Genomic DNA, 288,358 nt, shown 5'->3' on the forward strand with positions numbered 1-288,358 from the left:
AATTAGAGAGAGAAAACAGAAGGGAATGCCTTGCCACAGTGGCAGGGTGGGGTGGGGGGGAGATGGGATTGGGGAGGGTGGGAGGGACGCCGGGTTTACGGGTGGTGGAGAATGGGCACTGGTGAAGGGATGGGTTCCAAACTTTGTATGAGGGAAGTACAAGCACAAAAGTGTATAAATCTGTAACTATACCCTCACGGTGATTCTCTAATTAAAAATAAATAAATTTAAAAAAAAAAAAAGAAAAGAAAAAGTCTCCAAAAAGCTCTATCATCTTTTACAGGGCCCTGATGCAGAAACTATCTAGGAGTCAGATGAGGATGCACGGGAAAGGAGGTCACGCCTGCCTTGTCTGAAGATGGAGAAGGTCTCGTCCGGGAAATGGGCCGTGTTTGAAGTCATCATCAGGAAAGATGAGCAGGCATCTTCCTGAGCAGCCCGGCGCAGGAACCAGCAAGGCATGAGGGACATAGCATGCAGGCTTTATGGCATGTAACTTGATCCAGGCTGGAGCAGAGCCTGAAGAGGAAGGGAGAGGCCCACTCCGGTGAGGTCATTAGTGTCACTCTGAGGTTCCCGACCTTTGATGAAAGGAAACCATTGATGGCTTTAAGCTGAACAGTGGTGGGTTAGACTCTTTATAGTTAGATATACAAGTGTCGGGCAGAACCTCTCAAACTTCATATGGGATATGCATAAAAACTGCAGATTTCTGACCTTCCCTCACTTTCACTTACTCAACTGCAGATTTCTGACCTTCCCTCACTTTCACTTACTCAACTGCAGATTTCTGACCTTCCCTCACTTTCACTTACTCTCCTATACTGCCTGCAAGTACACTCTCTCTCTCTCTCTCTCTCTCTCTCTCTCTCTCTCTCTCTCTCTCCTACCCCCCCTCTCTCTCACGTGCACACACACACACAAACTATCCTAATGCAGCATTGCAGTAGGTCTTGGAGTAACTCTGAAAATACTGTAATTATTTAAGACTACTCTGTGCAATTCCGAGGCAGGTAATCCAAATCCTCTCTGGTATACAAAATATTTTGATAGAAGTAAAATGATGATTCAACCCCCAAAGACATTAAAAAATAAAAAAAAGCAGACACGTGGGGAAAATAGAAATGTGTAGGCATAGATGTCGCTTTTGCTCTAGTTCATGATGTGAGAATTTGACCTTCCTGCCTAGAAAAGCACCCACAGGTTTAAGGCAAGCCACACGGAGCACAGCTGCTTCTTTCTGGGTTGTGTGGCCAGGGAGGGAGAGGGGAATGGTGCCGGGAGGGGCAGCCCCCGAGGAAATGCATGCTCCATGTGACAGGAGCACACCCTCTTGGCAGCCACTGGGAAGCCAAATCACTTCTACAAAACCTGTCAGATTCTCTATCCTTGTTGTAGCCTTGTTGGTACCTGCTTCCTGTTCCCAGGGACACTCACCCTTGGGCTTTGCTATTAGTCTTCCCTAGCGCTGGCTGTCCCCGTGTCCTGTCACATAAAATTGTGAACTGAGGTCTCGGACTTACGTCATATAAGCTAAAGCCAGGGAGTAAAGCTCCAGAGGGAAAGGGGAGGCCCTGCCTCCACTCTTCCAAATTTAATTTGCCCTTTATTGTATTTTCCATGTTCTCCCTCCCTCTCACACTCACCCCCCTCCCTCGCCTTTCACCACTCCTTACCGCATTGATGCTGCTGGAGCAACAAGAGAAGAAGATATACAAACAAAAACCTAGACTTTCTGATGGGAAGTGAAGAAAACTTTTGCACTGTGATCTGTCTCTGAGCCAGATGACTGTGTCTCTCTTCACGGGGAAATAGATGACTCCCCGCATTAAGAGGTCAATAGCTTTGCTGACAGATGCTACATCAGGGGGGAAAATTTTTTTTTTCAAGTTTCCTACAGCTGTCCTGATCAGCTGGGTAGGAGGCTTAGCTGTTTTCCCCAAGTTGCCTTGTCTAAGATTTCTGATACACTGAAGTCTAAAGGGACTGTGAAAAAAATGGAATAAGAGGAGAGAAGAGTGAAAGAGCCACCGATGGGGCATTGACCAGACCGTGGGAGCTCTTGGGTCACAGGGATCAAGGTCACAGATCTTGGCTTGCTCAAGGTCACAGAGAGGAAAAAAAGACTCCAATCCAAGTTTCCTGACTTTTCATGCACGGCTGTATTCATGGTAAGAGTGGAATCAGAAACGTTCCTTTTTGATGTGGAAGCTTTCTAAACCCTCCCTAGAAGGCTCTAGGAAAAAATTAAAAAGATGAAGTTCTATTGGCCCTGTAAAAGTTTTTCAAACTAAGAAATAAACAGCAAGAAGTAAGTTAAGGGGACAGAGGTTCTTCTGCTTCTATAAAGCCCATCGAGTTGGAAGTCCTCCAGGTGTACACAGCAGATTGGGTGGCCAGTGTAAGCAGCCAACTGGATTCAAAGTAGGCTTGGGGACCCTGAGTGTGCACATGTGGGAAAAAGCATCATGTTCTCATTTGGGGGCTGTGCACTGTCTGCAGAGCATTCATTTGTATCAAGTGTTTGAAGAAACAATAATGCCTGTTTCCTGTATAGTTTATTTAAGTAAACAAGGAGACTGCCAAGTGCCATCTCCTTTGTGAATCAGGATTTAATTTTTTTTTTTTTATCTAAGCGAGCAAGCAAGAGAACTACTCTCTGCAGTATTCCATAAGAAAACTTCATAAGATAAATAGTTCTGTTTTGGATTCAGCGCAGCAGGGCAAATGGTTCTGTTTCCCACTACCCACCCACATTGTGGACTTCAAAGACTTTTTCAAGGATGAAAAATACTTCCAGTTTCTTAAGCTGGTCCTATTCTCAGTGAGTGGATTGAACAAGGAAGGTTTTGTGGGAAGATAATTGCATTTTTTTTTTGAAAAACAACTATTTTCAAACCCAAGAGTTTATTTTGGAGTGAGCATCAACTCGTCATGAGCACCTAATCAAAACATGAAACAATATTCTATAAAAATTAGGGGAAAACTTTGGAGTTAAACAGGTTTGATTCTCACCCTGGGATCTTACTTCCAATTGTGACTTCCCAAGGCGCATCTCTTACTCTCTTTATCTGAATAATGGAACTATTTCTAGCTTCTGCCACTATTTCTAGCTTCTGCCTCTTGGATTGTTCATGAGTATTAAATTAAAAAAATTCATAAAAGGCATATAGCAGAAGTATTTGTTTAATATCACCAGGACTAGGTTAACAAAAGAATACTGAAACAGTAGCAATAATAATTGAATGACTAATGTATCATAAATATCTGTAGACTTTGAATAAACTATTCAAGTACAACTGTAATTTTTCAGATTATACCTTATTTAATGTAAAGTCTTTTTTTTTTTGCTTTTTTTTTGGGTCACAGCCAGCACAGGGGTTACTCCTGGCTCATGTACTGAGGAATTATTCCAGGCAGTGCTCTGGGGACCATATGGGATGCTGGGAATTGAACGCGGGTTGACTGTGTGCAAGGCAAACACCCTACCCGCTATGCTATGGCTCCAGCCCCAAATCACTTTTTTTTTTGTAATTTCCAAAAATTTTATTTTCCAATAATTGTAAGTATTCAGTAACAAAATATTACACAATCTTAAAACTCAGGAAAACTATTTTTTAGCTATCATTATATTATACTTAATTTACTAAAAATTGTGTTGTAAACTGTACTTTTGCCTCTAATGCTTTTATTTCTCTTCCTTTAACAGTGCCTAGTATTATTTTACTAATGAAGCATTGCAGACATATGGGGGGGGTGTCTAATTTTTGTTGTCTTTACAAGCATGTCACAGCCATCTATGCTTAGTAATTTCTCCTAGCTTTGGGCTCAGGGATAACTTTTGGAAGGAAAACTGTTTGTGGTTCTATGGATGAAACCCTACTTAGTTGTGTTTAATGCAAGTGCTTTATCCACTATTCTATTGCTCTTATTCCCAAATATTTGTTATATAACTTTATTTTAAAACGAAAAATAGAAAATCAAATATGGTCATTTAGTCTTGCTAATTCTAAGAGAATAGTTTAATCAATATGGAAATATTTTTATTTAAAAAATAAAAAGTAATTACCCATATTTGTTAAAGACAATCACATAAACAATCTTCAATAGGAATATTAAGTAGGAAAGAACTTGCTTTTTATAGACATTGTCTTTACCTATTTATTTGTTAGTTGGGCAACATCTAGAGTCATTAGTAGCTAGGTTCTAGGGACTATGAAGTATCTGGCCCCAAGTCATTCTTATATTGTTCACTTGTCAAAGACTTTACAAGTTTGCAAAATTGCTGACATTATCTTCTAAGAATTTGCAGAGATATTCCAATTAATCTTTCTTAGACCAATATAGAGTTCATATTCATTATTATAAGAGTCCAAATATGACATTATGAAAAAAATCCACAATAACTTAGAGATTAAAACATTAACTCAGTGACACAAAATTATTATTTTAAACAAAGGGTATTTTCAAGATATGAGGTCAGAGAACTGAAAATTTCTCCAGTGTTAGCATTCTTTTTCTTCTTAGTAGTACCTTTGAGTAGTGTGTGACCAATGAAGAAGAAACCATTTTATTCCCAAAAAATATCTATGGTGTATTTTGTTCATGCTTGGTACTTTACAAAAAGAACCACATAGTTATGTTCCTGTGATCAAAGAATTAAAAATTGATGTGAATAGATACTTCCTTTGCATAAAATCAGTGCAAGTGAAGTTCAACTTTGGGATTCTTAGTATATTTATTTTCTTATTCTATGCAACAAAGAAAGCAATCTCAAACCATGTATATGTATCAAGAACTATATGCACATGTATGGGGCTGAAGTAAATTATACATTCATCTATCATTACAGTGATAAATTAATTTGTGAGCCTATATCTGGCAACTTAGAGTTATGAATTTTGGAACTCTCAAAATTCATAGTAGATTTCCTTATAAATGTCATATTTGAAGTCACTCTTAATGGACATGAACTCCATATTGGGCTTTACCATTATCATGTTAATTGGAGCATCTTCTATAAATTCTGAGAGGATAATATCAGCATTTTCCATGCTTGTAAAGTCTTTGCCAAATAACTCATCAATGAAAGAATGACTTTACATTAAAATATGATGTAATTTTGAAGTTTCTTCACAAATATCCCCTATAAGTTCTTAGAGGATAGTATCAGAATTTTGCATGCTTGTAAAGTCTTTTCCAAATAAGTGAACAATGAAAGAATGATTTTACATTGAAATAAGATATAAAATTGATGCTTCTTTACAAATAGTAGCCAGGTAATAGTATTGCTTTCTTTAGCATTTACCTTTCTACTAGAGAAGTGGGTTTTCCATGCTTTTAAAATTAAGAGAATTTATTTTTTTAATGAAAAAATATTTATTTATTCATCTATTTTTAATCAGTTATTTTAGAGCTGGAGCAATAGCACAGCGGGTAGGGCGTTCGCCTTGCACATGGGTTTTGATTCCTCCGCCCCTTTCGGAGAGCCTGACAAGCTACTGAGAGTATCCCACCCGCACAGCAGAGCCTGGCAAGCTACCCGTGTCATATTTGATATGCCCAAAACAGCAACAAGTCTCACAATAGAGACGTTACTGGTGCCCGCTCAAGCAAATCAAAGAGCAATGGGATGACAGAGATACAGTGACTGTGATACATTGATTTTTACTGAACCACTGTGAGATACACAGAGCATGCCTTCTTGAGCCCATGACTGCTCCTTGCCATGGCTTTCTGTTTCTGCTGATATCATCAAGCTACTAATTACTTCAGCTTGCAGGCCTCCTCTCCCTAACTACATGAAATTCATTATTAAATTTTTGCTGATTCTGCCCATTGTAATGACTTCCTTCCAAGGTGTATATTTCCATATCAGGCTTAGAGTGACTGTCACCTGGACCAAGACAAAGATTTTCTCATGGGGAAGATCTAGTCATGCACTCAGTCACACCTGATTGGACTTACCACAGTCCCTTCCAATACTCTACTGCAGAGATCCACAAATTATTTGGCCCACCACCCTCTTAACAAGAATTTTTTTTTAATTTTACTCACAACTCCCCTCTAGAAATCTACTGTCCAAGAGATAAAACAGAATGTACCTCAATTGCCCCCAAGATCACTACCCACCCTTCCCGCCAACTCACACTCAATCCTTTTAGTGCCCCCCAGAGGGCGGTGTCACCCACTTTGGGAACCAGTGTTCTAAAGCCTGGCTCCTTGAGAAGCCGCTCAGAGCTCAATCTGCACTTGCCTTGCTCAAAAACCCACATTGCTCTCAAAATAAAATTCAAACTCAGCAGTCCAGAATGGAGGCAATAATCTCACTATACTCCATTTTAGCCTTACTTTGACTGCTCTCTGCCTAGTTTCTAAAACTGAGTCTTTGTAAATTATGAACTTTGTAAATTATGTAGGTATATTATCTGTGCCTTCCACCTAGAATCAAGTCCTCTCCTGTCCTGCTATGTCAAATGCCTGCATACTGTGAGCTTTCCCTCCTCTTAAATTCTACCAATTTAATCTTCTTTAGTCTTTCCAGGAAACCTGTTATTTTCTGTAATAAAAATATTACCCCACCCCAGAGCTTTGGTGGAGGGAGCAGTAAGACCCCCCCCCATGTTTTCAGTAAGAGACCCTGTTTTGGTCACTGGCTTATATCTAGTCAGCTAGGGTATCAGACAAGTTCCTGGTACTCTAAAAGGAGTATAGTCATTATCAGTGGACCAAAAATGTTCCTGGAAGCAAAGAAATGGCCCAAATGCAATAACCTTCCACAAACGTCCTTACTCTTAGGCCTGCATCTCATGCCTACCCAAATTTTAATACAACAGATCTACTCCCACATCTAAATGTCTACTACATAATATCTATGGCTTAAACAAACCAGAATAGCTATTCTTTACCAGAATGTTTTTCTGAAATGAAACCAAGCAAGACTACGTCATCCTGAACCCAAGCAAATGAGACTTAGGTTAAAGTTAGAAATACAAAAATCACTTAATAAGTCATGATAAGCACCAAAGTCCTCATGAAACAACATGATGAGAAGAGGCACCTGGATTTGAGCCCGGGCTTTGCCTCTTTCCCTAATAGTGGATCCCAGAGAAATACTTTTCCCTGAGGCGTTTCAATTGCTTCACAAGTAAACAAAATAGTCTAGTAGCTGAAATAGGGTCTGGATTGTAGATGTGCACACTAGTTGTCAAGTGTTAGTGTGTTCCTTTCATTTTCAAAGTAAGCCTAAAGGGCAGACCAAGAATGAAAGGAAAGATCTAAAGCTAAACCTATCAATAGAGATTTCTTATGTACCCCTCTTTATTTCTAAAAACAAATAAATAATGAAAATGAAAATCACTTGCTATGGAAGTAGGCTTGACCCCAGCAGAGAGCTTTAAAATCTCTGCTTTTGACTGTGTTCTTCAACATTTGAGCAAGATCAGTTCAGGTGTGCCTCACTGCACACCAGTCACTTCATGATCAGTTGGACATAAGCAGCAGTTTGCATAGAAGGTGTGAGGACTTATTCTGCTCTATGAACAAGGAACAAAGAAATTTCAACCTGTACAGAATGTCTTGGATGATTTGCTTCTAAGGATGTATTGCCTGTTGCAGGGTGATTTCTAAATCCCCCGTGCCAGACTGACATTAAAGCCTAGAAGTAATGTGCTAGTGAGAAGTTGACTGGGGTTGCACATTGTGAACATTGCCTTATGAACAGGGCAAGTGATGTGTTTCATCAGAAGCTAGGAAAGATAACTTCTGCAGAAACTTATAGCCAAGCCCCACACTCTCAGGAATGACAACATAGTGAGAATATACTCGGTTCTTCCAGAAGAAGAGGCAATAGCCTACATGACTGAATATATAACCAAAAGCCCACTTGAGTAAGGGAAGGTTAATCTGAGTTCTATGCAATTGTCTTGGGAAAATGTCAGCCTAATTTGCTGTAATCTTTATCTTTGAACTGCCTCATTTCAGGTCTCAAAAATAATGTACATTAAAAATAAAAACAGGTTACACAAGATACATGGAGATGGATCAAGACTGTTTTCATCTCAACACATTTTTGTATTTTAAAACAAGAAAATCAGTTTTCTGAAGCCAGAATGATGTTTCATTCTTATTGAAGTTCCTTCCTAAGGACCCATTGTGTCATTTGAATTAAGCAAATCATTTTTTAATGTTTATGTGATCTTTCACAGTTTTTCAGAACTAAATGGGTAATGGAAGGGTGACCAGAATATGCATCTAAAACATTCGTGTCTTTTCTTTCTTATATGCCTGCGGATGCTAAAAGTTTCTGGGATGGAATCTGGAAACAGAGGAAATAGTAATAATCTAATAGTTGGTCTGGAGCGATAATACAGCGAATAGGGCATTTGCCTTGCAAGTGGCCGCCCCGGATTCGATTCCTCCATCCATCTCGGAGAGCCTGGCAAGCTATTGAGAGTATCCCGCACGCATGGCAGAGCCTGGCAAGCTAGCCGTGGCATATTCGATATGCCAAAAATAGTAACAACAAGTAGTCTCACAATGGAGACATTACTGGTGCCCGATCCAGCCAATCGATGAGCAATGGATGACAGTGATACAGTAAAACAAATAGTAAAGTATACACTTACACTTAAGGCATATCCATTGTTCCTCTTGGTACTATGAGATCTCTGCATTTAAAGTACTAATCCTTGAGGGGAAAAAAAAAAGCAATGATAGCATGACCTGTTATCCAATATGAATACACACACTTGGGTCACTTTTCCAAAGGACCAGGAGGGCTTCAGAACATAAATTCAGACACACCCTTAAAAGAAGTATTGGAAATGAGAAAATCTGGCCAGCTTCCTGAGTCTCACTGCATCCAACGGGGTTGGGTGATGACCCAGATCAAAAGCATGTGGGACTGGATAGAGGGGCTGGGAGGAACTGGCATCCTCGGGGCTGCTGGAAATTAGCCAACATCACTATACCAGGCAAAAACAAGCTGAAAGCAAATACGGGGCAAGTAATCAAATACATATGGGGGTGCTCTTCACCACATGTACAGCTTGTATATTCCTGAAAGAGCGGTTTCCAGATCTTTGGCAGTGTATACTCAGTGGCAAAATCAAAATAACCCCCTTGCCAGCCAAGAACCTATTTCTTGACTTCTATTGAAAAGAAGTGGGTAAAATCTCCTCTTTGTCCTGATGAGTACCACCCTCACAACCTTCCTCTGCTTCACCATTGCCCTCACCTATATAACTTTGCTTCTAGTATTGTTTTTTAAAGGAGTTTGTCAAAAGAGGGGGATAGTCTCTCTGGAACAGCAAGTGTTTCTTGCTCTGCTGTTTGTGCTGCCTTTGGCGGAAGGTTTTTTTTGTAGCTCCGCAAAGGAGAGATTTTTCCAGTCAGGCTTCATTTCCGTGGCGCCTTGCCACACACTGATGAAGAGCCAGGGAGAGACCACTCCTCTCACTGCTGGACCTGGGTTCCCACAGGCACCAAAATGCTGTTTTCACAAGTAGGTCTCTTGCTGCACTCCTCACTGGCATGTGCAGTGAGAAAGTTTGCGCTCCCTCCCTACCTCCTGAGGGCCTCCCCGTACCCCACACCCACCTAAAGGTACAGAACCGGGATTAGGAATTCTCTGGAGGTTCCCAGTATTAACAGGGGGATAGTGTCAGAAAGGGGCTTTGGAAAGGGAAAACTTTGAAAACAAAATCCTGAATAAGGCGATAAGAAGTGCAAAACAAAGAATGTTCTTTTCCAACTTGATTTCCTTTTTAAAAGTATGAATTACATTCTCATAGAGGGAAGATAATACAGACTAGCCATATTTAAGGGATTTCCTCATACCAGTTTTTTCTCCGGTCCCTTAGTTGAATTTTAGCCTCGTTGAGTACTTTGTTTACGGTCCCTAGTGCACTGATTTGCATCCCCTCTCTGGGTTGCTGTTGGCCGGTGCTGGCAGCTGTCTCAGTCCGATTCTGGCTTGGAAAGGTAAGGATCTTTGCTTTGCTCTTTGAAAGATTTGGGAGAGAAATGTTGTAATACCGAAGGGTGGGGTGGAGGATGGGATACAGATTTAACTCGTGCATAAAAACTTTCAGAAAGTTCTCCAAATTTAAAGGAATCTCTTGCAACCATGTGTTTTCACTAGAATCAGAACGCTTTCGTCTCCCTCTTGAAAGCAAGCTTGCAGAAAGAAGGCTAGTTGTATTATAGATGAGATTTTGCATCTGGGCGGGGGGGAGTAGATGTTCCCAGGGCTGTTTACTCTTTTACAGACTCTGAATGGATGAAGGGGAAAAAATAATTTAAAGACATTGGGCACTAATCATTGGGAAGCTCCGTGAATTTCAACTTGTAGAGGTAAAAGTCAGCTACACGTGACCGTGACCCTGAGCATGGATAGGTATCTTTTCTTTGGACACAATCTCTGCTTTATCCCAAAGTTTTCCGCTTCTTTGCTTTATTAACATAAATCATCCATTGTCCACACATTCTAGAGAAGCACATCTGTGAATCTAGGCAGTTGCACACAGTCGCAGGAATCAGGATAATGTAAGCTCTGAAGTCTGAACAGGCAGACAACATTAGTATTAGAAGAACTAAGGACAGATCTGCCTACATTTCCAGCACACAGATACACTTACTGTCCATGAAAGATTCATGGCTCGCCATGACAAAACGATGCCTCTGGCTTCTCTCTGTAGTAAGTTCCATTCATATATACTTTGAAGGATGATAATGGGAGAACATACTCCTCAGTAAGCCAAGCTGATATTCAGTGCTTCTTTTGGGTCAATAGATCATTTTGGAGGGAAAGTGACTATCACAGGGAAAGAGAGAGGCAACATTTTGAAGGTAAGAGGATGCTTGTTTTTTGGGTTTTTTGTTTGTTTGTTTGTCAAGAACTTTTATAAATGGGTTTCCAGGGGCTCAGGGCCTGTCGTGAATTAATTGTGTAGGATATTCAAAGTTAGGGCTGGAGGATACAACGCTTGCTAAAGACTTGCTGTGTCAGGGATGACCCGGAATCCCTGGGTGGTGCTACAGGGCTCTGGGGACATACCTAGGGCTCCTCTTTTAAGAAGCTTCTCGTGAATTTCCCCTTCACATACCAATGGCCCCCAGGTCACCATCTTCCCAGGGCAGTGCAATGTTGGCGAGAGCTGAGAAGTCCTGGCTCCAAGCACCCTTTTCCATCAACACCTAGTGAGAGTGCTCTTCCTGAATGATGGCTCATTTCTTTTTCTTGGAGGGGTAGCACCCCCGGTGGTGCTCAGGGCTTACTCCTGGCTCTACACTCAGAGGTCATTCCTGGCAGTGCTAAGGGCCATATGTGGTTCCCAAGGATCAAACAGGGATCAGAGGCATGTGAAGCAAGCATTTTGTCTCCTGTATTATAAGCTGCCCTTCCTGGCTCCATTTCTGTACTGTCCACATTTTAGAGCGTGGTAGCAGCCAGGGCCATTCAGATACTCACTGTGCTGAGAAGTTGGATGCCCCCCACACACCAGACTCAGCAGACCTTGAGAATTTTCAGCTTCCCTCCCCTTTTTTATTTTTAAAATGAAGAAGCCTTCCTTATTCTGTTTTAGAGGAAAGAGACCTCTGCCCCCTCTCCCTGGAGGACAAAACCATCAAGGTACCGTTACTACTGAAAGTTGCCTGGAAGGAACAGGTTCTCTCTGAACACAGGAGAGATGCGGGTGCATTTTGGCCCTGCCAGCTCTGAGAGAATCCAACAGCACTGAGAGGAAAATTGGAAAGCAAATCTCTTCCAAGATTCTCTGTATTAATGCAATAAAGTGATGAAAACTTGGAGAGATTAAAACATAGGAGGTGACTCACGCTTAGCTGTAGAAGTAGAGGCGCAAGTCTCCCAGGCTTATCTATTATTTTTTTCTCTCATAAAGACAATCTGGGTCGTTAACATTTCAAATAGCTTGCCTGTAAGAAAACATAAACCATTCATGTGTCTTTGAGGACAAAGGGAAAAAAGTGACTTGTGCTTTATTGTGCTCCTAGGCCCCCGCATGTCTGAATGTTTAAGGTACCTTGCCCTATAAAGCAGGCCATGGGAAAAATCAATTAATTTGGCACCAACCAGGAGCTAAATCAGAATCAGAATCTGCCGTTTACAGGCCCCAGTGTGATGGAAGTTACCATTCAAGGCAGGGGTTCAAACCAAGGACCTCTCTTCTTCCTGTGTGAGCTTGTCATGTGACTTCACCTCTCTGAGCCTTAACTTGCAAACTCATTTGTAAAGTAGTGAGAATTCATATTAGTGAGTTCACATGGAATGTGTCATGCCCCTAATGGCTGTTCTGTGAATGACCACACTCGCCTTTCTGAAGTTATCATTAGCAGTGAGCAATAATGTTTCAATCCAGGTGACTGGTTTCCTTCCTTAATCACAAACAAGTCTGCCATCCGAGCCCTGTTCTTAAATGAATTAGCATCAAACAAGGGGAGTCAGACGCCTTAAAGGAGAAGCATACACATGTAAGCAAAGACTGCTGCAGGAAAAACTAGGAACGTGGCTTTTTGCTGGCTTAAAGGCTAAATTCAGATGCCCAATGACTTCACAGCTGTTCTGTCCCTTTCTGTCCCTTCCCCTGGGTCTGCAGCACACACTTAGGGATTTTCTTATGAAAATGCCTGATGGGTGGGAAGAATGATCTGGAGATTAGCTGGGGGAAAAAATGAGTAATGCAAAGCCGACAGTGACTGCTCCATGAGAAATAAAAGTAAAAGCTGTCTCCCGTCTCTGGGGACTCCAGAAGGATTCTGACTTATCATGTCACTGAGCAGAGTCGGGGGAAGCCAAAACTCAGAATCTGCTGGCAAGGAAAAGAACGAAGGGGGGAAAAAATGACAGGGAGGGGCAATCCGGAGGGGGAGGAAATAAAAAGAGAGCGAGGGAAGGACAAGCGTCACTTAGGAACCGAGGTAGAGTGAAAGAAGCCAGAGCTCCAGGGCTGAAAGCTACCCATCGAGAGAGAGAGAAAGGCACTTTTCCTATTTGTTTTCTTTTTCCCAGAGGAGATCCCTGCCCTGTCATTTTATTGACGGACTTGCCGGCAGAGGCTTTTCCCCCCCAGAAGTTGGTCGAAGAAGCTCAAGCTCTCAAGCTCTGCTGTTTCCTCCCCTCCCTGTCCAGTGGTTTCCGTGATAATGGCTTTCCTCTCTCCGAGGTACGTGGATGGAGTTTGGGGGCCGGATCTTCACTTTCAGGTTCCTCACCTCTTAGCTTGGGGGGTGATTTTTCTTTGCCTGCTTTCAGATAGAATCGCAGATATACTTTTAGCACCTTAGCCAGCCTGTAGGCTTTCCTTGGACAGCAGGGATTCTTTGGGTGATAATGATTGTATGCAAATAGGTTGCTCTAATACTTAGCTTCCTAGCTCAGGGCGTGATATTGGACCTCCTAGGGGAAGGAAGAGCTTCTAGAATGAATTTGAGCTCGAATTTGTTTTCTGTGCATGCTTAGTCTGTTCCAAGTCACAACCTTGTTGAAAATGCCCCTCGTAGCTTCCTTTCAACTCTTTTTTTGGGGAATGGTGGCTGCTCCATTCTTCAGAAGCAGAAGGCTTCTCGAGGACAAAAGAGACTGACTTGACATGCCTGAGCGGCAGAGTATTATTCACTGATTGCTCACAGACAACCTTTCAACCAGAGGCTTTGGATTAAGAGTCTCAGGTTTTGCCTTGAGATTTTCAAAATATTTAGAAGTGTGTATCACAGTCAGTTTTGTACACAAGGGCTTGGAAGGAAATGAAGTTGTAAAACTTGACTGAAATTCCATCCTGCTTGTTTTTCAAATGTGTTGTGGTAGACAGGAGTAACATTCCTTGGATTTTTCACAGGAAAGTTGTGAATTGACAGCTAGCTAACCTTTAATGTAATTCTTATTTTTGAAAGAATGTGTGCTTTTGCACAAAATTATATCCATAAAATTACAGAATATTTTTTTTCTATTTTTTCTCCCTTTGCCAATGCATCAGAGGCTATTGCCACACTTGAGATCACAAATCTTAGCCTGCTGTCATGAGATTTTTGCTGAATGATAGTCCCAGGACATACATTACACTGTGTTTAGCAGTTACACAAGAAAGATTTGTTGACTGTCAGTTGATGCAGGAGAACATCATTTGTACACTGGCTGCTGGCCGTGACATTAATTTGATGGACAGTGAATGGGTGACCATCTGGGCAAGAACGCACGTTATGCCTAAAAATATTGGCCCCATTTCAACTGCTGTAAGTGTCGAGCAAACTGTCTAAAGTATTGGGTCTGGTGTGTTCTCTTCTCGAATGGAGAAGAGAATGGAGACGTTTCTGTGTATTTAGAGGAAAGAGAGGCAATATACAGAACAGAAAAACTTGTAAAACTTTTGTAGACAGCCAGGGTACATTAAACACTGTAAAGTGCTTCCTGCTTTTTATATCTTCCCTTTCTAAATGGTTTTCTGCTTTATTGTATTTTTTCCCCTCATGCAAAGAGAATGAAGACAGTAGGGTAAAATTAAGTTGATTTTCACACGCATCTTTATCTCCTAGCAAAGAAACCAGTGAGTGATATTTCCCAGCCTTTGGCTTCTTTCACTCCTGGGGATCACTGGGATGCATTTAGCTGACATCTTCTTCTTCTCCACAGTTTCCACCTCAGAGAGACCCCACAGATCTAGACTGTGAACTCAGCTAGAAAACACTGCTGTTAAAATGACCGAAGAACCCATAAAAGAGATCCTGGGAACCCCAAAGTCTCCAAAGCAGGGGACAATGGAGAAGAGCACCAAGAAGGAGGTTGTGATCAACACAGTGCCCCTGGTCAGTGAGATTCAGCTGACGGCCGCTACCGGGGGTGCTGAGCTCTCCTGCTACCGGTGCCTTATTCCCTTTGCCGTGGTAGTCCTCATCGCCGGGACAGTGGTCACCGCTGTGGCTTACAGCTTCAATTCCCATGGCTCCATCATCTCCATCCTTGGCCTGGTTCTTCTCTCCTTGGGACTTTTTTTGTTAGCCTCTAGTGCTTTGTGCTGGAAAGTGAGACAAAGGAGCAAGAAAGCCAAGAGACGAGAGAGTCAGACAGCTCTTGTGGCCAATCAGAGAAGTTTGTTTGCTTAAGACTGATAGAGACCAAGTGGGGTTGTACGGCCTGAAAACCTGCTCTCACTTCCCCAGACAACCCCCATCCTACACACCCAGAATTAGTTTGGGGGACAGAGGCCTCAGCCTTGGAACAAGCCAGAGGAATGGGGATGGGTGGAAGGTGGGAGGGCAGAGATGAAGAATAACCTTTTAATTCTTTCATGACAAACTTAACTTTAAGGGCTATTCAAAGACTGGAAATTAGATTTTTCTTTTAAGGACCATGGGAGATGTAGCAGATTTATTTCACCTTGGAAAGTAGCAGAGAAAGGATGGATCTGTATTATAAAAAATGCTCTGCCATGTGTCTAAGCTGACTTAGACTTTGCCTACAACTAAGAAATTCTGGAATAATTTCTTTCATGGAGTTGATTCTCTTGTGCTTATTTTATTTTTCACAATCAGTAACTCATAACTGGTGGTACTTTTTCTTAAAGAACAAACTAATTTTTTTTACATGTTAACATTGGACAGTTTTAAATGATTGTAATGATGAAGTAAAAATGTGGGGTCAGAAAAGAAAATACAGACAAAAGTTATAACTACTTGATGTCATGGGGGTTAAATTAATATTAAAATAGTCCAGTGTAGCACTTTTCATGATTTTTATATATGTTTAATGTACATTTAATTCAAAATAAAAAATACTCATTGCTGCTGAAACTTCTTAAGTGGTTGTTTCTGCTTTAGTTATTTTTATAGCAATTATAAATTGCTTGTCTTCTTGCCTTCTTTGCAACATCTCACTTTTATTTCTCCCAAGTGAGTATGTTGTTTCTTCCTAACTAAAAAATTTGTATTTTTAATCAAATCTTTGACTTCTGAGGAATTATATTAACTATTGTTCACAAGACTAACAAGTTTATATGCCTTTGCAATGAGGAAATCAATTTCATGGGTCAGAAACTTTATCATGTCTTAGTATTTGTGAACTACTAATTAAGTGTTTAGCACATACTTTGTAGTGCCAACAAAATGGCAGGTGTTATGTAAATTCTCAGGCTACTGAATTTGGTTCTAATACATTGCAAATAAGGTTACCTGTTGAATCTGTGAACATTGAGCTCTTCCATATATAGCTAAGTTTCTACACTATAACGTGAGCCAGAAGTAGCCCTGGTGTAAAGTGGTGGTGTAAAGTAGATTAAACTAGATCAGAAAGATAGGTTTGAAGCCTTGTTATTTTGGGGTCGTACCCAGCTGTGCGGAGAGCTTATGGCAGGATCAGTACTCAAAGATCACTCTTGGTAGTGTTTGAGAGATCATATTTGGTGTCTGGGATAGAAGTAGGATCGACCACGTGCAAGGAAAGCACCTTCATACCTGAACTACCTCTCAGCCATGAAATCTTTTTTAAACCTTGGAAAAATAGCACAAAGCAATTCCAGCTTAGTACCTTCTATGAAAGGCATTCTATTAAGAAATTAAATGAAATAAAGCAAGAGTTCTCTGCCTCTGGCACTAACAGTGTCTTGACTCTAAGGAAGGTTTGTTTAAGGGGGATTGTTCAGATGGTCTTATGTGTGAGCAGTGGTCTGCTAAACCAAATCCCAGGCAAGAAAGGTATGGTACTGTTTTGCAAGGGGAGTGCATTAGTGCTGTGATGTGCTTCTTTGCCATTTAAAGGTACTCAAAGCTCCCCACGTATTGAAGAAATTTCTCAGGCAAGCATTCAAGGATCTCCACGATCAGAACCAGATCCTTTTACTCTCACTGCAGTCTAAAAAAACCATGAGTTAGTCAGATCAGATTATTCCTCATTCAGGTTTTGGTCTTTGTACTTTCATGATATTTGTTCAACTCTTTATTTTATCTTTTCCCTAATGCATCCTTCCTCCTACCACCCCCCATATATGTGTGTATGTATAAATATATGCAAATATGTATCTTTTCATTCACTGTCACTGTCATCCCATTGCTCATTGATTTGCTCGAGCGGGCACCAGTAACATGTCTATTGTGAGACTTGTTGTTACTGCTGTTGGCATATCGAATACACCATGGGTAGCTTGCCAGGCTCTGCTGTGCGGGTGAGATACTCTCGGTAGCTTGCCGGGCTCTCTAAGAGGAGCAGAGAAATAGAACCCAGATCGGCCGCATGCAAGCCCTAGCTGCTAGGCTATTGCTCCAGCCCATCTTTTCATTAGAACTGATATATCTATCTGTACACACACACACACACACACACACACACACACACACACACACACACACACACACACACACACACACACACCCTCCTTCCAGAAGTATTTCTTTTACCTGAAAGTGACTATTCCTTCAAGAAGCCTTATTTATTCTCTAGTGACAACTTTTATATTATACCTGCCTCTACTACAAATACCAGGTCTTGGTAAGTATTTAATTCCATTGTACTTCTGCCACACCCACCCTTCAAAATGCTTGAAAAGTAAACTCATTATTTAAGGCCACCAGGGGGCCTCATGCTGCTACCTGAGTCCCAAAAGACGTTTTGGAATTACTTGCATCTTAATAACTTCAAAGGGATGGATGTGGAGAGCAGTAGTTCTCCTAGATGAGAGGCTTTGGAGAGTATGTTCTCCACTGAGACTACCCTTATCTGACTTCATTAGCCACTTTGCAGTGACTCTCTCTGGGTTCCCCCAAGGAGCTTTCTGTTATGTTAAAAAAAAAAAAAAAAAACAGTCTGCAAAGCAATGAGGCTCAGAGATAGCCCTACACAATAAATTCCAATGTCATGAGGAAAATAAAGCCAGTCTTGAACAATGGCCTCACAATGATCTTATAAAATACATACTTTATGAGATAAAGTTTGCCTTTATAAAATGATTTTATTGCAGAGCAATAAGCAGGTTTAAAAGGGTAACAGAAGTATGATACAAGCATTTATGTAGTTAGAAAAAGATAGTCTGATACCATCCTGGACCATTTAGTGATTCACTCCATCAGCGAGAGGGATTGTCCCTATCCCCCATACATCACCGTGTGGACAGGAATTATCTTGAACCTCATCCTATGTCCCAGGTGTTTGGCCAGGTGAAATTGCACCCACTCAAGAATGCTGTTCTTTTTTTTTTACTGTCTTGGTTAATTTAAGGACTCTTGCCTAGAGAAATCTGTCTGAGGCATCTGGTTGAGGCTGGGGAATAAGTTCACGAGAGCAAGATCATAAATTCCCAAACCTTCCTTTTTGTACCACTAAGGGAGTGAGTGGGGAAGAGAGTGCTCTAAAGGAAAGGAAGTAAGGAGAGAAAAAGAAAAGGTGGGAGAATTCTGATTTTCTGGAAGAATTCTAGAAGTATCCTGGTTTTGAAATTGGAAGATACAGTTTTAAAGTCCAGTTCACTTGCTATAGTAGTTAGGCAATCTTGAAAAGTTATGCTTCATTTTAATTTTATTTAAAATTTTTTTATTCGTTGTGTCACATGGACTGGAGCAATAGCACAGCAGGTAGGGCATTTGCCTTGCATGTGGCCGACCCGGGTTCGATTCCTCCATCCCTCTTGGAGAGCCTGGCAAACTACCGAAAGTATCCCGCCCGCATGGCAGAGCCTGGCAAGCTACCTGTGGTGTATTTGATATGCCAGAAACAGTAACAAGTCTCACAATGGAGACGTTACTGGTGCCTGCTCAAGCAAATCAATGAGCAACGGGACGACAGTGCTATTTACAGTGCTATATCACATGGTTGCAATAGTGTTAACATTTGCTATTGATGTAAAAAGTTCCTGCGCCACGCCACCACGGAAGTGCCCAAGAGTCTCCACCCCTGCTACCCTCTTACCTATCGTTTACCTCTTCATTCTTCCAAATCACCTCTTCACACAATGCTTGGTAATCTTAAGTTTTGTAACCCAACACCAAGAATTTGTCATGGTTCTATACTTTATATTTCCTTATAAAATACAGTCACCTTGGAGGCCAGAGAGATGTTAAAGAGGTTAAGGCGCTTCTCTTACCTGTGCAAACCCCAGTTTGAGACCCAATAACTTCCTCACACTATTGCGTGTGGCCTACCTTCCAATAAAATAAAATAGAATTAGTTCTTAAGAAATAATTTTGAGGGGTTGGAGTGATACTACAGTGGGTGGGACATTTACCTTGGTTGAGATCTACCCAGGTAGGATCCCTGGAACTCCACATGGTTCCCGAACTTGCCAGGAGTGATCCCTGAGCTCAGAACCAAGAGTAAGACCAGGGGTGGCCCCATAACCAAATAAATAAATTAATATTTCTTTTTTATAAAAAAGAAATTATTTTAATTTTGTAGGTTATGAATTAAAATATTCTATTTATAAGATCAAGTGCTGACCTCAGTTTTTCTCTACTTATTTTCTCTACTTATTGATAATAATATCTCCAACATTATTATCATCAAACTACCTCTTATTTGGGTAAAATGATTTTAATCAGTTATTTTTGTTTTACCTTGACATGACATACAAAGACTCTCTCGATGGAAAATAACCTTGATGGAGCACCTTTTACAAATGTTATTGTAACTTGTATTTCCTTAGTGTTGTTTTTAGAGAAAAGTGTGCAACTCAATGGAATCCACAAACCAACCGCAGATGGAGAGTATTTTAGTCCCCAACAGCTGCTCTTGAATTCAAGTCCAGTGAGTATCCAATCTCCTTACCTCTAGTAGAGTAATTTTGCCTGTTTTTAAACATGATGTAAATGAATCCATGTGCAATGTTACATTTGTGAGGTGCATCCATCTTAATATGTATTGTACAAGGTTCATTCTCATTGTTGTGTAGAATTCTGTTGCACTAATATACCATCATTTATTTAATATGCCTACTGTTGACATATATTTTTATAGTTTCTTGTTTCTAATTTTTAAATGTAGTTCTTATATTGGACAACCTCTCAGATGTCCTTCAACAATGATTTTCTTTCTTGCTTCATGTCATGCTCTCTAGTTGGTTTGCATTTTAATATCTGATTCCTAGATAAGTGTTCCAAACAGAAGCTGAGTGACACAGAGCATAAGATAAGAGCGTAAGCATTGTCTTATGTTAAAAACAGTTTTGAGAAGCCAGGACTATAAATATAAATGACAATTAAATTGTTTGCCACCTGAAGTCAGGTTATCTTACAAGCCCTCCACCTCTTTGTGACATTTTTACCAATACAAAGATACTCTCTTCTATTAGTGAATATCCATTCAGGACACCAATAACATATTCTGCCACCACAGTTGGTGCTTTTATTTTGAGCCTTTTTGAGTTTCCTGGCTGAAACTCAGAATTCAGAAAATCAGATTGCCTCAAACCCCAAACTGAAGGCTGGGTGTGACAGACATGCATAGCAGGAAAATGTAATATATTTTCAGGATACTCAAAGAAGGCTTCCTGAAGGTGATGACATGATAAGACCAGTACACAGAGAGAATTTAGTCAAGCATAAGTAGTGAGAAGGAACAATTGGAATGCTTGCAGAACATTGCTCATAAAAGTAGGTTATGGAGTACTGGGTTTCACGCTTTCCACCTCACTAAATCACGCTGAGGCAAAAATGAAAGAACTTAGGGGCTTAGCAGTAGCAAAATTCTACCCAAGCAAAGAGAGGCTTGATATAACTTCAGTGTCCTTAGGGCTCAATCCAGTGTTCAGGTTCTACATGAACAGATATACTTCATCTCAATCTATGAGTGATATGGAGATCATGAATAAAAGATTTGATTATTACCAAAATCCTCCTCCTCTTTGTTGTATCAATAACTGTCTTCTCTAGAGAGAATGTGGCACTATGGTTAAAGGCATACACTCTAGAGAAATACTATCTGGACTTGAAAATTGCCCTTATCACCTACTATGTATCTCTTCAAGTCAATCTCTATACCTCAGTTTCTTCACCAACAAAATGGGTAGATCTCAGGATTGCCGTAAGGGTACTGAGTTGGTAGGTATAAAATGCATTATGTCAAGGGCTGTTACTCTATGCATTAGGTAGTACTAGTTTGAAATTAACTTTAAAACATAGCTGTTTTACACTTTCTATGAGGTTGTGTGACATAAAGCCTGCCATCTCTAAGAAAATAAGTTCAAATAAGTCATTACTAAAAACCAAACAAAATATCCACAGTAGTTAACCTCATGATTAAGATACAAACATTGAGAGAAAATGAGTTAACACAGAAACTTGCATTTGGTCAAATCTGGAAGAAATATTATCCTTTCCAAATCTATGTGCATATCAATGTTTGCTTTCTAGTCTGAACTTGTTTATGATCAACATATCCAAATCCAAATCCACCCACCTCAGAAATGATCATGACGATGTCAAGTCTCACTGGCGTTCACCTGAATGCCTTCATATGGACATTATTTCCACTTGCATTGCCTTGCTAACACCTTACAGTATCTCTGAGATATGACCATCATTTGGGAGTGAGAGTCAGGGAAGGGGGCCACACCCAACAGCGCTCAGGGCTTATTTCCTGACTCTGTGCTCAGGGTCTCTCCTGATAGAGCTTAGGGGACCAGAAGGAGTACCAGTTATGGAACCAGATTTTGCAGGGCGCAAGGCAAGTGCTTTAACTCCAGTACAACCTCTCCTGCCCATCACTTTCATTTTAGATGAGGCTTAGAAAGGTTGAAAGGTTTCCTGTGACCAGTTCATGCATGATGGAAATATAACTTACATCTACATGTGGGTCCTTGTTTTCCCAGTCCATTTCACTACTTAGGCTTTGTGGGGTCCTGGGTTTCCTGTGGGTTTCTGTGTCTACCATACAAGTAACGATGGTTTAATAAGTCTTACAATCGGTCAGTCTACAGTTATGCTTTATTATTATTTCTAATCAGACACAAACTTGTCTTAAAAAAGCACCCTAAAATGGTGAATTGAGACTAGCATAGACAAATAAAATAAGTAGCCAAAATAATGTAGAAAATAGCACCATGGTTATGCCATGTACTTGTGGCATTTAAGAATTTAGTTTTGGGATGTGAGGGCGATCTGGCTGCGACATCTGTCACCCCATTGATCGCCAGGGTTGATTTGGCTGATCTGGCTGGCTAGGCAGGTGTCCCCTTCCTCCCTCACCACTCTATGTGCCTCCCTCCCAAAGCTGCGTGCTGGTCGAAGAGGACAGCCTTCCCTGAATAGAGACGGACCGTGGTCAACGGTATACGAGTAGCTGCGCTCCCCTGCTAGAACCTCCAAAACAAGCTCTCAAAGAATTTATTTTTGCTTTATTTTGTTTGTTTGTATTGTTGTCTCCCTCGTGCATAGCTAAGCACGGACTAAACAGACTCACCTAACACCTTTGTAAAAATCAAGAGTCACAGGAGCCGATCCTAGAGATTCTGCTATAGTTAAAAACAAACAGAATGCCCTAAGGAAAGCAAATTAAAAATCACAATATGGTATCATTTTATTTCTCAATGTAGAAACTATAGTCATATTCTATTAAAACTTAAAATGTGCATGCGCATTATTCCACTTCCGAGAAGTAATCTAAAGGTTATAAATGTAATAGATATACTAGAGATTTATTTCAGTAATGTCAGCATTGGACTGGAGCGATAGTACAGTGGTAGGGCATTCGCCTTTCACGTGGCCGACCCGTGTTCGATTCCTCCACCCCTCTTGGACAGCCTAGCAAGCTACTGAGAGTATCGAGCCCGCATGGCAGAGCCTGGCAAGCTACCTGTGGCATATTGGATATGCCAAAAACAGTAACAAATAAGTCTCACAATGGGAGACGTTACTGGTGCCCGCTCGAACAAATCGATGAGCAATGGGATGTCAGTGATACAGTGATGATCAGGATCCCAGCATATATTTTTTGTGTAACTGATGAGCTCCTCCAACATTATGTTTGAAAACACAAAAGGTTAAGAAGATGACAGTGACAGTGACAGTAAATGTAAGCATTCACAAACACAAAACCTTTGAAAAAAGATACCTCCATATTATATATATGTATGCATCCAATAAAATTAACAGGATAAATAGTATATGTTAATATTAATTTGTAAGGGTGTCTCTGATAATTAATTTTAAATAATCTGTCACTGTCATCCCGTTGCTCATCGATTTGCTTGAGCGGGCATCAGTAACGTCTCCATTGTGAGACTTGTTTATACTGTTTTGGGCATGTTGAATATGCCACGGGGAGCTTGCCAGGCTCTGCCGTGCAGACGAGATACTCTCAGTAGCTTGCCGGGCTCTCTGAGAGCAGAGAATCAAACCCGGGTCAGCCACATGCAAGGCAAACACCCTACCACTGTGCTATCGCTCCAGCCCCTATTTTCATTTAATAACATCTACATAAATAAGTTGAAAGCCTATTTTAGTTGGTATAAACCAAACATTCTTTAAAGTATGTTGAATCACTAAGAGAGAATCATTGATACATAACTTCAAGAGAAGAACATTTTTTGTTTAAGCACCTCTATGTTGTTTGAATTATGTTAAGGAGGAAAAGTTAACCTTATATCTTTGAAAAGATACAGAATTAATAAAATTAAGCAGTACTTGGGAAAACATTACAGAAAAAAATAAAGACCTTTAAATAGTACTGGTATGCATTAGCATTAAGGAATTGCTAATTATTGCCAACTCCATTCTGAAAGTGGGATACTTCCTATTCATTCACTTCAAAATTTCACTTACTTTCCAAGATTTGCTGAGAATGTACAATGTGTTAAGTTGATGCCATTACTAGAAGCTCAAGCATTTTAAAAACTGCTTTGTAATTAAATTAAGGCAAGTCTGACTAAGGCTATTGAGATATAAACCTTCTGAAAAACCAATAATGGCCAGAAGAGACCATTTCCAAACCATGTATTAAAAGCAAACATTAATGTATACCACTATCCGAAGAGTAGAGTGTTCTGATAAAAACTTACATAAGACAAATTGGTGAAAAGCAAAATTAACAATAGCCATTGATGTATCTAAATTTTTTGAGAGTTAAAAGATCTATCAAATAATACCAGGAAACATATAAAATCTAATATCATACTAACATGGGAACAGTAGAGATGCATTGAGAAATCTACCACAGATGATATAGTTCTCAGGGAACAATTTTGGTGATGCCACTTCTACTCTCAGTGATTTCCAGAATCACTGTTGCAAAACATTATTTTCACTTTTCATCGTAAAAATGAAAATCTTCTTTAAATTTCTTGCAGTGAACAAAACAAGCATTTATACAGGCTGTTTGTAAAAACAAAGTGGCATGATATGATCTTTTGAAAAATAAAGCAGGGATACTGTTATTTGGATGTCATTACCTCAATAGCATTGAGTGAGCCTGGAAAGAAGGACTATGGTAATTTGGAATAAATACCAGTCTTGAGTATAAAGAAAAGAGAAGCACAACAACATTCATCTTTATTGATTTTTCCCTTCTTTTTTTAAGTTATTCACACATTTCTACAGGGCAAGTGTGTTTTGATCTCATTGCATTAGCTGTGGCACAACAAAAGTAAATTAATAATTCTGTAGTAATTAAGACTATTAACTCATGAACAGTCATATCTTAAACATTATCTCTTTCCTAGGGCCCCTTGAAGGTTCCAGGGGTGATAACTCAAGCGATGAGCCTTAGGAAAGCTCTGCATTGAGTCACAATGCATTTAACACCCATTTTTCATAGTTTCTCAAGTAATTTTACTTCAAAAAATAGTCTGTGCCCTATAAAACACAGGGTTCCACATTTACTACGTCTCCGCCTTCTATTGAGCAAAGCAAACACAGATGATTTTCCATTTCAGGTTTAAATACAGAATGAATGGCTTCTTGTTTTTCTTGATGGAAGTGGTTGAGGAGAGTCCTGAGAGCGTCTGTTTGTCATTCCTAACTTAATTGTGATCACAGTGTTTAAGCCCAGGAAAATAAATAGGAAAGGGGGAAGGGTAGAGCCAGAAAAGTTGTAAGTTTGAAGAAGGCATGACTGTGATTACTGGTATTTCAAGTATCTGGCCTGTGTTGCCCTTCGGTATGGAATGGTTAGTCCAGACAGAGAAGGATATGCGGAGGCAAGACTTGTGTTGCTTCACTCCACTGCAACTGGACGCTATAATAAAAGTACTTGCATCAGAGGAAGGCTGACAGCACATTTTAGCACTTTCACAGTTCTAACTTAATCATGGCAGGAAGCTTTTCTGCTACTGGAAGAACAAGTTGCGTCACTGGGAACATCTGACTCCAGGATCTAGTGTCAATCACTTTGCCTAAGGTCATTAAAAAATACTAGGGTGTCCCCTTACTACATAAAGGCTTTGCCTGAGTGACAATGAAGAGGAAGCGTGTAGCATGATAAATAATTGAACAGGTGGATTAAGGAAATGTTTTTCCTGCTCAAACTGAGAAGAGTGATTGACAAAGTAAATTCCAGCTCTTTAGCCATCTTCTATAACTCAAGGTTTTAACTAAGGATTGCTCTTTTTTCTTGACTTTACCTTTCTTGGTTGTTGAAGGAGTCTCTTTGGCCTCAGGGAACCAGAACTAAGGCGAAGTTCCCAGCTTCCAAGGGCAAAGTTCCCAGCTTTCAAGGGACGCCAACCAGTGATTGATGTTGTAGGGAATTGTCCACTGAGCGGAATAATATTTTGGACCTGGCTTGTGCAGGACAAGTTCTACCGTGGATCAAATGGCAAGGCTGTCTGCTTGTTGGATTTAAGAAATGCCCTGTTTGGCTTGCTGGTGCCAAAACACCTGTTCTAGCAGGACTTGAGTGTCACCTTTTTGTATAGGGTCTTATATTTGGGGTTTGAGTTTGTTTTCTTCCAGACCATCAGTATAGCTTAACCCTCCAATGAAGGCACACAAGGTAGTGATTCACCAGGTCATTCTTGATAGTCTTCATAGCTTTGCTTGTTGATAACTAGAAATACCTACCATCAGAGAGTTTTCATATTCTCAAATTGATGACACCCCACCAGTAGTTGTTTTCCTTGTAGAGGAAACGAAAGAAGGAAGAAGGAATGGGAAAAGGGGTGAAAGAGATACAGAAAAATTTGCAAACAAACCATCTCACATCCTAGCCTCTATATGCAGCCCAGTGCCAAATCCCAGTGAAAATAAAACCCTTGAGCTTGGAACTCCCACTAGCATGACGTATTTTTAAATGGTTAGAAAGGAGTCTGAGCATTCAGGCTGCAATGTGCAAGATTCTTTGGCCAATCTGTGCATAGTAATTGAGATTCACCAAGCAGACAGACCTCTTTTTCGCCAAGCTGGGTCAAGGAAGGACAATGATACAAGTTGGGCTAATAAGAAAGGCAAAGGGAGTAAATGATTCAACTAAGTGATCCCTGCATTAGAAAACAGCTAATTTAGAGATGTGCACACCAACTTTGAAGTCAAAGAAATTCAGGAAATTTTCAAGCAGGTTCTGAACGGAAAGATTAATATAATGAACTCGGTACCAACCATCCAACCTCCACAATTATCAACTTATGATCTGCTTTAGCTCAAATGTACCCTCGCTTTAATTCCTACTCAACTCCAGATTATATTGGACCAATTTCCAAAACATGTGAGACAGATTATTATAAAAAGGAAACTCTTCTAAGATTATGATTTAGCTATAGGTTTGTAAAGTTAAGTAGTGTGAGAAGCCAGTCAATGCATTTTGGATAAATATTTTAAGAAAAATTTAAACAGTAGAGATGCAGTGAGGAATATACAATCTGATCATGTAGGAGGTGGCTTCGTAGAAATGTTGTGGAGTGTAAATGAGAAGGCTAGCTGACCCAGGAGGGAAAGCAAAAATGCTATGTGAGAGTACATGGAGTAGGAGAAGCATGGAGATCAGAGAGCCTCTGCCCGTTACTACGGTTACTACATGGTCTGTAAGCCAAAGCTACTCTTTGATCTTCATCTTTCAGACGTTGTTTTTAATCTCCCCAGAGAGCTTTTTCTTTCTCTCACCACACACCCAATCCAATCCAGAATCATAAAAGGGCAGGGAGGTTGAGGGTGAACATCTGAATATACTAACTTCCCCAGGCAGCTATACAGCTCTGTCCTCTAGATAAATGGTTAAATGGAAGAAAGATTTAAATCACAGTGGCAATTTATTTTCAAGGCATGCAGTATGTGCAAAGACTGATTTAGCAAAGAAATGTGTGATGATGTTGCTTAAAGAGTTTTTTGTTTTATGTTAATATTTTGCAGCATCAAATGTTCTCAGTGCATTTAATTATGTTTGGATAAATGAAAATGAAGTTATCTATAAATAAATCAGAGTTGCAGATGCTAAATTCAATAGAATTTTTAAAACTCCTACCATATGCAAGGCACTGCTATAAGTGCTGGAGGTCAGTAACTGGGTTCAAGAAGTTTACAATGTCACAATAAGAAAAATATTTTAAGAACAAAAATAAATTTGAATGACAGAAAAATATCTTATGAGCAAGATGTGATGAAGATACAAAAAGGGAAATGTCACTAGGGACAGAAGGAAGGAAATGAATCCTAAAATGCTTCTTGGAAGATGTTGTATGTGTAAATAGATAGATTAGATATATATTATTATATATTATATATTATAATATATATAAATATATTAGATATAGTCATTGGTGGTGGGACCGTGCTCAGAACCAAATCCAGGATCTTTACACATGCCAGTAAGATGCTCTATCTCTGAATTGCATCACTAGTCTGAAGATTTAACAATTGACAAGTACCTGGAAGTTGGGAGCAACCTTTTAATCAGTGATATTGGATCTGAGGGAAAGAAAACATTACAGGAAGAAAAGTTGATAAAAAGAAGAAAATATATGAAAATTAAGGGGAATACAGTCAAGAAAATGCATACAGTCAAGGTTGATAGGAATATGGGTTCCCTTTAAAGAGGAGGACCGGAGTAAGGTTTGAAAGTCAAGATGACTGCATCAAAGCAAAGACCTAGAAAGCGCAGTAGTTCATTAACTAAAAACATAAAGACTGAAGCCTGTTTGGTTGATCCCAGCTCTGACCCTGAGCTAAGCTGCTAAGTCACAAAGACCTTAGACATGGGTTCTCCCCCCCCACCATCAAATCAGAATATTAACACAGCCCTCCCTGGCTATTGTTTCATGACCTTATTGGTGGGGCAGTGTAGTGCAGTTTATGGACTGTGCATACGGGGCAAAGCCATTGCAGTTCAGTTTGTATGGGGAGGGAATAAAAATACAGCTACTCTATCTGCCTTCCCTGAAGGGAGTCATTCCTAGACAAGTCTGAAACCTGAAATCTCTCAAAGAGAGGAGATTCCTGGGGGAACTGCTTTTCTGTTATCAGCAGGGCCCAAGAGTTTTGCCTGGATGCAGATCATATTTGTGATCCCAGATAAACTCAGCCAACTGCTGCATTTTATTTCGACCTTGCTGGGAGGGCTACCTCCTGGTTAACAGCTGGGAGTTAAGTCTCGAGGAGAGAAGTGATGGTAGGTTCTCCACACTGTCAGTAAATTTCCATGTAACTCAGCCATCCCACCCCATCTTCTCTAGGTACCCCAGGCCCTAAGCATAGGGTATGTTCCAGTCATAAGTCTCTAAAGTAGAAAGAAAAAGGAGATGGGCAGTGTGGCAGTTGTAATGTGCTTGACAGTCTCAAGATGAACAAGCCACTTTGTGTCTCGATTCCCTTTCCCAGGTTACAAGAGCTTTCCTCCTGGAAGGGCTGGAGAGAGTGAGGTCAAGAGAATGGGTCACAGTAGGGTGTGTCCCACTTCCTGGAAGGCTTGGTCACATCTCTATTACCATTGTGATCAGGAAAAAAGCATGCACAGGATAATTATCTAATCAGAGAATTAGCCTCATTTCATGAGGCAAGCATTAAGAGATTCTTAAAAAATTAAAAAGTTCCATGTTAGAAACTAGCATAGTAAGCAAAGCCAAAATGATTTTTGGAGGGTTTCTGGGCCACACCTGGTGGTGCTCAGGGCTTATTCCTGGCTCTGTGTTCAGGCATCATTCCTGGTAATACTTGGGAAACCATATACAGTGCCAGGAATTGAACAAAAGTTGGCCATGTGCAAGACAAGTAGTTTATTCCTTGTACTATAGCTCTAGCCCTAGAATGACTATTATAGATAAACACTATTAGGATTAGAGACAACTATTTATAAATAATCACTGCCACTGCCACTGTCATCCCATTGTTTGTCGATTTACTCGAGTGGGCACCAGTAATGTCTCTATTACACTCAGCCCTGAGATTTTAGCAGCTTTCTTTACTAATCTTTCCCAACGATTGGAGGCTCTTTCAGGGTCAGGAGAATGAGACCTATCGTTACTGTTTTTGGCATATTGAATACACCATGGGTAGCTCGAGTGGGATACTCTCGGTAGCTTGCCAGGCTCTTTGAGAGGTATGTATATCTCTTTCACTGTATTGGGGATATGAATGCACCACGGGGAGCTTACCAGGCTCTCCCGTGAGGGCAGAAAACTCTTGGTAGCTGGCCAGGTTCTCTGAGAGGCTATAAGATGTCATTTCCAGGAGCTTGGTTTTATGGATGTTGGACGTTGATGGGATTATACAGGTCAGGGGCAGTTCCTGGGTGTGGCTGCCTAGCTACTGGAAAATGGGGAATCTGGGTGGAAGAGGCCTAGCCCCGATCTGAGCAGCCTTGGAGATCTCAGCCCTGGGTCCTGCACACCTGGGTTCCTCTGCCTATTCCTTGATGTGTGAGGCTCGTCCGAATGTATGGAGAGTGGCCTTGAGCAGAACTGTGGCTGGATTCCAGAGGTCTTCAACTGTCAAGTCTCTGCTCGGGGTGGAGAGGGAATAGCAACCTGTCCCCTCTGAGGGACCCCTGGTGGAGACAGCCAGGAATGGGGACAAGAGACTTTACATCGCTCTCTTCCGGGAGCTTGGTTTTTTAGTCTCTGCATGTTGGCCTTTGATGGGATTACATACATGGCACTGGGGGCAGTTTCTGGGTGTGACTGCCTAACTACTGGTAAATGGGGGATCTGGGTAGAAGAGGCCCAGTCCTGATCCAAGCAGCCTTGGAGATCTCGGCCCTGGGTCTCATATACCTGGGTTCCTCTGCCGATTCCTTCATTCATGAGGCTCATCCAAACGTGTGGAGAGTGGCCTTAAACATGGCCGCTATAATAAATAATCATTGAATAAAATTTGTCAATATTTGAGGTATGGAATATGACACAAGCAAGAAGAACACAGACCTAGCATGTGTAAGGCCACAAGTTCAATACCCAGTATCATATGGGCCCTGTGCACCACCAAAGATAGTTTGGTGGCTTCTGAACATTGCCAGGAGTATCTTTACTAAAAAACAAATTGGTAGATATGTGCCTTGAGCACCTATAGACAATTGACTACTTCTCTTATTTCATTTTCTTTCTTTCAAGTCACTTCACTGTCTCATTTTCTCATATGTAGTCTAGGAGTCATCCGCTCCAAATTCCTTGGGGGTATGTAATTAACATTTACATTTTTGAGAAACACCTTAGCTCAATGGCAGAATCTCTAGAGAATAAAACCTAGGAATCTGAGTTAAAATTTTTTTATTAGGAAAATGTGACACATATTCTAAAGCAAAAGGAAAATGTAATGAACCACCATCAATGTGTTACAAAACATCAGTAATCATCAATTATGATAAATAATAGTGGTCATATTATTATATTTAACATCCCTTCACCCCAGATTATTTTGCTTCTCCTGGAAAGGAGCATAAAATGAGGCCCTCATAACCATGCCACCGGACTTGGCACCAGGGGTGCCCCAGATGTGGGCAAGTGAGAGCCCTCCCCTGCCCCAAGGGACCCAGCTCCTGCAACCAACCTACTACCCAGTTGCCGCCACGCTCCAGGCCACTTTCTACATGCTTGGCCGAGCCTCACACGTGAGTGAACATATTCCTGGACACATCATCATAAAGAGAAATATACATATGTATATATACATATATATATGCCTCTCGGAGAGCCCAGCAAGCTATGGAGAGTATCCCACCTGCATGGAAGAGCCTAGGAAGCTCCCCGTGGCATATCTGATATGCCAACTACAGTAACAGTAACAGTCTCATTCCCCTGACCCTGAAAAGAGCCTCTAATCATTGGGGAAGATGAGAAAGGAGAGGCTGCTAAAATCTAAGGGCTGGGATGAATGGAGAGTTACTGGTGCACACTTGAGTAAATGGATGAACAACGGGATGACAGTGATACAGTGATTATATATTTATATATGTATATATGTATGTATCAGTTTATGTATATGTGTGTATATATTTCAGTATATTGTAAACATTTAGTGTTTCTGTAAGCGATAGACATTATTAAAAATAATTTTGGGTACTGGAGAGATAGGACAGAGGATTAGACAAGGTAAGACCTTGCACATGGCCCACCTGTGTTCAATCCCCAAAACCACATATGGTTCTCCAAGCACTGACAGGAGTAATCCTTAATTACAGAGGCAGAAGGCCCTGAGTCTCACTACAGATGTGTAGAAATATAATACACAAAAATAATCATATTTATTATGCTAATAAGTATTAATAAAGTTTTCTAATAACAAGCAGATTGAAGCTAAAGAAGAAAAATCTTGGAGACTATATTAGTGCTTAGTTTACATTAGTTTTTAACTTTATATATAAAGTTAATATAATACTTCATATAACTTTATCACCAAACTATATGAAATACGTAAGAAAGTATATGTATGTGTGTATGCATATGTATGTTTGGGGAAACTTTTATTCATGAAATGCACTATCAGAATGCACTATCAAAAAGGTTCAGAGGTGACAGTCTAAAAGATAATACCATGTCGTATCAGATAGGAAACCACTTTTTCAGCTCTATTTTTCACCACATTCCATTACCTCACTCATACTGAAATTTTAGCTTTGCCTAGAACTATCATGCTCTATCCCACCTCCTTGCCATTATTCATGTTTACTCTGTGTCTCAAATCAATGATATCTGACAGCTTCCCTTCTATTGAAGTTTATCTTAAGTAAATCATTTCCCTAAATGCTGTAATGAAGTGAAAACCTTCATCTAATTTCTCATCTTTTCATTTTGAATTAAGGTAACATTGGTTTACTCCAGTTCTTATCCTGTTGAAATACAATTGTTTTTGACATATTTGTCTTTTCTAAAATATGCAATCTCTAGGAGCAGAGAAGCTCTGTTTTTTTTCTTTCTGTATGTTCACAGTCCAGGACATCATAGGGTGAACCCATTGGGTGTACTCAGAAAATGTTAGGATTCTGTAGGAATTTGATAATTAAGTTGGTTATGAAAAGTCGGAGAGAAGTAAGAAAACCATCTTATACATAAAATCAGCGGTGCAAACAACCAACAATGAAAACACATGGCACATTATGAATATTTAAATTAAGTCCTTAGAGTTGAAATCAAAAGAAATCATTTCTTCTGTAAAGTTGATGGAAATTGGGGCTGGAGTGATATAGTAAAGTTGTAAAGTGGGTAAGGTACTTGTCTTGCATGTGGCTGACCGAGGTGGTACGCCCAGAATCTCATAGGTCCCCTGAGCTGCACCAGGAGTGATCACTGTCTGAAGAGTAGGAATAAGCCCTACGCATTGACAGGTATGGCCCAAAAACCAAAAAGAAAAAAAGGGAAAAAATAAAGATGATAGAAATTGTTGGCATTATATCAGTGGTTGATCTTGGAGTATCTTGGAGTATCTATGAGCTATCTGAAGAATCAGGCTTATAAAAAAGAAAGAAGTAAGTGTACATTCATAAGATTCCAGGAGAAAAAGCACAACATGTCTTTTAGCAAAAAAGAACCTAGCCAGGGTGCTGCTACAACTGCTAGAGGACTCAGCCAACACCACAACTACTACTGCAACACATTCCAGCTGTTTCTCTATCTTCAGGCCACCCAATATTCCTAGATAGAAACTTCAAATGATTCAGCTTAAGTCAATCTTCATGCCATGGAAGACAGCCAGGGAGTATGCATTTGGCCCTCCTATCCATCAAGAATAACAATGGCAGCATGCTCAAGAAAAGAAGATAAGGTGGTTAAATTGGTTAACAGTCAAAAGGAAAAGCATACTTACAGAATAGGTAAATTAGGTTGACATTAAGACATTTATCTAGGGTATAAGTTCTGAAAGTTATTTGATCCATTATCTATTTTCAGGAAAAATAATTTACTCAGTACCCTACTGCCTCCAGAAATCTGCCTTCTTTAGACAAACAAATGGAAAGAACCCCAAATGCACCATTGCACTGAGGCTACTACTTCTTCCCCTGGATTGTTCCAGTACCCCTGGGTTGGGAATTATCACCTGCTCAGGGAAACAAAACTAGGCACACTGGGTGAAAGGTTTAGAAAGATAGGGAGGAAACAAGTTGAAAAATTCATTATATAATTTCTAAGCAAAAATAAATTGTTATTTGCATATTTTATTTTTATTTTACTGTAGACAAAATATATGGGATGCCGAGGATTGAACCCAGGTTGACCCTGTGCAAGGAAGACGCCCTACCTGCTGTACTATCCCTCCAGCCCCTCATATCCTTTTCTTGCCTAACTGCTGTGGCAAGTACTTCCAGTACTATATTGAAGTGGTGAGAGTGGGCACCCTTATCTTGTGCCTAATCTTAGAGGGAAGGCTTTAGTTTCTCCCTTTGAGAATAATGCTTGCCATGTGCTTGTGGTAGATGTCTTTGACTATGTTGAGGAAAGTTCCTTCAATTCCCATTTTTCTGAGATTTTTTTGTCATAAACAGGTGCTGGATCTTTTCAAATGCTTTCTCTGTGGCAGACTATATTTCACCTTTTGCTGTTTTCTAGCAGTTTTCTCATCTTGGAGCTTCTTGGTCTTTTGCTCACTGCTGTTTTTCTGTTCAGAGTTTGTGTTGATTTATTTCCCTATCACTTACTGTGCTCTTCATTTCTGTCACTTATCACTGTAGAGGAGGAATTGAACCAGGTCGGCCGTGTGCAAGGCAAACACCCTACCTGCTGTGTTTCGCTCCTGCCGCACATCAGAGCCTGACAAGCTCTCTGTGGTATTCCATATGCCAAATACAGCAACAATGATTGGTTTCATTCCCCTTACCCTGAAAGAGGCACTGCTGGGAAGAACGAGTACAGAGAGGCTGCTAAAATCTCAGGGCTAGGATGAATGGAGACATTACTGGCGCCCGCTTGAGAAAATCAATGATCAATGGGATGACAGTGGTACAGTGACAGTAGACAAAATGAGGGGCTATTGGTTTATTTGTAAATAATAATCTCTTTTAAAGGAGTTATTTGGATAATTGAGGTAATCCCTTTGGAAGGCTGGTTTAGGCAAGAGGATACTGAAGAGAAGAGATCAGTTCATGAGTATTTGCCATAGTTGAAGTTCCAGAGATTCTCCATTAGTTCACAGCCTTAAAAAGTTAAATTCGGTCTTCAAGTATCTAAGATTCAAGCAGATCCTATATGTAGATTGGGAGCTTTAAAGACTTAAGAACTAGTGAAAGGGGAAAAAAAAGGCAGATTTAGAATGTCTACAAGGAATTTTGTCTTTGAAGATCATTTTCACATAGAGGACACTTCCGTTTCTTCAAAAGATTTTAAATTATATTTTACTAAATATTAATATTTGTAATCAAGAGGAAAAATGTGTGTGCATGCGTGTTTACCATGCATTCACCTTTGGATCAACATTTATTTGCTTGGAATACAAGTAGAAAGAGGAGGCATATATAGATATCACACTGATTAGGATCTATCGAAATGGAACACATTTGGAGAAGCCCATATACCCTGAGGGAACACTCATTCTATTGAATTGACAAAATACACCCTTGGACTGTTGTGCCCAAATCCCTATCATTTCCCTTATTTTCCCTTCTCTAATTCTATGTTGATTATATAGTATCCCATGAGAGCACAAGATAAAACAGATGGTGATGCTGACACACAGATGGCCTGTTGAATCCATGCTCAGTTTCATTAGCAGGTTTACTGCCTTAAAATCCATTGGGCCAGCGCCAGGCTGAGTCTCATCTGGGGCAACCAGTTATAGTCCCCCTAACCCCACCACAAAGAGCCCTGGCAATCAAAACCTACAGAACCCAAATGCCACCATGCTCAAGGCCGATCTCCACAGGCTTCGGACAGGCCTCATCTATGAGAATGAATCTGCTAAAAAATTCAGGTATGCAGCTTTTGTGACAGCTCTAGTCTCTCATGGAATTGCGAATGAGCAACTTCCCCCCATCTCCCTGTTCTTTCCAGAACCTGGTAGTCACGTCTCTGGCGCCATGTAAGCTGATTAATGGCCATGAACTAAAGACTCACAGATAAATCTTGGAAGAGAGCCATAAGCTACAGAGATACCTCCAGACCTCAAAGTCACTTCCAGTTGTTTCACCCTAAAATTTCACCTAAAATTAAAAATTTTTAGAATTTCTGGAGTGTGCAGTAGTATTTGCCATGTGCTCATACTTGACATGAGATGGCATACTTTGCATCTTATACTCTACTCCACCAATGTATCAAGAATAGCACAACTGGGTCGGGAGTGATAGCACAGAGAGTAGGGCATTTGCCTTGCACTCGGCCACCCAGGGTTCAATTCCCAGTATCCCATATGGTCCCCCAAGCACCGCCAGGGGTAATTACTGAGTGCAGATCCAGGAGTAAGCCCTGAGCATTGCCGATGTGACCCAAAAAAAGCAAAACAAAAGAAAATAGAACAGCATACCTCATTTGATGGGGTATAAGGTAGAAGGCAATTGGTCTTGAAAAAGTATATATATGTGTATATATATATATGTATATACATGTTTTATCACACAAGCACACAAGGCTCAACCTGTGACAACATGTTAGCAATCTCTTATATAAGGACTTATACATGTTAGTAATTATACATGTTAGTAATCTTTTATACAGGGTTTAATGGCTCTAGAGTGAGATACAACAATTTTCACACACTCTCCTCTAAGGAAACTTTTTTGGATCATTTTTTAATAAATTATTTATAACAAGCAATACAAAATAAATGATCTAGGACTTACTTTAGGGGCAGGTTTGGGTGGTGGTAGTGTGAAATAATGATTGTGGGAAGGTGTAATAGTGGTAAGATTGGTGTTGGAATATCAAATAAAATAATTGATAGTGAACAACTTTATAAAAATAAAATAAAGTTGAAAAAAATCCAATGGGCCAGACCCATCCCATTCTGGCTCTGGTGTGCCAGAATGGGAAAAAGGATAGCTCTTCCTCCCCAAGCATTGTCATCTTTTCCTGGATCTCCTTCAGGTGTATTCGCGTTACATTTGCACATACCTCTGTCTCAGTGCTAGCCACACATGTTATATTTGATCCTTCTGAAGGTCTGTCTTTCTTGTTTTCCTGTGGTCTTCAAGAGGGTAGGGGGCTAGGGACTGGAGCGATAGCACAGCGGGTAGGGTGTTTGCCTTGCATGCGGCCAACCTGGGTTCTATTCCCAGCATCCCATATGGTCCCCTGAGCACCGCCAGGAGTGGCTCCTGAGTGCAGAGCCAGGAGCATCGCCAGGTGTGACCCAAGAAGCAAAAAAAAAAAAAAAAAGAGGGCAGGAGGCTCAGTGTGTTTTGCATTTCTTTGCCATCTCCTTTTCCTCTCAGTATAGGGAAATCATGGTGATGAGTGCAGGCTCAGTTGAATGAACCATATGTAACCAGGTGGAAGAGGGATCTATAGGTGGTGGTGGAGGGATCTTGTTACTTTTGTGGTGGTATGAGAGCATATACTTTGAAGAGGAGTGAAATTATACCCCTAACATACATACAATGTGTGAACTGTTATCTACCCCAAAACAAACAAAAAAGCATGAGATAAAGCAAACAAGAAACCACACTAGCTCACTGTAAAGTATAAGACAAGAAATTTTTATATGATTGATTATTTGTCCTATTAACTTACCCAGGTGTGTGTGCCCGGGGCTGAGACCTCCAAGGCTGCTCAGATCTGGACTGGGCCTCCTCCACCCAGATTTCTCTCCATTTCCCAGTAGCTAGGCGATCACATCCAGGGACTGCCCCCGGCACCATGTAATCCCACCAATGGCCAACATCCAGAGACTTAAAAAGTAAGCTCTCAAAAGCTCTCGGCTGCTTTGTGGCCTCTCGATATCTTGTAGCCTACTTCTCCCTCTGAAAGGAACTGGCAAATTACCGAGAGTTTCCGGCCCACATGGGAGAGCCTCACAAACTCCCTATGGTGTATTAATATGCCAAAACCAGTAATAAGCTGGGTCTCATTCCCCTGACCCTGAAAGAGCCTCCAATGTGGCATTGTTGGGAAGGACGAGTAGAGAGAAGCTTCTAAAATCTCAGGGTTAGGACGGATGGAGATGTCATTGAGACTGCTCGAGAAATTCAATGAGCAACAGGAAACAGGATGATGATGATGATGAACTTACCCTTTCACTGGGTGGGGGTGGGGGGGGAAGAAGTCATAAGCGTACTTGAGAATCAGAAAATTTTACAATCTCTTCGTGCTGTTCAAATGAAGTAATTTCTTTCTTCAAGCTTTACCAGGCTTTATAAATGTCTTTGTATGGCCTGTTAAAACAAAAACAAAAACAAAACCATGATCTGTGTTCACTTTTCCCTGCTCCTCACTCCACAATCAGCTTATTTAATCATCCTAAAAACTTTTCTTGCTATAAAAAAGCAGGCTTGGTGGAGGGCCTCGGGCACTTTGGCAGTGGTGAAGGTGCAGTAACTTTATACACCAAAAGCATAAATGTTAGTACGATTGCAACCATGTTACCACAACTATAAATCAATAACATTCCATCATGGAGAAACGGAAGGAAGGAAGGAAGGAAGGAAGGAAGGAAGGAAGGAAGGAAGGAAGGAAGGAAGGAAGGAAGGAAGGAAGGAAGGAAGGAAGGAAGGAAGGAAGGAAGGAAGGAAAGGAGGGAGGGAGGGAGGGAGGAAGGAAGGAAGGGAGGGAGGGAGGGAGGGGAAGGAGGGAGGGAGGGAGGGAGGATGAGCAGACCAGAAGAAAAAGCAGGCTGAGTCCCTTGCTCCCCAACATTTATCCTTCCTTCTAGTTCTCTGGTTTGAGAAGAGAGACAGGAGTTAAGTAGTGACTGTTCCTTATTGGACCTTGGAAGCATTTGAACCCTTGAAGCCGTAGTTGAGACTTGCTTATACCAACAGAAACAATCACAGGATCCAGACTCGAGACAGGAGGTTAAAAAAAAAAACAAAAAACCCCAACTCTGCCCCATTCAGCTGGTTCTCCATTCAGCCCGGGTGGTGGGAGGTGGCTACATTTGTGAATCTACTTTGCAGCAGCATTCCTGGAAAACTGTGCTTCCTTGTGAACTTCATCCACCTGTCATGCTGGGTCCTGGAGGGGAGCCAGGACAGACAGGAAATAATAGGCTGCAGGATACCGGTTTGTGTCAGTGGCCCCGACCCTCCCATTCCTGAACACAGATGAGTTAGAAGCCTGTGAGTGGAGGATGGGCTCCGGAGGCACGGGATGACTGGATGAAGGGAGGGGAGGCCCAGAAGGGTCAGGAGGCTTTAAACTCACAGTGAGCCCCTCTCTGGGATTGCAGACTCATCTCTGCAGGGAAGTGGCTCGGCCTCATACTCAGACACAGCCCTTTGTTCTCACTGACCTCATCCTGCGGGCGTAAGGCTGAGACTCGGGTCCAGAGGATAGTGTCAGAGTCCTTCCTACCTCCACCTCCCTCTTTCCCTTGGCCGCTCCAGTCGGGCAGAGAACTGGCTAGATGACATCAGCTGGCGAGAATCACATAAAACTTTCCTTTTCAACTCCCAGACTCCTGGATTCATATTTTGTTTTGTTTTGAATTTCCAAACGATTTCCCTTTGTCCAGCTGGGTTTCCCCCTCCCCACCCCTATCTCTGTCGACTTTGATTTCCTATTTTTCCATGAGCGGGTTTCAGGCCCTGAGGTGGAAGAAGAAACAACGTTCTTCAGGAGTAATAGCTGATGAAGACAACTAACACTAGATGATTGGAAATGTTCTAGAAGCCGAGAGCTCTAGAAGCAAAGAACTCTTAAGTGACAGGAGGGGTCAGATGAACGCAACATCAACCTTCTGTTCAGAGAAGAAAAGAGCTTCAGATACTGCTTCCTCCTCGTGAGCCTTCCCACAGTCTATTTCACAAATCAGAAGAAGGAGGCAAACATGAGCATTTACCAGTGTCTCTAAACCCTGGAAGGTTAAACTACCTCTAGGAGTTGTTTATACAGTTGAAATTAGCGAGACAGCAGGTCAGCATCTAAAGGGTTTCAAATTCTAAGGTGGAGATGATTCGCCAGGGAGAGTCTGGTTTGGATTCTGCAGGTGGGGGCAGAGCATGCATTTCTAGCATGTTTCCAGATGCTAATAGTGCAGCTGTTTTTCAGCTCACACTTTGAATACAAAGCTCTACTTTCTGGTGATTTTCTTTTAAGAGATTTACCCTAAAAGAACGTGGATAATAAAGCTATATCGGGGCAGGAAGTTTTTATTGAAGGAGGAGGATTGTGTAATGGAAAGAGGACTAATTAGGAGCAAGGAAACCTGGGCGGTGTTCCAATTTATGCAACAAGCTAACTGGGTACATTTGGATACGCTGTTACCTCCCTGAAAGTAAGCGGAGATTGAGCCATGTTTGCAAGTCTCCAAATTTTCCTATGAGATGTGTATTTGAAAAGATTTTGTACACTAAGTATATTTCAACAACAGAATAAGCCATCTTGTATTATAACCTGGATAAATGTGTATATTCTTTTTAAATTTAGAAAAATATATTAAGGCATAAACAGAAACACCCTTTTGGGGATCTCTCAATTTCATGCTGTCCAAGTTTTCTTCTTCACATTGATATCCTATTATCTTACTGACAAGCATCACTAAGGGAAAGAGAGAAGAATTTTCATTATATATTGAAAAATCTCTCTTAGTGAAGGGTGCCATGCATTTTTATTACATATTAAAAATCTTTCTTAGCGAAGGGTAGTGTAAAGCACATTGACAAGGGTGAATGCTGGATATGTTACATCAAATCTCTTGTCCTATGTTAGGAAAGAATAACAAGGCACCAGATTAGTTTGTTGAAAAAGCATTTTTACCTTAAGGCAGAAGAACGTAAGTGTGGGTGTGAATGTTTTCAGTGATACCCACTTCATATTTCTTGTTAAAAACCCCATCAGCAGACAGTGGGCACATGCAAGTCAGAATTACTCAAGGAAATTCCATGTGAGGGTTATTTTCAAAGGCAGAAGTGACTTTTCTCAGGGAAAGTAATCACTGAAGGCTCAAAGGTGTAAAGTAAGAAGCAGTTAGGAAGTCCTAAGAGATAAGTGTGTAAAGAAGGCCAACTTGAGGGAGCAGTTGCCAGCTGGAAGACCTTGCAGACATGGAAGTGAGGAATAAACTCCTGGACCTTACTCTCTTCCTTCCCCCAGTCTCCTAAAAGCATACTCTAATGGCCACATGCTCAAAAATCCAGAGGAATTTCCACAATTCAGTGACTGGGGCAGTGGAAATGGTGAGTGTGGGAATGGAGATGTGGAGAGTGGGTCTCAAGCAGCAACATTAAGGTTGGACACTGAGAAAGTTTCTTGCATACAAATGATTAATATAACAAGAGCCCGACAAGCTATTGAGAGTATCCCGCTCGCATGGCAGAGCCTGGCAAGCTACCCGTGGCGTATTCGATATGCCAAAAACAATAACAACAAGTCTCACAATGGAGACGTTACTGGTGCCCACTCAAGCAAATCGATGAACAATGAGACGACAGTGCTACGACAGTGCTACAGTGCTATTTTTATTTTATTTCAGCAAAGTCATGTGTTTTCTGTGTGCCTCCGAAATATACTTTGGGAAATTCTAAAAGAAAGCTAGGCTGTTTAACTTCAAAAAGATAATGCTAACTGGTACAGGCATACCTCATTTCATTATGTTTTACTTTATTACAGTCACAAATACTGCATACTTTACAAATTAAAGGTCTGTGGCATCTCTATGTTTAGCAAGTTAGAACTCTTTCCAAGTGGTATGCTTCACTTAATACATTGCATATATTTTGGTAATTCTTGTACTATTTCAGACTTTTAAATTATTATTATATTTATTAAGTGATCTGAGATCAGAGATATTTGATTTTTTTATATTACTTCAATATTATTTTTAAGGGATGCAGGAACTGAAACCAGAGAAGACAGCAAATGATCAATATTGTATATGTTTTGACAGCTCTACCAACTAACCATGTCCCTATCTTCTTCTCCATATGTGTCTCTATTTCCAGGGAACCAGTTGAAATTGATATTAAAATTAGGCCAAGTTGATACTCATGTGATTACATCTGAGGTGTAAAGTGAAAGGAAGAATTATGCATCTTTTACTTTAAATAAAAAGCTATAAATGATTATGCTTAGTGAGAAATACTTGTCAAATGGTGAGACAGGCTGAAGTCTAGGTATCTTGCAAAAGACACAACAGTGAATGCTAAGAAAAAAAAACTCTTGAAAGAAATTCAAACTGCTACTCCAGTGAATGACAAGAGTAAAATAGCTTTATTGCCTGTATGGAGGAAGAGCCATGGTCTGGATAGAAGATCACACCAGCCATAGTTGTCTTTTAAGCCAAATCCCAGTCCAGAACCAGGCTCTCACTTTCTTCAATACTACAAAATTGAAAGAGGTAAGGAAGTTTCAGGAGAAAAGCTTGATTATAGCAGAAGTTGCTTAGAGATTTTTGAGCAAAGATGCAACTTCTAACATGAAAGAGCAAAGTGAAGTGCCAATGTAGAAGGTGCAACAAGTTATCTAGACTTAGTTAAGCTAATTGAAGGTGATTATACTAAACATAGATTTTTTTCACCGAAGATTAGACAGCTATATTCTGTATTGGAAGAAGTTACCATTTAGGATTTTTCTCTATTTTTCTTTTTCTTTTTTTTTTTGTTGGTTTTTGGACCACATCAAAGTGATGCTCAGGGCTTACTCCTAACTCTGAGCTCAGGTATCACGCCTGGTGGGGCTCAGAGGACCATATGGGATTCTGAGGACTGAACCCATATTGGCTTCCTGCAAGGCAAAACCCCTACCCTCTGTGCTATTGTTCACTTGGGCTGCCTTCTAGGACTTTCAAAGATAAAGAGCATAAATAGTCAATGACTAGCTTCAAAGAAAGAACAGGATGACTATAGCTGTTGACTTTTAGTTGAAACCAATGTTTTCTTACCATTCCCATAATCGTAGGGCCCTTAAAATTCATGTCACTCTGCCTGAGTTTTTTAAATGGATCAATATTCTATATGACAGCACAACTATCTACAACATGCTGTTTTTTTTTTAATTTTTATTTTTTTTTCTTTTTTTCTTTTTTTTTAAATTTTTTTATTTTTATTTTTATTTTTATTTTTTTTATAATTTATTTATTTTTAATTAGAGAATCACCGTGAGGGTACAGTTACAGATTTATACACTTTTGTGCTTATACTTCCCTCATACAAAGTTCGGGAACCCATCCCTTCACCAGTGCCCATTCTCCACCACCCATAAACCCGGCGTCCCTCCCACCCTCCCCACTCCCATCTCCCCCCCACCCCACCCTGCCACTGTGGCAGGGCATTCCCTTCTGTTCTCTCTCTCTAATTAGTTGTTGTTCAAACACAACATTCTGAGCAGAAAGCTGCTCAGTATTTGAAAAATATTTCTCTTCATTAACAATGGTTCTGATCACCCAAGAGCTCTGATGGAGATGTACAAGGACATCACTGTGGCTTGGGAGAGAGCTGGGGTGCAGAAGCACATATAGCAGTGCTCAGGGTATCAGGAAGTGCTAGTAACCACAAAGCATGCACTTCAGACCTTTAAGTCATCTTCCAACACCCTAATGTGTTTATTTTAATGCATGCTAACAGTAATATCCATTTTGTAATTCATAGATCAAGAAGTCATGTTGACTTGAAAGTTTTATTATTTAAGATACATATGTTGTAAGGCTGTAGCTGCTACAAATAATGATCCCTGTAATGAATCTGGACAAAGTCAACAAAAACTGCTGAATTTACCATTCTAGATGCCATGAAGTATATTCATGATTTGTGGATAGTTGAAATGTCAGCACTGATGGGAGTTTGTTAGAAGTTGACTGCAACAATCCTTACTGAATGAGGTTGAGGGGTTTGAGGCATCAGTGGAGAAATCAACTTCAGATATGATGGAAACATAAAGAGAATTAGAATTGAATCCAGAGCCTAAAGATATGACTGTATTGCTGCAATTTCATAATCAAACTTAAGCATATGAGGCATTGCTTCATAAATGTTCATGACGTAGTTTCTTGAGATGACATCTACTCCTGAAGATGCTGTGAACATTGTTAAAATGAGAACAAAAGATTTAGAACATTATGAAAACGATTTGATAAAATAGCATGTGGACTGGGAAAACTGTCTCCAATCTTTTTTGGTTTTTTTTGTTTTCTGGCCACAACTTTGAAGAAAATTTTATTGCATGTAAAATGCTAACAAGCATCAAGGAGAAATACTTTGTGAAAGGAAGAATTAATCAATGCAGCAATGCTCATTTGTCTTAATTTAAGAAATTGCCAGTCATGTCAGCCTTCAGCAACATAAACCTGGTCAATTATAGCCATCCACATGGAGGCAAGATGCTTCACTATGAAAAAGATGACCACTTCTTGAAGGCTTTTGGTGATTTGCGGTTTTAGTAACAAGAGGGTTGGGAGCAGTGGAGACACACCTAGAGTTGCTCAGGGCTCACTCCTGGCTCTGTGCTCAGGAATTACACCCGATAGTGCTCAGGGGTTATGCAAGGAATGCACCTCAACTCCTATCCTATCTCTCTGCCTGGCAACTAAACATTTTTAGATCAAGGTGTATGCATTGTTATTTTTCGACACAGTGCTATTGAACACTTAATAGACAATAATGCAGTATGAGCATAACTTTTATAAGCACTTGCAAACAGAACAGCCCTGTTATTGCACTTGTTGCTTTATATTTGATTTATTGAGTTGCTCTAGAACCATGCAGGTGTGCTTGTGCTATAACTTTCAAATCTTAGAATGAGCAAGTGCTTCCCAGCCGTATCATGGTTTCAACTCGATACCTGAGAAAAAGATACTGACAATACCTACTACTCCGCGAGGAGGCCCCACCACAGAGACGAGGAGACCCTCCCTTTGGGATTGAGTTTCCCTCTGGGACTGAGTGGAGAGGCCATCGTCACTTCCGGCTCCTTTTCTATTGGTGGAGCTCAGGGAGGGGCGGGGTCCGGTGCGGCGGCCGCTCCTCAGCGGGCGCAGAGGTGAGTGTGGGCCGGCTGGGGGCGGGGGCGGGGGGCCTACCCCCTCCCTTCTGACTGTACCCCCCCCCCGCCCTGGGCGGGAAGGTTCCTACCGCTGTTTCTCTGCCTGGCATTGCCCGCCGCACCCATCCGCGCGCGGCTTCACACGCGCTCCCTGCGCCTGGAGGTGGGGGCTATGCCGCGCCCCCCTGCCCCCCCGGATCCGGGACCCTCCCGGTCCCGACCTTCCCGGACCCATCTCCGCAGCAGGAGCCGGCCGCCCTTTTCCTCTCCTGTCCGGGAGCCCTTGCCCTCCCTGCCCCATGCCCCAAAGACCTCCGAGGTCGGCCTTTAACCCGGGGACGCGGCAGCCCGCACTCTACAGTCCACGCCCGCAGGGGTCCAGGGTGTGAGTCTCCACCACGCCCACCTGCAGGTGCTGCCCCTGCCCAGTGCCCCATCTGCTAGGCGGGGTAGGGGGAGGTGTGTGCTGCGCCTTGTCTCCGGGTTGCCCTTCCAGCACTCCCAGGACTTTCCTCTCTTGGGTCACACCCAGCGGTGCTCAGGGGTTTCTCCTGGCTCTGCACTCAGGAATCACTCCTGGCTGTGCACAGAGGGACCATATGGGATGCTGGGGATTGAACCCGGGTGGGCCACGTGCAAGGCAAACTCCCTCCCCATTGTGTTATTACTCCAGCCCCATGACCTCTCTCTCTCTCTCTCTCTCTCTCTCTCCCCCTCCCCATTGTACTATCACTCCAGCCACATCTGAACTCTTGCCTCTCTCCCTCTCTCCCTCCCTCCCTCTCTCCCTTTCTCTCCCTCTCTCTCCCTCTCCCGCCCCCCCTCTCTCCCCCTACTTTAAATTTTTTCTTTGCCGGGGTCACCAGGCACATCCAGGGGTGCCCCGGGCTGCCTCCTGGCTCTGCACTCAGGGATCACTCCTGATGATGCTCCCTCCACAGGCCTTTGAGGTGCCAGGGATGGAAGCTGGATCAGCCGCGTGCAAAGCAAGCACTTTATGTCGGGTACCATCGTACCATCGCTCCACACCCGGAAGCCTTTCTTCTGTCTTGTACCTTTTGTACATATTTTCAGCTTTTAAGTTCTTGTTTTTTCAAGAACAATTTTTTTTTTTTTGGTAAAGTACAGAGACGGGAGGGCTCATTTCCAGCTTGGTGGTACTTTTATTTAAAGAAAATGTTAGGTCATTGAAAACACTGGTGGAGGGAAGTCAACACTCGTGGTGGGATTGGTGTTGAAATATCACATGACTAAAACTCAGCTACCAACTTTGTAAGCACAGTTCTTTTTGCAAAAAAAATGAAGAAGATTAAGGAAACTTTTCTTGACCATTTTTAGCGGATTATTCATAACAAGCAATACAAAATAACTTATTTAGTAAGTACTTTGGGGACAGGTTTGGGTAGTGGTGGGAAAATTCTAAATAATGGTGGTGGAATGGTATAATGGTGTCGGGATTGGTGTTGGAATATTGAATGTAATAAATTATTGTGAACAACTTTTTAAAAAATTTAAAATTAAAGTAAAAATGAGGAAAAGAAAAGAAAGTAAAAAAAAAACAAAGAAAACATTAAAAAAATTTTTTTTATTAGTGAATCACCATGAGGTACAGTTACAGGCTTACAGACTTTCATGCTTGCATTTTCAGTCATACAATGATCGAGTACCCATCCCTCCACCAGTGCCTATTTTCCACCACCAATGGCCCCAGCATCCCTCCTCTCCCACTCCCAACCATCCTCTCCACCATGCCCCACCTCTGTGGCGAGGCATTCCCTTTTGCTTCCTCTCTCCTTTTGGGTGTTGTGGTTTGCAGTAGAGGTATTGAGCGGCCATCATATTCGGTCTATAGTCTACTTTTGACACGCATCTTTTAACCCGAATGGGTCCTCCCAACAACCTTTGCTTGTGTTCCCTACTCTATCTCAGCTGCCTTTTCTTCCAGCATGTGAGGCCAGTTTCCAATTATTTTAAACCCGTAATGCCCTAATGCCCTGGTTTATCTCGCATTCACTTTTAAAGGCAGCAGACCTCCCACCTTTTTTTTTTTGGACCCCACTTGAGAGTGCTCAGGGATCACTCCTGGTGGGATTCAGAGATCGTATGTGTTGCGGAAGATCAAGGCAAGCACTATATCCGCTGTACCATAACCCTGGCCCAAGAAACCTCCCTATTTTGACCCAGATCTTTTAAGTACACTTTCTCTTTTGAAAATTGAGGTCTAGTTGGCAAGTAGGGATTTTCTATCTGTAACTTGATTTTTTTGATGCATGTGTTCATTGTGAAGCACTCAGAAAAATCTAGCTAAATAATTTGTCCATCATGCCACACACATTTTTTTCCCTATCTCCCAGTTCCTGAACCAGCAGCGTTCTGTGTCCTGTACCATTTTGGTTGTTTTATATCCCCACATAAGTGAGATCCTATATGAGCTCTCTCACTGTCTCTGGCATATTTCTGGCAGACTGCTTTTTCATTCTGTTGTTTGTTGCTGTTTTGTCAGTACTTTTTAAAAAATATCATACCTACCTTATTTGGTATTTTATTGTATTCTGGGACCATACTAGCAAAGTTTTGGGGTCACTCCTGGCAGTCATTGGGTGAACATGTGGTGCTGGAGTTGAACTTGAGTTTCCTCTCTAGCCCCTCCTTTTGCATTTAAAAATACAAAAGCTATGTAAGTCATATTGTAGATGTTCTACACTACCTAGTTTTGCTCATCCTTGTAGGTTTGTCTGCTGTCCTTGTGACACTGAGTTTCTTTCCTTTAAGGCTTGCGATCTTACCTGTTCATAATGATGGATACTGAGGTGGTTTCTACCTGTTTCTTGCACACAGTTTCATGTCTTGTGTTCATTAGAAAGAAATTTGTAGAATTAGGTTTCTTGCACTGTGATGAAGGTTTTGCATTCAAAGAAATGTGAGGTGAATTTCCAGAATAATTGTACCAATTTAGTTTTATAAGTCTCTGACTACCTCCATGTTTCCCATGTTCTCAACATTTGATATTAGAAAGCATTTTATTTTCCCCTAATCTATGGGCAATATATTTGTTTTGGGGCAATATCTGGAAGTACTCAAGGCTTAGTTCTGGCTCTTTGTTCAGGGATCACTTTTGGCAGTACTCAGGGTACCATATGGATCTGTTCTATTATTTTCTTTTCTGTGCTAATATCTCCCTTTTTAAAAAACGTTTTTATTTATTTTTATAATAATAATAATAAATAACATTTTTTAAAGGGAGATATTAGCACAGAAAAGAAAATAATAGAACATATGGTACCATATGGCAGAGAGTCTCTTGCCCGCACGCCTGGCTATCTTCCCCCGGACCCCTCGGAGGGGGATGGGCTCCAGCTTCCCTCCCCACCCCAAACAGAGCTCCCGGTGGCTGAAGACCACCGGAACCTAGCTACAGCCATGCTCGAGGCCCCTCTCCACACGTTCGGATGGGCCTCACACATGAAGGTACCAGCAGAGGAACCAGGTGTGTGTAATCTCATCAATGGTCAGCACCCAGAGACTTAAAAGCGAGCTCCTAGAAGCGGCCATGCAATATCTAACAGCCTACTTCTCCCTCTGGGAGAAACTAGCAAGCTTCTGAGAGTTTCCTGCCCACATGGGACAGCCTTGCAAGCTTCCCATGGTGTATTTATATGCTAAATCCAGTAACAAGCTGGATCCCATTCCCCTGACCCTGAAAGAGCCTCCAGTGAGACATCAGGGAAAGGACAAATGGAGAGGTTACTGAGCCCGCTCGAGAAATCGATGATTAACGGGATTTTGTGATTGTGATTTTTTATTATTACAATAATCTTATCATAGTCTTGCTATTTGATAGACATGTCTGTCTCTTTTAGTTCTTTGTATCACCTCTATTCATTTTGAATCATTATAAGACATATTTAAAGTCTTATAAATCAGATTTCATATATACTATTACCAGTTTGATTATAATTGCAGAATTAGTGGTTTAATTTGGCAAGAATTAAAATTGTTATGGTGAGTTCTTCTATTTATGAACAATCTTTCTCTATCCTTTTCTGTTTCCTTTAAGGTTTCACCATTTTATCTATAAAATAATTGGATATTTATTTTGTTAGATTTATTCAGTGCTATATAATTTTTTGTAACTGGTGTGAATTCCAGTTTTTGATTTATTGCCAGGAAGTAGAAATGATATTAATTACCATGTATTGACCATAAACAGGACAATTCTGTTCAATTATTTTCACCCTAGTAGTGGATAATAGAAATCTTAGATTTTTTAATACAGATGATATAATCATTCACAAATAATGCTAATTTCATTTGCATTATTTGTGAATGATTTCAAATGAAAATAAATTCATTTATTTTCAATCCTATGAAGTATTTCCCTTTTTTTTGTTTTACTGCAGCAAGTGAGGGAGTATCTCTGTCTTGTCACTCACTCCAATGTGAATTTATCTAGAGTACTATCTTAGTATCATTTTGAAAACAAATTTGGGTAACTGAGACCGGAGGGCCTTGGACCACACTCTGAGAACCTCTGAATGTGGTTTATGGTGTTCAAATTCATATGTCTCTATATCTTCTAATGATTTATCATTTGTTTAAATCTCTGTATCCTTTCCCAAAATTTGGACTTGTAGATAATTCGTCATTTATTATTTTAAGATCATTGCTGAAATTATATCTTTAAATTTCCCTTTCTCATTTTCTCCCCTTAAATCACTTATTCTATGTTGGGATTTTTTTCCTTAAATGATGAGACCATCTATTTTAATCTCTTGTATTAAAATAAACATAGTAAGGCTGAACTTTTGGTCGTGGAGGAGGGGTTAGGCAGTCTACATTTCCACTGTAGTTTCTGATTCTGTGTTTTCTTGAGAGGAAACATGTTTTCTTATATTCATAGCATGATAGCAGTATGATTAGAGAATACTCTGTCAATTGATAACCAGATTTTGGAGTTTATTGAAAATTTCATTGTTACCTGATATACGGTATTTTAAAAGTATTCATTGTACATCTTGAAAAGTCGCATTCTTTACGTTGGAAGTATTTGCTACTTGATATACTCACCTGTAAGGGTGATTAGAGGCCGCCCCAAAAGCCTCCATCCCTCTCAGAGAGCCCGGCAAACTACTGAGGGTATCCTGCCCTCTTCAGAGCCTGGCAAGCTACCTATGGTGTATTTGATATGCCAAAAACAGTAACAATAATGGGCCTTATTCCCCTTCAAGACCCTGAATGAACGGTTTGATGCTCTTCGTGTTCTGGAGCGAGCAGACACCACTGGGCTACACTGGCATGCCACAGGGACAAATGGAGATGTTACTGGCACCTCCTCGAGGAAATCAGTGAGCAACAGGATGACAGTTGATACAGGTGATACTCACTTCTGAAGGAAATATGTTAAAACCTTTATTCAAGAGGAGGATTTTCTAGTTCCTCTTTGAAGATTTAGTTAACTTTGTCTTTCTACATTTGAGGTTCATTTTAAATATATACACTTGTCATTACAAAAAAAGAGTAGATTTCCCCTTTAATAATATGTATTATGCATTCTTGTTCCTATTAAAGATTTTGGCTTTCAATTCTATGTTGATTGGTATAAATATTGCAAAATACTGCATTCAGCAATGTACATGAAGCACTCATACATCATGCAGTGAAGAAGAAACCAACAGAGCAAAGCATCCACAGCACAGTTCTGCTGATAAAGTTATCCAGAGGTGCTGCTGTCTGTGGGAGTGGAAATCAGGATGAAGGCTCACCCTTGGCAGGTGAGAACGGAAGTGAATGCAGGGATCAGAGGGCTGGCCTAGAAGTTGATTCTGTGCTTGTGACTCTGACTCTCCCTTGCACTGTTGGTTCAGGATTTGTCAACTCTTCTGCATTAATTTTATCTTTTCATAAATGCTTTAAGGATACAGAAAAGGTGTACAATTATGGCAGCTTTACTTTAAGTGGTGTTCTATCTAACTTTATATATTATTTAGGGTCCATATATATGTTTTGTGGATCTAATTGAAGACTTTTATGCAGCTAGCAGGTGAGTTTAATTCTTTTATTTCTTACCATTACTCATCTACTAGTCTTCCTTTTACTTGTTTCATATTTTTATATTTTGCTTTTTATTAAATTTTTTATAACTTACATTTCCTCCCCGGCTTTATACCTGTTGTCTTTTGTTTTTATTATTGTAAATAAATCATCTCTGACCTTTTTGTTTGGGGACAACTTGATGTTCACGGGATCCAGGGGAGAGTGGATGGGAATTGTGTGGCAGGACCGTGGCTGGACGGGCAGTCCTAGGTAGGAAGCAGAGTGCTGGAAGGTCAGCTCAGTCCTCAAACAGGGTAATCTAGGGTTCTGAGTTGCTACACGAGGGGCAAGTTTAGACTTCCCTGTGTGCCTCTCTTTCCTCAGCACCTGATAGGCTTCTCCTGTCTTTCACCTTTGGGAATCTCAGGGCACCTGTCAATGGCGGCTTTGTACCTGTCTGTACTGCCCCAGGTAAGTATAAGTCCTCTCTGGCAGGTGTGGAGTTTCCCTCAGGCTTTCTTGACCAATGACCAGAGGACTTTTCCAACTTTCCCATGTTGACTGAGTCAGTGATGGATGTGTTATACCACCCGCCCACCCGCCTTGTTATGCCGGAGGAAAGGGTGGTCAGGATGGCAATAATCCCTGTGATGCTAGCCCTAGCATGCTCCCTCCTCTGCCCCTATTCCCCTGACCCTCCTGAGTTCTACCTGGGTCTTCAGTAGGATTTTGTCATTCCAGGCTGAGGTGACCTTTGAGGATGTGGCCGTGCTTCTTTCTCGGGAAGAGTGGAGCTGTCTGGGCCCTGATGACAGGGGCCTCTACAGGGATGTGATGCTGGAAACTTATGGAAATCTCATCTCCCTGGGTAAGGCTCCTTTTGTGGATATAGCTCAGTATTTAGCAACTGGCTCAGACCCTCATCTTCTGGGCCAAGAAACATGCCCTGGTCCTAAGATGGCTTAGTCTGTGTGGAGGAGAAGTCAGGTAAGACTGGGTCATCCTTTTCCCCCTCAGCTTCAGGTTAAGACTTCCTCTTTGCCACAGGTCTGAAGCACAGACTTGCCCAGATGAGATTAAGTATCTTATAGTAGAACTGGGGTATCGTGCCGCCAACAGGTTAACCTGTACCTGGGGTGAGAGTGCATCAGCAGCCTGATGGTGCCTTCAGACTTCCAGATACCCCAAAATTGCTACTGTGCCTTTGGCCAAACCCCAATGGCTTGGAGTCAAGTTTACCAAGAAATTAAACGGCCAAAAGTTAGGTATGTGGGAGACACACTCACAAACCACCTCCGGCTCAGCTATATAAGCTCACCTCTTGGAGACCCTGGCAAGCTACCGAGGATATCTCACCCATATGGCAGAGCCTCGCAAGCTACCCATAACGTATTCGATAGGCCAAAAACAGTAACAACAAAGTACTCTTCATGTTCCTGGAGCGAGCAGACACCATTGGGCTACACTAGCACGTGACAGGGACAAATGGAGACATTACTGGTTCCTGCTTGAGCAATCCATGAGCGATGGGATGACAGTGATACAGTGATAGTAGAGAAAACTATCTGTTCTCTTGTTCCCTGTACTTAGGTCTGTATTGCTATCCCAAACTCTACTAAGGGTATCTAGACTTCCTGTGCCTGCATTTCCTCTTTCCTTCTGCAGTCCCAGGGTGAGAATGCTCTGCATCCTCGGCACTAACACCAGGACCCATCTCCCTCCCAGGAGCTGTATCTGCAGGTCCCAAACCCAGGGTGATTACACAGTTGGAAAAAGGGGACGAACCATGGGTCCTGGATATTCGGGGTGCCAAGGGGAGAGAGCAGCTGAGAATCCATGGCTCAGGTATGTGAGTGGATTAGCATTCCTAAATCATTCACTGAGAAATTATATGTTGGGATGTAGGTATTTAGTCAGTGACTCAAGCGTTTGTAGAAAGATTCTGCAGGACCAGTAAAGAATGCTGAAAATGGTCTATGATAAAATCGTGCCGCCTCCATCAGGCAGTGCCTTGGTTGGGGCGTTTTTGAGCTGAATCTTTTAGAAGAGTGAGAAAGGGATGTGCATGTGGATGAGAAGAGGAAAGGATATGCTGAGATGAGATTGGTCCCATGGAACCATGACTCCTGCTCTCCAAAGCACATACATTCCTTGTAGGAAAGAGCCAGAGGAGCATAATAGAAACTAGCAGTTCATTCCTCTAGTCTAAATTAATCTATTGGTGACTATGGGACTTTATTGGAAAATGAGAACATATTAATAATTCAAAATCTTGCCATTTAGATATAAATATGTTCTAATATGTAAGTCACCTTTTTCTACTGCTGTTACACAGCCTTCAATGATTATTGCTTATTAGTCGGTGTGCACTGAATTCATATGCAGTGCTATGTTACATCTTTTTCACTGGGTGCATTTCCATATCTTCCAGTTTGTCCTTTGTTGGGCCTTGGGAATTTGTTTCAAGGCCTACTTCCTTTTGATACCAAAATCTGAAGATATCAAGTTCCCTTATATAAAATGTTGTAGTATGTGTGTATAACCTACACACATTTTTCCATATGCTTGAAAATTTCTCTAGATTGCTTATAATATCTAATACAATAAAATGATATATAAATAGTTTTTATAATATATTTTTTAGAGAATAATGAGAAAACTGTAAGTCTCTGCATGTAAAGTATAGGCATAACCATTGTAGGCATAATTATGTAGTCTGTATTTTTGATCCACAATTGATTAAAAAAACTTGCAGAATTCTGAATAGGACTTAGTACATAAAATATGAGTCTTAATTGCTACTGTCAGTGGAAGTGCCAAGGGAAAGATTTTCTCTAGTTTTATTGCCATGGACAATACAGATGAGCATCTTTCTGTGCGTGCGTGTGTGTGTGTGTGTGTGTGTGTGTGTGTGTGTGTGTGTGTGTTTAACATGTCTTGGGAAGTAACTGCTGACTCAAGGTGGTTGTTTTTTTCTCTTTTAAGTTGATTATTTGACTATCAATATAGAAATGAGAGAAATTCTAGGTTTACAACCCATGTGAAATAAAATATCCTCTAAATCAAAGAACACAAGTTTTATTCTGAACCTCCTCCATCATCTCCCACTGCTCCCCACTAAGCCCTTCTCTTTGATTTCTGGAGGCTATCCTGCCCTTTGGCTCCAAGAAAAACAACTAAACATTATGAGAATTGCCATATTGTATAAATATGTTATGTTTTATTGCCTTACAGTGCTTTATGATATGAACATAAAACAAGTTTATTTCCTTCCTAATTGTGGAGGACATTTGGTTGTCCCCAGTTTGGGGTTATTGTATACGTGCTTCTCTTGGCTCATAGAGAATGCATTTGTGATGGATGTGTACATGTAAGTGGAGTAGATGTGTAATATCTAGTCAAGGAGAGAAGGCATGTGAGGTTAAAAGGTTTTGGTGGTTTACTTGGCCTCTCCCTCAGTCCCCTGGAAAAAGCCCATAGGAAGACTGTGACCAGCTCGGGAGAGTAGACAGACACAGATCTCTGGTGCTTCTTGCTTTTCCACCTCAGTTGTCATGAACTTGACTCTTTGCTTTTCTGCGGAGATGGCTGTTTTTTCCTGTTGTGCATTTTGGAGTAGAATGGCTATTGCTAAGAGGCCTTCAATTTGCTTGACTTTAATTTCTTTGACTTTGTGTGTCTTTCATATTTATTGTAGACCTTATTTTGATTTTGATTTGATTTGGAGGTTTGATTACAACCTCTGTCTTGTAATAAAGAAGAAGCCTCATATCTTTGTAATGAAGATAGGCATTCTGTAATACCACTCAGACAGTTTTGTGTGTCAAAAGCAGGAAGAAAGTGCATGGTTCTTTGAATATAGGTTCAGATGCTTGTATTGTCACATGCCTATGGCCCTGGGAAAGGTTCCTAAGTTCATGGTTCTCAGCTTTGCAATGCTGTTATCACTTTGGAGATGACTGAGTTATTTCTTTCTAGGTAGTCAGCAGTGTTTTCTTATCTTCCTTTCAGAATCAGAACAGATGACCATGAGATTTTCTGTTTGTTGTTTCAGATCATGGAACAAGGAATGAGTACAAGGAGTTGACTTCAGGGAAAAAACTTGCTGGGGAAGAATTAGACCCACCCAGGGAAACTGTTTCCTTGAGATCTGAACAAGAAGAAGCTCATGAGCTTGTCAGGAAACCAGAGAAGAACACAGACAAGCTAGGAGAGCAGAGAAAACCCAGGGCCATAACAATGACCAAGGATGAGGAAAGTCGTATGTTGGGGTCAAGTCTTATTCTTGATCAGAGACCTCACAAATGTGATATATGTGAGCAAAGTTTCGAACAAAGATCATACCTCAGTAATCACAAGCGTGTACACAGGTCAAAAAAAACAAGTATAATTAATGATTCTGGGGAAATTGTCAGTGCTAATTTAAGTGTTCAAGAAGAACTTAAAATCCCTTCTGGGAAAAAGTTGCATTATTGTGAGTACTGTGGGAAAGCCTTTAGATATAGTGCCAACCTTGCCAAACACCAGCGGCTTCACAGTGAAGAGAAGCCCTACAAGTGTGATGAGTGTGGGAAAGCCTTCAGCCAGAGCTGTGAATTCATAAATCACCAAAGGATGCACTCCGGTGAGATCCCCTACCGCTGTGAAGAGTGTGGGAAGACATTCAATCGAAGACCCAACCTCATGAAACATCAGAGAATTCACACAGGAGAGAAGCCCTACAAGTGTGGTGAGTGTGGGAAACATTTTAGTGCCTACTCTTCTCTCATCTATCATCAGAGAATCCACACTGGAGAGAAGCCCTATAAGTGCAGTGACTGTGGGAAAGCCTTCAGCGACAGCTCAATCCTTATCCGACATCGTCGGACTCACACTGGAGAGAAGCCATTTGAGTGTAAAGAATGTGGCAAAGGCTTTACCCAAAGTTCTAACCTCATTCAACATCAAAGAATCCACACTGGAGAGAAACCCTATAAATGTAATGAGTGTGAAAAAGCCTTCATCCAAAAAACGAAACTTGTCGAACATCAGAGGAGCCACACTGGAGAAAAGCCCTATGAATGTAACGACTGTGGCAAGGTCTTTAGTCAGAGTACACACCTCATTCAGCACCAGAGGATCCATACAGGAGAGAAGCCCTATAAGTGCATCGAGTGTGGGAAGGGCTTTCATAACAGTTCCAGACTCATCCACCATCAGAGGTCACACCACGGAGAGAAACCATACAAATGCAGTGATTGTCAGAAAGCCTTTAGTCAGGGCACTTACCTCATCCAGCACCAGAGGATTCACACTGGGGAGAAGCCTTATAAATGCAGTGAGTGTGGAAAGGCCTTCCGGCACAGTTCTAATGTATTTCAGCATCAGAGGATTCACCTTCGGGAAGATTTCGCCATGTGATAGTGCAGGAGGGTCTGTAAGTCCTACTGTGTACTTCCAAGTAACCCACCCCTCCACTTTATTTATTGTCCACATAGTGGTATCACAGGGGACTATTTATTTATTTATATATTTATTATTTTTTCAATTTATTCATGTTTTAATTGAATCTCAATGAGATACACTTTTACAAATTTGTTGACAATTGTGTTTTGGTTATACTATGTTTCAACACCCATCCCTTCATCATTGTACATTTCCCCCCACCAATGTCCCCAGTTTTTCTCCTGTCCCCCACCAGTCTCTCTCTTTCTCTTTCTCTCTCTCTCTCTCTCTCTCTCTCTCTCTCTCTCTCTCTCTCTCTCATATAATTAAAAGAATACTTTTTTTCTTAAACCCCAAAGCAGAGTTTATTTACTATAGAGAAATTGAGAAAGGTGAACAATGAGTCCTTATAATCTTCCCTTTAAAAAATACTGTTAATTACTGCTGATTCCCTTTCAGACACAGAAAATACTGGAGCCAGAGCAAAGTACATGGGTAGGTTGCTTAGTTCACCAACTTGTGTTCCCAGACATCCCATTTGGTACCCTGAGCACTACCAAGAGTGATTCCTGAGTGCAGAACCAGGAGTAGCCTCTGAACACCCCTACATATGGCCCCCAAACAAAACAAAAAATAAATTAAAATGAAAATACTGTTAGGTTTACTATTTATTATGTGGAGTTTCACATTTGTCATTGTTTCAATATCAGAAAATTTACTCTGGACAGAATTCTACATACTTGTTGCATATAAATTTTTAGAAGTGAATGTATTATTCATACTTTTCAGGGCCAGTTTATAGGATAATTATCTGTCATACCGAATTAAAATATGCACAATAAAATTTATTGTTTTAACTATAAAATTTAGTAGCATTCAGTAAATTCACAATGTTTTGCAATCAACAACTACTATCTCTTTCTGGAACTGTTTTACTATCCCAAACATAATCTTTGTGCTCATTAGACAATAGCTTTCCATTCTTCCCTTCTCACAGATTCTATTCTATTCTAATGTCTGTCTCTATAAATTTACCTACTCTAAGTACTTCATTAAGTGAAATAATACAAAACTTTATGTATTTATCCTTTATGACTGACTTATTTTACTCAGCAAAATGTTATTTTCAAGATACACCTATGTTGTGACCTGTTGTAAGAATATCATTCTTTTTTAAGGTTGAGTAATAATCTAGAAATGGCATATTCATTTACTTATGAACACTTTTGCATATTCCTACATTTTCACCAGTATGCATAATTATTCTATGGACATTGCTGTACAAGATCTGTTCTTTCAAAACTTTGGGGTAAATAACTAAGAATATGATTACTAAATCATATAGTGGTTCTTTGTTTACCTATGAATTGTGACCAGATTTTTCCACAGTGCACATACCATTTTACTGATACTTTCTATTAATGGAAGCATCCCAGACATCAAGGCTTATTAACGATATTTGCTATTTGCTGTTGTTTAAATTTTTTAAAGAAATAATAGCCATACTAATGACCATGGAATGGTATAGATCCTTATATTTTGGTTTCCTATTCCCTTTTGTTTCTGTTTAGTTGAGAGATGCTCTATGTATTTGACTTAGCATTTTTCTCATTCTGTGCTTTGTCTTTGCGTTCTCCTACTAGTGGCATTTGATAAACAGAAGTTTAAACTTCTTATAAAGTTCAGTACATCTTTTGTTGCATATTCTTTGAGTATCATATCTAAGAAAACATTGCTAAGTCCAAGTAATAAAGATTTTCTCCTGTGTTTTATTTTAAGAATCTATAGTTTTAGATCTTAGAGTTTGGTGTTAGGTTCATTTTGAGGTAATTTTTTTAATATAGCATAAGTGTTCATATTTTTTCACATCTCAATGTCCAGTTTTCCCAGCAGTTTTTACTGAAAAAAATTGCTTTCCCCATTCAATGATGTATTATGTTTCTTAGGCTTTTATAATGAAATTTCTTAGATGAGTGGCTTAAAAATTGAATCTTTTCCTCAAAATTCCAGAGATTAGGAAATCCCAGATCAAGGTGTTAGCTGATTTACTTCCTGGTTAAGGATCACTCTTTTTTTTCTTTTGGTAATGTTGGAATATTGCTATTTATTCAGCCACTGACTAAGCTGATTGAAGCAGGCATGAACTCCACATTACCATTTTTTTTAATTTTTAAAAAATGTTTTAACTTTTTATAAAGTTGTTCACAATAATTTATTACATCCAATATTTCAACACCAATCCCATCACCATTGCACCTTCCCACCACCATTACTTTGAGTCTTCTCACCGCCACCCCAGCCTACTTGTTAGGCAGATGCTAAATAGTTTATTTTGTACTGCTTGCCATGAACAGTATGAGGTGTCACAGTGGCCTTGGGCTTCCAGAATTCTGAAATTTTTTAATATTTTTAAAAATTAAAATATTTTTATATTTTAGGGTCTGGAGGCATAGCTGTGGTGTCTGCTCTCTTCCGAGATTCATTTGTGAGTCTCTGAATCATGGCCATTAGGGCACTTACATGGCCTGCTTTTGATCTCTTGGAGATTTATTTATGGGCTGAAGCAAGGCTGATAAATGCTTGTATAGCTGAGTTTGTATAGGTGGTTTGTGGGCATGACTCCCACATACCTAACTTTTGAACATTTAATTTCTGGGGAAACTTGGTCCAAAGTTGTTGTGGTCTGGCCAGAGGCACAATGGCAATGTTGGGGTATCAGGAAGCCTGAAGGCACCATCAGGCTGCTGATGCACTTGCCCCACAGGTACAGGTTGACCTGCTGGGTGGCACTGTATCCCCTAGGAATCACTTCTCAACCTGAGTGTAGCCTCCTTCTCACTGTGTCCTCATGTGGGAGACACAGATGCCAGCTGGATCTCTTTTCAGAGCTCACACTATCATTAGGTGCCTTGTTCAGTGAGTGTTTGCATTTATTCTATATCATCTATCCTTATCATTTTGGGAGGGGTGATTTCGGGCGACATCCTGTGGTACACCAGGCGTACTCTTGGCTCAGTGTTCCTGCATTACTCCTGGTGGTGTTCAGGAGACTGAGTCGGATGCTGAGTATCAATCCTGGGTCAGCCACCATGCATGGGGTCACCCTGCCCCCTGAACTATCTCTTCTGCCCTTGTTGTCATTTTAATAAACAGAATTTACACGCTACACATATCTTCTTAGTTTATATTTTTTTATTGAGAAAGGAATCAGATTTCCACCAGTATTTCTTTTGTTTATTTTTTTTGGGGGGCCACCCCCTTGTGATAATCAGGACTCCTGGCTCTGTGCTCAGGGATCAGTCCTGGCTGTGTAGAATTGAACCCCTGTTGCCTGCCTGCCAGGCCAGTATCTTACCTGCTGTACTATCTCTTTGACCTTTTCATAAAAACTCCCTATCAATGCTTTATAAGTTCATTTGCCTCTATTTGATTTCTTGTTTCACTCCCATGTGTTATTTTATCTCTTGTTTTATTTTTAAATGTTATTTAGTTACTTATTTTATTTATTTTTATTTATTTTATTTATTTGAATTTATTGTATTGTCTAAACTGATCCTGATGTTCTTTGGACATCTCTAATATATTTTGTCAGAAATAGTCATTTTGCCTCACCGAAGTCAAGTAAGGCCTAGCAAGTACCACTGTCGTAAATAAGGCATCTCAAAGAGGGAGGCTGTCAAGGGCCAGGAGTTGGAGGTGACGAGACCCTGGGCCTGAGCCAGCTCTAACTTCTACTAGGATTCTGAGGTTTGTGATCGAGTGTGGAAACGGGAAACTCGGGGGACTCAGAGCAAGGCTTTGAGGAATGGGCCAAACCCAACAAGGTCACGTGTTGGGCAGGTGGGGTGGAGAAGTAAGCTTTCTGCTCTTCAGAGTTGCGCTCTTGGGTGTCACAACATCCCGGTAAGTCCAGTCCCGCCCGTGGAAGTTGGAACCTTCCAGCAGTGAGATGCGGTCCACTCTCTCCGGTACAGTCAGGCAGTTTCGTGGGCGGCAGATCCGGCACTTCTATTCCTGGCAGCGTTACTACCTCCTCCCCCCTCCCCCCCTCCATGGTAAACCAGCCCCCAAATTGGGGGTGTAGGCACACACCTGATATGTGCTGAGGAGAGGACGAAGAAAAGGGGGTCACTGTGGCAACATGTCTGGCTTCCATCGCTGAAAGTTGGGCTTCCCCCGCACTTGGTGGACACTGCACATTGCGGTGCCTTGTGACTCGTCTGGGCAAGTGTGTATGTGTGTGTGTGTCGTGTCGTCAACTCTCACCCCAATTCCTTCTCTGGGCCTAGTTTGTACATAGTGCGGTCTGGTTCCTAAGGTAAGCCTCACCTTCCCAACTTTAACACTGACCTCTTAATTGTACTCTGCTTCATCCTTGTAAGATGGATTTAAAATCAGATCAGGTTCTCCTAAGTTGATGTTGATGTCGGTGGAAAGAAGGAACATGTGAGTTGTACCCCTGGTCAAGACACTTTCTCTTGAATTTGGTCTACCAGCTCCTTTCATTGTGGAGAATTGGAGGAATGTGGGGCCTGCTTTTCTGTTTGTCTTTGGTCCACGACCAGTGATGCTCAGAGCTTGAGTCTGGCTCTGTACTAGGAATCACACCTGGCAGTTCTTGGGACCACATGAATGCTGGGGCTAGAACCCAGGCCTGCATTATCCATCACGAGTGTCCTACCCGCTGTACTATCTCTTCAGGCAAGGCCTGCTGTCTTTTTTTTTTTTTGCTTTTTGCTTTTTGGGTCACACCCAGCGATGCACAGGGGTTACTCCTGGCTCTGCACTCAGGAATTAACCCCTGGCGGTGCTCAGGGGACCATATGGGATGCTGGGAATCGAACCTGGTTCGGCCACGTGCAAGGCAAACGCCCTACCCACTGTGCTATTGCTCCAGCCCTAAGGCCTGCTGCTGTCTTGAGGGACTGCCATCATTTTGTATTTCTACCCGTTGATGTTAGTCCTCTTACCTGGGTTCCCCAAGGATCAGCCTCTACATCCTGACGCTGGTAGTAGTAAGCAGCGCCTTCCACATGGGCTGCTGTCTGGGCCAGGATCTTGGGGTGTCGGTTGGGGTGTACTTCATAGTTAGTGATGACTTCCATCTGTATCTCTCAGAGGCTCTGGGACAAGACAAAACAACTTGCAGGATGAGATGATTCATAACCACCTCCCAGAGCACACTTGTGTTAACACAGTTCTGTCCTATAAGTCTTGTTCAAAGGGAAAACCTGACCTTAAACTTGGGACAGGAGAGTGGTGTGTGTGTTAATGTGTCATGAGGTTGGGAGTGTGTTTCTCTTCTAGGGATGGAAAAGTGTGTGTCTTTGGGATGGGAGTGTCTCCTTTTTTTTTTTTACCAAGTTTTCATAATTTTTATTAAATTCTAACCTAGTTAACAGGATTTGGTTTCATAGACATCCCATGTTGAACATGTTTAGTAAGAGCAAGCAAACCAGACAACCCAAGTTATTTCCCACACACAGCATTAACTACACAGAACACTAGGTAATGACAACTAATTGGCTCAAATGTCATACAAGCCAGTTGTTTTTTGTCTCGACACTGAAACAGTTGATCAGTGATTGTAGTCCTTATATAGTGTTTTATGCCGGAGTCTCAGCATTGGGACTCTGCTCAGATCGGGACTGGGCCTCTTCTGCTCAGATCCCCCATTTTCCAGTAGCTAGGCAGTCACACCCAGGGACTGCCCCCAGCGCCCTGTAATCCCACCAATGGCCAACATCCAGAGACTATAAAATCAAGCTCCTGGAAGCGCACAGCTGCTTTGCGACTGTGAGACATCTCACAACCTCGTTCTCCCTCTGGGAGAAACTGGCAAGCTACCGAGGGTTTCCTGCCCACATGGGAGAGCCTTGAAAACTCCCCATGGCGTATTCATATGCCAAAACCAGTGACAATGATGGGTCTCATTCCCCTGACCCTGAAAGAACCTCCAATGTGGCACCATTGGAAAGGACGAGTAAAGAGAGGCTTCTAAAATCTCAGGGCTAGGACGAATGGAGATGTTACTGAGACCACTCGAGAAATTCAACGGTCAATGGGATGATGATGATGATGATGATGATGATGATGATTTTTATTTATCTTATTTTGGACTGGAGCCATAGCACAGTGGGTAGGGCATTTGCCTTGCATGCGGCTGACTCAGGTTCGATTCCTTCATCCCTCGTGGAGAGCATGGCAAGCTATCGAGAGTATACTGCCTGCACAGCAGAGCCTGGCAAGCTACCTGTGGAGTATTCAATATGCCAAAAACAGTAATAACAAGCCGCACAATGGAGACATTACTGGTGCCCACTCGAGCAAATCGATGAACAACGGGACGACAGTGCTACAGTGCTACAGTGCTATCTTATTTTATCTATCTCTTAGTTTACTTTCCTAATTAATTTTTCATATTGATAGGTTTCAATATTATTCCTGTTTTGAGAATACTTATACCATGAATATAAGTTCTCTATCACATATATGAATTGACACTATCTTTTTCAATTTTTAATCTTCCTATGTACCTCCTAATGGCATTTTTGATAATACAAGTGTTTCGTTTTAGTGATGCATCATTTTCCACTATTATAAATAGTTCGGAGATTTGTTTAAGAAATCATTATTAAAATCACAGAGGGTTTTTTTGGAACAGGGGGCCTCCCAAGCAGTGCTCAGGAAGTAAGAGGAGGAATCCCAAGAGGGCCCCACCTGGGATTCTTGGCTAATGGTTCAGTGCAAAGGCCCAAAGATTAGATGTTGCTTCCGCCCTGTGTTCTGAGTATACTCATGTCCCTCCAGAAGTGCTGGGGGTGCCTAGGCCAATACTTGCTGGTATTCAAGTGCCTCCAGGGCTCCACAGGTATTAATTGTGGGTCCTGTGTTGCTGGAAATCAGTCCTGGGTTTAGCACATGCTAGGCAAGTAACCTCACTGCTATACTATCTCAGCCTTAGAGATTTTTTTCTTTAATTTTCCTGAAGCTCTGCAGATTTGCTTTCATATTTTGGTCCATTATCCAGTCCTATTATATATGATGTAAAAAAAGGGATAAAAAGTTTTTTCAAGGATTTTTAGTTAATCTTGCACAGTGTATCCAATTAGTAATCTTTTCCTCCACAGCATTGCCCCATACCGTTAACCAGATATGCATGCCATATGTGGGTCAATTATTGTATTTTGTTCATTGTTTAATTTGTTTCAGTGTTACACTCCTTATTCCTTTTGCTTTATAAAAGTTTCCATATGTTTTTCGGTTCAGTTCTTCTTGACAAAAAATTTGAGCAAAATAAGAAATATTTGTTGTGGTCTCAAACTTTAAATACTTAACATACCAGGAGGATTATTCCACAGCTTAGAGTCCAGCCTTACACGCTGGGGGAAAAGGCAGCTCAGATACAGAAGGGACCACCAAGTCAAGGGTACTAGGAGGGCCTGTTCGGGATGGGAGATACAGGCTGAAAGTAGACTATAGACCAAACATGATGGCCACTTAATACCTCTACTGCAAACCACAACACCCAAAAGGAGAGAGAGAACAAAAGGGAATGCCCTGCCACAAAGGCGGGGTAGGATGGAGAGGATGGGGTGGGGATGCTGGGAGGGATGCTGGGACCATTGGTGGTGGAAAATGGGCACTGGTGAAGGGATGGGCATTTGATCATTGTGTGATTGAAATGCAAGCATGAAAGTTTGTAAGTCTGTAACTGTACCTCATGGTGATTCACTAATAAAAAATTTTTAAAAATGTGAATCATTCTAAGTAAAAAAACATAAATGCTTGACTTAAAAAATTGCTAATTGCTTAATTTATACCTCTTTCCCAAATAATATATCTTGGAATATATGAATATATGAATAAATTTTGGAAAGTTCTCTCCATCTTCATCTTCAGTTAATGTACAAAGAGCCTATATGATTTTCTTTACTTCTTGTTTTGAAATTGAGGCGACATTGGTCTATAAGACTATAAATATAAAGTTAAGTGTTATAATGCTACCACATCACACCAAAAATGCCAGTATCCCTGTATACCAGTCTTTTGAACCCCTTCCTCTCTTTCACCTGCCTTCCTTTAGTAACCTCAGTTCTGTGGATTTAAGTGAGTCCAAAGGATAATTGCTGTTGACTATTATCATATTCTCTTGCTTTGTTTCTGTAGGTATGACACAAGAAGGTCGTTTGAATCTGAATGTATAAGATTGTCTTCCCCCCAAGAACCTAGATTCTTGTTAACAATTCCTTTTGCCATCTTCCATGATGGCATGCCCGTGATTTTTTCTTCAATTAAGATGAAATTAACACAAAATGTTGTGTAGATCGAAATACACAATTTGATTTTCTTTCAAATACTGATTATTTGAAATCTTTGATTATTTTTTCAAATACTGACTTTATATTGTTATGGTTTTATACTTATTCTTCTCACAAATTCATATATACATATTAATGCCTAAGGTTTTGCTTCTTTTACAATTTATTAATGTGAAGACTCTGATATAAGTCTCTCAATGAGAGACGTTACTGGAGCCTGCTCAAACAAATCGATGAGCAATGGGATGACAGTGACAGTGACAGTGAAGACTCTGATACTTTTTCTTTTTCCTTTTTACTGTACTGTGTTCCTCTTTATAGTCTGTCTTGAATGTAACACCCAAGTTACGTTCACTATTTCTTATTTGCCTATCTTGTTTTTGAGCTCTCTGAGCCTCATTTTCGTTACCCATAAAAAGTGGGACACGCTTCATGCAGATTTTTTGAATTGTTAACTATAATGCATGACATAGTAATCATCCAGCAAAATGTTGGTCATGACTACCTCTTCTCTAGACAATTGCTTACTTGATTTCCATACTCACTAAGGTAGTTATAATTTTTTTGTAAAAGTACCTGCCAAAGCTTGCTCTTCATTTCAAAATATTTTTTATCTTTATGCTTTCTCAGCAGACCTCTAGTTAGTATGTCTATCATCATCAGTTCAAAACTTCCCTGTCTCCTTGGAAGGGACATCAGTATATCCGCTTCTTCTCACAGTACTACTGCTCATGTGTCTTCCCCTCCACACCTCAGGTTCATTTGCTAAATTTGCTTTGTGCACCCTCACTTTACCTTTTCCCAGGAATCTTGTTCTTTTCTAATGTCACATGATGAGTGCTTCCATAGTCTTCTGAGCTGGGCTCCATTTCTATTTACTTCCTTCTTTGAGGTATTTCATCCCAAACACCTTACTTCTGCAAACTAGATTTAGTATAATTAGAGTTGTGGCCTATAATCCTCCAAACTCAATCAGCAGAATCAGTGCCACATTCTCATTTTTGTAGTAGGCAGTAGGGAAGTATATTAAATCTCATAGTGATGAACAAACTTCACTGCCTAACAATTGTCAGAAGCATTTTGGTTATTACAGAAATGAGTAACGTATAGTTCCTGTCCTCCCGTCCAATGAGGTGTGAGAGCCATGCAAATGAGGAAATTATATAACAGTGTGATAAATGGGAATACAGTATTGGTATGAGACTAGTAAAAGAGAAAGTGAGGGGCTAGCATGATAATACAGTGGGTAGGAAGCAGCAGCCAGGGCATTTACCTTACATGTGGCCAACTGAAGTTCAGTCCCAGTTATGATCTCCCTAGCATTGCCAGGAGTGCTCTCTGAGCTCAGAGCTGGGAGTAAGCACAGAGCACAGCCTGGTGGGGCTCCAAACCAACAAAACCAAAAATAATTAAGCTGAATCACAAGAATAAGTGAATGAAATGTTACTTATTCCTGGTAAATTTTTATCTAGACTGAGGGAGACATGTGTGCAAATACTCAATACTGAGAGTTAATGAGCAAAGTACCATGAGGAAGCACTGTAGCACTGTCATCCCGTTGTTCATCAATTTGCTTGAGCAGACACAGTAACGTCTCCATTGTGAGGCTTGTTGTTACTGTTTTTGACATATTGAATACACCACAGGTAGCTTGCCAGGCTCTGCCGTGCAGGCGGGATACTCTAGGTAGCTTGCTGGGCTCTCCGAGAGGGACGGGCGTTTGCCTTTCCTACCTGCAAGGCAAATGCCCTACCTGCTGTTCTATCACTCCAGCACAACCATTAGGAAATTTCAGATAATTTGCTTAAAGGATTAAATGAGGGCTACTCTTTTGATATGATAGGGTAAAGTAATAAACTAAAGCGTGTTTTCATAAATAAACTTGACTTTGAAATGACCATAAACATTGATTTACATATTGTCTGTCTTACCTTCTTGCTATGACAGCAGAGCTGAGTAATTGCCACAGTGAATATTTGGCTTGTACAGTAACAGAAATTATTCACTATCTGACCTTTATAGAAAAAAAGAATTACCATCCACTGCTATACAGATATAAAACAGAGCACATTGATTTTGGAAAGCCAATCAAAAGAGCGATAGGAAGGCTGATGAGGGATATTAAGGCTAATGAGGGATATTAAGGCTAATGAAGGATTCATCAGTTAATGTGTTTTAGGAAAATTGATGCATATGCAGAATGAATCAGTGTGCAAGATTGAAGGAAAGGGCACCAGTTAGATATTTATTAAAGTTATTCTGACAGGTGAGGGTTGTGACTGGAAATGGTAGTGTATGTCTAGAAATATGATAGAAAATCTTAGTGGAATATAGTTTTAAGTAGTAGTCTCTTTTCTTAGATTTCCTTTTTTTTAAAAAATTAGATTTTTGGTTTGGGGGGGGCCACACCTGGCAGTGCTCGAGCTTACTCCTAGCTCTGTACCCAGGTATGACTCCTGGAAGGCTCAATACCAGGTGGAGTGCTGGGGACTGAATCCAGGTCAGCTACATGCAAGGCAAACACCATGCCCTCTGTACTGTCACTGTGGTCCCTAGATTTCCTTCTGTGATTTTTCTCTCTCTTGTTACTCCTTCCCTCTATACCTTACCTCTTTCTGACACATTTATTTCCAGTGTGACCAAACTTTTACCTTCTTCAATTACATTTCACACTATATCCCTTATCAAAGCTGTATAAGCAGACATTCAGAATCTATGTTTGAACTACAACTCTTCTGTGATTATTATGTTCACCTTATCTTATCTAGTTATCCACATCTAACAATGGCAAGTTCCTTTTCCAAAATAAGGAGGCAAAATAGCAATCACCATTTCTTCTTGGTTATCATATCCAATTTGATCACTTGAAGGAAGTTTGTAAATAGCCACATATCTGTCACAGCTACTTGACTATAAATAGATAATTTTCTTAAGAAATTCCACTCACTGTATCAATTGCTTCCTGATGCAGAGATCCAAATAGGAGTGTGAGAAACCATCCGGAATCCAATTATGAAATAATGGAGAAGTTAATGCCCAGTCTGAAAATAGAAAAATTACAGGCTATATCTTGTCTTTGAAATACAAAAATGTTAAGGAACCTTCACGACGTTTTCATTTCATCTATAAATGTATTATAAACTCTCAAGTTCCCCAGATAAATCACTCACCTAAAAATTAGATTGTCTAATAATTCTTTTTAGCTACAAAAATGTTACATTTATTTCCATAATTTCACGGTGACTTTAACACTTTGCAAATTCTTTTGCATGTGCTGCAAAAGAAACACACAGGGCACATTGAGCCATAAGCTGACATTATTGTAGTTCCGAGTTTGAAGAAATAGTGGATGATTGGTGTTGCTGAAAGGCTAAATCTCTTCCAGTCAATTCCATAAGGAGGATCTATAGAGGTTAATCACCAATCCTGGAAAAATATCAGTCAATCAAAGACACTGTTACTAGAAATAAATACCTAAGGAGTTTTGTCTTGTAGAATACTTGTTTGCTAAATTGTCCAAACTATCCAATATGACAATCAATTGTCCAATTTAAATGACTTACAGAACATTAAAACTTTGAAAAGACAAGTGATAAGTATTAGCAAGGATGTGGAGGAAAGGAAACTTTTGTACAGTTTGTAGGAATGTAACTTGGCACAACTATTCTTGATGAAGTTCTTCCAAAATTTAGGGAAAGAAGTACTGCATGATATAGCAATTCCAATTCTGGGTCTATATTCAAAGAAAATTAATTACTATCTTAAAAAGATATCTGCACCTCATGTTCACCGAACCCTTATTTGCAAGACATGGAAATAAACTGTGTCCAATAGTGAATAGATGGAAGCAGAAATATATATGTGTGTGTATATATATATATTAGACAGACACACACATGAAATACTTCACTCATAAAAGAAGAAAAACTTTTCATTTTCAACAAAATGAATTGATTTTTGAGCGTGATATGCTAAACAAAATAAGACAAGAAATATAAATATTTATGGGGTATGTAGAATATAGGATTGTGACAAGAGTCAACAATATTGTATTGCTTATGGTTGTATTTTTTCTTCCTTATTATAAGGGTGTCAGGGGTAGAACTCAGGATCTCAAACATGAAGGGCATATGCTCTATCACTGCGCTACATCCCTTACTCCAGGAAAAAAGTTCTCATCACAAGAAAAAGATATGTGAATATGCAAGCTTGTGGATTTTATCTAAATTTTATGGTAATCATTTGATAATAGAGGTTTATATCAACTTATTGTGTTAAATATCCTTAAAGATACAATTATATGTTAATCAATAAAATTAGAAAAATTAAAATAAAATATATTTCTAAAGTATAACCTTCATCACAAAGAAATTACATTCCTTAAGTATGTTTAGCAACATTTCAAGGTTGCAATGACCTGGTGTGGCTAGTAGCTACAAGAGTTAGAGCATTTTTATCATTGTCGAAAGTTTCAGTATATGGGCTTTTATTGCAAATGATAGGGATTGAAGTCAATAACTCTACACAGAGGGAAATATTTAACAGACTTTTTATCACAGTGCAAAGAATGAACCAAGGCAGTATGGCATAGTGGTAAGAAGAGTTGTGAATTCTAATCTAGTTTAAGTCTATTGAAAGTTATGTGATTTGCATAAATTGATTAGCCTCTCTTGATTTTTTCTTTTCTATGAAATGTGGGCACTGATTGATATTACATTTCTATATGCTTCTTTGGATAATAAAATGAGCCCTCATGTGCAAAGTGATTAGCATGACATCAGGCACATTGTACAAGCTCAAGAAATGGTAGTAATTATTTGGAGAGCAAGGTCACTTCTTCAGGTAACTACTAGTCTTTGAGATCTTCCAGCTGGTAGTTTAGATTTTACTCCATTCTGAGTTGTAATTCTCTTTTAGGGTTCAAGTAATCTTGGAATTTTAAATTATGGTATTATTATTATCAGGATGATTATCATGCATGAAGGTACTGGCAAAGGAACCCAGGTGTGTGTAATCCCATCAACGGCCAACATCCAGAGAGAGACTTAAAAGCAAGCTCTCTTTAGCCTACTTCTCCCTCTAGGAGAAACTGGCAATCTTCTGAGAGTTTCCTGCCACCATGGGACAGCCTTGCAAGCTCCCCATGGTGTATTCATATGCAAAAACCAGTATCATGCTGGATCTCATTCCCCTGACCCTGAAGAGCCCCCAGTGCAACATCCTTAGGAGGGCCAAGTCGAAATAGACTTCTAAGATCTCAGGGAAAGGACGAAATGAGATGTTACTGAGCCCGCTTGAGAAATCAGTGATTAACAGGATGTATTGTGATTGTGATTATCAGGATGAAGGTGAAGAGAATCTTACAGCCACTAAGAATAATATCAGAAAGGATTTCTACTAGTGCAGGTAACAGCAAAATCCAACTAACTAGTGATGTAAACCAGTAATTGGTTTATTTGTCGAGGACATTATCAATGACCAAGGCTCTTCCAGCTTTCTACTCCACCTTCTCGCATACAGATTTTTTAAAACGAGGCTCACTGTTTTGTTTAAGGTATACACATGCTTCCTTCAACATCTCATTGACCTAAGAACTCTGTATCATTCCAAGAGAGAGGAAAATGGATTTTTTTCCCTTTGGCTCTAAGGACCATGCCATTTGATTTTTTTATTACCTATGATTACAGGTGTCAATATTATATCTGAGAAAAGAGAGTAGAAAGAAGCAGAGCTGCCATGCAAAACTAGATCTTTTGCCTCAAAGTACATGTGCATTCCACTATTAAAGTAAAAAGCAAAATCAAAAAGCCTTTATAAACAATAAAAAATTGAAAGAAAACTAAAGGTTTGATCACCACAGAATTGTGTTGCACAATGCTGCTTAAATTAGTTACACATTTGGGATTTTTTTTGTTGTTTTGTTTTTTATCAGCAATATCAGAATATCAATCATAACTGAGAAATAAGATTGCACATAAATGAAAGGGAAATATATTTTCTCATTTGTTAGAATTTAATTCCATTTCCTTGCCTGCTTCCTTGCCTTGGGGAAATTATTGTCCAGATGATTCTGAAAGAACTAAGCAAGATAAGCTTGTTTATAGATAATATTGAAAGAGATGTTAATATTGAGTTTTTTAATTTGCTTGTCCTTCTTTGCCTGGATAGTAAAACAAATTCACAGAACTAAAAATTCCTGATAAGATAATATAAAACTATTCATTATATCCTGGTTTTTATATTCCATGATTCATCTCTTATAGTTCATGGTTTTCCATTCTTGTGATTTTATCATTTATATATAATTGTCCAGGTATTTTTAAAAATCTTTTCTCCAAGACAGTGAATGTTTCAAAGTCTTCAACTGCATGTTTAAGTCTACATATCAAAAAATGGCTTCATGATCTTTTTTCTAAATAAAAATTCTTCTTTTCTCTCTTATGGTGCATTTCTTCTTGTATATAACACTACCAGTTACTTAGTTGTGTGGAACTCAAATTTGTAAATTGTCTTTCACTTTTCTCACTTTTTATCCCCTTTGAACAGTCCCCTGGATCCTATTAATAATAACTCCTAGGCTCTTTCAGGGTCAGGGGAATGAGACCCAGCGTTGTTACTGGTTTTGGAATGTGAATACACCATGGGAAGTTTGCAAGGCTCTCCCATGTGGGCAGGAAACTCTCGGTAGCTTGCCAAGCACTCCAAGAGGAAGAAGTAGGCTATAAGATGTGGAGCAGCTACGTGCTTCTGGGAGCTTGGTTTTAAGTCTCTGGATGTAGGCCGTTGGTGGGATTACATGGCACTGGGGGCCGTCCCTGGGTGTGACCGCCTAGCTACTGGGAAATGGCAATCTGGGTGGAAGAGGCCCAGTCCCTATCCGAGCAGGCTTGGAGGTCTCAGCCCTGGGTCCCACACACCTGGGTTCCTCTGCTGGTACCTTCATGCATGAGGCTCGTCCGAACATGTGGAGACGGGCCTTAAGCGTGGCTGTGGCTAAAGCTCCGGAGGTCTTCGGCCATGGGAGCTCTGCTTGGGGCGGGGAGGGAAGCTGGAGCTCATCCCCTTCGAGGGGCCCCAGGGAAGACAGCCAGGTGCTGGAGCAAGAGACTCTCTGCATCGCTCTCTTCCGGGAGCTTGGTTTTAAGTCTCTGGCTGTTGGTGGGATTACACAGTGCCGAAGGCAGTCTGTGGGTGTGACTGCCTAGCTACTGGAAAATGGGAAATCTGTGTGGAAGAGGCCTAGTTCCTATCCGAAAGAGCCTCCAATGCGGCATCCTTAAAAAGGACGAGTAAAGAGAGGCATCTAAAATGTTAGGGCTAGGACAAATGGAGAAGTTACTGAGGTTACTGAGACCACTTGAGAAATTCGATGATCAACAGGATGATGATGATGATGATGATGATGATGATGATGATGAAGAATAACTCTTAATATTTACAAAGTCCATGAAATATATTTATAATGCACAGAGAAAATTTTCTTCACTATCAGCAAACATTTATAAAACTTATTAATAAGAGAAGCCACACTTCTATGTTGAACCAATGATGGCCTGTTTTGGAAGGATGCCAAATAGTTACATCATTGGTGGTCTTATCTAAGTATTATCTTCTTGAATATCCTTTTATCCATTAATGTCTAATTGACTTCTCACCATGGGGGAATATCACTGATATTAAGGAACTAGAAGTGGATCAAATCAGTGGTAAAGAATAATATGTAAAACTTTTCTTCTAAAGAATATATTTGAAGGACACTTTATCAGTCTTCTTACTAGCACTTTGCAGGTGCCTGACAAATAGGGACTCAGTAAATACAGGAGTTGGAAAATTACTTAGAAGAAGAATGCTTATTGCAATTTTTAATATGGGACCATTTGAAAAGACTCTAATTTGTCATAGAAATATTATTCCTGAGACATAACACTTTAGATTCAATGTTGATGGGAGTTTCCTGGTTAATTCTAATAGTCCTGATATCAGGGGTTCATCTTTGGCTATTATAGCCTAGACTTTCAGTTCTTAAAATAGATTTAATGAATAATGTAAATTTAATGTCCAGAATCTTACGATTCCCGGAGTAATAGCACTGTCTGTCTGTAGCACTGTCGTTCTGTTGTTCATCCATTTGCTCAAGCAGGCACCAGTAACATCTCCATTGTGAGACTTGTTACTGTTTTTGGCATATCAAATACACCACATGTAGCTTGCCAGGCTCTACCGTGTGGATGGGATACTCTCGGTAGCTTAACCGTCCTCTCTGAAAGGCACGAAGGAATCCAACCAGAGTCAGCCGCGTGCAATGCAAATGCCCTACCTGCTGTGCTATCGCTCTAGTCCTGGAGTAATAGTTTCTGAAAATACATTAATCTCTTTCAGGTAGGAACTTTAAGAAAAGTTCTGGGGTCCTTATGTAAAATTCCTAAGAGATGGTAAGAACACAACTGCAATATTTGTGTTCAAAGTTTTTCTTGGTACTGCCTGATAGAATTTACCTCTTACTTACTCCAAACCCAGGGTTTTCAGCCAAAAATACTTGTTGTACCTGAATTTTTGGCAGTCTGGCATGTCTGTGAAGTTCAGTCATGAGGAGTAGAGTCTAGCCCATATATGAAGTGGCAGCTGTTAGGATGTGAGTACTGCTACCAGGACTTCACAAGGTCTTGGCCCAGCCTCCTCTTGAGGTCACTCTGGAGTTCTCAGCCAGGGGTTGGTATATCTGAGAAATTTTTGCTACTAGTTGATCTCTTTGTAGATTTAATCATGAGTCTCTGAAGCTGAGCCAAATAGATGAGCCCACAGTGGAAGTGGTGGAATGTGGGTGTGTCTCTTCAAACTATCTTGACAGGCTGAAAATTTTGAATTCTAGAGCTCTATCTCAAATGATCTTCTATTTCCAATGTCTAGCAGGAGGTTAATGAACTTAATACATTGAATGAACTTAATAAATAAATTATGCTTTATGGTAGAGCACAACTTAAATGTTTTGAAAATAATATAATAGTTATCTCTCCAGATTCCCATATTTTCAGAATCACAGTAGGTCTAACGACTTAATAAGGGCCTAGAAAACATGAAGTTGAGAGCCAAGAAAATATCTGGATGGCTTTCAAGAATGATATATTGTTTGTAGGCATGGGAACTCTAATTTATTCCTCATGAGGTTTCCTAGGATGAGGCAAAGGAGGATGATTCAGAATTATTATTGCTCTTTGTTCAAAATCACTGAACACATGCATAGGAGCATATTGATGCTGTCAACACCACAAGCAACAATATGGAAATTTCCAGTGTGGTGCCTGTTCCTGTACACAAACCATTCAAGCAACCATTCATGAGTGGACAATGGAGAGCTCAGATTCCTTTCTGCAACCCATACATTTCCCTACATGTCAAAAGACTATTTGACAAAAAATAAATACTGGGGAGTGGGTGGCACATCCAGTGGTGCTCAGGACTTACTCCTGGCTCTAAAGTAAATATGGAAATATCATGAGAGACTAATGGCTATTGATCTTTCATTTTATTCATTAGGTTAGTCAGTTGTTGTTGATGACTGGGGTTTGGACACCTGCCTGGATGTGATGATTTTACATTTTTTTTATTATGGTGCTTGCAGAATATTGCAGTCTCTCACACGTACCACAGTGCTCATGAGGTTAGTACTCCTTTTGCTGTGCTACATGTATATTCTCACTCAGGATTATACATTTATCTGAGGCACTCAAGTTTTGCTTGTGGGGCTCTCTGGAAGATGCTCTGGGCTCTCGCCTTGCTGACCAGAGATCAGACTTCCTGATCATTGTGCTTTCTCATCTTAGTTTTAGTGCTCACTGTGCAAAGTCTTACCACTTTTAGAGGTGCTTACACACACCTTGCTGTTATTCACTTTAGAATTGCTGTGGCACTGGATTGAACACAGTAGAACTACCAGGATCACAACTAGTGCATGTGGGATGCCGGGGATTTGAATTTGTGACCATATTCTTGCAAGGTAGGTCCTGTACTCTAAGCTCCTGTGCTAGTCCTCCAGGTACAAGTTCATCATTCTTTGCCAACTCTTTCCTGCACTGCTGTTCTAAATGCCCCTTGCGGCCCACTCACAGATGTGTTCTAATCTTTCTCTGCTCACCTCACTCCATTTCTTCTCTCACCAGACCCTCAGGTAAGCTCACCTTCTGCAGGGATGTTCTCCATCGTCTTAACACGCTCCCCACCTTTCAAAGGAGCCCTTTCAAATGGGGGTAGGGAAGTGTTTTTCTGCCAAGGGTCATTTTATATTTATATTTAACTAGCTAATTTGATCACTGAGTTAGAGATCTGTAACTCAGAAAATCCAGGTCTCGGTCTTATTTACTTGCTATTTTCCCATTCCCTATGCTTCCTTCAAACAAATTTTCATTGAACTTAACTCTCAGCCAAATTAAGGAGAAAATGTCAAGCCAAATAGACTTGGTTCTTACCCTCAGATAATACATTATTACAAAGAGAGGTGAATGATCTGAAGGAAAAGTCTTGTGCTTTGAGAGAAAATTACAATGACTGTCAAATTCTTTTTTTATTGTTTAATATTTAAAGTACTTGAGTTTTTAATTTTTTTTTAATTTTTTTGAATCACTGTGAGATAGTGACAAGCTTCCATGTTTGGGTTACAATCACACAATGATCAAACAAAATTCTTTCCTGTATAATTTATGTCCTTCTCTTAAGAGAGTGTTGATTGGAATTTCCTCCAAGACTGTAACATTTCCTTATTTTTTTACTGAGGTAACTTATATACAAGAATGTAAATGTTCATATGTTTTAGGGAATATTATTATAACTTCACAACCACTACCAAAAGGCTACTAGCACTCCATCACATGTCCACAGGATTCGTCCCATCCAGTCCTCCTTGATAACTTCAGTTCTGTCTTCAGAATCTAAGGGTTTTTAATTCATTGGACATTGCCTATTTCCTGGCTCTATTTCTTTATAATACCTATGAATGAGATCATATATTATTTGTCTTTCTCTTCTAACTTGTTTCACTTACCATGACACCCTCCAATTTCAACCATGTTATAATAAAAGGTAAGACTTCATTTTTTCTTACATCTGAGTAGTAATATGTTGTATATACATTCCACATATGTATGATCTGCAGTTCTATTTGGGTTATTTTCACATGTTGGCTTTTGTAAGTAATGATGAGATGAACATAAGTGTTGCATATATCTTTTCAAATAAGTGGCTATTTTGTTTTTGTTGTTCTTTTAAGTAGTTAAAATTAAAACTTTAATCATGCAAATATCAATTACATTTTAATTTAAAATTTTATTTCTTATTAATTAAAATAAATTCATTTAAAAAAACCTATCTTGGAATACAGTATATGTTTTCACTGCTCATGAACAACAGTACTAATACAGTAATTATAACGCTCAAATCTTAAGATTAATCTATTTACTGAGTTAGTTATGAATAACAATTATATAACCCCTTATCTTTAACACTTCATAGCATTTTTCATTTTAGCAAAACAGTGCTAACATGAACTGAAATTAAAAATCAACAGTTTGCATGGCAAGAGTACAGGTTAGCAATAAATTCATTTTTTAAAAATTATCTATAAACCGAAACAATTTTCTTTATGAGTCTGACAAGGCCAAAAACTACTAAAGAGCAAATAGAACCTTGTGACAACAAAATAAATAAAAAGTTGAATTCAATAGTAACTGTATTTGCCAGGGTCGAGGCTTCCTGTGCACACACAGATCCGCAGGCTCACCTTGAAAACCTAAATATTAAAGCTCAAGGCTGGGGAGAGGGAGCTCAGCAGGGCTAGCACAGGCAAAGCACACTTCGCATGCTGGAGGCCCAGCACTTTATCCCCAGGAAATGGACCCCGAGCACTGCCAAGAGTAACCTCTCACCCCCACCACACACAGAACCAGGAGGAGCCCCTGGGTACTACTGGGCATGGCTCAAACACAAAACAAGACTTCATGTTAACATAACACCATGCTCTATCGAATTATAGCAGACAACTGAGAAGGACGTTTGTTCTGGGGGAAAGTCTCTTCTCTTTAACACTTGAATTTTAAAGAAATCCAAACAAACACTGTGGCTGTTTCTGAAAAATATACTATAGATACCTAGGAGTGAAATTGCTGAATCATATGGTGGTATTGCTGCCATATGATAGTTACACTGCTGCTCATTAAGCACTAACCCAGATACCAGAACTGTTAATTATTCTTGCACAATGAAACTATTGTCACTACTGTGATAAGAGATTGAATTAGGTTAGGAGTGATTTTTTTTCAATAATACTAGAAAGATTAAAAATTGATGAATCATGTAAAAGAGTCTGAAAATAGTGTTGGCTGAGTTGTGGTGAGAAAAGGACTCTTAGCCGCTGTTGGTGGGAATGTCATCTTTTTCGGCCTCTATGGGAAGTATATGGAGATCTATCCAAAAACTAGTATGATGATTCAGTGATACTACTCTTTGGTATTTGTCCCCCAAACACAAAAACATTAATTTGAAAGTATATATGAACACTTATACTCATCGCTACACTTTGTACAATAGCCAAGATACGGAAACAACCAAATGTGCAAATACAGATGAAGGGATTAAGAAGTTGTGATAGATACACACAATTGAATTCTATGAAGCTCTAAGAAAAAACATCCCCAAGCTGACTCAGAACAGTACTGGGCCTCCTCCCCTCAGATCCCCAGTTTTCCAGTAGCTTGGCAGTCACACCCACAAACTGCCTCCAAGCACCATATAATCTCATCAACAGCCAAGATCCAGAGACTATGAAATAAAGATTGTGGAAGAGAGAGACACAGAACGTCCTGGAATGCATGTAAATGTGTTTGTGCAACCTCTTTCTGTTTGTTTGTTTGTTTTTGTTTTGGGTCACACCCGGCGATGCTCTGAGGTTACTCCTGGCTCTGCACTTAGGAATTACTCCTGGTGGTGCATGGGGGACCATATGGGATGCTGGGAATCAAACCTGGTCAGACACGTGCAAGGCAAAAGCCCTACCCACTGTGCTATCACTCCAGTCCCAGTTGTAAGGCCTCTTATATTCTAGGCCACTGATGTACCAAAAGTAGCACACATTTATTTAGGTTTTACGTACATGCTTGTAATCTCTTATACAAGGGCTTAAACAGATCCAGTATGAAATACAACAATCGTCACCCACTTTCCTCTTATGATGGTGGGAAGGTGCATGGTGGTGGGATTGGTGTTTGAATATTATCTGTAATGAACTATTGTGAACAACTTTACAGAAATAAAATAAAATTTAGAAAATGAAAAAAGAACAAGCATGCAATTTGCAACAACATGGATGGAATCAGATGATATTGTGCTGAATGAGTCAGTAAGGGATCAAGGGGCCATAATGATAGTACAATGAGTAAAGTACTTTCCTTGCATGTGGTTTACCTGAATTCAATCCCAGCCCTACATATGGTCTCACAAGCCCACTAGGAGTGATCCCTGGGCCCAAAGCCAGGAGTAAGCCCTGAGTACTACTGAGTGTGGTCCCCAAATGAACAAAAAATAAAATTATGCCTTTTGCAGTAACATAAATGGAACTTGTGACTATTATGCTAATTGGAATAAGTCAGGTAAGAATTGTGGAATGTTTTCACTCATATATGGACTATCAATAACCAAAGCAAAGAAATTGTCAAAACAGAACAAAAGTAACTCCGATTCTGTTAAAATCATTCCAGTTTCCAGAGAAAAAGTTGTGGGAGAAATAGGTACAGGGGTCATTTTATTAATGTAATAGCGTATTTCTGTAGTGATAGATTCAGTGAGATTTATACCCTTATAAAAATGTAGAGCTATGCAATACTCACAGTACTATAAACCAGTAATGACTCAATAAGATTTGTTCTAATACAATAAAAGGGGTCCAGAGAGATCGTACAGCAGGTCGGGTGCTTGCCTTACATGCTACTGAACAAGGTTTGATCCGCAGTCCCTGGCATCATATTTTTTCCCCCAAACCTGCCATGAGTAATTCCTGAGTGCAGAGCCAGGAGTAATCACTGAGAACTGCTGGGTGTGGCCCCCAAACCAAAATAATAATAATAATAATAATAGCAAAAATATGTAAAAGAAGTTGAAGAGCGGGGATGTCAGAATTTTAGAAAGTATATAATATTCTTATTTATATATACTAACCAGTATTTTAGAAATGCTGGTTAGTATATATAAATAAGTTGTTTATTTTGTGGGTATGATCCAAATCACTTGTTGGATCATACCCACATAATACTTTTTTTTTCTAACTCACAAGAGACAAGTAAGTGTAGTATGAGATTGTTGGAGAAAGCCATTTACTTAATAGACTTTAATGAGATTCAAAAGCTTGAAAAAAATCCTCAGTCTTGCCTCACTGCTTTTCCTGTTTCTTGTAGCAATGAGAGTTCCAACAATAATATACTAATGTAATCATCATTCAACCCTCTTTCAACATGATCACAAGTAGTGGCCTAAGTTACTGTTTACATCACTGATCAAAAGAGCATGTTGGGCTCTTTTTTAAAAGTTAATTTCAGTAATTAAAAAATACTAGTAAGAATAATCTTTTTACTTTAGGATTATAACTAACTTCAAATCAATTTGAACTTTAAACCTATGTTTCACAATTTGTGAGTTTATTCTACAGTATTTTTAAATAATTGACTAATTATATCCAATTTCTGTACATTGAAAAACCTTTATAGAATCTTCTTAAATTTGGTGTTACAGATAATCATCTACCTGAAAAAAATTGACATCTGAAAAAAATGACATTTGAATATTTCCTTTATAATGCATCATAGTTTTACTCAACTAATATTATCATACATATTTTATTAGTGACTTTTAGCTCTCTTTTTCTGGTCTTTGACAAGTTAATAAGACAAGGTGAAAATATTCTAGGAGATTAATGTATTTGGATATCTTTTCCATTTATCTTTCTTTTGGGTCATGGAGTTGTTTGCCAACAATGTCTTATTTTGTTGGTTTGAAAGTATTAATATTTTTATACTTTAATCTATTCATATATTAGATACTAATAGAAATAAAGAGACTATTTTTCTCACCATAATAATGTTTTAGGTCATTTTGTTTTTACCATGAGGGGGAAAATGATACACATTTTTAATTCCATAGTTCAGTGTATTCATTCATATTGTAATATTTAATTGTTTACTGAGACATAAATTTATATGTTTGTTTGTTTGGGGGTCACACCCAGCGATGCACAGAGGTTACTCCTGGCTCATGCACTCAGAAGTTACTCCTGCCGATGCTCAGGGAACCATCAAACCCAGGTTGGCCACATGCAAGGCAAATGCCCTACCCGCTATGCTATTGCACCAGCCCCGAGACATAAATTTTATGTGTAAATGTACAAATAATTTTAAGAAAACTTTTAGCCAATTTAGTGTAACAGAACTGGACTTTTAATTACTTGATTTGCTCTTTAATTTAAAATACTTGACACTATCTAATCTTTCTTTTAGCTACAGATACCACCTGGGCTATAACAGCACAAAGGTATCAGAGCTATATTCACAGCTATCTCTCAGTGAATCATAAATTGAAATTTTTAGTAAACTATAACCTAAACAACGTGCATTCTCAGTCAAGCTTCAGATCAGTCAGACCTGTTGTTGCTGCACAAAAGGCTGCTGTTAAATGTCAATCTTTCTGTCACCAACAGGAAAGTCTACTTCCATGGTGTTTACAAGTTCAGCTTTGAAAAATCTGGTCCTAATCCCAGACTGACTTCCTCTGTGATAATTGCTAACATAACAGTATAACACTGTGACCTTATTAATGAAACTTATTTCAGAAATCCATCAAACACCTTGCTGCCTTCTTAAGAGGGGCTCCTATTTATGCAGATGGCAGAGGCTATGCTTTTGAGTACCCAAATCAGGCCATGTGCCTTCCTTTGTCCAGACAAAGAGCTACGTTATTCTCTGGACCTAAATTCATTTTCTAGTTTACATTGCACTAGGAAAACATTGATATAAATTTGCTCTGATAAGACCACTTTAGAGGGTTTGAGAACTTGCGGTGGGATAATCTAAGGAAGGCTGCATAATTTCACACAGGGTTCCTTACCACTATCTTGGAAGAATGAGTTTCTAGTAAACATGAAGAGAGAGTGAATTGTGATAGAGGAAATACTCTTGAGAGCGTGTTTCCCTTAAAATGAAAGATATTTTCAGAGCATTCATGGGAGGGAAAGCTGGAGGGAATTTTGCTTCTCTATTCTTTCTATTATGCCATAAGTTTCTTGCTTTAATAACTCTTGAATTTACTCAATGGTTACCATAGTTTCTAGCTGGACTTAGGTGTCCAATATATGTTTGACTAAAGAGTTAAATGATTTGTAAGGAACAGAGTTCAGGACACAGAAATTTTTGACTTTCTAGAATTCAAAGAATTTTTTCTAATTAAATATTTGTCTATAAAGTTGTTGTTTCCGCTATAATCTTGCTACCACATACCTACATTTCACTGGTGAGTTGGGTTTTGGTATCAGAAATTACACATTTCTGGTTTTATCATCAAAGGTTAGTAACAATGCATCTACTAATTCCAGGAAATTCTCTTTCAGGTTCAAACACATTCCAATGAGCTGTGCCCTAAGTCTGAAGAAGTTGATAGAAAAGGCCAGACAAAAGTGACTGTGGTGGTTCATTTTTTGTGTCAGCTTGGCTAGGTCACCATCCCCAGATGTTTGTTCAAACATTATTCTGGACATGTCTGTGAGTATGTTTTTTGGATGTGATTAACACATAATCAGTGAACTTTAAATAGAGCAAATTGTCCTCTATAGTGGGAGTGGACCTTATCTAATCAGCTGAAGTGACCCCTAAGCCAGAAAGATTTCTGCAACACGGAATTTTGGAATTTGAACTGCAATATCAGTTTTTCTCTGGATCTTCAGCTTTCCATCTCACCCTGAAGATTTTGGACTTATTCGTCTCTATAATAAGCTTGAACCTATTCTTTAAAAGACAGGTGTAGATACAGATACGGACATATCCAATTGATTCTGAGGATTCCTCATTAAATCACTGACTAACACGCGTTATTTTGAAGTGTTTGATCCAACAGTCCTCTACCCCATTTCCCTTTAGACTTTGAAGCAGGAAGATTGCATTGTTTACTTGATCATAATCTTTCTTGGGTGTTGGAGGGTTCTTGACAAAGGCCTCTTGGTTGTGCCAAGTAGTGAATTAGGTGTCAAGAGACACTGAGCTCCATAGCTCACAGGTTGTTTGTGATATTTACCCACATGTACCTCCTTTTGCTTTCTTACCCACATGTATCTCCTTTTTCTTTCTTACCTACATGCACCATGTTGTGTAAGTAAAACAGAAATTGAGCCAGATCAGGTGTTCTATTTTTTTTTTCTTTTTGGGTTACACCCGGTGATGCACAAGGGTTACTCCTAGTTCTGCACTCAGGAATTACTCCTGGCAGTGCTCAGGGTATCATATGGGATGCTGGGAATCGAACCCGGGTCCAGCCGCGTGCAAGGCAAATGCCCTACCCACTGTAATACTGCTCCAGCCCCAACATCTGATGTTCTTAACCCAGAACATTTGTCATGACTCAAAGATTCCTCTGAGCCTCTGTAATCAAATTTAAACCTATATATACTGATTTCTGACAAGAGGGTTTATAGCTTTCAATAGTTTCAAACAGATCAGTGAACTACGAAAACGTGTATGATCCTCTGGGCTTGTAATGACAGTGGGTCTGTTCAGTTCTATCATAAGGCTCTTCTACCAACTGTGGGTAGCTTGTGGCTTTCTTTGAGAGATGTCTTGTTTCTGTTCAGTGTGGTGTTGGGTCATGAAGACCTTGAGCTTTGGTAAGATTTTCTTTATTTTTTCTCACCTGGAGCAAGGTGGCAGGGGTGGGGGCGAGAGCCATGAGGTACACATTTAATTGAGAGTGATTCATTCTTCCAGATTTCAAGAACACAACACTAAGAAGTGCTAAAAGTTGTGGTTTCTGAAAAAGAGATGTTAGAGGTCTGAAGAAGGATACAGACTTTCCAGTGTGTGCCATTTTTCTACTTTTCTACATTTCTGTTTTTGGGTCCTCCTCCTTCCCTTCTCTTTGTTGTTGGTGCTTCAGTGCTGTGAGTTATACACATGGGTTGTGGTATGCTGGAGATCAAATCATTTTTTAAATTAATTAATTATTTTAAATTGAATCACTATAGTAGAGTTTGAAGTTGGGGAAGGTGATGCCTCTCATCTTCTTTTCCCCAAGGATTGCTTTTGCTATTCGTGGTTGGGGGCTGGTTATTATGATCATGAATCATTTTATTGTGGTGCTAAAAATCACAAATTGTAATACCAAATGTTCTAACATCACATGTGGGGCTGCATGAAGGATAGAATTGGCAGCATCAGACATGCAAGGTAGGCACTCTACCACTGAATCCTGGATCTTTACCTCTATCCTGGATGCCTATTATATACAGTTTTTACTTTCCACATTCATCGCTTTTACTCTGTAATCCTTTGCACATTTTAAAGGATTTTTATTCATAAAAACTAGTCAAATTAAAATAAAATAAACATGCAAAATATTTGCATAGTAAGTGAAAAGAATGGTCAAAAAGAGTTAAAGATTAATGACAAGCAGAGTCTGGCCATGTTTTGAATAAAAATATTACACACATTTATCTTTTGTGTATATTATACCTTTAACTGCTTTGGAGCATTGCCCCATAGCTGGAAGCCTGCTTCATGAGCAGAGGGGAGAAGGCAGATGGAATAGAGAAGGGATCACTCAGAAAATTATGGCTGGAGGAACCAGTTGGGATGGGAGATGCATGCCGAAAGTAGATAATGGAACAAACATGATGACCTCTCAGTGTCTGTGTTGCAAGCCATAATGCCCCAAAGTAGAAAGAGATTATGGGGGAGTCTTGTCTGCCATGGAGGCAGGGGTAGGGCAGGAAAGGGCGGGTATACCTGGGATATTGGTGGTGGTGAATGTGCACTGGTGGAGAGATGGGTATTTGATCATTGTGAGATTATAACCCAAACATGAAAGCTTGTAACTATTTCACAGTGATTCAATAAAATTAAAAAAAACTGCTTCTCATTATAGAACTGGAAGAGAAGAGGATGAGATCGTTTATTTGACTTTATATATCTTTTTAATTGTTATCATTTTTACTTTTTAACTCATGTGATAAAAATATAACTGCACTTCAGTTTTATTTAGACTAATGAATATATATGGATATGTCCATTTTAACTTAATGTAATTATACTTTATACACACAGATTTGTATTTAATATAAAGATAGGAATATAAACTCTGTCATTCAAATAGGCTGGTCACTTGTGTGGTGGATTAAAACAATGAAGGTTGGAGAAATGGTGGACAAGATGTCTCTAATGAGAGAAGTACAAATGGCAATAATATAACTGAAAAAGAAACTATCTGCCTCTGGGTCTAGGGATTGCGGTAGGGTAAGAGTTGGGTAATAGGGCCTGATCCAAAGAGAATGCTAAGTCAAGAATGATTACATTAGGGGAACTTGCTTTGCATGAGTATAATATTATAAAATTGAGGGACATCTATTTGTGTCTTATAGCTGGGGTGGGAGAATTTTCTAACTTAAGAGAAAAGGAAGGTTACCTGAAGGTTTGATTGCTAGTGTGAAATTAACGGTTGATTTGGAGATGGTGTAACAATCACTGTGGCAACCCAGACTGAGGTACGCAGTAAGGCAAGGCATGTCATTACTCCGGAGGGCAGAGAAACAGCCTGGCACTTCCGTGTCTTAATAAAGTGCTTCCATGGACATCTGCTCCAAAACATATCATGAAGGCGTCCCTGTGGGATAGGGCAATGTTCCCAGAAGCATCATCTTTGAAGAATAAGCCCTTAATGAGCTGGGTGACAGTGAGAGCAGGAAGTTACGCAAATAGCAGCAAAATTGATCAAAGCAGTGTGGCTTTGGGGGAACTCCTTGCGTCCCAAGGATGCTCGGATGGGTTTGACTATCATTTGACATTCTTGCACACATGAATGACCAAGAATATTGTCCATATTAACTTTCAGTTTCCATTTTTATACTAGAAGTAATATACTTCGGACAGTTTGAGACGTTTTACAAGTGGAGGATCTAACTTAGAACCTTTGTCTCTAACATTCGTCCATATTTCTGTGGTTCAGACTAAGGCAAATATTAAAAATTCCCAGATTTTGATGGTATCTCATTTCTCACACTGGGCCAGAGAATTCAATTACAGCATATCATCTGGCTTTGTTTTTCCATTTGTGGAAGGAGTATAGGATTTTATTGACATAATTCCAGTATTCATGTTGGGTATAACCCCAACATAACTATTATGTCAAATAATCTGGAATAGGAAGCATTCAGAAAAGAAATGAGAAGACAGTTCCATTCTATTCTAAAGACTTATGGGTGTAATACAAGCTATTGTCATCCATTTCCGTGTGAAAATACTAATGAAGAGAATGATTTATAAAGGGCTACAGGGGCTTGAATACCAGAATTGTCTGTTGCTGGTGCTCCCTGGGTATCTCATCCAAAGACTTTGAACTTTACTTTGGAAGAAAGAAAGTAGATGGGCTTATTTTACTATTGAGAGTAGCAGGATCAGCATCTGTTTTCGATTGTAGTTCACTGCTTTAGAGAACCTTCCTCTCTAAAAACAACAGTGTGTTTTCTAGTACGTCATTTGCTTTAACTTTTCATTCTGTTTTCCCCCAAAAGGGAATCATCTCTGAGCCCCACCCCTTTCCCCACAGCTCTTGGCAGAATTTCGCCATCCAGCAGGGGCCAAGGCCAAGGCTGCAACTGACCCCCCTCACATCGCTCTCACCCATGCCAGGGTAATGGGAACAATCTGTAATGAATAAGGATAAAAACCCAAGTCTGATGACAAAGAAACAACGTGACCAATCAGTGATCTTTCCCTCCAGTAGATTCCTGGATTTGGTTTTCCACTCTCAGAGACTTGACCGGAGGTTGAACAGAGAAGCTGATGCTGTTTATTTATTTCCTAGGAGGGAACTGAGTGACCCCAGAACTGTCAAGGGGGACAGAGTAGGTAGTGAAAGAACCTTTTCAACAGAAGGAGGATTATCTTTGACTGACTCCTGTAACCCCTCCCTCATCTCACTGCTAGTTTTGGGAACTGTCATGGGTCTTGTGGTAGCACTGGATGAAAACTGAATGAGTCTTCTGAGAATCTGAAGATTTCATTAGATTTGGAAATTCACCCTCAAACCAAGTAAATGGAGAATTTTGGTTATTTGAGGTTGTCTACCCAAAAGCACATATTCAGAAATACTTGCTTTCCCCACTGGCTTATCTTTCAGTAAATATTCAGTTTTTAACCTTCAAGTCTGCTTCGGAAAGAAAGATGTCCTCCCCCACTCACCCCCACTCCATAAACACACATTGGGGAGAGAAAGTAACTCAGCATTTCCTGGAGCCTTTAGTGTCATTGAAAAGTGCACTAGGGAGGCATGAGCCAGTGACCATTGGTAACTAGAGAGAAGACAGGTGGAACTAGTAATCTATAGTTTCAGAAGTTGGATCTAAACAGGAATGACTCCCCTTTCTTTCTGCTTAGAAATTCTTTTTAAGTGCTACTTGCATTATTATACATTTTGTTCATTAAACGAAGAGGATAACATTTGCTATGGGGGTGGGGACAGGATAAAAACTGCAATACCATGTTTTATGGCAATGACATAAAAAAGAGGCCCAAAACTTAAGATACTAGAAACCCTCTTTGTATCTAGAATTTTCCTTCTCATAGCTATAGCTCTGAGGCAGAGAGGAAATTTGACCATGAACCCAAGTGGAAAAAGTTAAATGTGAGCTCGCATGTTGTTTGAATGTCTCCAGGTTCCACACAACCCAGTCTTAGGTTTGTTCTAGAGAACTATTACTGACTCTCCCCAGTGCTTTTGGCTTTCATGTCTCAACTGTTGATGTTTGCCCAGCTTCTTCACAGGGAAATGAATGGTTTGCAAAGGGAAAGTCTAAGAATCATACTCATGGAGGGGTGCAGACCTGGATGAGTGCATGTTAACCTTGCAGTCATGAGGTAGCATGAGGTACGAGTAGCCAGCCCCTGATCAAAAAGGAGGCAAGAGTTTGGTCAACTCTTTAGTTCAGTTTTACAAGGAGCAAGTACAAGGGGGAAAGGGAAATAAAAGGAGATAGAAGAAAAAGAACAGAGGGAGCAGAGGATAGAAGAGAAGTGTGGAGAGGAAGTGAGAATAGGGAGGACAGAGGGAACCAAGGGAAGAAAGGGAACAGGAAAAAAATGGAAATGAGGATTACTGAAAAACAATTGAGTGCGAACTTTCTGTTACTGGTTCAAGAACTACAAAGATGAGTTTGACAAGGAATATGTTGTGTGCTCAAGGAGAAAAATAAGATTCTGGTTCATTGCATCCAAAGATTCCATTTGCACTCTGAGTAGTCAGGGGCAACTTGCCCTTGCCTTCTGAATGCTGAAGAGACACTATACTCCTTTCCCACCTTAATCTGATATTTCATGCTAAGGATGTCTTCCCCATCCTGACCCACAACCAATTGTGTTGGATTTTAGAGAAAAGGCTGCCGGCATAGATTTTTATCCTATGACTTTTCAGCCAGAGACACTCCGCCTATAAGCCTGAGGCAGATGTATATGTGCAGTCAGAATATCCTTGGTGCAGTCAGAAACTGCCCCCAGCTTTGCTTTGCTAAATCTGTGTCTTTGAACTCCAAATAGCTTCCAGATCTTGTGTGAGTGCTGAGTGGCAGCATTACACCAGCAATGCTTGGGGCTACTTGAATAAAAATAGCTCCAGTGGCTAAGAAGCTGTTCCTAGTCCTAGTTCTTGCCCCAGTTTGCCCTGTGGCTCTTAACACAGCACTAAGAGGCAGGAATGCCAGGTTGAGACCTTGACCACGACTACATTTGGAGACATCTGTAAACCTTGGCAGACTCCCAGCAAGGGCCCACCATGGAACTATTTGCTTGAGGGCCTGAGAGTACCCCTGGGAAAGGAATAAGGGAGGCAGACAGATGGCTTTTACCAGAAACAAAGTCTCAGTGTCCAACAGGGACTGGGGTTTATGAGTACAACTCCCTCTGTGTCTATAATTTGGATGCATTCCCCGTGAAGAGGGATTCAATGAGTAGTAAAACAAAACAAAACTGAAAGAACTGTTTATACAAAAAACTGCTTTGCTAAGCCTCTAAGAAACTGTAAACACAAGGTCTGGGATGCATTCTCCCCTCAGTGAGAACACAGATGGACTTGGGAAGGCTGTGTGTCAAGTCTGACACTAAGGTCCAAGCCCAATATTAAGGTCTTAAATATTGGACCTAAAGTGAAGTCCAGCATTATGTTCTCCCCTGACATCTGATGAAATCGGGAGGATCTCAAAGGACTTAATGATCACTGCCCTTCCCCTTTTCACTCCCAAGACTCAAATGAAATATTGAAGTAAGCAGGGTTTGATAGGGAAGGGCCCCCTATGGCAATGAGTTCTTGGGAAGTCATGAAACTAACTAGCCCCCATGCTGCAAAAACCCACCTTGTGAACACAGGAAGAAAGGCCTGATAAGATCTTTACCTGGCATGAGCATAGACCCAGAGAAGGCTGGACAGTCCCCCACCTCCACCCCTACACCAGAAGCTCCAGCAGGAACAAAGGCCCGGAAAGGAATATCAAAGAAGACCATCAACCACTTCCAACTCTACGCCCTTGGCAACCACCCTAGCAACAGACTTTTACCTAGGAAGAAAACCCCTCAAGGGACAGGTTGGGAAAAAACCTATAAAAAACAATGTGAACAACGGAAGCAGGAGCATGTGCTGACTGAGCCCATGTGCTACCCGTGCCCATGTGTTGCTGCCAAATGCATGAGGTGACCAAGCACATGTGTCACCTGCACCTCCTCTCTTGAGATGTGTACTTTCATATCAAATGCTGGGATTGATATGAGGCTCTCTCCATTTTTGGAGAAGCCTGTGTTCTCTCTGTCTGTCTGTCTGCCTGTCTGTCTGCCTGCCTGCCTGCCCCTCTCTGTGTCTGTGTCTGTGTCTGTCTCTCACTCTCTCTATCTCTCTCTCTGTCTCTGTACCTCAAAACTTACAAATAGAATCTGTTACATTTCACTGTTGTCTCATCCTGAAACTATTTTCTATAATGGAAAGGACAGACTTGTTTCCTGCAAGGAGCAAGGCTCACAGTCCTAGATTTCCCCACCTGTTCCCTGGGTGGCAGAGGTGTACAGAGAGAAAATGGAAGATTCCCTTCTCAAGGAATCTGCCTCTTAGTTCTCCATTTTATATGTCATCTGGAGACCCCACAGGCATCAATATATAATATAATTGAATAATGAGTTTGTTGGCCACTCGCCCCTCCCCCCAAAGAGAAACCACTCTAGGTGTTGGGAGAATACAGTACCTCTCATGTGGTGGAGACCCTTCCTCCAGCAAGAGTGAGCTGGGGTAAAAGCAGTCTTAATGTGTGTTTGAAGAAGCAATGTAAAAACTGCAAGCCATTGGCTTAGAAATTGGGCGTGTCCTTACAGAGCTAGCAGATGCTCCGGTTAATGTAAGCCTATGAAAGCTAAGTTGGAGCATTGTGATTGTGTGTCAGATTTCTTGACCATGAGACTTCTCTCCTAAGAGCAGGTGTCAGGTTTGGATTGTGACAAGGGCTGAGCCTCTGAGATAGCCTCCATCTTGTTGGCTATAGTATCTGAATTATCTTTATCTTTTGGATAAGATCCCCTAGACAAACAAACTCCTTTATCCAATGGACCAGATACAGCTCACTGTTGAGAATGAACTTCACTTTTCAGCCTATAGAATTATCCAAATATCAACCATATCCTCCCATGGAAAGCAGAAGTCCTAGCCTCTTGACATCATTTGCATCACATAGAAACACTACTAGCTTGGTAGTCCAACTCTGCACCCATGTGCAATTTCCGTGTGCTTGTAGCCTGCAAGGCATGTGACCTCTTCCTCCCCAGGCCTGAGAAGATCTGTGACTAATAAATTATTCCTTTCTTCTGTTTAGAATCAGGTGTTATGTGTTTTCAGTCATCTCCATAACCTTAAGGTGAGAATTCCTCTTCCACCTAGAGAGTGAAAAGGATATAAATAAAACAAAGGTATAAACTTGTGCTGATGTTTTAGTGGTGATGTTAGAAAACTTCATTGGAGATGGCATTTGGATGCACAGATGGTGTTGTCCAGACACACCACTGGTTGGTGTCGTTCTGTCTTCAGTGGGGGAGGTAGCTTTTTGATCCCATCCTCCTTCAGAGCAGTCAGTGTGGCCAAGATCACGGTGTAAGGACCACTCCTTGGAGGTTCGCGGGTGGCAGTCTTATGTCTCCTGACTCAGACCAGATCTCCCAATGCATACGGATGAGGAGTTCACTCTGGCAGTGGCTCCAAGCCCCACATGGAGCTGGGCCTTGATACCTGTAGGGCCAATAATGACTGGAGAAGAGAGAGATCAGACATTCTGACCTATGCTTCCTTTTTCTAGGATGAGTTGGAGTAGTGGCTGTTGACTGAAAAGAATTTCAAAGGGAGCAGGGAGCAGAGTTCCTCCATAAAGGGGGTTCATACTCACAACAAGGCAATTGGAAGGGATTTTCAAGGTGGGGGTGTGGTAGGGCTTCCTTAATCTATCTACCTACATCATATCCCCCCAGAGATTTCACCACTTTAAATATTTAAACGGAAAATGGTCGAAGTTACATTTTATGGATCTTCTACCTGCCAACACAGGGATGCTGACCCTGCCTGTACAAAGGGTGAAATCTCAAGCTACCTTAATTTTTAATGAGCCCCAGACAATTGAATTTGAAAGATCAGATTAGTTTGGCTAAGCGGTGCTACTTTGAAATGACCAGACCTTAAAGGTGGAAAATCAAATGACAAATGCTCAAATGCTCAAGGTATAAGAACCAACTATCAATGGCATAGGAAACACAGTTCTGTGTCTCCTATTCATTTCTTTCACTAATATTTCATTGCGTTAGTTCAGGGGTCAGTAATTTTCAACTTCCCTTTAGACACCTTGTTCCAATGCCCATTATTCTTCTTCTACAGAGTGTTCTGGCTTAGAGGAAATATTCTCTAAATGGGGTATGGAATGAAAATTAAGCTGTTATGTATTAACTAAGAATGAATACTTAGAATCAGTTTCTTTATAGACTAGACAGATTACTTACTGAATTTCCCAATTATTCAATCATCTTTGTATAACTAGAATCTGATTTTTTTTTTTTGCATTTTGGGTCACACCCGGCAATGCACAGGGGTTACTCCTGGCTCATGCACTCAGGAATCCTGGCAGTGCTCGGGGGACCATATGGGATGCTGGGAATCAAACCCGGGTCGGCCGCGTGCAAGGCAAACGCCCTACCCGCTGTGCTATTGCTCTAGCCCTAGAATCTGATTCTTATAAAAAAAAAGTTACAGAGACATGGTTTTCTCTCCATTTTCATTTCAAATTTGCCAAATGGCTTAACAAACCTGTCTTGTTCTTTTGCATAAACACAGAAGATTGAAGAATTCTCCATTTGGGGTACCCCATTACTTCTGAAAAGTCCTGCGATTTGCTTAAAATTTTAAAGCACTGGGTTGAAATAAACATGTACTCCAGATAAGGTGTCTGGGTGACCTAACCAAGCCAAAGTTAAAGATCCAAGTTAGGAGAAAAATGATATTCACTTAGAACGAGAAGCAGAGAGAGGAAGGGAAGGTAGAGTTAGAGGCAAAATGTTAACAAGGTGCTGATTTGTCTTCCTCAAATCACTTAACCTTGTTCCATCTGGTAAACAGGCCAAAACAGATGTGCACATAGTTGTTCTAGCATTTTAGATAAGTAGAAAGGCAGATATTTTCATGAAAAATTATTTTCTCAGACAATTGCTCCCACAATGTGTCTTATTATTCCGGGCATATGTTACAGAGCCATGATTTCCGCCTGGATGTTGACTTTATTGTGTGGAAGGAATTAAGACTGGGTTAGCTGTGGGATAATTTGTGGCATCTGTTAGAATCTCTGGCAGGCAAAAGAAAAACCCAAATTATTTATTCCTGTCCTACTTTTCTATGGTTTCCAACCGCTGAGCCAAAGATGATTGGGGTTTTGTTGTTGTTGTTTGGATGGGTTCAGTTTTTTCTTCAAACTCTTCTATATCTTTTGTATTTGGTTTCACTAATAAGCAGGTTAGAAAGAGACTTAAAGGAAGAGGGGTCAGATAATCAGACATATTTTTGCTTTGCTTTCTGTGTGAGCCATGGCCTATGGGAGAAAATAAAGAGCTGTAACACTGTAGACAGACGCTTGGTGGTCTGCTTGCAGTTATTATTTATCATCCACAAGAGCTTGATGCTGGTCAGATCTGCTGCAAAATCGCAGCCTCTTTAATATCTTCATTCCATTAATGGGGCAGTGGCTCTTGAACACTACCCGGGAAGTTGCTGTATCAGGAGATCAAGTCTTATGTTCGTGCAGAGGTGCCATTGAATCCCATTTGTAAACATCTGGGTATCTCCTAACGTCCAAGAAAGTAACAGCCAAAGTGTTATCAAGGTATTTTACCATCTTTTATCTGATTCCTCCATCCCTCTTAGAGAGCCTAGCAAGCTACTGAGAGTAACCCGCCCACATGGAAGAACCTGGCAAGCTACCCGTGATGTATTCGATATGCTATAAACAGTAACAAGTCTCACAATGGAGCCCACTCGAGCATATCAATGAGCAATGGGATGACAGTGATTCAGAGATCTGTAGACATAGAGATCTAGTTAGAAGGCCATCAAAAGGCAGGTAGGGAAAAAAATGAACATTAACTACACTTGCAACACAATGCATATAGCAAGAAATTCTGTAAGGATTCTTTTTAGTTTGTGTTTGAGTCACAGCTGGTGGTGTTCCAGTAAAAAAAAAAATATATATATATATACATATCTTTATACACACACATATATATACATATATATATACACGTATATATATATAGGCCAGGGACTAACTGAACTCAGCTGTGTGCAAGAAAAGGGCCATAATCCTTGTAGTACCACTCTGTGCACCCCTTCCATTTGGACAGAAACTCAGTAAGGATTCTTAACAAGAGTACTGTTTCCTTCCAATAGCGTCATTTCTCAAATTCAATAGATTTATGCCAGCTAGTTCAGCTGCTCGGAGAACAGAAATTGTGGATGCCCAAGATATCAATGCTCAGTTAGTTATAGAGCCGCTTCCAAATTTGAGACCTTGAGTTAACTAAGGGCTTCAAGGAGCTTAACTTGGATCTCTCCTTAATCTCAGCAGAAATGTCAAGACCTTGTTTCCTTTCTTTACTATTTTATTACATAGATTCAGCATCTGTCCTTTTGCTCAATTTCCTAAATTGATGATTCCCACTGTTCTTTGAAGCTAAGCATAATGTAATCTAGGATCTGCAGAATGATTATTATTCTAATGCATTATGCTTTATGGATTTGTTTCCTGGGAGAACTGAACACTCCCTAACTTGTGCCTCCAGCTCTCCCTATTTCCCCACTAAATTAGAATCTGAATTCCTGATAGCAAAAAACTATCTTAGGTATCTTTCCACCCCAGGTGTTGGGTGGGTTACATGAGCTATATTCCTATTTTATTTTAAAACTTTTTATTGAAGTGCCCGTATAAAAATATATTAATCATATTTTTAATGCATACATTATTCCAATACTACATCCTTCACCAGAGAGGCCCCTTCCCTTCACCATTGACCCGAGTACCCCTCTCAATGTCCTTAACTCCCTCATAATCTCACTTCTATAGATAAAATCTTCAATCCCAATGACTTTGACCATTTGTTAATCTCTTACTATGTTTTACTTGTTTTGTTTTTTAATCTCGTGTATAGGAGAAAAATCTCTCCCTTTTTTTCCACTGGGGAGATGATGACACATGGCCACTTATAAATGAATAGACTAAGTTTTTGAAACTTTACACAGTTGTAAACCAATGGTAGGTTGATAAAGTAAAAATTTTTCCAGCTGTATTTTTTAGAGGTATAGAAATTTAAAAGTTAATCTCATGAATTATTCTGTGCTAATACATTTTGAAATTTACATTAAAAATAAATATAAATAAATTGATACATTTGGAGGAGCACAGTGGCAGAGCATTTGCCTTGTACACAGCCGATCCGGGTTTGATTCCTCTGTCCCTTTAGGAGAGCCAAGCAAGTTACAAGAGTATCTCATCCGCATGGCAGAGCCTGGCAAGCTACCCGTGGACATTCGATATGTCCAAAACAGTAACAAGTAGGTTCACAACGGAGACGTTACTGGTGCCTGCTCAAGCAAATGGATGAGCAATGGGATGACAGTGACAGTGAAATAAATTTGGAGACAACCACTAGACTAGAGCCATTACTGACTGGATTCCACAGGACGTCCGTCAAAAGAACGCCTGGCCGCCCACCTACGAGATGGTCAGACTTGAACAGTTTGATGCTCTTCATGTTCCTGGAGCAAGCAGACGCCATTGGGCTACACTAGCACATGACAGGGTCAAATGGAGACATTACTGGAGCGACTCAAGCAAATTGATGAGCAATGGGATAACAAGTGATACAAATGAAATAAATCTTACAAATGTAAATTTTAATTAGTGAAGAGAATTAAGAAAATTTTGAGGAGAAAATCCAAAGAGGCCTATAAAAGTCTAAAAGTGTGTTTTATCCTAAGAATGGGAATATTGGCTTTAGATTAGAAAATATTATCTTATAGCTCCTGCTTGTATTAATAAGCAAAAGATTGTAATAAAAACCTCTATGGAAACCTCAAACTCTACTATAAAGCGGTAAGAATTAAAACTGCATGGTACTGGAACAAAGACAGAGCAGTAGACCAATGGAACAGGGTAGAATATTCTTACACACACCCTCAAATATATGAACATCTAATCTTTGATAAGGGAGCAAAAAATGTGAAGAGGAGCGAGGAAAGCCTCTAACAAATGGTGCTGGCAACACTGGACAACCACATGCAAAAAAATGGGCTGACATATAGCTAACACCATGCACAAAAGTCAGATCAAAATGGATTAAAGACTTCGACATCAGACCAGAATCCATAAGATACATTGAACACAAGGTCGGCAAAACCCTCCACGACATTGAAGCTAGAGGTATCTTCAAAGATGACTCGCCACTGACCAGGCAAATGGAAACAGAGATAAACAAATAGGACTACTTTAAACTAAGAAGCTTCTGCACCGCAAAAGATACAGTGACCAAAATACAAAGATAGTCTACAGAATGGGAAAGGATATTCACCCATATGATAAGGGGTTGATATCAAGGATTTACAAGGCACTGGTTGAACTCCACAAGGAGAAAACATCCAACCCCATCAGAAAATGGGGCGAAGAAATGAACAGAAACTTTCTCAAGGAAGAAATCCGAATGGCTAAAAGACAGATGAAAAAATGCTCTTCATTGCTAATCATCAGGTAGATGCAGATCAAAACAACAATGAGATACCATCTCACACCACAGAGACTGGCCCACATCCAAAAGAACAAAAGCGACTGATGTTGGTGAGGATGTGGGGAGAAAGGGACTCTCCTTCACTGCTGGTGGGAATGCCGATTGGTTCAGCCCTTTTGGAAAACAGTATGGAAACTTCTCAAAAAATTAGAAATTGAGCTCCCATTTGACCTCGCAATACCACTCCTGGGAATATATCCCGGAGATGCAAAAAAAAAAAAAAAAAGTAAAAGTGACATCTGCACCTGTATGTTCATTGTAGCACTATTTACAATAGCCAGAATCTGGGAAAAAAACCGAGTGCCTGAGAACAGATAACTGGTTAAAGAAACTTTGGTACGTCTACACAATGGAATACTATGCAGCTGCTAGAAAAGATGAAGTCATGAAATTTGCATGTAGGTGGATCAACGTGGAAAGTGTCATGTTAAGTGAAATCAGTCAGAAAGAGAGGGATAGACATAGAAATATTGCACTCATTTGTGGAATGTAAAGTAACAGAATGGGAGACTAACACCCAAGAATAGTAGAGATAAGGACCAGGAAATTTACTCCACCGCTTGTAAGCCGGCCTCACGTGCTGGGGGGAAAAGCAGCTAAGACAGAGAAGGGACCACCAAGCAAAGGGTGCTAGGTGGGCCCGCTAGGGATAACAGATACGGGCTGAAAATAGACTATAGACTGAACATGATGCCTACTTAATACCTCTATAGCAAACCACAACACCCAAAGGGAGAGAGAGAGAGCAAAGAGGAATGCCCCGTCACAGAGTCAGGGTGAGGTGGAGGGGACAGGGTGGTGGTGGTGGGAAGGATGCTGGGACCATTGGTGGTGAAAAATGGGCACTGGTGGAGGAATAGGTACTTGATCATTGTATGACTGAAATGCAATCATGAAAGTTTATAAGTCTGTAACTTTACCTCACGGTGATTCACTAATAAAATTTTTTTTTTTAAAAAAAACTTCTTTGGATGTAAAAATGTACCTGATTAGACATAAATTAGTCCATATAAATGAAGCACTAATTTGCTATTGAAAATGTATAAAAGCCATTAACAAGGTAGAAATAAACAATCCAGCCTTAATTAGTAGAAGGCAACAATAAGAGTCATGCATGAGGGCCACACTGAATGCCATATATTAGGTAGTTTCTCGTGTCTTATAAAGATGCTTCTTTTGGTCCAAATAATGCATTAGGTAGGGTGCTTGCCTTGTCTACAGCATATAGCCAACACAGATTCCATTCCGGTACCCCAGGTGGTCCCCAGAACATAGCCAGGAGCAATTATCCCTGAGTGTAAAGCTAGAAGTACACCCTGAGCAATGCCGGGTGTAGCCCAAAAATGAACAAAATAAAAATAAATAAGCACTTTTACTGCTTCTTACAAAACTGATTTCAAGGTTATGAATTCCCTAAATGGTTGTCTCTCCACACAGCTCTATATCCTTGCTCCAAATTCGAATGATAATCTAGCTGGACAGAGTACAAAATTATAGGTGAGGTTTTTCATTTCAATGAGTTTTGTTGTATGTCTCTACAGTCTCTTCTGACTTGTAAAGTCTCTTGATAGATCTGCTGAGAATCTAAGAGACTTTCCTATGTGTGTAAGTGCCCTTTCTTATTTCTCTGCTTTCAGCGTTCTGTCTCCGTCTTTGGTTTTTGCTATTCCGAGCACAACTTGTCTGGGAATTTTCCTAGTTGAGTTTATTTTCTTCAGAAGCCCTGGAAGCCCATGCTCACCTTCCCTCGCTGCCACCATGTCAACTCATGTACCCAGTTCTACAAATCTCAAAATTTCTGGACTGTGCAAGCTGCATGTGCAGCTATATGGCACCTCCAAATTCCACAATACTAAAATTTCAGCAGGCGCAGAGCAGCTTAGATGGGAAAGTAACATAGAAGCCAACTAAACTCAAGAGAATAATGAGAAGGCTCAACTAGCAACAAACAGCTCAGTAAATCCTCATACGAGGACTTAACAGGCCTTTGGTGAGATATAACCATTTTCACAATTTTTTTTAGTGAAGTATTTTGACAATTCCATTAGCCATTTGGTTACAACAAGCAACATAAAATAAATTATTATGTGCCTGATAGAAGGGGTTGACTCGGGGGATAATTGGGAAAATGGGGACAGTGGTGGAAAGAAAGGTCACTTTGGTGGTTGGATTGGTGCGGGAACATCAAGAGCCCATAACAACTGTATTATGAACAACCTTGTAGAAAACAGGGTTTAAAGTATTTTACATTAAAAAAAATCACTTGAATTGGAAGTTGAGAGAATTTCCAGAGATTGTGAATGAATGACTGAATGAATATAAAATAAAGATGCCATAGTTATAATATATAAAATATTTCTGAGCTTTGTTAAAGAATGTATCTCATAAAAACTCTTTAGAACATTTAAGGGCAGAACTGTTTTGCTAACCAGTTATCTCAGACTGACATCTCTTTGTACTCTGTAAGGTTTCACAAAAGCCATGTATGTAAAGAGAAGACCCTTCATCCCTTAATAGGAAGTGAATTAAAGTGAATTCACAAGAATGCTGATAAAGTAGTAGTCTGGGAGTTTTTCCAGCACATACACAGTTGGAAAATCCTAATCCCAAATTCCATACCAAAACATAACAATAATTATTTGGGGCTAAAAAAATTCATGCAGGTAATGACAAATATTCACTTTAGTAATAAATACCCTAAAAAGGTACCTGTGATAAGCTAGTTGGCCTGATCCTTTCCTAATTTTTTTTCTTCTTTTTTTTTTTTAAAGATTCACACTCTTTTTTTTTTCTTTGCTTTTTGGGTCACACCCAGCGATGCTCAGGGGTTACTCCTGGCTCTGCACTCAGGAATTACTCCTGGCGGTGCTTGGGGGACCATATGGGATGCCGGGGATCGAACCTGGGTCGGCCGCGTGCAAGGCAAACGCCCTACCCACTGTGCTATCGCTCCAGCCCCTTTTCCTAATTTTCTAAACTACATTGTTTACCTTTGTGGAAGAATATCAAATTTACCACGTCCAACCCCTAATAGATTTCAACATTCCCCTGATCTTCTAACGTTCCAATGTAAATGTGCATTTGATCATATAGGATGTAAATGTGCATGTGTGTGTGTATGTTTGTGTGTGTGTATAAACTGTATGTGTATAAACTGTTTATATATAAGTGTTGGTTTTCTTTCTTTGGATAGCCCTATTTATATATTGTGTGAATACATTTACTTTCTCCATTCCTAAGGATAAACAAGGACCAAGGGTAACGATATTTTATAGCCTCATTTAAAGTAGAGGTTGCTGAAAACAGACGCCTTTTTGTAGCTTCACCATGCACCCACACTAGTATTGTGTCAACAGAGTGGTGGTGGTGTGGCAGGGCGAAGGAGGGTGGTGACAATTCCCTCTTCAAGGGTACAACTGGGTGAGGCTCAGGGAATAATGAATATTTTCCATCTTTCTTAAAACAAAAATATTCTCCCTGGTTGTACAGAGAAACAAAATTATGCAAGCACAAAGGCAATATGAAAAGAAAAAAGAAAAACCCTTTAAGAGGTCCAAGTTAAAAAAAAAAGTCAATAATCCTATTTTATATCATTGAAAATAATATAGCAAGCTCTTTGAGTTCTTCTTATTATTTTAGATGATGTTGCTTTTTTTTGTGGGCCTTTCAAGGGGCACTCAAGATGCCTGAGGCCACTCTGGGCTGCTAGTTCAATATGCAAAGGTCTGACCAAGGATGTTGTACTCTTCAGGCTCTGCAGTGCTGGGGATTAGTCTTACCCAGTGATGCTTGAGGGGACCATGTGGTACCTGGGGATCTAACCAGGGTTGTTGTGTGCAAGGCTTGTACCTTATCCCCTGTACTATTTCTCTGGTCCTTGAACCTTGAATCTTTGGTTATTACTATTGATATATAGATTTGTGTCATATTTAGCTACCAATGAGTTAGCTGCAAAATAATCGGCCTGTGTTTGTTTTAGGAATACTCCAGTGTTCCTGAGAACTGAATGAAAATAGGAAAAAAATCTCTGAGCAATAGGAAGAGACACCAAAAGCAGGTGAGTCTGAAATTTCTCTAGAATGGGGCCTCTCTAATTCTTTTGCCTTACAAGGAATATCACATTGACATCAGGAATCAGGGGCCACCACTATGAAGGGTTCAGGGGAAAAAGCTTCTACTCATTGAATATCATATTTGTCTCAGGAATTTATACATCTGTCATTCAGTTTTGATTATACACTCACCCCTATTTTCACAAATGCAGATGTAGGCATTGAGAGATAAAGATTCTTATCTAACATTACACTTATTGGAGTGGCTTATCTGGGACTCAACTGTGTCAATTCTATTTCCTTTACTTGTCAAGCTTTTCCTTTCTGGGAAGGAGTGGGGACACATCCCCCCATAGTGAACCCATTTTAGGGGCCTTTTCTTTGAAGACATAGGTAACTCTGATGTCAAGAGAGCAGAGTAAAGAGTAAAGTGAAGAGTAAAGTGAAGAGTAAAGTGAAAACAAAGGTCAGATAAGGGTAACATGGCAGGTCTCCAAACCTAAGAAGGGTCAGAGCTGAGATAGAAGCCAGAGTAAACATGGCAATGGGAGAACAAACTGAGAAGTGTATGAGCTGAAGGGAAGGAGCAGCAGGGGGTGGGGGGTTGGGGTTTGAATGAGTGTGTGGGAAGATCCTTTAGCCACAAATGGTTTTCATATGTCCCACCTCCACCCAAGTGCAATACATGGCTAGGTCAGCCTTATTTAAAGTCCCAGGGATAGTTTCTTATATTTTATCATTTACTCATCAGTTAAATTTCTCCTCCTTTCAAGGATAAAGATGTGAGTTCTCAAGGGCGGGGTTCCAAGGGACCTTATCATTCAACTAGCAGCTTGGCTAATTATACACAGGATCAGATACTGAGCAGTAACTAACCGTACAGCTATAGATACGGACTTCCTGTGTTTGAAAAAGGTAAGGAAATTGTTTGTTCATTCTACAAATATTTGTAGATGAGGCAAAAAAATGGAAAAGGGCCATCATAGAAGCTCAGATTTTTAAAAAAGATGTGGGTGGAAATTCCAGAGCAGGAAACTGGAATTTAAGAAGGAACTAAACCCACCCCAGATTGTATGTATGATTGTATGTCTCCAACTCTTATAGGACTGATATTTGGACTTATCACACTGTATAAAAATTGTCTAATTAATTTCTGTCTTAGCTAACTAAATGTTTTTAAAGGGCATAGAATAAACTTTGTCACTGATCGTAGGTAGTAGTGGAGTGCATTATAATTTTCATTTAAATTAGACTCACAGTTTGGAAATCATGATTCTAATGACTCAAATCTAGGAACTGCTACCTAGAATTTAAGGTTCTCTCTATAAAATATAGCATCTGTGAAAAGGGTTTTATGTTGCATCCCTGAACAGAGTTTATGTGATGGTTTGTATTGGAACTGTCTATGAAATTTAAAACAGTGCCACCTATCAGAAAAAAAAATAATGTTTTTTTTCTTAGAACAGTTGAACAACTCCACTTACAGTGAAGCATAGATTCGTGTGACTCCAGAAACAATTTTTCCTCAAACTTTTGTCTTTCTTCTTTCTTTAAATAAAAGAATATTCTCTAAACTTCAACAAAGGAAAAGGACATGTAAACTGTGTCTACATGAAACTTCACTTTAGTTTCATTTTACAAGGATGAAAATACTTCATGGGCCATCTGTACATATACACCAGATGTCTCATTTGCATTTGGACATCTTCAGTTGAAATGAAACTTGAATTAAATTAATTTTAATTTATATAGATTTAGAATCTTGAGAAAAATCTTTTCTCCAGGCATCAAATGCAAAGGTAAGTGTGTCCACTAACAAGACTGTGCATAACAATAAAGAAGAGTTAGGCAACAAAATCCAAAATAAATGGATCTGAAGGATGTGGAGTTATAAGAACAGAGAAGCCTTCACTTCAATTAATATTGCTTAAGACTATCTTTTGTCCTTTGTTGTGGTGTGTGTGGGAAAGTGCAATCAAAACCTGCTTCTATAAATCAATTTCCCATCAAATGGTTTCTAGACATTCACCCTTTTATATATATAGATTCTTACTCATTCTCTTATTTATGGTCTAAGTGAATTTATATTAATTCTGCAAGAATAACTTTAGAATCTATAATTCAAATACAATTTTAGTTCACTTTTCAAGCAAAATCAGCTTATTTTCTAGTAAAAAAATTAAAAATAATTCACATAAAAAAAAAGACTATCTCATACATCACTTGTTGAAAAAGAGACTTCTGGGCTCATTTGTCCTTTATCAATCTTTTTTTTCATAATTTTTTATTTTATAAAGTAGTTCACAGTACGATCTGAAGAGAAACCAGAGTATATGTCGACCTGCAGACATTCTTAGAAAACCCTTGGACCCGGGTTATTGTGTTCCTTGTATAGTAGAATGATCTAAATAGGGTTTGGAGCTAGATAATCTGGACTCAAATCTGTGCCTTGTCTGGCCCTGTGACCTCAGATAGATCATGTAATTGTTTTGAACCTCAGTTTTCTTATCTGTAGATGAGAACAATTCCTATCATATGACCACATGGCCCCCTGATCATAGAGTTGGAAGTAGACTTTAAGAGTTTCGGGGAGGGGTAAAAATAATACGGAAAAGCTTTTTCTGGTTGGATGGGTTGGTTGGTTTTATTGAGAATATTTTGGGTTACACCTGGCAGTACCAGAGATTCGAGTCAGGGTAAACATTGAACATGTCAGCATTGTCACATACAAGGCAAGTGTTTCTTGTCATGTACTATCTCACTGGCCATTGGTTTTGGTTTTGGGGGCCCATTACTGGCAGGACTCTCGCAGGTGTCAAGGTGTCACTCCTGGCAATGCTCAGGGGAACGGTATGTGTTAGTAAGGATCCAAACCAGGGTTGGCTGCATGTGCAGCAATGCCTTTACCTCTACCTAAGAAAAGCTTCTTTTCTTCTTTTTTGTAGAAGTACTTGGCTGGAGCGATAGCACAGCGGGTAGGGCATTTGCCTTACATGCAGCCAACCTGGGTTCGATTCCTCTGCCCCTCTCAGAGATCTCTGCAAGCTACTGAGAGTATCCCACCTGCACGGCAGAGCCTGGCAAGCTACCCGTGGCATATTTGATATGCCAAAAATAGTAACAACAAGTCTCACAATGGAGACGTTACTGGTGCCCACTTGAGCAAATCTATGGACAATGGGACGACAGTTCACAATATTTCATTACATTTAATATTCAAACATCAATACCACCACAATTACACCTTCCCACCAACACATTTTGTTTTCCATCCCGAATCCCAATCCCTGTCCCAAAGCAGAACCTAAATAATATATATAATATATTTTATATTGCTAATTATGAGAAAACCGCTGAAAATGCTACAAAAAAAGTATCCTTAGAGGAAAGAGGGTGAGGATTGTTGTATTCAACCCAGGGACCATTAAGTTCTTCTATAAGAGATCACTAACATGTTGTTAGAAGTTGAGCCTTGTATGCTTATATATATATATGTATATATATATATATATATCACTGTCACTGTATCACTATCATCCCGTTGCTCATCGATTTGCTCAAGTGCTCAAGTGGGCATTAGTAATGCCACCATTCTGAGACTTGTTGTTACTGTTTTTGGCATATTGAATATGCCACAGGTGGCTTGAAAGGCTCTGTCGTTTGGGCGAGATACTCTCGGTAACTTGCCAGGCTCTCCAAGAGGGGCGAAGGAATCAAACCCAGGTCAGCTGCGTACAAGGCAAATGATATCTGTAAAAAAAAAATTCCCCCTAAGATTTGTTTCTTGGTTGCCTCTTGCTTTGAACTCCATCAAATGTGGTGTGGTACTCTTGGAGTATGAAGTATGGATAGGGTGTGTGGTATCAAGTGTGGCATGGCCACGAATGCAGTCGCGAAGTCTAGTAATGGGTTTACTCATGGGTGAATCTTTTTAATAGCCATAAGAGTGAAAGTGCAGAGTCTCTTGCTCCCATGCCAGCTCTCCTCATCGAGGCGGTGAGGGTGAGTTGAGTTGAGGGGGTGAGTTGCGTTTCCTTCCCCACCCTGAGCAGAGCCCCAGCAGCTGAAGACCTCCGGTACCCAGCCACAGCCATGCTCAAGGGCCCTCTCCACATGTTCAGATGAGCCTCACACATGAAGGAACAGGCAGAGGAACCTAGGTGTGAGGGACTCGGAGCTGAGATCTCCAAGCCTGCTCTGATTGGGACTGGACCTCTTCCACCCAGATCCCCCATTTTCCTGTAGCTAGACAGTCACACCCAGAAACTGTCTCCAGTGCCATGTAATCCCATCAACGGCCAAAATCCAGAGACTATAAAACCAAGTTTCTGGAAGCAAAAAATTAGACATCTTATAGCCTAGTTCTTCCTCTCGGAGAACCTGGCAAGCTACCGAGAGTTTTCCTCTTTGCACAGGAGAGCCTGGCAAGCTCCCTGTGGCATAATCATATGCCAAAACCAGTAACAATGATGGGTCTCATTCCCCTGACCCTGAAAGAGCCTCCAGTGTGGCACTGTTGGGAAGGACGAGTAAAGAGAGGCTTCTAAAATCTCCGGGTTAGGATGAATGGAGATGTTACTGTGACCGCTCGAGAAAACCGACAATCAACGGGATGATGATAATAATGAAGGGTGAAAGCAATGAAACTCCACTCTGAAGGTAAAGAAATGGAAACTCAAAGAGACTAACTTGCTCCTGCTTCCACAACTAGCCAATCTCTGCCTGAGTGTTCAAGCCAAGGTCTCATGCTCCCTGCCCAATGCTGCAAAGCAAACAAGGGAGGGGTAGCAGACAGGTTCTTCATTTTTATAGCAAAATTCTAGTGTCTGTAACACCAAACTACCTTATAAAAAACACTGATTGTAGCTTGTTAAAGAGACTATAAAAGAGAGCAGTCTCCAGGATTCTCATATATTAAGCCATTGAAACCAAGGTAAATCCCCAACACCAAACATTAGCAGGATAGGTATTCTATAGTTTGGGTAAGATGTTAATGTAGGTTTTCACTCAAGGGTCCAGATCATTTTGTTTCATTAAAAACGGTAGATCCAGGCATAGATATTTGCTTTATAAGAGTAAACTTCCAAGACAGAATCAAATGATGTATTAACCCTGCTATGTTTGTAGATTTAGAATGAGTATAATTCTGTGAGTTCAAATATTTTTGCCTCTTTGAGCAGAAAGAATTAATTGGAGTGTGGGGGAAATGAAATGGGACACTGAGTTTGTTATGAAAAAAATATAATTTAACCCATTAAAATAAAGAAGGAGCCTGTGGGACTCTATTGCCAAGTACTGAGATAAGGAAGCAATTTATTGTACAGCATTCAAGAAGCATTTTCTTTAAATGAAGTGTGCTATAAGTATGGGCTGGAGTGATAGCACAGCGGTAGGGCATTTGCCTTTCACATGGCCGACTCGTGTTCGATCCTCCACCCCTGTAGGAGAGCCCGGCAAGCTACCGAGAGTATTGAGCTCGCACTGCAGAGCCTGGTAAGCTACCTGTGTCATATTGGGAATGCCAAAAACAGTAACAATAAGTCTCTCAATGAGAGACGTTACTGGTGCCCACTCGAACAAATCGATGAGCAATGGGATGACAGTGCTATAAGTGTGTCAGATGACAATGACTGGTCTCTGGGGAGAGATATGTTTAAGTTGTGTTACTTGAAACACTAATTTAGGAATCAAAGGCAAACTTCTAGTGGAATTCCGTGGACCTAGAGACATTCTGATTCCACTCTAAAATGGATATATTGAGAATAATATTTTCTTGGCTTTATGTGATTGTTTATATGATTTCAAGATTCTTTCATATTAATCATTCTTATTACTTGGAAAAGGCAAGGTATTTTTGTTATCTGATCCCTTTCTTTTTAAGTAATATATTAGTAGGTTTTTTAGGTGAAAGAGCAAAAAGGTATATAATTTATTACCAGAATCTGCATGAAATAGTGACTCATCTTTATCCTCATCACTATCTTCATCTTTTTACAGATGAATTCATACTCAGTGTTTAGCGTTGTGTTTGGCATTTGATTGTTACTATCTTATTTATTTATTTATTTATCTTGATTGAATCTCCATGAGATACAGTTACAAAGCTTTCATGTTTGAGCTCCAGTGATACAATGATCTGTGGGCCTACAAGGGAGCAACAAAAATCCAGAGTAGTTTAGATAAACAATGTTGAAGGCCAGACATGCCTTGAGCAAATGTGAAGGTATAGGAGGGACTGGGGCTATAGGGTGTGGAACACATATTCCAAGGTTATTCTAGTATAAGTGTTGATTCAGTTGTGGCCATCAGATCCAGGAAACCCTTTCTCCCATACCCCCAAGGTACATGGATAATGTTCTCTTTTAAACTTGAGTGGAAGTCATTCTTCTTCTGTCCCTCTCCTTCTGACTCATATCACTCAGCATGATACTCTTCATGTCAATTCATTTTTCCTGATGGTTGCGTAGTATTCCACTGTGTAGGTGTACCATAGGAAATGTATACTGGTGAAGGGATGGGTATTGGAACATTGTATAACTGAAATCCAATCATGAACAGATTTATAACTGTGTATCTCACAGTGATTCAATAAAAAACAAATAAAAGCAACCTGAGTGGCACAAGAATGAAGCTAGCAGTACTTTCAGGGGCATGTCCTGTCCCTTCAAGCAACATCGTCTATAGCAGCAGAGATCCAGAACTCCCTGTGGGAGACAACCGTCACAGAGTATGGAAATTTTACTCGTTGACAGTGTGCTGAGCTCATACTGATGAACATGGTTAATCACATGGCTCCTCCTCTAAGACTGTACTTCTCTTGGGGGTCTATTATGTCTTCAGTTTGATAAAATTACCCAAGTGGGAGGTGAAGACAGACTGGAGTTCTCTAGCTGCCATTTATTTAAGCTGTTTATTTGAAGAAACTCAGTTCTTCATCACCTCCTGCCCCCAACCAATGATCAAAAGTTTTTCTAAAATTCTAGCATTATTATGTTATTTAATAGACAAAAAAAACCTTGTTTTCTTCCCTGCTTTATCTGATGATTCTCAGGAGATTATTTTAAAATATGTAGAGGAGATATACTTCTAAATATTTTCTAAGTTTTAATTCAGATGTTTTTTAATAATTAAATATTTTTTAAAAAGAAATAACCCTGTATTAAGTTTTTAAATCAATTGATCAAACTTGCCCTTCTGATACATAGAAGCTGTATTTCCAGGTCAAATGCTAGCTGAATAGAAGAGCATAGACTTATGCTAAGGCAGAAACATTACTTAACTCTTATAGTCCTTTCCCCTTCGGCCCCTGACTTCCAGAGCCTAACAGTATCCTGTATGTATAGCAGCTACCCCAGACAAATTTGCTTTAATTTATTCATTTGTTAATCCACTTAGTCATTCATTACTTATTGAATGTCTAAATGTTAGGCACTCTGTTGGGTGTTGATGCTTTGATTAAAAAATATTTATTTGATTATGCTTTGAAATATAGTTGGGGGAGGAAGGAAGTATAAGAAGGAGAAAAGTGAACTGGCCATGGGTAGAAATTCTTCATCGTTTAACTGGATCTTTAAAACTTCAATTAAAACTAAATTTTTTAAATACAAAGATTTAGATCCCACCAATGTCATTTTCCAGAGTTATGAACAGAAAGTTCTTGACCCCAGACTGAATACTATTTTTGTCAATATTCTAAGTATTTTCTAAAAGTAACTTGTAAGATTTCTCTGTGGAAAGTGAGTTAAAGAACAATCTACAAAATGATCCTTGGCACTGGTTTTTAAAAAAACAAACAACAACCCACGCTAAGTAGTTCTTGGAATAGTTATTCTAGTTGTGGGTACTTTTTAATTGGGGGCTGGAGGGGCATGAACATAGCTGAACCCAGCTATGTTCAGCACTTACTCCTGGCTCTGCACTCAGAGATCAATCCTGGAAAAGCTTGGGGGCCTATTTGGGATGCAAGTGACTGAATCTCAGTTGGTCGTTTGCAAGGCAAGCACCTTACCTGCTGTTACTATTGCTCCAGTCCTAAGTCATAGGTACTATTTATAGGACCTAGTAAAAGGTTGAAGGTATCATTAAATTTCTCTAAGGCCTAAATGTGCTGAATATAAATTCTCTTGGGTTTGCCTACCAATCTTCCAAAATACTTATACTTTCTGAGTGCAGTAGGTCAGAACTTGTCCTGTGTCCTTCCAAATTTTGCCACTTTTGGTATCTGCACAAGTAACCAAGTTCCATGCATCTGACTTCCACCACAGAAATAATCAATTTACCCAAATTTTCTATTATATCTGACTTAATCATTACTTGGGAGAGATTGTATACATTTTGCCTTTGAGTTCTGTCTTGGCTCTATTCCACTAGCTTAATGTTATCCCACTCTGAGACTTAAGTCTGTTCTTTATTACTGTTTCTTAGATATTATTTCTTCTAATATTCCCTTGACTTGTGAGCACAACTCATACTCTCAGCCTTATATTTTAAAAAGTGAGCAGCAAAGGAAAAGAGTCCATCTGAGACACACAGTAATTCAGATGCATAGTCACTGATGTACTTTCTGGCAAATCGGCAAGAACAGCCAGCAACTACTAAATGAAAATAGTGTTCCTTTCACTCAGGAATAAACAGAGCCTCCCTGTCTTCTCACGTCAATGCTCACATCTGCAGCTGTCAGCAAACGTCCCCCAAAGTCTTGATAAACAAGGGAGGAGGGGAGAATCTCAAGGCTTTGCTTATTCTTAGGTCTTTACATTTTCCCTCATCCTTTGACTTCTTGTTGGGTCCCGCTAATAGCGAACATCTGTCGAGAGAGGAAGGGTAAGAAAACCAGGAGACTAGAATAGCTACATCCCCATTCCCTCACTACTGGGCCAGGGTCTTTAGTCTCTGTGCTACTCCATCCAAGGCTCTATTCTCATGTTTCACTGCTTCTCACAGCTCTCTCTGAGCTCAGACCATTACTCAATCTTCATAACCTCCCAGACCCAGGGATGGTAATCACCCCAGGCTGTTTCTAGCTTTTGCAGGCCTCCCCATCCCTTTTGATTTCCTTTTGCTACTTCTACATTTTGAAATAGTTCTTCATCATCATCATCATCATCATAATCATCATCATTACCATCATCATCATCATCATCATCATCCTGTTGATTGTCGATTTTCGCAAGTAGTCTCATAACATCTCTATTTGTCCTAGTCCTAACCCTGAGATTTTAGAAGCCTCTTGTTACTCGTCCTTCCCAACAGTGCCGGATTGGAGGCTCTTTCAGGGTCAGGGGAATGAGACCCATCATTGTTACTGGTTATGGCATATGAATACACCACGGGGAGTTTGCCAGGCTCTCCCATGTGGGCAGGAAACTCTCGGTAGCTGACCAGGTTCTCCAAGAGGGAGAACTAGGCTATGAGATGTCCAGGAGCTTTGTTTTATAGTCTCTGGATGTTGGCCATTGATGGGATTACACGGGCACCAGGGGCAGTTTCTGGGTGTGACTGCCTAGCTATTGGAAAATGGGGGATCTGGGCAGAAGAGGCCCAGTCCCGATCCGAGCAGGCTTGTGGGTCAATGAAAAAAATTTTAATAAGTAATTATTTCAAATCAAACTCCAAATTTGAAACAGTTGTTTATTAATTTTTCTTTCATTGACCTACTGGATGATGTCCACCATTTCCCACCAGAGCCAGGACATTACAGAAAGTTTAAGAGCAGGACCTCTAGGAACCAAGATCACTACAGCAGGCTTAAAATCAGTTCCTCTACTTCTCTCAGTTATAAGACAACTTTCCCCTAACCCCCTTTGTACTACTTAAATTTGCTCAAGGGCATATTTAACATATTGTTATTAGGTTCTCTCTCCCCTGCCACCCCAGCCCCAATCTCAAGATGTCCCCTGGAGTCTCTAGAAGGAATTTCCACCAACCTAAAGGAGAAAATGCCATTCCTACATATAAGGTACAGGATAGACATTCATGTGTCTTTTCATGATAGCAGTAAGCTAGTGTATTAGTAAAAGGAGACCCTCTTGGACCCATCTTTGTCCTGTATCTACACAAGCCCATTTTAATCCCTTTATGAAAAATAGTGCTTGACACTGGATCATAACTATAATTCTCTGCAGTGAGCATAACTTGGTTGTCTCTTTAGTAAGCCTTATTAAATGTCATTCCCAGGTCCCATCCCACTACCACAATAAAAGCCCTTGACAGACCCTAAAAAATATCTCCAATAACCTCTCAGTAGTCTCAGGAAATTGCTAGGAGGTTCTCAGGCAGAATGGCTTTAACATCTTCACCCAACCAGTATCTTATGCTGTTTTTCTCCCCCCACCCCCCCCATTACTGTGAATAAGCCACTTAGAAACTGTTAGTGAATGCATCTCCAAAGAATGGGACATGTCATTTTGCCTGATTGTGAAAAACCCTGGGACAAGATGATTACCTGGTTTAGTCATTCTGGCCCAGATAATGGCAATGTTATCGTTATCCTCTGAAATATTGTTTTAACTTCCCATAGCTCTTCCAAGTCCTTTATTTCCTTAGATCCACCTTACAAATCTGTAGCGCTGGCAGGACAACTAGCATTATCCTGTTTTCACAGAGAGATGAGGAAACTGAGATCATGATTTAAATTCTCAGAGTTAGCTCTTGGCAAGTCTGAGATTATAAACTAGTCTTCTTATGTCCCTGCCTTCCCATTCACTCCTTTCCATGGTGGGTTTAATCTCATGTTTGTATGCACAATTTATCTATGATCTTATTGAAAGTGCATCTAAGAATATTTTGGCTCTGTTCTTATTTTTTCTAATTCCTTAGAAATATAAATCAATTTATGGAATTCTAAATATTTGGATTGTTTCACTGAAAATCTGATTTACCAATGTATCTTCCATTGGAAAGTGCAAAAGATATTGTGGTTAGAGTTTCAAAGCAGTACATAGATAGAATCCTAACACAGTGGGTGAGGCAGGCCTAAAAGAGCGTTATATCTTGAACTCTACCCCAATTTACCTTCCCAGTTCCTAGTGTAAACCTCCATGAGGCCATAACTCCAGTGAGCTTGGAGATTCTGAAAGGGAACTCTAGACTAACAAAGGATTAAGTGCTTCCACAGGTTGATCCAAGAGACGGGCTTAATGACAACCTTTCCAACGATTGCTTTCTACTAAGTGTCATTAGTGGATAACAAGCCTACCTAAGTCAGGTTGAAAGTTTCTTCTTTTAAAATCTCTGAAAATTGTGCCCTGATACTAAATACCCAAAGAATAAATGAGTCAAATGGTCGTTAATTATGAGAAAATTGTGATGATGAAACTGGGTACATGCTCTAGAGATGCTTGTTGGAGATAAATACATGCAATGAAATACTCCTGGATTATAAGAAAAGATGAAATTATGCAATTCCCAGCTTTCTGAATGGATCTGGAGAGAGCCATGCTGAGTGAGGTTAGTCAGAAGAAGGATAAATATAGAATTATCTCCTTCATATGTCTATATAAAGTAACATAATAAAGAAACAACATATACTCAAATGCAACAGAAACTGAGAACATGTCTTTAATAGAAAGCATATCACTATGTAGGGATGGGCGGAAATAGGAAGGAAGAAAATGGGGCCTGATAGAGGGAAACTAACATTCTGGTGGAGGGTATGGTGAAATAAAATTATTTTGCAAGTATATATAGATGTATATATGTGTTTATGCGTACACTGGAGTCTTAAAAGAGAAATAAATAAGTGGTTCCCATTTAGCATCCTTATTTTTTTATTTCATGATATTCATTGTAGAGGTGAAATTAAATTTGACATGTTTAATTAAAATGGACTCAGTCTCCAACTTTCTACAACCCACTTGAAATTCCAAGAGTTTGGAAGAGTCTTACTATTTTCCCACATCATCATAAAAAATATATGAATAGCTCTGACATTTTTTTAATATTATACCCAACCAGTATCCTAGGCACAGAAGTATGATAGATGAGGTTTAACCCCTGCCTCAAAGAATGTTTTGAGATGGGGTTTCAGGTGGCAATATGACAAAGAATACAATTTATACATTTTGAAGTCTGCTTTCCAGAGTTGTTACTGGAAACCCATTTCTGACCTTTGTTTTCCTCCTCTTTTGGAGTACTTTGATTTATTTGCTTGAGCTATAAAGGATACAAATATTAGCTGAGAAAAGGAAAGGCAGCAGGACCAAACATAAGAGAGTGGAAATAAATTACGTTTCTTGGTGATGAAGAGGAAGCAAATGTTAGGGCACAACAAGGATCCAGAGAAGCTCTTATTATGTTTAAATTACATGGAAGTTGCTATTGAGGCATCTCCGGAGTATCTGGCTGAAGCTCTTGGAACCGAGATGTCTAATTAATGTTCACTTTGAGATAGTTTGTATTGTTATTACGTAAACTCCCTCCACCCTCCATCCAGGAAAATCCACTCCACACAAATTGCCTCATGTGAGTGGAGTTTTGTAAATACAGAGGAAAGATGGACATTTCCTTTTGGGCTGAGGTAATGCAAAACCTGCACACTGGATGTTAACAACACACAAAACAAGAATGTAGTCTTCTGAGCCCCATGTAACCATCATTTCTAGAAGCCCTAGGGGCAGGGATGTGTGGTCTGTATTTCTACCAAGGGAAAGTATAGAAATGGAAGTTGAGGTAGCTTGTTCAATTCTTAAGGAGAAAATGATTCTTGGGGGTGAGAGGGAGAGAGTAATATGTTAAAGTATTTTAGAAGAATTTGAAAGATAATTTGAATTTGAAATATAATTTCACTAGATTGGGAAGGACAGAGGAGAGGGAAGGTAAAAAATGGAGGTGTATTCTTGGAAGAAGTAAAATCTAATACCACAGACTCTCTCTTAGCCCTGATAATTTTTATTGGATATTTCATTATTGTAAGGAGAAGTCTTGAATAATAAGATATTGATCTGCCTCATTTAATATCAGTTAATATGCCCCATATACACCATGTGATAATACACCACATGTCTTCACATGTCTCAGGTGAACAAAGGCATGAGGCTGACACGCAATGTCCATATACATCTGTAACTCAGGTAAGAAAAAGATAAGGTTGATCAATAATTTTTGGGCCAAGTTGGAGGAGGGGCTCAATGTTTGCCTTATATTTGACATTGTTCTTTGTGTTCTGAAATTCCTATGGGAATTTTAAGTCCATATGGCACGATACAATCCAAGTTTCAAAAGGAGATTCAGAAGTCATATTGGTAATGATTTGGAGGAGCAGAGCCCTGAATCAGAGAGTTTAATGAAATGGTTGAAACATCTGATAAGCACAAATACGTCTATCCTCCTCGGGGTTCTCTATGTCCAGATTCGTCATGGCTCTTACCCTGAGTGCTTCCTTTCAGGCCAGGCTAACTCTGTGTGGCCTTGACTCGGCACAAGTAGCCTGTTCCTCTGAAGTCTGAGAACACCTGCAGCTTTGCCCCCTCTCCTTATTTTAGCAACAATTCTCGACGCAGCCAGAAGCTTAGACCCAGAATCCTTTCTCACTGTTTGTTGTGATGTTGCTAACGGAGCCTGAGATCTAAAAGGGGTTCCCAGGGTGTGTTGACTAGTTAGTTATCTGCGACCCAGGGAGTCAGGGACAAGGCGTGCGTAGGGGCTGCTAGGCTTAATCGCCAAGGTCAGAAGTAGCGGTTATTTAAAGCCTACAGCAGTAGTGTCAGTGTCGCTCTGGCATTTTTTTTTTAAAAGATGCTTCAAGGGGCCAGGAGTAATGGTTGGCTGATTCTTCCACTTAGCCTAGCTAATTTGGGATTTGAGCTGTAATTACAAACAACTGTTACAACATCTCCAAATTCCAAGGCAAAATGGGGGTAATTTAGGGAATCTGCCTTTGGCCTATTCGGCATTTGCAGAAGGTAGTTGCATTTTTCTCCTTTGGGAATGAGACCCTATAGGAAGCAGCTTCAGAATTTCAATAACATTTGGAATAAATGAAATGTCCTTGATTATACAAAATAAATATACTCAACAAATATAACAAATATGCATTGAATATCTATTGTGGTCCAAATAACAAAGAGAATTTAGAAAATTCCAGTCCTAGTAGAGTTTACCAAAAATAATTACTTCCAAATATGGTACTCAAAGTAATATATTCCTTTATTTTCTTATTATATTATTTAATTCTCTGTATGCAGAGCACATTATCTTTTGTATTTTCTGTATATGTAATAGTCCAACATAGAAAGCAGAGCACATTTCCCTGATCCAGAAGTGCCTGTTGTGTGTATTAGTAAGCCAAGGGTTAAAAAACTATCATAATAATAATTATACTGGATTACATTACATAATAGCAGGCAGTAGAAGTTCTTAAACTTGTTAGGAATTTAGGACAGCATTCCACCAAATAATCTTACTAAGAGCCAATAAATTATTTGCTTTAGTTTAGCATTGTATTTCTGGTGCTTAGTACAATGCCTCTCACATAGTGGGCACTCATATTTGTTTAATGAGGCTGTAATTATTATGACATTTGGAGGCTAGACATGGTCTTCATACCACAATCTATACAATCTAGTCTTTCTGAATATTTCTGGACTGTGAGTACAGGAACATACCTATAATATCCAAGAGCCTACTTTTTCTAAAAGGCTCAGATAGTGAATTGCCAAGAGACTTATGTGAACCTTTTCTTTTGAAATAACTCACTAAGGCAATGTGTCTGCCAATGCTATTATTTTAGAAAAGGAGAATATTTCCCTTGATTTGCATGTCTTTCAGGAATAGAGCATTGAAAACAAGTTATGAAACTCCTCAGAGGTCTGGAAATAAGAGGTGGAAGTCAGAGACCTGAGCATTATACCCTTGACTTAATTCCACTGGAACCTTCAAGATCCTTTGCAAAACTCTTCTCAAAGTCTAAGATATGGGGAATCATCTTTTTCATTTTCCTCAGGAAGATCCCTCTGGAGCCTGCCTTAATACTACTATCATTGCAGTGAGGATCAAATTGAATCATGATTATGAGTATTTTGCATAAGGCCAGCCAAAAGTTGCTTCACAAATGCTGTAGAAAGATTTAACGGACTAAATAGACTACTTTTAAAAAAATTTTATTAGAGAATCACTGTGATGTGCAGTTACAAACGTATTAAACTAGACTACTTTAAGATCAATGACAAAAACTAGAGTCCACTATCAATAAATTTACTACATCTTTTCAAAAGAAAAGGGAGGAATGACTTACTGCAATACTTGGAGGGATTGGATAAATCCCATAATTCTCAAAGTCCCTTTAACATCTAGAGAGACTGACAAGGGACCCAAATGGGTCAAGTTGAAAATACTTTCTATTTATTTCTAAGTTACCACAAATGTAATTACTTAAATCTGCGGTCACTTTATTTCAAAATTTCTGTCTGTCAGAGTACAGGTACAACTAGGTGGTTTCTCTACTTGGCATCTAACAGAAAGAAAAGCAGGTGTTGATTGGTCTGGGTTTTTATCTGGAGCACAGGGTTCTCTTGATCATGCAGCTACTGGCAGAATTATGTTCCTTGCTTCTTTCTCATAGTCAAAGGGGCTTCTCTCTTAACCTTTAAAGACTTTCTTTGGGTCATAGAAATCATGCTCAAATACTTGACACCTGGTCCTCTCCACTTTCTTTTTCTTTTTATTCTTTTTATTCTTTTTTAAATTTTTTATTAGAGAATCACTGTGATGTACAGTAACAAACTTATGAACTTTGTGTTTGCATTTCACTCATACAGTGATCGTTTACCCATCCCTCCACCAGTGCCCATTCACCTCCACCAAGGATCCCAGTATCCCTCTGACCACCCCCACCCCTGGTGGGAATGCCGACTCGCTCAGCCCTTTTGAAAAACAATATGGACGATTCTCAAAAAATTAGGAATTGAGCTCCCATTTGACTCAGCAATACCACTCCTGGGAATATATCCTGGAGAGGCAAAAAGGTATAGTAGAAATAACATCTGCATTTCTATGTTCATGGCAGCACTGTTTACAATAGCCAAAATCTGGTCCTCTCCACTTTCAAAGCCAGCAGCAAGCAAAACAAAATACCCTCTCTGTTTTGGATTCCATTCTTCAGAAAGAGTCCAGTCTTCACCTAAGGACTTAGGTGTTTGAGTCAACTCCACCAATAATCTGTTTTCTCTCTCTCTCTCTCATTTCTTCCTTCCTTCCCTCTTTCCTTCTTTCCCTCCTTCCTTTCTTCCTTTACACCTTCCTTCCTTCCCTCCCTCCCTCCCTCCCTCCTTCCCTCCCTCCCTCCTTCCTTCCTTCCTTCCTTCCTTCCTTCCTTCCTTCCTTCCTTCCTTCCTTCCTTCCTTCCTTCCTTCCTTCTTTCCTTCCTTCCTTCCTTCCTTCCTTCCTTTCTTCTTCTTTCCTTCATTTATTCATTATTCCTTCCTTCTTTCCTTTGTTTCTTCCTTCTCTCCTTCCTTCTTTCCTTTCTTTCTTCCCTCCCTCCATCCCTTCATTTTCTCATTCCCTCCCTCCCTCCCTCCTTCCTTCTTTCCTTCCTTCCTTCCTTCTTTCCTTTCTTCCCTCCCTCCTTTTTTCCCTCCTGTCCTTCCTTTCGTCCCTCCTTTCTTTCTTCCCATCCAGCAGTGCTTGGAATCCACTCAATGGAATAGTGAGGGGAATATGCAACACCCTAAACAGAACCTGGGGCTCCTACATACAAGCATGTGCTCTAACACTTTGAGGATTCTCCACTCTCAATAATTTTTTCTTCAATTTTTATTCAAGCATGATGACTTACAACACTTTAGCAGTGTTTCAGGCTTGCAGTGTTCCAAAAGGACATGTATCACCAGAGTCAGTATCCCTCCGCCAAGTTTCAAGGTCTCCTTTCAACCCCTCACCCTACTCTCCTGGCTAGGCCACCTCTGTAGATGGACTCTCACATTCTGTTACCATTGGCCATTTGCTGTTTCCTTACTATGATTCTTTATATTCCACAGATAGTTCTGTATTTGTCCGTAAGTCTCTGACTCCAGTCAGTATGATACCCTCAATTCTATCCATGTAACATTGGTTGCTGGTTTTATTTGTAGTTGAATGGTTTGTCATTGTGTATATTTGCAATGGTTGTGTTATCCACTCATGTGTTTTTGAACACTTGAGTTGTTTTCATCTCTTAGTTATTTTGTATAACACCACAATAAGCATAAGAGGGCAAACTTCTCAAAGTTGTGTTCTGGGACCATTGGGGTAGATGCCATGAAGTAAAATTGCTGGGTCATACGAAAGCTTAATTTTTGAGAAGTCAGTATCCCATTTCTAATAGAGGCAGAACCAGATGACATTCTCACCCATACCTTTTTATTAAAATTAATGGTGTCATTTAACATAATCGAATAACTAGAAGAGTAACTATGCTATTCATTAGTCCTACTCAGGAAGGAAATTATAAAGGATTTGTACAGCAAGGAACATCTTAGGATTCTTACCATATACCACTAACTTCCTCAAAGCCTCCCAAACCCCTGGGAATGACTTCATTTCTGGCACTATTTCTGCAGTAGCATGTGTCCTGCAAGTTTTCTGGACATTAAATCTGCTACCCAGTTGAGCCTCTGTCCAATGTGGTGGTCTGGCTCTTGCTGACTCAGAACAGTAAAAATATGGTCAGAGGGTTTAAGTATGCCAGGTATTCTAGTGCTTTTATACATAGTCTCATTACTCCTCAGAAACCTGTATGGTTTATAGTATTCAGGACTTTTATGATTGAAAACAGAGGCTTGGTCCTCCTAGTAACACACCTAGGGATAATAGCAGTCACGATTTTAAGCCAGCTCTCCCTGTCTTCATGCCTGTTCTCTCTCCACTACACCACATGGGGATCATGGTCAAAACACCAGCTCTACCAAGTAAAGGGTGTTTAGAGGGCATGGGATGGGAGATGTGTGCCAAAAGTAGACTATAGACTGAACATGATGGCCATTCAATACTTGCATTGCAGACCACAAAACCCTTAATGGAGGGAGAGAGAGTAAAAGGGAATGTGCCTGCCACAGAACTGGAGGGCGGATGGGATGCGGGGGATGGGAGGTATACTGGGAACATTGGTGGTGGAGAAAGGGCACTGGTGGAGGGATGGGCACTTGATCATTGTATGACTGAAACGTAAGCATGAAAGTTTGTAAGTCTGTAACTGTACATCATGGTAAATTATTAAAAAATTTTTAAAAAGTTAAAGAACAACAACAACAAAAACACCAGCCCTTTCTGTGATACCCATCTCCTCACCCACTCTGCCTCTGCCTCCTTCCTATACAAAAACACAAACTTCCTCATCAGGATAAAAGTAATTTTCACTTTTTATTCAAATCCATTAGGCTGATAATAACTGCCTGAAAAACTCAGTGAGAAGGGTTCTGAGACCTTCAAATTCAGAATGGAAAAATACATAAATCACCTAAGTACTATTTGCTCTGTGGGGCAATAGGGAGAGTAATATAAGCATGCAAGTCACACTCTTTCCCACCCTGTTCCTTTAAGGTCAGTGCATGATAATGAAAGTCCATGTTAGGTTTTCTCAATCATGACATATCATTCATATGGTTATATTGTATTTTCATTATCTTCCTTAGTAATTTACCATTGTGTTTAGTAATCAACGGCGCTGATTTACGCAAGTTACTTTCAAGTCAGTCACTCCAGCACTTAAAAACAATAGCTTTGAACGCAGTTATTTCCTGGGAGAATGTTAAGTGTTTCCGAGTTCAGATATCCAAGGAAAGGCGGTTCCCTGCATGTAAGGAAAGAGAATAAAAAGTTTTCTGACAGCTGGACCAAGATAAAATGTTCAAATAAGTATCATAGTGGCTGGGGAGTGAAGGGGAGTAACTCACTGTTTCCTGCCTAAAACTGTGCCATTGGATGTATTCAGCTGCCTTACACAGCACACTTTTAATTACTGATATAAATTCTGATAAAGCCCCCAAGGGATCAAGAAATAACCTTTAGCCATTTTGTCAGTAAACAATAGCAGGAGAGCAAAGGAAAGGTAGCTGATGCAAGCAATTCCAACTCCATGCCACACACATGGATCTGTGCTACAACACAAACTGTTTCATTTTAACAACAAACAGACTCTAAAGTCCCAAGGTTTCAGCAGACCTCAGGTTGAACCAAAGGCTAAGCAGGAGGATTGCAAGGAGAGGTTTGCTTTGATGGCAAGCAGTGCTATGGTCTTATACTATTAATTAAAGGAAACGTATTGAAGGAAAGCTTCCCCTTGTGCAATGTATTTCTCTTCCAACTGCTTTAGATCTTATCTTAAAAATAAAGGAAGTTACTTTTAAAGACAGATAAGTGACCTTTTGAAGGTACTCTCAAGAAAATGGGAGCGGCTAGAAATGGGAACGGTCACTCTTGTACATAGTTGTGGCATAAGAACCCTCAAAGGTCATTTTCAGAGGCACTACAGAGAAACTCGAGTCAGGAACGAAACTCAAGTCTGAAACCTAGACACCAAAACAGAAAGAGTGAGGTCCAAAAATGGGGAAAGAAGTGGGTTTGAATATTGAAACAGCCTAGGAATCCATTTTTCACCTCTGATATCCCATAGACTCCTAGAATTCTGGCCAAATTTAGGAGTGGCTTATCTATTACCCAGGTGTCCACAGAAGAAACTCAATAAGTATTGTCACTGTCATCCCGTTGATCGTCAATTTGCTTGAGTGGGCCCAGTAACATCTCCATTTGTCCTAGCCCTGAGATTTTAGCAGCCTCTTTTTACTCGTCCTTCCCAATGGTACCACATTAGAGGCTCTTTCAGGGTCAGGAGAATGAAACCCATCATTGTTACTGTATTTGACATATGAATATGCCACGGGGAGCTTGCCAGGCTCTCCTGAAAAAAAAACCCAATTTAGGAGTTTAAATTCTCTCTCTCTCTCTCTCTCTCTCTTTCTCTCTCTCTCTCTCTCTCTCTCTCTCTCTCTCTCTCTCTCTCTCTCTTTTTTTTTTTGCTTTTTGGGTCACACCCGGTGATGCACAGGGGTTTTTCCTGGTTCATGCACTCAGGAATTACTCCTGGCAGTGCTTGGAAGGACCACATGGGATGCTGAGAATCGAACCTGAGACTCTCCAAATTAGAATGTCTTCAGGGAAAGAATGGATGAATGCAAATTGAAGCTCATTTTTCCATTGCACTTGACTTTGGGCCATTGATTTTTTTTCCTATTGGAAACATTAGTAAAAATTTAATTTGAGTTCTTCCCAAAGAGCTAATTTTTCAAAAGTAAAAATAACCAAAAAAGGCAAACCAAGCTGAGATGGGAAATTGTGTGAGAAAAATGACTGTGAGAGCAGTATTTAGGGTTTGATTATTCTCTTGGCTTCAGCCAAAACTCATAAAGTTGCATTTCATGTCAAGTGGAAGTACCATGGCAAGGTCACCCCCATCAATCATCAGTTCCAGAGAGACATATGTTTATAAAAAAGATTTATTATCTGTAAATAACTGGATTCTCTTGAGAAACATGGCAACCCCAGCTTAGAACTCTATTCATATCTATGATATAAGGCATGATAAAAAGAGACTCTAACTTTACACTGTCAATGGACATGGATTTGAACTATCAAGTGAAAATTCCCTTTCCTTGAGCATAGGTATTTTCGGAAACAAATGCATGCTTAGAAGTTAAGGGTGCAGGGTTTCTTCTGTTCAGGGTGGGAGTCAGATCATAGATCTTCCCAGAGCAGCGGATTTCTGACTCTCTAAAACTAAATTATCCAAATTGGGCACTACTACCTTGGAGAAGAAGGGCAGCACAATGAAATGATGGAGGCGGGATGATAATAACCTTGGGTGCATTGAGAGGTTTTCTGTGTGTTCACTAATAGAAGGTAGAATACTAGGGGAGCACTAGTATTCCCCCCTGCCCTCAAAAAGGGCTAGTAAGCCAAAAGAATTTGGGAACATCTGTTCCAGAAGGTATAAGATAAAAATACTTCAATGGCTCTTTGTTTGCTGAGATAGTTGTTCTTGGGGTTCCAGCTCTTCTTTGTTCTTTCTTCGAACCTGAAGGCACATAGTGTACTCCAGACCTTGAAACCCAGTGGTAAATGCCACAACTCCCAAGCCTTGTGGAATTGTTGCTATGTCCACTGATTCTTGGGTGGGGCATTTTATAAAACAGAGAAAGGACAGAGGTGTAAAATATCCACCTTGCCACTTAGCTTTTAACCTCTTGCTCCACTCTCTTTGGTGTTTCTGTGGCCAAGGCCACACAGGTGGTTACAGTGCTCTCTGGGGGCAGCTCCCTTTAGTTGTGGTCTTACATGCACTTAGTTGTGTGAGGTACTGGAGAGTGAACAGTGTGTTGTGGTGCTGGGGATGTCACATGGCAGGGCCCCAAGGATTGTACTCAAAATTCAGGGTGGTTCTGAGGATCACACTGAGGGTTTCGTGTGTGCAGGCAGCTGCTCTACCACTAAGATATTTCCCCCTTCCCATTAATTCTCTTATAAATCTTGGTTTAAATCAGGGTTTTAGTCATAGAATCCCCTGTAATACCTTTATCTAAGCATTCTCTGCTATTTAAAAATTTATTTTAATTTAGGTAATATGGTTACAATAGGGGCTGGAGTGATAGCATAGCGGGTAGGGCGTTTGCCTTGCACGCAGCCGACCCGGGTTCAAATCCCAGCATCCCATATGGTCCCCTGAGCACCGCCAGGGGTGATTCCTGAGTGCATGAGCCAGGAGTGACCCCTGTGCATTGCTGGGTGTGACCCAAAAAGCAAAAATATATATATATATGGTTACAATAGCTTTAACATTTCTAGTTATGACATAGTCATGCCATACAAAGTTGTTACACCTACAAAGTACCCACAACTCTCCACCACTGTTTTTTTTTTATTAAATTAATTATTACTAGAGTTGGGAAGATTTTGGTTTGGAGGTGACAAGAATACTCCTTGCCTGTATCACAGATGAGGGATTGATTCGTTCAGCTCAATGCATCAATTCTTAGCCTCCTTTTTTGTTATTAGCCTTCGCTGCCCCAGAGAATCTTTTAGGATACTCTTTTTCTCAACACTTCTCCCTTGAAATTCCAGCATTGCAAATATGCTATCTCTCTCTTAAAGTAGTATATATGTAGCAGTGCTCTACAAAGACTGAACTTTTTGACTAACCAATCTTCCCCAACCAAGTTTCACCTCCTTGGAGAATATATCAATCTTCTTGAAAATGAATGATGTAAGGATTTTGCTACTATTAAGAATGAACGATGTAAGGATTTGCTATTCTCATTATGATCATTATCTATCACCATTGTCTGCGCCAGTATCAGTGACAGCAGCAGTCTCTGGATGCTTCTCAGGAATGTGGAATTTCAGGTCCCTCCCTACATCCAGCTGAATAATACATTGCATTAGAGCAAGAGATTCACATGGACATTGACATTCGAGAAGTACTGACCTCAGAATGATGATGGAACTCACTACCTCTATATATAGGCCATAGTCTCTCAGAAGACCCATAATGAGAGAGCGTAATGTTGAATCTTAATTAGTCTCCTTGTAAGTCTACCAATTCCTCCCCATGCTATGTTAGTGGCCAAGCAAAATTAGATTAATTACCTCAAACACATCTGGATCCATAGTATATTCCTCTTGAGTTTTCTACAAATGACAATGTTTTGAATTAAATTATTTTAACTTATATTTTGTATTTTGCTTTATTTGATGTTAATCATCCCTTACCAGTATGGTAATTTTTTTAAATCTATTTTTATTTATTTGTTTTGGCTTAGGGGCCACACCTGGCAATGCTCAGGGCTTACTCCTGACTCTATGCTCAAAAATCACCCTTGTCAGTTCTTAAGGGGCCATATGGAATGCCAGGAATCAAATCTAAGTCAGCTGTGTGCAATGCAAGCACCTTATAGACTGTACTATGACTCCAGTTCTAATCATTTCACTTGTATCACTTGTAGTCCCGTTGATCTTCAATTTGCTTGAGTGGGCGCCAGTAACATCTCCATTTGTCCCTGTCGCGAGCTAGAGTAGCCCAATGATACCTGCTCGCTCCAGGAACAGAAAGAGCCTCAAATTGTTCATTCAGAGATTTGACAAAGAAATCTGACCATCTAGTTGAAGGGCGGCCACAAGGTCTTCTGACGTCCCGTGGAATTCAGTCTGTAACAGCTCTAGTCCAGCGGTCGTCTCTGAATCGAATTACATGACCGGCCCATCTGATTTTTGATGCCTTAGCAAACGAGACAGCATCCCTGATTTTTGACCATCGACAGAGGTCAGAACTCCGGATTCCTTTTCTCACTTGAGTGAGACATGATATTCCCAGCATAGCTCTTTCGATTCCTCTTTGGGATACCCTAATAGCATTCTCATCCTGTTTGCGTAGGGCCCAGGTCTCTGAGGCATATGTTAGTGCAGGAAGAATGGTGGAATCGAAAAGATGTGCCCGGAGTCGGAGGTTCTTTGTTCTCTTAACCACCTCTTCGACACTTTTGAATGCATTCCACGCTGCTCTCTTCCTCCTGCGCAGTTCTGGCACCAAGTCATTCCTCATGTTGATTTCTCGACCCAGGTACACATAGCTGCTGCATTCGGAGATGTTCGTTCCATTAAGAGCAAATGGAGCTTCAGGGACCAGTTCCTTTTTCATGAACATCGTCTTGTTGAGATTCAGCTGCAATCCGACCTTTCCACGCTCGTTCTAATATGGTAATTTTTATAATTTACTGAGACCTCTCTCTATTATTTCATAGCATTTAATACTCACATGAATCTAAATCAGGTATTATTCGCTCATCTTACAGAACAGAAAACCAAAGTTGTAGAAGTTAAGTGATTTCTTGTCACACAGTAAGTAGCTGAGACTAAGTTGAAAACATGGTCTGTCATATTTCGAAGCTAACACACTTTTCCACTTCTTAATTTTTAAAGACCACTTACTTTTCCCCAGGGATCACTTATGGTGCGGTGGGTGGAGGGTCTGAGGTGGTAGAGGTACACCGGGCAGCATAACTTACAGGTAGCTATTTGGATTTTGCAAAGGAATTTTATCACCAGCTTGTCTTTTAGGAGTTATGACTAAATCTAATCCTCAGTGATAAAGGGTGTGTATATGGTGATAAAAATCATAATGTGCCCTTCCCATCATTTTACTAATGAAAAAACAGAGGGCAAAAAGTGGAAGTTATTTGAATAAGGTCATACTCAATTTATAGGAGAATCTAGACTAGATAGAGCTATATTAATTCCAAGTCCACATAATCCCTTCCTTTTCCCCAAAGCGGAATGTAATATTTAGTGGGTTTTTTGGACTGGGAACCTTATTAATATATATGGGAAAAATTGTAATGTTCACAGATTTAAAAAAAACTTACCAAATCTTACATAAAAATGTTCTATTCTTGGACAATGGGGGATCCTGTTCTTTGGGAAAATGTATATAAAATTACATAAAAATATAAGCAAAGAGTATGCAAAGTGGTATCTAAGCAAAGTGGTAAACAACTAGTGAAAATGGTCTTTGTTTTATGCTAAAAACAATTCTTTTCTCTTGAGTGTCTGATTAAGGAAAAATGAAATTGTACTATTTTCAAGAAAAAAAAGAAATCTTCCTTTGAAAAAGGAAAAGTTTGATTGGAGTTAAAAGGTCTGATTTGGGGGTCTGAGTGATTGTATAGCCAATAAGTCACTTTCCTTGCACATGGCTGACCCAGGTTTGATCCCAACATCCACTAGCGTCCTTTGACCCCTCCAGGAGTGATCCCTGAGCGCAGAGCCAGGAATAAACCCTAAGCCTTTCTGGTGTGACCCAAAATCAAAACACAGCCAATAAAAGATCTAACTTTGAATATCAGCTCTGTGGTTTTATACTTGTGTGACCCTGACATGTAACTTAACCATTCTGATCACAAGCTACTTCATCTGAGAAGTAGGAAAGTATCAACTTTCTCTTTCATACTTTAAAATTTGAAAAAAAAGGCAGCAAGTCTGCATGTATATCTCATAATGCCTGTTATATAGGAGCAATTGCTCAGCCCAACAGCTCCCGGGCATTGGGGGCTCCCCTGGAAACCCCCAACCCCCTGCGCTGCGTGGACACGCCTCTCCGCTCCTCTGTAATGCCGGAACTGTCCATCAGGTACTCTTAGACAATTGTGACCCCGCCCACCCACCCCCTACCCCGCTCTGTGCCCCAAGAGATTACTGGGGGCGTGGCCTGTATTTCAGGGGTGTGGCCTCAAAGGGGCGTGGCCACTTGCCAGAGCAGCCGCAGTTGTAATTTTCCTTTCATTATACTGTCTATAACCTATTTCTTCGAAAATCACACTGGCCATCTCAATCATTCTTTGCCAAATAGTCCTTTAGCTGACTTGAACTTCACAAAAGCTGTCAGTGAACAACAGAATCTGCACAAACTCCTCATCCAAACAGCATAGCCTTAAGTCATGACTAGAGGCCCCACACAAACCAAGAGGAGCGCCTGAGAGTAAGGAAGTATTCTAGAATTGGAATAACGCTACCATCATCAACTTAGCACAAACAGAATCCCCCCTGCAGAAAGAGGGAACAGGGATAGACAACTAGAAGGTTCCAACTCTAGACTTCCACAACAATATGAAGAAATAGCAAAAATCCCCTCCATGAAGAGAAGATGAAGAAAAGATTCCAGAAATCTCCACGGGGTCTACCCACATACAGGACCTCTCAGAAAAAGAATTCAGAGAGGAAATCTTGAAGAGGGTCAATGTACTCAAAGCAACCATGGAACAGACATCCAATAAATTAAGGGAGGAGATGAATGATGCTTTGGAACGGTCAACCAAGATAATGCAGGAAGAAATGAGATCAGAAATTTCAAAGCTACGAACAGATGTCACAAAGCTATGAACAGAAGTCACACAAATAAAGGATTCGGTAGATGAATTGAAAATCACAGTAGGTGCCCTCAACAGTAGAATGGCTACAGCCGAAGACAGAATCAGTGAGCTTGAATATGAGCTGCAGAAAGCTTACAGACAACAACAAATAATGGCAAAAGGAGCAATTGCTCACTAAAACATTCTCCACAGGCCCTGGAGCGGTAGCACAGTGGGTAGGGCATTTGCCTTACATGTGTCCAACCCGGGTACATTCCCAGCATCCCATATGGTCCTCACGCACTGCCAGGAGTAATTCCTGAGTGTATGAGTCAGGAGTAACCCCTGTGCACTGCCTGGTGTGACCCAAAAAGCAAAAAATAAATAAATAAAGCAAAATAAAATAAAACATTCTCCACATTGTTGCATTATTGGAATATTCATCACCATGTTCATTCACCCCTTCTTCTCATCCAGTTTATAATGGACCAAAAGAACATCTTCTCTTATGCCCTGGTTTCATATTTGAAAAGTTGACTTGTCCCTTATATCTTCAGTATATAGGCTGTGGATAAGAATCTCTGGCCTAAGAGTGATCCAGGGGGAATCTTTGAGCTCAGAGCCAGAAGTAACCCTAAGCACTGCTGAGTGTGGCCCTCAAACAAAACATAACAAAATGCTGTTCCAGATACATGCTCTCTAGTTAAGGCTCTCCAGTTAAGAGGGGTGGACCCCACGTTCTACAGATGATTTGTACGAAAGAGACAAAATGAAGAAGACACTCTCAAAAATAGGCCTCAGAGTTATATACCCATGCACCTTAGAAAGGTGTGTGGGACATTGGAAAGGTGTTAAAACTCTAGTTCAAATGTTTTTCCTCTAGTCAGAGTAATACTTGATAATTTTTAAGAGTTATGAGAATTAAAATTTAAAAGGTTTCACACTTAAGACTATCATCTAGTGGGGCTATATCGATAATACAGCAGGTAGGGCGGTTGCCTTGTATGCAGCTGATTCAATTCCCACCATCCCATATGGTACCCTGAGCACCACCAGGAATAATTCCTGAGTGCAATGCCAGGAATAACCCCTGAGCATAGTGTAGTGTGACCCAAAAAGTTAAAAAAAAAAAAAAGAATGTCGCCTATTGACTGACAAATCATCCAGCAAGCATGATTTCTCTTTGGTCTCAGAATGTGGAAGCAGTTGGGAGACTGCCGGCATCTGGCTCCCTTCCTGTCTTGGTGTGGAAGGCGATCCTGTAGAGGCGTGGTAGCAGTTTGGGCTCCTAGGTGCTTCCTCACTGGCTGAACCAGCCCCTCCAAAGCCTGCTTTCATCCTGTGGGACATACGTCCTGTCTATCCCTTGGATCTCCTGAGCATCACCTGGAAGTCAGGTCTTACATCAAAAGAAATATTTCTTTTGTTTGTTTGGGGGACTATGTATGGGAAATGGTGGGGAGTTGCAAGAGGTGCTCAGGAGGGAGTAAAGGGATGGAACCAGGACTGAGGGGTGGGCATTGGCGGTTCTTGGCCAACCAGGGCTGTGGTTCAATATACAGGCCCAAGGATGCAAGAATGCTCATGCTGCAGGTGTCAGGGATTATCAGAGCCACGTTGGAGGAGCTGGGGACCTCTAGAGTGACATTCTAATGCTCAGGGCACTATGTGGTGCCAAGAATCAAATCAGTGACTGGTAGCTTTGTCCTAATTTCCTTCTGGGCATTATGGTTTGAAATATAGGTTCTGTGGTGTCTACCAGGCCCTGTTTGTTTGTTATAGAGCCTCCCCAGGTGCTCAGAGGGTCCAAGCAGTGCCTGGGATGGTAATTGAGGCTTTGTACATGTAAAACAATCCCACCTTCTTTGAATTCTCTCCCTAATCCTCAAAATTATTTTTTTTGCCTCCAAGATTCTTTTATTTTATTATTCATTTTTTATTTTTATTATGTATTTATTTTAAATTAAATCATCCTGAGATACACTGTTACAAGGCTCTTCATGATTTGGCTTTAGTCATACAATATTCCAATACCCATCCCTTCACCTCTCTCTGTCTCTCTGTGACTCTCCCTATCTCTCTCTCTTTCCTTCTGAGCATTATGGTTTGAAATATATGTACTAAGAGGTTATGATATATATCCCTTTATCTACTTTCAGCACTCAGTTCTTATCCAGAGTGATCATTTCCATCTATCATTGTCTTACTGGTCCCTTCAAAAGAAATTCTTAAATGATCCCTGGTGGGAGAAAATAAAATACAAGTGGATTTCTGGCTAACCATGGCAAAATCAACAAATATTTCTGTTTTCTTTTTATGCCAATAAAGTATTAGTAAAATTAATTCATAAAGAGAATATTTAAATAGCCATTATATACTTAAGTATTAATAACTTTGAATATTTGGAGACAAAAAAGAATGATTACATGGTAGTGGACTTAATAGGGAAGAAATGATTAAACCAAAGACTACCAAGGGAAATTGTAATGAAGTCAGCTGACATGAGGTCATGGAGTTCCAAAAGGGTCAGGAAACCAAACACCTCTGAGAGTAGTAAAAGGGTAAAACTGAAAACAACTGGTCTGATGGGGTGTAGATGGAAGAGACAGTTCTCCCATCCTGAGAAACCAGGAGAATTTTTCCTCAATACAGACAAATGTCAGAGTCTTGTTTCTGAAAGTGAAGGAGAGGAGCTGTCATCTGGGAGCACTAAGTTTAGGAGGAAGTAATACTGTAGCACTGTTGTCTCATTTTCATCAATTTGCTCGAGCTGGCACCAGTAACTTCTCCATTGTGAGACTTGTTATTGCTTCTGGCACATCGAATACGCCACGGTAGCTTGCCAGGCTCTGCCATGCGGGTGGAAAACTCTCGGTAGCTTGCTGGGCTCTCTGAGAGGGGCAGAGGAATATAATACCAAAAATATACTATGAAAAATGAGCATTTAAATTCTGAATCAACAGGTTCTTAGCTCAGTACTCCCTTTTACTTCATGACTTTGACCTCTGTCAGACTGTCTGCTGTATATATGAGCATCTGGGGAGGCTCTATAACAAACAAAAGGGGGGTGGTAGACACTACAAGAACCTATATATACTGACAGACACTACAGAACATATATATATATACATACATACATATACATATATATGTATATATATGCTCAAGGCCACTTTTCACACTTTCATATGAGACTCATGCATGAAGGAACCAGCAGAGGAACCCAAGTGTGCAGGACCCGGGGCCAAGATCTCCAAGGCTGCATGGATTGGGACTGGGCCTCTTTTGCCCAGATCCCCCATTTTCCAGTAGCGAGGCATTCACACCCAGAAACTGCCCCTGGTGCCATGAACGGCCATGGCTAATCCCATCAAATCAATGGTCAACATCCAGAGACTCTAAAACCAAACTCCCAGAAGAGAGCAATGCAGTCTCTTGTGCCTGCGATATGACCGAGTGACATCTAAGAGCCTAGTTCTTCCTCTTGGAGAACCTAACAAGCTACAGAGAGTCTATTGCCCACTTGGGAGAGCCTGGCAAGCTCCCCATGGCATATTCATATCCCAAATGCAGTAACAGATATATACATACTTCTCAGAGAGCCCGGCAAGCTACTGAGAGTATCCTGCCTGCACTGCAGAACCTGGCAAGCTACCCGTGGTGTATTTGATATGCCAAAAACAGTAACGATAGATCTCATTCTCCTGACTCTGAAAGATCCTCCAATCATTGGGAAAGACAAGTAAGGAAAAGCTGTTAAAATCTCAGGGCTGAGTGTAATAGAGACATTACTGGTGCCCACTTGAGTAAATCAATGAACAATGGGATGACAGTAATACATATATATATGTATATGTATATATGTGTGTGTGTGTATACGCCAAAAACAGTAACAACAAGTCTCACAATGGAGAGGTTACTGGTGTCCACTCGAGCAAATCAATGAACAATAGGATGAGAGTGCTACAGTGCTACATATATATATATGTATATATATACATATATATATATCACTATCACTGTCATCCCATTGCTCATAGATTTGCTCGAGCAGGCACCAGTAACGTCTCATTGTGAAACTACTTGTTACTGTTTTGGACATATCGAATGTCCACGGGTAGTTGCCAGGCTCTGCTGGGCGGACGAGATACGAGATACTCTCCTCTCGGTAGCTTGCCAGGCTCTCCGAGAGGGGCAGAGGAATCAAACCCAGGTCAGCTGCATGCAAGGCAAACGCCCTTCCCATCGCTCCAGCCCATATATATATATATACATATATATATTCTGATTTTTAGAAATCTGACTCAAATAGGCCTGAACACCCTAAAATGATGCCTACCATTGTATATACTGTCTCTGAACCCAAAGTTTCCTATCTGCTCCTAAATACTTTATTTAGCTGAAGAGTGCCAGATGTTTGAGCTAAGTCCCTAACATGAAACAGAAATCAAAGCAAATAAACTGAGAGGGATAAAGACAGGGAATAGGGGAACTTATATGTAGCAGAGAAAAACAAACTAACAAGCCATAACTTTTTTGTTTTTTGAAGATCAGAAGATATATTGTACCCCGGGAGCAAAAATTGCTGAGTTTGAAGAAGCATTTGTAGATAGAGACCAATACTTTGTAAAAATCAAAAAAGAATATTTGTGCTAAAAAGTCATTTGAAGATCCAGAAAAATTAAGTTGAAAAAATAGTCTATAATTTAGGGGGAATTTCAGAAGTAGAAAAGTAAAATGGAAATAAGTGCAAATTAGAGTGGTTGTTAAGGCAGATTCAAGAAGACAAAAATTCTGTACTATTCTTCCTCCAAGCAGGTAAAATCTCATTTATTCTTTAAAAAGAACTGGTTGTGACCAATATATTGCTGTAGCACAATGTCCCAGGACTTCTATGGTTAAGTCAGAAGAAGCCTTGCAACAACTTTTATCGAAGTGTCCAATAAAACCACTATACTACCCAATCTCCATGCTCTGAGAAAGTTTCAAGCAAGCCTGTAGAAAGATCTAAGGTGGAAAGACACTAACAGACTCCATAAATTGCTGCCACCAATTTGCCTCTCCTAAGATTGGCAGTTTTGGAAGTGGGTCCTCTAGCTAGACCACCCAAGACACTCTTGTGATTATAATATAAAGCCAAGATGAAACTATCCCTCACCAGTTCTCTGTTCTAATTTCATATTTGTGAGTCCCCAAAATGATAGTTATTATTTTAAATGGTTTCATTTTGAGATGGTTCATTATATAGCAACAGATAGACAACAAAGAAAAGGGTCAACATTTGACTGATAAAACTTTCAAAAGAGAAATGAAGGGGGGAAAAGGGACACAATAGAAGGAAGGAAACTTTCAACATAATAATTCAAGAAAAATTCCCAGAACTGAACTTCCAGATTTAAACCAAAAGAAAAAAATACCTTATGGCTCAACATAGAGCATTAACGATACCCTATTCTCAGGTATCTAATCATATGGTTTCAGAATCTATGTCAGGGATAAAGAGAAAACCATCCAAACTTCCAAAGAGCAGGAAAAGAGGGTGGGAATGGAGTCACAGGCAAATATGAAGATTCAGACCATTCTTAACAACAATGCTGGAACTCAAAGACAATGAGTAGTTTCAAAGCTATTTAGGAAAAAAAATTTATTTCAAGTTCGGAGTCATATTTTTTCTCATTTTGTAATTTTTTTTAATTGAAATGGTCATAATAGTGTTAACATTTGTTTATCAATGCACAAAGTTATCCCCCTACCCACCTTCCCCACCAAAGTGTCTAAGATTCTCCACCCTGTCCCTATGTCACCTCTGATGTGATCTTCATTTCTCCCACACATCCCTCCACAATTTGGTTATCTGAGCTTTGAAATCCAAGGTCAAGGATTTGTGATCATTTGATGCTGTTTAATCCCTTGTTTTGTATCTCTCTCTCTCTGTATACATTCCACAAGTGAGTGAGATCATATGACATTTGTCATTTTTCCTCTGCTTTTTTCACTTAATCATCTCCAGTTGCATCCATGTTTCAGGAAACTTCATGATTTCATCTCTTCTTATAGCTGAGTAGTATTCCATTATATATATATATACATATATATGTGTGTGTATATATGTGTGTGTGTGTGTGTATACATGACTATCACTATATCACTATCATCCTGTTGCTCATCGATTTACTCGAGCGGGCACTAGTAATGTCTCCATTGTGAGACTTGTTACTGTTTTTGGCACATCGAATACGCCATGGGAAGCTTGCCAGGCTTTGCTGTGTGGGCGAGATACTCTTGGTAGCTTGCCGGTCTCTCTGAAAAGGGGAAGGAATCGAAACTGAACCTGGGTCAGTCACGTGCAAGGCAAATGCCTTACCCGCTGTGCTATCACTTCAGTGTTTTATATACATAACACTGGTGTGGCTTCTGTGGAAAATAGTATGAGGATTACTCAAGAAAATGAAAATGGAGTTCTCATATGATCCAGTAATTTAACTTGGAATCACTGTATCACTGTCATCCCATTGATCAACAATTTTCTCGAGTGGGCACCATTCCAGTCGTCTTAGCCCTGAGATTTTAGCAGCCCAGCAGTGCCGCATTGGAGGCTCTTTCAGGGTAAGGGGAATGAGACCCATCATTGTTACTATATTTGGCATATCAACTGCACCACAGAGAGCTTGCCAGGCTTGCTATGCAGGCAGGATGCTCTCGGTATTTTGCCAGGTAGAGGGAGAACTAGGCTATAGGTCGAGCTCAGGCCGGAATGCAACTGCTTTCAGGACCATTGTTTTATAGTCTCTGAGTCTTGGCTGTTGATGGGATTACACGGTGGGACTTGGGGGCAGTTTGTGGGTGTGGCTGCCAAGCTACTGGAAGATGGGAGGTCTGGGTGGAGGAGGCCCAGTCCTGATCCAAGCAGGCTTGGAGATCTCAGCCCCGGGTCCTGAACACCTGGGTTCCTCTGTCGGTTCCTTCATGAGTGAGGCTCGCCCGAATATATTGGAATATATCCCCCTAAAACAAAACACTATTAATTTAAAAGGAATTATGCACACCTATGTTCATTGCAGCACTCATTACAGTATATGGGAATAACCCAAATGTTCAATGACAGAATTTTTTTTTTCAGTAAAACTGTTTATCAAGTGTATGGAGAGGATTTTTAAAAATTTTTTTCACACAAAATATCAAAGTGGGAAAGTCAAAATAAAGAAACTCTGGTCTCTGGGATGCCACATCAGAGAGATGAAGAAATTATTGAGGCAGATGAAGAAATCCTAAGGGACTAACTGAAAAGCAGAACCTGTAGGACAATGAGGTGGAGAGAAATAGAATCTGTTAGGTTTTCTGGTAGTTTGAACATATTTATTTCACTTTATTTTTATAGAGTTGTTCAGAATAATTTATTAGTTTGAACATGCACTGTCACACTGTTGTTCCATTGCTCATTAATTTGCTCGAGCGGGCATCAGTAATGTCTCCATTGTGAGACTTGTTACTGTTTTTGGCATATCCAATATGCCACGGGTAGCTTGCCAGGCTCTGCCCTGAGGGACGAGATACTCTTGGTAGCTTGCAGGGCTCTCTGAGAGGGACAGAGGTATCCAACCCGGGTCAGCCACAGGCAAGGCAAACGCCCTACCCACTGTGCTATCGCTCTAGCCCGCTCAGCATATTGAAAGTAATTTTTGCCATTCTGGAATTGATTTACACTTCAGTTAGTAATGAGTAAATGAATAAGTAAGCACAAATAAAATGTAGTTAGGGATGTTGCTCAATGGTGAAGTGTATACCTTGTGTACATGAGGCTTAGTTTTGACTCCTCAGCATTAGGAAAATAAAAAGAAAGAAAAGAAAATAAAATAGCAGAAATAAAAGACCAAATCCAAAAGATCAAATCCCTCATCAATGGAAAAGAGACAAGAAAAGAAAAAAGAGGAGGGGAGGGAAGGGGATGGGATGGGAAAGGAGGGGAGGGGAGGAAAGGAGAAGAGAGAGCAAAAATAAAAGTTCAAAGATACAATCCATTCTAAAACTGGCGAAGAATTACATAATAAGGAAATGTAAATTCTGTATTTTATAGATTAAATTAAGATGCTTCTATAATCACAAATATGCAAACATAGATTTTTGAATCTAACATTGGGAAAGCATAATCTGATTATATTTTAGGAAGGCGGGAAGAAAAGTGTGAGTGCCAAGAGTTCTGGATAGTTTAAAAGACCTGAATTTTGCTTGCTAATAAATTAAAGTGAAATCAAAGGGAAGCAAGCAGTCTATTATTCGAACATATGAGAGTAAATTAATATTAAGGTCTACATGAGTTGTTCTCTTCTTTCTTGAGAGGACATTTGTTTGGGAAGAACAGGGTCAGGACTAGTGTGAAGCAAATGAAGTGCCTGTCTCAAAATGAAAATGCGCTACCCTGAGAATGAACATCATCTATTCTGCATCCTGAGCTGTTGACTCGTCCTTGTCCAGGTCTGGGGAAGAACACTGGATGGATACCTTCAAAGTCGTGCTAGTGGGAATCACTATAGAAATGAAGAAGGAAACACAGAACAAGGGAGACATAGGTCACATCTTAATGGATGGACTCACTGGGGGACTTTCAAATCAAATTCTAACAGATGAACAGACTTTAGAAAGGTGGAGAACAGAGAGGCATTCTAGGTTCATAAAGCAGATGCAAAAGAATAAAGATAGGGATATGAACCGGAGGAAGAGATCAAATGTGTAGGATGGAAAACGAAGCAGAATTTAGTGGGACATTTTTATGGATCCTAGATTCTAAAACAATAGACTGATTTCTTAAAGGAATACCTTCTAAAAAACAAAAGAAAGTATTTTAAGAACATGGTGGAGTTCTTGTCTTTTTCCTCCAGATCCTCAAGTCGAAATCTAAAGGTTTTAATTTGTCCATATAATTGGTCGATAATATAGGTCCAGGCGAGGTGGGCAAGGGGTGGAGGGGTGTGAGAGAAGGTGGTTAGATATTTGGCATAAGGGCATGGGAGATGCTTCCTCTTAGGATTAATTTTAATATGAATTTAATGAGTTTTCACAGTGGGACTGAGTGGACGGAAGCCTGCTGAGGAGAGCTTTGTCCCCTGATAAGAAGAAAGTACAAGCTGTTAGGTGCCACGGGACTCTCCCTGCTCCAAAACAAGTTTCCCTGAGTCCCTGGGAAATAGATCAGGAATTTAAGCAGAATTCGTGATGAGTGAGATATGGTTGGGAAAACAAACAAACATTTAGTTCAAGATCCTGTAAAGAAATGTAGACCGTGTTTTGTTTGCCTATTGACTGGCTTAACATAACATTTTCTCAATCTTGGTCCCAGATCAATTTCTGACAGTACAATTGAAGGCTGATACAGGAGGACATTGTCTACGGGGCCAGCCAAGGAAATTGGGAACTTGGTCAGTGGTTGTAAATATCCTCTTGGTATTTTGATTTGTTTACTCTGAAGTGCTCTCTCAGGAGCTGAGAAGGTTCTGGGACACGCTGGCACCAAGTTTGCAGTGGGAAAGATCAGTCGCTGAGATAAGGGTCAGGGTCCGCCTAGAGACGTGCCATGAAAAAAAAGATCTGATTTAGCTATTAAATCCCTCGAAAGGGTGGTGAGTGGCGTGTAACAATGGGGTATTCACAAGAACACTTGGCAGGCAGGAAAGGGATGTTCAAACACAAATTCAACAGAAGCTAAGGAGACTGAAGTGTCACTCCCTCTTCTCCCAAGGACACTGATTGAACCTCTATGAGACTGCGGATGCTGATTCCTCTACTTTCCCTGGCCCTGATGGTGTTGGAGGCCAGATGCTAAAACCAGAGGGTACTAAGCTCTGCCAGAGACCGGTTCCCAGTGAAAATTTAGTGCTAGTCCCTTGGATTTGATATGGGTATTTCTATTGAGTTCTAGAATTCAGGGAGAATGAAGTTATTGATCCTTCTGGTTTTCCAATGACCTAGTGGACTTGACTATTTCAGGAACAATGTTGTTGTCCCCCCCCCAAAAAAAATGAAAAAGAAAGAGTGAGAGAGAGAAAGAGACAGAATGGAGAGACAGACCAGAGATACAGAGAAAAAAATATCAGCACTTATATGTATGGAAATTTATGTTTAAATAAGTATATGAAAAAGGTAAAATCCCAAGGGCAAATCACTAAGATATAAGCAGAGTTCCAGAAGGATGCACATATATCCCAAGAAACACAGACACACAGACACAGACACAGACACACACACACACACACACACACACACACATACACACACACGCACACACACATATCAGAACTAAATAAAAAGAATTCTTCAGTGTCTGTGATTCTTCAATCTGAAATCTCCTGTTTGTATTTAGTATGGAGTGTTTTCCCTTAAAGGATATCCTGTTTGAGATTAGTATTGGCTGGTTCCTCTTAACATCCTTAAAGAAACATCCAGGAAAACTAAATAAACCCCACCTCTTACCCCTCCCATAGCATGCTAAATGATCTATCTGAAAGTGGTCAGAGAGTTTTGTGGTTCAAGAAATTTTCCTCCTGAGGTTTCCACTAGATTTCGCAGAGTGTCTGACAGCTTCTTAATTTTACTATGTAAACCATATATGAGCCCATGCATTACATAGGGAGATGATGTGGCATTGAATCATACCCAATTGAGATCAGTTCCTGGCTTAATTATATGGGTAACTTTAGTTCCCTTGTCTGTCAATAAGGGTAAAAGTTTACCTCACAGGATGATGAAAAAGGATTAAATAAGCAAAAATATGTAAATGCATCCAATTGTTGATGATGGAATTCAGCATACCTAATTATTAAATATTTTTCTCACATCATCCTGAAGCTATCTTACTGATGTTATAGAATTGTAAAAGTAATTGAAAATACAAACTTTTTTTTATTCACTTAGCAATAAATAGTGTACTCTTGATAAACAAAAATCAGCTGCTATTGTTACTATTTTTTCTTGGTTTTTGGAGGCCACACCTGGTGGTGCTCAGGACTTACTTCTAAATCTGTGCTCAAGGATAACTTCAGATAGTGCTCAGGGGACCATATTGGGTGCTTGGAATTGAACTGAGGTTGGCTGCATATAAGACAAATGTCTGACCCCCTGCACTATATATATATACATATATATATATGTATATATATATATGGTCCCTCATTATTGTTATTCTTGACACTGTACTATTTAAGATATCAAATTTCATAAGGAATGTTTTCCTTGCCTCAGATTTTAGAAGTTGCTCTAAAGTGATATAATACCAAGTACCCTGGACACCATATCATATAGGGAATAGGAATTAAGAGAGGGTAAGACAGGGTTGAAGAGATAACACAACAGTGTTTGCCTGTGTTATCCCTAAATATCAGGTTTCGTGAATATCAGGATTCATCCCCAGCCCCCTACATGGTTCCCCAAGCTTTCAAAGAATTATTCCAGAGCCAAGAGTGAGCCCTGAGTAAAGCTCAGCGTGGCACTCATCCCCAGAGAAAGAATGGGATGGGCAAGTTCAATGTCATCAGTAAGTTATGCATTGCTCTCTTGATGGCTATACTTTCTATATGCTTCTTAAAACTAATTTCCCGTACCTCCCCCCAAAGGCCCTCATCCAGCCCCATTATTACTCTGGGCTTTCAATATTGATTGCCTAGTTTACTACAAGTAAACTTTCTCCCTGTTTTCTCTACCTTCACATTTGTATATTTTATTTACACAAAGAGAAATTAGATAATAGGTTTATTTTAAACTCCCTCGTTCTCCTCACCATTGAGCTAAATAAATTGAGCATTATTTAGCAAATATTTCTTTTCCATATCATGGCTATCTACTTCTGAGATTTTGCTGACATGAAATCCTTAAGCCCCTTCTCGCCTTTGCATACTCCAGAGTCAGCCGTCTGCTTCCAACTCCTGATATTTGCCTCTCCTCTATGATCTCTTAGAGTCCATGACTATATTTTATCATATCAGCAACTGGCATTTTAAATGGTTTGATTTTTGTTTCAGATTCCCTCTACCCCAAATCTCTGTATAACATCTTAAAGAGTATCATTATGTCAAAAAATTTTTTTGTATTTCCTTTTTGTGGCAACAGTGTCTGGTACATACAGATCCAATGTATGCTTAATGTGAAGAGACAAATGGGTAAAAAAAAAATTCTGAAGGTTTCTATGAGTTGCCAAATGGTAGCAGTTTGGTTACCTGGAGAACTTTTAAGAAGTAGTAGGACAATTCTCCTTTAAGGATGTTTTGAAATTGCAGACTTGGCAAAGGCAGGTTGATGCATGAGGTGGTACCTGCATTCCAGGTCTTTCTCTGAACTTGAAGCTGCAAGGCAGGTAAAGGTAAATTTTTCAGAAAGAGAGAAGCAGTAAAAACTTCTACTAAAAACACACCCCTTGTAGAGGCAGGCTGGTGGATAGGAGGTTAGTGGTGTTGGAAGAGCCGGAAGGGGGGAAATTAATGGAAGGAAATGGACATGGGTGAAGGGATTGAAACATTATATGTCTAAAGCCCAATCGTGAATAACTTTGTGATTTTACAGTGAAAAGTTAACCATCATAGCTTTAAAAAAAATAACAAAGAAAGAGAGACGCAGATTGAAAAATGAAAGTAACTGTTCTTGAGCACTACCACATTCTTACTCTAACAGGTCAACTAAATATAGTTTGTGGGCCAGAGAGACGGGATGGTAAGTAAGGCCCTTGCTCTGCACACACCAGACTCGGGGTTCAATCCCCATCACCACAAATGGTACCCCAGAGTATCCTCTAGGAATGTTCTCTGAGCAGAAAGCCAGGGGTGATCCCTGAGGACTCATAGGTATACTGCTGAAATAAACAAAAAATATACTATTTGTGTTCATAATAACAATGCAAGTCAGTCTTAAAGCCTGTTTTATGGATGGAAAAAAACTGATCATTGGAGAATTTAACTTTCTAAGATCACTTAATTCGTAAATGACAAAGCCAGGATTTGAACCCATATTCTCCCCGGTTCCTTTACCCATATTACTCCAAGTGAAGAACAGTGTCACACTGAAGAGGTGTGTAGCTTGCCCAGAACAAGAAGAAATGCATAGGGCTCATCTTTCTCAAGCCACTTTTTATAATGATTTAGTGTGTGTGTGTGTGTTTGTGTTTGTGTGTGTGTGTGTGTGTGTTTCGGGGTAGGCGGTTGGCTACACTTCTATTCAAAAAGCACAAAATTAGATACTTATTTGTATATATGTTTAGGATAAAGAGGGACACAAAATATTTCCAGATTCAGAACCGGTTGCCTTGGGCTGGACTCCCAAACTTCCAGGTTCTGCACTTCCATGTTGTGGGCTCATCAGAGTCAACGTGTGGAAAGTTTGAGAAGATTTAGACGGTTATCAAGAAAGCAGCAGATAGGAGCAATAGAGTATAGCAGGAAATGGGGCCAACACGGTTCAGCCCTCAGTACCCTGTGTGGTCCCCTGAGCCCACCAGGCGTGATTCCTAAGTGCAGAGTCAGGAGTAAGTCCTGAGCACTGCGGGGTGTGCCAAAAACAAATAAAAGCAAACCAAGAGGGAGAGGGAGCCTGAGGCTGCAGGACTTCTGCCTATCCAGACTCCAGCTGTGACACACATGGTCCAGGGAGGGAGAAGCAAACAGCAGGAGCCCATCTGCACACTCAAAAGCTTGAACTTGCTCAAGAGATTTCCAAACCCCGAGTCCAGGACCCCACCCCTTCCCAACTGAGCTGCACACTCTGACTCAGAGAGGGCCAGGAGAGCCAAGGAGACTGAGCAAAGCCTGTGGCGTCTGGATTTTCTGGAACAAGAACCTAGAGGAAAACAATTGAAATATTACTTTTCAAGCTGATCTCAGAAATTCAGTTAGAAATGATTTACTGTTGAAGTTCCACCTCCATTGACAGCCCGCCACCAGACACAGCCTTTCTTGGGTCGGAGGCATAGAATTGTTCAGCAAACTTTAATGTTTTGTTTTTATTTTTAATTTCACATTTTACAAGTAGTATCCCTGTCACTGTATGGCAGTCATCCCGTTGTTCATTGATTTGCTCCAGCAGGCGCCGGTAACGACTCCATTCATCCCTGTCACATGCTAGTGTAGACCGATGGAGTATTGGGGGCACTTTCAGGATCAGGAGAATGAGGACCATTGTTGTTACTGTTTTTGGCATATCGAGTACGCCATGGGTAGCTTGCCAGGCTCTGCCGTGTACTCCTAACAGTGATGAAATTTTAAATTTTGAGAATTTCTACTATCTGCAATGATATTATTATATCAAAATTTAATAATCTGATTTTTTAAGCACATAGCATTATACTTGAGAATAATCTATAGTTCAGACTATAAAACCTAACCCTTTAATTTATCCAAGAAAATAAAACAATTTCAAAGATATATTTATAAGCATAACCTCTTCCCATCCAAACCTAATCAAAATTGTGAAAGTAATGATACTTAATTTTCACTTTTTTGAAAACAATTTAAGTATGCATTATACATACAAATAAAGATAACATTGGTAAGTTACTCTGTTAGATGATAAAGCTGTAAGTTACTTTCAGAAGATAAAGCTAAACTTTTCTTCGAATGATATCTTGGTGCTTTGGGGATTAAGGAGGAGGAATGGAGTATTGATCTTATATTGCCTGCTTAGGAGAAAATACTCTTATTCATTAGTACAATTACAGTGCTACAGTATATTTAATAATCTCCTGAGGGTTCTATTTAAGAACTGCTTCATGCTGGTTATTAATTACAAGTAGTACTCATATTTATTCTACTTCAAGATATTAATTTTTTCATATTTTAATATCTCTAATCTCAGTGTCTGAAAATTCATAATGTGTTATCAACTAATGGGTCCTGGTTTCATTTTCTTTTTTGGCATTGTAATAAATAATAGTGTGTTTTGCTATGACTTGCTAGAGTCAAATTCATTGTGCTGAGCTTTTTCTTCCGGGTTTTGAAGTTTCTACATAAGCACTGTACATCAGTGTAAGTGTAATGAGTTTAAATAGTATCAGCTGTTGAAAGTAGTATTCTTATAAAAATCTTCAAATGAAGCACTATAAACTAAAGAAAAAAAAGAAACTATCTTGGTTGAGGCGAGAATAGAACCCCTTTCACCAAAAAAGAAAAAAAAGTGCACTGAGTCTGCTCTGATATTCTGTCCCCAGAGACATCACCAGGACATATGGCAGATTAAATAGACAAACTAGAAGGTATACTTACAAGATACAGTATAAGTTTAATATTGATCTTATTTTAATTTTTTATCTTATTTTAAAATTCCATGTATTCTCCAATTTTTAATTGACAAAAAGTCCCTGTGTCAGTCATAAAGCCTTATAATACTACTAATCTTATAGATAAGTGCTTAACTTTCACCAAAACCCCACAAATATGAAAAAATATACTGTACTTGAAGCAGCATTAAATCAAAATTAGTAACTGTATATACACAAGTATTCTAATTGATTAATCACTTGATAAATGTAAATAGAAAAATAAATGTCCTCATCAAAATAAAATACAAGATCAACAAAAGTTGAAGGAGAAATCTACTATAAACAAAAAAGAATAAAAGATGCATGTATGATCTGGGTCTTTGAGAAAGAACAATATCTAAAATTAACACTAAGGTAAGTAAATAACCGCAAACTCCCTTAAAGAGCAGGAGTGAAAATGGAAATAACCAAGCCAAACCAAAAAAAAGAAAAGAATGATAAGATTTTTGGAGGGCTGGAGAGATTATACAGCAGTCAAAGAACTTGTCTTCCATATAGCTGACCCCAGCTGGAATTCCAGCCACCTCATGGTCCTCCAAGCTCTACTATTGAGTGCTCCCTGAGCACTGCTGCACATGGCCCAAATACCAAAGAATAAAACGATTTAACCAGCAGAAGCACAACAAACTTGATGGGGAAGTTGCAGAAAAGCCACCAAGTTCAGTGAGTGAAAACAGTAACACAAAAGGCTCAACCAGCACCAACCAGCTCAGTAATTCCTCAGCAATGACTTTAGTCACACCATTGTAAGATACAGCAGTGATCACAAATTGACTTTTACTTATCTTTTTTATGGTAATGCCTCATGTTGCAACAAGCAACATGAAATAAATTTATCCTGGTGGGAGGGCAGACTTGGGGGTTGGGCGGGAAACTGGGGACATTGGTGGAGGGAAGCTCGCACTGGTGTTAGAGTTGGCTTTGGTACATTGGATGTCTGAATGCCTGAAATGACTGTATTAAGAACAGAGTAAATCATGATGCTTTAATTTTTTAATTAAAAAATGAAATATTTGCAAATTTCTATATGAATATACTTTAAATCCTGGAAGAAATGAACTCTTTATGAAATATAGAGACAAAATCTACTGAAGAAAAATAACATTAAGGAAACCAGTTATAAAATTTGTCAAGGGATAATCAAATTTTTTAAACCCAGTAGAAGGAGGAGAATGTGCCTCATGTAGCAAGCACTTGCAAGGCATGTTCAAGGCCCCGGGGTCTGTCCCAGGCACTGTATATCTCCACTAGCACCATAGGGTGTGGACCTGAGCCATATGAATACCAGATCATATTTCCTTATGACAAAATAATAATAATAATAATAAAGCAAAAAAATCCAAGAAATATAGCAAGAATGTTTTATATAATAATCTATGTAGCTTAATATAATTATTAATTGGTCATCATAGCACAGCAATTGACAAGTCACCTTAACTATATATAGCAATGTAAAAATAATGAAATAAATAATACAAAGTTTTGTTTAGGAGTATATTGTGTAACAGTGTATTATAAGACCATCTGAAGCTTATTAAGAAATCCAATAGTGGGGGCTATAGAGATAGTACAGTGTATAAGATGTCAACGCTGGTTCAAACTGCAACAACACATATGATCCCGTAAGTCCCTCAGGAGTGATCCCTGAACACAGCCAAGATTAAACCCTAAGCACGTCCAGGTGTGGTCTCCCTTCAGAAAGTATAGAAATAAGTCCAAAGATACTTCAGTGTGAAGAAGTATATTCTTTCCAGAGAGATTCCATAGGGAATTTAGACTTAGAAAAGTCATAGAACCATAAGTCATATTCCACTGGATTCCATTTTAGACTTCTTTAAAATATATTTATTTTAAGTGATATTTTAAATGGCTCTAAGAAAAACACTAGTGCTAAGAGGAAGGGAATTGTGATGAACAACGGTAAATTTGTCTTTCATGAATGAAAAGAGTCTGCATTACAAAAGGAGTCTAATCATCAGCATGAGATGTGAAGAGGGATTTCAGAGCTGTGGGGGAGAATGTGAAGCTCCTCAAAACCATATTCTTATTAAGTCTGAGACTGTACTAGCATGAAAATTAAAAATAACAAATGAAGCAGCTAATGAAAACTAAATGGAACCCGTGAGGGAGCAACATTTAGGCACAATGGGAAAATAGCATATTCTGCACCATGAAGGAACTTGGGTTGGAGTATTGAGTTAAAAGAGCCCAAAAGAAGAGGGTTTGGAAGCAGATGAAAGCCTGTGATCACCGCCATCATCTCCTTCCAGCTGGTCCAGCACAGGGCCTGGAGAACACAGTGATAGGAACGTTAGTAAAGAGAAAATTGTTCACTTCATCTGAGGTCACGTGTCCGGAAAAGAATGCCTGCAGGCTATGTCCATCTTTACCACCTTGTGGAGAGTATCTCGATGTGAAGACCACAGATAATAGACTATTGCTTCTCAAATCATTACTAGAAAAGTAATCACGCTTGGATATTGTGGTAATATCAAGTGGTGATAAAAAATTTATAAGCCTCAAAAGAGTTCAAAGAGCTTGTTTTTATAAGCCAAAAAAAAAAAGGTTTTGTAAGTCATCACACTAGTGGACATAAATTGCTCATTTCAATAGAGGCTGAAAAGTTAGAATGGATTATTATTTAGTGTGGGAAAGTGTAATATCTTAAACTATGCTACCTGCTTAACAGTAAATTATTATAATTTTTTAATTAAAGGGGAAAAAAATCCATGCAAAGAAAATGTCCCACCCACTGTGCTATCACTCCAGTCTCAAGAGCTCTGTTCCTTAGACCAGTTCTTAGATTTTGTTGTTTCTGGGCATTTATTATCCCCTTACTATGGGTGCTGCTTATACTTTCTGTTATCAGTATGGATTGCGTTAATGAGCACTCTAAGCTTAAACCACCCTTATATTTCTAAATATAAGCTTAGCTTGATGACTTGATTTGTTATTTATACGTTGTTTTCAAATTGTTTTTATTAATTTTACTTAGAATATTTGCTCTGTGATTCACCTGAAGCTATCTTATATTTATCTTATTTTGAGATCAAAATTAATGAGTTTACTTTATTTTAATAAAATTAGAGACAGCCCTAATAGTAGAACCGCCCTGTAAATCATGCATGGCTGGAAAGATTCTTTGGTTGACTATATTTTTTCCAAAATTCGAGTAAAAAATTTAACATGCCACAGAGTCAAGGGAATTAATGAGCTTTCTGTGTGGACTGAGAAATTACCCAAAATAAATGTAGTCCAAAGAAACCACAAGTAAGATTGAAAGGCATTAAATTAAAATGAGAAATGATGTAATTAGATTATAGAATAGTAGAAAGACATAATTTAAGGAAAAGAATTTTTCCTGAAATTTATCAGAACTAATAAAAAACTCACACAGCAGAGCCTGACAAACTCCCAGTGGCATATTCGATATTCAAAAAACAGTAACAATAATGGGTCTCATCCCCCTGACCCTGAAAGAGCTTCCAATGCAGCCCTGTTGGGAAGGATGAGTAAAGAGAGGCTGCTAAAATCTCAGGGCTAGGACGAATGGAGACATTATTGGCGCCCGCTCGAGCAAATCGATGAACAACAGGATGACAGTGATGAGAGTGATACAGTGATACTAGAAAAGACAAATTAATCAATTGAATAGTACAATCTCTAAAAGTATGCCCAAATATATATGTGCATATAGGAGGAAACATGCACAAATACCTGTGATGAAAAACATATCAGCTATCATAACATATTACAGTAACTAGCAATCTATTTAAAAGTATTAATAAAGGTAAATGCCTATCCCTAAGCTTAATCAAAACTAAATTACAGGTATAAGAAAGATTATGAGCAAATCTTTAAAATTCTGAGTATGCTAAAAGATAAACATAGGTATATTTTACAAATTAAGTTTATACTGAATGAGTTCCTTCCAATAATTTTACAAAATTTAAAGGCCATAAATTTAAGATAGCAATTGTATCTTGTATCACTCACTTGTATCACTCATCGTCCCATTGTTCATCAATTTGCTTGAGCGGGCACCAGTAACGTCTCCATTCATCCCTGTCACATTCAGGGTCAAGGGAATGAGGCCCATTTCCATAACAAAAAAATTTTAATGTATGAGTACCACAGCCAGGTCATCACAATAACAACAATAACAGTGAAAGGGAACAATGGAGAAGTAGATCAATAGTTTTATTAATGCCATTAAACCACAAAAAAGCCATGAGTAAAGACTTAAAACAAGTTGGGGATAATATCCTCATAAAAATATTATTTTATCATGTGGGTGTAACATTTTTGTGGAAATACTTTCTAATGCAGACACTCACACACACACACACACACACACACACAAACGCACACATGTACTATGATGGCACCATAGCACTATGGACAGTTCTGGATGGACTGTGGCACTTTGGTCTAATGGGAAAATTTAACCTAGTTTATATGAAATTAAAGAGTAAATTTGGCATTGGAAGGTAGGATAGCAGTTAGGGAGCCTGAGTCACATGGACCCACTCAGGTTTGATTCCTGATACCACTTGGTCTTATGAGGAATATGGGGAGAAATAAGGGGGGGGCATAATTAGCACTGCTGGGGTAACTGGGTAATCCCTGGCCTGAGCAGCGCTACAGCCTCAGGCTCATGCAGGGAAACACAGGTCCAGCAACCAATAATTGCCAGTGGGGTTCCCAGGTCTCTTCAGCACCACTTGGGAGTCCCCAACCCAAAATTCTAAACTTAGAGTATACATATTTTATATGTTGTAGTAATACAAGTTCCCTATTGCCTAAAGAATAAATTAAATTCACTTATTATTTCATCATGTAGCACTGTCATCCAGTTGTTAATCTATTTGCTTGAGCAGGCACCAGCAACGTCTCCATTGTGAGACTTCTTGTTATTGTTTTTGGCATATAGAATACGCCATGAGTAGCGTGTCAGGCTCTGCCATGCCGGTGGGATACTCTCAGTAGCTTGCTGGGCTCTCAGAGAGGGACAGAGGAATAGAACCCGGGTTGGCCAAGTGCAAGGCAAGCACCCTACCCGCTGGGCTATAGCTGCAGCCATTGTATGAACAATACTCAGCTATTAAACAAAGCAAGGGAGGAACATAAATAGTGATAAGGAGAAATGTTCAACCTGTTTTATGTAATAAAGCAAATAATGTACAGAACACTGCTTAGAGTAAGTCCACTTTAATTTTTGTTTTTGGACTACATCCAATGGTACTCAAGACTTATATAAGGTTCTCTGCTCAGGGATCACTCCTGGCAAGGGACCATTTTTAGTGCTGGGGATCAAACCCTGATTGTCAGTGACCAGGCAAGTACACAACCTGCAATACTATCTTTCTGGTCTTCCATTTTAATATTTAAAAGCTCACGAGTGTTTGTTTCTACCTAGGAAATCTTTGCAAGGGTAGGTAGAAGTGGGTAAAGATGGTTACCTAGGGAGAATTGAGCTAAAAGCAAAGGTTGGACACTGGTCTTTCACTTTATAGTCTGTTTTATACAGATATCAATATTGCTCATGATTCTTTTAATTTCAAGAAACTACATTTTTGGCAGACATATGGTAGATAATTTAGACTCTGACAGCTGAACAGTCCCCAGGATAAGGTTCTACACTCTAGTACAGTACAGCTATGTGCTCTCCACCTTGGGGTCAGGGAGGATACTTCCCCCTTCCTCCAACCAGTTCTTGTTTATCTTATCAGAATCAGAGAAATTAGATACCCTCAAAGGAGGAAGACTTAAACACCAAAATTAGAGGGCAGAGACAAAGCACTGGGGAGTTATACCACGGCACAGAGCCAGGAGTAAATGCTGAGCGCCACTGGGTGTGACCCCAAAACACAACAAAATAAAAAGCAAAACTGAGACTCTCTTTACTCATCCTTCCCAATGGTGCCGCATTAGTGGCTCTTTCAGGGTCAGAAGAATGAAAGAATTAAGTGGTCATTAGGTTTTTCTCCCTACTTTACTTTGTGTTGTTGTTGTTGTTGTTGTTGTGATGACTGGAGGTCACACACACATTCATTTGTGGTGCTCTGACTCTCAGTCATAGTGCTAAGGGTTATACATGTTAGTTGATACGCTATGCATCATGTAATGTAATATGTAAATAATATAGCCAATAACATTAGACACATTCGTTCAGTTGTAGGGTTCGTGTGCATTCTGGTCATAGAACTCACTAAGGGTGGCTGTGTTGCTCACACATGTTCTGTCTGGGGGGGACACACCCCCCAGTCTATGCCCCTGATATTTCACACTGCATCTGAGATGGGGGGCCTAGACAGCAGAGCTACCAGGACCAGAGCAGACACATGTGGGTGGCACTGGGGATCAAACTCAGGGCCTCATACTGAGGCAGATGCTTTGAGCCTGAGATACCTGATGGGGTCCATGGAACTTGTCCAAGATTACATGCCTAGTAAAACAATTAAGGATTTGAATGTGGCTCAGTGCTTCATATTCTGTGTGTTTCTTAACATAAACAACAGGCAGACAGTAGAGTAATATGATTATATTGCCAAGAGCCTGCAGGAAGTGAAAGGAAACAGCACTTGGACATCAGTGCAGATGCCCAGACCCTGGGGGAATTCTTTGCCTCTATCAGATACCTCCCTAACCCAGAACTCGATGCACAATTTTTGCCACTCTGTGCCTCATCCTACACATCCAAGAACATCCTAACTTAGGCTCCTAACCACACAAAAACACAGAGGTAGCAACCCTAAATTGCAACGGTCATGATGGTAAACCCATCAGGCTTAATGAGTAAAGGAGCTAGCCCGATGACCCAACGAGTAATAACAGCTATATAACCTCTCCGGTGAGGAATTTAGGATGGAATTGTTCGGGATGCATAAGGAGCTCAAAGAAACAATAGAGTAATATGGTTATATAAGTTCTTGAAGAATGACGAGACATTGAATTTGAGAGAAGTCACACATGCTATTAAATGAAGAAAGTTTTGTCATGAACATGATCACTTTGGTTTGATTTAAAAAGAAATCTGTTGGCTAGAGAGACTGCCAAGCCAGGTTCTATCCCCAGGACTACATATGGTTCCCTGAGTTTTGCCCGTAATGATCCCTGATTATAGAGCCAGCAGTAAGCCCTGAGCATTGCTGGGTATAGCCAGTCACAAAACAAAACAATCAGAGGTTGGAGGCGCCCCATGCGGGAGTAACATAAGGATTGAGAAGTGTTACTTCTACCTGGGGCCTATCTACCCCAGCCATGGCATGATGTTCATCCGTAGTGATTGCAAAGTGTTCAGATTCTATAAATCCAAGTGTGATAACAACTTTAAGAAGCACAACCCTCACAAAGTCAGGTGGATGAAAGCCTTCAGGAAAACAGCTTACAGTGGATAATTCATTTGAATTTGCAAAATGACGAAATGAACCTATCAAGTACCAGTGATAGCTATGGAATAAGACTATTGACGCAATGAAGAGAATCGAAGAGATCAACCAGAAATGGCAAGCTAAATTTGTAATGAACAGGTTGAAGAAGATATCACTGTATCACTGTCACTGTCATCCCATTGCTCATGAATTTGCTCGAGCAGGCACCAGTAACGTCTCCATCGTGAGACTTCTTGTTAGTGTTTTTGGCATATCAAATACGCCACAGGTAGCTTGCCAGACTCTGCTGTGTGGCCAGGATACTCTCGGAAGCTTGTCGGGCTCTCCGAGAGGGACAGAAGAATCGAAGCCAGGTTGGCTGCATGCAAGGCAAACGCCCTACCCGCTGTGCTACCACTCCTTCAAATGAAAGGTTTGAAAATTCACCTACATTGCTATTTCCAAAGCACACGTGAGTGTAGATGTTAGGTTGTATCTCAGTGTTAAACCTTCACTGACAGATATACTTATGTAAGTCTTGAAAATTCTGTTGTAAGTAGAAAGGTTCATTGAGATAATAAAGTGGTCAGACTGTTTGGATATTGGCAGCATTTACAAATAATTGATAACTGATATGGCTCAGTTGTATATAAAACATTTTTGCCGTAAAATAGTTCCTTTGTTAATGTTGTAGAAGGGAAATACAATAAAGAACTAACAATCTGTGATGCTTAAGTAAGTTTTTATTCCTTTTTCTTTCATTGAGCTCTCAGAAAATTATAGTAGGCTCATAAATTGAGAGCTAATTATATTGAACTATTTTGACCTAATTTAATTGGTCCAATAGGTTGGGTAAGAGTTGAAGAGTGCCATCTGTGGAATATAAAATAACAGAGTAGGAAACTAACACCCAAAAATAGTAGTATATAATACAAGGAGGTTGGCTCCATGGCTTGGAAGCTGGCCTCACATGCTGGGGTAAAGGCAGTTCGGAGAGAGTAGGGAACACCAAGTAAAATGTGGTTGGGAATCCCACGCCAAGAAGAGAGATGCGTGCTGAAAGTAGACTCGAAACTGAACACGATGGCCACTCAATACCCCTATCGCAAACCACAACACCCAAAAGGAGAAAGAACAAATTGGAATACCCTGCCACAGAGGCAGGGTGGGATGGGTGGGGGGAAAGGATTGGCGCGTGGGAGGGATACTGGGTTCATTGGTGGTGGAGAATGGACACTGGTGGAGGGATGGGTTCTCTAACATTGTGTGAGGGAAACACAAGCACGAAGATGGGTAAATTTGTAACTGTGCCCTCATAGTGACACACTTATTTAAAAATAAATTTAAAAAAGTTAAAAAATAAGAGTTGAAGAGTGTCTCCCTGAATTGGCACAACATTGTGTAACTTAGATAATACTCAACACTAACTTGAGATTGTTTCTCGTAACACAGCTCTTTTTCCAGTTTCACAGTGATTTTGAAGCAAGGGGGTCATGTGCATTTAAGAAAGTTTTTACTTTCCTGTAAAACAAACAAAAAAACCCAATCAGAAGCCATTTACTTTCCACTTACTATTCCGTAATCTCTAGTTGGGGTTGGTGGGTGGCCTTACATCATTTTCCTCATTCAGAATACAGAGTCTTCTAAACAAGAGGGAGTGTTGCGGGGGCAAAATTTAGGAAGTCAGCGGAGGCTGTAGTTCTTTTCCCACATGGGCCTCAGAAACTGGGTTGGGGAGGGGGGCTTCTCCAAACTAAGAACTGCTCACATCTGCAAATAATCTTCTTAGCCAAAATTGTAGTCAGTTATTTTATTGTTGCCCACATGCCTGTAAAGACGGATAAAGGAAAGCAAATAAAATAAATTATAAGAGGCTGCCTGGGATAAGGAAAGCAGGGAGTGGGTGGGAAATGAGAGCTGAAGTTCTCTGCCTGCCGATGCACCACACACAATGGGGGTGTGTGCAGAAAGCGTTGGTGCCTGTACCCACTCGCGGAAATGAGAGACTGGGTTCACACAGCTGTCCCCTCCATCCCTCCGGCACTTGGCCCAGAGGGAGATGTTTTCCAGATGGATTTCTCTGAAGGAAGAAATGGCTTCGAAGGCAGATCTTGGCCACAATGCATGGCTATGCATGCAGCCAACCCAGGTTCGATTCCTCTGCCCCTCCCCGAGAGCCTGACAAGCTACCGAGAGTATCTCGCCCACACAGCAAAGCCTGGCAAGCTACTCGTGGCATATTTGATATGCCAACAGAAACAACAAGTCTCACAATGGAGATGTTACTGGTGCCTGCTCGAGCAAATCAATGAGCAACAGGATGACAGTGACCGTGACAGTGATGCTCTCAAGGCATGAAGGGAAATGTTATTTGGGAGAAACAGCAAGAGGGCAGAGGTTGCCTTTCTCAATGAAGGACTGACCCTCAGTTTTGACAGGAACAGCTTGGTGGCATCATGTTTAATAGGAAAAGACCCGCTCACCACATGTTCTGGTTGCTATGGACAATGTTCTGAGAAGGCCACAACAAAGGCTGAAGAGTAGCCACTGGGGAAACAAGGATGTGAGGTCTGACCCCAAAGAAGGGGAACTTGTATCCCCTTGGCTGGCTGGAGTGTCTGAGGTCCTCAGAAGCAGCTATGGAGTGACCAGGGAGATAGTTGAAACTCCTCTGCTCAGCTGTATCTTTCACTCCAAGAAGCGTGGCTCGAGTACTTACTCAACTTGGGGGACATAATTAATGACCGCAGATCTCCTGTGGCCATATTTAAGCATAATGGAAGGCTTTGTAGCACTTTTTAATAGTACAAGTCTCCACCTTACCCCCTCAGGGTGTTCATTGGCCCTTCAGCATGAGGCTGTGCTCTGGAGGGAGGTGAGAAGCAAGCATCTTTCCAGATATGATCATGAACGCTCCAGTAGGCTCCTGTGGGAGAGTAAAAGTCCTATTTCAACCACAAGTAGGTGTATGTCAGAAGTCAGAGGCTATTTTCTTTTGTTTAATCGAAAAGATTTATTCCATTAATACAGTAATTTTATTTCTATGAATTAATTCCATAATAAAATATAAACGTGTATAAAGGGGCTGGAGCAATAGCACAGCAGGTAGGGTGTTTGCCTTGCACGCGGCCGACCCGCATGCAAACAATTCCCAGCATCCCATATGGCCCCCTGAGCAGCGCCAGGAGTAATTCCAGAGTGCAGAGCCAGGAGTAACCCCTATGCATCGCCAGGTGTGACCCAAAAAAGAAAAAAAAAAGTGCATAAAATGCAGGTGTTATTCAGAATTTAACTTTAAAAAAATAATCAAATAATTTTATAGTAATTGTGGAATCAGAAAAAAACATATCGGGTAGAGAATCATGTAAAAACATTGCAAAATTTTCCCTAACAGACAATCCTAGCTATTTTTTTTATAGAGTCACTGTGAGATACATTTATAAAGCTTTCATGATGGAGTTTTAGTCATAAAATGATCGAACACCCATCCCCCCATCAGTGTACATTTTCCACTACCAATGTCTCCAGTATTTCCCCCCATGCCACCCCTTCTCTTGCAGAGGCTATCTTCTTTTCTGTTCCCCACCTCACCCCCCCTCTGAGAAAAGAGAAACTGAGGACCCACATTGCTGAGGCTACAGGGTCAGTGTAGCTGCCTAGGGAGTTTCCAGGTTCATGTTAGAAGTCAGTATTGCTGATGCAAGTGGTGACAGAGTGTCCGCAGCAGGGGGCTACTAATCAAAAGCTGAAGATTAAGGGATCCGCCTTCTGGAGCCCTTGCAGCAGAATAGAAGGCAACAAGCATTTGTTCTGTCACCTGGCTTACACAGGGTGCTGGAGAACACTAATGGTAGCAGTATTCTGAACTAAAACTACTATGCCAAGGTCCCGTTTCTATCCCACAGCTGATCGCCACGTCCTCTGATGTCAAGCTTGAATCTGACTACCTTCTATCCTGATGCTATGAGAAACCCAGGCATTTACCAGTTCCCTTGCCCCCAGTATTTCTCAGACTCCCCAAGGCAGGTTGGCACGCCTCTCAGGTCCATGCCGTTTGTCCCATGTCACCTCAGTCAACTCTCTGAGATTAGATCTGCTTTCTGTAGAAAGAACTTCTTAGTATCTCATGATCAGTGTATTAAAAAGTCATTGCCCCAATAATGGGCATCATTCTACCTCTATTTTATATTCAAGCACAAGCAAGACCACTCCATAATGGAAATCACTTTGTGAAAGCAGTTACAACATACACAGAGAAAAGTAAATGCTGCATTCTGGGTGTAGCTATTCCCAGGGTTCACAATGGTACCCCCATCCCTACTTACTGCTTCTGAGTGTTTTAGAATCAAGTAATTGTCCTAAAGAGACTCTCTGGACCACATCTTCCTTCCTTAGAGCCCAGGATATCTAAATTTTCTAGGTAATTTCATGTGCCTAACCCCAAAAGAAAAGAAAACAATCTCAGTGATATGATTCTGAACACAACACAGTCTATTTTTAAAGATATATGTACAGCAATTTTATTCCAATTCTATTTCTAATTTTTTCAAGAATGTGATCTTGATCAAGGTATTTTATTTTTCATTGGTTTCCTTATCCCTAAATTGAGACTGAGATATCACTGTATCACTATCATCCTGTTGTTCATTGATTTGCTCTAGCAGGTGCCAGTAACATCTCCATTCATCCTAGCAGCTTCTCTTTACTCAACAGTGCCATATTGGAGGCTCTCTCAGGGTCAGGGGAATGAGACCCATCATTGTTACTGTTTTTGGCATATCGAATATGCCACTGGGAGCTTGCCAGGCTCTGCAGTGCAGGCAAGATACTCCCAGTAGCTTGCCAGGTTCTTCGAGAGGGAGAACTAGACAATAAGAGGTTGGTTCCAGGAGCTTTGTTTTATAGTCTCTGGGTCTTGGCCGTTGATGGGATTACACAATGCCGGGAGCAGTTTGTGGGTGTGACTGCCTAACTACTAGAAAAAGGGGGATCTGGATGGAGGGGGCCCAATCTCTATTTGAGCAGGTTTGGAGATCTCAGCCATGGGTCCCGCATATCTGGGTTCCTCTGCTGGTTCCTTTATGCATGAGGCTCATCCATGGCCTTGAGCATGGCTGTGGCTGGGTTCTGGAGGTCTTCGGCTGCCATGGTTCTGCTCAGGGTGGGGAGAGAAACTCAACCCGCCCCCCTCCGAGGGGCCCTGGTGAAGACAGAGATATAACATCAAGAACAATGAAAATACTAGAAATCATATTAAGTGGCTTATATAAATTATACATAAAGTTGCTATTGACATAGAATAAACAATCAATAAAATATGACTGCTGTTATAACTATTGTCATTGTTAATATTGTGATAACAGAGAACTAGAGCTAAGCCTACCTTTCCACTCTGCACTGGAATTTCTGGATAAAACTAAAACAAAAAATATATAGAAAATTTAGTCTTGTACTCACAAAAAATGAGTCCTACTTGATGTACAGACAGAGAAAAACTTGAGATCTAGTAAGTTTGTGAGAAATTCTATGTAAACATTTAAGGAAGAAATAAAATTAATTTTAGTCAAACTCTTTCAGAGAAGAGGGAAATAAAGGAAGCAACTTAGTCTTATACTAAGTTCCTCACTGGTTGGGGAATTTCCTTCCCTTTCCCTTCTATCATCCAGTAAATCTTTCTATTTACAAAAAGGAAAAATAGAAATAAAGAAGCAATTCTAGATACATATTTGGAAACCTATGTAATCTTGATGCTGAATTAAATGCACCAAGTCTTTATTAAAAGATAACATAGATGTAAATATTGTAAATGTAATATTACTAAACCAGGTCAGAGAGATAGAATAATGGGTATGGTGCTTGCCTTATATGCGGCTGACCTGAGTTCAAATTCAGGTACCCCATAGCCTGCCATGAGTGATCCCGAGCACAGAGTCAAGAGCACCACCGGGTTGGTCCAAAGAGTAGAAAGAAGGATGCCTACTACAAGGTAGAAAATAATTCAGTGCTAGATATGTAGTAGTTGGGCGCCTTGAGGCAAGCGGATCTCATTCGAGACGCAGCTCGCTTTTACTAACATCCCTTTTCATCTCTTTGTTTTACATAGTCAGACAACTCAGGGCCAGTCTGATGAAAGGTCAAGTGGCATCTTTGTATCTCCAATGCCCTCTGTGCTTTGCAGAATAAGACTATTATAAGTATCTGCTAGAGATAATAATTCAGGGAACCGTAATCCCAGAAGCAGCACTAATAAGCTTTATTATTCTTCCTTATCCTCTCATCATTAGAGTGGAATGTTTTTTAAAAATACTGAGATGATGAGAGTTAAATCTCTCAACAGACTCATAGTGTGTTGACTTTACTCTTCCCTGTACTAGTGAAATTAACTTAACAATAATTTCCTGACTGGGGAAGTAATAGGACAGCTTCACTTTCCCAGGCTTCCTCCCTCTTTTTTGGTGCATTCTCATGTTTTTTTTTGTTCATACCCTTCTCTTCTTCCTCAGGTTCTACTATCTGACTTGACGGGGCATTATTTTCACAATTTACCATTGTTCTCTTCTTTCTATCCTTAGAGTACAGTTAATAAAAGTTTAAAAGACTGCAGGACTTAATCCATCAGAGGCTACAGTTATGTATAAGACATTCGACTTAAAGACAAAGGGAAATGAGTTTGAAATTTAAATTAAACATAATCTTAACATCCCTGCCTACCACAACTTCAGAAGAGCACACATTTCTTGTTTCTCATTTTCCATTGTGCTCCCAGCTTCACAAATTCAGTTTCCTTAGGAAAATTTCCTGCAACTCTGGGAAGCCTCTATATGTTCTTTGAATGAAGGCAGATCTGAATGAAGCTGCATCAAAAAACAGGAAACCACAGAATAATAAGGATCTGGCTTTTACATTGTTTACATAATTTAGAAATTATCTTACATAATTACTATTAATATATGCCATATGTTATTGTAGGGACATAATTATGGCACATCATTAAAGTATATAGTTCATAAATTACCTTTCATAAATATGGATCCTAAGAAACCCTAGAGAGTATAATCCACTTAATGCTAAACTCCATTCAAATTGGAGATCTGCTTATCCTAAGAGAAAGACAGGAACATTTTCTTTTCCTGTGAACATTTCCTTTCCAGTGGGAAGCTAGAAAAGATTTCCAGGTCTTGGAAAAGCATCACAATTTCTGGTTTCCCTCTCAAAGGACATAAGTAGTTATTCTTCCTCCATCTCCACTAATTAAAATGGTAACAAGAAAAAAGTATCCTCTATCCCCATTGGCTGCTGGAAGTCATGAAATCAGCCTATGATTGTAAACCACTGTAAAGAGATAGTGGCTGTTGAAAAGTAACATTCTGGTGACCTGTTTTTCTCCTTCTTGGAGCGCCTATATATTTGGTCTCTGATTTGTTGAGGAGGAGACTAAGGATATGTAAAGGGAAATGGGAATGAAGTCAAACCATTTAGAAGACAAGTTATGGGGCCAAAGAGATAGTATAGGGGGTAGGGTGTTTGCCTTGCACACAGCCAACCCGGGTTCAATTCCCAGCATCCGATCCTTTCAGTAGTGATCCCTTAATGCAGAGCCAGAAATAAGGCCTGAGCACTGTCATGCATGCCCCCCACCCCACCTTCCTACCCCACAAACAAAAAAAAGCACAGGGAAAATTCTGTAGTCATGATCCTTCATTCAGATGCTTTGGGATTTGATGCTTTTCAAAGGGTTAAGAGGTCTTGGAACTAACCTACTTCAAGCTACAGGATCATGTTGTGTAGAAGCTTGAAATATTATAAACAATGATTAGATTCCTCTTCCAGTTGGAAAAGAGTTATGGTAAGATTTAAGATAGCATCAGTGAAGCACTTAGGAAGTAACATGTTTAAGGGCCCATAAGAACAAAACTAATTGTTTCTATTGTGTAAGTTGTTTCGTTTATTTTCCAGTGGTGTTCTTCATCCATGACAGTAAGGCCTTCCTATTTTGTGGACACTGACTTCCAAAACCAGCAAGGCACCGGGCTCTTCTGATCTTCAGTTTTGCCATTATCTTCATGTTCATGGACATATTTACCAATGTATTTAACAAATATTGACAGAATAGCTATTATATATCAGGCTAATTACTAAATGAGAGGTTCGATGATGGGTAGGGGCGAGGTCCCGGTTCTAAGAGGACTTTAAAGCCTGATTGGAAAAACAAAGATAAACAACCAACTCAAGATTCAGCTGAGAGGAGAGTAGTCACGCCCCTGGGATTAAGCAGATGTGAGCATAAACATAGAAAGCAGCGCAGGGACTGACTGGGAAGCAGTCCTTTGAACTGGGGGCAGCAGGGAGGAAGTTGGTATAGATTTCCAGGAGCAGAGGGAGCTTGCACAGCCCCTTGAACTAAAAAAGAATTCTGTCTACCCGATCCAAAAGGGACAAGGGAAGAGGCCATTCCAGCAGCCTGAGCAGAAGGGGAGAATCCACGAGGCCATGAGTCACCCAGAAGCATTAGTACAACTGCAAATAGTGTGTGTGTGTGTGTGTGTGTGTGTGTGTGTGTGTCGGGGACCAAGAAGCCAGAGTTTGGCCAGGAGAAGGGGAGGAGGCTGCAGTCTCATCTGGGAGAACCTCCCTTGCCTCGTTCACGTTCACCTCCCACCTCTCCACAGGCAAAGAGAGGCAGCCAGGGGTGCCAGGCAAATAAAAATAAAAATAAAAACCCAAAGCCTGAGATAACCAGCACAGTAAAGACAGAGCCTCCTGGCATCAGCCTTGAGTGGGACACGGCCTGGAGAAATGCCCTGTGCACAAGCCCATGTCTAAAACTCAGGAACTTGATTTTTGTTTTTGCTGCAGGCGTGGAATTAGAGCACACACAATGCCCAGTGTTGAAACTCCCTGTTTGGAAGGAAGAACAGTTGCACATCTGGGAAAGGTTAGGGTCAAACCTATAAATGAGGGGAGCGGAGCACAGTCCTCTGAGACACTCAGGCTGTGACGTCAATCGCTGCTGGGTTTGGACAGAGGCTGCTCCCCGCTGCAGTAGTCAGAGAGCCATTAAATTTGCCCGGCACCCGAGTGTTTATGTGGAAAATGTGAGGCCAGGAAGTTTCTCCTAATTATGATTTGGAGGTTGTCAAGTAACTATTCTTTAATTGTTCTTTTCTGTCTTTTTCCCACTTTCCCAGTTCCACTCATTTCCTAGTTTCTCTTTTTTCAACTCCCACCGCCCCCCCCCCCCCCCGCCCCGTACCTCCATGCTCACCTTATAAAAAAAGATCTATATTTACTTCTGTGCCTTCTCTGAGTCGTTTTCTCCCTCTGCATGGAGGCTGTTGCTGTAACCTTCCAGTCCCCCATGACTGGGCGGTAGGCCCAGCTGGGAAATGAGCTCTCAGCACTTGGGCACATCTAATGGGCACATCTAACGTCATGTTTTGATTCCCTACTTTCTTCTCTGTGGCACTTCAGGGCACAAGCTGCTGCACTCTGCACAGACCATCATGTCCTGCCCCGAACCCAAGTCAAAAAGAGACCAGAAATGAGACAGCTGCTTCCTTGCCCCTCAGGCATAAAGTCAGCTCTGCAGGAAAGGATAGCAGACATCAAAAATTCTATGTTGGAAATAGCTGAAGACCTGGAACACCCCCAAACCTCACCTTGTGTCCATCTCATTCTCAGTCCTTTTAAGGCCATTGTCATTGACTCAAAACAATGACTTGCTGAGTTGAAGACTCAATTGTAACTACCATTGTCCTATTTAATTCTGAGTCATGGTAAGGTACCCTGTGCTCCATTGTCAAAATCAAAGGTGCAAATCATAAGAGGTTCAACTAATGATCAGTTAGAATTCACTTTCAGTATTCTTGACAGCATCTCTTAAACCCCCAACTTCTTTTTTTTCTTTTTGGGTCACACCCAGATATGCTCAGGGGTTACTCCTGGCTCTGCACTCAGGAATTACTCCTGGCAATACTCAGGGGACCATATGGGATTCTGGGAATCGAAATCAGGTCGGCCGTGTGCAAGGCAATCACCTTTCCCACTGTGCTATCGCTCCAGCTCCACCCACAACTTCTTTTATGTTTGTTTAATGATTTACTCCAATCACCCGCTGATCAACCCCATCCCCCAATAAGTACTGCTAAGAAGCTTGAGGAAGGAAGAGAAGATGTAAGAATACACAAGCTCAACTTAATACCAGTCTCAACCATGCTTAATCTGAGAGGTAAATTGGCAAGGGAAGAGGTGAGGAGGGGACAAAGAGAAAGAGAGAGGAGAGAGGGAGAGAGAACCTAATTTTAAGTCTTTTCTTTGTACTGATAGAATGTTCCTTGTTAAAGGTAACATTATATCTTGAGTAAACTGTCTGACATATTTTTACATATTAAAATGTAAAAAATATGAGAGAGGAAGAGATGGAGAGAGAGAGAATCTTTATAGATCTTTACATCTATACAATCACTACCTAGATCAAGATATAGAAATTTTATATCACCAAGAAGTTTCTTTTGTGTTCATCCAGCCTCATAAGTAACCATAATTATGAATTATTTTGGAGAGATCTCCCAGTTGTGTTCAGGAGGTCTGGGTGACCCACTGATGGTTCTTAACCAGCAGTGCTGGTGGTTCATTGCTGTATTACTCACACCCAGAGTTGCCTTGTGTTGCAGTATAGGGACCTCCTTAACCATACAAGGCAGTGCTTGGGTTCCCCTAGAACTGCACCGTACAATGCTGGGGGAATTATGTGGTATAAAGGATCAAACCCAGGTAAGATGCATGCTGTGCCCTAACACTGTACTGTGTCTGGGCCTCCATTATCTGATTTCTATCACCATTAAGTACTTGTGTCTGCCTTGATCATAATAAATCCAAGTATATAGTATCTTTAGTTCTTTTGTTCAACATCATTTTTGTGAGTTTTTTACTCTTATTGAATTAGATGCATTGATTCTTTTTTCACTGCTGTGTGATATTCCATTATAAAAATATGCCACAGTATATCCACTTATGCCAAATTATCAATCGATTATTTTTAATATAAATTTATTTTTATGGTGTCCAGATTATTATTGCCATTCTTTCAAGTGCTAGCAATAGGTCAGTAGACCACTATACCAGAATTATAATTGTTTGAATCTCTGTTTTGTTTTATTTTTTTGCCTTTTTCCTTATCACCTGATTCTCTTGAAAATCATAGATACCTTTGTGGTAAAACATATCTGCCAAAAACTTCCAAGAAGATTTGGGATTTACTAATTTTTATTGAGTCTAGGGAATTTCAAAGTTTATTTTTAAATTATTTTGAAATATTATTATAAAGTTACTTTGTGCATAGTATCATAATACAGCTATGATGGTGATGATGACCATGAAGATAAGATGGATGATGTTATTCACAATTATAGACAGTACATGTTGAAGTTTCCTGAACACCAGGCACTGCTAAGTATCTTACAAATGTACTATCTTCTGGTTCACTATTGAATACTCAGTCTCTGGAACCATGACTGGCACCTTGCTAGTGCTCATAAAAAGTGTAGTTAGCTGAATCCTCACAAATACCTTTTTAAGTATGTGTCATCTTGATTTTAGAAAATAAAATGACAGAAACTTTAACATTTGCCTAAAGTCGTCCAGTATACAGGTGGGAAAAGCAGATATAAATATCCTTTTAACTGATCCTGAATGAGATTTTCTGCTAAGGAATATGTGAAAGGAAAATAGTGTTCGATCAAGATGGGCAGTGAGTGACCTGAACCGTGAAATGAATCCAAAATAAATTCAAATACAGAGACAAAGCCATTGTGCTTACTCTGGTTCATTGACCATCTGCTCTAGGTAGAGCACCCAAGTCGGTGGTATCAGAGCAATGAGGAACCTGGTCGTGTTTTCATCTTCAGAGCAAGCCTTTACTCTGTCTCATTTGAAGTAAGAAAAATGAAACTTTGGAGCATTGAGTTTCATATGTTGTATTAAGTTATTCAAACTCCATGCTCTTTTTTTGTTGCCTCTTGCTGCAAAGAGGTAAAATATGTTAATGGGAAAAGATAGGCTCTAATAATCAGACCCACAGAGAGAAAAATATAAAACTGGAGAGATAGTACAAGGGCTAAGGTACTTGTCTTGCACATGGCTAACTCCAGCTCTATCCTTGGCACTGCATATGTTCCCCCTCGCACTGTCAGGAGTGATCCCTAAGCACAAAGCCAGAAGTAAGCCCTGTGCTAGTTGTGGCCCCAACAACAGAAAAGGGAAACATAAATTGAGATCACATAAAAAAAAACAAAAGTTTGTGCTTATTGAGTACTTATTATTTCTTAAAGCGTTGACTAAGAATTTTTCACGCATTGTCTCATCCAGGGACTCTGGAGTGGGGTGGGTGAGCCTATCACCCACCCAACTAGAGCCCCAGCAGCCAAAAGCCTCCAGAACTCAATTACCACCATGCTCACAGATGGTCTTCACAGGCTCTACTGAGCTTCATCCATGAGCGAATATGCTGAAAAACTCAGGTATGCAGGACTTGTGACTGAAATCTTCAGACTTGCATGGAGTCGGGAATGGCTGACCTTCCTCCATCTCCCACATCTTCCTGTAGCCTGGCAGTCATGCCCACGAATGCCTCTGGTGCCATAAAAGTTCATTAATGGCCATGATCCAGACACTCACAAAAATATTCTCAGAAGAGCTCAAGAAGCTGCAGAAATGCCTCCGAGCCCCAAAGTCACCATCAGTTAAAAATTTGACTTCAGCTTTATCACCCTATTTAAAATTTTAGAATTCCTGGAGCATGTGGCCACACAACATTTCACACTCTACACCTTTGAGCACACCACATTAGATTGGTGTAAAGTAAAAGGCAACCAATCTTAATTAAAAATATATATATGTATACATATATATATAAATGCACAAGGCTCCACCTGTAACAACATGTTAGTAATCTTTTATACAACGGCTTAATGGCTCCACAGTGAGATACAGAAATCGTCACATACTTTCTTCTAAGGAAAGTTTTTTTGATCATTTTTTAGCAGATTAAAATAAATTATTTAGGGCCTTCTATTTGGGCAGGCTTGGGTGGTGGTTGGGAAAATTTTAAATAATGGTGGTGGGGAGGTGGTAGAATTAGTTTGAAATATTGAATATAATAAATTATTGTGAACAACTTTCAAAATAAATTTTAATTTTTAAAAAAGAATTTTTCACGCATCACATAATTAACCCTCACAACAACTTCTGGGCAAGTAACTGTTTTGATTTGCACAGTATAGATAAATCACTGAGACAGAGAGATCCAGTAGTTTAGACTAGATGAAAGTGGCAATACTAAAGAACCAAGTGAACTAGAGTCAACCATTTGGCTCCCGGTTGTCTGTTATCTCAAGCTGCACTGACTCTTGAAAATGAAACCATGTCGACAAAAGCAAAGCCAGAAGCAACCCTGAAAGGGATGAAATCTCAGAGGTAAAAGGATCCAACTATAAGCTATGGTTTGCAGGTTAAATGTGTGTATGTGAAGATGGAATGTGACCCCAGATACAAAGAAAGTATCATTTCCCCACTGGGATTGAGGTGTTGAACATAGAACTGAAACAATAGGAATACATTTTAGGGAAGTATAGTGACCTTCAAAGTTGTAATTGCATGACTTTCTACTGGTTCTCCCTTTAAAAAAGGAAAAATCCAGTAATAATCTAAAGAATGGTTTTCATCTAAGTCAGTCTATTGATTGCTAAGGGGTCAGCAATGAGGAAGGTCCCTTAGGATACTCCTAATACAGGGCAGATGGCCTTCTGTTGGTCATCTGTTGGTTACCTATGCTCTCAGACTTGTTTCCATAAAAGAATGTCCACCCCACCCTCAACCGGACTATATATACACATCCTGCTGGTTCTGTTTTGCTGAAGAACCCTGACTAATGTGTATCTGCCTCTTACTCACATCCTCACCTAAACAGAAAGTTCCTGAGATGTAAGTGTGTGTGTGTGTGTGTGTGTGTGTGTGTGTGTGTGTGTGTGTGTTGGGGGTGACGGAATGGGATGCCTCATTTCCCTAGGATCTAGGCAGGTACAGAGCAAGTACTTTTAAAGTTACATAGATTAAATTGAAAGGATTATTAGAATTATCTAGTTAAATAGAAATATAGCAATTGCTTTCACAAGAGGTGAACTAAGAACCTTACTTGACTAGAAATATCTATATCTTTATAATTTCAAAGACTTGGATGTCATTTTAAGGCATTAAAAATTCTGCAATTCAATTTTTTATTTTAAAAAAGATCTAGATTTTAACAAAAGAATTAGATTTTAAAAAAGAAAATATAGGGGCTGGAGCGATAGCACAGCCAGTAGGGCGTTTGCCTTGCACGCGGCCGACCCAAGTTTGATTCCCAGCATCCCATGTGGTCTCCCAGCACCGCCAGGAGTAATTCCTGAGTGCAGAGCCAAGAGTAACCCCTGTGCACTGCTGGATGTGACCCAAAAAGCAAAATTAATTAATTAATTAATTAATTAATTAATGAACAGAAAGTTCATGTGGAAATAAAATCCTAAGCTTTCTAGTGTTCAACTCTGAGCTGAAGAAATTAAGTTTAGTGGTAGATCAAGTAAAAGACTAAAAAAAGAAATTAGAAATGAAATATTATATGATTTTTAATGATTTCAATTATTTTATTAATTGCATACAAATACCATAAAACATAAATTTAGTAAACTGTTCAGGGAAGTTACAGGCATTTTGAGGAAATTAACAATTAACACAGAACAGACATTACCAAAGTGTTTATTTGGAAGTTGCTTAGAGAAGATAAATTTTTTGTATACTCCTGGAAATATTTACATTACACAAACTAAAATATCTAAGACTAAGAAAATCTGAAACATGGTTAAGAGAACAAATAAAGCAAAATGAAGTAAAAGATTATGAGAAAGATTTCCCGCTAAAATTGACAGTGGTAATAATTGGAACTCAAACACAAGACCCAAATAATTAAAATGGGAGAAAAAGGGAAAAAATATTGTATTCATAATAAAAGCAGAGGAGATCACTTACTTAAAATACATGGGAAAAAAATCAGCTCTCCACATTTGTTGGAGATGCCAAATTTTTAAAAACATGTCGTAAATTTGCAAGTAGAACTTCCAAAATTTATGGGTGGAGTGGCGAAACAGCAATAAGTAGTTGAATGTGGCTGTCATGCGGGGCAGTATGGCAGGAAATGGGACTAATACTTTCTGGTGTTCCTCTCTTGCCAAGCTTCCTGGCTGACATCTTATCTGTGTGTGGCTTTCTACATCATCATGTAGATGGAACAGATTGTGAATGTCCTTAAATGCCATAGGAAGGGGTTTATTTAGATTTCATTCTCATGGAGGCAATTTGAGCCCATTCAGATTTTGTGAAATGCAAGAATAGCATGTGGTTGGTGAAGAAAAGCAAAGCAAATAATGTCTGAAGACATTAGTGAAATTTAATGCATGTTCATTCTGCTCTTATTTACTGAGTGCCTGTCAAATGCAAGTCCCAATGTTCCATGCTGAGAATTAAATGTAAAGAAAATCATGCAATGGATCTTATTACAGGGAGGGCTGGAAGGGTATCCTAATTATCCTTGGAAGGGCTTAATGAAACCAAATGAGAAACCAAGAATCTGAGAATATTGACCTAATCAGAGAATCAGCCATTACTTGCTCCTCTCATGTTTAAGAAAATAAAGAGGTGATTTAAGAAAAGATCAAAATTCTAATTAGCATTTTAGTAATGATATATTTTGATGCAGACTGCAATGTTAGATTTGGGAATCTGAGGAAAGCATCCATTATGGATTATAGTTGTTCGGATAACTTTTATTAACATAATTTCCCATCATTGGGGAATAATATAGTAAGACAAAAGTAATTTGTTTGTTTATTTTATATGGTCCACATCTCAGTAGTGCTGGAATACAAAGGGAGGGTAGAGTGTGAAAGGAATTCCCAGTAAAGTGGGGCTGACATGCAGATTTCATCTGAGCATCGTGAACTCAGAACCATGCATATGTTAGGTATATGCTCTACCACTTGAGCTATATCTCTCTGACCCGCAAAGATTAACAATCTCTGAAAGATTAGCAATTACCATTTTCTTGCCTTAAACTTTAGTATAGATGTGGATGTAGACATAGATTTTTAATTGGATAGTACCATGATGATGAGAAGACACCACACAGAGATACAATGTCATCCAAGTCAGGGGTGTGGCTCTGATTTGTAATGCTTTACCTGCCTGTATGAGATTTTATCCAAGCGCAAGAGAGGGAGAAAGCACAAAAGAAAGAATGAAAAACCAAAAGGAAGGAAGAAGGACTGGTTGAACTCTACAAAAAGAAAACATCCAACCCCATCAGAAAATGGGACAATGAAATGAACAGAAACTTTCTCAAAGAAGATATCCAAATGGCCAAAAGGCACATGAAAAATTGCTCGTCATCACTAACTATCAGGGAGATGCAGATCAAAACAACAATGAGATATCATCTCACACCATGGAGACTGGCACATATCTAAAAGAACAAAAGGCAACTGGTGTTGGCACAGATGTGGGGAGAAAGGGACTCTCCTTCACTGCTGGTGGGAATGCCGATTGGTTCAGTCCTTTTGGAAAACAGTATGAACGCTTCTCAAAAAATTAGAAATTGAGCTCCCATTTGACCCAGCAATACCATTTCTGGGAATACATCCATCGAGGCAAAAAAATATAGTAGAAATGACATTTGCACTTATATGTTCATTGCAGCACTGTTTACAATAGCCAGAATCTGGAAAAAAGCCCGAGTGCCCGAGAACAGATGACTGGTTAAAGAAACTTTGGTACATCTACACAATGGAATATTATGCAGATGTTAGAAAAGATGAAGTCATGAAATTTGCATATAGGTAGATCAACATGGAAAGTATCATGTTAAGCTAAATGAGTCAGAAAGAGAGGGACAGACATAGAAAGATTGCACTCATTTGTAGAATATAAAGTAACAGAGTGGGAGACTAACAACCAAGAATAGTAGAGATAAGGACCAGGAGGATTATTCCACAGCTTAGAAGCTGGCCTCACATGCTGGGGGAAAAGGCAGCTCAGATAGAGAATGGACCACCAAGTAAAGGGTGCTAGAGGGCCCGCTCAGGATAGAAGATGCAGGCTGAAAGTAGACTATAGACCGAACATGATGGCCACTTAATACCTCTATTGCAAACCACAACATTCAAAAGGAAAGAGAACAAAAGGGAATGCCCTGCCACAGAGGCAAGGTGGGGTGGGGGGGTGGGGTGGGAGTGCGGGAGGGATGCTGGGACCATTGGTGGTGGAGAATGGGCACTGGTGGAAGGATGGGTACTCGATCATTGTATGACTGAAACACAAGCACGAAAGTTTGTAAGTCTGTAACTATACCTCACAGTGATTCACTAATAAAAAAATTTTTTAAAAAAAGAGATAAATGGATAAACTAAATGTAACATATACACACAATGGAATATTAATCGGTCTTTGGAGGAAGGAAATTCTAACAAATTCCACAAGGGGAGAGCCTAGAGTAAAAACTAAGTAAAGTAAAAACTAGTCATATTGTGTTTTACACAGTTGTTTCTGATGATTTGTTACAGGTTTTTAATATAAGAAGAAAGGTCTAAAGAGGGATAGTGGCAGTGGTCACATAGAATTGTTAATGTATCTAATTGTCTTTTAAGCTAGTAAATTTTATTTTGTATATATTGTGTATCTCTTTCTCTCTTTCCGCATTTTTCCACACTGGAGAAGCTTGTGTTCTCTCCAGAACATGTAATCCTCTCATCTGAATGAAATCATTGGTATTCTATCAGTTTTCTAGTTCCATACTTACTGGAAAAGGTTGTTATTTATTGTAAAAAGGTTCTAACTGTTGGTGACTGGCAACTTCTCTCACTGACTTACATAGTCCATCAAACCTGACTGACATTTCAGGTATTTTCTGAACTCATATATATCCACACCCACCTTTAGCCCATCCCTGACTTTATACCAGCTACAGGTTCCTTCCAGTCCTTCCAACATCCCATGCCTTTTCCCAATTTATGGCCTTCTCACTCTTTGGTACTGTGATTTAGAAAGATTTCCCCTAACCACCTGATCTTAAGCATCACCCAATATATGATTTCTCTGCTCTAGATCCCCTGACTTTAATTCTCTGCATAACTGTTACCCTAAACAGATATTTTTTTCTTCCTTCCCTTTCTCCCTCCCTTCCTCCCTCCTTTCTTCCCTTCCTCCATCCCCCTCCTTTGCCCCTCCCCTTCCTTCCTTCCTTCCTTTCTTCCTTCCTTCCCCCTCCCTTCCTCCCTCCCTCCCTCCCTTCTTTCTCTCTTTCTCTTTCTTTCTTTCTTCCTTTCTTTCTTTCTTTCTCTTTTTCTATTTCTTTCTTTTTCTCTCTCTCTTTCTTCCTTCCTTCCTTTCTTCCTTCCTTCCTTCCTTCCTTCCTTCCTTCCTTCCTTTCTTCCTTTCTTTCTTTCTTTCTCTTTTTCTATTTCTTTCTTTTTCTCTCTCTCTTTCTTCCTTCCTTCCTTTCTTCCTTCCTTCCTTCCTTCCTTTCTTCCTTTCTTTCTTTCTTTCTCTTTTTCTATTTCTTTCTTTTTCTCTCTTTCTTTCTTCCTTCCTTCCTTCCTTCCTTCTTCCTTCCTTCCTTTCTTCCTTTCTTTCTTTGTTTCTTTCTTTCTTTCTCTCTCTCTCTTTCTTTCTCTCTTTCTTTTTCTTTCTTTCTTCCTTTCTCTTTCTTTCTCTGTCTCTTTCTCTTTCTTTCTTCCTTTCTTTCTTTCTTTCTTTCTTCCTTTCTTTCTTTCTCTCTTTCTTTTTCTTTCTTTCTTCCTTTCTCTTTCTTTCTCTCTCTCTTTCTCTTTCTTTCTTCCTTCCTTCCTTTCTTTCTTTCTTCCTTTCTTTCTTTCTTTCCTTCTCTCTTTCTCTCTTCTTTCCCTTCCCACCCCTAACTGCTACATACATCATGATTTTTTGTTGTAACTTTAATGCTCGAACAGTCCTTGACACTGCTGCATGAACAAAGCAAGAGGAAATTGCTAATTATTTAAGCAGAAGGAAATGAAAGGAGCATGAAGGTTAGGGAAAAAATTAAAAGCATCGGGTAGAGGTTTGGAGTCCAGTGAAGGGGAGGGAGCAGTGTGAAAGAGTAACTAAGGAGCAAGGAGCAGCCAAATTGCACTCCACCTAGTTCACAGAAGGTGGTTCCAGGAGTTCAGTCTTTATCCAAATAGTCAGAAGAAGATAGCAAGAGACTTTCAAGCTGGTCAAGAAAATAAGGTACTATTCCAAGGATCTTGATTTCAAACTGAAATAAATGTGATAGAAAATAATAATAATAATAATAATAATAATAATAATAATAATAATAATAATAATAATACTTCCAAAGCGATAGGTTGGCCTTCAGATAATCAGAGAAGAAATCCGCTGATCCATGAGCAAGTAGAGTACTTGCTTTACATGCAGCAGACCTGGGTTTGATCCCTGACACCCTATCTAGTCCTCTGAGCCCTGCCATAAGTGATCTTTGAGCACAGAGCCAGAAGTGACCCCTGATCACAGAGCCAGAAGCAAGCCCTGAGCAGAGCAGGGTGTGACCCAAAAAAATCAAAAAGAAAAAAAATCACTGACCCAACCCATTCATTTCTCAACCCAACACTCTGCTTCCCATGACACATACAAGCATCATCAGTTTCAACCTTTTAACCCAACACGAACAACAGCCCAGTATAATGAGCTTTCACTTCTTCAAGTGCATCAACCTGATTTCCAAAGCAGACCCACCCCACAGACTTGTTTCCCTTGCTGCAAAGCTCTTCCAATTCCCACCCCATATGCTTAATCCAGTTCTCACCCTCTGCACGAAAACTTGAATATATTTTATTCAGGAAGGCCTGCTCTTGCTCCCTTTCTTCTGCATTCCCTTAGGGTGCAATGTCAGGCAGCACAGCTTGAAATTTCCTTTCACAGCAATAACCATAGTAAAACTGAAAGTGTAGGCAGTGTTATACTGCCTAGCTGCATCCTAAATTTTCCTCTTAGCAGCTGTGCAAACTGGCAAATGATATAAATTCCCTGAATCTCAGTTTTATCATCTATAAAATGGGAATGGTAATACCCCCTTTATTGCACTTTTTAAGACTAGGATATTATCGGTTCAGGAATTTTTATCTCAGCCACCACCATCTTCATATTATCACAACTTGGCATCATACACCTGTTTAATAAGTTGAATCCTCTCACCTCCACCAAAATAAAATTTCCATTCAAGAAGAGGGTATGATAACATTAATATTCAATAACAATAACATTCTAGCAGAGAAAATCACCCAGAGAAGACTCAGTGAAAGATCAGTTCATACTTTGAATGGAGTTTAATGAATGTTATATTACCTGTCTTGAATTCAAGATGCACAGACCAATAATAGTAACACTTCCTTTGTTGTGATAAGCCTGAAGACAGTGAGGTCTGGCCTTACATGTTGTGTGTGATAGTCATGGCTTAGAATTCTGACACTTGAATACCTGGGCTTCTGTCTGATGAGTTACCTAGTGTGCAGTTCCTTCTGATATCCTTTATTATTCTTCTGGAATTATTTCAGCTCAAATATTTGCATCAAAAGTAGAGATCCTTGGGCGGGCAGAGCAATAGTACAGAGGGTAAGGTGTTTGCCTTGCACATGGATAATCCAAGATTGATCCCCAGCATCCCATAAGGTCCCCGGCACTGCCAGGAGTAATTCCTGAGTGTAGAGCCAGGAGTAACCCCTGAGCATCGCCAAAAAGCCAAGAAAAAAAAAGTAGAGATTTTTTGTCTTATTTCTGGTACTCTTCCACTCAACTGTGTCCTATTTTGAATACTTTTAAATCTCAGATTAATAACAACAAAAAAAGTAGTTTGATTCCAGGCATAAGGAGGCTAAGAATTAATAGATATGTGCAGAATATGGAGAATTGTGCCTGTTCCCACACAGTTTGGAGGAAAAATGCCAGAAATGGCGAGAGCTTTATTTTTTCATCACAATCAATGAGACTTGAGACCAGAATAATGAGCAAAATTTGCCACATGGGTCTGAGAAGCTGTTGTGAAACTCTCAACCCCAGTAGACTTGCTTTGCACCCCAGTTCTGCAGCGAACTGCCCTGCTGGCCTTTCTTCCTCCTTCTGCCCAGAACAGAACTGTGTGCCAGCCACCACGGAAGGCAGGACCAGCTGGGAACAGCAGCTTGATGTGTAGACTAGCATCCCCCGAAGGGGCCACAGAAACATGGGTGTCTCGTGTCTAGAGCAACATGCACATGCCCAAGAGAAGGTGGGAGCAGAAGGTATATCATATGTGACTATTTGGGGGACTCAAGGGGACAACGAGGACATTAGTTTAGATCTGCTGAGTTTTGGCCACCAAGATGTGATCCCGGGGGCCGCACGTGTGTGCAGCCTCTCCTGCAGCTGCACAAGCATGACTCCAGACCCAGCTAAATTACTTTCGGTATGGGCAGCTCCTCGTAGAATGTCTCCAGACTGAGAACTAAGCCGCGGCCCCATGCCCGCCCCAGAGGGGAAAGGTATTTCTCTCTCTCACCTATCCTTGCCGGGGGTGAAGGGCGTGGTGACCGCCATATTATGACGACCACAGATGGGGTTTACAAGCTTGCAATGATCCAATATCTGGAAGAAATCTCCCTGGACTTAGTTGCTAAAGTACAGAAATCCAAAACCTCATATCTCTTCACAACCGGTCTGACTCTAGTGTAGTATTCCTAAAAATAATAGTGAGGTTTGTGTTGAAATATTGAATGTAACCAAAGTAAATAGAAAGTAAAGTGAAATTTATCAGTTACAAGGCGGGAGGGGGTGCGGGGGTGGGCGGGATGGGAGGTGTACTGTGGTTGTTTTTCTTGTGTGTGTGTGGTGGGATATGGGCACTGGTGAAGGGATGGTTGTTTCAGCATTGTATAACTGAGACTTAAGCCTGAAAGCATTGTAATTTTCCACATGGTGATTCAATAAAATAAAATTCTTATTCAAAAAAAAAAAAAGATCTGCTGAGTTTAGGGTGGGACATGGGAGAAATTCCAGTTGCATTTTATTCACGGATTTGTGACTTCCTTGATATCTCACTTAAATATAAGTGATTTTCTTGTTCTACCACAATAATCAGTAATGTATCTTTATTCTTATTTTATTTTTTTTAACTCCCCTTTCCCACCTCTTTGTCACTGTTGTTATTGTGATGACTGTGGGTCTCGCACAGACTTGGTGCGGAGTTCCTTGGCAATGGTGCTCAGGCAACTTTGATCTGCTGTGTGTAGGGGGGAGGGGTGTCAAACCTTTTATTTCAGGTATTAATCAATTTGTTCAGTTTGTAAATATGTAAAGTTACAAGGTGAAATCAAACCCAGGCCAGCAAGATCTATACTTTTACCTGCTAGACTAAGTCATTCCATACCACAGTTTCAAACCAGCAAATCAGAACTCAGATTAGAGTAGATGCCCACAGGATAAATTAACAACAAACAAATAAGAAATGACATCCACAACTTGAAGGAAATTATAAGACCAATCCAAAGGAAAACAAGACTAATAAGCAAAGGAAGAGCTGAAAAATAGTCTGAGGCCAAGGAGACCTCAATTGTATCTAATGAAAGCTATTCTCTTAAAATCAGGTTTTGGGTTACCAAGCACAATTTAAATATTTAGCCTCTTATCTTTAGGATACCTATTTTAAAGATCATAAAGAAATTTGGAAAGATTTCTAACAAGTATCTAATATAAAAGACTTGAATAAGGTCCTGGTTTCAATTCCCAGAACCACAAAAGAAAAAAGAATAAAGTTTGGTACTTAGGTAGATAAATTCATTCAGCAGGTTTTGGAAGGGGGGAAGTTGGTGAGGGAGGCATGACAGACACACCCAGTGATGCTTAGAGCTTAGTCCTGGCTCTGCATTCAGGAAATCACTCCTGGCAGTGCTCAGGGGTACCATAAAGGATGTTGGGGATCAAATCTGAATCGACAACATACAAGTCAAGCACCCTACCTTCTGTGCTGTTTCTCTGGCCCTTCAACAGATTATTTTGGTGGACGTAGGGGGGCTCATGTGTAGTGCCCAGAAGGCCAGGGAGGAGGCCTTCCCAGCAATTCTCAGTCAACTAAGCCAGCAGTTTAATGTGAGCCTTAAGATGTGGTACTGCTCAGGCATTGCACAGTGGTGTTGGGGGCCTCCAGGTCAGCACCCTTAATGGTTGGCTGATAACCAAACAGGGATCAACTACCTGCAAGGCATGTGCCTTAGCCTTTGTGCTATCTTTTAGCCCTCGAACTATTTTATTTGAGTATTTTCTGTGTGCAGTAAGCCTAGACATTGGGGATAAAGCAGAAAATGACCCATTATGAAACCCGTTACCTAACAGAGCTGAAATTCTAGTGTGTAACAATCCCATATGTCATTTCTCTAAATGTCAAATACGCTACTTTTTGCCGACTTTTTAACCATTCGTTTGCAGTCATCCGTGGAATGTGTAGCTAAATCAGTGGTCAGTGACTTCGTGCGTCCCTCCTTCCCTCTTAGATTGCCTGTCATGTCCTCAATTCTTCCATCAGCCACCACAGCTCTCAGGTCCTCTCAGCACCCCCATGAACTGTCTGAACTCAGGGTTGTGTTTTACCGGGCAACATGACAACTCAAAGAAAAGAAGAGATTGTTTTCTACCAAATTGCAACCAGAACCAAGAAGTCTAGAGCACATTTGGATGAAGAGAAGAAGAGGCTGTGGAGAAAGCAGCCACTAGGCTCAGTCTGCAGCTCCATGGGGAAGTTACATAACTGCCCCCCTCTTCCTTTTCATCTCCCACAACAGCTTTAGCTGAAGTGTCAGAGGTTCATTCCCCTCTGCCTTGGCATTCTTTCTCCTCTTTGAAATTGCTGCTGCTACTGTCAAGAGCCAATGAAAGTTCTTGGGTTCTCACTGGGCTTATTCTCCCGAGTCCACTGACCCGATCCTTCACCTTGGAGTCAAGGTCCTCCTTTCTTCTCTGCCTCTTCCCTTTTCTGGCCAAAGGCACAGACTGCTCCTGGCAGTTTTCAGAAACTGCCGTCTTTTGATGATGCAAGAAGTCAGACAGTGTTTTCGTGCAAACTTCAGAAGGCTCTTGGGATTCTGCTTCTGAGATCAGCCAAAACTCTGTAGTGTTATGAAAGAGTGGGAGGGAGACACTAATAGATCCACCATCAAACCCCACCATCGGCTCCTTTGACTGAGGCTGTTAGATAAAGCCTTCCCTTAGCAAGCTATGTGGAACTGGAATTCCACTTACCTGCTGCTCCTCTTAGACTATTTTATTTTATTTTATTTTAATTAGTGAATCACCGTGAGGTACAGTTTTAGGCTTACAAACTTTCATGCTTGGATTTTAGTCATACAATGATCGAGTACCCATCCCACCACCAGTGCCCATTTTCCACAACCAATGGTCCCAGCATCCCTCCCACCACCCCCACCCTGTCCCCTCCATCCCACCCCGCTTCTGTGGCAGGGCATTCCCTTTTGCTCTCTCCCTCCTTTTAGGCGTTGTGGTTTGCAATAGTGGTATTGGGTGGCCATCATATTCAGTCTATAGTCTACTTTTGGCACGCATCTTTCAACCCGAATGGGTCGTCCCAGCATCCTTTACTTGGTGTGCTCCTCTTAGAATTAACCAAGCTATACATCAAAGACTTCAACACAGTAATAACAAATCTCACAATGAGAGACGTTACCGGTGCCCACTCAAACAAATCGATGAGCAACGGGATGACAGTGACAGTGACAGTGACAGCAAAGAATCAGGGGTAAGCCTGTGGATGTTCTTTCTGAACTCTATGATTTAATGGAGCAGCTAGGGGGAGTACAAAGCAGGGGTGAGTGGGGTCTGTAGGAGAAGGAATGGACTGCTTTAAGCATTAAGGATTTTCCACCTCAGTTTTTCTAGGCCTGATTACCACAGTATTGGTTGGGAGATTGAGATTGGAGGAGGGCAAAGAACTAAAGCATCAGTAAAAAGATGGTGGAGAAAAATTCCCCAGCCCCTTCCCTACCCAGGGCTTCGAAATTGACTTGGGCAGATAGAATGATCTGGAAACAGCAAAATCCAGTTTCTATTTGGCTTTTCACTTTCAGGGAAATGTGAGCTGTCTGTTTTTCATTACTTGCTCTTATCACATCAGACTGTTGTTTATTAGAAGCAGTTTCATTGCCAAGAAACCTGTTTTGCTTCTCCTCCCTGGCAGTCTTCCGGACCCTTGCCTTTTCTCCTTTCCGCCCCCAACTCCCACCTTTCCACCCCCTCACCCATCTCCATCTATTGCGTCAGCTGACTCCTCATGTGGGACATAAGCTACTACATGATCCAAGCTAAGACCAGACTGAGAATGTAAAAGGACTAAAGTTTGGTCCAGGAAAAGTAACACTCCCCTACTGTAACCTTTTTCCCAGGCTACAGCCTTCTCCCCTATGCCATCACAGTGACGGTGGGCCTCATTCTGTGATCATAATTCAGCAACCTGGGTGAGTGCCCCCTAGGTTTGTTTATAGATATCTGGAGGTTCAGTTGCCACCTTGCAAAGGCATCTCCCTCTGAACTCCAGCCTATTTTGAAGCATTGAGCCTTTCCTACTCTTCTACAACTTCCAAGAAGACCTCAGGGTGCCCTTAGCCATTGGGTGACATCTCTTCAATGTCACAGTGAGATTTCTGGAAGCCCCAAAGTCTTTCTAAAGTTCCTATCACATTTATTTTCCTATCCTTTGACTTCTTTTATCTCCTGCATGGTCTTCTCACCCCCCCCCATCTTTTCCCCACCCCTTCCCCCAGTCCCATCTCTTTCAAGAGTCTCGCTCTTCATGACTGACTGAAAAGCCTCCTAATCCCCACCTCACTGAACCCCCACTTTACCCCAAGTCCTTTGGGGTCAGCCTTCCCTTAAAGTTTAGAAATGGTCCCGTCAATTCCTTTCTCTCTTATGCCCTTCCCGGCAGAATTTCAAATTTTCTGGGAATTACTCAGGAGTTACACCCACTAGTTCTGACTCTTGGCTCCTTTTTCCACTGAACTCCCTGATTTTGTGGGTTGCTGGTGCTGCCCTGCTCTGCTATTTCTTTCTATGTCAGACTCACCCTGATAAGGATGAGGCACCTTCCAAATTTAAACTATTAAAATATTAGCTCTTACTAGGTGCATACTGGAGCAATAGCACATCGGGTAGGGCATTTACCTTCCACATGGCCGACCTGGGTTTGATTCTTCTGTCCCTCTTGGAGAGCCCGGCAAGCTACTGAGAGTATCCCGCCCGCACAGCAGATCCCGGCAAGCTACCTGTGGCGTATTGGATATGCCAAAAACAGTAACAACAAGTCTCACAGTGGAGACATTATTGGTGCCCACTCTAGCAAATTGATGAACAATGGGACGACAGTGCTATACAGTGCTATACTAGGTGCATATGTGTGAGTAGATGGAACCTTTTATGTTATAACAACACACACAACAGCAATTTCTTGTGAGCACCCATTTTTGTGAAATATCTAAGCCATATTTGGAGATTTTAATAGACTCACAAAACCCCAGGCTTATCCCACTTTATTGTCTGTGCTTCCTTCTTCCACCTCTCCTATTTATCATGACTTTGTCTGGTCAATTTGTCATTTTTCGTTTCCGTCTCCTTCTCTCTCTGTCTCTCTGTCTCTCTGTCTCTCTCTGTCTCTGTCTCTCTCTGTCTCTCTCTGTCTCTTTCTCTCTCTCTCTGTGTATGTCTTTCTCTCTAAATTAAAGACTTCAAAGACAGCTAAAGCCCTGGCCCATTCCTTTCCTTCCCTCACTCCCTCAGCTAACCCACATCCAGAATTATTTCATCATTCCAAGCATCCTATTTATTATATATGAGCAAATGCTGACATTGCAGTGTTGTTTGTGATGTTTAAAAAAATATTTTTGGGTGGGTGATAAAAAAAAACTTTATGAACAAAACAACATTATCCTATTCTAATTTCCTCTTCTGAGACCAATGGTCTGGTGTCACATAGGTACTTGACAAATATTTCCTAAATGAATTGCATGAAAAAATACTCTACTCCAGATTGTCAATAATCAAATATGCACATTAAAAAACTAACCAAGATAGGTGGGACTTTATATACTTCATAATATTTAGTAAGATACTTAACATGTTGGGGGAGGTATATCGTGATTCTTGGTGGTGGAATATGTGCACCTGTGAAGGGATGGGTGTTTGAGCATTGTATAACTGATACTTTAACCTGAACGCTTTGTAACTTTCCACATGGTGAATTAATAAAAGAATTTAAAAAAAAGATACTTAACATGTCTATGAATAAGTCTTCCAACACAAGTATCTTTCGCAGAAAAAAAATGGGTGCTTTGAAAATTCCTTTGTAAATTCCTCTTCAAGTTTTCCAGCTCCAGGGCATAATTTCACCACAACTTTCAAGTCACTCACCACAACTCTGATTTCAATAGACTCTCCTGAGACTTAAGTTCTTAGCCAACTTCCCCCCTCTCCCCAAACTGCTGACTTCATAGGTGAGTGCATCCCTTTCTCTTATTCCATCCTGAATTCATCACCTCAAAAGACAAAGGTGTTTGACCATACTGTCTCAAAGGTAGTCAAAGTCATCAACTATTTATTATTCACTTTAATGGGTGGAGTCCACATCGCATAGGTATTACTTGTTCTTCTAGGCAGTGAAAGAGCAGCATTGGAGAGAACTAATGATCTGGATTCCCAGTTACAGCACTTCATAAAGATGAAACTTCACCCAGGATCCAGAAAGATACTACAAGCAGAGCGCTTGCCTTGCATGTTTCATCGAAGGAAGGAAGGAAGGAAGGAAGGAAGGAAGGAAGGAAGGAAGGAAGGAAGGAAGGAAGGAAGGAAGGAAGGAAGGAAGGAAGGAAGGAAGGAAGGAAGGAAGGAAGGAAGGAGGGAGGGAGGGAGGGAGGGAGGGAGGGATTAAGGAAGGAAGGAAGGAAGGAAGGAAGGAAGGAAGGAAGGAAGGAAGGAAGGAAGGAAGGAAGGAAGGAAGGAGGGAGGGAGGGAGGGAAGGAGGGAGGGAGGGAAGGAAGGAAGGAAGGAAGGAAGGAAGGAAGGAAGGAAGGAAGGAAGGAAGGAAGGAAGGAAGGAAGGAAGGAAGGAAGGAAGGAAGGAAGGAAGGAAGGAAGAGGAACCCTTATCCAAAGTCATGGCTCTGGTATTCATTTCAACCTCTGTACACCCTGAACCTTACTATTGTGGTTATATAATTATTTTCAAACTTTTACAACTTGAGAATCAAAGCTAACACTATTAACAATTATTCCCGATCATCAAACATAAAATAAGACCATTTTTGGCAAAAAAAATTAATGTATATCATCCTAAATCAGTAACCCTGTTTAAAAGACAAGCATGCAATCTCTTTCTGTAAGGTGTCATAGGTGATATATTTTCCAGAGCTTCAAGAAATGATTCATTCCTGTCTGACTCCTTATGTAACACTAAGGATAGATTAATCTATTCTCTTACAGCAAGAGCAGTAACCTTCAGGTTTGTAATCTGGGAAGAAGAAATAACTATTCAACAGAAAGTAACTGGATTCACTTTTCGTTTCTGTCTTCTTTCTCTATTGGGATAAAATTAGGCGAACTCTTTCCCATATCTCATTGAATATTTTTAGGCAAATGACAATGTACACAAGAACAATAGAAAAAGGGGGAAATTTCATCAGTGGTTTGAAATTAGGCTCTAAAATAAAGTTCATTTGGCATCAATATTAGTTTTTGTTGGTTACCACGTAATTCCACAAATAAGAACATGGATTCTATTATCAAAATAATTGAAATTGAGCCTCAACTTCATTATTATTCCCCATGTAACCATAGGCAAATTAGTTCTCTAAGCCTCAGTTTCAAGAGCCAAGAATCAGGGACACTGTCTCGTTTGCCAAGGCGTCAAAAATCAGATGGGCCGGACATGTAATGCAATTCAGAGACGACCGATGGACTAGAGCTGTTACCGACTGGATTCCACAGGACGTCAAAAGACCACATGACCGCCCACCAACGAGATGGTCAGACCTTCATCAAAACCCTGAGTGAATGGTTTGGGGCTCTTCCTGTTCCTGGAACAAGCAGATACCATTGGGCTACACTAGTACATGACAGGGACGAATGGAGACGTTACTGGCGCCCGCTCAAGCAAATCTAAGATCAATGGGATGACAAGTGATATAAGTGAAGCCTCAGTTTATCTATTTGTAAAATGGAATGGGGGGATAAACTCACTGTCCCAGATCAGCAATTCGTTTTTGTGATATAATGAGTTTAAAGGTCCCATGGACAGCATACCAAGTGTTAGATATAGTTATTTTTTATATTAAGGGTCTAACAAGTATTATTTAAATAGTTACTGGATATTTTTTCCTAATATCATCTATCTACTTTGACACATATACTCTGCCTGACACCTACAATATTTCCTTTTTATCTGTGTCCTCTTGGCTCAGTGTCGGTACATCTTACTCTTTTCCATGGACCAATTTAAACTTCTCCACCCTCCAGGGAGTCCTTAAAAGGTGATTTGGTGGTCTCTCTCTTCCTTTCAAAGAAAGTTCTTTTCTATTGAAGGAGCTTTACTTATGCTATTTCCTTGTCTTGAGAACATGTCCCTCTGCTCTTTGCCTGGATATTCTGCCTTATCCTGCAAATTAAAAGATGCTTCCAGGGGCTGGAGCAATAGCACAGCAGGTAGGGCGTTTGCCTTGCACAAGGTTGACCCGGGTTTGATTCCCAGCATCCCATCTGGTCCCCCGAGCACTGCTGGGAGTAATTCCTGAGTGCAGAGCCAGGAGTAACCCCTGTGCATTGCCGGGTGTGACCCAAAAAGCAAAAAAAAATTTAAAATTAATAAAAGATGCTTCCAGACTCCTGCTGCTTTCTTTTATCCTTGTTATTCTCTATTTAAGTGTCCTGAGAAGTTCCCTTAAGGAACTTCTCACCATCTATTACTATACATGTCCTTAGGTGTATTTCTGTTTCTCTCCCCTACAAGCACAAGGGTTCTGATTGCTAGGCACATAGTAGGATTTAAGATAGTGTGTGAGGGGCTGGAGCTATAGCACAGCGGGTAGGGCGTTTGCCTTGCACACAGCCAACCTGGGTTCAATTCCCAGCATCCCATATGATCCCCCGAGCACTGCTGGGAGTAATTCCTGAGTGTGGAGCCAAGAGTAACCCCTGTGCATCGCTGGGTGTGACCCAAAAAGCAAAAAATAAAAAGATAGTGTGTGAGTATGGTTGCATATAAATATACAGCTTGTTTCTTTCTATTTAATTGGATAAAATAATGTCTCAACAATTTGCCCTGGGTATATCCTCATTAATTCTTACCAGATGAAGTAGTTTTCCATGAACATTAAGGACAGCCTCAAAGGGGAAAGAGGCTGTACTCAGACAATGTGAAAGTTAATGAGAGATGATTGAATACAATGAAGGGTGTGTGTGGGAAAGACAAATATGATGCTGGCTTGCAAGCATGAACCTCTCTCAAACCACCATTACTTAGTCCCGGTAAAAGTAAACTATAGAACAGACCAACACTTAGGAGCTAATTATTGAATATGTCCATTAGGAAGAAAGGAAAAATGAAATAAGAGAAGAAGGAAGTAAAGAAAAAAGAAAGGGAAGAAAAAACGAGGTTCAAAGACTATTTTTCTATGCAATCAGAAGTGATGCATCATCAGTGAAGAGAGAAATTTAATGAAACACTTGGAAAACTTCATAACTGGATAGCTGGAACTAAAGCAATTTGTGCTGGTCTTTGAGAAACATCTTACTGAATAGTTGGCTGCCAGCTCCAGTCCCTGATGACAAAGACTGTGTATAAATTATTCATTACTTTTTCATCAAAAACTGGTCACACTATTTCTTCTCCTTTTCCTAACATTGCTTCCAGGAGTTCTTGCCTACCCACAGTCTCATATAACATTGGATGGGACTTTTCAAACTGTGATTGGTTTCACAAATTGCCAACATTTGCCCTGGGAGTGACAGTGTTTGATATGTTTCTTGTTTATTTTTTTCCCCTCAAGAAACAGAAATACCTTGATGATTTGTGTTGAGAATCGATACAATTTGAATTGGAACCAGAATTAAATCCTCACAGATAGGGATCGTGAATTTATGACAAAGCAGTCAAGCACATAAAATGGAGAAAGAACAGTCTCTTTAATAAATGAGATTTGAAAACTTGGATAATCACACAAAACAATGAAACTCAGTCACTGCATTATATCAGCACGAATTTAGCTCAAAAAACTGGGATGTCAGTCCTGATCCACAAAAGACTTTTAAGAAACATAGGCAAAACCCTCCATTACATTGGTTTGATTCCAACAAGGAAAACAAAAGCAAAATAAACAAATGGCATTATGCGAAACTTAAAGGCTCTGCACAGCAAAATAAACCATCATAGAGACATAAGGACGGGGCTGGGGGGATAGTACAGGAAGTGAGGTGCTTGTCACCCACCTGGCTCACTCCAGTTTGATCCTTAGCACTGCATAGGGTCTTTTGAGTGATCCCTGAATAGACCCAACCATCAGGGGGTGATTCCCGAGTACAGACTCAACAATAAGCCCTGAACACCTAGCACCATTTTTTTTTTTTTTGCTTTTTGGGTCATACCCAGTGATGCACAGGGGTTACTCCTGGCTCTGCACTCAGGAATTATCCCCTGGCAGTGCTCAGGGGACCATATGGGATGCTGGGAATCGAACCCGGGTTGGCTGCGTGCAAGGCAAACACCCTACCTGCTGTGCTATTTCTCCAGCCCCATGAACACCTAGCACTTTAGGACTGTCATCTAGTTGCTCATCAATTTGCTCAAGCGGGCACCAGGAACGTCTCCATTGTGAGACTTGTTAGTGTTTTTGGCATATCGAATACACCACGGGTAGCTTATCAGGCTCCTACAAGCGGGCAGGATACTCTTGGTAGCTTGCTGGGCTCTCCAAGAGGGACCGTGTCGGTCATGTGCAAGGCAAACGCCCTAGCCGCTGTGCTATCACTCGCTATCACTCCAGTCCAAATTAATAAATAAACATAATTAGGAGCTGGAACGATAGCACAGCAGGTAGGGTATTTGCCTTGCATGCTGTCAACCCGTGTTTGATTCCCAGCATCCCATATGGTCCCCCGAGCACAGCCAGGAGTAACCCCTGAGCATTGCCAGTGTGATCCCAAAAGAAAAAAAGTTAATGTGTCTTTGTTAAAGAAACATGATTGGTTAAATCATTGGCTATTGGTGACTGAACCTTCTTTCATTCCAGAGGTCTGGAGCTAAGACTTAAGTTTGCAGTCACAGGCTGGCTCCACTAGCAACTGGCATTCATCCTTTGATGGATGCAAAGATCTCCGCATTAACATGACAAAATTTTATTTAATCACCATGAGATAGTTACAAGCTTTCATGTTTGGGTTACAATCTCACAATGATCAATGAAATTTTAAAAATTAAAAAAAAAGATACCTTGAACAAAGGAAGGGCGCGCATATGCTGCCTGAGCCCATGTGCTGCTTGTGCCCACGTGGCCGAGTACATGCGGTGCCCAAGCACATGTGTCACACACATCTCCCCTCTTGAGATGTGTACTTTTGTTCTTTCGTGTCCAGTGCTAGGATGTGTGTAGAGCTCTCTCCACCCTTGGAGAAGCCCACGTTCTCTCTTGAGTGCGTTACTCTTACTCTTCCCTCTGGACTAGAGCTGTTACCGACTGGATTCCAGGGCACATCAAAAGACCGAGTGGCCGCCCACCAACGAGATGGTCAGACTTCTTTGTCAAAATCCTGAATGAATGGTTTGAGGCTCTTCCTGTTCCTGGAGCGAGCAGATATCACTGGGCTACACTAGCACATGATGAACGAATAGGTTACTGGCGCCTGCCCGAGCAAATCAAAGATCAGTGGGATGACAAATGATGCAAGTGAAGAAAATCATAGTGAATTATATTAATGTTAGACTTTTTTCCAGAAACAAAACTGAAGACTAGTTTCTTCGAAATGCAGGTGAGGTAACTTCAGAATGCAAATGAGGTACAACAGAGATAACACAGAGGTTAAACGCACTTGACTTGCAGGTGTCTCACGCTGTCACCACATATGGTTCTTCTGAGCCCCGCCAGGCGTGATCTTTGAGCACAAAGCCAGGAGTAAGCCTTGAACACTCCAGGGTATGATTCAAAGAACAACAACAGCAACAACAAAAGTAGTTAAATTTCACCTAGAATTTGATGTTCACAGTACTAATCATATAAAAGTTCAGAATCAAACTTTTTCTGTTTTTATTTCATATGAAATAATAACTCCAAAAATCTAACTGTCAGGGCTGGAGCAATAGCACAGCTGGTAGGGCGTTTGCCTTGCATGCAGCTGACCCTGGTTCGATTCCCAGCATCCCATATGGTCCCCTGAGCACCGCCAGGAATAATTCCTGAGTGCATGAGCCAGGTGTAACCCCTGTGCATCGCTGGGTGTGACCCAAAAAGAAAAAGAAAAGAAAAGAAAGAAATCTAACTGTCTAGCACCTTTTCTTTTTTTTATTTTATTTTATTATTTTTTTAATTTTTTATTGAGTCACCATGTGGAAAGTTACAAAGTTTTCAGGTTTAAATCTCAGGTATACAATGCTCGAATACCCATCCCTTCATCAGTGCTCATATTCCACCACCAAGAATCCCAGTATAGCTCCACCCCGACCCCTCACACCCCTAACCCCCCCACACCCCTAGCCCCCCCACCCTGAGCCCCCCCCCACCTGTGTAACTAATAAATTTCACTTTACTTTCACTTTGATTGCATACAATATTTCAACAAAACTCACTATTATTGTTTGGAGAGTCTCTCCCAAAAAAAATGGGCTTAGCACCTTTTCTTAACAAATGACTAGCAAATATGCCCAACAGTATGAGAACATAACCAAGAAAAATGATCCGGAAAACAAAATCTCAGACAGAACCTCTCCTCTGAGAAAGTTTCCAGAATGAAGGTAAAGAGAAGCCCTAAGGAGTTAGTTGGTCAACAATTTGAACCCTGTCAAGATAGACACAAGAAGTTATAAGGTTCCTACAAGGGTGATTCCCCTTGCCCCATCCTCAAAACACAGAACTGTAAGGTGATATTAAACTCCAGCAGAGAGTATTAGTTTTTCAATATGGTTCTGGCTATGTGGACTCTTTTACAGTTCCACACAAACTTAATAATTGACTGTTCTAAGTCATTCTAAGTCCTTGAAGAATGTTGTCTGAATTTGGATAAGGATTGCATTGAATCTATATAGTAGTTTAGTTAAGATGGTCAGTTTGGTAATGCTGATTCTTCCACTCCATGAGCATGGAATGTTTTTCCATTTCCTAGGATCTTCTTCAATTTCTTTCTTGAGTGTTTTGAAGTTTTCATGGCATAGGTCTCTCACCTCTCTCACCTCTTTTGTTTAGCTGATTTCTAGGTACTTAATGTTTTGGGACACTATTTTTAACAAGGTAGATTCTGATTGCTTTTTCCTCTGATTCATTATTTTTGTATAGGAATGCAACTGATTTTGTGTATTGACTTTGTGGCTGGCTGCTTTGCTATGTTGGTTTATTGTTTCTAGGTTCTTTGGAGTGGACGCTTTAGGGCTTTCAATGTATATCATCATGTCATCTTCAAATAGACATAGTTTGCTTCTCTTTTCCCATTTGTATCCCTTTGGTTTCATTTTCTTGCCGATCAGCAGAGAATATTAGAATGAGCAAGGTGAAGATATATGGAAAAACAGGTAAATCAAAAATTAAGGCAATGGCTGATGCTGGACAAAAAAAAAAGTACAGGTCCAAAGAGAAACATGTAATCATGCATTTCTTTACATTTTAATTAAAAGCAAACATCCAAGGAGGATAATCTGTTGACTTTACTTATTCCCTTTCTTGAAAAAGCAAAACAAAGCCAAACCTTGCTCTGAGCCTGAGAAATAGCTCAGGGATCAGTGGTTCATGTGGAAGGATCCAAGTTCAATCCCGGCACTGCATGGTCCCTCGTAGGCAACTCGGTACTGACCCTGGGTCTTAGCAGCACAGGGCAAAGGTCCTGCCATTGAACAATCTGACCCTCTTGGTAGAGTATTGTCCAGAGAGACCTGGAATCGATCCTCTGAGCATTGTTTAGAAGCCTTTCCAAAGTTATTATTTTTTTTATAATTTTCTTTAAGTCTCAGTCATATAATGATCAAACCCCTGTTCCTTCACCAGTGCACATGTTCCACCACCAAGAACCCCAATATACCCCCCTCCCACCTCCCCCACCTAAGTAGCTAATGATCTTCACTTTATTCTCTCTATACTTTGAATATATTCAATATTTCAATAGAGAACTCACTATTATTGTTTGGAAATTTCCCCCAACAATCAGGCTTGCTGAAAAGGCATTATTTAATATTTTTTTTTTCATTGCTGAGAATAAAGACTGTATGAGCTCGTGTGGCCACAAGAGTGGCCGCATGGTTTTGGACTTCTGATAATTTTAGCTCAATTCATAGTCTAGATGCATTTCTGTAAGAAGCCGCTCTGAGGGGCTGGAGCGATAGCACAGCGGGGAGGGCGTTTGCCTTGCACACGGCCGCCCCGGGTTCAACTCCCAGCATCCCACGTGGTCCCCCGAGCACCGCCAGGAGTGAGTCCTGAGTGCAGAGCCAGGAGCAACCCCTGAGCATCGCCAGGTGTGACCCAAAAGGCAAAAATAAATAAATAAATAAATAAACAAACAAACAAATAAATAAATAAATAAATAAAGAAGCCGCTCTGGGTGCCAAAATGGGTTAGAAGACCTCTCGGATCATAGTCTTTAGGAGCAGAGGGTCCGTTTCACGCTCGGTAGCTCTGGATCTTATCTGGGTGGAGAGCATGCCGGTAACACCTCCTCCCCCCCCCCATGATCGCCTACAAGCCATGTCACTTCAAACTCATACCTCTAGGTTGGGAGTCTTAGGAGGTGGCACTCGCCATGTGGGTATTGCCGCCACCGCCATTTTCCATGCGAAAAAACAGTATAGAGAGGGAAAATCCCTCCCCAGGTGGCACAGGGTTGTAGCACAGTTCACAGTCTAGATGCAACCAAAATTATTTTTGAGCTGTTATTTTTAACTTTCTACCTTATTTTATCCACTAGAATGGGGAAGGGGATTTAGATTTATATGTACTGACATTCCTATACCTATAAAACACACTGCCCCCCCATTGTCCAAAATTCAGTGTTAATAACATCAGGACCATGAAAATATTGTCACAGTTCCAGCTCAGGAGGACAGATGCTGGAAAAACAGTGTACTGAAAGACAACCAGTAAAATAATATCTAAAGTGGGAGGGAAAATAATTTTTGTCATATTTTAAAACCTAGAGATAAAATTCAGCCAAGAATTCAACAGCTACTCCAGGGCACATGACTCAGAGCTAGGAAGCAGGAACTTGAATTCCTGCCTTATTTTTTACATTATGACTCTGCTTTTCTTCAATAATTTATTTTACCTAATAAAAAAATTATAATCACCAAGGAAATTAGTCTTCCCAACAAGTCTCTTTTAAAACAACTTAATCTTGAAATTAAAAATAAAGTTTTATTTGAGAATCAAATAATTCTGTCAATTTGGAAAAAAATCAAGTTAATGCAAAATATATTTAAAACTTGGACAAATTACAGTTTTGGAATTCAGAACTCTAACCCCAGGCCAGTTGGTCAAAGGAGGTTGGCACATTGCACTTAGTTTTTCTTTTTTAAATTTCCTGTTTATCATCATGCTTCATTTCCCAAATAATCTGGAATTGAAAATGCATATTGGAATTTAGTGTGGCCATCTTTAGATCAGTAAAATCCCTTTAGTCATATTTCCTCTTTGTTTATTGTGAACAATAAAAAGAGAAAAACTGAGAAGGTACTATGTATATGTAAATCTGTGAATCCATGAACCATCTTTTTATTTCTAATCTAAAGCCTATTCCTCTTGGGCAGAGCTTCATGAAGTAGAGAAACAAAGACTAAATGTTTAGGGTCATATATATTCATGGTTCTGAAACGCAAGCAAAATTTTAGTTATGACAATTTTATAGATTTCTTTGTAATTCAAAGTGAAAAAACTTTACTCAAAATTATAAATTTTATAATTAAAATTGTAAGGTTATACTGATTTTTTTTCAATTAAGAGAACAAGTCTACAGGCCAAAGAGATAGTATAAGAATTAAGGCTCTTATAATGCCCAAAAGTAGAGAGAGAGTATGGGGAATATTGTCTGCCATAGAGGCAGGGGGAGGGTGAAAAAGGGGGGATATACCAGGGATATTGGTGGTGGGGAATGTGCACTGGTGGCGGGATGGGTGTTTGACCATTGTGAGATTGTAACACAAACATGAAAGCTTGTAACTATCTCACGGTGATTCAATAAAATAAAAAAGAAGAAGAAGAAGAAGTAGAAGAAAAAAAGGAATTAAGACTCTTGCCTTGCATGTAACAGAGCACAGTTCAAATCGTCAGCACTGTGTATGACCCCTGGGACCATCATGAGTGACCCTAGGGCACAACCAGGTGAGGACCCCCCAAAATTAAAAAAAAAAGCCTGGTTAATTTCAAAATACTGCACAGGGGGAAAGCAGCAGCATTATTTGCTATTATTTAGTTATCTTGCTGCAAGTAATTATTACAGGTTACTTGAATTAGCCCAAAACTTATTTAAATAATTTATACTCAGTGTTTGAAAAATATTAGAATTAATAAGTAAAGTCCAGAACTGGGGGATGGAGGGGACAGATTTAGTCCAGGATCAACCTCTCAAATGTATTCTCTGTCGTTTATTTTTACCTTTGAAATAAAGGCATTAAGAGATCCTGAATAATATCTTAGGCATCTTTCAGGTTTTAGGAGCATAAAAAAGATACATTAAGAACATGATAAGTTCTTCTTTCTCTACTCATGCTTCATTATCGTCATGCTTTATTTATATAATTACATGCAGGTCTTTCAAATTCTATTTAAGTCCGACCAGCAGGAAATGTGGTTGTTGAATTTCAAACATCCTTAACAAGACCAAAAGCTGGGATGCATCTCAATTATCCCCTAAACTAAGGGTGTGGTGTTGAGAACAACTTAAAACACTGCCATTTAGCTGTAGGGTCCATGATGGGTGTTTTTGGTTTACAGTAACCTCACATTAACATTTTGGTTTTCTCAGGCTGATTTTTAAATTTGTTAACTTCATTACATACTCAACAATCTAGTCTTAAATTATACCTACCTGCATAAAATTATACCTACCTTAATTTATACCTACCTTAAATTATACCTACCTGCACGATCCTTGAGTTCAACGGAGTCCAAGTTTTTCTTTATGTTTTGTTGTTTTGGGTGACCGCTCCACAGTGCTCAGGATTTACTCCTGACTCTGTGTCCAGGGATCACTCCTGAAGGACTCAGGGGACCATCTGGGGTGCTAGGGATGGAGCCTACAGAACCTACGTCAGCTCTGTGCAAACACAAGAGAAGCACTCTACCCACTGAATTGTTTCTTCAGAGTCAAAATCCTGACTTTTTAAAGATTGAGTCAGGTACCTTGCTTACATAGCAATCATAAGAAAGAAACAATTGTGTTCTCTACTCTCTTCACAACTACGTTTTTATTCAAACAGCTCTCCACTGAGTCACAGAAATAGCACTTCAGACGCCCTATTTTTGTTTGTTTGTTTTACTCATTTTCGAATATTTTGTTGGCTTATAAGATTGTATGTTATGTCTCAGGTGTCAGTCACAGTCCCAATCATCCCGTTGCTCATCAATTTGCTCGAACAGGCACCAGTAACGTTTTCATTGTGAGACTTATTGTTACTGTTTTTGGCATATTGAATACACCACGGGTATCTTGCCAGACTCTGCTGTATGGGCGGGATACACTCAGTAGCTTGCCTGGCTCTCCGAGAGGGGTGGAGGAATTGAACACGGATGGGCTTCATGCAAGGTGAACGCCCTACCACTGTGCTATCACTCCAGCCCAGGTGTACAGCATTATATTTCATTATAAACATTATAATCATCACCAAAAGTTTGGTTCCCATCCACCACCATACAATCGACCTTCTTTATCTATTTTTCCCAGACAACCTTCTTTTTCACTGGCAAACATCAATCTGTTCTCAGAACCTAAAAGTTTTGTTCTAATTTTTTATTTGTTCATTTTCTTTGTTTCTTTATCTTTCAAAAATGAGTGAAATATGGTATTTGTCTTTCTCTGTCTGGCCTATTTCACTTCATATCATAGCCTTTAGCTTCTTCCATACTGTTTCAGATGGTAAAATTTAATCATTTTAATAATTTTTATATAGCTGAATGATAATTTATTGTGTGTGTAGATTAGATTATATCTTTGTTCATTCATCAGTGAACAATTATGTATTTCCATATCTTGGCTATTATAAATAATATGAACATAAGAATGCCTATATATTTTCAAGTTAGTCTTTTTATATTCTTTGGATAAACACAGAAGTGGGGCTGGGGAGATAACTCAAAGGGTTGAAATGCATGTTTTGCATGTTGTAGGCCTGAGTTTGATCCCCGTGAGAGACCTGTAAGCACTAAACTGGAAGCATTATATACCAGCAGTGAATAGCTGAATAATATGGCATTTCTATTGTTAATTTTAAAACACATTTACATCAATCAGTAGATCATCCTGATGAAATTCATCAAGGAAGCAAGTACCTCAAATGACACATTCAATCAGATAGACTTAATAAATACATACAGAACATTCCATTCAAATGTAGCAGTATGCCTTTTCTTCTCAAGACCACTTAAAACATTCTGAAGGGTTGACTATACATTGGGATTCAAAAACGATATAAATAAACTTACAAAGTTTGAGATCACATCAAGCATCTTTTTCAATCACAATGAAAGCCAGTTTTTTTTTAAATTTTTGTTTCAAGTAAAATAAGGGAATTTGGGAAGTGAGAGGGGAGAGACAGAGATGTGCTCAAGAGAACATGGGCTTCTCCAGAGTGGAAAAAGAAGATGCATATCCCTTGTAGATCTGCAGTGGAATGCGGACCATTTTTCAGGCAGAGTAGCAAGCAAAAGAGTTGCCTTTTCCTCTGCCAAGTTAGTTTATATTCAATTGTCCTAAACTTCTCCCCAAAGCCAGTTCCAAGGGTGGTTACCAAAGTGGGTGAGCTTGGATCTATTGATGGTCTTTAAAAATATTGTTAGAATGGCCTTTGTTCCTATGGTGGGAGTCTCTTCCCCCAGGATGTCCTATGATACTCAGGACCTGAAATTCTGCATTTTCAGTAAAAGCCATGTTTTGTTGTTTGCTTTTTTGTTGTTTTTTGTTTGTTTGTTTGTTTGTTTGTTTTGGGGGTCACACCCAGCGATGCATGGGTGTTACTCATGACTCTACACACAGGAATTATTCCTGGCGGTGCTTGGGGGACCATCTGGGATGCTGGGAATCGATCCTGGGTCGACAGCATGCAAGGCAAAAGTCCTACCTGCTATGCTATTGCTCCAGCCTCTGTTGTTTGCTTTTTTATTGAATAACCATGAATCACAGAGTTACAAAGTTGTTAATGATTGTTTCAGTCATACAATATTCCAACCTCAATCCCTTCACCAGTGTCCACTTCTTTCCATCAATGTCCCAAATTTCCCTTCTGACCCCAGGGCCTGCCTCTATGGCAGACACTATTTTCTTTTTCTGAAAGCCATGTGTTGGTTTCAATACATCATTGCCTAGCATTCAGAAGATTGGCAATGGCTGAGTACCAGAACAAAACTGAAGTAATCAGAAATTTGTTATCCTGCTAGGATCGTGAAAGCTCAACATATATATTTTTTGTTTGTGTTTTTAATATCTGGGAGTGCAGACTGGTGGGGTACTCAAGGATTGCTCCCAACTCCATAAACAGGGTTACTCCTGGCAGTGCTTAGGAGATCAAGCAATGCCAGGGATTGAATTTGGGATTCCTGCATGGAATGCATGCGCTCTAACCCTTGGAATTATCTCTGCAGCCCTTAGTGTGGCTTTTATATGCAAACATATAAACATGGAAACCATCTTATAAGACCAGTAGCACAAACTGCTGGTTTCAAAGACAGCAAAAATTAAATAGCATTTTCAGAGAGCAAGGGAAACAAAATTTAGAGCAAATCTGTTTTTATGGGCTCCATATAATATCTTTTGAATCAATCTGTTACTGCTATTGACTTCCAGGCCACCCTCCTATGCCATTAAATCAAATTCTCTCTTCTCGGTTGGACTAATTTGCACTTATCTCTAGTAAGAGACAAAAAAAAAGTTATTCTGTTAAATTGACTCTTTTCAGCTGAATCGGAAATTATCAAAGGAAACATTTTGTTTTCTCTCTTCTCTGAATTAAGTTGTTAATTTGATCAGACAAAAAAAAAAGGTGACTTGGTATTTTGGAGCCCCAGAAAATTAAAAGAAAAGTTTCACACTTAGGAATTTTCTTATTTTGTATACCAATACTTAGATATAAAGTCTAACCTTTTTGCATTTATGAAATTGATAAGGATCAGAGTAATCAGAGTAAAGGAATTTTTTATTGCAATATCCAAATTCAGTCCTGAATTAGGCATGGGATTAACATGTAATTAATTATTTTCTGAAAGCATGGAACATAAACCAGAACATTCCCTCAAAGACCTTCACTGCAGTTTTGCTGTCTACCTTCAAATAGCTGCAAAGCACATGTAGTCCTTTTATAAAAACGGAAACTTCAAAGTCTTCCTTGGAAAAGGAAGTCTAGATGCTATCAGACAAAGAACACCAAACTGGCAATCAACTGATATTAAACAAAGTCTTTACAGTTGCCTTCATATGATCCTAAAATCTTCATCTCATTTGGGATTTAGAAAATCCAACATGATTCTTCTTGTCCAAATGTAGCCTGATAAGGCACCTGCTGAGAACTGCTGTCTTCGGACAATTTGCTCCATTGTGCTCCATTTTCCTCTTCTGTCAGGTGACGATGCCAACGATACCTTCCTCCGTGGGCAATCTGATTAAGAAAAGTAGCTATTTACATACAAATTTTTTAGAAGAATTCCCAGCACATAGGAAAAGAATAATTAATGTTAGCCTTTGCTACTACTATTTTTTATTATTCTTTAGACCAAAGCAGAACATATTTAGTGGTAGCGCTTTGGAACATTCCAGTTCAGTTCCACTAAAGTCAATGGTTGCATTGGAGTGACTTCAAGTGCTATTGAATATGGAAGAATAGGGCTGAAGAAAGCTTGCAGATAGCACATGAATAATTTTTAGGTCATGGCCATATGCAGTCTGCTAAAATAGAATGACAAATAGGCTCTGCATAACTGGATTTCAAATCATGCGGGTAAAGTGGTGAAAAAATATAGACAAATGAAAGAAAAAGAGAAAACACAAAGGTAGATGTCTGTTTTGCTTCCAAGTCATACATCCTGGTATCCCATGCTTTTAGCTCTGGAAAACTCCAGGCTTTGGAAGCAACTGTCCCTATGATTTTCCTGAAGGAAAAAAAGTTACTAATTAGAGCAGAAGTTGACTATAGTGTCTTCAGCCCACTTGCAGAGGAGCATACAGTCGTAGAAAATATTTTCCACTTAAGAAGAAAATATTCATTGTCTCAAGCCTCGTTCTGAGGCCTTTCCCCACCCAACCCCATCTTAGGATACAGTCTGGAAGGATACAGAAAATTATAAGTGAATTGCGCTGCACAATTCAGCGAGAAGAACCTCAGCTGGCAGCCCAGGCGAGATGATATGAAGAAATAAATCAAGATACGGCTTATATATAGAAAGATTGCACTCATCTATGGTATATAGAATAACAGAGTGGGAAACTAACACCCAAGAACTGTAGAAATAAGTACCAGGAGGTTGACTCCATGGCTTGGAGGCTGGCCTCACGTTCTGAAGAAAGGGCAACTCAGAGAAGGGATCACCAACTATAATGTAGTCGAAGGCCATGCGGGGGAAGGGAGTTGCGGGCTGAATGAGGGCTAGAGACTGAGCACAGTGGCCACTCAACACCTTTATTGCGGGCCGTAGAAGCTAAATAGAGAGAATAGAAGGGAATGCCCTGCCACAGTGGCAGGGTGGGGTGGGGGGGAGATGGGATTGGGGAGGGTGGGAGGGACGCTGGGTTTACGGGTGGTGGAGAATGGGCACTGGTGAAGGGATGGGTTCCCGAACTTTGTATGAGGGAAGTATAAGCACAAAAGTGTATAAATCTGTAACTGTACCCTCACGGTGATTCTCTAATTAAAAATAAATAAATTTTAAAAAATAAAAATTAAAAATTAAAAAAATAAAAATTTAAAAAAAGATACGGCTTATATCTTTATATCTTTATAAGGAAGGCCAACAATCCACACATCCCTGTAGCCAAGTAGTAGCAGGAAATTTTTTGAAATACATAATGTTCCGTTTTACACTGCCGCCTGTGCAGTACTGTGCTGTCCCCCTTCATCTGCTCCCAGGTTTCAATAAAAGAGAAAAAGTAAGTTAATAGCGGAAACCGAGTGATATTTAGAAAGCGCATTCCAACATGAACAAAGACATAAACTCCGTAAAATTTCACCACTGCGATTATTTTCACAGCAGTACATTACTTGAATTTTAAAACAAAGATTAACTTCAGAATTTCAGGATGAGGTCTTTCATGTAACTGACTCTAGGATTATAAATGAATGAGTTATTCCTGCACAATGGAGAAGCACTTCTACAACATAAAAGCAAATGTCTCTGAATGTTATCTTGTCATCTTTAACATTATCTTGCCATTGTTTAGTTTGTTTAGCTGCTGCTTGGATGCTATTCAGGATTATTGTGTTCCGTTAATTTGTTATTATGATTACATTCCTCTTCTTAAACAATTATGTCTACCAAAGGGCTATGTTTGTATAAAATTGACTGAACACTGATATGCAAGTAAAAATAATTCATATAATGGAGCTGAATATCAAAGGAAAAAATAGTTTAACTTTTCTCCCTCTGACATTTCTCTCAGCCAATATGAGATAACATACATAAAGTACATACATACTATATGAAATGTGTGGTCAGTGTGAAATAACATTCCCATTTTATCAAGACCAAAAATCAAGCACCCCAAATAATACTTATTCCACAGGTATTTAATATTTTCCCAAAAATCATGTGACAGTTACAGCTAAGAGGAAGAGCCAAAAAGGTAAATACTAAATGGTCCCAACTTAGAGAAAGAAAAATGGAAATAAAAATAGAGTTCTGTGTGTTTATAGTGCTAAGACACTATTTGGTGGTATTGAGAACACTCTGGTATGGGGGCCAAAAGTTTTTTAAAAGGTAACAACTAGAACTTTATGTTTGACTTTATGTCAAACATGCCAAATGATCTACTTATGATCAACCTCCACTACCCAGCCACCGCCACGCTCCAAGCCGCTTTCCGGGCACTCGGGCTGAGCCTCATACATGAGTGAAGCCCCACAGAACCAGGTAAAGCAGAACCTTGTGACCTTGGACTCCAAGGTTAATGGGACCCGGAAACAGAGATCCTCTGCCTGCTTCCCTCAATCTCCAATGCCCCAGGGATCGCACCCAGACAACCCACCCTACCGGCTCCAGATAAATACTCATCAGCCAACCTCCACTACCTCCATTACCTAGCCACCACCATGCTCTAGGGTGCTTTCCAGACACATTATAGGACACTTAATACCCATTTTCCATAATTACCGCACCATATATGATGGGATTCAAATATGGTGTGAACTATGAGAACACCTCTAAGCGCAATTAGAGGCTGCCCTAAAAGCCTCCATCCCTCTTGGAGAGCCTGGCAAGCTACAGAGAGTATCCCGGCCACATGGCAGAGCCCGGCAAGCTACCTGTGGCATACTTGATATGCCAAACACAGTAACAACAATGGGCCTCATTCCCCTGGCACTGAAAGAGCCCCCAATACAGGCAGTGTTAAGAAGGATGAGCAAGGAGAGGCTGATAAAAATCTCAGGAATGAACTAGACTGCCAAAACAAAGAAGGACTAAAATAACTGTCTGTACTTTCAATGCACATAACGCTGGCATCAGAAGCATTCATCAAGGACCTGATGGTGTAATCACAGAAGATCAAGTACGACATCATTGATTTGACTGAGACGAGAAGGCATTAATCACATCACACCATTTTTGACATTGGAGAAGAACTGTTCTGAGGAACATGCGACAATAGAGGTGTCGGTGGTGTAGGTGTCCTTGTCAACACAAACTTGGCCATGAGCATTGATTCATTCGAATGCCTAACAACCCGAATCGGACGATTACACTCGAATAGATGTGGCTCACTGCTGGCAGTCTCTATCTTTGTCCTCTACACACCAACATCCAACTACGATGAAGAAATTGAGAAGTTCTACATGGAGCTGGAGAAGTTCTATAAAGAAGACCACACCTTCTACAAGATCATTATCGGTGATTTTAATGCAAAGATAGGACCAAGGTCACCCGAAGAACTCCACATTGGAACCCCAGAATGGAACAAACAAGGTGAGAGACTGTCTGAGTTCATCATGTTGACCAACACCATCCATGGTAACTCACAGTTCCAGAAGGCCGAATCTAAATATTGGACATGGGAATCTGCTGGTGGACAGTTCCACAATGAAATTGACCACATCATATTCAATCCACGGTTTTGCCTGACCAATGTCGCTGTTGTCCCAAAATTCCAAACGGGATCGGACCACCCGTCTCCTTCATGCAAAATTCTACTTCACAGAGCAGGGAGAAAGGACTGCAAAGTTTAAGTTTAGTAAGAGAACTCCCAGAATGACCACCAACTGGGAGCTCTTTGGCACTATTGTGGCAATGTCAGAAGATGCTGTCGTTGACAACATCGGCAAGGAATACAACCGACTGGTTCAGCACCTCCATGACTGAACAAAGAATGCCGATAGTGGGAAAGTCACAAACAAAAGCCTGTCTTAGGAAACTCTTGAACTCATTTCTCAACATGGTTTAGCATGAGCCTCAGGCAATCACAAGCTATGTCAGAGATCACAAAGCTGTGCAGAAAAGCGATAAAGGATGACCTCAAAGAGAGAAGAGCAGTAGTGTTGGCTGATAAGGCAGAATCCAGGAAAAGTATTCACAACACTTGCCTGTTCTTTGCCAACTACAAGACCAAGATGACTGCCCTCCGACATCTCGATGGATCTATCACATCTTCTAGAAGGGCAATGGAGATGATTATTCAGATCATCTACTTCTACTCAGATCTCTTCGATAGCCATGTCAACCTACCCACATACCAAATTCTGCAGGATGGATATGTCATTCCCAACATTCTCCCTTGTGAAATCCAAGATGCCATTTCGTAGATAAAGACTTGTACCGCACCCAGTCCAGACAAGGTCAGATCCGAACACCTGAAGAATCTGCCACCAGTACTCATCAATACACTGGCTTGACTCTTCACACACTATCTGTCCGAATGCAAGGTTCCATCCCAATAGAAAATCAGCAGGACTGTTCTGTTGTACAAGAAGGGAAACATCCACGACATTGGCAACTATAGCCCAATCTGCCTGTTGTCCATTGTCTACAAGTTGTTCACTCGAATCATCCTGAATAGAATAGGCAGAACACTAGATGAAGGACAACCATGTGAGCAAGCTGGGTTCTGAAAAGGATTCAGCATGATCAACCATATCCACATGGTGACCAAGCTCATTGAAGTTTCATGAGAGTTCAAGCTGCTGTTCTGTCTAATGTTCATCGACTTAAAGAAGGCCTCTGATTCTGTTGAGACTGTTGCAGTCATCGAAGCCCTAGCCAAACAGGACGTTCAAACTCAGTACATCAAGATTCTCCAAGAACTTTATTATGGGTTCATCATCAGGATCTCACCATTCTACAAGGAAGTGATCATCGATGTAAAGAGAGGGGTTCAGCAGAGTGATACCATTTTACCAAAATTCTTCAGTGCCACCCTCGAGAATGTCATGCAATGACTGGAATGGGAAGGAATGGGAGTGAAGATAGACGGTCAGCAACTACACCACCTCCTTCACTGATGACATCGTTCTCATAACACCAAACATTAGCCAAGCGGCACAAATGCTGGCCTACTTTGACCTGAGTGTGGAAAGGTCAGACTGCAGCTGAATCTCACCAAGACAGTGTTCATGAAAAACAAACTAGTTCCTGATATTCCATTTGCTCTCAACAGAACAAACATCTCTGAATACAGCAGCTATGTGTACCTGGGTCAAGAACTCAACATGAGGAACAACTTGGCGCCAGAACAGCGCAGGAGGAAGAGAGTAGCGTGGAATGCCTTCAAGAGCGTTGAAGAAGTGATTAAGAGGATGAAGAACCTCCAGCTCTGAAGACATCTTTTCTATTCCACCATTCTTCCTGCACTAACATACACCTCAGAGACCTGGGCCCTACGAAAATAGGATGAGAACGCTATTCGGGTTCCCCAAAGAGGAATCAAAAGAGCTATGCTTGGAGTATCACGTTGCACTCAAATGAGAGAAGGAATCCAGAGTTCCGACCTCCATCAACAATCAAGAATCAGGTAGGCTGTCTTGTTTGCCAAGGCATCGAAAATCAGATGGGCCACACATGTAATGCGATTTAAAGATGACTGCTGGAATAGAGCTGTTAGTGACTGGATTCCATGGACATCAAAAGACCATGTGGCCACCCACCTACAAGATGGTCAGACTTCTTCATCAAGACCCTGAATGAACAGTTTGAGGCTCTTAATGTTCCTGGAATGAGCAGATACCATTGAGCTACACTAGCAGTCAACAGGGACCAATGGAGACATTACTGGTGCCCACTCGAGCAAATCAAAGATCAACAGGATGACAAGTGATACAAGTGAACAACTAGAACAAGTCTTTAATAATGCATGGAAGTTCACAAGGCAACAGAAGGGAAAGGGCAGTTAAGAAGGTTAGAGACATAAATCTAAAGAGCAACCCCCAGTAAACAGGGAACAATAGGCAGCTTGATGTTTGTGGAAATCCCTAGGAGAAAAGGGGAGTGACACACAGGATTGGTGTTCTGAAAGCCTTGTATGACTACAATGTTCTGCCTCTCCTTTATGAAAAATGAAGAGGTAGCAAAAGTTGATAAAGACGTGATTGATTAAGAAAGTATGTTGCGGGAGCCAGAGCGATAGCACAGTGGGGAGAGTGTTTGCCTTGTATGAAACCGACCTGGGCTGGATCCCCGGCATCCCATATGGTCCCCCAAGCATCACCAGGAGTGATTCCTGAGCACAGAGCCAGAGTGACCCCTGAGCATTGCTAGGTGTGGCCCAAACACTAAAAAAGAAAATAAAGTATGTTGCTCTAGAAGCATTAATTATTAAGGAGAAAGGATTATGAAATTCCAAGAAAAATCTGAATAACTGTGGGCAGATTTGGAAATTTTTCTCATTATTTTTTACCTAGGTCTGAATCAGATATCTCTGCCTTGTTCTCTGAGGCGAGTGACCAGAATCTAAGGTTAAATTTGTTAAGGGAAGATGGTGATAAAAATATTTTTATCGTTTTTTTTTTCTGAGCAATTCCCAAATTAAGTGTTCTGTCTCCAAGTAATTTTTTTTTACTCTATTGCATTTTTTACTGCCTTCTCGAGCCATCTCCACTAATTAACTCTCCAGCCTCTTAGATTCTCATTCCAATTACCAAGCACTTCCCTACACTCTGACTTGACCTGCCAAAGGGGCACCCTAAGTAGGGCTTGTCCTGTAAATGGGCATAAGGGCACAAAGGCTACTCCATCTCAAGGATCTGTCTGGAGAACAGCACTAGCTACTTTCACACCCCTGAGCTGGGTTGATTTGCAGTCTCCACCGCGGCACCATCACCACTCTAGCACTGTCATCCCGTTGTTCATCGATTTGCTCAAGCAGGCACCAGTACCGTCTCCGTCCCTCTCGGAGAACCATCACCCCTACTGATCTTTATTGTCCCATACAACCTCTGGAAAGCCCAATTTTATTCTTATCATCTTCACACATAATCCATCCCAGTGATCTTCTGCCAAATCCCAGTAGGAGTTTAGAAATCCTTGTGCAGGATTTGCAAAACTTGGTTGCTTTCAGATCAAACTTTCTCCTGTTGTTTTTCTTCCTTCTGCCACTCAAATTTTGGAAGAGAACTTAGATTTCAGCTTCATGATAAGTGATGGATTAAATGCTTTGTCCTCAAAGAGTTGTCCTGGAATCTATTATGATGATGTTGGAAATATTCCTGGTTTACTCAAAAAAGATACCCAGGAGGATGTCTCACCCACTATAGGTGGACTATAATTACGTATAATTCAGGTAGAGAAATGAGGTTTTAATGTTAAACAAAACAAAATTCATCTGATTAACTTCAAAATCAATGTTTATTTTATTTATATTGATTTTTAAAAATCTGGTCATGTGAATTGTTAAGTTATTCATGGTAAAATCAACATTTTAAAAGTAATCATACTGTTTTTCAACACTGTACATGGATATTTCTTTTGCACCCCCAATTAGAGAAAATCTGAAAAGGATTGTTCTGATCCAAATGTCCTGTTTTCCTTTAATTAATATCAATCTTGGTTAGTTCTTTTTCATGAAATCCTAAATTGCTAGTACTAGAAAGACCCAGAACAAACTTCCGAATATAACACACCAAGATACAAAAGAGGTCACAAATACCCAGAGGAGGTAGTGACACCTAAGGTCACACAAGGACCCATGGCAGAGTTTGAATTATACTCAGATATCCTGGTTCTTTGTCCAAAACTCATTTTTTTAAGACTATTTATTTAGGGCAGTCCTGGACTAATGACAAAGTTGAAAGGAAGGTAGAGAAATTTTCTATTATTTCTTGCCTATACATGTGTATAACCATTAACAACATGACTCATCAGAATGGTGCATTTTTCTTTTACTAAGGATATCATCCGAAGTCCTAACTTTGTCTCGCAGCTACTTTTGGTATTGTATGACTATACATTATACATATGAATGAATGGGTTTAGATTAATCTTAGATCTATAAATCATTATAATAACATACAGAGTATTTTTCTTTGCCATCGAATTTTTCCCTGTTCTGCTTATTCAATGTGCCTTGTAAATCTCACCCCTGGAAGCCACTAATCTTTTTTATCATGTCCATATCTTTGCTTTTTCTGAATGCCATGTGGTTGGAATCCGGGTGGCCTTTTCAGATCAACTTCTTTCACTTTGTAATATGCATAAAGTTTCTTCCAGGTATCATAACGGCTTGATAGCTCATTTTTCTTTTAATTTTCATTTAGGCACCATGATTTACAAAGTTGTTAGTAATGGAGTTTTAGGCATTCAATATTCCAGTTCCAGCCCCATCAAAAGTATCAATGTCCCCCCACGAATGGTACCTTCCCCACCCTGCATCCTGAACAAACTCATTCTTTTAGTTTAATTTTTATGGTTTGAGCCACACACTTAGCACCACATTGGTTCTTATGGTTTTGATGTAAATTGCCTTACCTCTACCCTCATCAAAATCTCCTGGACCACCAGTTATTAGCTTATTTCATCTCAGCACAAAATAAATTCCAGGGACTTTATTTAAGAGCAAACCAACCTATTGTTTCCTGCTCAGATTATGCTGCCAGTTTAATCCTACAGTTGACTAAGTGACAAACAGGGACTATCAATTAGGTTCTACAACTAGAAGCTCCATCTACCAACATCCTTAAGCAAGTCCTTTCTCTCTTCTCTTTCACAATCAGATTCCTAGTGGTCAATCCCTGCAGATTCCCAAGCAATCCCTGTGGGGGGGGGGGGGGAGGGGGAAATGGAGAGAGGAGGCACCTAATAAGTGATATACAATGCTGAAGGAACTGGATATGCCTCCTCTGGACCTTTTTTCTTGACAGAGTAAGTACAGGATCAGGGGGTTGCTATGATGGTCCGAGGGAGAGAAAATGTCACCAATGGGTAGCCGATCCTCTTATCTTCGAATGGGGCCTATCATATATATAGATGTATATCCATTTATATTTTTAGACAATTTATATATATATACTTTACAGACTTACAAACTTTTGTGATTGCGTTTTAGTAATACGGTGTTCGAGTACCCATCCTTCCACCAGTGCCCAATCTCCAGCACCAATGTTCCCAGTATCCCTCTCGCCACCCCAACCCCCTGCCTCTGTGGCAGGCACGTTCCCTCTTACTCTGATGAGGTCTTTCTTAATCTTGGTGGTACAGGGGTGCTTCAGCCTCACCCAGTGCTCAAGGATTCTATCAGTGGTGTCTTGTTGAGGAACAAATGATATTTGTTCTTATTGTGAGTGAGAACCAAGCAGGAGCCTCATCTGTCACCGTCTTGGTCAAGACACTCCTAACTACTCTTCTATTGTCAGGAGGTACCATTTTATTTACCACGCATCTACTAGGAAATATCTCGGGCACTTCCAAATTTTGGCAATTGTGAAGAAAATGGTTATAAGTGTTCAAGTGCAGTTTTTGTGTGTGCCTAAGTCTCCAATGCCTTTGCGTAAATACAGAGGAGCGTAATTACTGTATTCTATGGGAAAATAATGCTTTGTGTAGAAAGAAACTAGTAAATATTCTCCAAAGTCACTATATCATTTTGCATTCCCTTCACCAATGGGTGAGACTCCCTGTTTTTCATGTCCTTACCAACATTGGATGTTATAGATGTTCTATATTTTTGCAATTCTAGCAAGCATGTAGAAATATCTCAGTGTGATTTTTACTTACATATTCCAGGTGACATAGGATGTAGAGACCTTTTTGTATGTTATTTGTCTGTTGAAGATCTTCAGTGAAGTGTCTGTTAAGATCTTTGACACACTTTTCAACGGCGTTATTTTTGTAGTGTTAATCTTTGAAAGTTCTTTACATAATTAGGTAACAGTTATCAGATGTGTCCTTTCCCCATATATCTTTATATTCAAAATACCTTCTCTTCCCAATACCTTAGCCAATAAAACAAAAACAATTATGCAAAAACTTTGTCATTGATGGTGATTCAAAGGAAAAAAATTGATTATTCTATATGTTTAAAACAAATAATACCACTCACATGTGATGCTAGCAAACTACTATGAATCATTGAATCAATTTTTGGTTCCTATTTATAAACAATACTGGGTAAGCATTTATTATGTGCTTTGTATGAGGGAGTACACTGGAAATAACAATGAGATAACACAATCCAGGCACACCTGGAGTCTCGGTCTAGATACTGAGACACACCGACATAGGGATCATATGTACTATCAGCCTAGATGAAGAAAAAATTCGGTGATTCTGTGATACAAAGGAGAAAAAACTAAAAAGTAAAGGGGACTTCGTGAGGATACTGACCTACTGCTAGGAGCTTCCTAGAAATACAAAAAAAAACAAAGGCATTTCAAGCAGAGACCAGTATGATCATCAAAGTTGGTAGAACACAGAAGCAGGGGAAAGGGGTATTCGCCTTCTGAAGAAAAAGAAGGAAGAGCTGGATTTCTGCCACCTCCACTAAACTGAATGTTTCTGGTGATAGATGCAAGTTGTGTTGGCAGTTCCCATCCTCCATTATCTTTTTAAGACTGGCCTCTTTTTCCTGACTATAAAATGGCCTGGGAGGAAGAAATCCTGTTCACAGAGTGCCCTCTCTTGGTTAAAAGGGAAAAAAAGAAAAAGAAAAAGAAAAATCATGATTCCTTTCTCGCCGAGAGAGAGGATAAGCTTAGAAAGGATAAAAGTTAGATTGAAGGTTGCTTGTCTTCATCTTCAGGCAGATGTAAGAAAATCCAGATTCCTGAAGGGATGGGTGTTTGAGCATTGTAGAACTGAGACTTTAACCTGAAAGCTTTGTCACTTTCCACATGGTGAATCAATAAAAGAATTAAAAAAGAAAATCCAGATTCCTTGATGAGTGACGTTAGCCAGCAATAAATGTATGTGTGGGAGAAAGAGCTGCAGACTCAGAAGAGTAAAGATCCGTTCCTGAGGCACCAACAGTGATTCTCAGCCTCTTTGCTCTGCTTATAAAATAAATAGATTGTAGTAGATAATCTCTGACCATCCTTTCTCTGACATTGACTAACTTCTAAATCAACATAACTCCTTGTATCCTGGCTAACTATAAAACATTTGATACTTAGAACATATTCACAGTAGTTCATTGCTTTGAATAAACTTCCTACCAGGAGCAAAATGTTGCTTCTGGTCATAGCAGGTGTTTTGGTAATTTTTTTTAATTTTATTTTTTATAACGTTTTTCACAATAATTTATTACATTTAATATTCCAACACCAATCCCACCACCATTACATCTTCCCACCACCATATTTTGGCTGTTTCTACCCAGACCCCTAATCCTTGCTCCCAAAGCAGGACCTAATAATTTCTTTTGTGTTGCTTGTTATGAATAATCCGCTAAAAAGGATTCAAAAAAGGTTTCTTAGAGGAAAGTATGTGAAAATTGTTGCATTCTTTCTGGAGCCTTTCAACCCTGGTATAAGTGATTACTAACATGTTGTTAAAGGTTGAGTTTTGTGGGCTTATATATATATATATATATTTTTTTTTTCTCCCTGAGATTAGTTGCCTTCTACTTTATACCCCATCAAATGTGGTGTGCTACTCTTGGTACATCAGTGGTGTAGAGTATGAGATTTCACATTTGCAGCCACCGATGCAGCTGTGCAATCTGGGGGAATTCTAAAATTTTAGATAGGGTTATACAGCTAGGTTAATTTAATTTTTTTTTAACTGTTGTCTTTGGGGTCTGAAATCATCTCTGCAGTGTGTTGCTCTCGTGTTGCTCTCTTCCGAGAGATTTCTTTGTGAGCCTCTGGATCATGGCTATTAACGAGTTTATTCTATAACAGTTTTGCCTCTGAATTTTCCAGCAGCCAAAAATTATTTGTTGGCTCAAACCATTTTTCTTTTCTCTTCTCCTGTTTTGGGCAGTTAAAAGTCTAATTTAAATGGTAAGTAATGTAAATACTGCAGAATTCAAATACTTCATTACACAATCACCACCACATTAAAATACAAACCTACCCCATAACATATTAACCCAAAGACAGATTTTTGTGTGTATACTCTGGGACTCTCTTGCCCGCACGCCTGGCTGTCTTCCCCGGGGCCCCTCGGAGGGGATGAGTTCCAGCTTCCCTCCCCACCCCAAGCAGAGCTCCCAGCGGCTGAAGACCACCGGAACCTAGCTGCAGCCATGCTGGAGGCTCATCTCTACACGTTCGGACAGGCCTCATGCATGAAGGTACCGGCAGAGGAATCCAGGTGTGTGTAATCCCATCAATGGTCAACATCCAGAGATTTAAAAGCAAGCTCTCAGAAGCTTGCAGCCTCGAGAAGTCTTTAGCCTGCTTCTCCCTTTGGGAGAAACTGGCAGTCTTCTGAGAGTTTCCTGCCCACTTGGGACAGCCTTGCAAGCTTCCCATGGTGTATTTATATGCAAAATCCAGTAACAAGCTGAATCTCATTCCCGTGACCCTGAAGAGCCCCCAGTGCAACATCGTTGGGAGGGCCAAGTCCAGATGGACTTCTAAGATCTCAGGGAAAGGACGAAATGAGATGTTACTGGGCCCGCCCGAGAAATCGGTCTTTAACGGGCTATCGTGATCATGATATTCTGGGACTCAGAGGCTATATTTTTTTCTAAGTGACTTTAGTTTTTATATCTTCATTAAAATGAGTGCTTAAAGCAGCTGAGGGTTAGCCAAATAAGGTGAGTAGGGAGGAGATTCCTGGTGGAAACTTGGGATTTGGACATTCTCCATAGATACTTTTAGCAGATTCATAATAGGGAAAACCAGTGAGGGAAATGACAAAGGAGATGCCAGGGAGAGAGCAAAGAGAAATGCAAACTAGGAAAGGTCGTGGGGGTGAGGAGGGCACAGTTTATTTTTCAGTTGCCACCAAAATAATTTCAGTGGTGTTACAAAGAAACGGAAAATGAGAAAATCCCGTTATCATCCAAAAACCACTTGTCCATTTCCTGCTCCGTGTGAGAAGGAAAATTGGATTGGCCGCCTCCGATATACTCGGCTGTGGTCTTCTGGTGCCCCCTACTGTTATAAAGAGAGATTGCAACTGTCTTTGCAATGGAAAGAAATGAAACCAACCCCAAATTTGGCAGAATGCCCGAGACTCAATAAACAAGTAGTAGCTGATAAGAGGAGAGAAAAGAAGGTGAAAGCGTGAGAAGGGACAGAAAAATTCCAAGTTTCTTCCAATCTTTCAGCCAGAGTTGAGTTCAGAATTGGGAAAACTACTCTTTTGATGGGTCACTGTCATCCCCTTGCTCATCAATTTGTTCGAGCGGGCATCAGTAACGTCTCTCATTGAGAGACTTATTGTTACTGTTTTTGGCATATCCAATACGCACCGGTAGCTTGTCAGGCTCTGCCCTGCGGGCTCAATACTCTGGGTAGCTTGCAGGGCTCTCCAAGAGGGGCGGAGGAATCGAACTCGGGTCTGCTGCGTGAAAGGCAATCGCTATGCTCTGGCTCCAGCCCATTTTGATGGGTGCTGTTCCTAATGGAGAGCAGTTCTAACCTAACATCCCATGAACGCTTCAAAGAACTTTTGATGACTAGCGGGGAGAGAATTTTAAATTGGCTAAAATTGTTTTACCCTAGTCTGTCTTTGTGACACTGTCACTGTCACTGTCATCCCATTGTTCAGCGATTTGCTCTAGTGGGCACCAGTAATGTCTCCATTGTGAGACTTGTTGTTACTGTTTTTGGCATATTGAATATGCCACAGGTAGCTTGCCAGGCTCTGCTGTGCGGGTGGGATACTCTCGGTAGCGTGCCCGGCTCTCTGAGAGGGGCGGAGAAATCAAATCTGGGTTGGTCAAGTGCAAGGCAAGCGCCCTACCCACTGTGCTATAGCTCCAGCCTGTCTTTGTAACAAACATGTATAATTCTATCACTCAACTAAAAGTGGTTCATAAGTTACATTACTCCTCTGTATTGTCACTAATTTTGGAGGGTTTGTGTGTTTTATTTTTGTTTTTGTTTGGGGGCTACACCTGGCAGTTCTCAGGGCTTATTCCTGACTCTGTGCTCAGGGATCACTCCTCTCAGTGCTCCAGGGATCATAGATGGTAAGAGGGATTCAAAGTGGGATTGGGTGCGTGCAAGGCAAACACCTTAACACCTGTACTATCCTCCAGGCCTTAAGATTATTTTTGCTTATTTAAATTTTTTGTGTGAAGCAATAAAGTTTTTATTAAAACTTAATTAGAAAAATGTGAAAGGAGAGGAAGGGGGAAGCACGTGTTTGAAGAAGAACACTCGACTTCCCTAGAGTGTAAAGAAGCAAGCAAAGAAACATGGAAATAAGCCAGTGAGACACATGTTCAAGGGAGAACATAGGCTTGAAGAGCAAGTCTCAATTTTTTGCAATTTTAAAATTTGGTTTTGGGGCACTCTGGTTAAAGAAACTCTGGTACATCTACACAATGGAATACTATGTAGCTGTCAGAAAACATGAAGTCATGAAATTTGCATATAAATGGATCAACATGGAAAGTATCATGTTGAGTGAAATGAGTCAGAAAGAAAGAGACAGACATAGAAAGATCGCACTCATATGTGGAATATAATGTAACTGAGAAGTACAAGTTGGCAACGATGCAACTTCTGGCAGACATCTCTCTGGACTTAGTTACTAAAATACTAAAATACAGAAACCGAAAACCGAGAGGCCGCTAAGTGTGGTCACTCGACCTCATACCTCTTCATCCTCAGCAATGGAAAACAAATTATCTAATGCTTCCTTTTCAGCAGGTCTGACTTTAGGGGAGAGACTCTCCAAACAATAATAGTGAGTTTTGTTGAAATATTGTATGCAATCAAAGTGAAAGTAAAGTGAAATTTATTAGTTACACAGGCGGGGGGGTAAGGGTGGGGGGCTAGGGGCGGGGGGGGGGGTTAGGGGTGTGGGGGTGCGGGGTGGAGCTATACTGGGATTCTTGGTGATGGAATATGTGCACTGGTGAAGGGATGGGTATTCGAGCATTGTATAATTGAGATTTAAACCTGAAAACTTTGTAACTTTCCACATGGTGACTCAATAAAAAAAATTAAAAAAAATTTGGTTTTATTTGATGTTATCTTGTCTGCAATACTATTATTAATGGTTTCTCGTGCACGTCATTCCAATACCACAGCCATCGCCAGTGTTAACTATGGCCTTCCCCGACGTGCCCCAGTCCCCTTCCTTTCAAGCTCCCACAAGTCAGTTGTGTGAAGTTTGCCCACTATCTTGCCTTTCAATCTTTGTTGCTAACTTGCGGTGTATCTTTAAGACCGGCATATGAGAGCGGTCATCCTGTATCAGTTCCTTACTTTCAGACTGACTTCATTCAGCATGATATACTGTAGTTCATGATTTTTTACTTTCTACTCCATGGTTTTGTTCTTCCATTCATCTGTAGTTGAGCATTTGGGTTGTTTCCATATCTTGGCTATTGTACTATGGTGTTTTGATTTTTTTACCAGGCAACAAAAAGTGCTGTGTTCTGCGTTTTGTAGAATTTTATAACTTCTAACTTGTTCTATAACGTACTAATAGTGGTAGCACTGTAGCACTGTTGTCCCGTTGTTCATCGATTTGCTCCAGCAGGCACCAGTAACATGCCGGCGGGATACTCTCAGTAGTTTGCTGGCCTCTCTGAGAGGGACGGAGGAATCGAACCCGGGTCGGCCATGTGCAAGGCAAACGCTCTACCCGCTGTGCTATTGCTCCAGTCCATTAACAGTGGTAAGGCCCTTTAAATTTACAAGGTTACGAACCTGCGTGCTAAATCAGGAAGTTGCAACTTCGGGACAGATGGAAGGTATCAGAACTTTTTGTGTGTGGCATCATTGATCATAGAACACTATGACCGAACCAGAACTTTTAGTATTGTATTACTAGAGGTGAAATACATTTGTGTGTTGTTTTATTGACAGGGAAATGTTCCAACAAATGCATTGTTAGGTGGTTTTTGTCATTGAGTGAACACAATAGAGTGTAACAACTCAAACTCAGATAAATAACCTGCTACCTACCGGACTATTTGGTATTGTAGCCACTTGCTACAAGTGGATTGATTGCAATTGATAAGAATGTTGAAAATCACTGTCTTTAGAGGCCCCAATCCTCCTGTATGGGTCTGTCTTTGACTGAAACACTCTGGCTGCTAGGGCTATGGTATGAATAAGAAGTATTTTAAGTTTGTCTTTATCATTGATAACAAATAATTTATTCTGTTCCAGGATAGTTAAGGTGGTTCGGTCCTTGGCAGACATCTCATTGATTTGTAGAGTACATCAGGTAAGCAGGCTTGGAGAACTAGACATGCATAGCTCCAGTAGAATTTTCTTTGCTTGGGTCCCTATTCTAAAGGGTTCCTTAGACAAAAGTGATTCAGGGACCCAGATTCTTTCCATCTTATGGCTCTACCACTCTGTTGGGTTCCATGGGCATCAATACACAGGCAGTGGAATAGACAAGCCAAGAAGTAGCCTCCATCATTTGTGCTCACATCCCCCTACCTTACTAGAGCTCAGACCAAAAACTGAGTCTAACTATAGGAAATGTGGTCAGATTATGTTCTCAAGAACAGACGTTGGTGACCAATCATATCCTAGGGTAAGATTAGCTGAACTTCAGATACCAATTTGTGTTCTCCTTTATGACAGCTTACCCCATTCAAATCCTTCTTTATTATAAAGAAGAGCACTCTTAAATGCCAGTCATAATGTTTATATGTGGTTTTATTTTGAACAAATTTATTTCTGAACTCTATTTCTTCCATTTATAAAATGGCAATTGTAATAATAATTTGCCTAATAACTATAAGGGAGGGAAAGAGTTTACATATAATGAATTAAAATGTATGCTAGCTCTTAAATATGATAAGCACATTTATTTCCTTCTACTTTCATTATTTCTTTTCATTGTGTTCAAAGCAGTATAGCAGTATAGAAGGCAGTATTTCTGCCTTCACTAAATTAAATGTTTTGAAGATGCATGATAAAGCTAGAGAAAAATCTAAGTCCTAAGAATATGTATACTGAATATTTAACCAGCAAGAGATGAGTTTTCATAAGGAATAATGTAATTAAGTCCCAAATTAGATGTGTACCCAATGAACTTTTAGAGAAAGGCATTCATGTTTATGGGGAGGTAAGATTTGATTTTGTCTGAAGAAAGTGTTTTTATTGAGGATAACGGTAAGAATAAGCATGAAGTCATGATGGGAAAATAGATTAACACTTGTTTTTAAATCATACAAGGAGGAGCTGGAGTAATGATACAGCATGTAGGGAGCTTGCCTTGCATGTGCCTGACCTGGGTTCGATCCCTGGAACCCCATATGATTCCCCGAGCCTACCAGGAGTGATCCCTGAATGCAGAACCAAGAGTAAGCCCTGAGTACCATTGGGTATTCCCCTACACACACACACACACACACACACACACACACACACACACACTTAAGCAAGGATGTGGAGGAGGAAAAAACACAAAGAAAAGTTATTAGATTGGTATGATTCAATTTTTCTGCATAAAAATGAATAATGTAAAATGAAAAAGCATTACTAGAAGGCAAATTAATAACTTGCTCCTTTAAGATAACTTTTTTTGGCCTTTTGGGTCACACCCAGCGATGCACAGGGGTTACTCCTAGCTCATGCACTCAAGAATTACTCCTGGCGGTGCTCAGGGGACCATAATGAATACTGGGAATCAAACCTGGGTCGGCCGCGTGCAAGGCAAAAGCCCTACCCACTGTGCTATCACTCCAGCCCCTAAGATAATTTTTGTAAGATATATCAAATATAAATGTACAGAAAAACCCTTTTATAGATAAAAGAAGATAAATAGAAGGAAGGGAACTGTAAGAGTTTAAAACACCTTCCTTTGACAGAATGTGGTGAAAAAAGAATCTTTATTCAGTGTTGGTGGAACTGTAAATTGTTTCAGCCTCTATGGAAGACAGTATAGAAACTTCTCCAAAAACAAAAAACTGAAAATAAAATTCCCATATGATCCAGTAATTCTACCACTTGGATCTATCCCAAGAACACAAAAACACTGGTTCAAAAAGATATAGCCAAGGTCTGCAAACAACCCAAGTCCCCAACAAAAATGATAATGAAATTATGGTATATATACGTAATGGAATACTACTCAGCTGTAAAAAAAGAAAGATGCAATCTTGAAGTTTGTTACCACATGTCATATTAAGTGAAATAAGCCAAAAGGAGAAAAACAAATGCCAGATATTCCCACTCATATTTGATATTGAAGAAACAAATTAAGTCAATCACCAATAAAGTCAAACAACAGATTCTAATAACAGAACTGAGATTACCAAGTGGCGGAAGAGCAGATGAGAAGGGATTCAGGGATAATGTGGAAGGGATATTGGTATTTTGATGATGGGGAAGCAGTAATATAGTTTGCCTAAAACATGAAATATTAATATTACTGTAAACTATATTACAATGTCAAATCATAAAATACTAATATTAATAAGAACTTCAGAACTACTGCCTAGCTTCAGATCATAGTTTTACACTTAAAACAGAGATCTTTAACACTTTCTAAGCCTCTCTTCGCTTCAATTTTCCCAATCTATAAAGTGGGATAAAAGAGTTGTTTCACTGAGCTATTATAAGGATTTGATGCTCTGTACATGGGAAGTCATTGAAAGGGAACCTGCTTCAGTCTTGATTACTTTGACTTGATTGCTTTGTGTTACTATGGCCAGGCAGTGGTAGCTAACCTCTTAACGTCATCATCAGCATCAACCCGTTGATTGTTGAATTTCTCGAGCGGTCTCAGTAACATCTCCATTCTTCCTAGCCCTGAGATTTTAGAAGCCTCTCTCTACTCATCCTTCCCAACGATGCTGCATTGGAGGATCTTTCAGGGTCAGGGGAATGAGACCCAGCTTGTTACTGGTTTTGGCATATTAATACACCATGGGGAGTTTGTGAGGCTCTCCCATGTGGTCAGGAAACTCTCGGTAGTTTTCCAAGTTTTCCCAAAGGGAGAAGTAGGCTATAAGATATCTCAAGGCCGCAAAGCAGCCTCGTGCTTCTGGGAGCTTGCTTTTAAATCTCTGGATGCTGGCCATTGATGGGATTACATGGTGCCGGGGGCAGTCCCTGGGTGTGACCGCTTAGCTACTGGGAAATGGGAAATCTGGGTGGAGGAGGCCCAGTCTCGATCCAAGCAGGCTTGGAGGTCTCAGCCCTGGGTCCCACACACCTGGGTTCCTCTGCCAGTTCCTTCATGCATGAGGCTCGTCCTAACATGTTGAAAGGGGCCTTGAGCATGGCTGTGGCTGGGTTCCAGAGGTCTTTGGCCACTGGGAACTCTGTTCAGGGTGGGGAGGAAAGCTGGAACCCATCCCCTCTGAGGGGCCCTGGGGAAGATAGCCAGGTGCTCGGGCAAGAGACTCTCTTAACAAAATTTCAAAATTTCATAGTGAAAGGCAATCAAGCATCAAAGAATCACTATACTAAAAGAACACTTTTATCTCTTAGTAATAAGGAGTTTCTTGGTACCACTGGACTCTTAAAAGCCTTTAATGATTTTATATTTGTCATATGACTTTATGTCACATAATATATATGACATATGTCATATAACTGCCTTTGGCGCCATGTAATCCCATCAACGGCCAACATCCAGAGACTATAAAACCAAGCTCCCAGAAGAGAGTGACACAGAGTTTCTTGCTCCCTTGTCTGGCTGTTTTCACTGGGGTCCCTCGGAGGGGGCCAGTTGAGTTTCCCTCTTGAGCAGAGCCCCGGCAGTTGAAGACCTCCAGAATCCAGCCACAGCCATGCTCAAGGCCACTCTCCACATGTTTGGATGAGCCTCACGCATGAAGGAATCGGCAGAGAAACCCAGGTGTGCAGGACCCGGGGCCGAGATCTCCAAGGCTGCTTGGATCGGGACTGGGCCTCTTCCATCCAGGTTCCCCATTTTCCAGTAGCTAAGAAGTCACACCCAGAAACTGCCCCCGATGCTGTGTAATCCCATCAACAGCCAACATTCAGAGACTATAAAACCAAGCTCCCAGAAGTTATATAACACATCTGATAGCCTAGTTCTCCCTCTTGGAGAACCTGGCAAGCTACCGAGAGTTTCCTGTCCACACAGAAGAGCCTGGCAAGCTCCCCATGGCGTATTCCTATGCCAAATGCAGTAACACACAATGGGCCTCATTCCCCTGACCCTGAAGAGCCTCTAATGTGGCACCAGTGGGAAGGACGAGTAAAGAGAGGCTGCTAAAATCTCAGGGCTAGGATGAATGGAGAAGCTACTGGGCCCACTCAAGCAAATCGATGATCAATGGGATGACAGTGGTACAGTGATACATATGACTTTATTCATATCAATAGACTCCAGAACTTTGAAATCCCAGCTCAAAATTGTCATGTCTCTTGAAGCTGGGACCATCAGTTTTCAAGGGCTGCCATGGCCAAATACCATCTATGGGGAGTGGCTTGACCAACAGAAATCCATGTCCTGTAGGACAGACATCCAAGTTGAAGGTGGTGGTGAAGTCGCCTTCTTTGGAAGCTCTCTCCTTGGCGTGTAGAGGGCAGTCTTTTCCATATGTACACATGGTCTTTCTTCCGTGAATGCCCATTCCTGGTTCCTTTCTGTGTGCTCAAATGTCCCCTTCTTCTAGTAACACAGTCAGATTGGATTTAGATGCCTTATTTATTTTTATTTATTTATGTATTATTATCATTTTGTTGAATCACCGTGAGATGTACAGATAGAAAGTTGTTCATAAGTGAGTTTCGGTCATACAATGTTCAACACCCATCCCTACACCAGTGTACGTTTCCTACCTCCAATGTCCCCAGTTTCCCCCCTCCACACACACACACACACACACACAAAAAAAAAAAAAAAAAAAAAAAAAAAACGTACCTCTATAGCAGAGAATTTTCTTCTCTCTCACTTTCTCTCTCTCTCTTTCTCTCTTTTCACCCCCTTGGTCTCTCTGTTTTCTCTCACTCTCTCTCACTCTTTCTCTCTTACCTTCCAGTACCTATATTGTAAACCAGATCACCCCAATGGATCCGCACCCTCTTTAAAATACATATTTCAAAATAAAGTCACATTCTGAGGTTCTGAGGTTAGGATTCCAACACATGATTTTGAGGGATAGCACAACTCAGTCCCTAATATTAGGTTATGTTCTTTCTCCTCATTATGATATTTTCTCTAATCCCACTCTTGGAAGTCTCTTTTTATTACTAAATATCATGCTGAACAGTTTGAGAGATCATTGAGAAGGGTAAGGTGTGCATTTGTAAAAGGCTATTCATGACTAGGTTCCCCAGGTACTTGTGGAAGGCTCCCAGTGGGCCACGTTCTGGACAGGGGCTGGAAGACAGCCACGGATAAAAACCATCTGCCTTGCCCTCATGAAAGCTCCCATTATTTGGGGAGATTGGGATGTGGACCACACCTGGCGGTTCTTAGGGTTTACTCCTGGATCTGTGCTCAAGGACTACTCCTAGTAGGGTTCAGGGGACCACATAGGATGCAGGGGACTAACTCTAGTCAGCAACATGCAATGCAAGCACCCTACCCACTGTGCTATCTTTCCAGCCCCATAAAGCTTCCGTTCTAGGGGGTTCATACACCAAAAACATACATGACAGTGCTTAAAAGCAACAACTGAGAAAATAAGGAGAATAGGAAAATAGGGAGAGCCCTGGACAGCAACAGTATTTTATAAGGAACAGTAATGAAAAGCCTCCCTCCTAAGGTGATGTTTTAGCAATGGCTTGAGGAAGTCAAGAAACATGTTAATTAATTGAAGAAAGAATTAATTGAAGGAAACAGAATAGTATGTGCTAAGGTCTGAGGTAGGTGTGATATAAAAGGATCAAAGAACACCAGAGTGATTAGAGTAGAAATCTAGGTAAGGTGAGGACTTGGAAATGACGAGAAAGGTAAGCTAGGATGCTTATGTGTTGTCATTATAAATATGTTGACTTCAACTGGAGTTAAGTAGAAAATAATTAGTAGGTTTGGAGAAAAGGAATGAAATGATGATCACACTTTGTTTTTAAACTCCAATTCGGGTTGGGTGGGGACATAAGGAAAGCTGAGCAGTTAGCATAGTGACAACAGTCAAGTCAGGAAGTAGTAGGGGTCTAGCATAAAACAAAGAGATGAAGATGAAAAGAAAGATTTATATTCTTGACATATTTTTAATTTAGAGTCACTGAGATTTTCTGTTATTCATATGGTGCTTGTAATTCTCTCTGTATCTCTCTCTCTGTCTCTCTCTTTCTCTTTCTCTCTCTCCCTCTGGGTTGCTTTTGACATTCTGACAATCAGCTCTGTCGAATTTCAGTTGCATCTGAGCATTCTCTGTATCTTGGAGCCAAGTATGAATCTTAAATCTGTGCATCTTAAATTCTCCTAAATCCAATCTACATATTAAAATAAATGAACACTAACTTTATATAAATCCTATGCAGGAATTGGGCAAAGATAAAGTAGGCATCTTTAACCATCTATACCCTAATCACGGGTTATAAAAAGTCCAAAGCCAAAAAGAATGCAGAATGCTCCAGATGGTATGATATTCAGATAAGGAAATGTAGAATGTCATCATGGGTGTGAAACATTTCTAACCAGAAAAGAGAAAGAGAACAGAAGAAAGAAAGGCAAATCAGGAAAGTGAAAAAAAAAGTGCTATCCCTAAAAATTAGAGACTAGCTTAGTGCCATTATTTATTGGTAAATGGTCTTATCAATCCCTTTGAAAGCAAGTCACAAGTTGTTTTAGTTCTTTAATCTCTAATTGCTGAGCTGAAAAAGTGACACATTTTGAACTTTTATTTAAGATGAAGGATTTATCATAACTGCTTTTTTTCTTTCTCACATTTTTTTTCAGATAGTTTATTTTAGAATAAGATCATTTTTGTTAAGCAAAAAAATTACTATTATAATTGCTATAACTGGTGTTGCTTTACAAAAACTGATTAGCCCTGAAGATATTGTGCCTTCTCAAACAAAAAATTTATTTCTCTTCCAAATTATTTTCTTCTTGGTGGGCTGCAAAACTGGTTCTGCAAGAAGACATCTATATCCCTTGAACCTATACCATACACCACAATATTTCTCGGAATCATTACATTCAGAGTTCCAAGATAGGAAGACTTTCCCAGATTATCTGAACACACTCAAAAGGCCGTCGCATGTAACTTTGAAATAGGAAGTAAAGGTTTTTATCCGCACGGGGAGATAGTAATGTGAAACTAGAGCGGAGACATTTAAAGATTGGAGCGATGTGACCACAGCTCAGGAAATGGCAGTGACCTCCAAAAGGTGAAAGAGACAAGAAATATATTTTCCCTCGGAATCTGGAGGAAGCACAGCTTTGCCGACACCTTGAATTTGGTCCAGTTGTATTAAATTTGGGCTGGCCTCTAGAACTGTGGAATTTTTACTGTTTCAACCTAAGAGTTTTGTGTTTATGTGAACAATTGTCACAGAAAACGAATACATCCGCATACATTTGGGTCTATCTTTCGAGAGGGAAATTTGTTACCTTGAATAACCACTTCTGAATATTTTTTTTCACCTTTCTCCAAATCAACACTGAGCTGGTATGCTTACATGTGTGAGGGGGAAAAAAATCAACAGTCTTGGCCATAATAATTTTCCTTACTAAACTTCCCTACTTCCCTTCTTTCATCTGGGCTTTTGTCCTCCCCTTGCTCTTCCCTCTTACCCTATCATTCTTCTTTCAACAACATTCTGCTCCAGAACTTGGTATGATAACCAGGATCTGAAGACAACCCAAATTTTTAATGACAAGTCAAAAAGACTGTACGAAGAAGGTGATGACCTTGCATGTAGCCAACCCAGGATTTATCTCCAGCACCACATATGGCTCCCTAGGTCCTGCCAGGAGTGATGACAGAGCCAAGAGCAAGCCCTGAACATGAAAACAAAGTGTCCAACAATGGATGAATGAATAAAGAGATTGCGGTGTATCTACAAAATTGTACTCTGTGAATAGATTAAATCATGTGTTTTGCTGCAACTTGGATGGAGCTGGAGGCTATTATAAGCCAGAGAGAGAAGCACAAATACCAAGTGATCTCACCCATTAGTGGAATATAGATAATCAAAACAATATAATCAATTTAAATTGATAACTAACCTTGGGTTCTGAGTTGTAGAACTGAGGATTTCCGGTTGGGGTGGAAAGTGTATGGGAGTAATGAAAAAGATGTACTGGAAGTAACATAAGAATACTGGTGGAAAGTTTAAGGCATTTTGTTTTGTTTGCTTTTTATTTGGGGGACACACTTGGCAGTGCTTATTCCTGGCTTTGCACTCAGGGATTACTCATAGAAGGATTCAGGGGACCAGATATGGTATTGGGGATCCTGCTTAGTCTGGTTGCATGCCAAGCAAGCACCCTACCCACTATACTATCTTTCTGGACCTTCTAAGGCATTTTGATGGTGGTGAGGTAAAATAACAACTATACACAAAAATCATAACTATCAACATTAGTGTAAACATATAATCTAAATTTTATTGTTTATGACAGCAGTGAAGGTTCATGGACACTTGAGTGATGGTGCAATAACTTTGTATACCAGAGTTAAAAACATTAATACTTTTGTCAGACATGTCGGACATAGAGTTGTGGCGGCAGTGCGCAGAGTGGCTCATTCACTGTGGAATGCTGTGAGCCAACCACTGGGACTTGGCACAGGTGTTAGACCTGGCACAGACCCTCTGAGATAGGGTCCTGCTCTGCCAGCTGCTCAACAACCTCCAGGCACACTCTATCAACCTCAAGGAGATCAACCTCAGGCCGCGGATGTCCCAGGTGCTGCCCAGAGATACAGGCAGGTGCATGTTTGTCAGTTTGCAGATCATTACAACATGCCAGTCGACCAAAAGCTTACACTCAATAGACTGGCAACACCTGTAAAGGCAATTAGAGGATGCCCCAAAAGCCTCTATCCCTCTCAGAGAGCCCAGCAAGCTACCAGGAGTATCCCAGCCGACGGCAGAGCCTGGCGAGCTCCCCGTGGTGTACTCAATATGTCAAAAACAGTCCTCATTCCCCTGATCCAGAAAGAGCCCCCAATACGCCAGCAGACTACACTAGCATAAAACAGGAACAAATGGAGATGTTACTGGTGCCTGCTCGAGCAAATCAACAAACAACAGGATGACAGTGATACAGAGAATACTATTGTCACTAAAATTAAGATTGTTTTCAATCCTCTTCTGTAACCTTTACCTGAGCTGAGGAAAGTTGCTCTTCACTCCAGCTCAGCCAGATACATTCTCATGCTCCACCCTAAATCTTGTCATCACAAGTAACCAAGACTCCCCAAAAATTTCAGTTTCAATTATAACCCTTTCCAACTTTCAATTTCATTCTACCATGTACTTCATTCATTATGTACCTCAGTAAGAATATCTGAGGCTAGTTGGCTATTTCTCCAAGCCCACTGTCTGCTCCTGTATCAGCCTGAGACCCATCCAATCTCCCTGTGCCCTCTTTCATGCTCCCTACTCCTCAGTCTGCATATCTAGTCTGACAGAAGTGAGTGGAAGAGGCAGTTGCAGTAGTAGTTCATGTATATTCTCTATTCCAACCTTTTTTTTGACCACTTGGAAATTGCTATTGCATTTACTCTAACATCCATCACTATCTCCAACACACACATACACACACACACATACACACATACACACATATGCACAGTCCAGTTAGAAACTTCGATCTCATCTGAGACTCATTTTCTTCCTCACCTCTGTTTTATTCACCTAATTAAACTCCAATCGTCTAAATTAATCCATCTGCTTTAAGCCAAGTATTTCACTTTATGTTTAAGCTAACAAACCTCAGGTGGGATTCAACACTGCCCAGTGATCCTACCTTACTGGTTTACAATATTTTTCCTTTTCTCTTCTCAATTTGTTTATATCATCCATTTCCTTCATTCATTCTCTGTTGTTCCTGAATAAAGATAATTCAATAAACAAATGGGTTCAAATAAAACCCAGCTTATCATGTACTACTATGACCTCTATAAACCCACTTTCTTTTTTTTTCTCTTTACAGAATGAAGAGTAAAGAAAGTATTGTCCCAGTGCCTGGGAAAGCCCATCTTTCCATGTTTACTCTGGATTTCATCCCTACTCCAGGGATTTGCTCCCATAATTGTCCCTTTTCTCTTGTTTCTTAATGTCCCTCTTGGGGATTATTCATTTAACAATTACATTTTTTCCTTGATTCACATACATTTTCTCATTTCACTTTAAAAAAAATAATTTTACTTGCCCAATCCTCTCCAGCTACTTCCATTTCTCTGCAATATTTCACAACCATGCTCCTCAAAATTATCTACTTATGCTCTACTTTATTTTACCTTCTTCAGTCTATTTTTGTGGGTTTTATTCCTCACCTCACACCGTCCATGAAAAACTCTTTCAGTTTTTATCAATGGCTCAAAACTCAGGATTGTATCACCTGGCCACATAGCTACTTTTAACTCAGCAAATATTTTTTGAGATTTTTCAAACCCTCTTCTCCCCAGATTTTCCTACTACCACGCCTCCCTGGGTTTCCTCTTTCCTCACTGTCCACTGTTTCTCATTTGCTGATGCCTTCTTGCTCAACCTTTAAATGTTGGGATACCCTGGATTCTATGCTTGTAATGCAATGTATTATTGGATTAACTTGATGGGTCCCATGACTAAATAGTACCTATGCTTTTATCATTCCAAAATCTGTATAGGCAACCCTGATGCTCCCCCTAATATCCAGAACTCAGGTATCCTGATGCCTCATCAGCATCTCAGATTTACTAACCTTAAGAACTCTTGACTCATCCACAAACCAGTCATCCACGTGTCAATAAATAGCACCCCAAAGATCCAACAACTCAGCTGAAATCACCACTCTCTTTCACCACTTAGATATACTCCTCAACAAGTACATTATTAATTTTTTAAATCCAGGCCACATCTTACCAGTTTCACCAAGCCCTCTAGTTCATCGCTCCACCGTTTCTCACCCACAGCATGCAACAGCCTCAGGTAGATTCTCTGCTCCCACTCTTATCTCTATAATTTGTTCTCTTCTGAGTAGCCTTTAAGAGTTGCTCCAGAAATAAGTGTGATCACTGGTAGACTATTGAACTTTTTCACATAATCTCCTAAAGCAGTTAGAGTAAAATCCAAACTCTCTGGTATAGTTTACCAAGCCCTGTCTGATTGGGCGTGCATTCATCTGGCACAACTTTGTTATCAAGAAAAAAATTCCCCCTACCCATTGTGATCTCCAACCCTTCTCTCAGGGCTCCTCTATTATTTTTACTTTTTAATTTTTTTCATCTTTCTTGTTCTATTTTCTCATATTTATTGAAAACTAAATTGCATAGACCATATGTCGACTTACCAAGTTACACATCTTTAGCTGTAACTTGTGAGGATTCCTGCTGGTGTTATAAAGCACCACCACCACTATCTCCTCCTCTACTTATTTCTCTTGAATAGAAGGTGTTGAGATGGAAAGAGTGACAAAGGAGGACACAGGGGGAGAACCAGCAGGTTGGACAGATCCTGAGCTGAGGATACAGAAGCAGACAGTGGGGCTAATGGGAGAAATGTCTAACTTCCCTTGTACCTTCTGATTCATTGATAGAAGGCCTGATTGTGTCCTGCAATGAACAATTACATACATCTTCATCCAATTCCATATCGTTACCTTAATAGTTAAGAGTCTTCTGGAATTCTGATAGTGGGTATTCTTTACTAAAATGAAATAATTTTAAAAGTCTTCGTGTTCACCAATGGTGAAAATTCAATCTTGCCAATAAAAGGTGATTCAACCACCTCTTGTTTAAAGCTTCCTCTCGGGATGCTGGAGAAATGATATAGAGGTTAAGATTTTGCCTTGCATGTGGCCAACACTGATTTGATATTCTGTACCAGATAAGCACCTAGGCAAAAGTTGCCCCTGAACACCCCCAAAAATAACCAAAAAAACAAAAAAAATGTAATTTATAAAAATAAAGCTTTCTATTTAAATAAATACCATGTTTGACTCATTATTTAAGGATCAACTGACTATCAAGGAATAGAAAGTCCACGTGTAACTCTTGACTTCCCAAAACTTAATTACAGGTATGAATTTTTGGAACCTCAACTGTATGCTTGTTAAGCTTCAGATGATTTTACAGTGTATGACTTTTTTTTACCTCTGTCACTATTAAAACTTTTAATTGCACTCAGATTTTTTTTAGAGGCTGCATTTTACTGAGGAAGGAAAGGCATTGGATAGCCAGAGTCAAAATACCAAAATATCTTAAAAGATATTTTTAATAAATTCGGATTGGCTAGAAATGCCAATCTGAATGACCCCAGGATTATTTATGTATTTATCTCCACTGTGCCAGTGGTCGTACCCAGGACCTCACCCTGCAAGGTAAAGCGTCTCCTCACAGAGCTGCATCCCTACATACCTGTGCTTTTATATCAGCCACATATTCATTGAGCACTGATGATTTATAAAGTGATGTTCCAGCAGACAAAACCCATAATATTATAGATAAACACTTGTGCATAAAACTGGGATCTCCTGGGGCCAGAAAGATTGTACAGAGGTTAAAGTGCTTGCCCCCAAAAACACACACCCCCAAATGAATACTCTTGGGGATACCTATGTGATTGGGTCCTGTGCCCCAAGCACCTGTCTTGCAGATATTTGATTGCTATTTCAGGCAGCAGAAAGGAGAGAGGGAATGGAGAGAGGGAGAACCGAAATGAAAATGAGCTCATTAGCATTCCACTGCCACTCTGAGCTTCAGTTTCCTCATTCCTAAAATGGACCTGATCAGTTCTCCTTCTCATTAGTGCTCTCTGGCTCTAACTGGGGACACAGCACAGTTTCGGGATTTATCACGTTAGCAAGATCCAAGCGCCTCCTACCCTGCCAGAATACGATGAGGCAACGTGTTTGAAAGTGAATCAAGGAATGAACATGCTCGTGTTAAGAGGTTGTTCTGAAATGTGTCTCGTTATAATCGCTCACGACAATCTGTCGATTAGAAATAACTTCTGCTTTGGCCACTAGATGGCACAAGAGGAAAGCGCCTTAAAGGCAGGGATTGAAGGTGAGCCGAGGGAAGAATTTGGCTCTAGAGTGAGTAAAGCGAGCAAGTAATCCCTGGGACCCCTTCAGCGAACAGGTAGCCAGCATTTCACAGAACTCACTGCAGGAAGCAAATCCTAAATTGGGAAAGAATTTTGAGGGGCCGGAGAGAGAGAGAGCTACCCTGGCCTTCCACGCGGATTACCTGGTTGTAATCCCCGGGCACCACTCAGCGTCCCCTGAGCATCTCCAGGAGTGGTGCCTGCCTGGGCATAGAGCCAAAAGTGAGCCCTGAGCACCGTGGGTTATGGCCCAACGCCTTCCCCTCCACAACCCCCTCCCCATTCCCGCCAAAGAAAAATAGAGAAATAAATACGATGAACTAAGAGCAGTGGGAGATACAAAGACAAAACCAAAACAAACAAAAACCTCGCCACAGATAGTAATGAGATACTGAACCAAATAATCTGGGACGCCACAGAGAGAACACAGACCTGGAACAATTAAAAAAAGAGAAAAGGTAGAGACCAGACCAGATCAATTACCATGACGGAGGCTGGCATTGTTTGTAGCCCAGAGAAACCTGGAGCGAAGTGAATGCTCAATAGGACAGAATTGTGGCCCGTATTTTAGTTTAATTTCTTAGGAACTACCATGCAGACAGTTCTCACTTCATTTCACAGGCCCTGTGTACCTATTTAAATTCATCATGAATTGTTCAATATCACTCTGGAAACTATGGTGGTTACCAGAGAGGAAGGAGAAAGGGCGGGATGGAGGAACAGGTAAAGAGAGGACGTGTGGATAAGATAATGGCACTAAAAATGGTGAGTGGAGTGAAACCTACACGGAGACTTGGGACCCCTGATACCTCACAGTATTGTAAACAAGATTTGATTTAACTTTAAAACATAATAATCGTGGTAAAGTTATCAAAAATACTCCCTAAATATTGTTCCCTTAGTGAGCGTGTGCTGTACCAATGTTATTTTTCTAGTGAGTTCAAGAATACAAAGTTCAGGGCCAGAGTGATAATACAGCAGGTAAGACACTTGCCTTGCACATAGCTGTACCAGGTTCAATTCCAGGCACCATAAATTGTCCCCTGAGCCCTGCCAGAAGGGATACCTTAGTGCAAGGCCAAGAGTAAGCCCCATGCATCAATAGATGTAGCCCCAAAACAAAACAACAACAACAACAGAGAATTCAGAATGGACAAAAGGAAATAATTCACTGGTGCATAATAGTGCTTTTGCATGCCTCTCTGGAACCCAGCCCCTTATGTCTTGCAGCTGCAGGGTGTTCCACTTGCTGAGATTCTAGAATTCTTGTCGCGCATAAATGAACTTTGGAGATTTGCCTCCAGAAACTAAAAGATAGGGCTGTTCCAACGTTAACCCTTCTGCACTTGTGATAGTTCTGTTTTTCACACTGACTTAATAGATTGGTATTCTGTTTCAATTATCAGTCTCTGAGAAGCTCGATGCAGGTCACCACCTGGCAAATGAACTCTGATTTAGAAGCTGGATTCAGAAGCTCAGACAGTGCCCAATTCCAGATGTAACACTTTTGTGACATCTCTTGGCAGCCAACAGAATCCGTAAGGGCAGCAGGAGGGTAGTTAGGATAGAGAAGGAACCAGTAAGACAATGATATGATAGGGGGGCGGAGGGGCGTGTGCGTTTATGCAATCAAGGGGACATATATAATGTGTGAGTCCAGTGCAAGGTAAACAATGATTAAGAATCTCAAGATGGGGGGTGGAGCGATAGCACAGCAAGTAGGGCATTTGCTTTGCACCTGGCCAACCTGGGTTCAATTCCCAGCATCCCATATGGTCCCCTGAGCACCGCCAGGAGTAATTCCTGAGTGCATGAGCCAGGAGTAACCCCTGTGCATCGCCGGGTGTGACCCAAAAAGAAAAAAAAAAACTTCCAAAAAAGAAGGATCTCAAGATGGATGGCCAGGCTCAGCCATAGAGCACTTGTCTTGCATGCATGAGGCAAGTACTAGGTTTTATCCCCAACATGGCAAAACATACAATGTCAAGATGGTGCTAGCAACAACATTAAGCCAAGTGTGGGGCCTGTCTGAGCATGGTAGACCCTGTGCCTAGGTCAGACGCCTATGAACTTAGCCCTATACAGAACTGCTGGGACAGGGCTGTAACTTAGGCCAGATAATGATATCAATATTCCTTTGCACGCACTTGCATTTCTGAAACCACACTGCAAGTCAAATGCAAATCTGGTTGTGGCACTCACCCACCTGAAATGACTTTATGGCCTCAAGTGGCTGTAAGATCAAGACACCGGTCCTGAGTGTGAGTACCCCCCACCCAAGTATTCTGTGATCTGAACCTACTGACCCTGCTCCCTTTGTGTCCACACTCCCTTTCAATGCTCCAGCCATGCTACCCTTGTTTCATTTCTTCTTATTTTCCAGAATAACTCTTCTGGCTTCCTTCTGCTCCGATCTTCCTCAAAGGCTGTTCTCTGAGGTTAGAAGACTCTTCCCCATCTGTCTAACCTTAGCTAAATTCTGCATGTTATTTAAATCAGACATTAAAAGTTTCTGTTCAAGCTTTCTCTGACCCTCCTAAGCCTATACTGTCCTATAACCCTCACCTTGTCCTTTATAAATGTATTATAATTATTTATTTAATATTTATAGTTATTTGCTTAATATTGTGAAGTATTGCTTAGCACAATACTTGGAACATGGAAGATATTCCAAGAATTTTAGAATTTGTTCATGAAAATAGCAGCAACAAAAACAGAAAAGATGGAGATGTGAGGCACTGGGTTTGCTCCTTTTCTTAAGTACACCCATTCTTAGGCCCACTGGTCTTATCACCCAAGTCACTCCAACTATGAATGTTTGGTATTTAAGCTTACCTTTGATATGGCTGGTCGTACTGCACGATTTTTCTAAAACTAATATTTCAACATTGTATTTCTCAATAGATTACTTTGGCTTACTAAACCAGTCACTTGGACAAGAAATTATATGGACAATCTGTTTATATACTAAACTTTAATAACTTAAAAACTGTCTCTTTATCTTCTTTCTCTCAACGCAGAGATGAATTGATGAGACACAGTTTCTGTGTCTCATTTTGTAGCTGTGGTATTAAGAGCAAGAGCTTAAGTTATTAAACCGAGCAGATTTAATCAGTGCGGCCTTGGAGAGCAGAGATTAGTGTATTTTTATTCCAGAGCCAATGTAACTATTCCAACCAACAAACCCAAACTGGTGCCATTGCCTCTTCCTAGGCTCACCTCCCAGCCAGAGAGAGACGTCATGGAGTTCTACTTGGAGATCGACCCTGTCACCTTGAACCTGATCATCCTAGTCACGAGCTACGTCATCTTGCTCCTGGTTTTTCTCATCTCCTGCGTGCTCTATGACTGCAGAGGCAAGGACCCCAGTAAGGAGTATGCCCCCGAAGCCACGCAGGAGGCTCAATCCTCCATCCATTTGGTGGTGATGCAGCCGCAAAGCACTCCGAAGACATCGTGGGGAAAGGAGTCTGGCCTTCATTTGGGGAATCCTGAGCCACTTGGGAAGAGAAGCACAATGGTGTGAAGCTGGCCGGGGATATTAGGAAGAGAGCACTAGGCAGTCTCCCTGTGGCTGCTGCTCAGCCCGTAAACAGACCTATGGAAATGGGAACTCTGCCTTCCCACCACCTTCCCTGAGGATCAAGCAACCGTTGATGGTAAGAAGCCAAAGTTCATTTTGGTTCGTTTGGTTTATAGTGTTGTTTTTTTTTCCCCAATGGGGACGGAGCACAACATCCAGTTGTGCTCAGGATTTCTCCTGACTCTGTGCTTAGGGATCATCCTGGTGGTGTTTAGGGGGCCGTATGTGGTGCCAGGAATCTGACCAGGGTCAGTCACACACAAGACAAGTGCCTTAACCCCTGTCCTACCTATCTCTCTAGCATCCCGGAGCCAAATTTCTTTGGTTAAACTCTCCAAAGGCCAAATCTCAGTAGCTCTGGCATGCAGCCAAGTTGTCTACTGATATATTACTCACAGTACTGTCTTGTGGCTTCCAGGAAAAATTAACGTTTGAGTAAGGGTTTGAAGGAGAGAGAGAGAGAGAGAGAGAGAGAGAGAGAGAGATAAAGGGGAAAGAGAGAGTGAGAGAGAGAGAGAAATGAGGAATGAGACCACCTCATCTTTATCTTACACATAGAAAATCCTTTGTTTTCCAGGCAACCATTGAATTTTTCCAAATGTAAGATGATCATTACTCCTGTGTACACATGTTCTTTGTTTCCCCATTGTGAGCCAGTACATGGAACACAATCACTGTTAAACATAGTGTAGCCTGGAGGCTACCATCAGACAGTGTCTTGCTCAGCAGCAGTATAACCAGAGGCTCCTGTTTATACCTCAGGGGTGAGTTGGGGAACTGCAGGCTGTTTGTGGTATTTAAGTGATTTAGTCATTGAAAGCACTTTAGACAGAGCTTGGCACTTAGGGTTGGCTATTACTAGTACTGATGTCATTCTTTTTAATACCACTTTTTTTAATACCCAAAAGTTGATGTTTTAATTTTTATTTTAATCTAGTAAATTTAAATAAGATTTAAATAGAGCATCACCGTGTCCAGTGGTGCTCCAGAAGATACGTGGTAGCAGGGATTGAACTGGTGGTGTCAGGCAGGTACTCACCATCAGGCTATTGTCCTGGCCCCTTAATTAAGAAGTTGAATTTTCAGAGCTCACATTCAATCAGGTCCAGTACAAAATTACTGGAGAGTCATTGCAAAATATCAAAGTCTCAGAGTTTGGTGTTCCAGTCCACGTGCCACAGTCCTCCCCACTCACACACACACACACACACACACACACACACACACACACAGACTGCTTGTTCTCTTCTTGTTTCCTTTCTTTGTTGGTAGTAACTAACACGTTTGTCTTTCTGCTCCTTCTTCTATTTCCACATTTTAAAATGATCACCATTGCATATTTATTAATCCTCCCTAATCTAAGCAAAGTATGAGTTCACCTAAAATATGACTAAATCTCTTCTTCTATTCAGGCCTTCTGGGAAAGCAAAGAGAGTTGATGATGACCCCTGTCCACTGTTCTTTGCTGCTGACAGAGAGGGAAAAACTACTCATGACTTAAATGATGAACAACAGTCATTGTAGTTGCTCTGCTACCGGAGAGAACAGATATCTACAGACACTCCAGGGCCAAGGAAACAATAGGACAGAAAGGGCTAAAGAAACGTATTCAGGATTGTAATATATTGGCCAATCGATTTCAACTAGATCTAGGCATCAAGGGCAAGATAATTTGTCTTCAAAGGACAAGACCAGAGAGACAGTACAGCAAATAAACCACTTATCTCTCCTGCAGCTGACCAGAGTTGATCCCCAGAACCACATATGGTTCCCCAAGCACGTCAGAGTGACCACAGAGTCAGGAGTGAGCCGGAAGCATAGCCAGGTCAGCCCCAATGCAATAATAATAAACAAAAGGACAAAGTGTGATGAAAGCTTGGAGTGTCAGACAGGAGATGACCTTTTTTTTCCCCTTTTAGGTGCTATGATAGCAGAGTTAAGGATAATGAGTGTTCTAACTCCAAACCCACTCCCAGTATCAGTGACCCTCCACAACTGACCCAGGAAATGATATTTTAGATAGGAGACATAACACCAGAAGGCCTGGCAATAGAAATTGTAGAATTCCACTCATTTAAAGTCTAAAAGCTTCCAGAACTATGGAAAAAAATGTAAACATTACATTTTTGTTTATCTTATGGAAAACTGAAGGGGTAGCTGGTCAATTACAGTGTGTGTGTGTGTGTGTGTGTGTGTGTGTGTGTGTGTGTGTGTGTGTTCAGGAAAAAAGTCAGTCCACCATACAAGTAATGAGTAAAATCTTAAATTATTAACACAGGTCATTTTAAGATTTTAAAGTAACATTCATTCAGCATTTATTTTATTACATAAAAATACTTTCAATTATGTTTTAATTCCTATTGGGGGCCAATTGAAGAAAAAATAGTAAAAGCCATGGAGGGTATCACTGTTTCACTCTCATCACTGTCATCCCGTTGTTCATCAATTTGCTCGTGCAGGCACCAGTAACCAGTAACCATTCGTCTTAGCCCTGAGATTTTTAGCAGCCTCTCTTTACTCGTTCTTCCCAATGGTGCCACATTAGAGGCTCTTCAGGGTCAGCAACCCTAAGTGTCTAGGGGAAGCCAAGACTCGGGTTCCAGGCCGGGGCTTTTCATTCCTGATGGTGTCTCTGCTGTCACACATTGCTCACGCTGAACTTGTCCCCTGCCTGGGCACCACTTGTCCCAGGGAGCATCTGAAGAGAAAGAGGACTGTCTGCAGCCCCTGGGGAAGAGAGAGCATGGACCCTCTCTCTATCTCTTCTTGAAACAACTTGACGAAGGGGTTAAGAAAATATGTGGTTATACCTCACTTCTGCTTTACTTCTTGTTACTTTGGAAACTTTCAAACATAGAGTAAAAGAGGAAAATATAAAAAGCTTCCTATACACTGCCCCATGTACCTGTCACCCAATGAAAATCATTGCCATTGTGAGGCTAATCTTGAGGATTCCACTTCCACCTCCCCTAAGGTCATTTTTAAGTGAGCCTGGGCATTTAGCATTTCATTTATAAATAGCCAGAAAGGCCGAAGAGATGAAGACAATCTCCTCTCTCCTTTCTCTCTCTATCCCTCTCTTTCTCTCTCTATCCCTCTCTTTCTCTCTCCCCCTCTCTCTCTTTCTCTCTCTCTCACACACACACATACACACACATAAAGAAAAAAACCTGCCATTTTTGCCCTCCTAAGATATAAAAGGTACCCCTTAATTCTCATTAAATTTAGACTAAGTGTTTAGATTCACTTATCTCCTGAGTGTTTTGAGATTAGTTTGCTTGCTGAATTAGGGTAAAAATTAAGTTCATATAGATCAATTTTTTTTATGCTAGCAAATGGGAGGAAGCCAGCCAAGAATGAACAGCGTTTCCCCAAGACTACTTGGCCTCAACTTTGGAACTGAAAGTCCCATTATTCCTATTTTCCTAATTAGACCCCTCCTGAGCTTCCTGTAACACTATCTTTACCTGCTTAATTTTGAAACGTCATGATTTAACTTTTTTTCTTAATAAAGCAAAAAAAAAAAAAAACCTCTTTGTTTCCCAAAGGAATTCTTGGTTACCAGCTGGGAGGTTCTAACTAGGGACTTAGAACGCTAGTGAACTCAGAAGGTCTTCTAACATGCAAATACTGCCTGGCTTTTGTTTTGTTAAGGGATTTGAAATTCCTTATTTTCCTTAAAGATTCATTATTCTCCCTTCCAGCGCAGTGTTTATTAAGGCAAATGCACTAGCCTTGTTGCCCCAATTTGGAAGATAGCTGTGGGAAGGATATAAACAAAAGTTTTCCAGGCCAGGGAAGAGTAGAGTGAAGGCAGATTTACCACGTCTCTGCAAAATACCAGATACGTCTTCTTCATATCTCATAACTCCTCATCTTTCCTATGAGAGAGACACAGTGAAGATGTATTTTAAAATACAGAAATGGAAACTCCAGGAAGAGCAAGGCCATACCCAAGGCCTTGTGGGAGGAAGGATTCAAACTCAGTTCTTGACATGTTCCTTCAGCTAATTTTTCACAGCTCTTAAAGAACAGAAGCAGTCTCTCTCCTTTTACATCTAAGAAGCTGCTAGATAAAATTGTGTTAACTTATCCAGTGAATGGTCTTTCCAATTTTCTCCTCTCTGAGTGAGATGACCTTAATTCCCATCAGAAAAAAAAGTACTAAAAATTGGCCAGAACATTATTTTATCTGCTGATGACCCAGAAGACACAGGGATTGTCCTATGCCCTTTAGCAATACTATAAAACTATTTAAAAAATTAAACAAGAACTCCTTATTTCAATTCCTCCTTCTTATCACCAAGTCTCTTTTTGAGTTTAGTTTAAAACAGGAAAATTAAAAGATCCAAAACCAAACCTCCCTCTGTCACTACTGGCTCTTATCCCTTGAATGGGTCACTAAGCTTCCTTTTTCCTCAATTAAAAAATGGGAATCGTGTGTGTTGCTGAGCCTTACATTAATATAGGTAAAGAAAGTATCTAGATTTTCTCAACACAGAAGTCACTATTATTCTATCAACAAATAACGTGAAAATAAGTAGGGAGGCTTCCCCATTGTGTAGGTTCAGATGCAAGAGATTGCTCAGGAAGGTTCAGATGCACCTATGACAATTTGAGAAGACTGATACAGAGGATGGACAGTGGAAGCTGGAGAATGGGTACAGGAGCTGAATTGTGTCTCCCCTGAGCCCACAACCAAAACAAACAAACGAAAAAAAAAGACTCTTAGAAGTGTGTGTCTTAACTGCCTTAGGACGTGCCCTTGTTTTGAAATGGGCTCATTACTTGGTATAATGTGTAATGGGGAGTTGCACTGCCGTAGAGAGTCCTTGATCCTATCTGACTGGTTGTTCTCCGGAAAGGGGGCCTCTACTCGCAGACACAGCACAAGGAGACTGCCATGTGAAGACGGGAGTTATGCAACCTCCTTGCACAAACAACAGGAGGTAGGAGAGAAGCTGCACCACATTCTGTGCTGTCAGAGGGAGCTGGGCCCTGCCCACACCTTGATCTCACACTTCCACTTCTTTCCCCCAGAGCTAAAAGGCAAACAGCCTGTTAGTGAAGCCACTTCTTTGACGGGATTTGGTTGGGCGAGCCCCCACGAATGCACTCCATCGTTAAAGGAAATGGTTGGTGGCTCTCAGGGGATGCTTCGCCAGTCAAGGTCTCTCCGGGTCAACAACAAGATTCTCTTAGCTGTGATGTTGTGCCGTGCGGGGGCTGTGGGTAGCAGCTTCAAGGCTCAACTTGCTCGGTGTTACCTAGGAAATAGACCCTGCACAAAGCAGGGTGGCCATGTGCTGGATTTTTAAAGGAAGACAGAATTAGAATGTAGGGAAAATGACTTTGGGAAGAAAATGTGTTGGTGGTTTTGCTAGATGGAATGGAAAGGATAATTGAGAGGAACAAAAGTGAGAAACTGTTTTATAAAGAGAAGCAAGGGACAAGTCACAAAGAAAACATGTCATGGAGTCCACATGCAAACCTCCTGGAATGAAGTAAAGAAAACTCAAAACTAACGTTAGCAGTGTTTTCCCAAGTGAGTAATACTTACCCACTGCAAAGGACACTTGAACCATCCAGGGGGTTGATAGTAGTCTCTGATGCATTGAGGGATGGGGTTGCTCATTTGCTCTCTTCAAGAAGGTTTTGTTCTCTTCAAGAATGCTTCCAGGAAGCATTGAGTGGGTTATTTTCTGAAAAGGTAAGTAGTAGGTGAAATCATTTTGGGAACCTCTGAACTAGAGCATCTTTATTCCTCTGCATAACCCTTGGATACTTCAAACCTCACTTAATAAGTGCCACACACACTTTTTTTTATCTGCCTAGAGATGTGTAAGGGGATAGGGGGAGAAACAAAGGCATACAAATAATTATTCTAGTTGCAGAGACAAAGGGAGATTCTGACTGTGAGATCGTAAGATGGTCTTACATCAACTTTTCAGTTGACTTAAATGGAATGAGCAGAAGTCAGAAATTTTAACTCAGCCCTGAGTTTCTTCCTGTGGTTCCATAGCTGCCCACAATCTGTACAAACAGCAGAGAGATTTAGCAAGCTGCACGCAAACAGGTCACACTTGTGATTTCTCACTCCCTGGCTTTACTTCCAGGGAGTTCCAAATAACACAGTCCTCTTGGTTAGCACAATCCTCTTGATTAGGGCAAAAGTCCTTGAGAATTGGAGGGCAGACAGTTAAGTGTTGCTCAAGAGTATCAAGAACAGCCTCTTTGTCATTACTTCACCTTTGCTGAGAACACCAGGGGTTGAGATAGGGAAAGTCAGAGAGCATTTATTATCTACTGTGTGGTAATAGTTCACTTCAACTCTGACCTCCTTTCATCTCCGTGTTCCAGATAAGGGTTCTGGATTAAGAAAGATCCCAGCCATTGCACATCCTCCCCCAACTGAGTGGGAAGTCACACTGCACATATTTATTACTTTTTTTCAAGGGCTTCTCTGTTCCCAATCGTTATTCAGTTAAACAGCAGCCATATGCTGGGCCCTGCTGCTCCTCTGATTGGCACATCACCAGCTGGTGGCCTCAGCTGCAATCTCACGTTGACAGGCGTGCAAGGCCTAGACACTAGGAGGGCTGGACCTAGCCTGGAAGGGTGACAAGGAGCAAGGGAGAGAGAGATACGGTCTGAGCGCACAAAGACATCATAGTGCTCGGTGGAAACGTGGCAGTGGAATTTGGAATCTACATTTGTCAAAATTAATGAAGTCATTCTTATCAAGGGCGGTTATCGGTGAAAAGCTGTTTGCTTTTGGAAGCATAAGAAAAACAAATAGGATAGAATCTTCTAGAAGAAAGCTGAAGGAAGGAGGAAGGCAGGAAGAAACCTGTTCTTGGGAGGAAAATCAGAAGACCCAAAGATCCAAACAAGGAATTGATGGTTTTTGTGTGTTTTGTTTAGTGGCAGCAAGTCTCAATTTGACAACCTTCGAATCAAGAATGTCTGCCTACCACTGTATCATTGTCATCCGTTGTTCATCGATTTGCTCAAGCGGGCACCAGTAATGTCTCCATTTGTCCTAGCCCTGAGATTTTAGCAGTCTCTCTTTACTCGTCCTTCCCAATGGTGTCACATTGGAGACCCTTTCAGGGTGAGGGGAATGAGACTCATCATTGTTATTGTTTTTGGCATATCGAATATGCCACGGGGAGTTTGCCAGGCTCTGCCATGCAGGTATGGGACTATATGGTGCCAGAAGTTGTACCTGGATCTTCTGCATGTGATGCATAGATTCAGTCTTTTGACCTATTCCCCTGGCACTGAGAAAACGTTTTTGGGAATTCTGTGCCACATTCAGGGATTACTCCTAGCTCAGTGCCTGGTGTCAGGCCTGCTGGTGCTCAGGAACTGAACCAAGTTAACCATATGCAAGGAAATTAACCTAAATTTCCTATACTCTCATTTTTACATTTATTTCATCATATTTATCCTTTTTGGTTTTTTGTGAAGAAGTTCTGTTTGAGAATAAAACAGTAGTACAGTGGGTAGGGCATTTCCTCAAACATGGTAGACCTGGGTTCAATCCCTAGCACCACAGATGGTCCCCTGCCAGGAATGATCCCTGAACAAAGAGCCAAAAGCAAGTCCTGAGCATTATTGGTGTCTCCTTCCCACCAAAAAAAAAAAAAAAAAATGGATGAGTTCTGTTTATACAGTGATTTGTGTAAACATGTCTGTGAAAGAATCCAATCGATTAGGTCAGGGGGTGTTATTGTAGTTCTAATTGTTTGTACCCCTCGTCTAGGTCATTAATGCAGGTGAATCAATATCTATTGTGAGGTGCACTGCAAGTCATTGGCTATCCAAATGAATTGCTTAAGTTTGTGAATGGCTTGCCTATTTTTAGACACCGGAGGAAGGTTACTGCCATCACAATATTATTCTCGCTGCTGCAGGCTCTAATGTTGGTAGACGGAAATGTTGGTAGATGGGAATGCAGTGACTGTGGGCATTGTGTCTGCCTACTAACCACTCATCTGCATGAACTGCCTCCTGCGTGCTGGTCTCATGCCAGGCACAGGGAATATCATTACCCTATATGAGTGATAAGAGTTTTTTGTCTTTGTGAAGCTTGCCACATAGCAGGAAAAAAAAGTATACAATCTGCTTTGCATATTTCATCTGAAACTTCATACAACCCAAAAACACTTCAAAATTTCCCAATTTCACTTTCAACATCAAAAACTCTAAAGTCTTTGAACCAGTAGCTTTCAAATCCCTCTCTGTCTGAATTCCTAGCAGTGAAAATATCTTAGTACTTACCTGTGTCTGTGTAAATACATATGCATATATATTTATACATTATCTCACAATGTCACAATGGAGATGTTACTGGTGCCCGCTCGAGCTAATCGATGAGCGACGGGACGACAGTGACAGTGATATAACCGCACATACATGCATGTATTTATTAAGTGCACGCGCCTTCTATGGATCTTTCTGCCTCTGCCTGTGCTTAGCCACCATTCCGATTTTGTCTCTGTGTAAAGAGAATTCCTTGTTTCACTTCCTACCTCTTATCACCAGGTTTTGTTCTGGATACATTGGCATGAGAACCTTGCCAAAGAGCTTGATATAGGGGCTGAGGTACTTTTTTTAATAAGAAGGAATAATTTTCAAGTTTGAGTTCGATTTTTAAAAATATTGCTAAGAATGTTTTGGCAGAATTTCTTGATGACTTTTTTTTGATAAGCAAAACTAAGATCTGTTGGCTTTGAGTTCTCTCTCTCTCTCGCTCTCTCTTTTTCCTGGTTGAATCTTATGTTTCTGCAATGAATGAGTGAATATTTTCAGTATCTATTTTAACTTCCCATAGAACACACTAAAGTCTAAATACACCAGAAAATCTTCGTCCTTTGGTGATGGCATTATTGGAAAAGAGGAAGAAGACTTTTTCACATCAGTTGTTGAAGAGAAGATACTATGGCATGGAACAAACACCCTGGCGCTCAGTAGCTAGGAAATGGATGGCTTTCAACCTAAGCATGGAAGCCGAGGGGAAATGCCAGAGAGTCTTGTCATAAACAAAGCTGCCAAAATGCTACCCAGGTGGTCACTGTGCCTCTCCACAGGCACAGAGGAGGGGAGCAGAGAGGACAGGATTGTCAGAGGCCAGTCAGTCCCCTACTTCTCTACCCACTCTGGTCATACCCACCCCACCCCCAACACACACAACACACACAGACTATCCTAACTTTCTCTCTCCTTCCAAGACTTTTGTCTCTGGGACCACCCCTACTGACCCACTAGGAAAGCATCTGTAGCTTCCTCGTGAGCTTGAACTGCCAACACCTTTGTGTCACTAGATTCTATGCTGATCACTTCTCATTACTTGTTCTCCATTTTGCCTTGGAACAGCAGCTGGGGGTGAGCATGGGTGAAATATGCAGCCAGATAGGGGGCCCCTTGGCAATAAATTTCAGGAAGCCATAAAACCAAGATGTGATCTTTAAAAAAGAAACAGAAAAAAAATTCTCTGATAAGCCTTTGAAGAAAGAGGACCACCAGAACTCAAAGTCCTTTTACCATAAACACACCCCAGCAATGAACTCTTATCTGAAAACTCCGTGCCAGGGCCGCTTGGGAGAGGCTTATAAAATCAGCCTTGCAAGAGCAAGCACTACATGCTCCCATTTGGGTTCAGCCTGCCTCTGCCTGAATGTGTCACTCACTCTATTTCAACAAAATGTCTTTGCTTCACTATTCTTCTTCAGAAATTCTTTTCTGGGTGAACAAACAAAGAACTTAGGAAGCCTGGGTAGAAAGGAGGGCCAATGTTCTCCTTTTCCTACAAAGAGCATAACCTTGCCTTAGCCTGACATCCATGGCTCCCTCCCCTCAAACCTGGATGATAGGGACAAATTCCCATGCTGCGTGGACCAAAAAGGCAACAACTTGATGCTTGCTTCTGGGGGCTGGCAGAAGGGGAGTATTTATGCCAAGCAGGAGCTTGTGCATGCAGACTTGTCCAAATGCTGAACTCCTGAGAGCTTCAGGGTCATGGTGGGGGCCCACCAGGAGAGTAGTAACGTGTGCTCTACTGGGGCTAACTCTAAATGCCTGCTCTGTGGCTCCTCATTCATCCCAAGGGCAACAGGACTAGACTTCAGCTTTAATTCAATCCAAGTCACCAGCTTCCTAGGAGGTATCACACCCACCCTCTCCTCTACAAAAAATTATTAAACCTTGAAGTTAATTAACAACTTTTCAAGGCTGTTTTAGCTCAAGCCATTTTGACCTTGTATCTTTACCTTTTTTGACCTTTCCTCTCTTCCCACCCTGGTATTTTAGCATAAAGCAATCAGGAGAAAAAAAGGATTTGCTTTTCGGAAAAGAAAACAAAAAAACAAAAGCCTGCCTCTGGTGGGGGAATTCATAGCGTTGCTCAGGGAGCTGCAAAAGGAGGCTAAACAGAGAATGCATGTACATATCCCATTTTCTAACATGTTTTCCATCTGACATTTCAAGTAACTATACCCACGTTGGTGCTTCTTTAAGTCAAAGTCTGTTTTGCACTGTCTGGAGGAGCATAAACCATAAAAAATGGTCTCAGATCAGTCATATGGTGATGCATTGATTTTCTAGTTGCTGGGATATATTAGCAAACTTATTGTCCCCAAATGTAGAAATAATGAACTTAACACTGTGTGTGGAACATGGACAATGTGAAACAGATTAGATTTATTGAAACCTCAGAAACCATCCTTAATTTTTAGTAGAACATTCCTTTTATTTTCATCCTAAGTGGATTTCAATTACCTTTTTTTCCCCCAAAATATTTTCCTTTTAAGATGATAATAGTAGTTTTAAAGTTTTTTTCTTTTAAAGTGGGCATATAAATTAGATACTATGACTAGTAAACATTACAAAATTGCAGTAGCTACAACATGGTAGGGAATTTTTTCTTTCTCCTGCAGCCTAAAGTTGAAAGGAAAGTGAGTTAAACTGGTACATGGGCTCCAAGATGCCCCCAGAACCCCTGTCACTTTTACTTCTGCCCCATCACTTATTTCATGATTTCTTGCCTAAGTCTTCACATTACACAATGGTCACTGCAGCTGAGCTCCAAGCAGGAAGAAGGAACTCATTGCAAAATGATCACCTTATATCTGAATTCCAGACAGAAAGAACTGAGTAAGAGGGAAAGGGCATGCAGGTATATGCCAGTAAAGTCACATAGGAACCTCGCTCAACATCAATTTGTGTTTCATTGGCTAGAACTTATCAAATGTCTATCTCCATCTACGAGAAATCCTATAAGATGGGGATGTTTTCTGGATGCATTGACATTCCCCTCACAAATTTGGGTTTCATTAGGAAGCAAAGAATAGAGAATGAACTTAGGGTAGGCAGCTGCACTAATAGGATTGTTTTATCTTTTAAAATTAACAGGTGATCACCAAGAAAAATTTGAGAAACAGAAAAGATAAAGAAAAGGATGATGTTAGTTTTTAACTATCCAAAGAGGTTTTCAGTAGAACTTAGTAGGAGTGAATTTAAAGTCTTTGTAGTATATGTTTATGATTATCCCAGAAATGCCTATTCATTGGCACTTGAGAAATTTTGAGAAAATATTACAATTTACAAAGAAAACTAGATTCACCTATAGTCTCATTACCTAGAGATAATCACCATTCGTTTGCATTTTCAGTTGCTATGTATGTATAGTTTAACATTTATAATCCCAGATACATATACAAATCAGTACTTTTATTTTCCATTTTAAATAATGTCAGTGAATGGACCCTACCAAGTCAACCCTGAACCCTTCCAAGGAGTATTGTAAATCACAGTTCCAAAGCTGCTTGGAAGAGAGTAAAAGTAGGAGAGAATGAATAGCAACCTCTAGTTTTTCTCCTGTCTGCTTCTGAGAGACCAGACAGCCAATTTGGCTCATTTATCACCCTCACTCTAAGGCTGCATCATATGCTCTCCTTTCTGTATTTTTCCATTTTAAAAAATGTCGAGTATACATGCCAGAGTTAAAATGCTGCTTCAGAAAACATGAACTGACATGCCCAGATTCACAGAGGAAGATTTTGCTCTGACATCTGAGGATGTGAGCGTTGGATAGGGCCCTTGTGGCTTACCTGCCCAAACTGCTAATGCAACCACCATTTGCATTAAGCTCGAAAGGAAAGATACCTTGCTCGGGTCATGCAGTCAATACCAGAACCCATGCCTTTGAATGCTTCACTGGTGATTTTCCACTCCATTCAAGAGCTTGTGATGCCACTAGTGGGGAGCCATCAAAAATGTTGTGACTCCCACAAAAACACACTGTAGCTGGTACCCACTGTACCAACTATTGCCGGTGGTTAACAGACATTAAATGAAGCCCAGAGATTTAAACTTACTTTGGATGGCATTCTCAGATTGGCAAGTGTAGTTTTTAGCATGACTGAATTCTCAGAGAAAATATGCTCTCTGTTAGAAAGCAAGTTTTTCCCTGCTAGATTTCATTAACTTTACTAGAAATATGCAAATCTTACAGCCTGGTTAAGGGAATTGAAAGAGACAGGAGTCTGTGTGATATATTCAAACAATGGAATGTCATAAACTCTGAAGGGAAATGGGGTAACGCTATGTTAGTTGACCTGGAGAGATGGTTGCAATATATTGGAGAACTTGCAGAACTAAAATGCAAAGTTGCAGAGTGGTTCAATGGTACATGCAGTATGATCTGACCTATGTTTTTTTTTAAAACATATGTTCACACACTTATATTTTTATATGCATAGGGAAATATGTCTGGGTTTTTTAATGGTAAAATAACTTGGGTTTCCTTTGTTGGTTTTTCACTTTTTCTGTTCATCTACTTCAGTTTTTTTTTCAAATATAATCATTTTCCCACCATGCATCTTGAATAATCACTGAATCTATGACAGAGCTGTTGTAACCAGTTTCTATGAATAAACATACCTAGAAACTTTGTCAGACACATACTAAGAATTTAATTGACATTAGCTGTTTCCATGATGATTATGACAAGGATGCTAATGATGAAGCATGAACATTTACCTGCTGTGGCTGAACATGCAGTGTCATTGTGTTGTGTTGCAAACACACTATTGGCATCACAAAAGTCACTAATAGAGAAATGTGAATGTGTATATATGCTCAGATCCTTTCAAATCTTAAAACATTTGACTCAGCAAATGTCTAATTTCACTTCCAGAAATTTCTCCTACAGAAAAATTTGAATAAACATTAAGAATTTTTAATGTTTGTGTGGGACCAGAGCGATAGTACAGTGGGTAGGCTGCTTGCCTTGCACACTGCCAAACTGGGTTCTGTCTTTAGCACCCCATATGGACCCCTAGCACTGCCAGGAGTGAGCTAGGAGTAAGCCCTGGGCACCACCGGTGTAGCCTAAAAATGATCCAAAAAGAGTTTTTTATGTTTGTGCAAAAATGACTAAAGAGCAAAATGTTGGCAACAAGATAAATGTTTAAAATAGGATGACTTGGTAAGTTATGCACATTTTTTACAATGAAATAGTATGTATTCATTGTAACAGGGAATGCACTTGTGGTAATATGTTAATGACAAAATACTAAGTGAAAAAAAACCCAAATTTCCAAGTATCATATGCAATATGACCCTGTGACGGTACAAAATGGTATAATATACATTATATCATATATATATGTATGTCTAGAAGCAAATATAGTGGTATTTAACTCTGGGCAGTTTTGAATGCTTTCTTCTTCATAGGAAGATGTAGTTTCCAGTTTTGTTTTGTTTTTGTTTTGCTTTTGTTTTGCATGCCCAGCAATGCACAGAGTTTACACCTAGCTTTGCACTCAGGAATTACTCCTGGTGGTGCTCAGGGGACCACATGGGATGCTGGGAATCAAACCCAGGTCGGCTGTGTGCAAGGCAAACACCCTACCCGCTGTACTATCCTCCAGCCTCACTTCCAGTTTTTTTAAGTACGTCTATTATTACTTGTGCAAGTTTTTAGAAGAAAGACAAAGGGCTTCTGAGGGAGCATTTTCCAATGAAGCCTCCACACCAACAGATTGGCGTCAGGATGGTTCTGCCTTGGAGCCAGACGACATGTGAGTGCTTCCATCCTCCTAGGATCAATTGGGCAAGTATTTCAGTGGCTACTGCAGACTCAGCAGACATAAGACTAGTGTCCTGGCCTGACTCAGGAGACAGATTTCTGGATGTTAATTGAAGGTCAAAAGAAATAGATGTGCAAAACTGAGCCACAATATTGCAATCGGCAACCTCCCCAAATGTACCAAATTCTCCGGATGACCATTTCTACAATTTTACACAATTCCGGTTATGTCTTTTGTCCAGGCATAATTATGAATAGTTTGGTTCACAATCCAGTTCATTAGTCATTCTACCCATTTTGGTTTGCGCATTTCTTTCATTATTGTCTTTAATTTATAGTAGTTATATTTCCTATATATAGATATTAGTGACAGCTTTGATTTAGGGTCCACTTTTGGGGGAAGGAATTCTTTACATTTTAGGGAAGAAAAGGAATTCTTTAGAGATAGATCTGTATACTGTCTATTGTCTTGTATCAAAAGATAAACAATATATAGTTTTCCTGTTTTAATTGATCACAAATTAAAGAAGAAATGCAGGTGGTGCCATATGGTCACACTATTATAAAAGTTCTTTATTGACTCTCATTTTATGGCTTCATCCATTGTTGATCATTGCCTGAGACAGTGCAATAAAAGTTAGAAAATAGTCTAAGTCTATCACTCTAGGTCTATCATTCTTTCAATAATACATATAGAATTATATGGCTGGAATTCTTAAGTATAAAAGAATGTTCCCATTGTTTGCTATAGAGGCAGGGTGAGGGTTGGAAAGGGGAGGGCGTATACTGGAGACACTGGTGGTGGAGAATGTGCACTGGTGGAGGGATGGATATTCGATCATTGTATGACTGAAACTCAAACATGAAAGCTTTGTAACTGTCTCTCATGGTGATTCAATTAGAAAAAAAAGAATGTTCCCTCATCAATTCACCAATTCAAATTCAGTAACCCTTCTGTGCAATGAATCTATGAAAGAGAGAATAAATGCTTAATTCTTCTGCTTAAGTAGTCAGTTTTCAGAGCTGCAGAAATAGTTCAAAGGGCTGGTCTCATGCTTCGCATGCAGGAGTATTCATGATCCACTAACACCATCAGAAGCTGCCCCCAACACAAAGCCAGGAGTAGCCCCTAAGCACCATCCAATCTACCCAGAAACTAAGTAAGTAAATGAGAAGGTTTCAGAGTAATAAATTGAACCCCAAGTCAATTTCAATAGTGTCTAGGGATTGTTGTGTGTGTTTTTTATTTGAAGTTTTCTGTTTTCTGGCTTGTTTATTCTGGTGGGGAATAATCTCCCTTTTTCTTTCTTTAAAAAAAATTGATATATTGGGGCTGGAGTGATAGCACAGCGGGTAGGGCGTTTGCCTTGCATGTGGCCGACCCAGGTTCGAATCCCAGCATCCCATATGGTCCCCTGAGCATCACCAGGGGTAATTCCTGAGTGCATGAGCCAGGAGTGACCCCTGTGCATCGCCGCGTGTGACTCAAAAAAAAGCAAAAAAAAATTGATATCTTATAAATTGATGGAGTTCTTATGTGTTAAGTTTAAATACATGTATAAAACAAACTATTGTTATTAATTAGAAACTATCGGCATTAGTCAGAATTGTCTAGAACAGAACCAAGAGACTGTGTCTAGATATTTTGATAGATATACTTATTTTAAGGAATTTTCTCACACAGTTGTGGGGGCTGACAAGTTCACAATCTGTGGGGCAAACAAGCTGACAGGAGACCCAGAGAACAGCAGGTATTGCCGCTAAAGTCTGATATTTTTGGAGGCAAAATCCCCCCCTTTGGGGAGACCTCAATATTTTCTATTAAGGCCTTCAATTCACTGGATGAAGCCCTCCCACATTCTGTGTTACTCAAAGTCTACTGATCTAAATGCAAACAGCCCCATAAGAATGCCTTCCTGGCCAACATTTAGACTAATGTTTAACCAAAGCCTGAATATCGTGGTCAATTTGACACATAAAATTAACCACCACTTTTTCTTTTTTCTTTTTCCTTTTTGGGCAACACTTGCCGATGCACGGGGGTTACTCCTGGTTCTGCACTCAGGAATTACTACTGGCGGTGCTTAGGGGACCATATGGGATCCTGGGAATCGAACCCGGGTTGGCGGTATGCCAGGCAAATGCCCTACCCACTGTGCTATTGCTCCAGCCCCCAAACCACCATTTTTTCTATGTTAAAATTAAAAACAACAAAAACTAAAATAAGAAATGCAAAATGAATGATAAAATCAATGCTTACTCTGGGAAGTAAAAAATGGAAGAGGTCGTAGAGATAGTACTGCCAGTCAGGAGCTTACTATGCATGTGGATGGCCTAGGTTCAATCCCCCCACATCCCATATGGTCCCCCAAGCATCACAGAAGTAATTACTGAGTCAGAGTCAAGAAGAAATAATTTCTGAGTATTGCAGATGTGGCCCCAAGACAAACAAACACATGAAGAGGCCTTGTATATTGTTGACTCAGGTTCTATTGCTGGTACCCCATATAGACCCCCAAACCCCACCAGGAGTGATTTCTGAGCACAGAGCCAGGAGGAAGCCCTAAGTTTCACTGGGTGTGCCCCCCACACACAAAAATGGGAAAAATTCCTAGGAGACCAGGAGCCAGCATAGTGGTGGGAAGCATTTGGCCAAGCTGAGTTCCAACCCCAGCACCACGGGGACTCTCAAGCATTGCTGGGCTAACTCTGGAGGCCATGGAGCACTGCTGGGGTGGTCCTAGTGGTTCCTGGCAACGCCGCCACCTTGGACCCTCACCTTGAACCACCAGCCTCATTGATCGAATATCACCAGGGATGGCCCCCAAGATTCCTGAGAACTTCTAAGGATAAGAATTCAAAACCAGGGGGAAAAGTTTGAATTAGTGCTTTTAGTGTGTCCGTATAGGTTTAGCTGCTAGCATCAGAGCAACCAAAGTAACCTCAGTCTGCTGCTTTCCTTTAATCTTACATAATTTATCTTGAGTTTCAAAATCTTCATCTGGCAAGCAAAGGACATCTGTCCTACCTGCCATTCTATTTTGCTATGACAGCCAAAGGGAATTGTGCATATCAGAGCACTTGGAAAATTCTGTGTACTACAAAATGTAAGGGGTTATTAAGCTGCTTCTTGTTAAGAAGCAATAACCTACAGTGTCAGGCAAGTATGTTTTGAAGCAGTAGCTTGAGTTCAGTGCCACAAGCTGATGCTCAATGACTTTCTCCTCATTAAAGGGAGGTCACCACTCTGAGGACCTGCGTTTTATGGAGAAAGAAACTTGTTGTATCTTTAAGGCAAGGGGAGGATAGAGCCAGCCCAAATCTTGTATAATGCCACAAATCATAGGGTCTGGCCATGATGATGACAGACACATAAGTTTCACATCAACTACTTACAGCCCACCTGTTTAGTATGTCCCATAAATAATGTTTTGGTTTGTTTGTTTGTTTGTTTGTTTGTTTGTTCATTGGGCCACAGCTGCTGTGCTCAAGGCTTATTCCTGACTCTGCATTCGAGGATCACTCCAAGTGGGCTCGGGAAACCACATGTTGTGCCACAGTTGAACCCAGGTCAGCTGTTGTAAGGCAAATACCTTACCTGCTGTGCTATCTCTCCAGAATAATGTCATAAATATCTTCAGTCCTGTAGGGAGAAAGAATTAGAGTACCAGGATCAGGGATGTGGCTCAGTGTCCGGCATGTACAAGGTTCTAGGTTGAACCCCAGAACCACACACCCCTCTAAGAACTGCCAGGAGTGGCTCTGACGCTCTTCCCCACTCCCCCTACTGCCCCCTCCCCCCGACACACACAATACCTCTGCACCTTATGGCAATAATTTTTTAATGAATCTTACTAGTTATTTTCCACATGAATGCCTTGATCTATAAATTTTCATTTTCCTTTGAGTCTCTAATTTTCTTTCAAGCATGTTACATTGTAGCACTGCAGCACTGTCCTCCATTGTGAGACTTGTTACTGTTTTTGGCACATGGAATACACCATGGGTAGCTTGCCAGGCTCTGTTGTGCGGGTGGGATATTCTCCATAGATTGCTGGGCTTTCCAAGAGGGACGGAGGAATTGAACCTTGGGTCAGCCACGTGCAAGGCAAATGCCCTGCCCACTGTGCTACCACTCCAGTCCACATGCAACATTAGTTACTGCAAAAGGTAAAATAACTGGCTGGCTTGATTTATTTATTTATCAATTCATTAAACATTTATCAAATAGCCATTGTATTGTAGACACTATGCTAGATGCTGTTAGAAATACAGAAATTAATAAAAATCAGAGTCAGTCCTCAAGCATTTCACAGACTATTTAGAAAAATAAACCATGATTTAAAAAACTAAAACCTGCACCAGAGAGATAGAACAGCCACTACGGCACTTGCCTTGCATGTAGCAGACTCAGGTTTAATCCCCAGCATCATATATGGTCCCCTGAGCACTACCAAGAATGACCTCTGAGCACAGAGCCAGGAATAAGCCCCAAGTACAGCTGAGTGTGCCGCTCTCTGCCCCCATCACTAAAAAAAAAAAAAAAGAAAGAAAGAAAGAAAGAAAGAAAGAAAGAAAGAAAGAAAGAAAGAAAGAAAGAAAGAAAGAAAGAAAGAAAGAAAAACTGTAACTCAGTATAGAAATATAAATATATAGCAGTATCAGACACTTCCTAGGAAAGTTCAGAGGAGATATATATCAAAAGTTTCCAAAGAGCTTCTGGGAAGAGTCAGTGTTAAACCATACAGCAGAACAGACATATTTTGACATGTGAGATGTTCAGTGTGGAAAATCTGGAATAGGAATAAGGAGCATCACAAGGGGTTGGGACAGAAAGAGTAGAGAGGTTGTCTGGACAAGTGCTGTTATGGAAACCAATTAATTGGCAGGGGAAGAGTTTGGGACTGAACCCTATGGTACTTAAGGGCTGGCTTTGTGCTAAGGAGTGATCATGGCAGTGCTCAGGGAATCATATGTGGTATAGGAGAATGGAACTGGGGTCACTCATACAAAGCAAGCACATTAACCGCTATACTATCTTTCCTGCCCCAACCAATGAGGCCTTCTTCCCTTTACTTCTCACCTTTTCTTTCCAGTTTCGGGACGGATCTTAAGAAGTATCTAACACTGGATAACAAAAATGTGTCTGTTTCTCCTTCCAACTTCAAAGAGTGGGTCACATCAAGTTAACCAGTTCAATATAGAGGGTTTGTATCTAATACCAATTTGATAAAGTACAATCTTATTACTCTTATGATACTTGGTTTTCCAATTCCAAAACTCTAAATCAAATCTCGCCTGACAGTTTTGAACATTTGGATATAAATCGTCCCTAACTATAACAGCCATGTCCATACTTCCTAAACAGAAAATAAGGGACATAATGTAGCCTTCGGGATGCTTCAAAGTCATCTTCAACAACAGAAGGGATCAGACTGTGCCATATCACAGCGTTGCCAGGGTGGTAGAGGCACAAAGGATTATTTATCCCCAAACTCAGTGGCTACAGATTGTTCTGTTTGTTCTTTAGTTTTTTTTTTTCTTTTTTTCTGCCTTGTTGCTGGGCAATCAGTTCTCAGATAAGTTGCTCTCTGTAGTTATTCATTTCCTCTCATTTGCATCTGTTTGCTGTTTCTGTGCTACATAAGGCCTGGAAGTTAGATAACCAAGTTCAGTTAGAATTACACATAACAGAACAAATAATCTCTGAGTGAGGGTTTAAGAGGATTGCCTACATGTAAAGTATCTTGAGACTCCATGCCATCTGGTCTGGCTGTTTAATTAAAGGTGTGTGTGTGTGTGTATGTGTGTGTGTGTGTGTGTGTGTGTGAGAGAGAGAGAGAGAGAGAGAGAGAGAGAGAGAGAAACAGAGAGAATGCCTGTATATATGCAGACACATGCAAATGTGTTTTTCTACTTTTGTTTTTTTACTGTATGACATCTAAGTTGGAGATAAGCAAACTGTGACCATCGATAATTTTGGAAAAGAGATTGTTGTGGTTGCCTCTACTGTTATATAAACCCTGTGATAATTATAGGGTAGCTTAATGAGCAATCATTATTGCTGAGAAATAGCAGTTACATGGATTAATCAAATTTCTCTGGGTGAATTGACAGAAGATGACTAGTGGGAATGGGAAGGTGGCTCCCAGGACTGGAGCCTGACCTAGCATGTGGGAGGCCAGGGTCCAGTCCTTAGTAAATGCTCTTCCCCCTGAGCACTACCCAGCGAGAGCCCCAAGCACTGTACAGGGATGTGGCCAAAACATAAGCATAAAGAAAGAAAACTTGAGATCTCCTGATCCTTTGACTCTAAAATGCTCCCTGCATGATAATTACAAGAAACCTTTCATTTCTGTACTTCTTCACCTCCACATAGGAGAGCAGTAAACAAGGAATAGGGTTTGGAGTCGATACATTTCAAAATTCAACCTAAGAGCGTGGTAAACATAACCTCCTGGTGCACATGTTGCAAATATAGGTACGGGGGCCTAGGGAAATAACTCAGAAGTCGAGGCATATGCCCTAGACATGCAAGGACCTGAGTTTAATCCCTCGTGGTACCACATGCTCCTCCTTGAACACCGCTGAGTGTGGCCCTGGTGTTCCTGACCCTGTCAGACGCAGGAGCACACATGACCACGTATTGACCCATATGACAGGTACACTGACATCAAGAGTGGCCTTCAGCGCCCTGAGCACACCCTGGGAGCCCTCCTCACCAAATGGATGCTTTTGTCCTAGTATCAAGTCTATTTTATCAGATCTGGGATTAGGATTAGGATTAGGATGACTGCTGGAAAGATAATACAACAGATAAGACACCTGCCTCGCATTCAATCAACCAGGATTTTAACCTGAACTCTGCATATGGTCCCCCAGGCACTGCCAGGAGTAATCCCTGGGCACAGAGCCAGGCATAAACCCTGAGCATATCCAGATAGGGGCCCCAAGATTTTTTCATAAATAAAGATTGGAAGAGATGCTCACTCTCTAAACACTTAAGCATCCAATTCTAGGGTAACCTCAGCTCACTGTGACATTGGTTTGATTTTATGAGAAATCCAAATTGCCTTAGTACACCCACAATTTTACATTCAGGTCTGGGGATTTAGATCATAAAAGATCATTGTTTTCTGTTTTTGTTTTGTTTTGTTTTTCAGAACATACCCTTCCTGCCCCTAACCTTTCCTACTTAACTTCCTATGTATGGTTCCTTCACACGTGTGTGAATCAAATAACAGGACACCTAGCCTACATGAGATCCTACCTCATGCCTTTCTGTTCTGAAACTACTGGAGGTATGCAGATCAACGTGGTACTGAGGTTACCACAGGACACTCACCCCAGGGTGCTGATTCAGGAGAATGTTGAGTGCTTTTTTTTCAGCAATCATCATGTTTGGGTTAAAAGGGCCAAATGGGGTTAAGAGAAAGTATAGATTTTAGGGAATATTCTTTGCATGCTGCCAACTCCAGTTTGAAACCATTGCCTCTCCTATGGTCCCCTGGGCACCGCTACGGGTGGCTACTGAGCACAGAGTCAGGAGCAGCCCCCAAGTATTGCTGGATGTGGGACAAGCCCTGCACCACCTCGAAGAGTCAAATGGTCCAAAAGAAATATTATTAGTGAAAAAATAATGGTGTTAGCAGAAAGTAAAAGTACTCTACAGGGTAGAGGGCATGAGACCCTATCTGCCTGATTCTAGAGCAGCAGCAAAAAGGGAGATTCTGGGGAGACCCAGAAACAAGTGTTTTTGTGCATCATTTGTTCTCACAACCTTTGATGGGAATACCGTGATTGCTATTTTATACATAATGAGACCGAGGATGCAAGGCCATTTGTCGTAGTTTGCACAGGTAGAAAAAGGCCAAGCTGGGTTCCAAAGCAGCACTCCTGGCTGCCAGGCTACAGTGGCCTACAGCCAGATCAGAACACACTTCAGCCACGGCGTGATGAGGGTCTGGTTCCCTGCCTGCAGTCCTAAGTGAGGCCACCTAGAAAGCCACTCCCGTTCCTGTACCCTGAAGCATGAGTGGATACTGAATCCTGCAAGAGCATCAACAAGGAAATTGTGATTTGCCTCAATGGGCCCAGAAGTACTGCATCTCTTGAGATGGATGTCAGGATGTGTGACTGACTCAGTGGCTGGGAGAATCATGTGGGTCCAGCTGTCCTAATGGGAACCCAGAAAGTGCCCCCCCAGGGGAGATTTGGCAGCAATCACAGAGAAAGAGTCACACTTGGGTGTGCAGGTTAGGCCTGCGGAGTCCTGCTGTAAGTTGCATTCTCTTTCTCCAGCCTCAAAATTAGACATCAGTAAAACAGATCTGGGTGGAAAATAGCATCCTCGCCAAAAACACATCTATCCAGAAGCTTTTTAACTCCCAAGGAAAAATAAGTTATAGGCAACAGAGCCGGGGCTTCCCCCCACCGCCCACACACCCTGTTTCCACCCAGACCCCATTGTTTTGAAGAGAGGTCCTGTCCTGTCTCCTGTTGTTGGGCCTGAAAATGTCAGACACTTTCTCAACCTCCTTTGTCTCTAAACTAGAGGGATGTGACCCCTTGAGCCCATCTACTTGGAATCTTTCCTTCTGGGAAAGGCTTTGCTCTTAAAGAAAAAAAAAGTGATATGACCATGAGAATGCCTTTTTCTTCCTTCACTTGCCAAGTACTTAGACAGATGAAATCTCACAACAATCCCCTGAGGTAGTTAATAACATAGTTCTGATTTGCTGGAAACTGAAGCACTGAAGCATAAAGTCTAGAGATCAAGATCCTGTCTGGGAGACAGTAGAGTCAAGGTTTAAACCAAGGTCTTTAGGAGCCCTGGATGCATAGAATTACTCTCTCGCCCACCACCACCCTGCTGAAGTATGCTGAGACCTAATCCTAGGCCTCAGAAAGGATCTTATTTGACCATAAGTTGTCTACAGAGGTAAGCAAGTTTAAAATAAGGTCATTAGGGTGCCCTGTAATTCAAAATGCCTGCCACCTTATAGGAAAGGGGAGATTTAAGGGCTTAGGGCCTAAAGTAACCTGCCTTACAAACAGAAGGGCATGAGTTCAATCCCCAGTGCCGCTCACAAACACTGAACCTGTTCTTAGTGAGCTCGGCCATCGGGAGCCCTTGCACCACAACTGAGTGTGAGGTTTCCAGTGCCCAGCCAAGTAATATGTGACCCTCAGTGAGCACATGTAGGAGCACCATAGTGACCCCTGGAGACCACCTGACTGTACAGAAACTCTGCAACAAAATGAGCGCAACCTCCAGCAAACATACACCAGCACACAAATTTATATGCTTCCTAGGAAGTGCCACAACCGATTGTGTGTGACCTCAGCTCCTCGCCACCATGATAGCAACAACAACAACAACAAAATAGGAGGGGAAAGGATGGACTGGACACAGGGATAGACATGCACAGAGGGAGCATGATTTGGCGATTCCCAAGGAGAACAGAACCATGTGGTTGGAAGGAGGCATCTACACGGAATGCCAAGGACTTCTGGCAAGCACCAGAAGATAGAAGAGACCAAGGATTCTCCTCTGAGCCATGAGTGAGAGTCAACATGGCCATCTTGACCTCAGCCATCAGCAACTTGGAGTAGGAGACAAAAATAATTGCATTTCTGATGTGTTACACTGTGATTTGGGAACCACAACCCAAGGAAACTAATACAATCCCTAAACTCTAAACACATGTCATCATGCCCCCTTAAAAACATGCAGATTTCTGAGAACTGATGACAGGATAAAGAAACTATGGTACATCTACACAATAAAATACTACACAGCTGTGAGGAAAAATGAGGGCATGAAATTTGTCTATAAATGGATGGACTTGGAGAGTGTCATGCTGAGTGAAATGAGTCAGAAGGAGAGGGACAGATACTGAATAATGCATTCATTTGTGGGACATAAATTTTTAAAAAAATTTTAAAAAACAGTATGAAATTAATATCCCAGGCCAGTAAAATGGACCAGGAGGATTGGTTAATGATTTCAGATTACCACAAGGGTGTGGAAGGTGGAGGGTAGTTTAGATAGAGGAGGGTCCATTATGACAGCACTAGTTGGCAATCATCCTCTAGACAAGAAATGAATGTAGAAAATAGGTAGACAGATAGACATGATAACCTTTTGGCATCTGTATTGCAAACCATTATGCCTAAAATGAGAGAAAGTGAGAGAGAGGGAAAGAGATAGAAAGAGAGAGAGAGAGAGAGAGAGGAAAGAGAGAGAAGAGGTGCCTGCCATAGAGGCAGGCGGTATGGGAGGTGGTTTGGGGGGATGGGAGGGAAACTGGGGACATTGGTGCTGGGAAATTACACTGGTGGAAGGATGAGTGTTGAAACATTTTATGATTGAAACCCAATCAAGAACAGTTTTGTAGTGCTCTATCTCACAATGATTCAATAAAATTTACAGAAAAAAATTTAAATACAGATTTAGATCTGGTTGGCTGGGAATGTTACTGGAACATCACTGACAACTCTACAAGATAGTGTTGTCTTTAGGAAGATCTAAAATGGGGCTAAGCCCAAAACGGATGACTGGTTGAGGAAACTTTGGTACATCTATACAATGGAATACTATGCAGCTGTTAGAAAAAAGGAAGTCAAGGATTTTGTAGTTAAGTGGATGGGCATGAAAAGTTTCATGCTGAGTGAAATGAGTCAGAAAGAGAGAGACAGACATAGAAAGACTGCACTCATCTATGGTATATAGAATATCAGAGTGGGAGACTAATACCCAAGAACTGTAGAAATAAGTACCAGGAGGTTGACCCCATGGCTTCGCGGCTGGCCTCACGTTCCGGGGAAAGGGCAACTCAGAGAAGCGATCACCAACTACATTGTAGTTGAAGGCCATGTGGGGGAAGGGAGTTGCGGGCTGAATGAGGGCTAGAGACTGAGCACAGTGGCCACTCAACACCTTTATTGCAAACCACAAGAGCTAATTAGAGAGAGAGAACAGAAGGGAATGCCTTGCCACAGTGGCAGGGTGGGGTGGGGGGGAGATGGGATTGGGGAGGGTGGGAGGGACGCCGGGTTTACGGGTGGTGGAGAATGGGCACTGGTGAAGGGATGGGTTCCCGAACTTTGTATGAGGGAAGTATAAGCACAAAAGTGTATAAATCTGTAACTGTACCCTCACGGTGATTCTCTAATTAAAAATAAATAAATTATTAAAAAATAAAATAAAATAAAATAAAATAAAATGGGGCTAAGCAAGTCATGGTTCCAAAGAAGAACCAGGCGGCAATGGAGACCCTCATAAACTCCATCGGCACAAGCTCTAAGTGTGGAGCGAGGTGCCACCCACAGACGGCTCCCTGCAAGGTTGATGTCTCTACCCTCATTGGTCATAGAACCAACTGGCCCCAAGTGCCACAGCTGATAAAAAGAAGCAAGGCTCAAGACTTTAGCTCTGATAAACTCTGTTGTTCTTTCTCCCTGCTATGATGTATTCCCCCAGGAATCTCTCATTAGGGACATTGCCACAGATTTGGACAGAGAATAGAAGGAACACTGTGTGAGTACAGTACTTGTCTCGTGTCTTGTACTCCCATAAGTCTTGACTTTGCAGATTTGGGAGGAGGTTCTGGTTTTTGTCTTTTTTCCCTAAAACAAATTGGTTCAGGGTGCTCAGTTGCAGTTCCTCTCTCTGCTGTCTCAGAAGACCCAACTGCACCTCCCTGATGGCCTCATTTCCCCCTCCTGTTAGTGTGCATTCTAAGGCTCCAGCTAATAATTGCAACTAATTAGCTTGAGAATTACCTTGAGATAATAACAAAAGCACCTACATCAAGGAATTCAGTAGGATGGACTTAGGGAGAGTAACTTGTTCCCTCAGAAGACAGTTCTGAATTTTGGCTTCTTCTCCTTGGTATGACTGATGTCATCACAACTGCTGTGATTCAGCTGAGCAGATTCATGGATGCCTCCTCAATTACCCTAGAGAATAACTTAAATGAAAGTTTTCCTGTCCTTTCCAAATGCTAGTGACAGTGCATTGTCTGAGAGTAGCTCTGGAATGAAGAAAAAGGGACGGAAAGATTCAAACTACTGATTCAAAGCAAAATAAGAAAGAAAAGACTCAAGCTACAAGACAAGGACGTTGAAGAAGAAAGGGATGTTGTGTCTAGAACTGCCTCTATTTGGGTCAGAGAGATAGTTTGGCTGGTAAGGTGCTTGCTCAGCGTGTGAACAACAATGGTTTGATCCCTGCCACCACATATGGTTCACAAAGCCCAGTGTGACCCCCAAAACAAAAACAGCAAAGAATTGCCTTTACTCATGATTTATCTCACCCTTAGTGAAGGAGAAAATTTTGTAACTGCCTTTTCACTATTAACCTTAACTCATCTGAGTCAGATTCCAAACCCCAATTCTAATTATAACTCTGTGAAAACAAAATGATTTTAAAATACATTGGGAAGGTTGGAGCGATAGCACAGCGGGTAGGGCATTTGCTTTGCATAAGGCCAGCCTGGGTTCGATTCCCAGCATCCCATATGGTCCCCTGAGCACCACCAGGAGTAATTCCTGAGTGCAGAGGCAGGAATAACCCCTGTGCATCGCCAGGTGTGACCCAACAAGCAAAAATATTAATTAATTAATTTGTTAAATTAAATATGTTGGGCACTTTCTTGCCTTCCTACCTCCTTGGTTGCAGGTCCTCTTTACCAGAATCCCATAACAGCAAAATGTAGGTACATGACTCCCATCCTCCTGTCCAGTGGTATAAATTGCCAAAGAGGGGGTTGACTTTATCAGACCATCATAGGTGCCTATCAAAGTTTTCTGAACTTTTACTCCCTGCAGATTCTGATGCCCTGAGTTTAGGAAGCCCAGTCCTCTATACCATCCTAAGATGCATGCTTGAACACTCCCAGTGGCCTCAAATTCCATTTTAAAACAATGCTAACTATTAAATATTTCTGCCCAGTTTGTCTTGGGTGAATTTAATCTTCTTTCTGTCAAATCTACTATCTAGCCTAATTCTGTCATGATTCCATGTAAAAAAATCCAATAAATCTCCTCAACATCAATTGTTCCAATATATGAAGATACATATTACCTCCCATTCACAGCCCTCAGCCAGTTATCCCTTCTCCTCGTTCTTCAAACATTCCGGCTAAATAACTCTGATTCCCTTACATGTAAATCATAATTTATACATTCATAATCCTTGCCAGATTAATTTCATCGCATCGACGAGGAAGTTAAGACTGAAAGAGAGCCTCATCAATTTCCCCAGGGTCACTCAGGCAGTGTCAGAGCTTGGACCTGAACAAGCCTCTCTCACTCCAAGGTGCCTGACCTTGGTGAACCTGCCACACATTTGTTCTTTCTTCTTTGGGCCACCTCCAGGTTTTAATGTCTCTGATTAAGTGTGCTATCTAGAATGAAATACAAGGCTAATGGGCTTTTTCTCTCAAACAGGGTTCAGAGACTTCTCACTATCCAGTGTACATTCGGTTAATACAGCTTTCAATAAACTTATTATATTCTGGCAACTTCACCACACAAATCTGTTAGCAATGAAAACTGGTCTGTATTCACAGGGACTACTAAGTCAGGCAGTCCCTATTAAGTTACTAACAAGTACAAGTCAAAGACCAAGGGGCTAGGGAAATATTATATATTATATATTATATATAGAAATGTGTGTATATTGTATATATAATGTCAGCTAAGTCATACCCTACTCGCCAAGGAGCTAAAGAAGGGAAAGGTGGGAAGAGATCATAGAACTGGCTCCTAATTAGGGACACTGGCATTATTAAGTTATTAGGTGGAGACATCTTATGGGTGTTCAATCCTTCTCCAACTTTGTAACTAAAGTTACTTTATGATTCTGCAACCCCAGAGGCTCATCAGAAGGCGGGCAGGTCCCAGGGGTCACTCCTGAACACAGAACAAAAATAGCCCCTGAGCACCCCTGAGTGTGAAACCTGATTTAAGTGGTGAGACTTGATCCCAAACAGGAAGATACATCATTGTGATTAAGCCATCAGTTCTGGCTGAGAGAGGTTGTGTCTGGCTTGTTCATCACTGATTTCCTAGAGCAGTCGAGGGCTTGACATCGAATGAGTGATCCATCAAGTCTCGTTCCACCCAATCGATTCATTAAGATCTCTTTTCAGTTTTAAATGCCTTAGCTGGAAAGAACCTTAAAAGTCTTTTGACTCAATATCCTCCTTTCATATCATCAGAAAACAAAACTCTGAAAGGAACAATTATTTACCTAGGATCCCCTTCCTAGAGAAAATAAAATTTGATAAATGATCCAGTCTGCCTGTTTTCTAGTGCAAAGCATTATCATCACACCAAGCGGTGGATTTACTACTCAGTACTCTTGTACTGTATTATACTGTTTGCTCATCATGTTCTACTATTACCTATCCTTGGGAGGTTGTTTTGAGAGAGGAGGTGTTGGGGGTGTAGGAGGAAGGCATTACATGTAGAACCGCAATTAGTTTTCTGACAAACAGCCCGAATCCTCTTGTGTTAATAAAACTAAATTCCCAATTAGATACCAAATTTGTAATAATAAAGGAAAGACTTTTTAACAAAGAGGTTCACAAAGTGACTTTGGGTCCCTGGAGAGGAACACTGTGTTCCATCATGCCTTTGGCTTGGCCTTGGGCCACCCAAAAGCTCTCAGAGTCCATGCAAGGCCCAGGGTCTCTTTAGGCCCGAGAACTCCATCCTTGGGCCTTTCCTGTTATGAACTCAACTATCTAGGCATAACATTAAGACTGCAGTTGCTGAATACCTACCTGTTCCATATACTAGGAGTTATTTTTTTCCTTTTCACTTTCTTTAAAATATCCAACCAGCTGGGGTTGGAAAGATAGCAGACTGGGTTGGATCTGTACAACCCAATTTCCATCCCCGTCACCACCAGAAATGATCCCTGAGCACAGAGCTAGGAGTAAGCCCTGAACATTATCAGATGTAGTCACAAGATAAAACAAAAATCAAGTATTCAACTTTCATGCTCCCTTTAATCGGTCCATTTTCCAAATGAGGAAATAAAGACTGGGTTTTTATTTATAAGAAGTCAACTACGTGGGTTGACTTCTCTAGTAGTTAGGGGAAAAGTTAAGAATAAATTTTCTGGTCAAATTCACTTTCCACAACACTAGACTAAATCATTTCCTTTGATCTTAATAGTTACTCCCACACACATATATCCACAAAAAAGATTTGGCAGCTGTGAGATAATACAGTGGTTTAGGGCATGCTACACATTCCCCATCTTCAGATATAGCCCTGGAGAACCCCAGCTCTGCCTGAGTGAACCGAGTCTCCCCAACACTGCAGGGCTAAGCAGCAATGCATTCTCGGGTTCTTGTACTGAACACACTGCCCAGTTAAATGAGAACTGCCAGTGGGGTCCCCAGATCTCCTGAGCCTATTAAAAAAATATTAATCTGATGACTTGCTCAGTGATAGAGCAAATGCCTCGTGTGTGTGAGGCCCTGAGGCCAATCCACAGCACTCTGAGCAGAGTCCAATGAGCACTGTTGAATATAGGAGTGTAGTCCTGGTGGTTTTCAAGCATCACCAGGCATGGCCTCTATTAGAAATATATCACTGTCACTGTCACTGTCATCCTGTTGCTCATCAATTTGCTCGAGCAGGCACCAGTAATGTCTCCACTGTGAGACTTGCTGTTACTCTTTTTGGCATATCGAATATGCCATGGGTAGCTTGTCAGGCTCTGCCATGTGGGCGAGATACTTTCAGTAGCTTGCCAGGCTCTCTGAGAGGGGCTGAGGAATCGAGCCTGGGTCAGCTGTGTGCAAGGCAAACACCCTACCTGCTGTGCTATCACTCTGGCCATTAGAAATATTATATATACATATATGAATTATTTCACCACCATCATCAACACCCTGTCCCATCTGCTACTCCAGAGAAATCTCCAAAGGGACTCTCATCTAAGGTAGGAAGCATGTACCCAAGTTTGAATGTTTCAGAGAGCAGGCAAATCCCACACTTGCAAGTTCATCAAGATCAGCCCTGTCCTGTGGGTTCCATACATAGACAATTTTTTTTCTCTCAGTGAAATTTCTAGGAAAGGTCTTCAGAATGGTCCACAGGAGTTTGTTTGTTTGTTTGTTTGTTTTTAATGCAAGCCTTTGTAACACTGCATTTTATTAGAGTGCATTTATGTATTGAGTGTGTGGAGGAGAATGTCAGCTCCTAAATAGTGTTCAGGATGCCCAGGGACCTCGCCCGACAACCAGGCAAGTGGTTCAATGCAAGGGTCCAAGGACATGGTGCTGCTTGGGCCCTGCAGCGCCAGGTGTTACCTGACTCAATCCAGCAGCACCGGGGGCCTTTTGTATTTTGCCTGTTGGTACTGGGGGGACCAAGTGGTGCCAGGGTTCACTGCACACAAGGTATATTCCCTTATCCCTGCGCTATCTCTGCAACCCCTGTACATTTTAATAATGCCTACTTATTTGAAAACTGTCTGGTTTATCCTCTCTCAAACTACTCCTACCCCATGAACTAATCCCTGAAAATCCTGTGCCCTTGTGTTAGAGGAATAAGATGATATATTATAGCCATTAGTCATTTGCAGCCCTCTGACTGAAATTGCCAACTGCTATACAGAAATCACCAAAATACTGGATGTTTTATGACGCCAAAAGGACTAAAGGTCGTGGCTCATTTCAATATATTTTGAAAGTCTCTCTGCCTTTTGATATATTGGCATGAGTGGAGATTCAATCCCAAAGATAACTAGAAAGTAATGAAATGTATTCATAGGCTCAGAGTAAAATCATTATTTTTCAGTCTCTCCAACTTATTGTTTGGATGGGATTCACAGGAGCAAATATGTACTGAGACTTCTCACTTTATTCAAGAGAAAAATAAAAATTAATAAGGCATAGACTTATGTCACAGTTCTTAATATCCAGTTCTTTAATTTTGTTTCAGAAATAAAGCAGGTTTTAAATAACCAACTTCTAAATACATTTGAGTTAAAATAAGGTCCAAAACTTACATCAGGTTCTAAAAGTATCTGTGGCCTCAGGAAATCTAAGGGTCCTGGTTTTTGTTGAATAAATTATATATTAAGATTTAAAAAGAATGGTGTTAAAGGTAAAACAGTATTTAAAAATAATCTCACTGAGAGGCTGCTCACTCAATCACAGAGCACTTATCCACATGTTTGAGACCCTGAGCTCAATCTCCAGCACCACACACACACACATACACACACACAGAGTTAGCTAAACCAAATTAGTGTTTCTCAGTTTATAAAGGAGATACCTGAGGCACATCAAAAAAAAAATAATAACTTGTTTCCAGAGTCAGATAAAATTGAGATTCACAACGTTTATTCTGAAACTAACTCTGTATGACTAGGGCAAGATAAGGTAGGTAACAGAAAAGAAGTACAGGCAAGGCAGGGAGGAACAGAACAAGGGCTTAGAGCATTCACCCTGTAAGCAAATAATCTTGAGTTCAAATCCTTGGTGTCCCCGCGTTTACTTAGGATAAAATCCTAGAAGAGGGTTCACCCAGTCAAAAGCATGTCAAAGCATTTGGATATTGTTTCCTCAAAATGCTCTCTAGAGAAGCAATACCCATCTACAATTCCACCTGCAGATTTCATGGGCATTTGCCAATGCTGAGTCAGTTTGAATGCTTAAGAAAGTCTTTGGAAAGTTGAGAGGGGATATACGATACTTTATGGATTATTTCTTGTATGGTCTTTGTCTCAGCCCTGAGATTTTAGCAGCCTCTCCTTACTCATCTACTCATCTTTCCCAAAGATTGCAGGCTCTTTCAGGGTCAGACTGAGTTAATAGAGACATTACTGGTGCCCGATCGAGTAAATCAATAAACAACGGGATGACAGTGATACAGTGATACAGTGATGGTCTTTGTCACCTTCTATAATAGAACCACCGGTTCTATTTTATTATACAGTGTTTTATTCCTTTATGTACACACACACGCGCACACACACATACCACACATACACACAGAGAGAGAGAGAGAGAGAGAGAGAGAGAGAGTGACTTTACTCAAAATGGATTCAACAATCAATGTGTAGAGGGATTTCTAAGACTATCCATTGCAGCATACATTTTACTAATGAATAAATAGTTGTCTAATGTCCACATCTATAAAATAAGTAAATTATGGGTCATTTGTGTTTTTGATAGAAAAGAGGGGAAAAAGCTTCTTGAATGTCATTCTTCTTTTTTTTTTTTCTTTTTGGGTCACACCCGGCAATGCACAGGGATTACTTCTGGCTGTGCACTCAGGAACCACCCCTGACGATGCTCAGGGGACCATATGGGATGCTGGGATTCGAACCTGGGTCGGCCGCGTGCAAGGCAAACGCCCTACCCACTGTGCTATCACTCCAGCCCCTTGAATATCATTCTTTAGAAAGTAATTATGAAATATAAATGGCTGTGATAAATTGGGAAGCATATAAATATTCTATTTTACCCTCGCTGTATGCCACCTGCACAGCAGAGCTTGGCAAACTACCCATGGTGTATTCGATATGCCAAACCCAGTAACAACAAGTCTCACAATGGAGATGTTACTGGTATCCACTCAAGCAAATCGATGAACAATGGGATGACGGTGCTAACAGTGCTACCCTCCCTGTTAGATTTTTCTTAATGAAAAGTCAAAGTTTTTTTTACCTTGATTGTATATATTATCAGTTTAACAATCACTTACTGATAATATCAGGCTGGAGCGATAGCACAGCGGTTGGGCATTTGCCTTTCACGCGGCTGACCTGTGTTCGATTCCTCTGCCCTTCTCGGAGAGCCCGGCAAGCTACTGAGAGTATCTTGCCTGCATGGCAGAGCCAGGCAAGCTACCCATGCATATTGGATATGCCAAAAACAGTAACAATAAGTATCTCAATAGAGACATTACTGGTGCCCGCTCGAGCAAATCGATGAGCAACGGGATGACAGTGACCTTGTGACCTTGTATATATTATCAGCATAGGAAAGCCATAACATATTTTAGTGAGATAAGTGAAGCTGCACAGCAGTAATCAAACTGCTATCATTAATGTAAAAAGGTTGGAGCTGACGAGCAGGCTGAGTCGCATTTGGGGCATCCCAGCGAGGAAGAGGTGAGCCCTCCACCCACCCAACCAGAGCCCCAGCAGTCAAAAACCACTCCAATCGCCGCCATTCTCATGACGAACTCCACAGGCTCTAGACAAGCATCATCCAGAAATGAATCTGTTGAAAAATTCAGGTATAAGAATTTTGTGACCAAAATCTCCAGGTTCTCACAGAGTCAGGAATGGGCTGCCTCCCCCTATCTTTCTGTTCCTTCCAGGATCCTGGCAGTATTGCCCATGAACTGCCTCTGGTGCCAAAGAAGCTCTTTAACCTGCCATGATGCAAAAATTCATAAATAAATCTCAAAAGATATCAACAAGCTGCAGAGATGTTTCCAGACCCCAAAGTCACCATCCAGTTAAAAATTTAACTCCAGCTGTTCAAAATTTTAGAATTCCTAGAGCAACATCTCAAACTCTACATCACTGATATACCAGCAGTAACACACCACATTGGACAGAATGTAAAGTAGAAAGTAACCTATCTTGATTAAGTATTAACACCCAAGGCTTAACCTCTAACAACGTGTAAGTAATTTCTTATACAAAGGTTTAATAGCTCCAGGGTGAGATACAACAATTTCATTCACTTTCTTCTAATGATACCTTTTCTGATCATTTTTAGCAAATTACTCATAACAATTAACATAAAATAAATCATTTATGGCCTGCTATTGAGGCAGGCTTGAATGATGGTTGGGAAAATTGGAAATAATGGTGGTGGAAAGGTGCAATGGTAGTGGGGTGGTGTTGGAATATTAAATGTAATAAAATAATCATAAAGAACTTTATAAAAAATTTTTAAATAAATTAAAAATAAAACTAAAAAAAAGCATTGAGGCTGTAGAGATAGCAGAGCAAGTAAGTAGGGCGCTTGCCTTGCAAACAGACAACCCAGGTTCAAACCTGGGTTCAATTCCCAGCATCCTATATGGTCCCCTGAGCCCTACTGGGTGTGATTCCTGTGTGTGGAGCCAAGAGTAATCACTAAGCATCACTGGGTGTGCTCCTCACCCCAAATAAAAGATATATAAATAAATGTCTATAGATTAAAAGAATATTCATCAAAAAGCCACCAATGAGTGGAGAGATGACTGGAGCATTTCTAAGGGAGGCACAGTTTAATCCCAATTACCACAGGATCCTATGAGCACCTGTCACCAGGAGCAAGCCCTAAGCACCAACAGGTTCTATTCCCAACAAACATACAAAAAGTCAGCAGTTTATCCCTAAAAGATTCATTGTTCTGTTCTATGTTCATTGTTCTGTTCTATGTTTTCTAAAAAAGTTTAAATATCACTTTAAATGATATTTAAAAATCTTTTACTGAAGTAAATTTGGTTTCTTACATTATATGGATTTCTGCTATGCAGTATTATAAATAGACATATATGCTCAATACAATGGCCACCAAAATACGACTTGCCTTCCTTTGCATACAATTGGTAGTGATCATTTCCAAGAAAAACAACATAGGTGCTATTTTTTCAATTGAGCTTGTAACTGAAGGCAAGATGCTTTTTAATGAGAAAGGAAGTTAATCTCAACAAGATGACATCTGATATCAGCTGTTCTCTTCCTTCTGTGACACAGATCAAAATGTCACATGGCACTTTTCTTTATCCAGCCCTTCTTATTTTATTTTACAGGTTGATATTGTCAGGGATTACCATTTAGTGACCATGCCTAAACCTGACTTTTAATATGTTTTTATATTATTAGTAGTAATAGTAGTAGTATATATTACAGAGAGTCTCTTGCCCGTACCCCTGGCTGTCTTCCCCAGGGCCCCTCGGAGGGGATGGGCTCCAGCTTCCCTCCCCACCCCAAGCAGAGTTCCCGGTGGCTAAAGACCACCAGAACCTAGCTACAGCCATGCCCGAGGCCCCTCTCCACACATTCGGACAGGCCTCACGCATGAAGGTACCGGCAGAGGAACCCAGGTGTGTGTAATTCTATCAATGGCCAATATCCAGAGACTCAAAGTAAGCTCCCAGATATCTTGTAGCCTACTTCTCCCTCTGGGAGAAACTGGCAAGCTTCTGAGAGTTTCCTGCCCACATGGGACAGTCTTGCAAGCTTCCCATGGTGTATTCATATGCTAAATCCAGTAACAAGCTGGATCTCATTCCCCTGACCCTGAAAGAGCCTCCAGTGCGACATCGTTGAGAGGGCCAAGCCGAGAGAGACTTCTAAGATCTCAGAGAAAGGATGATGGAGAGGTTACTGAGCCCGCTCGAGAAATCGACGATTAACGGGGATTTCATGATTCGTGAATAGTAGTAGTGGACAGGAGTAATAGCACAGCATGTAGGGTGTTTGCCTTGCATGCAGCCAACCCAGGTTTGATTCCTCCATCCCTCTCGAAGAGCGCGACAAGCTGACGAGAGTATCTTGCCCTTTCAGCAGAGCCTGGCAAGCTACCCGTGGTGTATTTGATATGCCAAAAACAGTACAAGAAGTCTCACAATGGAGACATTACTGGTGACCGCTTGAGCAAATTGATGAATAACTGGATGACAGTGCTACAGTGCAGTGCAATAGTAGTAGTAGTAGTAGTAGTAGTAGTAGTAGTAGTAGTAGTAGTAGTAGTAGTGCTTTGATCTGTGGTTCACACCTTTCAGTATTCAGGATTTATTCCTGGCTCTGCCCTCCGGGCTCACTCCTAGCAAAATTCAGAGGACTATGTTTGGTGCTGGGGATCTAAGAGGGTAAGCTATTTGGAAGGCAAGTGCCCTACTATCTCTTTGCCCACACTCGGCTTTTTAAAATACGAGTATTTCCAAGATTCCTACCAAACACATATTAAACATTTCCTTTCTAGAAAACCTATTTTGGGGTTTTGTGAAAAGTTCTATCTCTAACCAGATGACCCTGAGTAATCAGCTAACAAGACTCCTTTTGTTGGCAAGAAGAGGAAGTAGGTTTTCTCTAATTTGCAGTGATATTGGTCTAGCCTGACTCCTCTGCATGGGTCTCTGTTGGGGGTCACACCAGAAGGGAAATTCCCATGACACCCTGTGGGTAGATATTTCCTAGAGAATCAAAACTCAGTTACTAACCCTCAATGTGGGGAAGGAGATGGGGGCTCTAGATTGTTCCATATTGTCACCCAATGAAGAGGCATCTGCTGCCATATTTAAATAATCTTAGCCAGGTTCCTCTGGATTCCTGTGGATTTTGCTGTTAAAACCTGGAGACCTCAGGGAGATGGCTTATGGCTTAAAGAGCTGGGACACATGCTTTGCATGCTAAAACCCCAGGTTCACCCATGGGGCCCCCGAAACGCTGCTGGATTAAATTCTATCTCACTGCCCCAGTGTCAAGCATCAAGTTGGAAGTAACCCACTGCACAGTTGTATATAGCTCCAAACCAAAACCAGGAAAAACATTAACAGGTCATTTTTAAGCATTTATATATATATATATATATGTATGTATATATATATGTATGTATACATATATATATTTCATTTTTGTCTTCAAACATTGCTTTTGACTTAGTCCATACATTATTATATACTTTATGCCTTATTTATTAAGATCTATTTATATGAACTATGTCTCTCATAAAAGGAATATGAAAATAAATAAATTTGGGGGAAAAAACTTGGGAACCCATCATTAATAGTAGACTGGATTAATACACACCCACATAAAAAGGAAGGAGCTTGGGGTTTCCAACAAACCAATATGTTGCTCCTCCCACAAGGAGCTTAGGTTTACTGAGTTACACCTGTCACAGTGCTCCCAATGCACACCCAATTCCACCGGGCACTCCTAATCCTCTGTGTTTATCTCTAACCTCTCCTTTGTGCTCTTCTTTCCCTATCTGTTCATCACAAATACCCCCAACTCTTCTGAGACCAAAATCTTCTGAGAGCTCTGGATTTTGTATATGTAAGTGAAATATTGCTTTTCTCTTTTCTTTATGTCCTTTTCATAGTTTACTTTAGAACAATGTCCTTTTATATAGACACAGGAAGACAGTTAATGCTATGCTTTTATTAAATGGGATGAATTGATCCTGAATAATATTTACTCTTGGGCATCCATCATAGTTACTTGACTTGAACGTCAATTGTCTTTTCTTCCTAATCCCCAAAAGGAGGGTCCTGGTAAAAGACTCGGATGGACACAGGGCAAGCTGTTAGCTACCCTGGCATTGATAAAGAACAGGCTCAGTGTCATAAAAGGTATAATAAATTAAGCACACAGTCACAGAACAAACTCTGTCATGACTCAAAAAGGATAAGGACTTTTTATTGAATAAGGACTCTGCTGGAGTTAGGAAAGACTAACCTGGCCTGAGGACTGTAGTTTGGAATAGGTACCAAGATGTCCCCAGGAAGAGCCACCCTTTAAGTTTAATATATCTCTTACTGAGTTCATACAAAATGACGAGAAATATTAGTGAGAATTAAATTAATATGATTGTTTAAATGGATTATTAGCTAAGAAAAGGAGAAAGCAATATGCCCCTAGATGGAATTCTGATTTGAGCGGATCTTTTAGTAATCTAGAGTGCTGAACCTCCACATGAGATTTTGTCCTTGAGTTTATCTCTTAGGGAGAACTTCCTCTGAAGAAAGTGTTTTGCATCTGTTTACTGCTATTATAATATTCAACCACACCTATATATCCCCCACCCTTCATGATTTCTATATAACTAACTTAAACAGTTCTTGGCCACTGAATCCACCCACACTTGAACTCAAATCAATAGTATATTTCTTAACAGGGCTGCTTGTTATAGTGCAGCCAGTAAGGCGTTTGCCTTGCAAGCGGCTGACCCGGGTTCGATTCCTCTACCCTTCTTGGAGAGCTGGGCAAGCTACTGAGAGTATCTCGCCCACACGGTAGAGCCTGGCAAGCTACCCATGACGTATTTGATATGCCAAAAACAGTAACAACAAGTCTCATGATGGAGACATTACTGGTGCCTGCTCGAGCAAATCGATGAGCAAAGGGATAACAGTGATACAGTGATACAGCAGGGCTGCTTATAAGGGTGTGTTTGTCTTCTAAAAAGCTATTCATCTGTAGCAAATGTTGCAATTCCCAGAACAAGATCTTAATAGGACCACTGTAGAACCTGTTAAAAGATTTGTAGGATGATTTCATGTAGGTAATATGGGGACCTGCTGACGGTGAACAAATGGGCATGAAGAATGGGGGAAAAAAGAGTCCTAGGGGCTGGATATACAGTAGGATAAGGCAATTGACTTTCATGCAGAGGACCCTGGTTCCATCCCCAACACCACATATAGTCTCCCGAGCATGACCAGGACTGATCCCTGAGCACAGAGCCAGGAGTAAGCCCTGAACACAGCCAGGCATGCCCATCCCCTAGGTACAATAGAGTTCTATATTTTTGGAAGTGAGCTGTGTTGCCTGATGTTCTGCAGAGAAAAGGCAATGGATGTAGACATTATGACCCAGCTACCTCCAGAGAGATGTGGGCCATTGACCAAGACTTTTCTTCTCTGAAATTTGTCTTCTATTGGTTCAGGAATAATTTGGAGGTTAAGGAGTAGTACTGAAAACACACACACAGAGCAATTACTTGTAGAATTATTTTTATAACTAGAAATCAAAGTCAAACATTTAAAGGTCACTTTCAAATTACCTAAAACCAGGATGTAAACCCTGTGATGACAAAACCCATTGTCCAGAACAGGATGGTCGCTATGGAAGCTGAGACGTTGGAGCCAACAGAGCTGGAACATTCAGTGGGCTGCTCACATAAGTTCTTGGTTTGTCCAGGTTCATACTCAAAGTCTTGTGAAGAGTATAATCACCCTGTATCACTCTGTATCACTTCCATGGTGCCATGGATCAACACCAGGGCCTTCTGCTCACAGCAATTAGAAGAGGTAAAATATAGGTATGAATAAGTAAAAAAACTATAGTATATGTATGTTCATATAGGCATGTATACAAATACATCATGAAATATAATTTAGTCTTAAAATAGAAGGAAATTTTATCTACGGTACAACATAGATGAGTATAAATAATGTTGTGCTAAGTGAAACAAACCCAGTCATGGAAAGACAGCTATTATATAATTCCCATCTCTTTCCACCCCCTTATGTGAAGTACCTAAAATTTAATTTAACTGAAAAAAAAGAAAGCAGAATTTAAAATGGTGGGTCCCAGTGACCAGGGAGTGGAAAATGTGGAGTTGCTGTTAACAGGTATCAACTGAGAACTTATACAAACAGGTTAAATGATTTCTAGAGATCTATTATTGTGCAAAGCAGTACCTAAGGTTCACACTATTGTATTTACACATGGAAAATTTTGATAAGAGAATTTATCTCAATTTGTGTTCTTACCATACAAATACACAAAGGGTAGTAGGTGAGGGGTTTAGACAGATAGGTTTATTGTCTTAAGATGATGATTTCACAGGTGTATGCATGTTGTCATTGTTTAAAGTCAAAGTTAAGCTTTTATATTAGTTTCTGGCAGTTGTAACAAATCTTCACACACTGGGTATCTTAGTAGAGAACTGTATTTCTTACATTTCTGTTTGTTTTGTTTGATAGCAAAGGTGCTTGGGGCCAAACTAAGTGGTACTCAGGGGCTATTCCTGGCTCTGTACAGAGGAAGGACCCCTGGCTGAGCTCTGGGGGGGCATATATGATGACAGATTTGAAACAGGGTCTGCAAAGTACAAGACAAACGTGTTAATCCCTGTACTGTTTCTCTGGCCCTCACACTTTGGAGTGTGAGATCAAGGTGATCAAGTCCAAGATCAAGATGACAGGAGACCATGCCTTCTCCTCATTCTCTACAGGAGAACCTCTTCCTTGTCTTGTCCAGTTTCTAGTGGCTTCAAGGAGCTCTTGGCTTCTGGCCATTTCATTCCAGTCTTCGGCTCTCTGGTCATTTTTCTTCTTCTGTCTCAAAATAACCTGTCTTCTTCTTTCACATAAGATATCTTCAATTGCCCTCAGGGTCTATGTGGGTAATCTAACATAGTATTTTCTAACCTTCTTGCATCTGTGGAAGGACACTTGTCCATGGGCCAGTCCTCTTTTCAAGGTCCTTAAATCTAAGAATATGTCTTGTTTGATTGTTTGTTTGTTTTTGTCTGGAAGCCACAGCTGGTGGTGCTCAACATATTCCTGACTCTGAGCTCAGGGATCTCTCCTGGCAGAGTTCAAGGGGATCATGCATCATGCCAGGGATTGAACGAGGGTTAGACACATCCAAGACAAGCTGTTCAACTCCTGTGCTCTCTCCAGCCCTTTAATAGCATTTTACTACAATCTTTGGTTTTTAGTATGTGCCCAAAACAGTAACAACAAGTCTCACAATGGAGATGTTACTGGTGCCTGCTCGAGCAAATCGATGAGCAACGGGACGACAGTGCTATTGTGCTATAGTATGTGGATATATTATTGAAGAGACACCAGTGAGCCTGCCTCTCTAGCTTTCCCTTTCACCAGAGAGCTAGCACTCAACCCCATATATGTCCTCCTGCTATTTTCAGCTTCTTTTCTTCTCAAGGATTTCCATTCCACCGTGGCTTTCATATCTTTCATTTTTTTCTTAGTAGTTCACTGTAAAACACTCCGCAATGAGTACAACTCCAAAGAGAAACATTTAGAAATCCTACAATAAGAGTATCCTGGGGATTTACCATTATAGCTCAGAGTGGAGAGTTAGTTTGACATTGGCACAGCAGCAGCAGAACGCATTCAGCTAACCAGGAAGAGGTCAGTATTTTTGTCCCAATTCTGCACCGACCTTGCACAGTCTTATGACCCTTGCTTTTTAGATTGGTTAGCGTTTGGAGGCTCTTAATTTCCTCAAGTAGAAGAAGTCTTCAATGAGGAATTTGGAAAAGAAGAAGAGAAGTCATATCCTCTGACATAGTTAGGCTCATTGCAAATCCAACTGGTAAAAGAAATTAACAAGAAACAAATAGTGATATGTGTGAGCTTCACACACACACACACACACACACACACACACACAGAGTGCACAATGGTAGGTAGCTCAAAGGTGTGGTTAAAATTTGGGTTTATAGAACATCTTAAAGAACAGTAATCATGTCGAGAAATGACCTGGCAAATAAAAAAGATTGTGTTTTTAAGATGGGGGTATGCAAAGTGTGGATAGAAAACTACATGGAGAAACTAAGGGAAAAGAAGAACGTGTTAGCAACATTTGTCACTAGGTTCCTTTGGTGTTAACTCGGGGTTGATTAGTTGTTTCCGTGGGTGGGAATCGTCTTGCCCTTCCTAGCAGAGGAGGCGGGGGCGGGTGAAAAGAAACTTGTTTTTACATCTGCTTTTTCTCAAGCGCCTTCCCCTCAAAACAATCCTATGTCAGAATGGCACATTTTGAGTGGCACCCTCAGAACCCCTTCAAATTCAAGATGAAATGTTCTTTCTTAAAATCCTTTGAAACATGTTTCTCCTAAATTACAGAAGAAAAACATAGCCTTTTGCCCTCTCCTGCTGTAATCTGGGAGGAAGCATCTGGCCTAGAAAGAAGAAAAGGATTGCAGCAAGATAAAAATCTTCATTTTTCAGTCCTAATGGCCCAGTTCTGAGCACTTGAGGCTGTTGCAATACGGAGGGTCAAGTTTCAAAGATCACTATCGCTACAGTAAAGCTCTACTGCATTTTTGGGAAAAGTTAACAAATCCTTCAGCTAACAAATGTTCTTGAGCCTCGAGATATATAACCAACTGGATGCCTGTTTCTGTCTTCTACCCTCATCCTGTCCTCCTCTATTCCCTCTCCCACACACCAGCACATCCTTAGAAACACTTCCTCTCATCAATAAAGAGCTAAGCTGTCAATTAGAAAAATGGAAGCTAAGAAGAGGCACAGGAATGAAACCAGGGAAATGGCTTAAAGGACTGGATCACATGCTTAGAATTCCTGTGGCCTGGATTCAATTCCCAGCACCAACATGATGCCCCAAGTTGTCAGAAGCCACCTTGAGCACCAAGCTGGAAGCAGTCCTGAGAAGTACTAGGTATCATCTCAAAACAGAATTAGAGAATGAGGAGGAGGGGGGGAGGAGAAGAAAATAGAGATGGGGCACAGAAAAAAAAGGAAAAGAATTACATTGACCTCCTCATCACACTCCCTTACTTAAGGAATATCTGAACTTTTATAGCATGGAGAAAGGGGAAAAAATAAAATTCACTGTTACTTAATGAGTACCTATTATGTACCAGGTCTTTATGTACTGAACTTATATTTATGACAACCCAGTGAAACAGAAAATATTGTCCCCTGTAAAAGATGACTAGAGAGTTAGCTCATGAGGAGAAGCACATGCCTAGCATGATCTTATTCAATATTTATCCCTTTGTGTCTGATTCATTTATCATCAAGTCTTAAGCATGATGCCTTAACATCTCATACATGTTGTAAAATATAGCAGAATTTTCTGGACCCAATGTACAATTAATAGCAATATAATAGACGTTTTCCGATGAAGGTGGGGAAATGAAAATCATTGGTGGGAGTAATGGACACAGACTTTGTGTTTGGGATGATAAAATAGTTCTGGAAATAAATATCGGTGATGACCTGCATATTATGAATGAACATGATGCCAGCAAACACTTGAAATGGTTAAAATGGTTAAAATATTAAATGGTACATTATGAGAAATTGAAATAAACTAATGGCCGTTGTAGTGCCTGTGGCTGCTATAACAAAAGAGCCCAAGTGCATGCTCATCAAGCAAGAGCCCTGGATTCTATCCCTGCCTCCACAAGGTCTCCTGAGCACCACTGGGAAGTAGCCTCTAAGTAGCCCCCAAGAACTGCTTAGTGTGGCCTTTCTCAAAATAAAAAAAAAAATTCTGACCCTTTCTGTTTCTTATTCTGAAATTCTATTATGTGAATGCTGTCATCTTGATGTTTTCCTATACATCTCAGACATTATCTTCATTACAAAGGTTTTTTTCTGATTAAAAAATGCACATAGTCATTCAGAGGGGGAGTCAGGATCTGATGTGATAGGTTATCCTAAGGAGAAATAAGTTAACAGGGTGAAAGCATGGGTCTCACAAAGCAGAAGTTTCAATGATTAAAGAGTAGCTTCTCTTGTATTTTCCAAGCTAATTTCCTGGCCTGAGGTTTTCAGATGATGACTGGATGAGTGGAAAATATGTTGACGTTCACTGACTAACCACATCCTTCTAAGTCTCTTCTATAGATGCCCTTTCTGTTGTGTTAGCCCTGGTTTCACTTCTGCTTGACCATCGAGCATAATTCAAGAACTAGAAGACAGATAAGCATGGCTCCAAACACCAAATAATAATGGAGTCACTGAGGGTAAGTATTGTGATTCCATTAGCCATCTCTGGGACTTGTGGGTCATCCTAGACTGTGAGACTCAGCTCAAGTTCATCTCTGTCTCCCATCCCAGCTATTTGACCAATAGAAATATTTGCAAAGTTACAATTTACTGAATTAAAACTTGAAATTTTAAACACAAACCCAATAGGAGACACTATTTGGCCAAGCTAGATGCTGAGTAACCCAAAATCTCTCATGGATCAAGTATTCAAGTTTGGGTTGGTATGTTGGTTTTAAAGGGTTCCCCTCCCACCATCACCATGACATGCAGACAGACACTAATTCCTTTTTGGGTGCTATGTCCCAAACATGGTCATTAAATACCTACTGGAGAGAGAATAAGAACTATTGCCTTTATTGATGATGATAATAATAGCTGATATTGACAACCTGGCATAATATGCCTACCCAAGAAATACACTACGAAGCACTCAGCATAACTTATGAAGCACTCTGATTTTGCCCCAAGTACCCTCAGTATATGGCTGGAGTGATAGCACAGCAGATAGGGTGTTTGCCTTGCACATGGCCGACCCAGTTTCGATTCCTCCGTCCCTCTCGGAGAGCCTGGCAAGCTACCAAGAGTATCTCACCCACGCACCAGAGCCTGGCAAGCTACCCGGAGCATATTCGATATGCCAAAAACAGTAACAACAAGTCTCACAATGGAGACGTTACTGGTGCCTGCTCGAGAAAATCAATGAGCAATGGGATGACAGTGATACAGTGATACCCTCAATATAGTATAGTTTCTATTTTTTGTAATTTCTTTTGGTGTGACTCCAAATAAACATTGAGAAGACCTGGGGTCATTTTAGTTGATTCTTAACCAACTAGACTGAACAATTCAAAATGAGGACCCAAAGATGTACTGCTAGGTCCTTATGGTGCTGAGGACCCCCAGGGACATGTCAGGCAATGCTCAGGACTTACCAGGACTACCTCCATCAGTGCTGGAACCAAATTGGGGCTGGGTTCATGTGCCCTTCCTCCTGTGCTACTTCTTGGGCTCCAGTATGAGAACTTAAAATCTAATTTTCAATTAATAGAAAATACACAATGCAGGAGAATAAGTTGGAAAAAAAGAAAGTAAAAATGAAAGAAACACTACAGGGGCCAGAGTGACAGTACAGTGGTAGGACATTTGCCTGGTACACAGCTGACCTGGGTTCCATCCCCAGCATCCCATATGGTCTTCCAAGCACCACCAGGAGTAATTCTCGAGTGCAGAGCCAGGAGGAAGCCCTGAGCATCACTGGGTGTGACCCAGAATACATAAAAAAGAAAGAATTTGATTAAGATGGAATGTAAAACGCTCCTCAAGATAGTTGGCCTTACATCAAGCAGCAATGCTATGGGTAAAAAATAGCCCAGAAAGGCAGAACACATGTCTTGCTCCAATTATGGACATAGGCAGGCAGGAGCTTAGAAGCATCAGGTTCTTGTCTCTGGAAGTGGGCCCTCAGGCAGGCCCTGAGCACCACCAGGGAGGATCCTTGAAAAATATAAATAAATTGGGACCAGAGAGATAGTACATGGGTACGGCGCTTGCCATGCTTGCAGCTGACTCTGGTTCGATCCATGCCACTGTCTATTATTCCCTGAGCCAGGAGTGAGTGATTCCTTAGTTCAAAGACAAGAGTACACCCTAAGCACTCCTGAGTATGACCCACTTCCCTCACAAGTTAACTAATAATAGTCAATACTATGGGAAAGAAAGAACAAGATGTTATTCTTTATTAAAGAACTTTAAAGGGGGTTAAGGAGATATGATAGTATAAAAGCTAAGGCTCCTGCCTTTCACATTGCTGACCCTGGTTCTATTTCTGGCACCATCTATGGCACTCCAAGCATTGCCAGGAGTGATCCATGAGCACAGAGGTAGGAGTAAGCCCTGTGCATAGCTGGGTGTGGCCCCAAAACAAAACAAAACAAAAAGAACCTAAGGAAATGGAAAGTTGAAATACTTTATTATGAACCCTCAATGGGGAAAATGGAACCTTAAGAAAAAAGCTATAAAATGGGCAATTAAGAACATCAGATTAGACTTGCAATTAGTCATGAGGGAATTGGTATTCGTTTTCTTCTGCCGAGATAATGATATATGATGAGAGAAAATGTTCTTTTTATAGTATGCATGCTGAGGTATGTAGGGCAGAAGTGTCATAATGTCTAACATTTATTTTCAAAGAATTTGGGGGAAATGCACACATAAGCACAAATGCATATCTATGTGTTGATAAAGCATATTGTTTGCTAAATATTAGCATTTGTTCAACTTAGATATTGTACATTTGAGTGATTATTGAACTATTCTCCCAACTTGTTCATACACTTGAACATTTTCATAATTAAAATGTAGTTTTAAAAGTTGGAAGTACAATTACTAAATTAGAGAGCAAATATTTCTTGAGAATCATGACAAGTAATGCTGTAAGGCTTTATATCAGACATTTATTGTATCTCCCCCAACTCCCCACAACACAGGTCCTAATATTCTTCTCACTTTAGTGATGAAAAGAGACCATTCGTTGGACCATCCAGATTTTTGGAGGAGAGAATATCAACTATTTCTAGACCAATTCCTGAAAGATCTGAAGTGAATTATTTTTCACTGAGAATAAATGCAAAAATGACAAAATAGACATGATGCAAGCTTTGAGTGAGAAACCCCTTACTCAAATCCCAGATTACTCAGTGCTTTCTTGGCCTAAGAACCTCATACCTTCCATGTTTACTCTTTAAATAAGCATTGGTACAGATCCTGCTATTGCTAAAACTCTACCTCTTAGGAAGTTATGTAATAAAATGACATCAGCCTTGCCAGAAGACTCTTCAGTTTTTCATGTAAATCTTGTATGGTTCGACTTTGACCGCAGAGAAAAAGAGCCAGTCCAGTTGTCTCTGCATCTCAGGCCAAGAGTTCCACCTCAGCACCAAATAACTGTGGGGCCTGGGACATGAGGATATGACCTTTCTGGACCCTTCTCTTATGAAATGAAGAGCTGGCCACAGAAAGGATAGATTCCCTTCCAACTTAGTCTTGCCATGATTTAGAGTTCACAGGTATCAGTTTCACAACCAAACTGTTTCCTTTTTTTTTTTCAATCTATGTATTTTTTTTAATTGGAGTGACACTGGGTTATGACATTATATAGGTTTCATATGCACAGTCTTACAAACTAATATTTGTGGGAGGGACAGATAGTGCAGGATAAAAAAAAAGGCACTTGCCTTGCATGAAGTTACTTTGGCCTGGGTCAATCCCTGGACTTGCATGCAGTCCCCTGAGTACAGCCAGGAGTGATCCCTCATCACAGAACCAGGACCAAGCCATGAGCACAGCTGGCCATAGCCCCCAAACAAACAAAATAAACATCTGTGTGTACTGTATAGCCACTGAAAGTTTCATTTCCATTTTTCACCACATAGGTGGTTTATCTTTAAAAAAAATGGTTTTTGTTTGTTTGGGGTCACACTAGTGCTGCTTAGGGATCACCCCTAGCTCCAGTGTTCAGGGGACAATGCCTGGTACAGCAATTCAAGCCAGGGTTGGGCACATGTGCAAGGAAGGCACCTTAATCCTTGTATTATCCCTCCAGCCCTTTATCTGAAAAGTTTTTAACAAGAGTCGCAGAGCTGAGAAAACCACATTTCCTTTAAATTTTTCATTTAATTTTGTTTGTTTGGGGGCCATGCCCAGTGGTGCTCAGGGCTTATCCTCTGCTCTGGCTCTGCACTGGGGAATCACTCCTGGGAGTGCTTCAGGGGCCCATATGGGATGCTGGGGATCAAACCCATGTGGGCTGCATGCAAGGTAACCCTACCTGCTGGACCTCGTATTTTAGGTGGAAATCTCCAGGCCAATCACTCCAGCCCCTCCTTCTAAACTTTTGTGACATATTTTTATAAAGGTCACCCCAGCAGTGCTAGGAAACCTGGGCCACTGCTGGTAATAACCCACGCTGTGTGGCAGCCCTGGCAGGCCAGTGCTCAGCCACATGATGCCCAGAGGTCACCAAGGCCTCCTTTCAGTGCTGGGGGACCATGGAGTATAGAACTCAGGGCCTTGAATATGCTGGGTATGTTTTCTTGCTACTTTCCTAGCCCTTTGATTGTATTTTATTTTATTATTTTTATTATTATTATTATTATTTTGCTTTTTGGGTCACACCCAGCGATGCTCAGGGGTTACTCCTGGCTTTGCACTCAGGAATTACTCCTGGCAGTGCTTGGGGGACCATATGAGATGCCGGGGATCGAACCCGGGTCGGCCGTGTGCAAGGCAAACGCCCTACCCTCTGTGCTATCGCTCCGACCCCTTATTTTATATTATTTTTATGGAAGTAGCATGGTTTACAGTAGTGTTCATGATTATACTTTAGGTGTTTATTCTTACTACACTACACTCATGACCAAAGTGCCAATATCCCTTCCACCATAGTTCCTAGGTTCCTTTTTATCTGCTCCCTCACTCCCTCACTCCCTGTGACTTCCCAAATTTTAACCCATCAAGATTTATGGGTTTGATTTCATTGAAAAGTGTCTAGTCCCTCATTTTATTTATTTATATGTATACCACACAAATGAGATCATGTGGGTTTAGCTTTTTTCCCTACAGACTTATTTGGCTTAGCATGACATACTCTGTTTTTATCCATGCTGTAGCAAAACGTGAGAGTGTATCTCTTCTCATAGCAGAGTAGAGCTGAGTAGTATACCTTTGTGTATGTACACCATCAATTTTGTTTTTCGTGGCAAAGTGGGGACACACAGCAGTGTCCAGGGAATCGTATGGTATGTGGCATCAAGCCCAAGGCTCCCACATGCAAAATGTTTGCTCCGGCCCTTTGAGCCATCTCCCTGGCCCAAGTATAATTTTTTTTTATCCACTCATTTGTTGTTCTGTACTTGGATTGTTTCCAGGTTATAAATAGTGCTGCAGTGAACACAGATGTATGTATGTCTTTTCATGTGAACATTCTTGCATTCTTGAATAGATAGGGGTCTATATTTTTTTTAATGTCTTCTGTGGCAACTCCTTGGTCTCTTTTCACCCCCATGAAACTGTTCATCTGATAACAAAGTCCAGAAGCCCTTGTAATCTGAGAAGCACTGGAACTGGGTTCAAGCTGTGGGCCTTAGGGGAGGATTTTAAATTTCATGTCTGTCCCTCAAACTAGAATAGTATGGCATACTAATCTCAAATATCAGCCTTCTCTGCTTCCTCAATTTCATATTTCACCAATCGCAGGGAATGTGCTACCTAAACCCTAAATTCCAGGTTAGGATTAGACAGATTGGTAAACACAGTACACAAGACTTTGACTAAAATCATTTCAAATGGCCTTCCCATCTAAAGGTCCACAAGGCTGACCAAGGTCAACTGAGAGTGGTTAGAGTGACACAGATACTACTCTAACTGAATAGTCAGGATGAGCCCTGGGTTTGACTGCGATATTTTTCATGCTCATCTTCCATGAGGCTCATATTTTGGGTGTAAATCTCCAGGCCAATGCAGTACAGATGATCTTGCAAGAAGGGGTAAAGGAAACGGAGACAGAGCACACGTGTCTGAGCGCCTACCCCTTGTTCTGTTCCTGCTCCCATCAGTCCTATCCCAGTACCCAAATAGAATGATTCTTTAGCTTCTCTATTTGCGGGGTGAGGAGATAGGAGGATGCTGGAGTCGCATTCTGCAGTGCTCAGGGATCCCTCTTGGTGGTGCTCAGTGAGCCATATGCAGTGTAAGGGATCAAACCTCTGTCAGCTGCATGCAAAGCCTTAACCTCTGTACAATCTCTCCAGGCTGCCTCAGCATGTTCTTACTTAGGAAAAGGTTTCTAGGGAAAAAAAAAAACAACTTTCAATTGTGATCGTCTCTATTTTTATTCCACTTATTTATTTCTTCCCTTTACTTTATACACACATTTGAAGAGTACTTCAATGGAGGCACTTTAAATTTCCTTTGGAGGGATTTAAGGCTGCTAGAATTGTTGTCATTTTAGTTTTAAATATATACACCATGTCTTTGTCAACTTCCATTTCTAGCACTAAACACAAAGGGCCTATCAAAGTGGAAAGAGACTGTCCAAGTGGAAAGAGACCCCTTTGCCCTTAGCCCTTTACTACCCCTGCCAGGAATCGTGGGAAAATGAGAGCTGGCCGTGCTGCTGGCCAGGCTTGGCTGGGACCATGGGAAGGCATCATTCCACTCTAACAATGGCATCCTTGCTCCCTTCTTTCACCAGAACATTCTGCACCAGTACTTCTAAAATAGGATAAGAGAAAAACAAAGTATGAACTCGACATTCCATTCCTTCTGTGAAAATAAGTCCTAGGAAAGTTCCCTTCTTGGCGAAGGATTAGGGGGAGAAGGTAGGGGAGCCACCAGGCTGCATGCTTTCAAAGCCAATTCTCCCTTCTTCCCCTGAAAAGAGACTTTGAAGGACAGGTTAGGGCAGTATGGTAGCCCCCAAAAATGTGGTCTGTGTAGATTCTGATACAAAACAGTTCTTGGGTGGGGGCGCAGAGTGGGTAGGGCATTTGCCTTGCACGCAGCTGACATGAGTTCAATCCCTGGCATCCCATATGGTCCCTCAAGCACTGCCAGAAATAATTCCTGAGTGCAGAACCAGGAGTAATCTCTGAGCATTGCAACTGGGTGTGATTCAAAAAGAAAACAAAACAAAAACAAAACAAAACAAAACAAAAACAGTTCTGGGGCATTTTTTTGTTTGTTTGGTTTTTGCTGGGAAGGGCAAGGGGTTCTTCCAAGCAGTGCTCTCAGGGCCTAGAGACCACTCCCTGCATTACCTGATCAGGCAATTGGAGCACACAGCTCGGTGCTTGGACCTGCAATGGAACGCTGCACAGGCGCAGGTGTGCTGGGGGTCATCAGGGTTACACTCAGTGAACCAGGAGTGAGGAGGGGTGGGGAGGGGACCAGAGAAGCCTGGGGGAACATGCAGTGCTACGGACCAAACTTGGAGTATTGCTCATCCAAGACCTGTGCTCCGATCCTTTGAGCTATCTCCCCAACCCAGAAAGAGTACAGTTTTGTGTGTGTTTTTTTAAGTAAGTCCAGGGATATTGTCACGGTCACTGTCATGCTGTTGCTCATTGATTTGCTCGAGCGGGCACCAGTAACATCTCCATTGTGAGACTTGTTGTTACTGTTTTCGGCATATTGAATGCATCCCGGGTAGCTTGCCAGGCTCTGCTGTGCGGGCGGGATACTCTTGGTAGCTTGCCGGCCTCTCGGAGAGAGGCGGGGAAATCGAACCCGGGTCAGTCATTTGCAAGGCAAGCGCCCTATCCCCTGTGCTACCACTCCTAACTCTTAGAAAAAGATTCTGAAAAAGTCTACCATTAAGAAACTTCTTGTGTTTCAGTGGAATACTATGTAGCTGTCAGAAAACATGAAGTCATGAAATTTGCATATAAGTGGATCAACATGGAAAGTATCATGCTGAGTGAAATGAGTCAGAAAGAAAGAGACAGACATAGAAAGAGTGCACTCATAAGTGGAATATAAAGTAGCTGAGAGGCACAAGCTTACAATGTTGCAATTTCTGGCAGATATTTCTCTGGACTTAGTTACTAAAATACTAAAATACAGAAATCCAAAACCATGCGGCTGCTAGTGCGGCCTCTCGACCTCATATCTCTTCATTCTCAGAAATGGAAAACAAATTATCAAACGCTTCCTTTTCAGCAGGTCGACTTTACGGGGGAGAAACTCTAAATCAATAGTAGTGAGTTTTTTGTTGAAATATTGAATGTAATCTAAGTAAAGTGAAAGTAAAGTGAAATTTACCAATTACACATGCAGGGTGGAGGGCTAGGGAGGTGTGGGGAGGGGGGAGGTATACTGTGATTCTTGTGGAATATGTGCACTGGTGAAGGGATGGGTGTTTGAACATTGTATAACTGAGACTTAAACCTGAAAGCTTTGTAACTTTCCACATGGTGATTCAATAAAAGAATAAATTAATTTAAAAAATGTATTAGAAAATTATGCTAAATCTTCTCAACCCAAAATGATCTCCAAAATTTATAAATTTGCAAATAAATCAAGATGCTTTTTCAGTCTGGTGCCTGGACTGCACCAGATGATGCATTGGCATCATCTATGAGTTTTTGAGAAAAGCAGAATCTTAAACCTATCTACTAGATCACCTATTAAGTCAGAAACTGCACCTTACTAGTAGCCCCAGATGGCTCTTATGAATATTAAAATTTGAAGAACACTACTTAGTATGGAAGAGTGTAGACACTTGTTTTATCACCCCACAAAAAAAATAAAAATAAAAATAAATAAATAAATAAAAATTTAAAAAAATAAAAGAAAAGAAACTTCTTGTGTTTAATTCGAGATTTCCAAAAGCTACCTAATTATCCTAGTCAGCACTGCTGTGATTTTAAGAGTACCCTATCAGTGCTTTGTGGCAAGAAGGAGCATCAGGAAGGAGAAGCCTCAAGGGGCCTGAACTCGACCTGGGTTTACATATCTGATATGAACTGAGTTCCTTCACTCTCAACACTCTCTTCTTTGCAGCTCTTCCCTTGGCTCCTTGGCTGATTCTAATCTCAGTCCTTCTGCTACAATAATCTGAGTTCTCTGACTCCTTATGTTTAAAAAGAAAAATGAATGAGTTCCTTCCAAGAAATGCATCCCAGGCCAAGTAAATGTGCTCCCCACCAATGACTCTGTCCGACCAAATAAGACAGTCTACACTCCTGCACCTTAGTTCATGAGCCCATTGGCATCACCTAACATCTTGAAAACAGTAGGGCTTGCCAGGTGTAACCCCTAACTGTCTTTAAAGTAGATCTTGGATACCAGGAGTCAACATGCATAACAAACCCTCCAGATGATCACAGATGCTGGACAGTTTGGACCCACTTCTGTCGAAATTGTCATTTGTTCTGCAAAGGACACCGTGAATATTCTAGGTTTGACTGGTTCTAGAGTCTCTGCCAGATCTACTCAACTCAGTCATAGACCCACAAAGTCAGTGACTAACAGTACATAAATCAAATGAGCATGACCATATTCCAATTAAACCTTTATTTATAGGAACAGACATTGGGCAGGATGTGGTCCTAGGCCATGTTTGATCAACCCTGGCCCTGAGCTTATACAGTCCAGGGATAATCCTATGATAATCACTTTCGCCTTGGACCCCACCCTCAACCCTCTTTCTCGAAACTGACAACAATCAGGTTCCAGTCCCCGATTCATGGAATCAGAAGCTACAGCTTAACAAACCGGTTGCATAATGTATTTGAGTTCAAGAATCAATGCTCTCAGAACTTCAAGTGGGTCCGAGCTGATGAATGGGGCTGTCAGCTGGCAAGCTTCTCTCAGTTTGGTGATCACAGAGGAAAGACCGAAACCAGGGTGGAGCCAGCTGTCTTGCAAAAGAGCACCATCTAGGGCAGATCACCTCCCTGGATCCTTATAAGGATGCTAGCCAAATGAGCTCTGACTCTCTAATGAGGGGAACCAGCAGTCAATGAATGTGAAGGTCACACATATGTAAAACGACCTATATAAGTACAGAGAGAAGGGGGAAGGCACCAGAACAAAGAAGCAGAAAATGGAAGCTGAGCGGAAGAGATCATCTGGGCGGCTTGTCTTCCTGGTTCCTGCTGTCCTGTTTTTCCAGTAGACATGTTGCCTTCGCCAAATGATTCTGCAACATCATTTAAATGACAGAAAATGTCTGCTTGTGTCTGAGCATGACTCCGGGGGCGGACTCTTGCTGGCCCATCTGTTTCTCCAGAGAATAGAGCCAGAAGTAACTCTATTAGAAATAACAGGCTCTTTTTGGCATAAGAACTCTGGTAAGTGAATTAAAAAAAAGTCTTTGTGGCTGCAGAATTGTCCTCAGAAGGGAAATTACCAATTTAAGAACAGGTAGCTCTTGTCCTCCCATCCACCTGTGCCCTGAAGGAAGTTTAAGATGCTTTCTTAGCTGGATCTAGTCAGTCCATCTTTGGAAGGTTGGGAAACATTTTCTGCAAAAAGCCAGAGTTAGAGTATTGAAAACGTTGTCAGCATCACATCTCTTAAAACTGTTCAACTCTTCCTCTAACACACAGGCAGCCTCTGTGGGTATGTAAATAAATGGGAGTAGTTTATCTATGTAAATTAGTGGGCGTGGCTTATTTAATAAAACTTTCACTGAGGCTGTTGTCAAAACACTGGATTCTCCTTGGTTTTTTGGAGAGTTCCACTCGCACACAGCCCTGGGGAGGGGTTATTTCTGTTTCTGTGCTCAGGGATCCCTCCCAGAGGCGCTGGAAGGAACATGTGGTGTGATCAAACCCAGGTCACACAAATGCAAAGCATGTGATCCACCCCATTGAGCTATCTCTCCAGTCCCAGAGCTGATTGTTTTTTTCCAGTGAGGTTTAGTTTGCTGACTCCCGGCCTAGACCTGGGTTTCTTAAGCTTCTTCCATCAATGAAGCCTTTTCACCTCAGAAATGCAACATAGGTGAGTTTTCCCAATATACCTCAACTCAATACATGGCATATTTGAATTAAATTTTGGTCATTGCTTACTCAAAAACTTTTCACAGTTGCCAAGTGTATCATGACCCCCACATTCAGTTATGTGACCAATTTGAAACTATGACAATATTTGTTTCAAAATCAATTTATGATTTATCATCAATAATGCTTGATTTGTGTACCTTTTTTTTTTTAAGTGGAGTGAGAAGACTAATTTTTTTTTTTTATTGGTCTTTGGGCCTAACTCAGCAATGCTCAGAGATTACTCCTGGCTCTGCACCCAGGAATTAGTGCTGGTGGTGCTCGGGGGGACCATACGAAATGCCAGGGATCAAACCTCAGGTTGCTCGTGCAGGAAGCTAGTGCCCTGCCCACGGTACTACCACTCTGTGTACCTATTTTTGTACAAAACATTGCATAAAATTTCTCATGTGAACTTCATAAATGTTATGAAGTTTCAATGCACAAAAATGTGCATTGAAAGCAGCAAGCTATTTTGTTTAAATGCAGATTTGTTCAATAAATGGGTGTTGTGGCTCTTTTTATTGTTGTTATTGTTTGTTTGGGAGGGGCACTCTTGGCTGTGCTCAGGATTTTCTCCTGGCTGTGCACTCAGGATCATTCCTGGTGGGCTCTGGGGACCATATGGGGTGCTGGAGAACAAACCCAAGTTTGTTGTGTGTGAAACCTATGCCCTACCCACTCTTCTATCATTCTGGCCCCCCAATGATTCTCCATTTGTTAATAGCACCGACTTGATGTTGATAGTGTAAGTCTAAACTCACACTCTGAACAGCAAGGATTGAGTGTAAAGTAAGACTTATCAACTTTGGTCACCCCCAGGAATGAATCATCTGCAATTTGAAAAATACCTCTTCCTGGTTCTCATTCTACCACCGCCTGAAATTCTGGTCTCATTGATCTGGGTTGTATCAGACTTTTTTTGGGGGGAGGGGCACGCCCAGCGATGCTCAGGAGTCACTCCTGGCTCTGTACTCAGGAATTACCCCTGGCCATGCTCAGGGGACCATATGGGATGCTGGGAATCGAACCCGGGTCGGCCGTGTGCAAGGCAAACGCCCTACCCACTGTGCTATCACTCCAGCCCCTGTATCAGACTTTTTGAATACTTCCCAGATAATCTATATTTGCAACTAAGATTAAGAATAGTGCATATCAGATGAATGAATGTTTCTGGATTTTATTTTGTTTTTTGGTTTGGTTTTCTGGGTTGCACCCAGTAGTGCTCAGGGATTACTCCTGGAAGTGCTGGGGATCAAACAGGGGTCAGCCATGTGCATAGCAAGTGCCTTGTGCTCTGTCTTATCTCTTGGACCTCTTTGTTTTGGGGGGCGGAGGGAGGATGAGTCATCACTCAAAAATTTTTAATGAGTCATTATTCAAATATTTATGATGGCACATTTGCTCAGATCCACATTTTACTTTAAGGGAAGGAAAATATTTCTACCTGGAGGGATGGCATGAATGCTTCTATGTAAGTACTCAGCCTTCTGAATGAACCTGGAAGATCCAATAAAGAACCTAAGTGGACAAATAAGCTTTATGAAGGATAAAACAAAAATTGGGGTACAAAAGAGGAAAACAAGATTTTTCTTAAACTAAAATCTATAAGTGGGGGCACATATTAGCTGTCTTATAAAAGAAAAAATATTCAACCACTTGGTGGTTTGCAAATGCTTTGTGAATGTTCTAGAGAAAGTCACCTGTTCAATGGAGGACTTAAAAGAATTGTGGACATTTAGAGTAACTTTTAGATACACTAAGAGAAGATGAAGAGTAGAACAAAGAGATATCCTGGTTCTATCAAAGACTGCTTCTAAAAAGATTAGAAATACTTTTCAACTGCATAAGAAGAAACTTTTCTGACTAAAACCATCCAAAGTTGTCAATGCCTTTCGTTGGAAATGGTGAGCTTCTAGTAACTGGATGCTTTCAACAACTAGCAGAATCAGCACTTTTTTCTCTCTCTCTTTCTTTTTTTGCTTTTGTTTTTGTTTTGTTTTGTTTTGGGGTCACCCCTGGCAGTGCTTAGGGCTTACTCCTGGCTCTTTGCTCAGGGATCATTTCTTGCAGCATTCCAGGGACCATATGCTATGATGGGAATTAAAGCAAAGTTGGTCACGTGCAAGTGCCTCCCTCCCTTGTACTCCCTCTGAAATCAGCAGTTTTCATAAAAAAAAAAAACTATCAAAAGTAGCCTACTCTGGTGCTACTAGTTGTTTTTGGTTAAAGAGCTAAACCTGGTGGGTGGCACCGGCCCCTCCTGCAGCCAAAATGTGACCCTGGGGGCCGCACACGTGTGTGGCCTCTCCGCAGCTGCACCAGCGTGAATCCAGACCCAGCAAAACTACTCTAAACTACTTTCGGCATGGGCAGCTCCTCACAGAATGTCTCCAGCCTGAGAACTAAGCCACGGCTCGTGCCCGCCCAGGAGGGGAAAGGTATTTCTCTCTCTGCCTCTTCCTTTCCGGGGATGAAGGGCGTGGTGACCGCCATATTATGACGACCACAGATGGGGTTTACAAGCTTGCAATGATCCAATATCTTGAAGAAATCTCCCTGGACTTAGTTGTTAAAGTACAGAAATCCAAAACGGTGCGGCCTCACTTCTCTTCACAACAGGTCTGAGTTTAGTGGGGTACTCCTAACAATAATAGTGAGGTTTGTGTTGAAATATTGAATGTAACCAAAGTAAACAGAAAGTAAAGTGAAACTTATCATTTACAAGGCGGGGGCAGGGTGCAGGATGGGAGGTGTACTGTGTGGGTTTTTTTTATTGGTGGTGGGATATGGGCACTGGTGAAGGGATGGTTGTTTCAGCACTGTATAACTGAGACTTAAGCCTGAAAGCATTGTAATTTTCCACATGGTGATTCAATAAAATAAAATTCTTATTTTAAATAAATAAATAAATAGCTAAACCTTTGCAAATGTGTGATTTTAATTTTTTGGTAGGGAGGCCGGGGGTGGGGGGGGGTCATTGAACCCAAGGCCTCATCCATGCAAGTTACAATGAGGCACATCCATCCCTGGCCCCTTTAGCATAAAATCACCTCTGACTCTGTAATAGTATCCTCCTTAATCATTTGCATTATTGATTCACTTTGAGTGGAAGAAAAAGGTGTGGCATGCCAGGAACTACACGCAACCCACAAACAGTCTTATCTCATCAGCAGAGGTAATGTATCTTGCTTGTAAGCATTCCCCATCTAGTGTAGGGTAGTGGGAAAAGGGGTTATGGACTGCTCAGACATACGATAAAGTGGTAGTGGGGGAATCCAAGAGTTGAGTCCGGAATGACACTGCTGAGAGAAACATCAGTGAAAAGTCCTTCCAACTCTGAGAGCCAGTGATTCTAAGAAAACACCTGTGTTTCTGCTTATTCTTTTGATTGGAAAGTAAAAGCTTCATGTAAGAGGAAGAATGAGCCACTGCACATCAATTATTCAGGGGTTTGAAGAATTGTTCCCTGAACTATTATTGAAGCTGGGATCTTCTCCCATATCCCAAGTCTAAAGCAAGGCCATGTTTATTGATCTTGGACATGCAGAGAAAAGCCAGACCTAGATAACTGGTCATTGACATCCAGGTAACAAAAATAACTAGGCTTCTTCCTCTTCATGATAAAAAAAAAAAGCATCACCTTGTGTATAGCATGAGATCAGTTTGTTTTCCTAAAATCCAGAATTGTTTTTTGTTCTTGCTGTTTAATTTTTTTTTAACCATACCTAACAGTGCTCAGGGCTCTCTCCTGGCTCTGGTGGGCTCGAGCAGGAGCTGGGTGCTGGGGATTGAACTTGACTAGGCTGCATGCCAAGTAGAGATACTACCTGCTGTAGTATCTCTCCAGCCCTGGCTTGGTTTATTTTTATTTTTAAAATATTGATAGGGAGAGGGGGCACACCTAGCTGTGGCACCTGAAGACGAGCAGCTTACCCAGTGTGCTATCTCTGTAGCCCCAAGTCCAGAGTTGTTGGTTGAGCTACCTGAAGTTTTGCTGCAAAGTGACTTTGCAGCTAGCAGAAGACAGCGTGGCATAGCAGTCAGTCTGGTGTATGAATCACCTTTATCACCTTCCAGGTGGTAACCTTTGGCTGCTTTCTGTTCAGCGCTGCCTTCCTCGTCAGTAAAATGAGGGTAATGATGCTTACTTCAGTGGGTCATTATGAGGGCATAATACACATCGAGTGCTTAGATTAGCACCTGGCAAGGACAAAGGTGAGGAACTCGGGCTAGGTTAGTTATTATATAATGGCCGTCTTCTAGGAGCTGGGAGAAAGATATGCTTAAGCCAACACACTTTTACAACACACACAGCCAACAAAAATGAGAACATAAAACAAAATTAGACAGCAGGCATTTTATTACTTTTCTTTGACAGGTTCTACTTGTTTATAAAATTAAGCACCAACTCTTAAGCTTGGCATCAAAGTCCTTTGTAATTTGATGCCAATGTTCTTATATATATTCTTCCCCATTAAGTAAACAACATATACTTGAACAAAACCAAATCACTTACTGAGGTCCACTAGAATTGATATGGTGCCATCTCTGAAAATATATTCATACTATATGCAACATACTTTTTAACGTGGGGTTCTCTGGGCAGTCCTAGAGATAAAAGCCAGGGTCTCAAACACGCAAGGCAACCACTTTATCCCTGAAGCCTATCCCGTGGTCCTTATATATCTCTGACCCATCTTTTCTGGCTAATGTCTTCCCTTCCTTTCCTATCTGGGCCAAATGACTTTCTCCATGAGGTCTTACTTTTCTTCTCACAATTCATATTCTGAGTGCTATTTAGAGCTGACATATTTTTATTTTATTGATTGAATTATATTTTTGCAGTACAGGGGGATCTAACCCAGGGCCTCTCACATGAGAGGCACGTACTCTACCTCTGAGCCATGTCCCCGGCCCTCCAGAGGACTTGCCTTGGATCCCCAGTCTCCGGAGCATATCTATCCCTCTCTGTGATGTTTTAACACTTTATTCTTCCTTTACCATAGTTATCATATACTTTTCAAGTTATTGTGAGAGCCATCTGATTTTAACTGCTTTGAACGACAGAAATAATACATCTTTGTACCTCATTCTCCAACCCAACCCTACCATCTATCACCACTTAGGAAGCAATAGTACAGAGGATAAGGCATTTGCCTTGCACACAGCTGACCCGGGTTTGATCCCCGGCATCCCGTATGGTCCCCTGAGCACCTCCTGAAGTAATTCCTGCATGCAGAGCCAGGAGCAACCCCTGAGCATTGCTGGGTGTGGCACAAAAAGAAAAAAAAGAAAAAAAGAAATGCATGTGGTGCAAACTAAGGTCCCTTATGCTCAATAAGTATTTGATAAATGAAGGTTGAGTATATAACTCCCTGGGAGGTGGGAAAGCATATAATTGGTATGGAAATGAGAAAAAATTCTCTAGCCCAAAGGGGACATAAAAGAGCAGGAGGGTAAACCTCAAGGGTTTCACACACTTTCAAAATTCAGTATTTGATATCTGCAAACAAAAGCTTTCACATACTTCAGATTAAGCATCTTTCAGGAGCCAGCCATACTCATACACCTTCCAAAAACACTGCCTTTCACTCAGAGTCCCTGATGACATTTGAGTAAGTCAACAGTGCGTTGAGTCCACCTTCCAAACAGTGGATTGGATCAGAGCAACCAATTCACAGAAAACCTAGTTACCTAGTTACCCACAAGACGAGCTCAAGCAATATTTGTCTCCACTGAGAATTTTGAATTGGGACTTGGAAACACCCAACCAGGAGCTATAAACACCAGAGTTGCTATAATAGTAATAACAACAGTAGCTGCATTTCTAGACTATGAGCCATATACATCGCTGTGCTCAGTATTTAGGAACATTACCTAACTTACTCCTTGTAATTTCCTAAGAGTTGAGGCTGTGATTAGTTCCATTTTATAGATGAGGCTTCAGGATCACACAAAAGTGAAGTGATAAGACAGGAGTCACTCTCAAACCTGCCGAGTTTAACGTGCTCTTAAGCTCAGCTGTACACACGTGCATCCAGGTGCTCGCATTTTTGTTTCCCAGGAGTGAGTAGGCCAAGAGAAATGTTCCTGAAGACTTAGAAGATGGGACACTTCTTGGAGGACCAGGGACAAGTCCATGAGTAAGAGAAAGTCTGTGTAGAGAAAAACAACAACAGAAGGAGGGGCAAGATGTCAAGGAAAGATGAAGTCGGCCCAGAACGCCTCACTTCCGGTCGGCTATCCAAGTCCTAGAGGAAGGGCAAACCTGTATTTCCTGCAGGAGGGTTGTTTGAACCTTGCTGCTTAGGATAAACTGAATCTTCGTGCGAGTGAACTCTGGGGCTTCCTGGCCCAGGAAGGGACCTGTGCACATCAGTGCCAAGCCTGAACCTCCCCCAGCAAGCACAGCCGGGGCTCCAAGTCCCACTCCTGGCGTGGCAGATCTAGCTGCAGACCCGGCCTGTGGAGAAAGGATCCTGCTACCACGCTGAGGCCTTTGTTAGAGCTCCAGCTCTTCCTCTTATTAATGGTGTGACCTTGAACGAGTTCCTGAGGCTTTTGAATCCCCAGGGCTTCATTTCTAAAAAGGGGGAGAGGACGGCCAATAACAGAACATTGGCTCCTGCCTCCAGTCTCCTGCGAGTTCTAGCTGCGGCTTAACTCTGACTGACGTAGGAAAAGACTGTGCAACTGTGGCACAGTTTTTTTTTTCTTCTTCTTTTTTAACCTTCTCAGTGTTTGTCAGGGTGTGTGTGCGAAACACGGCTTTTATCAGTGACGCTGGGCAGGTCAGTGAAGAAAAAGAGAATGTTATCACTATGGCACTGCCCTCACTCGTGTCTTTGTTTACAAAGCCACGGGCATTGCCAGAAAATACTCACATTTCTTTGTTCTCACTAATGAGTCAACCCTGGAAGCTTGGATCTCTTGATCTGGTAAGACAGATCTATTTTTTCAGGGCTTTGTTTACTATTCGGCAGAAATACTCTTCTGCCCTGCTACTTCTCCAGTTTTGGCTCCACTTCTCTGTTTATCAGTTTCCCCCAAACCTACCTTCTCTGCCGGCTAGGGACTAGAGAGCCACCCTGCCCCTCCATCCTTAAAAAAAAAGCAGAGATAGGCTGAAGTGATAGTACAGCGGGTAAGGCCTTGCCTTGCATGTAGATAACCATGGTTTGATCTCTGGTATCCCAATATGGTCCCCCCAAGTCCCCATGAAGTGAACTCTGAGCACGGAGCCTGGTGTGACCCAAAAACCGAACCAAAACAAAACTAAAAGAAAGTTGTTATTTCTGTCCAGCAGACCCTTCATTGGTTGTTTGGGGAGAAATTTACTTGTAACTTTGCCACAAAGTAATCTCCCAGATACAGAGCAGCAAGGATTTGGTCAACCACTGAATGATCCTTGGGTACAGTTAAGTTTATAAGATACACAGGCATGTTAAAGTTAGTTTAAGCTTTTTGGTGGGTTTGTGAATGAACCATGCCAGCTTCATAAATAAGACTTGGTGGGGTTTACTCAACTTCAGAAAGGTTTAGTGTCTTGTCAAAACCACAAAACTCACTAAATTATAGTCTTCCTGTCATAAACTCATGCATCCTGACCACAAATTCCTGCGAAGAAATTATGTGATGGTTGATGCTTAGTTTATTAGGTTATAGAATGGGATGGTCCCTAGGAAGTTGATAGAGTTGTCAGATAAAATATAAAATATAAAAAAAATATAAAAATATAAAATATAAAATATTTTGTATTTATTTCAGGTAAATACAAATCTACATATAAATAAACAAGCAATATTTCAAGGGGCAGACTCATACCAACAATGTATCTGTTGTTTTTGCTGGATCTCCTATATTTTCATTTGTAATATCTAACAACCCTACCCTGTTGTCACTCTCACAAACAGCTAACGTTCAGACAATCCTTTATAAAATCCTCTGCTCAGAACGTTAATGAAATGAAACTTCCAGTTTCCTGCAGCTTGATAATTATGTAACTTTATGACTCAGTACTAGTGAATACCAAACGTATTATTGGTGCAGTCATTTCATCTCTGAGAGGATCAATTTCCTTATCTTGGAAATAAGAATGATAAAACCCACATCACAGAACTGTAAAACGAATACACCTCTTTTTGTCAAAGAGAGACAAAGCCGGGCATTATTCATTAAGGGGGTGAAAACAGATTTTATTCAGCAAGTACAGACAACCTGAGCTCCATTCCAACTCAGGCAGAGGCCCCTGGGCATTTAATTGGGAGAATAAGGGACCTCAGGGTCACAGAGGAGGGTGTGAAGAGCAATGGGAAGGTGAAGCCAAGACAGAGGACATCACAAATGTTGGTCAGTGGACAGTTACTAAAGAGAATTTTCTTTGCAGGGGAATTAAGGGGGGGAGGAGGGAGGTTCAGGCTATGCTCAGCAGTGTTTAGGAGCTCCTGCCCTGTGTGGGGAACCCAACTGGTGAGCTCTCGGCCTTTGGAGAGCAAACGCAGGTGCTCTTAGCTCTGTGTTTGGGGTTTGAAGCAGGATTTGACCAACTGAAGGCAAGCACCTTAGCCCCTGTGCTATCAAAAAGCCCCTATTGAAGAGCACTCCATTTTCTTGCAGAGATTGGGAGCAGAGGCTTCGGGATGATTACATTTCCAACCGGCGGCTTTCAAGTCTTAGAAACATGGGCTGTAGGCAATAAACAGAGGAAGGGGTCACAATTCTAAGGCTGCTTTTAGTCAATGTTCTAAGAAAGAGAGGTCGGTCAGGGGCCTATTGCCAAGAATTGGGTAGAACAAACAGTAAATTATTGTGACGGGCCCGGCGGTAAGCTCTTCCGCACAGGAACTCCAAAGGGGGGGATGGGTCATCCCAGGAACATGGCCTGAGGCAGCTAGCAGTCCTGCTAGGCTTGGCTGGTCAAGTGTCTCCTGCAGAGGGTGGAAGCAATACTCTAGGCCCAGAACTCTTTGCAGTTCTCATCCTCCAAAGTGCCTGGTATAGGAACCTATGCTTAACCAACATTCATTTAGTTGTTTAAAAGACTGGGTGATTTTTCATAATTAAATTGTGTCCAACTAATTTTTATTAAGAGAAAAATAAAGGTCATCCCCTTTACTGGTCATCGGTGCCAAGAGCCTGAGGGTTCCTCCCACTGATGTTTTGCCCAGTGGTTGATGCTAGGACCACTTGGTGTCAGAGATAAATATTAGGGCCTTGAACAAGGTAAGTATGTGTTCATTGACCATTAGAGCTATCTCCCTGCCCCAGCCAAAATTTTTGTATAATTTAATTGCATGCAAAGAAATACCTTTTGATACCAAGTTTTCAGTGTTTTTTTTTTAAAAAAAGAAATAAGAAGAAAAGAAGGAAAGAAAGGAATGGGAAACTTGCTTAACTTGCTTAGAATATCTTTAAGTCTTAGTAAATTGTTGGCAAGCAATGGGTATGTTGTAATTTTAAATAAATCTTGTTTTTTCATTAAAGCATCTCTGAAAACTTGTCGTTGTCAACTTGGAATTGTGATCTGCAGTCACAACATATATACACTTACATTATTCTGGAGTTTGTACTAGATGTTACTTCTCAGCTTGCCCAAAGCTGACGAAGCTTTGTTTGGTCCAAAATAAAAATTTCTGAATAGGTCAGGATACTACATTGATTTAATTATATCTCCATTGCAGCAGTCCTGAGTTGGGTCTGAGAAAGAGCTAATGCCCTATTTTTGTTTCTCTTTACTCATTAGATTGCTATTTTTAAATGGAACTGAATTGTGAGTTTAACATAAGTCACGGGTAGGAACTGTATTTCTCCTTGGATTCTTGAAGATCCAGGCGTTGTAGAAGAACCCTTTCCTCCTCTACACAGCAGTCCCTTTTCTTCCACTCACACCGGTGTTGCCAGAGTCTGACCTTCACCACTTCTTGTCTGGAATTATTCTAATCTTGCTCAAACCAGTCGTTCTACTTCCAGCTTCCCTCAGTCTCTGTTAAGATAGTCTGCATGTGGCAGAAGCCCAAAATAAGAATGTTATACACAAGATATGCCTTTCTCTCCTGTTTAAGACCGACTGACATGGCAGAGGACCAAAACCTGCAAGGCCCGAAGTCCCCTCATGTGGCTGTTCTGCCACATGGTCCCAGTGCCCCTGTTCTGTGTTCATATTTTAGCCTGTGGAGAAAAAGGCAAAGGCTAGCATCACCTTGAAAGGCATAATTCAGAAGGCATCACCCAGAAGTAGCATTCAGCTCCCATCCCATGCACAGAATTTAGGCATGGACTCAGACTTAGAAATAAGACAAGCTTGAAAATGTGCCATTTGCTGGAGTTAAGCTTGAAATTTCTATTAGTACAGCTAAAGAAAAGAATTTATAGTAATTATGTTCAAATAGTAGGTGCCTAAAGGGTGACTGCTGACCTGAACATTTTTTAAAATTAAGTAACAATTCTAAAAATTTTAGTTTCTGTGCTGGTCAGATAGTTCAATGTGCTAGAGCACATGCTTTAAGTGCAGGGGTGGGGGTCTCGGGTGGGATGGGGTGAGGTGGGTTTGATCTTCAGAACTGTATATGGTTTCCTGAGGACCACCAAAGCAACCCCATACAGCAAACCAAGAGAAACCTCTGAGTACCTCTGCGAGTGGTCCCAAACAAACCAAACATTTAGTTCCTCAGATGTACTAGCCCTTTTTCAAGTACTCAATAGTATAAATGGTAAACCATTTTGGTAGGGGAAACAGAGATAGAGAAAATTTCTATCATCATTGAAACTCTGCCTTTAGTCTAATACCAAGCCATTTTGATTAATATAGCGTTATGGCCTGATCAGGAATTGCAATGCTGCCTATCTTTTATTTTCTCAGAATTTTCTTTGGCTATTTGTAGAGTTTTATGAATCCATACAAATTTTAGTTGCATTTGTCCTAAGTCCTTGAAGAATGCTATTAGCATGCAGCTATAATAAAAGATGAAATCTTGCAATTTTTTGCGACTTGGATGGAAGTAGGGTACATCACGTGAAAATAAATAAGTCAGAGGGAAAAGAACAAATACCAGGAGATCCCACTCATCTGTGGTTTATAGAGAAATACAAAGGGTATAGACAATATCTAATGATGACAAATCTTCAGTGTTTGAAAATTGGGATTACCAAGCAGTGGGGGAATAAGAGAAGAGGCAGAGTAGAGGATGCACAAAGACAGTAATGAATGGTCTCAAGAACTTTGATAATGGGGGAAGTGCAGTAACTTTGTACATCATAACCAGGAAAGATAACACTACCATAATCACATTACCCAAACTACAATCAAAAATACTGTAAAAAGGGGCCGGAGCGATAGCACAGCGGGTAGGGCGTTTGCCTTGCACATGGCCAACCCGGGTTCGATCCCCGGCATCCCATATGGTCCCCCAAGCACCGCCAGGAGTAATTCCTGAGTGCAAAGCCAGGAGTAACCCCTGAGCATCGCTGGGTGTGACCCAAAAAGCAAAAAAAAAAAAAAAACTGTAAAATTTTTTTTTAAATTTTGGGTCTGAGAGATAACACAGTGGGTAAGGTGCTTGCCTTGCAAGGAGTTCAGCTGGGTTTCATCCCTGGTACAGAATATGGTCCTCCAAGTACTGCCAGGAGTGATCCCTGAGCACAGAGCCAGGAGTAAGACCTGAACATAGCCTGGTTTTGGGACAAACATCAAAAACACAAAAATCTTTATTCAAAAAATAAAATAACGCTCTGAGGAACAGAGCTGATAGAGACAAACAACAGCCTCATCCACTCCCATCTGAATCATTCTCCATACAAAAAAAAATTTTTAAGGGACACACCTGGTGTTGCTCTGGGGCTAC

The 288,358-nt window shown here is 40.7% G+C and overlaps 3 protein-coding genes and 1 pseudogene across 4 annotated transcripts; 3 read left to right on the forward strand and 1 right to left on the reverse strand.

The window, feature by feature from the left end:
* The first annotated feature begins 9,921 nt into the window (after positions 1 to 9,921).
* On the forward strand, positions 9,922 to 15,801 carry TMEM100 (transmembrane protein 100). Its single transcript, XM_055132381.1, has 3 exons — positions 9,922 to 9,984; positions 13,034 to 13,187; positions 14,651 to 15,801. Exon 3 carries the CDS (start codon positions 14,716 to 14,718, stop codon positions 15,118 to 15,120), a length of 405 nt encoding a protein of 134 aa, XP_054988356.1. The 5' UTR covers positions 9,922 to 9,984; positions 13,034 to 13,187; positions 14,651 to 14,715; the 3' UTR covers positions 15,121 to 15,801.
* A 28,549-nt stretch (positions 15,802 to 44,350) lies between these two features.
* ZNF34 (zinc finger protein 34) lies at positions 44,351 to 57,582 on the forward strand. 2 transcript variants are annotated; one of them, XM_055131966.1, is made up of 7 exons: positions 44,351 to 44,402; positions 49,634 to 50,176; positions 50,393 to 50,445; positions 50,823 to 50,909; positions 51,180 to 51,306; positions 52,164 to 52,283; positions 54,493 to 57,582. In XM_055131966.1, exons 4-7 carry the CDS (start codon positions 50,877 to 50,879, stop codon positions 55,836 to 55,838), a joined length of 1,626 nt encoding a protein of 541 aa, XP_054987941.1. In that variant the 5' UTR covers positions 44,351 to 44,402; positions 49,634 to 50,176; positions 50,393 to 50,445; positions 50,823 to 50,876; the 3' UTR covers positions 55,839 to 57,582. The 2 variants fall into 2 exon arrangements, with proteins under 2 accessions (XP_054987941.1, XP_054987940.1); XM_055131965.1 differs by having other exon boundaries at positions 50,866 to 50,909.
* Positions 57,583 to 59,586: 2,004 nt separating this feature from the next.
* On the reverse strand, positions 59,587 to 183,523 carry LOC129403517 (cyanocobalamin reductase / alkylcobalamin dealkylase-like; annotated as a pseudogene).
* Positions 183,524 to 222,047: 38,524 nt separating this feature from the next.
* Positions 222,048 to 222,332, forward strand: SMIM36 (small integral membrane protein 36). Its single transcript, XM_055130155.1, has one exon. It carries the CDS (start codon positions 222,048 to 222,050, stop codon positions 222,330 to 222,332), a length of 285 nt encoding a protein of 94 aa, XP_054986130.1.
* The last annotated feature ends 66,026 nt before the right edge of the window (positions 222,333 to 288,358 follow it).

Source organism: Sorex araneus, chromosome 3, assembly GCF_027595985.1.
Source record: "Sorex araneus isolate mSorAra2 chromosome 3, mSorAra2.pri, whole genome shotgun sequence".
In the NCBI taxonomy this organism is placed as follows: Eukaryota; Metazoa; Chordata; class Mammalia; order Eulipotyphla; family Soricidae; genus Sorex; species Sorex araneus.

Bases quoted from the DNA above. Each gene is read 5' to 3' on its own strand.
- SMIM36 (XM_055130155.1), top strand. From the start codon at position 222,048: ATGGAGTTCTACTTGGAGATCGACCCTGTCACCTTGAACCTGATCATC.
- ZNF34 (XM_055131965.1), top strand. The intron at 50,910-51,179 runs GTAAGTATAAGT...TTGTCATTCCAG, and splicing joins ACCTGTCTGTACTGCCCCAG to GCTGAGGTGACCTTTGAGGA. The intron at 51,307-52,163 runs GTAAGGCTCCTT...TCTCCCTCCCAG, and splicing joins TGGAAATCTCATCTCCCTGG to GAGCTGTATCTGCAGGTCCC.
- TMEM100 (XM_055132381.1), top strand. From the start codon at position 14,716: ATGACCGAAGAACCCATAAAAGAGATCCTGGGAACCCCAAAGTCTCCA.